Source organism: Pocillopora verrucosa, chromosome 12, assembly GCF_036669915.1.
Source record: "Pocillopora verrucosa isolate sample1 chromosome 12, ASM3666991v2, whole genome shotgun sequence".
NCBI classification, from domain to species: domain Eukaryota; kingdom Metazoa; phylum Cnidaria; class Anthozoa; order Scleractinia; family Pocilloporidae; genus Pocillopora; species Pocillopora verrucosa.
In genome coordinates this window covers 3,379,617-3,663,196 of record NC_089323.1, presented here as the reverse complement: position 1 = coordinate 3,663,196, position 283,580 = coordinate 3,379,617, and the positions used below count along the sequence as shown (strand labels likewise).

General features: G+C 38.3%; 23 protein-coding genes, 1 long non-coding RNA gene and 2 pseudogenes across 34 annotated transcripts in view; 8 read left to right on the top strand and 18 right to left on the bottom strand.

Annotated features, from left to right (window-relative positions):
* LOC131777890 (melanocyte-stimulating hormone receptor-like) overlaps positions 1-3,212 on the top strand; it is a 4,132-nt gene extending 920 nt beyond the window's left edge. Inside the window, exon 2 of the mRNA XM_059094251.2 lies at positions 1,852-3,212. Within this exon, the coding sequence (XP_058950234.1) occupies positions 1,933-2,880 (948 nt within the window). The 5' untranslated portion in view covers positions 1,852-1,932 and the 3' untranslated portion in view covers positions 2,881-3,212. The remainder of the gene's footprint in view (positions 1-1,851) is intronic.
* A 10,591-nt stretch (positions 3,213-13,803) lies between these two features.
* Positions 13,804-18,281, bottom strand: LOC131777889 (uncharacterized). The gene is made up of 7 exons (XM_066159241.1): positions 18,111-18,281; positions 17,450-17,567; positions 16,684-16,769; positions 16,157-16,255; positions 16,024-16,068; positions 15,694-15,886; positions 13,804-14,945 (listed from the first exon to the last, which is right to left on the bottom strand). Exons 1-7 carry the CDS (start codon positions 18,186-18,188, stop codon positions 14,854-14,856), a joined length of 711 nt encoding a protein of 236 aa, XP_066015338.1. The 5' UTR covers positions 18,189-18,281; the 3' UTR covers positions 13,804-14,853.
* Positions 18,282-25,868: 7,587 nt separating this feature from the next.
* On the top strand, positions 25,869-27,399 carry LOC131777891 (adenosine receptor A3-like). Its single transcript, XM_059094253.2, has one exon. It carries the CDS (start codon positions 25,908-25,910, stop codon positions 26,853-26,855), a length of 948 nt encoding a protein of 315 aa, XP_058950236.1. The 5' UTR covers positions 25,869-25,907; the 3' UTR covers positions 26,856-27,399.
* A 2,296-nt stretch (positions 27,400-29,695) lies between these two features.
* LOC131783258 (uncharacterized) lies at positions 29,696-33,093 on the bottom strand (annotated as a pseudogene).
* Positions 33,094-35,799: 2,706 nt separating this feature from the next.
* On the bottom strand, positions 35,800-40,849 carry LOC131783277 (uncharacterized). Of its 3 annotated transcripts, XM_059100002.2 has the most exons (7): positions 40,654-40,849; positions 38,428-38,545; positions 38,017-38,102; positions 37,197-37,295; positions 37,056-37,100; positions 36,568-36,678; positions 35,800-35,993 (listed from the first exon to the last, which is right to left on the bottom strand). In XM_059100002.2, the coding sequence occupies exons 1-7, from the start codon at positions 40,729-40,731 to the stop codon at positions 35,943-35,945; spliced, it is 588 nt and encodes a 195-aa protein (XP_058955985.2). In that variant the 5' UTR covers positions 40,732-40,849; the 3' UTR covers positions 35,800-35,942. The 3 variants fall into 3 exon arrangements, with proteins under 3 accessions (XP_058955985.2, XP_058955987.2, XP_058955986.2); XM_059100004.2 differs by lacking the exon at positions 36,568-36,678; XM_059100003.2 differs by lacking the exon at positions 37,197-37,295.
* Positions 40,850-51,356: 10,507 nt separating this feature from the next.
* Positions 51,357-57,330, bottom strand: LOC131783269 (uncharacterized). Of its 3 annotated transcripts, XM_066159859.1 has the most exons (9): positions 56,904-56,980; positions 56,218-56,272; positions 55,757-55,839; positions 55,002-55,119; positions 54,611-54,693; positions 54,082-54,180; positions 53,942-53,986; positions 53,463-53,573; positions 51,357-52,294 (listed from the first exon to the last, which is right to left on the bottom strand). In XM_066159859.1, the coding sequence occupies exons 3-9, from the start codon at positions 55,808-55,810 to the stop codon at positions 52,244-52,246; spliced, it is 561 nt and encodes a 186-aa protein (XP_066015956.1). In that variant the 5' UTR covers positions 55,811-55,839; positions 56,218-56,272; positions 56,904-56,980; the 3' UTR covers positions 51,357-52,243. The 3 variants fall into 3 exon arrangements, with proteins under 3 accessions (XP_066015956.1, XP_066015957.1, XP_058955980.2); XM_066159860.1 differs by lacking the exon at positions 56,218-56,272 and having other exon boundaries at positions 56,904-56,992; XM_059099997.2 differs by lacking the exons at positions 55,757-55,839; positions 56,218-56,272 and having other exon boundaries at positions 56,904-57,330.
* Positions 57,331-64,597: 7,267 nt separating this feature from the next.
* Positions 64,598-68,076, bottom strand: LOC131783286 (uncharacterized). Its single transcript, XM_059100014.2, has 4 exons — positions 67,933-68,076; positions 65,428-65,548; positions 65,031-65,116; positions 64,598-64,787 (listed from the first exon to the last, which is right to left on the bottom strand). Exons 1-4 carry the CDS (start codon positions 68,008-68,010, stop codon positions 64,635-64,637), a joined length of 438 nt encoding a protein of 145 aa, XP_058955997.1. The 5' UTR covers positions 68,011-68,076; the 3' UTR covers positions 64,598-64,634.
* Positions 68,077-69,880: 1,804 nt separating this feature from the next.
* On the bottom strand, positions 69,881-74,974 carry LOC131783283 (uncharacterized). Its single transcript, XM_059100012.2, has 7 exons — positions 74,857-74,974; positions 72,837-72,954; positions 72,173-72,258; positions 71,159-71,257; positions 71,017-71,061; positions 70,797-70,890; positions 69,881-70,167 (listed from the first exon to the last, which is right to left on the bottom strand). The coding sequence occupies exons 1-7, from the start codon at positions 74,932-74,934 to the stop codon at positions 70,073-70,075; spliced, it is 615 nt and encodes a 204-aa protein (XP_058955995.2). The 5' UTR covers positions 74,935-74,974; the 3' UTR covers positions 69,881-70,072.
* A 5,713-nt stretch (positions 74,975-80,687) lies between these two features.
* LOC131783266 (uncharacterized) lies at positions 80,688-87,524 on the bottom strand. Its single transcript, XM_059099993.2, has 7 exons — positions 87,233-87,524; positions 84,484-84,601; positions 84,076-84,161; positions 82,835-82,933; positions 82,700-82,744; positions 82,230-82,340; positions 80,688-80,956 (listed from the first exon to the last, which is right to left on the bottom strand). The coding sequence occupies exons 1-7, from the start codon at positions 87,308-87,310 to the stop codon at positions 80,906-80,908; spliced, it is 588 nt and encodes a 195-aa protein (XP_058955976.2). The 5' UTR covers positions 87,311-87,524; the 3' UTR covers positions 80,688-80,905.
* A 4,582-nt stretch (positions 87,525-92,106) lies between these two features.
* On the top strand, positions 92,107-96,808 carry LOC131783256 (E3 ubiquitin-protein ligase TRIM71-like). Its single transcript, XM_059099982.2, has 5 exons — positions 92,107-92,560; positions 93,363-93,851; positions 94,218-94,476; positions 94,885-95,645; positions 96,492-96,808. Exons 1-5 carry the CDS (start codon positions 92,107-92,109, stop codon positions 96,806-96,808), a joined length of 2,280 nt encoding a protein of 759 aa, XP_058955965.2.
* A 1,627-nt stretch (positions 96,809-98,435) lies between these two features.
* On the bottom strand, positions 98,436-100,088 carry LOC131783280 (uncharacterized). The gene is made up of 2 exons (XM_059100009.2): positions 99,529-100,088; positions 98,436-98,848 (listed from the first exon to the last, which is right to left on the bottom strand). The coding sequence occupies exons 1-2, from the start codon at positions 100,086-100,088 to the stop codon at positions 98,584-98,586; spliced, it is 825 nt and encodes a 274-aa protein (XP_058955992.2). The 3' UTR covers positions 98,436-98,583.
* Positions 100,089-105,410: 5,322 nt separating this feature from the next.
* LOC131783235 (uncharacterized) lies at positions 105,411-108,927 on the bottom strand. The gene is made up of 2 exons (XM_059099965.2): positions 108,267-108,927; positions 105,411-107,018 (listed from the first exon to the last, which is right to left on the bottom strand). Exons 1-2 carry the CDS (start codon positions 108,827-108,829, stop codon positions 106,754-106,756), a joined length of 828 nt encoding a protein of 275 aa, XP_058955948.1. The 5' UTR covers positions 108,830-108,927; the 3' UTR covers positions 105,411-106,753.
* A 169-nt stretch (positions 108,928-109,096) lies between these two features.
* Positions 109,097-113,583, bottom strand: LOC131783237 (uncharacterized). The gene is made up of 3 exons (XM_059099966.2): positions 113,539-113,583; positions 111,526-113,174; positions 109,097-110,186 (listed from the first exon to the last, which is right to left on the bottom strand). The coding sequence occupies exons 2-3, from the start codon at positions 112,083-112,085 to the stop codon at positions 109,922-109,924; spliced, it is 825 nt and encodes a 274-aa protein (XP_058955949.1). The 5' UTR covers positions 112,086-113,174; positions 113,539-113,583; the 3' UTR covers positions 109,097-109,921.
* Positions 113,584-113,689: 106 nt separating this feature from the next.
* On the top strand, positions 113,690-137,499 carry LOC131783254 (mutS protein homolog 5-like). Of its 5 annotated transcripts, none has more exons than XM_066159141.1 (29): positions 113,690-113,839; positions 116,630-116,663; positions 121,354-122,166; positions 122,510-122,633; positions 122,961-123,041; positions 123,393-123,461; positions 123,840-123,967; positions 124,273-124,382; positions 124,957-124,992; positions 125,371-125,462; positions 126,961-127,006; positions 127,266-127,404; positions 127,983-128,045; positions 128,115-128,186; positions 128,740-128,796; positions 128,923-128,995; positions 129,388-129,497; positions 129,605-129,685; positions 129,906-129,951; positions 130,044-130,085; positions 130,514-130,610; positions 130,776-130,865; positions 131,234-131,360; positions 131,927-132,076; positions 133,698-133,772; positions 135,246-135,389; positions 135,996-136,133; positions 136,749-136,822; positions 137,362-137,499. In XM_066159141.1, exons 3-29 carry the CDS (start codon positions 121,810-121,812, stop codon positions 137,459-137,461), a joined length of 2,721 nt encoding a protein of 906 aa, XP_066015238.1. In that variant the 5' UTR covers positions 113,690-113,839; positions 116,630-116,663; positions 121,354-121,809; the 3' UTR covers positions 137,462-137,499. The 5 variants fall into 5 exon arrangements, with proteins under 5 accessions (XP_066015238.1, XP_066015237.1, XP_066015241.1 ...); XM_066159140.1 differs by having other exon boundaries at positions 116,630-116,669; XM_066159144.1 differs by lacking the exon at positions 137,362-137,499 and adding an exon at positions 137,238-137,344 and having other exon boundaries at positions 116,630-116,669.
* On the bottom strand, positions 117,122-119,017 carry LOC131783227 (transcription factor Jun-like). Its single transcript, XM_059099954.2, has one exon. The coding sequence runs from the start codon at positions 118,918-118,920 to the stop codon at positions 117,946-117,948; it is 975 nt and encodes a 324-aa protein (XP_058955937.1). The 5' UTR covers positions 118,921-119,017; the 3' UTR covers positions 117,122-117,945.
* Positions 137,500-137,516: 17 nt separating the features above from the next.
* Positions 137,517-138,837, top strand: LOC131783228 (ras-related protein Rap-2a-like). The gene has a single exon (XM_059099955.2). The coding sequence runs from the start codon at positions 138,066-138,068 to the stop codon at positions 138,687-138,689; it is 624 nt and encodes a 207-aa protein (XP_058955938.1). The 5' UTR covers positions 137,517-138,065; the 3' UTR covers positions 138,690-138,837.
* A 2,496-nt stretch (positions 138,838-141,333) lies between these two features.
* Positions 141,334-143,703, top strand: LOC131783222 (transmembrane protein 69). Its single transcript, XM_059099951.2, has 2 exons — positions 141,334-141,488; positions 142,090-143,703. The coding sequence occupies exons 1-2, from the start codon at positions 141,339-141,341 to the stop codon at positions 142,618-142,620; spliced, it is 681 nt and encodes a 226-aa protein (XP_058955934.2). The 5' UTR covers positions 141,334-141,338; the 3' UTR covers positions 142,621-143,703.
* Positions 143,704-144,964: 1,261 nt separating this feature from the next.
* Positions 144,965-162,279, bottom strand: LOC131783221 (gamma-aminobutyric acid type B receptor subunit 1). 2 transcript variants are annotated; one of them, XM_059099949.2, is made up of 19 exons: positions 161,927-162,279; positions 161,299-161,429; positions 157,853-158,196; positions 155,289-155,432; positions 154,447-154,623; positions 153,892-153,993; positions 153,501-153,566; positions 152,786-152,986; positions 152,440-152,670; positions 152,096-152,165; positions 151,818-151,928; positions 151,016-151,163; positions 150,473-150,605; positions 149,874-149,984; positions 149,064-149,177; positions 148,357-148,692; positions 147,397-147,660; positions 146,582-146,911; positions 144,965-146,312 (listed from the first exon to the last, which is right to left on the bottom strand). In XM_059099949.2, the coding sequence occupies exons 3-19, from the start codon at positions 158,162-158,164 to the stop codon at positions 146,046-146,048; spliced, it is 3,117 nt and encodes a 1,038-aa protein (XP_058955932.2). In that variant the 5' UTR covers positions 158,165-158,196; positions 161,299-161,429; positions 161,927-162,279; the 3' UTR covers positions 144,965-146,045. The 2 variants fall into 2 exon arrangements, with proteins under 2 accessions (XP_058955932.2, XP_066015221.1); XM_066159124.1 differs by lacking the exons at positions 161,299-161,429; positions 161,927-162,279 and adding an exon at positions 158,368-158,563.
* Positions 162,280-164,580: 2,301 nt separating this feature from the next.
* LOC131783218 (uncharacterized) lies at positions 164,581-180,260 on the bottom strand. The gene is made up of 20 exons (XM_059099945.2): positions 180,119-180,260; positions 177,811-178,097; positions 176,802-176,945; positions 176,365-176,538; positions 176,038-176,142; positions 175,656-175,724; positions 174,507-174,707; positions 173,693-173,941; positions 173,127-173,196; positions 172,623-172,706; positions 171,896-172,043; positions 171,251-171,383; positions 170,650-170,757; positions 170,135-170,278; positions 168,918-169,253; positions 168,351-168,671; positions 167,424-167,666; positions 166,934-167,056; positions 166,756-166,854; positions 164,581-166,433 (listed from the first exon to the last, which is right to left on the bottom strand). The coding sequence occupies exons 2-20, from the start codon at positions 178,087-178,089 to the stop codon at positions 164,910-164,912; spliced, it is 4,554 nt and encodes a 1,517-aa protein (XP_058955928.2). The 5' UTR covers positions 178,090-178,097; positions 180,119-180,260; the 3' UTR covers positions 164,581-164,909.
* A 6,807-nt stretch (positions 180,261-187,067) lies between these two features.
* On the bottom strand, positions 187,068-200,205 carry LOC131783217 ((2S)-3-sulfopropanediol dehydratase). Its single transcript, XM_059099944.2, has 14 exons — positions 200,109-200,205; positions 197,052-197,079; positions 196,706-196,901; positions 195,862-196,133; positions 194,989-195,159; positions 194,305-194,696; positions 192,970-193,726; positions 192,370-192,702; positions 191,853-192,002; positions 191,052-191,387; positions 190,215-190,681; positions 189,433-189,732; positions 188,973-189,130; positions 187,068-187,747 (listed from the first exon to the last, which is right to left on the bottom strand). The coding sequence occupies exons 2-14, from the start codon at positions 197,061-197,063 to the stop codon at positions 187,587-187,589; spliced, it is 3,705 nt and encodes a 1,234-aa protein (XP_058955927.2). The 5' UTR covers positions 197,064-197,079; positions 200,109-200,205; the 3' UTR covers positions 187,068-187,586.
* An 8,095-nt stretch (positions 200,206-208,300) lies between these two features.
* LOC131783278 ((2S)-3-sulfopropanediol dehydratase-like) lies at positions 208,301-217,227 on the bottom strand. Its single transcript, XM_059100005.2, has 13 exons — positions 217,212-217,227; positions 216,702-216,897; positions 216,060-216,331; positions 215,330-215,500; positions 214,645-215,036; positions 213,325-214,078; positions 212,521-212,853; positions 211,997-212,146; positions 211,201-211,536; positions 210,310-210,776; positions 209,570-209,869; positions 208,987-209,144; positions 208,301-208,461 (listed from the first exon to the last, which is right to left on the bottom strand). Exons 1-13 carry the CDS (start codon positions 217,221-217,223, stop codon positions 208,301-208,303), a joined length of 3,702 nt encoding a protein of 1,233 aa, XP_058955988.2. The 5' UTR covers positions 217,224-217,227.
* A 5,357-nt stretch (positions 217,228-222,584) lies between these two features.
* Positions 222,585-234,381, bottom strand: LOC131783238 (neuronal acetylcholine receptor subunit alpha-6). Its single transcript, XM_059099967.2, has 6 exons — positions 234,279-234,381; positions 225,922-226,070; positions 225,498-225,542; positions 224,846-224,955; positions 224,093-224,328; positions 222,585-223,865 (listed from the first exon to the last, which is right to left on the bottom strand). The coding sequence occupies exons 1-6, from the start codon at positions 234,337-234,339 to the stop codon at positions 223,132-223,134; spliced, it is 1,335 nt and encodes a 444-aa protein (XP_058955950.2). The 5' UTR covers positions 234,340-234,381; the 3' UTR covers positions 222,585-223,131.
* A 5,268-nt stretch (positions 234,382-239,649) lies between these two features.
* On the top strand, positions 239,650-244,357 carry LOC131783271 (methyltransferase-like protein 27). Of its 2 annotated transcripts, XM_066159605.1 has the most exons (5): positions 239,650-239,898; positions 240,432-240,499; positions 242,219-242,355; positions 242,912-243,292; positions 243,986-244,357. In XM_066159605.1, exons 3-5 carry the CDS (start codon positions 242,250-242,252, stop codon positions 244,177-244,179), a joined length of 681 nt encoding a protein of 226 aa, XP_066015702.1. In that variant the 5' UTR covers positions 239,650-239,898; positions 240,432-240,499; positions 242,219-242,249; the 3' UTR covers positions 244,180-244,357. The 2 variants fall into 2 exon arrangements, with proteins under 2 accessions (XP_066015702.1, XP_066015701.1); XM_066159604.1 differs by lacking the exon at positions 240,432-240,499.
* Positions 243,299-248,441, bottom strand: LOC131783272 (uncharacterized). The gene is made up of 5 exons (XR_010715892.1): positions 248,387-248,441; positions 247,034-247,095; positions 246,288-246,358; positions 245,537-245,576; positions 243,299-244,062 (listed from the first exon to the last, which is right to left on the bottom strand). It is a non-coding gene; the product is annotated as an uncharacterized lncRNA (long non-coding RNA).
* Positions 248,442-250,592: 2,151 nt separating this feature from the next.
* LOC131783253 (uncharacterized) lies at positions 250,593-251,196 on the top strand (annotated as a pseudogene).
* Positions 251,197-270,419: 19,223 nt separating this feature from the next.
* Positions 270,420-278,834, bottom strand: LOC131783219 (cysteine protease ATG4D). The gene is made up of 11 exons (XM_059099947.2): positions 278,653-278,834; positions 277,430-277,513; positions 276,570-276,782; positions 276,382-276,437; positions 275,799-275,935; positions 275,357-275,427; positions 274,540-274,688; positions 273,629-273,707; positions 273,180-273,256; positions 272,540-272,659; positions 270,420-272,128 (listed from the first exon to the last, which is right to left on the bottom strand). The coding sequence occupies exons 1-11, from the start codon at positions 278,819-278,821 to the stop codon at positions 271,919-271,921; spliced, it is 1,365 nt and encodes a 454-aa protein (XP_058955930.2). The 5' UTR covers positions 278,822-278,834; the 3' UTR covers positions 270,420-271,918.
* Between the last annotated feature and the right edge of the window lie 4,746 nt (positions 278,835-283,580).

Below are 283,580 nucleotides of genomic sequence, written 5' to 3'. Positions count from 1 at the left end.
TCACGTGATCAGAAACTAAAATATAATGTGGACTGTCCTTTACTGATGTCAGAATATATTCGCGGTGTTACAATTCGTGGTTTTTCAGTTTCCGTAATTTTCATTAATAATTCACGTAAACTTTGTTCGCTTTTTGTAAAAATACCAAAGTCTCCCATAAGAAGAGAGGTCAGTCTAAGACACCGCATGCTCACGAAGAAAGATGTTATAATCCTCTGTGAGGAACTGAAGGAAGTGTCACTGATCACTGAGCCTACTTTTCAGATGCAATTAGTTTACGACCCCTGCCGTTAAATTGGTTGATTATGCTAATAAGTATGAAATAAATACACAGTACCATGATATAGTATTGTAACCCTGTCGCCAAAAAGAAAAATTGAATGACAGAATTCATATCGCCCAGATGCCGAGAGGTGTTATCTCCTTGACTTTCCTACGACGCACTGTATGGCAGGGCCTCCACTGACTCGCAGCTTGTTTTCTTGCCTTAAGCTAAAGTTGTCTTCTACTCATTCCATGTAGTCTAAGAAATGCGGGAAATTGACCGTCGCAGTTTGTAAGAATAGATGACTTTCTTTTGGGATAGATCGTTTGTCAGAAATAAAAATATGAACGGCAAGAAAAAACAAGATATAATTGACTCACATGGAACATTCTAAAGGGAAATTCAAAACAGATGGTCGGTAGTCACTGCATGCGGAGAAAAGAGAAATACGGAATTTTTACGATATTTTCTCATATGTTGCAAAAAAGCGAGACTCTTAGTCAAATAATTTTAGTTTAAATTTCGAATTCAAACTTCATTCCAAATAGTTGTGACTACAATGAATGGTCTCTATTTGCCGATCACAGGAAAGCCGAAATCGATATTTTTCTGAGTGCCTCAAAAACAGAAAAATGCATATTAAAAAAAAAAGTAATAATTTTTAGAATCTTTCAATATGTTGACATTTTAATAGGCATATCCACCATCCAGTATTAAAAGCTTTAAAGACTCAACGATGACTTCGATCCATTTTGTCAATCCGTAACTATAAATCGATCAATTTTGGCTTCTCAGCGTTCGCCAGAGGAACTTTAAATTGATAAAAACGAGGACAATGTAACCAAAGAATTTAAGATCACAAAAAGCTGCCCTTCGAATGACCCTGAAAGAAATTAAGGAGGATGGAATAATCAATAAATATTGATATGGCTTTCTAAGAGTGTGATAAGGGCGGATGTTCTACTGAAAAGACAGAATGGAAGGAAGGAAGGAAATAAATAATTTGAATTTTCATTATTTCTTCTTCCATCTTCTCTATAGTTTTACAAAGAGGAGGTACACAGCTGGTAGGCGAGTAGTCGATAGATGTTTGGAGCAAGTCCGAAAACAAAGAATGTGCTCTGGATACTTACAATTGATTCACTTTTGTAGTTTTTCATTTGGCTGAAGATAGTAGACTTTCGTGATGTTTTATTGAACACGATTTTTTCAGCAGGAGCGTCATTTTGTGGATCGACAAATATCCTAAAAATCAATTTATGTTTACCGTACCGGGCCAATTCCTATTTTTTTTCTATTATTATTATTTTTATATATATATATATATATATAGAGAGAGAGAGAGGTTTATCAAAAAAAATAACAATCTAATTGTTATCTTCATCCTTAAAAGTTTTATCAGCTCTTATTTAAAATGCGTTCTTGAGTGAAATTTATCAGCCAGAGGGACACTTTTAAGGGGTTGATTTATGCAAAGCATGTCCTATAAATTTCAAGAAAGGTGTGAATGTATAAATATATAATATAAGGAAGATTTTAGAGTTGATAATATAAAGAATTAAAAGATTTAATTGTTTCTTGGCCAGGTGGAAGAAGTATTATCCCGTATTGCTAGCAGTTCCAAAAAACCGTAGCGAAACAAGGAAAGCCGTTTTAAGAGCTGCACGATGATTGCGACGACAAACTCAACAGAGGGAGGAACACAGACGGAAACATATGAAGTATTCCTATGTTCCCCCTCCTTGATAGTTGGGTCACAGCAAAAATCGATCTCTTCCTCAGCAGTTAACATTTTCCTCTCCATCACAGCATTTTTTGGGAATTTTCTAATCCTTGCTGCCCTTAACAAGGAAACTTCCCTTCATCCACCGTCGAAACTCTTGTATCGTTGTCTGGCTACAACTGATCTGTTGGTTGGTCTTGTTAGCCAGCCTCTCACTGCTACTTACTGGATGTCCTTGGTTTACGAACACTGGAGTCTTTGTCGATACGCAAGGGACGCAAGCTTCATAGCAAGCTTTGCATTATGTGGAGTGTCTTTGTTGACGCTGACGGCAATTAGCGTGGACAGACTTCTCGCTTTGTTGTTAGGAATAAGATATAGACAAATAGTAACTTTAAAGCGCACATGTATCGTTACAGCTACTTTTTGGATTTTATCCGTCGCCGCTGGATCATTTTACATTTCATATACTCGAATAACCATTTGGTCTTGTATTATAGTCATACCGTCATGCTCAGTGATCTCAATCGCCTCGTACACAAAGATTTTTCGCACTCTTAGACATCATCAGGCTCAAGTACAAGATCACGTTCAAAAACAGCCGAGCCAACCAAATGCACTGAACATGGCAAAATACAGGAAGGCAGTGAGCAGTGCACTGTGGGTGCAGTTAGCATTAGTTGTTTGTTATGTACCAAAATTTACAATGCTGGTTGTGATCACTAATAGAAAAACATATTCTTCACATATAGTCTTTATTGATGGAATTTCAAGTATTTTTATGTATTTTAACTCCACTTTGAACCCGTTTCTTTACTGTTGGAAAGTTAGAGAAGTGAGACAAGCAGTAAAGCAGACAATCCGACATGCATTTTACTTTCTATGGACTTAGATATATTTTCTCGGAGTCGCCGGACTTGTATTAACAAGGCGTAATTTAAAGGGAAAGAAGAATGAAACAAACACGATCTTTCAGCTTCTATTGTGTTCTAGATGCTTTAGTGTTTGCCTGTTTATGCTGATAAATACCAAATAAAAGCACAGTACCATGGTTTAGTAATGTAACCTCGTCGGCAAAAAGAAAAACTGAAAGGCAGAATTAATATTACCCAGATGGCGAGAGGTGCTATCTGTTTCACTTTTCTCAGATGTACTGTATGGTAGTTTGGTGATACTTTCTATAATATTCCAATATTTTGATATTTAAATAGGCATTTCCGCTATCCAATACTTTATTTTAATGAATCAAAATTATCGATCCATTTTGGCAATTCGCAATCATATATCGATCAATTTTGGCTTCTCAGCTTTAACGATCGAGTAACTTTAGATTTATAAAACAACGAGAATATAAGAGAAGAAGTTAAGATCACAACCAGCTGCCGTTCGAATGAGACGGAGAGAAATTAAGGAGGATGGAATAATGAATAAATATTAAAAGGCCTTTCTAATGGTGTGATAGTTAAGTAACATTTTGCACTTTTCATGCTTCCTTTCATAAATTCTGATCGGATACGAGAAGAAGAGAAAATAATTAAGGGATATTTTCAAATACGGAAAACAAACGTTAAACATTTTTCGTTTTGTTCTTGTTTTTCAATATTTGTTTGTTGGTCTTGTTACCCAGCCTCTCTATGCTTCTCATTGGACGTCTTTGGTTCATTAACAAGGAAGTTTTTGTCGATACGCAAGATGTGAAGTCTCCATATAAAGCTTTGCATTATGTTCAGTGTTTCTGTTGACGTTGACGGCTATAAGCGTGGAAAGACTTCTCGGTCTGTTGTTGTGAATAAGAAACAGACAAATAGTAACTTTAAAGCGCACATGTATCATTACAGCTACCTTTTGGATTTTACCCGTCGCCGCTGGATCATTGTACACTTCACCATTATTTTGATACAGCATTATACGAGGTTCTCAATGCGGTTAGCCGATAGCCATAAAACCGCCAAAAAATTTAACCGTTAAGCGTAAAAATCGTCAAATTACTTAACCGTTAGTCGTATGAAAATTTAACCTACAAAATAATTTTCTGGTAACAACTGGAATGATAACAGACCTTTGCAATGTTTCATTGAAAGCAGCTTTTCAGCGGGAACGCGGGGACTGCGGGAAAACAGCAGTACAGTTTCTTTTGAAACTCACCACCGTTATCAAATATCGATCAATTTCCGCTCCTTTGCGTAATCTAGTAACTGCAGTTTTAAAGCAAAGCCACTGTATGGGAAGAGTTAAACACATCCAGCTACCCTAAGTACGGATACATGGCAGCCTGTTTAAAACTGACCAAATTCTAATTTCAAAACACTTCTCATCTTGATGTGATTAGCAAAGAAGGATACAAAACTACGCAGACTGGACCTTTTCCATTGTTAAAACACTTTAAAAGCAACAAGCGAAAGAAATTTGTCTGTTGGAAGCGAGTATATTTCAGTTTTGAAAAAAAAAATGGGGCCAATAGAGAATGAGACTAAGAGAAATTATGAAGGATGGAAAAATGGATAAAATTTAAAGTGGCTTACCAATGGTGTGCAAACTAGTTTAGTTGTGTAACATTTCACACCAGTCGTTTTTCCTTTTATCAACATAATCAGATGGGAAAACAAGTGGGTGTTTTTCAATCACAAAACATTGTTTAACGTTGCATTGTTAAAATTATGAAGATGAATTGCCAATTGTATCATTTTTCGGGATTATGACGGTTTTCAATGAATTTTAGAACTGCTTTTCTTGTTGCATGAACATTTTCTAGGAATTTCGTTTGTGCGGATAGAGCCAGTTGGTGCTTTGTACGAAAACAAAATTGAGTCCGTCTCTACATAACTGACATTTTAACATATTTCTTCATCTTTAACATGTTTGTCAGCTCCTACTAAAATTGAATTTTTAAACCAGATGAATAGCTTCGTGGTGCATACCATTGGTTGGGGTTTAATCGATAAAAGACACTCCCAAGAAATGATTATACTTGTTGTTATTTAACAATCTCGACAAACGAATCGTTCAATCAATTTGAAGCGAGCAGAATGCATTAAGGAAGTCTTAATGTCAATAGTGTCACTGAAGGGAACGAGTTTTAAGGAAGGAAGAAAAGGACACCGTTTCATTAGGTGGAGAATGATTGTAGCAACAAATTCAACAGCACACGAAACACAGACGATAACTTTTCAAAAAATAATGTGCTCGCCCACTTATGTGGGAAAAGTAGGACAAATCGCAACTTTTTTCTCAGCAGCTAACATAGTACTCTTCATCACAGCATTTCCTGGGAATTTCCTGATCCTCGTTTCCCTAAACAAGGAATCTTCAATTCATTCACTGCCCAAACTCTTGTATCGTTGTCTTGCAACATCCGATTTGTTGGTAAGTCCTGTTAGCCAGCCTTTCTACGCTGCCTATTGGTTGGCCTTGGTTCAAGAGAAGTGGAATCTTTGTCGAATCGTAATTAATGCGAGCTTCATAACTGGCTTTGTATTATGTGGAGTTTCTACGTTGACAATGGCGGCCATTAGCGTGGATAGACTTCTCGCCCAGTCTTTGGTGCTCAGATACAGACAAATTGTCACTTTGTAACGACTCTTTTAGTTAATTTATAGAGTTCCCCTCTAACCCGTTCCTTTACTGCTGGAAGATTAGTGAAGTGAGACAGTACTTTGCTGTCCATAGAGTTAGATCTTTTCCCCCGGAGATACGCATGTGTCATGATGCGTGCGAGCTCTTAGTTTAAATAAAACTAGCGCCATAAGTGCAAAAGGAACGGACATGCCAGCCATCGGAAGAGATATGAATAATTTGTATCTTCATTAGGATTACTTGGTTTTCAAGTCACTTCCTGCTTAGGAAATCGGGGTAATTAAACTCTTATGGAGTCGACATTTCTGCTCCCCAGCACACTTAGATTTAATTTATAACTTGCCCGGGTTTACAGACCACGCTCAACCAATGTGCTTTGCGCGCCGTTGTTGTTGTTATTATCCGTTATTATACTGTTATTATACTTTTTTAATGGCACAGTAACCAAAAGCACCTTTTGCCAATATTTTCATAGCAAAAGTAGAAAGAGGGTATTATCGCCCTGAGCAGAAGTAAACCCCTACTTTGGAAGGGGTAAAATGATCAATACTTTCCGTCTGTGGAACAGAAGAAAAGACAGAATAGAAGAGTCAGAAGATCTGTAGATTCGATGTACATTGTGCCATGATACAATCACTATTCGTGGCTGAAATATCAGACTCAGAATTTATATTCTTGGACACAAACGTGTACAAAAGCGACACTTTTAAAGGGGAATCCACCCTTGACATCCAAACGCATTACAAAGAAAGGAAGACCTTCGAATACTTGAATTTTCATCCGTGTCAAGCAAAAGGAAAATATTTCGTGAGAGGAGAAACACAATGCCCCCTATAAAAAGACTCCTCATGGTGTGTGTTTAATAAAAATACGCAGTGTTTCAAAATACGCTTAAAGAACAGAGAATACCGAAGTGAAATCTTAAAGAAATATATCTCTAAATTTGACTTCACCGGGAGAAATAGGTTACTCAAAAACCTATTTGGGTTAGGATTGCGACCGATTGAAAACGTTTTTCCCGTCTAAAGGTCGCCCAGGTTCGGAGAGGTGCTATCTGTCTGACTTTCTACCGATATACTGTGGAGCAAGGCCTCTACGAACTCGCTGCTTGTAAGGAATCTAAGTCCACTGAATAAATTTAAATAATTCTATATCTTGGTAGATTATAACGGTTTTGACTTTTATCTCAGAGGTATTTCCTTGAAGTTCGCAGTGGGAATTTTGATTATGCAATTGGAGATCATTTGCGGGAACAACTGTCTCAAATGTCTTAAATCGTCGCGATTCTTTTGAGGAAAGATCGTTTGTCCGAAAGAAACTTTGAAGGGCGAGAAAAAATAAAATAGAATTGACACATATTGAACATTCTAAAAGGAAAATTCGAAGCGAATGGTCGATAGTCACTGTATTGCGGAGAAAAAGAGAAATACGGAACTGACAGGATATTTTCTTGTGTTACTATATGTTTGTAAAAGAAGCGAGTCCTTAAGTCAAAACATTTTAGTTTAAATTTCCAATTAAAGTTTTATTCCAAATAATCGTGACTGCAATAAATGATCCTAAATTGCCGATTACTCAAAAGCCCAAAAAATTTTCTTCTGAGTGACTCAAAAACAGAAAATACATGTTTCGAAAGAAAGAAAGTCGTAATCTCTTGAATATTCCAATATTTTGACATTTTAATAGGCATGTCCGCTTTAATGAATCAAACTTGTCGATCCATTTTGGCAATTCGTAACCAATTTTGGCTTCTCAGCGATAACTATAGAGTACTTTAAATTTAAGAAGCGAAGAAAAGAGTTTAAGATCAAAATCTGCTGCCGTTCGAATGAGACTAAGAGAAATTAAGGAGGATGGAATGATGAATAAATGTTGAAATGGCTTTCTAAGGGTGTGATGGTTTAGTTAAGTTACAGTTTTCACCTGTTGTGTTTCCTTTTTTAAATTCTGATCAGATGCGACAAGAAGAGAAAATAACTGGGGGATGTTTTCAAATGACGAAACGAAACGTTAATTTCAATTTCAAATTTCTTGACATCTACAGCCACAGATTAATTTTTTAGTCGTCAATTAAATGTGTTTGGAATTATAACTGTTTTCGATGTATTTCAAGACTATTTTTCGTGTGGCATGAACATTTTGCGGGAGATTTATTTTTGCGGATTGAGACAATTGGTGCTTTTTAGGCAAAAAATTAAATCCGTCTCTAAATGACTGACATCAGCCTGAGGGCTGATGTTCTATTGAAAGGACAGAAAGGAATGAAGAAAGGAAATAAACAATTTAATTTTTCCCTATTTATTAGTTTTACAAAGAGGAAGTAAACAGCTGGTAGGCGAGTAATCGATAGATGTTTCGAGTAAGTCCGAAAACAAAGAATGTGCTCTGGATACTTGCCATTGATTCCCCTTTGTAGTTTCCCATTTGGCTGAAGATGACAAACTTTTGCAATGTTTTATTGAACACGATTTTTCAGCGGGAATGTAATTTTGCGGATCGACAAATATCCTCAAAATCAATTAACATATACGTTTCTAGCCAATTCCTATTTTTTTCTTTTTTATCTACAGAGAGATTTTTGAAAGAATAATAAACTAACCGATGTAGCCATCCTTAAAATAATTTTTTTCAGCTCTTATTTAAAATGCGTTCTTGAATGAAATTTGTCAACCAGATGGACACCTTTCATGGGGTTAATTGATGGAAGGCATACCCTCCAAATTTCAAGACGTTGTATATGTATAAATATGTAATAGTCTCGACGGACAGTTCGTTCAACCAATTAAAAGGAATAGGAAGCATTTAGGAAGCCTTTAGTGTTGATGATATAGAGAATTATAAGATTTAACTGTTTCTTGGCCAGCTGGTTGCTGTGAAGAAGTATTATCCCGTGTTGTCAGCAGTTCCAAATAACCGCAGCAAAAGGAGGTAAACCGTTTTAAGAGCTGCACAATGATTGCGACGACAAACTCAACAGAAAGTGGAACACAGACGAAAGCATATGAAGTATTGCGATGCTCCCCCTCTTTTGTAGTTGGGTTACAACAACAATTGATTTCTTTCACAGCAGTTAACATTTTCCTCTCCATCGCAGCACTTCTTGGAAATTTTCTAATCCTTGTTGCCCTAAAACAGGAATCTTCCCTTTATCCACCGTCCAAACTCTTGTATCGTTGTCTGGCAACAACTGATTTGTTGGTTGGTCTTGTTACTCAGCCTCTCGCTGCTACTTATTGGATGTCCGTGGTTTGCGAACACTGGAGTCTTTGTCGATACGCAAGGGACGCAGCCTACATGTCAAGCTATGTATTATGTTCAGTGTCTTTGTCGACGTTAACGGCCATAAGCGTGGACAGACTTCTCGCTCTGTTGTTGGGAATAAGATACAGACAAATAGTAACTTTAAAGCGTATATATATCATTACAGCTACTTTTTGGACTTTATCCGTCGCCGCTGGATCAATTTCCATTTCACATTTTCGAATAACCCTTTTGTATAGTATTATAGTTATACCTTCATGCTCAGTGATTTCAATCGCCTCGTACACAAACATATTTCGCACTCTTAGAAAACATCAGGCTCAAATACATGATAATGTTCGACAACAGCAGAGCCAACCAAATGCGCTGAATATGGCAAGATACAAGAAGGCAGTAAACGCTGCACTGTGGGTGCAGATAGCATTAGTTGTTTGTTATGTACCAAAATTTATAGTACTTCTTGTGATCACTCACAGAAAAATTTATTATTCTCATGCAGTGGCTATAAATGCAACTGCAACAATTTTAGTGTATTTTAATTCCACTTTGAACCCGTTTCTTTATTGCTGGAAAATCAGAGAAGTGAGACGAGTAGTAAAGCAGACAATCCGACAAGCACTTTGCTTTCCATGGACTTAGATATATTTTCTCGGAGTCGGTCAGCATCTATTGTGTTTTGGATGCTCTAGTGTTTGCCTATTTATGCTGATGAATATCAGATAAAAATACAGTACCATGGTTTAGTAATGTAACCTCGTCGGTAAAGAGAAAAATTGAAAGGCATAATTAATATCACCTAGATGCCGAGAGGTGCTATCTGTTTGACTTTCCTCCGATATACTGTATGGCAAAACCTCTTCGAACCCGCTGCTTGTTTTCATGCCAAATGCTAAGGCTGTATTCTGCTCATTCCATGTTTTTAAAATTGATCTAGTGAACCATATAATAACTACGCGCTCAGTATTGTGAACTAAACTGCTCTTGATTCTAAGCGCACGATTGATAAGAATTGAACGAAATGGGCTCTTTTATATGAAATATGTCTCAGCCTTGAGAGAGAAGAGGTAAATAGAGAATGAGAGATATTGTAGAAGTTAGGAAAGTAAATTAAGATAAAAATTAAATGGACGGTTTGTTAGTTTAGTTACTTTATATTTATTACCTGTTGCAGTTACTTCAGGTTCTTGTCAGAAGCGAAAGGAAGAGAAAACAGCCTGTAGATTATTTTTTAATAACATCAATGAGATATTGTTTGAAATCGCTAGGAATCTAAATCTACCTAATAATTTTGTATAATTTTATGTATTTGGAGGTTTTAACGGTTGTGAGTTCTATCTCAGAGGTATTTCCGTATAATATGCAAAGATTGCGATGGGAGTTTTTGTTATGCAATTGGAGATCATTCATGCTTTGTGGAAACAAATGTCTTTCCGATTCCAGATGCGTGAAATTCTAAAATTTGTTCTAAGAACTAGGAGAATCTAGTAGAATCTGACGAATATTTTGGAGAATCATATGGTTTCCAATACTGAACTGAGGGAAGAGGGTCAGTCGTCGCTGACAGTGTACAACGGGGAGACTAAAATAAGGGTTTGATTGTTTATGCAGTCTTAAAAACGCGGGAAATTGACCGCCGCGGTTTCTAAGATGGCCTTCTTTTCAGGATAGATCGTTTGTTTGAGAGAAACTTTGAAGGGCAAAAAATAAGATAGAATTGACAAATACTGAAAATATTAAAAGAAAAATTCGAAGCGAATGGTCGGTACACACCGCATTATATTGCAGGAGAAAGAGAAAAACAGAATTTTAATTATAGGATATTAACTCGTTTTATTATATATTTGCGAAAGAAGCGAGACCTTAAGTCAAAAAAATTTCATTTAAATTTCGAATTAAATTTCATTCTAAATAATTGTACTGCAATAAATGTTCCTTAATTGCCAATCAGTCAAAAGCTCAAAACAATTTTTTTCTGAGTGACTCAAAAACAGAAAAATGCAAATTTCAAAAAATAAAAGTAAACGTTTCTTGAATATTCCAATACTTTGACATTTTGATAGGCATATCCGCTATCTAGTATTTTACTTTAATGAATCAAAGTGGTCGACCATTTTGGCATTTCATAACCATATATCGATCAATTTTAGCTTCACAGCGTTCATGATCGAGTAAATTTCAATTTAAAAAAACCAAAACAAGTTAGAAAAGAATTTAAGATCACAATCAGCTGCCGTTCGAATGAGACTGAGAGATATTAAGGAGAACGGAATAATGGATAAATATCAAAATGGCTTTCTAAGGGTGTGATGGTTAAGTTAAGTAACATTTTTCACCTGTTATGGTTCCTTTTATAAATTCTGATCAGATACGACAAGAAGAGAAAATAATTGGGGTTTGTTTTTAAATAACGAAACGAAACGTTATTTTTAAAAATTTCTCGACATCTACGGCCCTAGATTGATTTTTCAGTTGTCAGTCAAATGCGTTAGGAATCATAACTATTTTGAAATTATTTCAAGACTGTTTCTGAAGTGGTATGAACGTTTTGCGGAAGATTTATTTTTGCGGACGGAGAAATTTGTGCTTTTCAGGCAAAAAGTGAAGTACGTCTCTAAATGAATAACAGTTTCATCAGTTTGATGGGCGGATGTTCTGCTGAATCGAAAGGACAGATATGAAGAAGAAAGGAAGGAATTAGATAATTTGTATTTTTATTACTTCCTTCCTCCATCTTCTCTTTAGTTTAACAAAGAGGAAGTAAACAACTGGTGGACGAATAGTGGATAGATGTTTCGAGTAAGTCTGAAAACAAAGAACGCCTCTGGATGCTTGCAATTGAATCACTTTTGTAGTATCTCATTTGGCTGAAGATAACAGGCTTACCGTTTCCGCTTACCGTTTTTTTTTTTTTTTTTTTTTGAAAGAATAATAAACTAGCCGATGTAATCATCCTTATATTTTTAAAGCTCTTATTTAAAAAGCGTTCTTGAATGAAATTTATCAGCCAGTCGAACATCTTTTATAGGGTTGATTTATGCAAGGCATACCCTCCAAATTTCAAGAAAGGTGCATATGTATAAAACAAGTAGGATGCTTTAAAGAAGCTTTTAGCGTTGATGAAATAAATAATTATAAGATTTAACTAATTATTGACCAGTTGGTTGCTGTGAAGAAGTATTATCCCGTGTTGCCAGCAGTTCCAAAAAACAGTAACTAAAGGGGGAAAAACCGTTTTAAGAGCTGCACCATGATTACAACGACAAACTCGACAGAGGGTGGAACACAGACGGAAACATAAAATATTGCCATGTTCCCCATCTTGATAGTTGGGTTACAACAACAATCATTTTGTCTTCAGAAGTTAACATTTTCCTCACCATCGCTCCAGCATTTCTTGGGAATTTTCTAATCCTTAGCTTGTTGCCTTTAACAGGGAAACTTCGCTTCATCTACCGTCCAAACTCTTGTATCGTTGTATGGCAACGACTGATCTTAGCTTATTACTCAGCCTCTTGCTGCTACTTATTAGATGACCTTGTTTCACGAGCATTGAAGTCTTTGTCGATACGCCAGGGATGGAATCTACATATCAAGAAATGCATTATGTGGAGTTTCTATGATGGCATGATGACCATAAGCGTGGACAGACTTCTCGTCTCGTTGTTGGAGCTGAAATACAAAGAAATCGTAACTTTGAAGAGCACCTATATCATTACAGCTGTCTTTTGGATTCTATCCTTTGTCGCTAGATCATTTTCCATTTCACATACTCGAATAACTCGTTGGTTTAGTGATATAGTTCTAAAATCATGCTCAGTGATTTCAATGGCCTCATACAAAGAGATTTTCCGCGCTCTCAGTCATCAGTAGGCTCAACTACAAGACCATGTTCAACAACAGCCCAGCCAACCAAATGCAAAAGCAATGAACTTGGGGCGATACAGAGAGGCATTGTATAGTGCACTTTGGCTGCAGTTAAGCATTAGTTCTATGTTATGTGCCCGAAATTACAATGTTGCTAATGATCAATCTTAGAAAAACTCATTTTGTCTTCATTGATGAAATTACAATACTTAACTCTACCTTAAACCCGTTCCTTTACTTCTGGAGGATCAGAGAGGTGAGACACGCAGTGAAGCAGACAATAGGAAACGTACTTTGCAGTCCATGGAGTCAGATCTTTCCCTGAGCTGGAGTCACCGTAAATCATGATTCGCGCGAGCTCATAGTTTGCCGGATAAAACTACAGGTACAAGTGCTGGAACAATTAACGACCTTGCCATTAGAATACGAAGGAACTGCATTAGTATTATTTGCCTTTCAATTCACTTTATAGGAGGGAAGCTGGGGCACTTAAGCTCTGGTGGAGTCAACATCTCGGCTTGAGAGCAGTTTTAACCTTTTTCGTAGGTTGCACGGCTATATAATAAATAAGACATCATTAAATTCTGTAACTATTGAAAAGTGGGCAGAAATATCATAGGATAAGTTCCATCTTTGCATAGAATTTTAAAGGTAATTTGAAGTGCTGCGAAATACTGAAAAGATGAATAGATAAAGTCATGAAAATAAACTATGTTAGCCAAACAGTACGTTTTAATTTACAATATTGTCTGGGTTTCCTGACCACGTAACTTGAAAGTCTTATCAATTAAAAGCTTCAATATTAGCGGGGGAGGTTATTCAATTTTGTTTTTTCTCTATGAAGATGTCTTTTTATATCGATCATTCGCCCGTAAGAAAAGAAATAGGAAGAGAGAATCAAAAATACACTGAGAATTCAGAGGAAAACTTCTCAATTGCAACTGGCTAGTACCATTCTATTGCGTTAAAGTTAAGGTACTGAACCAAAACATTGTAAAGTAACATTTCCTTGTGCTACAACTACTATTTTTTGTCGGAATTTCAGCCGGCTTAAACTTTCACGTCAAAAAGTGGCAACAAAAAAAAAAAAAAAACGCATCTTGAATATATTTTTATTTTGATGTGAATGGCCGGTATCGTTTTCATTTTATTAATCAAAATTGTTCCTCGATATACTTTGAAATACTCCATTTTTGATCGATTTTATTATTCACAACAGTTAATTAACCTAAACCATATCGGCCATTCATCAGCAAGTTATTCGAACAGTACCGTATTGAAATGGTGGCAAATCTTATTAAATATATGTGGCAACTGACAGGCCTTTACTTTGATGCATGCTTTTTCTTATTTTTTTCTTTTTGTATGAACTACGTCTAATGGTTATAAAACACATTTTGTTACTTTATTATTTTTTATTGACTGTCGTAAACCAATGTTTACATGTTATTTTGTTTTGTTTCCAATACAGTTTTGTTTATTTAAAAAAAAAATATCGGCCATTTTACATTTAAAATATACACCTACATTATCTTTTTAAGCTTCAACTCTGAAACTAGTTCTTCGAATCACTTCACGTTAACTTGAATTCTAGTATGGGCGATCAAAATCCTCAATAGAATTCCTATTATACTACTAATTATAAGCTGAACAATACCAAAATAATTTTGAAAATGAACGTGACGATGTATATAGTATTAAGTAAAAATGTTTCAAATAACATTTCAATATCAACTCCTACGAATATAAATTCCCGCCATTATTTGTAGCCGGGGTGGGGGTTTAGTTGGGAGGATTTTGGCGCGGCCAAATGGTTTTCAGGGGCAACGGATGGGAGGGGGGGTAATGTCTTCCCAATACAGTGTAACGGGGCAACTACACGGAACTGACTACCAATGAGGGATCATTAGAACAATACTGAGCCGTAGAGGAGGGAATCAGGTAAATTTCATTGTGACACGACCAAAATCCTTCAATACCTCCTTTACCCACCGTCCTCTCACACACACCCACGCGCTCCCGCACCCACGCACCCATGCACACACGCACACACGCACCCACGCACACACTCAGAGGCGATAGACAATGACCGTCCCCTAAATCCGAGTCTGTAATCCGAAAAAAAAATGTTTTTCCTTAATTCGAATTAGTTGGTCCTTCATGAGAGTCAGTTACCACCTCCATCACCTCCACAACCTCCTGAGCTCCCACCGGCATCTGCTGACCCCCCTCCAAAACCAGGGTGGGTCGATTTCCAACCTGCGGTATGATGGAAAATTGGACTTCAATAAATTGACACACTTTGGCTCTTTTTATCATATTCTGGTATAAATGGAAAGTAAAAAAGTAAGAAATAGTTAAAAATCTTGATTTTCCTCTTGCCTATTTGAATGCCTTTTGCAAATCTCTGTGAACGTTTCGCATATTTTGCGTGACAGCGGTTATTTCATGTGTTTTCTTGGTACTTTTGCGCAGGTAATTGGCAATTGATGCCTTCATGGGTTTGATGCCTTCTTAGACCTCTCGCACGTTCGCATCGCTCGCCAGCTCAAATCTCGCGAGATTGTGACTGAGCACTAATGAGCGAGGAAATCCAATAAACTGACCAGCAGAGTAATCATATGAACCTGTGAACCCCCAGAGACCACTAATACTTTGCAGAGAAGGGAATACTTGGCCAGGGATTAAAAAATTCTAAATTGGTACCCTCTGCTTGCATGGATTCGACTAGATAGAAACGCCGTCTTAAGGCATAGAGCTGAGATAAGCTTTCAGTTTTTTTACTGTTACAAAATCAGAATACTGAGGTCATATTACATAGTAAAAAAAATTTTGAGGCACTTCTCGAGGGTCACAACATTATAACTGAAGAAAAGCGACCACTATTTCCCCCAGATGAAATGCTGGTTCGTTAGCAGATGCTATCAGAGCTAATTTTTACCTAGTAAAATTTGGCGAATTTGGTTTCGCAGTTTACGGAGCATTGAAACAACGGAAATGTAATTACCACTTGACTTTGGTTGCCGCCTGTCAAAGGAGGAAGAAAAAGTGGAACTTGTTCCCGATGGATAAATTACATTTAATGGAAATTGAGCAGTGGACATTCCAAGGGGTGGTTCCGCCTGTTCAATGTTTCCAGGTGGAATTGGATCTCGACCAAGGTCTTCGATGTACGAATACACCACCACGATGAAGTAGATCTTGAGGAGGAAATGAAAAATAGGATGGCGTGGTTTTTCTGAACCGATCATGGAACAAAGCTAATCAACAGCTATGAAATCTCGAATTACTAGCAATACTCAATTGAAAATTGCTCTAAGAGTGCAACAAAACTTACCGACAGCAGCCATTCAATGCCGTAGAGAAGCAAGAAGAATGCAAACTATGGCATAAATCATAAATCATGTTCAGTAATAAGTCCGTCGAAAATTTTCGTCTGACACACAATACAAATTTTTGTTTCAATTTACCCCTCTGATGACGATAATAAAAAATGCGATCAATCCAAAATTGAAGAAGAGCTCGAACATACTCCACCCAAGCCAAGGAAATGCCAAGCGCGAGTCACCCTGCGACGGAAAAGAACAACAACTATTTTTCGGCACTTTGAAAAACATAAACTTTTTTTTTTTTTGCAATTGTGTGGTAGATACCAATTAACAATTATTCCCCGAGCCCCGAATTATGAAGATGATAACACCGTAACTGATATTAACTAGGCCAGACTGAACTATTGATAAGTAATGCCTAATCAATGAAAAAAAAACCAAAGAAAACAGGAACAGTTAAATGAAATAAAACCAATGTTAATTCTGGCTGGCGTCGAAAAGCTAGCTCCGTCGCAAAATCTCACAGCTAGTTTTCACATTTCTAAAAGATGAATTATTATGACCCACTAAGACAAAGTTTTGTCACAATCTAAAATCTTCTCGAATAATTTTCAGTTATATACTTAATTTGTGTTCTTGTTACAGGACAATTGTAATGTTGGACTTACTGAGCAACTTGATCCCAGAAGTAACAGGTTCACCAAAAGTGAGATCACTTTGAATGCGAGGTTAACGTAACCCAGTGTGATGATCACTAAAGAGATGAGCGTTAGACAAGAAAAATCAATCAATCAATCAATCAATCAATCAATCAATGCATGGAAGATGGAAGATAGAGGATGTTCAATGGCTGCTTGTGGATACAAATACATTCACCCTGTTGTATTGGTTCGTGCAGGATAGCACTTAGTAGTACAGTCCCTTCGTCAAATCAAATGTTTTGTCTCCGGAATCATTGTCAATGGATTATTTTAACGAACGAACATCCAAAGTCGTTCTCTACTTTAGAGAACTTTTTATTTCCTTCGAATCCACCGTGGGTAAAAAAGTCTTTTGTGTTGGGAAATAACTAAAAAACCCCTCAACCTTTCTTAGCCGTGCATGGCACGAATTTAATCAGGAGTGCCAAACTGAGACTATTCTCAAACCTGTCAGACTTGCTCTCCTGCAAGCTCAATTGAGCTTTTTGAAAGATTTGATGAGACAAAAGCAAGGCCGGGAAGGTACATCTCCCATAAAGTATGCTGAACATTTCCATAAAACGCGGGTTGAACGTCACTTTTACGGTGCTAATTTCACGGAAGATCGCAGCAAGATCGCAATGGTAAAATGTATATTACACATTGAATAATCTTTCAACAGCAGACAATTTCATCCTAAACATGTGTTCTTCCTAGAATATTTACGAAACAAGACAAAAGTAAGATGTAATACCTAGAAAAAGCTTTTTGCTGAAAGGCGAATTTTGGCTGAATTCATCGGCGTTTTTTTCCAGATGCTTGTAAACTTTAATGTTATGACTTTGTTGATAAATTGAATATGCTGATACAATCTGTAATATAAATACGGAAGGAATTAGGAATCAGGTTTAAAATAAATTGAACTACTTGACATATTAAACTAATTCTTCTTCCCTCAGACACTCCCGAGGATCTTTTGTTCACTTGCAAATGCAACATGTAATTTAAAAACAGAAAAGAAAAGAATTAAAAAACCACAGAACACAGTCTAAGCAAACCAAACTGCTTGAATTATTATTTTTTGACTTAGTAAACGTTAAGAAGCTTACAGTTGCTCGTTCTGAAATGCCAGAATACGCAAATGCCTTGGCACTGAAAATATAATTTGTACGGTTAGCAACACCAGGATCGTTTTTGAACAGACAGAAACTATGCACTAAAACCTACAGAAATTTTTTAAGAGATGGAACGAACTTTCGCGCAGTTAATCTTCGCTTTAGTTATTTTCTGCGGAACTAAAAGTTAGCAGTTTCTTCAAAATCGCGCCGAAAATCTTGAAATCAGGTTGTTCACTAAGGTATGAAAGCAGAGGGATAATTCAGAGTTTTATGTAATTAATCTTTGTTAAAACTTACTAGGCCGAAGATTCCGAGAATCATAACACCTGTTCGTAGACTGCACCCGCAGCAACAAGTTTTCACCAAAACTGCCATTGTACAAGTCGTAGTTACTCTTCTGAATGTCAAACTCGACTGAGGTCAGATGTTAATGTTGATGCTTTAAAGCCTTACACAATTGAGCAGATCCGTTTTTAAAAATTCCTCTTAGTAATTTTCCTAGCATCATGGTGGTTCACTACCAATGTTGACAAATTTCCGTTGTCAAAACATACGAATAAAAGGTCATAAAATCACGAGCGTTAAGTAATTTCCATAAATCAAGGTCAGTAAAAAACCAGCCAAGATTATGTCACCATCGCTTTATTCAAGCTATGCAAAATTTTCTGTAGAAGCTTTCCAAATGATTTTCTACGAACTTCATTTCACAAGCGGTTAAATTTTATTTTTGTAGTTAAAAAAAGTATTTTGTATAAAATGCGTAGTCGAAATAAGTAAATTTTAGTACATAACACATCACGCGTAACTGCAAATAAATTTGAATAAAAAGAGGAAAAAATATTTTGTCTCCGCCGGGAACCGAATTACGTGAGCGAGTGAACGTAGCCCTTTTTTTTTTTTCGTGTCTATACTGTGAAAGACAGCCTCTGGAAAGATATTTGCGTTGTTTCTTTCAATCGTACGACCAGGTAAAACTGAATTTTAGTAGTGGTGGTGAAGACCATCATTATGACAAGTTTCTATTTTCATGCGCACGACATCACAGTAAAGTTTAAAACGTGACAAAAGTTTTTTTTTTCCTTTCGTGTCTAATATTGCTATTGCTTTAATTCAGTAAGTTATTTTACTTTACGTAGGTATGAAAAGCAAAATTCCGCCTCATCATTGAGTTTCAGGTAGTCACAGCACGTTTCATCAAATGACGTCTAGTGGAAACTAAGAAAAAGAATAGTTCTAGATAATTCAGTTCGTTCCTTAATACAAGCCATTGTTTTAAACGACGCAACAAAAGGTTGGCCTTGACTCATAGTCATTTATTTCCTTCGGAAAAACAACCAGCTTTTATTCAACAGTTAAGCCTGTCCATAAATTATGAAAGCTTGAAATCTCGTTGATCAACAATTGATCAACAATTTGGAAACCTATGAAGACTCAGTGTGATTGGTTATCAACTAAAACAAGAAAAAGAGGGATTCGTGACAAAATCGCATTGCCTGGAGCTAATCAGATTGCAAGGATCAACGGTGATAAAAAAAAATATGTAATAAATTATAATGATGGAATGAGTGGAGTGTAACTTGGTCGGAAAGAATATGTTTAAGTTTAAATTCGAACCAGCGCGCAGCAAGAGTTGGATTCGAAATCTCACGTATTCAGCAACGTAATTTCAGACCAGAATTTTTAGTCCATTGCATCAATTTTAAAATCGCACAATTTCCAAGATGTTTGTACAGTTGCAATATTTCCTTTTTTTCTTGCGGCCGGTTTAAAAAAATGGAACCCAAGGAAGATGCAATTTGAACCCCCCAAATAAAAACATTCCCATTAGGAATATATCGCACTGCAAAGGGCGAATCAGAAGACAAGGATCATTATTGATTTCAAAATATGAAGTGTATTGATAAAGAGGAACGCCGTAGAAAAATTTGACAGTGGTTTCGAACTTCAGAGCACTGTGTTAATCTCGAGTACGTCAATGTTTCCCTTGCCCACCGACGAACTAGCGTCGCTCGCACTTTCCCGCGGGCGAAGAAACAAATGCCAAAGCGCTAAAAATAATGACCTGCTCACCTCACTAAACTATGTAAATTAACTCTAGATGCTGATTGGTACTAAAAAAAAAAAGTTAGGAAAGATTGAAAAATGGGCCGTTGGGAAAGAAACATTCCTGAAAGTTGATTTTTCAGCAATTCAACTCTGGGGGGAAAAAGCAAACATATCGTTACAGAATAAAGGGGTAAGTTTCTAAAGAAACTGTGGTGCTGCGTCGGTGGGAGAGTATAGCAGGTAATTTAGTGTTAACAACTGGGTTGAAAACGTAAATTAGCCACCGTAAAGGGTAAAAAAGCTGACGTTTCGAGCATTAGCCCTTCGTCAATCGCTCCGACGAAGGGCTAACGCTCGAAACGTCAGCTTTTTTACCCTTTACAGTGGCTAATTTACGTTTTCAACCCAGTTGTTAACACTAAATTACCTGCTATATCGTTACAGAAATTGAAGTTTTACAATGACATTTGAACTTCTGACAGCCTTAACATCAGGATAGAAACAGTAGGAAGGAAAAGCTTTATTTATTGCTGCAACGGCATAATACTCGTAGGAATTGCTTCTTATCTTATGAAATAACTCTCCGTATGCATGATGGGAATAAAAACCAGTCATTTTTAGGCCAATTAAGACGCAGTCTCTCTAAAAGCGGTCCGGTGCGTTTCGGGTCAAAAAATCGATTTCTTTCAAACTTTGCCCAGGTATCTACCTTAGTTTAAAAGTAATCGAATCCACCTTGGTTTATGCAGATATAGCAAAATATTTTTTTCCTTAGTGAAAATTGCTGCCGCATTCAATAACTAGTTTTTATTGCTTTTTTAGAGGGCACGGTAACGAATCCTGCAATCTGATTGGTTCTTTACCCGGTCAGTATTTTCCTATCTCTGCCCACGGGCCACGGTAACGCTTTCGTGAATCGCCGAGTACATCCCAACTTTCGTTGTCATTTTTCATAAATATACCTCGTTTTCCGGCTGGGCAGTATTTTAAAGCAAACAAGTCGGTCACTACCTCAAGCCGATAAATAACTTATGAATCCTCTCTTTTCTCTCTCTCAAATCACTTTGGTTGACAGAAAAATATTGGTTTCAGAATGAATTTGTATAAACAATAGTGTCATTACGTTGGTTGACAAGCGGCCTAAAAACTGTCTGCAATTAATTTTAATCGTTCACAAAAAGTACCCAGAAAGTTAAAACGTGAGGTATTTGGTTACAGTTAAACTGAACGATGGAACTTTCATTCATTTAATATCTGAATTTTCTCGAGAAAATTGTTTGTAAAGAAAGAGCGAGCAAAGTTTTAATTTAAGTCCTACAACAAATATAGGCTCCCGGTGAGTCTTTCCAATTCCGTTCAATTTGGACATTTGTACCGTAAATTACACAACAGAAACTGAAGGAATTTTTTGGGAAAAGGCCGCATTAAATTCCCTTGTGTCTCGTTGGAGTGTGCCGTTCGAATTTAGTTTTTGTGAAGGAAAGACCAGATTTACACACGCTATTGCAGCAAACAAACGAGCAAACTCTCACAACTTCAAAACAAAAAAAATTGAATTTACTCACAATTACTTTCCTCGCCGTTTACTTAATGAACAGAGGTAAATCTTCGTACATGAATGAATCGTCGATGAGAGTGAATAATACTTTCCGTTAGATCATTGACTGATTTTGAAGAAAACATTGTCGTGACAGTCCTTGCCAAACTAGTTCCGTTGTTTTTCAAATGCTCTTATGCTTTTTTTTTCTTACGCGCTCTCTAATTGACAGGTGTCAGATTGTGACAGATACTTGTAAAAATAATGTTTCAAAGTTTGTTTGGAAGCCTTTTAAATCGCCTTCATCGTTACGGAAAAGAAAATGTTTCGCCGAGGCATCTCTCTTTAATTTGCTTCACCTCTATTTTAACTACCATTTACTCGCTCAAAAATTGTTCAGTTTATGGAAGATCTTTGCGTATTTACAGCCCTAAATCATTCGGGTTCTTTCGGAAAGAATTTCGTCAAGTTTAAAAACAATAAATATGTTATTTACCGGCTAAGGGTCGGTCCGTATGGTGAAAAACTGTGACCTCGGTCTTGAAAATGCTGCCCTCGGCCTACGGCCTCGGGCAGTATTTTCAAGACCTCGGTCACAGTTTTTCACCATACGGACCTCCCAGCCGGCAAATAACATATATTTAACACCACCGAATATCAAATATAGTAAATATTGCCGAGCTCAGCTTTTCACAAAATTCTAGTTCGAGGATTTTGTTTCGCTTCGCATATTTAGATTAACCCTTTATGAGAAAGAAGCACATAATTTTTTTTTTTTTTTTTTTTTTTAAACCGTTTTTTTCGTTGCAATTTTTTTGTGACACCTAGTTTGACGCTACCGCCATGATCGGAAATATGCAACATTTTATCTCGGCTCAGCACAAACTTCCAACAATTTATCGAGCTATCGTGTTAAACACTCAAAGAGAAATTCCATATCTATGCGCGCCCATTTATCATTCTCTATATATCCGATTAAAAAATTTTATAAATCGTGATTCTTAAAAAAATTAACCTAAAATACTTTAATTGTTAAATTTAATTGACACTGAGTAACATTGATGTGCAAAATTTCAGTAACACTCGTGATAGTGATACTTTTGTTTTGGATAAACAAGTGACACAGCCAAATCACTCAATCTGTTCTAAAATTGTGCAACACTACTGACGACATTAACACCAACAATAACATCAACGATAGCGTGCTAGTTTGTAATCAGTTGTGGTTTTTTTTTTTTCCAAAAAATCCTAATGATTAGGTACCAATCGAGTCCATCCATTTGAACTTCCAGCCAAGCATCAGCTCACTTTGGACTGGAAATTATTTTCCTCAACTTAACTCGATCAATAAACCGCTGAGAGACTGATCATGCAATTACCGTGCTTGTAATTGAGTTAAGTCGTTGATGACATGCTCCAAACTTTTATTAAGCGTCTGTTTTGTGGTAGGCAATCTGAGCCGGCGATGTATGACGATGTGCTGGTCAGCAGCTTCTCTTCATTGACGCCTATTAAATATAAGTTATATTACTAAGTATATAATTTGATGCAGACCCTTGCAATACCTTATTCGCAGTTCGGGTTTGTTGCATGCATTTCAAGATCAAGAGAACATAATTGTCAATGTTTTCTTGGAGAGAAAGATTGTTTTGTCCATACTCATATACAGTTTTACACTCACACTTCCACTTTTATTTTTCATTTTCTTCATATTACAAGATATTCCTTTGACCCGCGGATAGCAAATGCTAATCAAGAAGGGTAAGATTTGTTTATTTATTTATTTTTCTTTTTTACTAACTTAATTTAATTACACTGGAAGTAAAACGGAAATGAAGAAATATAACATAAAAGGACAAAACGAAATAAAGAAGATATTCGCGAATTTGAAAGTAATATCTTTCCAGAGTGCTGTCACGAGGTCCGAATTGGGAAACAAAATGTGCTTGCTAACAAGGTCTATTCTGGCAAGGAAAGACAAAAAAACGTATATTCGAGCCTGAAAATTGTCCGACCTACAAGTGCTGTTATTGTCCTACTCTGTTTGTCCTACTATGTTTGCAAAAAAAAAAAAAAAAAAACAGACCTTACGTCAAATAATTCTAATTTAAATTTCGGATTAAAATTTCATTCCAAATAATTGTGACCGCAATGAATGGTCCTTTCTGAGAGTCTCAAAAACAGAAAAACACATATTAAAAAAAAATGTAAAGTAAAAATCTTGAATATTCCAATATTTTGGTATTTCAGTGGGCATGTCCGCTATTCAGTATTAAAGGCTTTAATGAATCAAACTTTTCGATCCATTTTTGCAATTCATAACCATAAATCAATCCGTTTTGGCTTCTCAGCGTTCATGATCGGGTAACTTTAACTTTAAAACACGAAGACAATGTGAAAAATGAATTTAAGATTTCAACCAGTTGCCGTTCGAATAAGACTGAGAGAAATGAAATGAGGATGAATACAAAAATTGGCTTTCTAAGGGTCTGATGGTTTAGATAAGTAACATTTTGCACCTGTCATAGTTCCTTTTATAAATTCTGATCAGATGCAACACGAACTGAGAAAACACCTGAAGTATGTTTTCAAATAACGAAACGAAACGTTAAATATTTTTTAAAAATTTCTCGACATCTACGGTTATTGATTAATTTTCAGTAGTCAATTAAATGTGTTCGGAATTATAACTGTTTTCAATTTATTTCAATATTGTTTTTCGTGCGGCATGAACATTGTGCGGCAGTTTTAATTTTGCGGATGGAGAGAATTTGTGCCTTTTAGGCAAAAAAGTAAATCCGTCTCTAAATGACTGACAGTTTCATTAGTAAAACATCAGCCTGATGACGGATGTTCGACTGAAAGGACAGAAAGGAAGGAAGGAAGGAGGAAGGAAATAGATAATTTTCGTTTTTATTACTTCCTTCTGCCATCTTCTCTATAGTTTTACAAAGAGGAGGTAACTGAACAGCTGCTAGGCGATTAGTCAATAGATGTTTCGGGTAAGTTCGAAAACAAGGATTGTGCTTCGGATACTTGCAATTGATTCACTTTTGTAGTTTCTCATTTGGCTGAAGATAACAGACTTTCGAAATGTTATTTTGAACGCGATTTTTCAGCGGGAACGTCATTTTGCGGATCGACAAGTATCCTTAAAATCGATTTAGGGTTATACTGTTTCGGGCCAATTCCTATTTTTTTTTTTTTCATCCATAGAGAGGTTTTTTTAAAAAATCATAAATTAACAGATGTCTTTATCCTTGAATTTTTTTTCAGCTCTTATTTAAAGTGCGTTCTTGAATGAAATTTATCAGCCACAGAGACATAGGGTTTATTGATGCAAATCATACCCTCAAAATTTCAAGATAGGTGTATGTGTATAAGTATGTTATCGCCTCGACGGACAGTTCGTTCAACCACAGGCGGCCCAAGCTCCAGCTGTGAGATGATCATCTTACGCAATAACGGTCATGGCGGAATTATAAGAGTTTGTATGGGAATATTTACGAGCGCTCTAAAGAATAAAAAAATACGTCAAATTCTCAAAAAAAATACCTCACCTCGCTTCCACAGCGTAGTGCTTGTTATCTGACCGCTTACTTTGATGAAAAGAGCCCATTTGAGCGAGTTGTTCATTTCGAGGTTTTCAACGCACACGAAATCGAAATCGAACACATAAGACTAACAAAATTTACAAATGCAATTTGTGGTCTTTGAAAAAATTAACAAGTGCTTGTTTATTCCAAATTGCACGTAAAAAATCATGAGATTTCGTGTTAATAATATACATGGAAAAATACGAGATGGCTTATCATAATTAAGTATAAGCAAAGCGCGCACATCAAGTGTAAAGATAATTTATTCAAACCGTGCGTTCGGTCAAAACAACTGCGTACGATCAAAACAATAATATGCAATGATATCTTCACATCTTTCAGGTGCAAAAAAAGTTCAAAGTTTGGCTAAAAAGTCGGTGCGCGAATCACTTTCGATGAAATGGAATCGTCGTTTCCGAGGTTTAACTATGTTTGCTTTTAATTTCGGCGTTGGATCGCTCGAGTAAAGTGTTTGGCTGGGTCGGCTCGTAATTTTTCGATTTCCTTAGCAATTCCCTTCTCTAAACACCACTTTTCTAAACCGACAACCAAACAGAAGTGCTTTTTACAGTGTTTTCGTTGTTTGAGCTGTTTTTCAGCTGCGGTGGCGAAAGAAAACCTACATTAAAAACGCCGGCCATTGTTTCGCTCGCAAATTTTCAAATTTTCAAATGTTTAAATTTTGTTGCGGGATGTCTGCTATTCAAAATTAAAGTCTTTCATGAATTAATTTATCAAAAAATAACAAACTAACAGATGTCTTCAGCTTTGAAAGTTTCAAAATTTATCAGCCAGAGAGACACCTTTTATGGGGTTGATTTATGCAAGGCATACTCTCTAAATTCCTAGAAAGGTGTTCCCAGCAGTTCCAGAAAATCGTAGCGAAAGAAGGGAAACCGTTTTAAGAGCTGCACAATGATTACAGCTACAATTTCAACAGAGGGTGGAAAACAGATGGAAATATATCAGGTGTTGCCATGTTCCCCCTCCTCGGTAGTTGGGTCACAACAACAATCGATTACTTTCTCAGCAGTTAACATTTTCCTCTCCATCGCAACATTTGTTGGAAATTTTCTAATCCTTGTTGCCCTTAACAAAGAATCTTTCCTTCATCCACCGTCCAAACTCTTGTATCGTTGTCTGGCTACAGCTGATCTGTTGGTGGGTGTTGTTAACCAGCCTCTCATTGCTACTTATTGGATTTCCTTGATTAACGAACACTGGAGTCTTTGTCGATACGCAAGGGGTGCAGTCTTCATATCAAGTATTGCACTATGCGGGGTATCTTTGTTGACGTTGACGGCCATAAGCGTGGACAGACTTCTCGCTCTGTTGTTAGGAATAAAATACAGACAAATAGTAACTCTAAAGCGCACATTTATCATTACAGCTACTTTTTGGATTTTACCCGTCGCCACTGGATCATTTTCCATTTCTCATTCTCGAATAACGACTTGGTATTGTATTATACTTATACCGTCATGCTCAGTGATCTCAGTCGCCTCGTACACAAAGATTTTTCGCGTTCTAAGACATCGTCAGTCTCAAGTACATGGTCATGTTCAACAACAGCCGAGTCAAACAACTGCTCTAAACGTGGCAAGATACCGAAAGGCAGTGAGCAGTGCACTGTGGGTGCAGTTAGCATTAGTTGTTTGTTTTATACCAAAACTTACGACGCTGCTGCTTGTGATGTATAGCAAAACTTATTCTTCAAATGTAGTCGTTATCGATGGAATTGCCTATACTTTAATGTATTTTAACTCCACTTTGAACCCGTTTCTTTACTGCTGGAAAATCAAAGAAGTGAGGGAAGCAGTAAAGCAGACAATCCGACAAGCACTTTGCTTTCCATGGAGTTAGATATAATTTCTCGGAGTCGTCAGACTTGCATTAATCAGGCGTAATTTGAAGGGACAGAGAAAAAAAGATAGAATGAAACAAACACGATTTTTCAGCATCTACTGTGTTCTAGAAGCTTTAGTGTTTGCGTATTTATGCTGATAAATATCACATAAAAACAGAGTACCATTGTTTATTATTCTAACCCCGACGGTAGAAAGAAAAATTGAAAGGCAGAATACATATCAACCAGATGCCGAGAGATGCTATCTGTTTGACTTTCCTCAGATATACTGTATGGCGGGGCCTCTGCAAACTCACTGCTTGTTTTCTTCCCAAATCATAAAGCTGTCTTCTTGAAATTGATTTTGTAAGCCATATAATAACAACGCGCTATTGTACGAAAGAAAATTTGAAGAGCAAGAAAAAATAAGATAACATTGACATATATTGAACAAATTAAAAGGAAAATTCGAAACGAATAGTCGGTACACATCAAGTTAGGATGCGGAAAAAGAGAAATGCGGAATTTAAAGGGTATTTTCTCGTGTTATTATATGTTTGCAAAAAATGCGAGACCTAGAGTAAAATAATTTAAATTTAAATTTCGAATTAAATTTGCATTTCAAGTAATTGTGACTTGAATTAATTTCAAGACTGTTTTTGTGTTGCATAAACATTTTGTGGGAGTTTTATTTTTACTGACGGAGACAATTAGTATTTTGCACGAAAAAAAGAATGAAGTCCGTCTTTACATGACTGAAATTTCTTCTGGGAAAGAATTAATTCGATTTTTGGTTTTATCGGCACTAGTGTGATATCAACCTGAAGGCAAATTGTAGGTCTTCTTTTCTTCTTAAATTTTCTAAATGAACTCACAGAAAAAAAATTATTCTTCACATGTAGTCGTTATCGATGGAATTACACGTATCTTAACACCTCTTTGAACCCATTTCTTTACTGCTGGAAAATCAAAGAAGTGAGACAAGCAGTAAAGTAGACAATCCGACAAGCACTTTACTTTCCATGGACTTAGATATATTTTCTCGGAGTCTAACCCTTCGGCTAAAAGACAAATTGAAAGGCAGAATTAATTCAACCAATCACCCATATGCCGAGAGGTGCTATCCGTTTGACTTTCCTTCGACATACTGTATGGCAGGGCCTCTGCGAACACACTGCTCTTTTTCATGTAAAATGCTAAGGTTATCTTCTGATTATTTCATGCTTTTAAAAAATGATCTAGGGAACCATATAAAAACTACTACCATATAATAGCTACTTTATATTTATCACCCGTTGCAGTTTCTTCAGGTCCTTGTCAGATGCGAAAGGAAGAGAAAATAGTTTGTAGATGTTTTTCAATAACGAGACATCAATGAGATATTGTTTGAAATTATTAGGAATCTAATTCCACTTTATAATTTTAAGGTATTTCCGTGTAATATGCAAAGACTACGGTGGGAGGTTTTATTATGCAATTGGAGATCATTTATGCGTTGCGGAAACAAATGTCTTTCCGATTCCAGATGCGTGAAATTCTAAAATGTATTCTAAGAACTAGGAGAAACTAGTAGAATGTGAGGAAGATTTTGGAGAATCTTATGCTTTCCAATGCGGAACTAAGAGTGAGGAGGGTGTCAGTTGTCGCTTACAGAATACAACGAGGTGACTAAAATTAAAGGTTCTATTGTTTATGTTGTCTTACAAACGCCAGAAATTGACCGTCGCAGTTTCTAAGATGGCTTTCTTTTGAGGATAGATCGTTTGTCTAAAAGAAACTTTGAAGGGCAATTAAAAAATAAGATAGAACCGACGCATATTAAATATATTAAAAGGGAAATTGGAAAACGAATGGTCGGTACACACCACATTATATTGCAGTAGAAAGAGAAATACGGAAATTAATTTTAGGATATTTTCTCGTGTTATTATATGTTTGAAAGAGAAGCGGGACCTTTAGTCAAATAATTTTAGTTTAATTTTCGAATTAAAATTTTATTCCAAATAGTTGTGATTGCAATGAATGGTCCTTATTTCAATCATTCGAAGGCCCTAAATATTTTTTTTCTGAGAGTCTCAAAAACAGAAAAATGCATAATTAAAAAAAAGAAATAAATAATTTTTTGAATATTCCAATCTTTTGACATGTTAATAGGCATGTCCGCTATTCAGTATTTTTTCTTTTTGCATGAACTACGTCTAATGGTTATAAAATACATTTTGTTACTTTTTAAGCTTAAACTCTAAAACTAGTTCTTTGAAACACTTCAGAGTTTTTACACGTTAGCTTGAATTCTAGTATGAGCAATCAAAATCCAAAATAGATTTCCTATGATACTACCAATTATAGGCTGAACAATGCTACAATAATTTTGAAAATGAACATGACGATATCTATAGTAATAAGTAAAAATGTTTCAAATAACATTTCAAAATCAACTTCTACGAATATAAATTCCCGCCATTATTAGTCGCGGGAGGGGGGTGGGGGTGTAGTTGCGAGGATTTTTGGTGGCCAGGTGGTTTTTAGGGGCAACAGATGGGGGGGTGAGGGGTTAAGTCGTCCCAATAGAGTGTAATGGGGCATCTACACGGAACTGACTGCCGATGAAGGGATCATAACAACAATACAAAGCCATAGGAGAGAGAATCAGGTAAATTTCATCGTGACACAACCAAAATCCGCCAATACCTCCCTTCCCCCTCCCCCCTCTCCCCTAACACACCCACCCACTCCACAGGCGATAGACAGTGACCGTCTCCTTAGTCCCACTCTGCCATCCGAAAAAAAATTATCTTTAATTCGAATTAGCTGGTCCTTCATGAGAGTCAGCAACCGCCTCCACAATCTACTGAGCTCACACAGACGCCTGCCGAGCCCCCTCCAAAACCTTCTGAGGTCCCAACCCATGTAGAGTGGGTCCATTTCCAACCTGCGAGATGATGTGAAAAAGGACTTCAATAAATCTTTTCAATTTGGCTCCTTTTATTATATTGTTGTATAAATGGAAAATTAAAAATAATAGTATAGGTAAAACCCTTGGGTTTCCTTTTGACTATTTTTATTCGTTTTGCAAATCTCTGTGAACGTTATGCATATTTTGCTTGACAGCGGTTGTTTCACTTGTTTTCTCTGGTACTTTTGCGCAGGTAATTGCCCACTGATCCCTTCTCAAGTGCCTAACTGCTGGTTTAATCCTCTTAGTTCTCACGCGCCTGTGCCTGTGCCTGTGCCCGAGCCTGAGCGCTAATGAGTGAGGAAATCAAATGAACTGAATAACAGAGTGGTCATTTGAGCCTGTGAACTCCAGAGACCACAACTGCTTCTCAGAGAATTGAATAATTCGCCAGGGATTAAAAAAATCTTAAATAGTACCGTCTGACTGCATGCATACGATTAGATAGAAACGTCTTCTTGACGCATACAGTTAAGACAGCTTTCAGTTTTTGTAACACTAAAATGTCAGAGTACTGAGGTCATATTAAGTAGTCGGAAAAATTTTGATGCACTTCTCGAGGGAACTGTAAGTGTCAAAACACTGTAGCTGAAGAAGAGCGACCACTATTTCTCATAGATGAAATGCTGGTCCGTTGGCAGGTGGTATCAGAGCGAATTTTTGCGCAGTAAAATTTGGCGAATTTGGTTTAGCAGTTTACGGAGCATTGAAACAATGGAAATGTAATTACCACTTGACTTTGGTTTCCGCCTGTCAGAGGAGGAAGAAAATCCGGAACTTGTTCCCGATGGATGATGGGTTTTTGATGGAAATTTAGCAGTGGAAATTGCACGGGGTGGTTCCTGCTGTCCATTGTTTCCCCGTGGAATTGGATCTCGACAAAGGTCTTTGATGTACGAATACACCACCACGATGGAGTAGATCTTAAGGAAGAAATGAAAAAGAGGAATAAGGTTAGACCCAAACCACCCTCAATTTAAGAGTGAGAAGCTAATTGAAATGGAGAATGGAGCGCCTTTCGATTGCATAACCAAAACGAAAGTAATCCTGTCTGCCAATCAGAAGAAAGGAAAATATCTTTAAGAGCCAATGAGAGTAAAGTGAGAGTGAAACAAAACTTACCGAAAGCAGCCATCCAATGCCGTAAATTAGTAAGAAGACGGCAAGCTGTGGCATAAATCATAAATCACGTTCAGTAAGTTGTGTGCAAAACTTTTCTTCTGACACTCAATACAAATTTTTGTTTCAATTTACCCCTTTCCAGACGATAATAAAAAATACGATCACTCCAAAATTGAAAAAGAGCTCGAACATGCTCCATCCAAGCCAAGGAAATGCCAAGCGCGCGTCACCCTGCGACGGAAAAGAACAACAATCAGTACAGTATACTAACAAATCAATGAATGCTGCATGAACACTCGAATTCTAGCGCGCTGATTGGCTAGTTCGGAAGTGAATAATAAGTACTAATGACCTGCAAGCAACTGACGAGACAAAATCGCGCGTCGTGAGTTCAATTTCCGATCATTTTTTGCCATTTTTTTTTTGTAACTGTGAGGTAGATACCAATTATCCCCCGAGCACCGAATTATTTCGACGATAACACCGAAACTAAAATACAACTGAGGTAGACTGAAATACTGATAAATAATGCATAACAATGGAAGAAAAAAAAAAACGAACGAACGAACGAACGAACGAACGAACAAAACAGAAACAGCTAAATGAAACAAAACCAATGATTATGCCGGGTGGCGTCGAAAAGCCAGCTCCGTTGCAAAATCTTACACCTTGTTTTAACATTTCTAAAAGATGAATTATTATGATCCACTATGACAAAGTTTTATCACAATCTAAAATCTTCTCTAATAATTTTCAGTTATATACTGAATACGTGTTCTTGTTACAGGAAAATTATAATGTTGGACTTACTGAGCAACTTGATCCCAGAAGTAACAGGTTCACCAACAGTGAGATCACTTTGAATGCGAGGTTAACGTAACACAGTCTGATGATCACTATAGAGATGAGCATTAGAAAAGAAAAATCAGTCAATGCATGGAAGATGGAAGATGGAAGACAGAGGATGTTCGATGGCTGCTTGAGGGATACAAATTCATTCACTCTGTTGTATTAGTTCGTGCAGGATAACACTTAGTCATACAATCCCTTAGTCAAATCAAACGTTTTATCTCCAGAATCATTATCAATGGATTATTTAAACGAACGAACATTCAAAGTTATCGTCTTCTTTAGGAAAATTTTTATTTCCTTTGTGCAATATAACTCACAAACCCTTCACCCTTTCTTAGACGCGCACGGCACGAATTTAATCAAGAGTGCCAAACTGAGACTATCCTAAAAAAACCTGTCGGACTTGCTCTCCTGCTAACTGAATTGGACATTTCCATAGAACACGGGTGGAACGTCACGTTTACGGCGCTTATTTCACGGAAGATGGCGGGAAGATCGAAATGGTCATATGTATTTTACACATTTGATAATCTTTCAACAGCAGACAACTTCATCCTAAACATGTGTCCATGCTAACATATTTACGGAACAAGGCAAAAGTAAGTTGTAATATCTAGAAAATGCTTTTTGCTGAAAGGCAAATCTTGGCTGAGATCATCGGCGTTCTCTTCCAGATGCTTGTAAACTTTAATATAATGGTTTTGTCGATAAATTGAATATGCTGATACAATCTGTAGTATAAATACGGAAGGAACTAGAAACAGGTTTGATATAAATTGAGGTACTTGAATCAACCGACATATTAAATAGCTTCATAAGAATTTCTTCCTCCTTCAGACATTCGCGAGGATCATTTATTTAGTTCCATGTAAGATTTGCAAATGTAGCATATAATTTGAAAACAAAAAAAAGAAAGCAATTAAAAAAACCACAGGACACAGTCTAAGCAAACTTTAAGAAATATACAGTTGCTCGTTCCGAAATGCCAGAATACGCGTTGTACGGTTAGCAACAACAGGATCGTTTTTAAACAGATAGAAACTATGCATTAAAACTTTCAGACATTTTTCAAGAGATGGAACGAAATTTCGCGCAGTTAATCCCCGCTTTAGTAATTTTTTGCGGAACTAAAATTTGGTGGTTTTGACAAAATCGAGCAGAAAATCGTGAAATCAGGTAGTTCACGAAGGTATAAAAGCAGAGGGATACTTGAAAGTTTTGTATAATTAATCATTGTTAAAACTCACCAGGCCGAAGATTCCGAGAATCATAACACCTGTTCGTAGACTGAAGCCGCAGCAACAAGTTTTCATCAAAACTGCCATTGAACAAGTCGAAGTTACTCTTCTGAAAGTCAAACCCAACTGAGGTCAGATGTTGATGTGAATGCTTTCAAGCCTTTCATATTTGAACGGATCCGTTTTTAAAAATTCCTCTTTGTAATTTTCCTTGCATATTGATGATTCACTACCAATGTTGACAAATTTCCGGTGTCAAAACAAAAAAAATGATAAACGATTGTAAAATCACGGGCGTGCTGTAATTTCATTTGCGTTGCTTCTTCCAATAGGCCATTTTACAGTTGTGTGCTTAGTTGCCAAGCCTTTGATTTGGAGTGAGGCTGAAGGTGACCTTGTTGTGATAGAGACCAGTATCTAGTTAGCATGATAACAAAGTAATTTGCATTTGAAAAGCAGCAAGGTTTGTATCATAACAAGGTCACCCTTAGCCTCATTCCTGTTCAAAGGCTTGGCAACCAAGCTCACAACTGTAAAATGGACTATTGTACGACTAAGTAAAACTAAATTTTAGTAGTGACGGCGAAGACCATCATTGTGACAAGTTTCTATTTTCATCCGCACCTCATCATGGTAATGTTTAAAACGCGACAAAAGTTATTTTTTCGTGTCTAATATTGCTAATTGCTTTAATTCAGTGAGTTATTTTACTTTACGTTCGTATGAAAAGTAAAGGTCAGCCTCTTTTTTGAGTGCCAGGTAGTCACAGCATGTTTTATCAAATGAAGTCTAGAGGAAAAAAATAAATAGTTCGGCACGGGTCAGTTTGTTCGTCAATACAAGCCATTGTTTTAAACGACGCAATAAAAGGTTGACCTTGACTCTTAGTCATTTATTTTCTTCGCAGAAATAACCGGTTTTTATTCACCAGTTAAACCTGTCCATAAATTATGAAAGCTTGAAACCTGTCGATCAATCTTTGAAAGCCTTTGGAAACCTATGAAGACTCAAAGTGATTGGTTATCAACTGAAGCAAGAAAAAGAGGGGTTCGTGACAAAATCGCATTGCCTGGAGCTAATCAGATTGCAAGGATCAGCGGTGATTTAAAAAATATGTAATAAATTATAATGATGGAATGAGTGGAATGTAACTTGGTCGGAAAGAATATGTGTAAGTTTAAATTCGAAGCAGCGCGCAGCAAGAGTTGGATTCGAAATCTTACGTATTCAGCAATGTAATTTCAGGCCTAAATTTTTCACTTCATTACATCCATTTTAAAACCGCACAATATCCAACATGTTTGTACAGTTGCAATATTTCATTTTTCTTGCGGCCGGTTTAAAAAAATGAACCCAAGAAATATACAGAAATATATCGCACTGCAAAGGGCAAATCAGAAGGCAAAGATCATTATTGATCTCAAAATATGAAGTGTATTGATAAAGAGGACGCTGTAGAAACATTTTACTGTGGTTTCGAACGTCAGTGCACTGTATTAATCTCTATTAGGTCAATATTTCACTTGCCCACCAATGAAGCAGAGCTAGCGTTGCTCGTTCTTTCCCGCGGGCGAAGAAACACTAATGCCGAAGCGCTAAAAATAAAGACCTGCTCATTCTCACCCAAGCTAAGTATTTAAATCTAGATGCTAATTGGTAATCAGAAACAAAAAAATAGTTAGGAAAGATTGAAAGAAGAACCGGCGGGAAAGAAAAATACCTGACAGTTGACTGTTCAGCAATACAACTCCGGGGGAAAAAGGCAAACATATCGTTACAGAAATTGAAGTTTTACAATGACATTTGAGCTTCGTATAGCCTTAATTTAACATCAGGATAGAAACAGTAGGAAGGAAACGCTTTAATCATTGCTGCAACGGCATAATACTCGTAGGAACTGCTTGTTATCTTATGAAAAATCGATTTCTTTCAAACTTTGAAATCTACCTTAGGAATCTACCTTAGTCTAAAAGTAATCGAATTCACATTGGTTTTTAAATATTTCCGGTCATGGGGTTGTAAGTGTCAAACAAAAAAAAATTGCGGTGAAAAAAAACTGTTAAAAAAAATTACGTGTTTTGTCCTCATAAAGGGTTGATCTAAATATGCAAATCAAAACAAAACCCTCGAACTAGAATTTTGTGAAAAGACGAGCTCGGCAACTTGTGCCATTTTTGATAGTCGGTGTTGTTAAAAACTAGCGTTTAAGCGCTGAAGCGATTTTCACTCAGAAAAAAAAAATATGTATTTTGCTATATTTGCAAAAACCATGGTGGAATTCGATTACTGTAAGACTAATCCCTGAGCAAAGTTTGAAAAAAATCGATTTTTCGACCCGAAACGCACTGGACTGCTTTCAGAGAGTGTCTTAACTGCCATTTAGGGAGGATCATAAAAAAACTATACAGAGCCCAATATGGGGACCGGTTAAATTTGTAGCGTCACAACCGAGATCCTTCCACACACCCCAACCCCCCTCTGTATCAATATAATGCCAGGTCGCCAAGTCTCAATGAGCGCGCGCACATTCTCGGCGACACACATTCTTACTTCTTTGAAGCAGACAGATCTTTTGCCTGGATATAAAAGGAACTTAAATAGGGAACTAATTTTAAAAATAATAATATGCGATAAAAAGAAAGAGAAAAACGACAACGGATAAAACAAACAAACATTTATCGGATGGCTGAGGATTCGGTGGTGAAGCATTAGGTGGGCGGAGTTGGAGCTACGGGAGGAAGGTGGTAGCCCAGATTTTTTTCCGTTTCACTCCTCGTAAAAATTTTGTGTTTTTCTAAGGCTTTATTTTATGAATCATACAAAAGCTAACAATTTTACCAAAAAGCAGCTAATTCTAGGGCTCCTAACAAAAGTTAATCGTTTTACCATGATGCAAAACGTATCAGCCATTTCACTTTTACAATGTTTTGCTGAGTTTACACAGAGTCGCCCTGGAGTTCTACGTATGGAGGGCATTCCATTCCAGCCTGTTAAATGATAAACAAAACTACTTCAATAAATCATTAAACCTGGGCTCACTTTACAGATATATATATATATATATATATATATATATATATATATATATATAGTTTCACTATGTGGTCAACTTTCGAGCATGCCCTAATTGGTAGTGTGACACACGAGAGGCAAGGACCGCGCCTTTTGAGCCGGCGAACGATGTGAGTGCGCTTGCGCAAGAGAGGTTCTCGAGCAGCAATCTAATAAACCTCTTGCGTTCTCGCCTTGCTGGAAGGCTCCAACTCTAGTAGGCTTTGTTGCTTTCTCACAGGTTACAAAATGGTCATTGGTTTACTTAATTTCATTCGCAAATAGAATAAATGGACGAGAATAAAGTTTTTGATTGATTGAATTGGATCGTTAATTGCTGAAAAAAAATCTCAATCGTTCGTGTTGAAGTTCGACCACCTTTGCTCTTAAATAACATGCTAGTCTACTAGATCTACCATCGTAGTGTATTTTTGCACGGTAAAACAAAAATTTTCATGGTGAATTTGGCTTCCAAGTCATGTAGCATTACAACAGTGAAAATGTAATTACCCTATGGGTTTGGTTACCGCCTGTCTGAGGAGGAGAAAATCCTGCACTCGTTCCCGAAGGATCTTGACGAAGGGCTTCGATATACGAATACACCACTATGATGAAGTAGATCTTAGAAAAGAAAAAAAAAGGAAAGGAAGCAAAGAGGTCAGACCCAGGCCACCATCAAGTTAGGAGCCTGATACAGTTAATCGAGTCGGAGAATATACCGCTTTTCGACTAAGTGTGATTAAACCAAAATAAAGTAATCACGACAGCAAATCAGAAAAAAGAAAAATGCCTTGAAGAGGCGGCGAGAATTCAAAGTAAAAAACAACTAGAGTGGCTAAAGCGCGGGAAAACGCAGGCGACCAAGTCGTGATTGGTTTTAATTTTGCATCTGATTGGTTAGTGGCGTGAGTTTTCTCAAATCAAAGAGCGAAGTAAGACAAAATCAATGCAATCTCGAATCTCCTTCCACCCTGAAACAAAAATTGCTCTGAACATACCAACAGCAACCATTCAATGATGTAAACAATGAAAACGTCGGCAAACTGTAACATAGAAGGAAAAAGAATTCAGGTTAAATTCGTTGAAAAACTCTCTACTATTAATTAATAAAAAGGAAATAAAAAGTTGTTTTTATTTACCCCATCCCAGATGTCAATGTAAAATATAAACACTCCAAAACTGAAAAAGAGCTTGAATATGCTCCACCCGAGCCAAGGAAACGCCAAACGCTTGTCACTCTGCGACGACAAAGAACGATGGTCAATAAACTAACAAATAATTAAATAAAAAGCCAACGCTCCGAGCTGCAACTGTCTGGGTCGAGTTTTTTTTTTAGTATTGAATTAATGTGAGATAATCATTCGAATACACAACTATGAAAGCTTTTCTGGCGCGTGATTAGTCTAAACGCATCATAGGATCGTAATACTCCCCATTTTTCAAACCGTACATCAAGGACTATGAAGGCGTTTATTCATAATTGAATTCAACACGAAAGAGTGTTTACGTATTGATACATTTTCCCGTGCGTTGAAAGTTGCAAAACATATTTTGATGATAGTAAACACAACATCCTCCGTTCAGCGCCAAAATATACTCGTACATTTGTCCTTGGAATTATCTATCCCTCGAGGCTCACAGTTTCCCTCACGGAAGAGATCATGTTTACTGACGAGTATCCGTGCATATTTTCGGCCAAATAGAGACTATCGTTCACGTAATGCATAAAAATGAGAGAAAAAACAAACAAACAAACTTACAAAAACTATTCAGCGAAGCAAAACCTTAATTAATGAAATTTTGACTTAGAAAAGCCGTTTTCATCGCATAATCTACCCGCTAGTTTTAAATTTCCAAAATAAGAATTATTGTGTACCACTAAGACAAATTTTACCATAATCTTTAATCTTCTCAAATTTTTTTTAAGTTACGTGCTTAGAATTAGTGCGTTGGACTTACTGAGCTACAGGATCCCAGAAGCAACAGGTTCACCAACAGTGAGATGACTCCGAATACCAGGGAAACATAAGTCAATATGACGATCGCTATATTTAGAGATGATCATTAAAAAAAAAAAAAGTACATCAATCTATTAATCAATTAAAAAATAATCAGAAAATTAGAGAGAACCTTGTCTGGTTAGGACGGTTCGTTTCGCAGAAAAAAGGTTTAAACATTTTTAAAAAATTATTGGTGGAACTTTCATTTTTACACACGATCAGGAACCAAAGTAAAATATATATCAGAGTCACTAAAAAAACCCACGCTATTCCACGTATAATCTCACAAATGAAAATATTTTCGTCCTAGCTAACCACGTGTTCTTTCTAACAGGTTTCTTTGGAACAAGACAGAAGTAAACTGTAATACCCAGGAGATGCTTTTTGCTGAAAGGTAAATCTTGGCTGATTTCGTCAGCGTTCTCCCCTACATACTTGTCAACTTTGATGGACTGACTGTGTTGATAAATTGAATAAGCTGATCCAATCTGAAATATAAAAAAGAAACGCAACTACAGATCAGATTTTTATATACCACCGCAAATATAGATTGCTCTCTTTTGAATTCACCAGAAAAACATGCGAAGGTTTGAATTTCAAACTAACTTGAGTCATTTGTGATGAGGAAGGAAGAGGCTATGTTACACAGTTGGACGGCAGATATTTGTGCGCCGATCAATTCGAACTCTCAATATCTCTCCCCTGCCGCCTTCCCTCTCCCCCTCCCCCCCCCCCCTTCCTTGAATAAAAGGGAAAAATCTAGAACTGAAAATGTCATGAATGCTTAATATACGATATCACTACCGTGACTATAAGAACGTAGAATTGTCTTTATTGCGGAATATCAATAATTGACATCAGGGTCACTGTACTTGCTACGCTTGCTTTAAAAACGTGCTTGCTTCGGCGCTCAGGTTTTGCAATCAATATTCTTCAATTCAATCGATATTCCTTATGTTTTCTTTCCTTTTTTTCCCACTCACATGAGTCGTATACAAATTGAAAATTTTAGACAGATTTTCTTAATATTATATGTCTTAAGTGATAAGGATGATCAAAGACCGGCAATGTGTGTATCGCAAAAAATGTTCCAGATGATTGTTTGTGATCCCAGCTCCCTTAGGCACAAGGAAACCGAAAATAACAAGATAGAATGACATATTTAACCATTTCCATCAGTCACATAGACTTTTCTTAAGCGATTGAGGGATAAACTGGTAATGTTCACTTGAAATATGCCCCTACATATCGTTCATTGAATAACTATCATTTTAGTCACGATAGGACGTGCTGTTTGCCAACTCTTGGCTAAATTTCTTTTTCATGACGTGTAATTTTTTATCACACGTTTGTCACGTGGTGTGTGACAAAAAAAAATAGGTAAGTGACCACCAAAAGCTTCTGAAAGAATACGATATTTTTTCACGTACGTCTTATATCGCCAATCAGCCGCTTACACTGCACTCGCCTTTCGCGCCACTCGGCCAGGTTGATGAATGAGTAGCAAAGCCTTCACCATTCTCAATCCGTGCTTGTTTTTCAGACTTTTTCTAAGATTATGACTGCTAAAACAATGAATAATTCGCACCGCTTACCGAAAGCGACGTTCAAACTTTCTAGAGGAGAAAGAAAACAAAAATACGAAGAGTAGCTTTGGTAACAGTATTTCTCGCGGCTGAGAACGAAAATCGACAACTGGAATATTTGCCACAGGCCACTTTTGGCTGTGTGCCTGAAAGATTTCTTCTGTCGCTAGGGACAAAGTCGGTAACATCTCACTCATTCTGTGCGATCACTATTAAGCTATGGAGTTAAACACGAGAAAAGAGATTCCATATCTAAGCGCACCCATGTGTAATTCTCTATGAATACGTTTCTATAACATGTTATTTCACTGTGCAGTTTGAGGTGAACTGAAAGTGTTGCTTTCGAATCGTGCGTGATTTCATTTTTTTCCGGTTTCTTTTCTTGAGATATTTTGAAAAAAAAATTGTAACTAGTAAAACTGCGTTTGTAAACCCTTCTGTGATAGAGGAACGTTTTGAATTCTCGAGCTATGAGTGCGGGGTGCAGCGAGTTGGCTTCAAAAATTCCGAAAGTCATCCAATAAGAACCCAATAGAATTTCCCTCGCTTCACTCATGAAGTTTCGTAGCTTAGTTGATGGCAGTGAATGACTAGTATTTGAGAGGTACACTTTCGAATGCTGTTGGAGCCTGAAGTTTTTCCGGCTTCTTTTCTCGGTCTGCGATTTCTTTATCAGCAGGTCACCAGAGAGGATCATTTCTTTATTTCAAAGTAGTAGTTGCAGCTGCAACATCTAATTTTACCGTGAAACAATTTCTTCTACAATGCCCGTTTTTGACCGAATGAAAGTATGAAGTTTGCAATGTCAGTTGCTCAGTCGTCCTGAAATTTCAGAAAGCGCACATGTCTCTGCGTTGACGTTGACGATATTCCACGTGGTTAATCTTTGCTCTAAGTATACTTTTCCCAGAACTTAAAGTTCGCGATTTGTACGGAACTACCATTACTAAGGTATGAAAAGCAGAAGGATATTTTAGGTGGTTATACGATTAATAACTGCTGCAACTTACCAGACCCAAGAATCCGAGAATCATAACACCTGCACGGAGACTGCAGCCACAGCAACAAGTTTTCACCAAAACTGCCATCAAAGATGATTACGCGAGGTTACTTTTCTGAACGTCAAACTCAATTGAACTGATGCAAGCTTAGCTGCTGGATGCTTTTAAACTTTTTACTTTCGAGATTTTTCCCTGTTCAATGTTACTGTTGATTTCATTCCATAATTAAGTTATTATACTTCACGCGTGTATGCAAAGTTAATGTCCTCTTCATTGATATGCTAATCGAAGCTCGACAAAGCGCTTTGTATCAAATAGCGTTTGGCGAAAGAGAAAGTTAAAAAAGAAAATTGTGATCACTATCAGTTCGTTCCGCAATACAAGCCATTGTTTTGAATGACAAAAAAGAAAGCGAAGCCTGAATTTTTCTATTATAAAAAAAAAAATTTCCTTTTCTCACACACCAGTTTAGCCTGGTGTTACCAAAAATTGTGTAAGTCCTGGAACATTCTGTAGAACAGTCTAAAACCCGAACTCATTCAGTCATGGCCTTCTTGTATAAGAACATTCTGGGACGTTCTATTTCTTATGTAATTACTCAGATTTAGAAACCGTGTTAATCTTCTTAATTTAATTCTTTTAGAGAGGTTTCTAGATTGTAATGTTAATTGCTGAACAACTTTTGAAAGCCTTTGCAAACCTCTCAAGACTCGAAAAAGTTGCACAGACAGGACTGGCACAGGGCAAACATTGCAAGTCGTCAGAAAGAAATGGATAGCGAGAGGTTATTTCGTCGTCTAGAAAAACCTTTTTTTCGCCACTGTTTTATCCGACATGGACTAAGGTCATTGTGATACGAGGAAAACGTAAGTTTTTGTTTAAGCAACCATGAATATGTCGTACAATCTACCGATTAACTTTTCTACGCGCGCAAGGTTTACCGTTAAATTGACACGCGAGATGGTCTTTAAACTAAGAAATATTAGCTAGAAATTGCCAAGAAATAACTAAGTAAAGCCTCTTCTGTTTATTTAATTGTGTTGAATGTACTCCTGGGTTTTTTCTTGGCTTGGTAATACAGAAGAGCGCCACAAAAGTTACCTCAAGGTAACAGGAGATTAAAATAGGGTGCATGGGCACTTAATGTTGTTGTAATGCATTTAAGTGATTTAACACCTAGATTGCTTTTTTTGTGATAAGGAACGAAACAGCGTTAATAATCGGCGCAAAACTGAACCCTTTCTTCTGCATGGATGCGTAGGTACAAATGGGTCGCTAAAGAACCGATGCACTGATTTGAATATATTTGCCCACAGTTTCTGCCGGGTTTTCCGTGATATTTCCTTTCTTCTCTAAAGAGTTCAATGAGAACAGCAGCAGCACAAAAACCTTTAGATTTTTCTCAAGCAAACTATCACTTGACCTAAGGATATCCTCAATTTCCATCTCCGCTGACGACTTCATTCCTTTGAGGAGGTGTACTTCAGACGTCGTAATTTGACACGTTTACAAGTATGAAAACAGGCTGTACATACACAAATACAACCGAAGAGCATTCCCGAGGGGAGGGTGTAGTGCGCATGCGGATCTTTTTCCGTTTCAATCTACAAAAAGAGTTTGAATTCCGAGATCTACCTGTAATAATGAAGAAATGTAAAATGGTTTCCGTGTTTACATAGCCTGATGTAAACACGCGGGAGGTTAGGAGAACACGAGATAAGCGTAGGAAACCACGACGCGAAGCGGAGTGGTTCCAGCTTATCGAGTTTATCATTAGGGCTTATCGAAGAGGAACGAAAACCGTGTTTACATACGCTCATGTAAAATGGTTTTATGGCCAATCAGAGCGCGCTTACTATTTGAATTATCTTATAAATATAAATATATATACATACATATATATATATATATATATATTTTTTTTTTTTTATCCCTTAGCCGCTCTCTAATTAACAGGAATCAGATTGTGACAAATTGTTCCAAACCTCAGTAAGTTAATGGCAAGGAAATTAATTGTCAGTAATTCACATTTTTCATTTTGAAGTTGTGAGAGTTTACACGTTTGTTTATTGCAATGGCGTGTGTAAATCTGATCTTTCTTTCACAAGAACCAAATTCAAATGAGGTACTTCAACTAGACACAAGGGGATTTAATTCGGCTTTTTCTCATTGAATTCCTTCGGTTTCTGTTGAGCAATTTACGGTACAAATGTCTAAATTGAACGGAATTGGAAAGACTCACCGAAAGCATCTTTGTAGAAGAACTTAAAACTTCGCCCCCTTTTACTACGAACAAATTGTTTAAGAAAATTCAGACTGAGATTAAATGAATGAAAGTTCCATCGATAAATTCAGTTGTATCCAAATACCTCGCGTTTTAACTTTCCAGGCCGCTTGTTAACCAGTTTTACGACACTTTTGTTTACACAAATTCATTTCGAAACCAATATTTTTCAGTCAACGAAAGTGATTTGAGGGTGAGAAAATCGAGGACTAATTAGTTAATTATCGGCTTGCGCTTCTGATCGACTTCTTTGCTTAAAAATATTGCCCAGCTGGAAAAATGTTATACATTTATGAAAAATGGCAGCGAAGGTAGGGATGTACTCGGCAACTCCGAAAGCAGAGTCGTTACCGTGCCCTCCGAGAAAAAAATAAATGGTAATATCAACAGCAGTTTTTTTCCGGGCCTTCTATTTTTTTTTCTTTTCAGGAATATGTAAAAGTTAAGTGGCGATCTCTGTAAGAGCGGTCCAGGGCATTTCCCTCAAACTTTGCCCAATAAACTATCTTTGGTAGCAAGTGAATAAAACCACATTAGTTTCCGGAATACGTTAAAATAAAAATTTTAGAGCTATCAAAAGTCAAAGCTGCAAAAGGCCCTTCTTTGACCTCTTGCGACATCGAAAATTTCAAAAGTTGAATAACCCAGTCCTCGTATCACAGCGCGTGCAGCAAAAAATATTTTGTATTTTTAAAGTGTGTGATATATAAGGTGTATAAAATGCATTTCAATTTTGATATTCGTTTATTCAGAGGCTCGTCATAATTGATTTAAAAACACTCGTTGGACAGCTTTCTGAAATTGGTCAAAAGTACTCTTTCTTTCTTGGTTGAAATTGCTCAAGTCCAGACCAGACCATTAAAAACTCCGCTTTATTTCTGCTAATAAGATGTTTGGCTGCAGAAAAATATAAAAACATCTTTCACTTATTGATTTTCGTCGCCGAGGTGACTTCGAACTTTTAGCGATATCGCTAGCGTGACAGCTCATTATGCAAATTTGTTTATTGAGCAAACTCCGACCGTTTTATGTGAGTAGCTCGATAAATCTTAGATTTTAACAATTTTTTAGTAGATAACATAGTAGGACAGAGCTTTATGACCACACCGATTAATACTTTAAACATTTTAAAGGGCCAAAATTTGACAAATTTTATTATCTCGTGACGAAAGACGTCAACAACAACGTATCGAATATCATAATTTGATTAGCGCTCGCAAACTCTTTTTTTAAAAATTTGGCTTCCGTTATTTCATATTTGAGTTCTGATAGCTTACGCTATTCAAACCTGTATGAAAACTTCAAAACCAAACCACAGGATTCTATTTAGTGTAACCGGCGATAACAGCAAACACTGAAATACACCGTGACCAGTGACTCTGTCACGTAATTCCATGGTGTAATTGTCCTGAATACTTCTCACGTCTAAGTGAAGCAGCGATTGCTCGGATTTCTAACTGAAAGGAAAAAAATGATATTTGGCCGTCACACCTGCCTGCACCACAGTCCCTGTTCATAAGTTTGGAGAGTTCGTGCGAAAAAGGATATCGCATTCGCTTAATAGGTGGACGTCATAACTAGATTGCATAACAACTGCACCCCGAAATAACTTCCTCCATTTTTGCAAGAGGCAAATGATGCCAACGACGGTAGTTCCCATCAATGCCCTGAACCTGGTTGCGATGAAGATTTTAAGACCCAGGCCGACCTTGACCTCCATATGAACGAGCTAGTTCATCATGTAAGTCCTGTGCCTGCGAGCATGACTTAAAGTCTTTATGACAAAGTGAAGAGGCAGTGGGTTCATCACTTTCAGTCGTTGTCATTAGAAGGTGAAAGTTCAACTTACTGGTCGCAGTGGCCACAGAACCCTCGACAAGTGCTTCACAGCTTCCCATGGATGGGATGGGCTCTTGAACAGCTTTCGAACAGAAACCAAACCCAGAGAAAGTAGCAAAGGATATGCGAACTACTTGCACAATAGATGGAGAGAGAATAGAACAGAGTCAAGCAGTAGTGAGGAAAAGTGGAATCTTCTTCACCAAATCCGTCTTTTTTCTGTAGAAAAATTTCAATTTTAATTTTACTGAATAAACTTTCCAGGCCTAACATTAAACGCTCTCCAAACGCGGAGGCCCTCTTGTGTAAACTCAAAGTTGTGTAAGTTGCTGAAATTGGCAAGCTTGTTCATTTATACGGTTGAGTTCTGTTCCTGGACTATACACACTGACGCCGTCGTTCCCCTGACCGGTCTCTCTTTCAATGCGGTATGTATGTTTTTGGCAGAATCGACATTATGGCTTTCGTTGCAGTATCTCCTGATTGACGCTTTTAACGGACACAGATTCCTGTGACACATTTTTTGCAGCCTGTGGCTAAGAATCGGATCGCACCTCACGAGTTCGATCCGTGGCGATATCCGAGCTCTCGTAGAGATGATACCAGCTTACTGTTTTGATAGTAACCTGCTTCATCCTTCTTAGGAAGGCCTTTATTATTCCTGAATTTTGTAGTTTTATGGTGACAAAGACATTTTCTAGGACTGACAGCACTGAAAACCAGTCTTGTTTACAGCTGTTAAGAAGGTGTACGTATCAAGTTACTTCCAGGCTTTCCTCCTGTCTTACAACAACGCTAGCGCTACTCACATGCCAATTGATTCCCCTCTTGGCAAACCATTCTGCCTGTTTTTCCCGGAACTTCATCGCTATGAACTTCATTGTCCAGTCAACTATTAGAAATGTTTCATCTCTCTTCAAAGTATCAACAATTTGCCGCTTGTACTGATCCTGGTTTTCTGCTCTCAGGATATGCCCTCTCCATTCAAAGATCTTAGCGGCATTTTTTGCTTCATACAGATAGTCTTCCGCTTGATACTTACTCAATTTCACTGTGTACACTTTCTGAAAGTCAGTGTCACCAGCATCGCTCAGTGCAAAGACCCTACAGTGATCGGCACATTTGCTATCGTCCTCTTCGCAGTGATTACGGTATGTAGTCTTCAAATACAACTTGCTCTCCCGAAGCCTCTTCCGAACTTCTTTACACCAATCCTTTTCTGCTCCCAAGCGTTCCAATTCGTCTATAATTTGGAGAAAATCCTTGAAACCATTCGCTCCCTTAGCTGCAGTATTGTCTAAACCTCTATAGGACACCATACATCTTAGAAGTGGCCTTTGACATTTGCAAATTGGCAGTTTACCGGCTCTTTACCCCTTTGGAATCGCTACCAGGGTGTGTCGGATACTGGCAGGCTGTACTTTGGCGGCAGAACTTCCCATAGACCCACATTTTGCTATAACTGAGTCTTCTACATCGAACAGGCCAGCCCTTGCAAAGATAAGCTCTCCTTCTGTGACACTCTCTTTTGAAAAATGGATTAAGCAGAGATGACTCTCTATTGAGTCAGTACCCTGAGGCAAGTTAAACAAACCAGAAACTCCTCGTGAGTCTCCGAGCGAAGTTTCTGAGGAACGCGACTGATAGCTAATTGTTGGAAAAATGAGGTGACACGTAACATAATAATTTATTTCCTCAAATATCGCGGGGTCCTTTTCCACAAGAACTCCCTAGAGTTCTGAATAGAAACTTTCATAAAGACAGGTGTGGAGACAAAATTTTTCTTACTCCTGCCGACCAGAATTCTGATCCAAAAGGCGATGTTATCGCTGCTTTACTTCGAAGGGAGAAGCAATTCAGGATAATTACACAATTGAATTGCGTGACAGTGGTCACGGTGTATCTCAGTGTGTGCTGCTACAACCGGTTACACTGAATAGAATCCTGTGGTTTGGTTTTGAAGTTTTCAAACAGGTTTGAATAGCGTAAGCTATCAGAACTCAAATATGAAATAACAGAAGCCAAATTTTTAAAAAAGAGTTTGCGAGCGCTAATCAAATTATGATCTTCGATACGTTGTTGTTGACGTCTTTCGTCACGAGATAATAAAATGTGTCAAATTTTGGTCCTTTAAAATGTTTAAAGTATTAGGGCCTGTTCACATGGAAGTGGGGTACCCCGGGTGCCTGGGGTACCCCGGCTTGGTGGGGTTCCCAGCGTCTCCATATATTCTTTGTTGTTTATCTGGTTGCGTTCACATGCGTGGTGGGGTACCCCACTCAGCCGGGCAACCCGTCTTCTCGGGGCGGGTTGCCCGCCTGAGTGGGGTAGATTTTTTCCATGTGAACACTATACCCCGGGGTACCGGGGTGAGGTTCATACGGGCATTCGACAATTTAGCCCGCCAAAAACAAGCGGGAAAACAAAATGGCGTCCACTCGTTATCAACCTGGTGAGCTTTTCCGCAAACAACGCCTCCAAAATATACTTGACAGCTCAAATTTGGGGCAAAATAGTCAGGATATTGATGGTTTAAGCGAGACCGCAGCATCTCAGCCCGATCAGGCCCTGATTTCATTGGAATTGGATGCCCCAAGGCAAAATACGAATACGAACTCGAAGGGAAAGCGAAAACCTTCAGATGGTCTTCAGCAGAAATCTATAAAGGCGATACTCTCCCTCGATAAACATGCCTTCTTTTCATGTTCCTAAGGCGAGCTGCAGCGATTTCGTACTGATTTGCGACTTCTATGCCGATTCTCCTCATTCTACGCTGTTCGATAATCAAACAGATCAACATCAAGCCACAAAGCTGGAAAGCTGCTGCCAAGGACGACAGAGAAAGGAAAATAGCATTTGCCGCCAAAATTTGTCTTCTGTCCGCCATCTTTGTTTTGAGTGTGTATGCGTGGTGTGTTGCGTGCTAGGTAACCACGCAATGACTTCAAACGCACCCTACCCCAGGTCCCCGGGGTCATCAAACGCATATGAAACAAACATTTTATCGACCCGGCTACCTGAGGTACCCCAGGCACCCGGGGTACCCCACTCTCATGTGAACAGGCCCTTAATCGGTGTGGTCTTAAAGCTCTGTCCTACTATATTATCTACTTAAAATGGTTAAAATCTGAGATTTATCGAGCTACTCATATAAAACGGTCGGAGTTTGCTCAATAAACAAATTTGCATAATCGGCTGTCACGCTAGCGATATCAGAACTCAAATATGAAATAACAGAAGCCAAATTTTTAAAAAAGAGTTTGCGAGCGCTAATCAAATTATGATCTTCGATACGTTGTTGTTGACGTCTTTCGTCACGAGATAATAAAATGTGTCAAATTTTGGTCCTTTAAAATGTTTAAAGTATTTATCGGTGCGGTCTTAAAGCTCTGTCCTACTATATTATCTACTTAAAATGGTTAAAATCTGAGATTTATCGAGCTACTCATATAAAACGGTCGGAGTTTGCTCAATAAACAAATTTGCATAATCGGCTGTCACGCTAGCGATATCGCTAAAAGTTTGAAGTCAACTCTGCTAAGAAAATCAATAAGTGCAAGATGTTTTTATATTTTTCTGCAGCCAAACATCTTATTAGCAGAAATCAAGCGGAGTTTTTTATGGTCTGGTCTGGACTTGGGCAATATCAACCAAGAAAGAAAGAGTACTTTTGACCAATTTCAGAAAGCTGTCCAACGAGTGTTTTTAAATCAATTATGACGAGCCTTTGAATAAACGAATATCAAAATTGAAATGCTTTTTATACACCTTACATATCACAAAGTTTAAGAATATAAAATATTTCTTGCTGCATGCGGTGTGATACGAGGACCGGGCTATTCAACTTTTGCAGCTTTGACTTTTGAGAGCTCTAAAAATTTTATTTTAACGTATTTCCAGAAACTAATGTGGTTTTATTTACTTGTTACCAAAGATAGTTTATTGGGCAAAGTTTGAGGGAAAACTTTTTTCCGATGCGAAATGCCTTGGACCGCTCTAAAATGCGGCTTTTTCTCATTGAATTCCTTCAGTTTCTGTTGAGCAATTTACGGTACGAATGTCTAACTTGAACGGAATTGAAAAGACTCAATGAGAGCATCTTTGAAGAAAAACTTAAAACTTCGCTCGCCCTTCCACGAGGAACAAATTGTTTAAGAGAATTCAGATTTTAAATGAATGAAAGTTCCATCGATTAATTCAGTTGTAACCAAATGCCTCAGGTTTTAACTTTCCAGGCGGGTTTTAGGCCGCCCGTCAAGCGATTTCATGACACTTGCTTATACAAATTCATTTCGAAACCAACATTTTTCTGTCAACCAAAATAGTTTGAGGGTGAGAAAACAGAGGATTGATTAGTTAATGGTCAGCTTGAGGTTCTGACCGACGTCTTTGCTTCAAAATACTGCCCAGCCGGAAAAATGAGATGGAAAATGGCAACGAAGGTACTCGTTGAACTCGGCGACTCACGAAAGCGTTACCGGGAAATACGAACCGCGCTAAGAAACAATAAGATTGTAGCATTCGTTCTCGTACCCTCTGAGGAAAAAAATAAATGGAAATATCAACACCAGTTTTGTTCTGAGCTTTTTTTTTTTTTTTTTTAAAGCAATATATAAAAGTTGACAAGTTTACCAAAAGGCAGTTAGTTGAAGGGCTCTTACCAAAAGTTAACCCTTGTACCATAATGCAAAACGTCTCGGCCATTTTACTTTTACAATATTCATCTGCGTTATCCTTTTAAGCTTCGAAGAAGCTAGTCTTTCGAATTACTTTGAATATTTTAACCCTTTAACTTCATTCATCTTATAGAAGCGATGAAAACCCGTAATAACTGTTCCATATTACTACTCTTGGGAAGTTTGGAGAGCACTCAAGAAGCTAGAGTTGCTAGCTAGAGTTGCCCGAGGTGTAGCCTCGATTAACTCTTACGCACCTTTCGTGCTCTCCAAACTTCCCACGTGCTTCATATCTCGATGAACGCACGCTGACGTATGAACCAATTGTTAATTTTAGTGTGAACTCCTATATATATTAATGTTCCCTAAAACCGTTAGGGATCAGTCATTGTTTATCCTCATGGGGAGTTAGCGGGTAGAGTTTTTCTCTAGGGGATCACATCATTTTCAGGGGGAAAGATTGGGGATTATTCGTCGCCAATATAGTATAAAGGGAGTGACTATACAAAATTGACTGCAACGAGGAGGGGGTGAAGGGGGGAGGTTGTCATTAGAATAGTACAGAGTCCTCCGACCCAACCCCAGACGTTAAATAATGCACGCTCCCTGAATTCTACTCGCTATCAATCAGAGAAAGATATTCTCTACAGTTATACTCAGTTAAAGTTGGTTAGCCTCTCTAACAATTTCAAATTAAAACGATGATCAGTAATCTCTTGCGACAGTCACAATGTTCTGTTGAGTTTACACAGTGCCCTTCTGGGATACTGCGTATGGAGGGGGTCCCATTACAGCCTGTGAAATGATAAAAAAATAGAAAAAGAGAAAGAAAGAAGGAGAAAAAAAAAACAGTTTATTCTGGGTAAAGGGGTAAGTTTCTAAAGAAACTGTGGTGCTGCGTCGGTGGGAGAGTAACAACTGGGTTGAAAACGTAAATCAAAGTAAATAAGAGTAAAAAAGCTGACGTTTCGAGCGTTAGCCCTTCGTCAGAGCGATTGGAGGAATTGTGGGTTGTGTGTGGATTTATATGCAGAAAGTGGAGCTACGCCATTGGTGGGAATATGGTGACGAATAAATTAGTTGAATGAAAAGCGCTCATTGATTCCGTGGGGATTAAGGCTGCCGATTTGTAAGATAAATTTTTGTTCTAGTGTTTTACGGCTTTCCGAACTGCCTAGATGTAAGGAAAGGCTGCAAACTGCCATATGCTGTTTAGAATGATTAGGAAGATTAAAGTGTCTAGCGACTGGTTTGGATACGTCCTTGTCATTTCTTTCCACGTCGCGAAGGTGTTCTCGGAATCGGTCACCTAGTCGTCTTCCTGTTTCGCCGATGTATAACTCATTGCAATAAGTGCAAGTTATGCAGTAAATAACATTGGCGGAGATACACGTAAAGTGATCAATGATCTTAATGGATCTCTCGGGTCCCGATATTTTCTCTACGTTATGAATGAAAGGACAAGTTTTGCATAGTGAGCGAGCGCATTTAAAAGTTCCAGATTGGTCATTGGTTTGAAATGAACTCCTAACTAAAAAGTTGCCTATGTTTTTGTCATGTTTGAATGAAATAAGTGGGGGTTGCGAAAAGATAGTGCGAGTCTCTGAATCGTTTTGGAGTAATATATAATTTTTAAGAATGATAGATTTAACTGCTTGGTTGTGAGGGTGAAATGTAAGAGTAAATGGAATGCGGTCAGTGTTTTCCTTCTCAGCCGTTTGTAGAGCTGACTGTCGATCGATTTGTTGGGCACGGTGGTGGCCCGCTTGAACGACAGAAAAAGGATAGCCACGTTTATCGAAAATGTCGCAAGAGGTCAAAAAAGGGCCTTTTGCAGCTTTGACTTTTGAGAGCTCTAACAATTTTATTTTAACGTATTTCCAGAAACTAATGTGGTTTTATTTACTTGTTACCAAAGATAGTTTATTGGGCAAAGTTTGAGGGAAAACTTTTTTCCGATGCGAAATGCCTTGGACCGCTCTTAAATGCGGCTTTTTCTCATTGAATTCCTTCAGTTTCTGTTGAGCAATTTACGGTACGAATATCTAACTTGAACGGAATTGAAAAGACTCAATGAGAGCATCTTTGTAGAAAAACTTAAAACTTCGCTCGCCCTTCCACGAGGAACAAATTGTTTAAGAGAATTCAGATTTTAAATGAATGAAAGTTCCATCGATTAATTCAGTTGTAACCAACTGAAGGGGGGAAGTTGTCATTAGAATAGTGCAGAGTCCTCCGACCCACCCCCAGACGTTAAATAATGAACGCTCCCTGAATTCTACTCGCTATCAATCAGAGAAAGATATTCTCTACAGTTATACTCAGTTAAAGTTGGTTAGCCTCTCTAACAATTTCAAATTAAAACGATGATCAGAAATCTCTTAGGACAGTAACAATGTTCTGTTTTGTTTACACAATGCCCTTCTGGGATACTGCGTATGGAGGGGGTCCCATTACGGCCTGTGAAATGATAAAAAAATAGAAAAAGAGAAAGAAAGAAAGAGAAAAAAAAAGACAGTTTATTCTGGGGCTGAGACTATAGAAAATTGACTGCAACCGGGGAATGGGGTCATCAGAATAGTACAGAGTACAGAATTTTATTGTGACAGACCAAACTCCTCTGACCCACCCCTAGACGATAAATAATGACCGATTCCTCAATCCTACTCGCTTTCAATCAGAATAAAATATTCTCCACAGTTATACTCAGTTAAAGTTAGGCAGCCTCTCTAACAGTTTCATGCCCAAATTAAAACGATGATCAGTCATCTCTTGGGACAGTCACAATGTTCTCCTGAATTTACACAGTGAATTTCTGGGATACTGCGTATGGAGGGGGTGACATTCCAGCCTGTGAAATAATAAAAACAAAGAAGAAAAATGGAGAAAAAAAAACTTTTTTCAATAAATCATTACAACTTGGCTCGCTTAATCTTCTTCTGGTATAAATGGGAAAAAATAAATTTTGATATGTATATATATATATATATACCGTGTGGTTAGCTTGCGAGCATGCTCTCATTGGCAGTGTGACACGAGAGGCGAGGACTGCACCTTTCGAGCCAGCGAACGATGTGAGCGCGCGTGAGAGAGGTTCCCGAACAATACCCTAATAGACCTTTCGCGTGCTCGCCTTGCTGACTGGCTACAACTCGGGAAAGGCAATCGTTCGGATAACAGAATTCTCGAGTCGAAATATCAGTCTAGATACGCTGAGATGGAAATGCTGTTAGGAGACCTAAGCTAAGATGGATTTTCAGCGTCATGTATTAAAATATACATTACCTTTAGGGAAGAGAACTGATGCTATGGGGTTCAAGTATTGCAGATTGTAAGTGACACACCAGAGTCACACTAATGTACCTTATTCCAGCCCTAATCACAACCGTTACAATTTCCTCAAATGTGATTGCTGCATCAGCTGATTTATTTTTCACTAATCATTCTGTACCGTTGTAATCGAACGGTGTAATCGGACAGTCGGCTGTAATTTTCCAGTTATACTAAGTCCACTCAGCTAAATCCACCAATCACAGAATTGATCACAATAACAATAGCAACAACTACTCATCCTGAAAAAAAGAGAAAAAAAAACTGGGGAATTTCCCGAATGTAGGAATTTTTTTTTGCGTAAGACATCTTCTCTAGCGGAGATGTTTGTCCTAGATGTATTGGGTTTTTTCCCGAAATTGTAATGGTTATGATTTATGGGTAAAAGAACTTTGTGATGTCCAATTCTGTCTATAATTATATTCGTGACTGACAAATCACGAGATTGATAGCTTAGCGGTCGTCCGATTTTCTTAATCATCCGTATGATTGCAGACCGAAATGAACTTCACTTGCTCTCGTTACCAATATTAATAGCTTTAGCAGTCGAAGAGCGCCCACCTTTGCCCTTAAATAGAATGCTATTCCATCTGCTATAGTAGCGTACTTTTGCTCAGTAACACAAGAATATTCATAGCCAATTTGACTTCGAAGGTCATGTAGCATTACAGCAATGGAAATGTAATTACCATCTGGGTTTGGTTACCGCCTGTCAGAGGGGGAGAAAATCCTGCACTCGTTCCCGAAGGATCTTCACGAAGGGCTTCGATGTACGAATACACCACCATGATGAAGTAGATCTTAAAGAAAAAAGAGGGAGGCAATGAGTTCAGACCCAGACCATTATCAATTTAAGAGTATGCAGTTAATTGAACAGGAGAATAGAGCGCGTTTTGATCTAGCATGTTAAAACCAAAACCGACCAAGTAATCAGAAAAAAGAAAAACACTTGGAAGAGGTAGCTATGGACTGAGGTAAAACACCCAGAGTGCCTAAAGCGCGGGAAAACCAGGGCGACCAAGTCATGATCAGTTTTAATTTCGCCTCTGATTGCATAGTGACGTGAGTTTTCTGGACCAATCACAGAGCCAAGGCAAAATCAATGCGATTTCGGTTTTTTTTTTCCATTCTCAAAAAGAAATTGATCTAAGACTGAAATAGAACATACCGACAGCAACCATGTAATGACGTAAATAAACACGAAGATGGCAAACTGTAACATAGAAGGAAACAGAAATCATGTCAAGTTCGTTGAAAAACTCTCTATTAGTAATTCATAAAAAAAAGGAAAAGGCTGTTTCAATTTACCCCATTGCAGATGGCAATGTAAAATATAATCACTCCAAAACTGAAAAAGAGCTCGAAGATGCTCCACCCAAGCCAAGGAAATGCCAAACACCGGTAACCCTGCGACGAAAAAGAACGATGACCAGTGACGTAAACTTACAAATAAGTAAGTATAAGTCAGCGCTCCATACTGCGACTGTTTGGGTCAAGTCAAAAACAAAAATTGGCGATTGAACTTGAGGCGAAAACTGCCAATTTGGCGATTTGTGTGTTGCAGTCGTATAAATAGTTTTTCCATTTTGTGTTCAAAGTGTTGAATTAATTTGAAATAATCGTTGGAACTCACTATTATCAAAGCAAAATTAATTCATGAAATTGTGACTTAGTAAAGCCTTTTTCGTTCAATAAGCTACCGAATAGTTTTAAATTTCTAAGAGAAGAATTAATTACGAACCTCTCAGACAAATTTCGTCATGATATCTAATCTTCTTGAATTATTTTTCAGTTACATGCTAAAATTACGTTCTTAGAATTAATGTGTTGGACTTACTGAGCTGGATAACAGAAGCAACAGGTTCACCAACAGTGAGATGACTCCGAATGCAAGAGAAACGTAAGCCAATCTGACAATCGCTTTATTTAGAGATGATCATTAAAAAAAACATAATCAATCGATTAATCAGTCAAAAGATAATCAAAAAAGGAGAGACAGTCTTGACTGATACGGTACGTTTTGTAGAAAAAGATTTTACACATTTTTTAAAAGTGTTTGTTGAAATTTCATTTTCACACAAGATCACGAACCAATGTAAAATGTATATTTAAGTTATTAAAAAACTCACAAAATTCAAGAAATGATCTCACAAATGAAATATTTTCGTCCTAACTACGTGTTCTTCCCAATGGATTTTACGGAACAAGACAAAAGTAAACTGTAATACCCAGTAAATATTCTTCGCTGAAAGGTAAATCTTGGCTAATTTCGTAAGCGTTCTCCTCTATATGCTTGTAAAGTTTGATGGACTGACTGTGTTGATAAATTGAATAAGATGATGCAATCTGAAATACAAAAAGGAACGCAACTACACATCAGATTCGATATACCACAGCAAATACAGATTGCTCTCTTTTAAATTAATTAGAAAAACATGCGAGGGTTTGAATTGCCAACTAACTTAAGTCATTTGTGATGAGGAAGGAAGAGGCTTTGTTTCAAACACAAAAACACAGTTGGACTGCAAATATTTGTGCGCCGATCAATTCGAACACTCAACATTTCCACCCTTTTCCGCCCCTTTACCCCTTCTCCGCCTCCCCCCTCCGCCTCCTCCCCCTCCCCTCCTCCGCCTCCTCCCCCTCCCCTCCTCCGCCTCCTCCCCCTCCCCTCCTCCGCCTCCTCCCCCTCCCCTCCTCCGCCTCCTCCCCCTCCCCTCCTCCGCCTCCTCCCCCTCCCCTCCTCTGCCTCCTCCCCCTCCTTTCCTCCGTCTCCTCCCCCTGCACCCTGCGCCTACTCCCCCCTCCCTTTCGGCCTCCACACCCTCCCCCTCCCCCCTTCACCTCCTCCCCCTCCCCCTTCCTAGAGGAGAAAGACAACCAAAATACGAAGAGAAAAAATGAAAGTTACGAATTCAGTATTCAGCTGAGAACGAAAATCGACAACTGGAATATTTGCCACAGGCTGCTTTTGGCTGTGTACCTGAAAGATATCTTCTGTCGCTAAGGACAAAGTCGATAACATTTCACTCGACATCTCACTCGTTCGCTGCGCTAACTATTGAGCTATGGAGTTGAAAAGAAAAAAAGAGATTCCATATCTAAGCGCGCCCATGTGTAATTCTCTATGATTACATTTCTATAACATGTTACTTCACTGTACAGTTGGAGGTGAACTGAAAGTGCTGCTTTCGAATCGTGTGTGATTTCATTTTTCCGGTTTTTCTTCTGGAGATATTTTTAAAAAAAAATTGTAACTAGTAAAATTGCGTTTGCAGATCCTTCTGTGATAGAAGAACGTTCTGAATTCTCGAACTGTGAGTGCGGAGTGTAACGAATTGACTTAAAAAAAGGTATCCGACAAAGTCTATTGGCTGAAACGAATCGCCGCATTATACTTGCCACGAAGTGTTCAGTACCTCGATTTCTTTAGTAACAGCTCACCTTCACTGATCGAGTAGTCTTTACTTCAATATCATCTCAAGATCAAATTAGATTTCTATAAAAAATCAGATTCCTTTTAAGTAACGAAGAACCCGATAGAATTTGCCTCGCTTCAGTCATGAGACTTCGTAGCTCTGTTGATAACATCGAATGACTAGTATCTGAGAGGTACCCCTTCGAATACTGTTGAAGCCTGAAGTTTTTCTAGCCTCTTTTCTCAGTCTGCGATTTCTTTATCAGAAGGTCACCAGATAGGATCATTTCATTGCTTCAAAGTATTAGTTGCAGCTGTAACATCTAGTTCTACCGTGAAACAATTTCTTCTACAATGCCCGTTTTTGACCGAATGAAAGTTATGAAGTTTGCAATGTCGGTTGCTCAGTCGTCCTGAAATTTGAGAAAGCGCATATGTCTCTGCGTTGACGTTGACAAATCATTTTTTACGACATTTTACTGGTAACAATAAAGTCGTTATTGACTTGAGAAAAACGTTTCAGAAATCATTCACTAATATTCGTGTAATGATTTAACGCGACGCAACAAAATTCCGCGTGTTTAATCTTTGCTCTAGGTATACTTGTCTCGGAACTTAAAGTTCGCGATTTGTACGGAACTACCATTACTAAGGTATGAAAAGCAGAAGGATATTTTAGGTGGTTATACGATTAATAACTGCTGCAACTTACCAGGCCAAAGATTCCGAGAATCACAACACCTGCACGGAGGCTGCAGCCACAGCAACAAGTTGTCACCAAAACTGCCATCGAAGATGATTAGTCGAAGTTGCTCTACTGAACGTCAAGCTCAAGTGAACTGATTCAAGCTTAGCTGCTGGATGCTTTTTAACCTTTTACTTTTGAGATTTTACCCTGTTTAATGTTACTATTGATTTCATTCAATAATTAAGTTATTTTACTTCACGTGCGTATGCAAAGTTAATGTCTTCTTCATTGATATGCTAATCAAAGCTCGACAAAGCGCTTTGTATCAAATAGCGTCTGGCGAAAGAGAAAGTAAAAAAAAAATTGCGATCACTCTCCGTTTGTTCCGCGATACAAGCCATTGTTTTTAATGACACAAGAGAAAGTTGAACCTGAATTTTTCTACCGTCAAAAAAAATTTTCCTATTCTCACACACCAGTTAAGCCTGGTGTTGCGAAAAATTGTCTAAGTCAAGTCCCAGAACATTTTATAGAACATTATAAAATAATTCAACTCGATAAGCTGGAAACCACTCCGCTTCGCGTCGTGGTTTCCTACGCTTATCTCGTGTTCTCCCAACCTCCCAGGTGTTTACGTCAGGCTAAGTAAACACGGAAACCATTTTACATTTCTTCATTATAAAATAATTCAAATAGTTTAATGTGTTTAAAGTGTTGAATTAATGTGAGATAATCGTTGGAACTCACTACTATCAAAGCAAAATTAATTCATGAAATTGTGACTTAGTAAAGCCGTTTTCGTTCAATAAGCTACCGAATAGTTTTAAATTTTATAAGAGAAGAATTAATTACGAACCTCTCAGACAAATTTCGTCATAAAATCTTATCTTCTTGAATTATTTTTCAGTTACATGCTAAAATTACGTTTTTAGAATTAATGTGTTGGACTTACTGAGCTGGATAACAGAAGCAACAGGTTCACCAACAGTGAGATGCCTCCGAATGCAAGAGAAACGCAAGCCAAATTGACCATCGCTTTATTTAGAGATGATCATTAAAAAAACATAATCAATCAATTAATCAGTCAAAAGATAATCAAAAAGGTTTTACAGATTTTTTAAAAGTGTTTGTTGATATTTCCGGTGGTTGTACGATTAATAACTGCTGGAACTTATAAGGCCCAAGATTCCGAGAATTATAACACCTGCACGGAGGCTGGAGCCACCGCAAAAAGTTGTCCGCTTCGCGTCGTGGTTTCCTACGCTTATCTCGTGTTCTCCCAACCTCCCAGGTGTTTACATCAGGCTATGTAAACACGGAAACCATTTTTAATTCAAATAGTACGCGCGCTCTGATTGGCCATAAAACCATTTTACATGAGCGTATGTAAACACGGTTTCCGTTCCTCTTTCATTGGTAATTTATTAAAAGATATGTAAAATGGTTTGTAAAATGGTCGATAAGCTGGAAACCACTCCGCCTCGCGTCGTGGTTTCCTACGCTTATCTCGTGTTCTCCCAACCTCCCAATGTTTACATCAGGCTATGTAAACGAGATAACGAGATAAGCGTAGGAAACCACGACACGAAGCGGAGTAGTTTCCAGCTTATCGAGTGTTCTCCCAACCTCCCAAGTGTTTACATCAAGCAATGTAAACACGGAAACCATTTTACATTTCTTCACTCTAAAACCCGAAGTCATCCAGCCGTGACCTTCTTATATAAGAACATTCTGGAACGTTCTATTTCTTATGTAATTACTCAGATTTAGAAAACGTGTTAATCTTAGTTAAATTCTTAATTTAGTTCTTTAGAGAAGTTTCTAAACCCTTGGACTTAATGTATATGAGCGTTAGTTTCATCAAAAAAAAAAAGAGAGAAGTGTGAAGCTTTGTGCTGTAAAGTCGCGAAGTAAAATCAAGAAGTCGAGAAGTAAATCAGTTTATTGCTGTTACCGACGATCCTGAGTTTTTTCTGGGAACAACCCTGCTCTACACTGACACTCGTAACACCTGGCTACAAATTATGAAAGCTTGTAACCTTAATTGCTGAATAACTATTGAAAGCCTTTGGAAACTCCCCAAGACTCCAAAAGTTGCACAGACTGGACCGGCACAGGGCAAACATTGCAAGTCGTCAGAAAGAAATGGATAGCGAGAGGTTATGTCGTCGTCTAAAAAAACCTTTTTTTCGCCGCTGTTTTATCAGACATGGATTTAGGTCATTGCGATACGAGGGAAGCGTAAGTTTTTGTTTGAACAACCATCAAATTTGTCCTAAAATATACCGATTAACTTTTCTAGGCGCGCAAAGTTTACTGTGAAATTGACGTCGCCTAATGGTCTCTAAACTAAGAAATATTAGCTAGAAATTGCCAAGAAATAACTTCGTAAAGACTTTTCTGTTTATTCAAGTGTGTTAAATAAACTCCTGGATTTTTTTTCTCGGCTTAGTAATACAGAAGAGCGCCACAAAAGTTACCTCAAGGTAACAGAAGATTAATATAGTGTGCATGGGCACTTAATGTTGCTGCAATGCATTTAAGTGATTTAACACCTAGATTGCTTCCTTTTTGTGGTAAGTAGGAACGAAACAGCGTTAATAATCGGCGCAAAACTGAACCCTTTCTTCTGCATGGATGCGTAGGTACAAATGGGTTGCTAAAGAACCGATGTTCTAATTTCAATATATTTGCCCACGGTTTCTGCCGGGTTTTCCGTGATATTTCCTTTCTTCCCCAAGGAGTTCGATGAGAAAAGCAGCAGCACAAAAACCTTTGGATTTTTCTCAAGCAAACTATCACTTGACCTAGGGATATCCTCGTATTTTTCATGACCTATTTCATCATTCAAAAGAGCAAGAGCTCGCGGATAACAACAATTTCCATCTCCGCTGACGACTTCATTCCTTTGAGGAGGTGTATTTTTAGACGTCGTAATTTGTTTAGTTGACACGTTTACAAGTATGAAAACAGGCTGTACATACATCAATACAACCGAAAAGCATTCCCGAGGGGAGGGTGTAGTGCGCATGCGGATCTTTTTCCGTTTCACTCCCCCAAAAAATTTTGAATTCCGATATCTACCTGTCCTAAATATATATATATATATATATATACACATAAATATTATGAGAGGAAAAAAGGACGCAACTACATTTCCCGACAAGCCTGTTTCGTGAATCGCTTCAATCTTCAGGGATATCTATGTAATAAATATATATACATATAGGGAGTCTGCAAGTCGATTTTCGCGTGGAACAGTGCTCAATACGTTGAAGCAGAGCGGAATAAATATTTTAAGAGGAAAAAAAACGGATTAAACCCCTGAAGAGTGAAGCGAATCACGAAACAGGCTTGTCGGGAAAATGTAGTTGCGTCCTTTTTTCCTCATAAAATATTTACATATACATATATATATATTCCAACAAACTTTGGAACAATCTAAACAAACGAGCAAACTCTCACAACTTCAAAATGAAAAATTTGAATTTACTTACAATTACTTTCCTTGCCATTTACTAACTGAAACGAGGTAAATCTTCGTACATTATTCGTTATTTAATCGTCGATAAGAGTGAGTAATACTTTCCGTGAGATCATTGACTGTTTTTGACAAAAATATGGTCGTGACAGTCCTTTCGAAACTGGTTCCGTTTCTTTTTTTTTTTTTTCTCCTTTTCCGCTCTCTAATTGACAGGAATCAGATTGTGACAGATTGTTTAAAACCTCAGTAAGTTAGTGGCTGGCAAGGAAAGTAATTGTCAGTAATTCAAATTTTTCATTTTGAAGTTGTGAAAGTTTACACGTTTGTTTATTGCAATGGCGTGTGTAAATCTGGTCTTTCTTTCACAAGAACCAAATTCAAATGAGGTACTTCAATTAGACACAAGAGGATTTAATGCGGCTTTTTCTCATTGAATTCCTTCGGTTTCTGTTCAGCAATTTACGGTACAAATGTCTAAATTGAACTGAATTGGAAAGACTCACCGAAAGCATCATTGTAGAAGAACTTAAAACTTCGCCCTCTTTTACCACGAACAAATCGTGTAAGAGACTTCAGACTGACATTAAATGAATGAAAGTTCCATCGATAAATTCAGTTGTAACCAAATACCTCGCGTTTTAACTTTCCAGACCGCTTGTTAACCAGTTTTATGACACTTTTGTTTATACAAATTCATTTCGAAACCAATATTTTTCAGTCAACCAAAGTGATTTGAGAATGAGAAAAGAGGGGATTCATTAGTTAATTATCAGCTTGTGCTTCTGACCGACTTCATTGCTTAAAAATACTTCCCAGCTGGAAAAATGTGATATATTTATGAAAAATGGCAGCGAAGTTAGGGATGTACTCGGCAACTCACGAAAGCCTTACCGTTGCCCGTGGGCAGAGATAGGAAAATACGGACCGCGCTAAGAACCAATCAGATTGTAGCAATCGCTACCGGGCCCTCCGAGAAAAAAATAAATGGTAATATCAACAGCAGTTTTTTTCCGAGCCTTTTTCTTTTTTTTTTTTTATTTTCAGGAATATGTAAAAGGTAACAAGTTTACCAAAAAGCAGTTAGTTGTAGGGCTCTTAAAAAATGGTAACCCTTGTACCATAACGCAAAACGTCTCCGCCATTTTACTTTTACAACATACATCTGCGTTATCCTTTTAAGCTTCGAAGAAGCTAGTTTTTCGAATTACTTTGAATATTTTAACCCTTTAACTTCATTCATCTTATAACAGCGATGAAAATCCTAAATAACTGTTCCATATTGCTATTCTTCAAAGGCTGAATCATCCCACGATCACCTTAAAATTCATATGACGTTATATATACATGTGTTGGTTAGAAATTCGTTTCAAATTACATTTTAGTTTGAACTCCTCAGATATAAATTTTCCCTAGAACCGTTAGGGATCAGTCATTGTTTATCCTCATATCCTCATGAGGAGGGAGTGCGCAGAGTTGTTTTAATGGGATCACATAATTTTCAGAGGGGACAGATTGGGGATTATTCGTCGCCAACAATTGCGGGGGGGAGGGGGTTGGGGGGAATATATAAAATTGACTACAGCGTGGTGAGGGGAAGGGGGGTGTTATTAGAATAGCACAGAGTCCTCCGACCCACCCCCCCCCCCCCCACACACACACACACACACACACGTAAAATAATGACTGCTCCCTTAATCCCACTCGCTCTCAATCAGAGAAAGATATTCTCTACAGTTATACTAAATTAAAGTTAGTTAGCCTTTCTAACAATTTTATATTAAAACGTCGATCAGTAATCCCTTGGGACAGTCACAATGTTCTGTTGAGTTTACACAGTGCCCTTATGGAATACTGTGTATGGAGGGAGTTACATTCCAGCCTGTGAAATAATAAGAAATAAAAAATAAAATAAAAAAAATGAAAGAGAAAAAAACTTCTTCAATAAATCATTGCAACTAGGCTCGCTTAATCTTATTCTAGTATACAAAGAAAAAATTAATTTGATATATATGTATATATTTATATATATATATATATATATATATATATATATAGGAAGTCTGCGAGTCGATTTTCGCGTGGAATAGTGCTCAATACGTTTAAGCAGAGCAGAATAAATATTATGAGAGGGAAAAAGGGGACGCAACTACATTTCCCGACAAGCCTGTTTCGTGAATCGCTCCACTTTGAAAACCCCTGAAGAGTGAAGCGACTCGAAACAGGCTTGTCGGGAAATGTAGTTGCGTCCCTTTTTCCCTCTCATAATATTTTTCTATACATACACTGTTCGATTACAACTGTACAGAATGATTGGTCAAAAATAAGTCAGCTAATACACCAATCACATTTGAGGAAATTGTAAAGGTTGTGGTTATTTATTCCCAAGTAGTATAAGTGGACGAGAGAACATAGTTTAGAATCTCTTGAAATGGATCGTTAATTATTGAAAAAAAATATTAATCGTTCGCAGGCAAACCAGTTGGCCATTCAGAAAGCGCAGCCTAAGGTAAACTGAGAGACAGAGTAGAAATTAGCGGTTTGAACTTAGCCACTCCAAGGCTAAAAATTACTTCGCAGGAAAGGCAATCGTTCGGATAAAAGAATTCTCAAGTCGAACTATCAGTCTGGATACGCTGAGATGGAAATGCTGTCGGTAGACCTAAGCTAATATAAATTTTCAGCGCCATTTCTTAATTAATACCTTTAGGGAAGAGATTGGTGTTTTAGCTGAGTTATTTTTGGCCAATCATTCTGTACAGTTGTAATTGAACAGTGTAATCGGACAGTCGGCTGTAATTTTCCATTTATACTACTAAGTCTACTCAGCTAAATCCACCAATCACACAATTGATCATAATAACAATAGCAACAACCACTCATCCTGGAAAAAAACTAGGCTATTTCCCAAATGAAGGAATTTTTTATTATAGACATTGTCTCTAGCGGAGATGTTTGTCCAAGATGTATTGGGTTTTTTTTCTCGAAATTGTAATGGTTATGATTTATTGGTAACAGGACTTTGTGATGTCGAATTCTGTCTGTCATCATACTCGTGATTGACAAATCACGAGATTGATAGCTTCGCGGTCGTCCGATTTTCTCAATCACTCGTAGGATTATGGACTGAATTGGACTCCTCTCGCCCCTTTACCAATATTAATAGCTTTGGCAGTCGAAGAGCGACCACCTTTGCCCTTAAAAGGAATGCTAGTCCATCTGCTATCGTAGCGTACTTTTGCTCAGTAACACAAAAAATATTCATAGCGAATTTGACTGCGAATGTCATGTAGCATTACAGCAACGGAAATTACCTTCGGGGTTTGGTTACCGCCTGTCAGAGGGGGAGAAAATCCTGCACTTGTTCCCGAAGGATCTTCACGAAGTGCTTCGATGTACGAATACACCACAATGATGAAGTAGATCTTGGAAAAAATTGAGAGGGAATGAGTTCAGACCCAGGCCATCATCAATTCAGTTCAACAGTAGAATAGAGTGCTTTTCGACTAAGTGTGCTAAAACCAAAAGCGGCCAAGTAATCACAGAATTAAAAAGGAACCAATCACAGAGCCAAGGCAAAATCAATGCAATTTCGAGTTTTTCTCCGACTCTCAAATATAAATTTTTAAATAAACTGAAACAAAACATACCGATAGCAGCCATCTAGTGATGTCAATAAATAAAAATACGGGAAACTGTATAATAGAAGGAAACAGAAATCATGTTAAGTTCATGGAAAAGCTCTCTACTAATACTTTATAAGAAAAGAAAAGGTTGTTTCAATTTACCCCTTTGCAGATGGTAATGTAATATATAATCACTCCAAAACTGAAAAAGAGCTCGAATATGCTCCACCCAAGCCAAGGAAATGCCAAATGTTTGTCACCCTGCGACGAAAAAGAACGATGACCAGTGACGTAAACTTACAAATAAATAAATAAATAAAAGTCAGCGCTTTAAGCTGCGACTGTTTGGATTAATGTGAGATAACCATTCGAATACACTTCTATCAAACCTTTTCTGCCGCGCGATTAGTTCAAACACATCATATTATCGTAATACTCCCCATTTTTCAAACCATACATCAACGAATATGAAGGCGCTTATTCATAATTAAATTCAAGACGAAAGAGTGTTTAGGTATTGTTACAAGACGAGAGGTTTGTTTGTTCATAAAGTCGCACCAAAGAGCATTGAAAAGTGAACATCTCACGCAGCAAACAGCAAATTGCTCGTAAACATTTTCCCGTGCGTTGAAAGTTGCAAAAACTACTTTAAAGATAATAAACACAACTGCCTCCGTTGCTCGTACATATATCCTTGGAATTATCTGTGCCTCGAGGCTCACGGTTTCCCTCACGGAAGAGATTATGTTTACTGACAAGTATCCGTGCATATTTTTGCGCCAAATAGAGACTATTGTTTATCTAATGCATAAAAATGAAAGAAAAAACAAACAAACTTACAAAAACTATTTAGTGGAGCAAAACCTTAATTAATGAAATTCTGACTAGGAAAGCCATTTTCGTTGCCCAATATACCGGCTAGTTTTAAATTTCTAAAAGAAGAATTATTGTGTACCTCTGAGACAAATTTTATCATAATGTTTAATCTTCTCAAATCTTTTTAAGTTACGTGCTAAAATTACGTTCTTAGTGTGTTGGACTTACTGAGCAACAGGATCCCAGAAGCAACAGGTTCACCAACAGTGAGATGACTCCGAATACCAGGGAAACATATGCCAATCTCACGATCACTATATTTAGAGATTATCGTTAAAAAAAAAAGTGCATTAATCAATTAATCAGTGAGAAGATAATCAAAAAATGAGAGAGAACCTTGTCTGACTGGGACGGTTTATTTTGCAGAAAAAGGTTTGAACATTTCTAAAAATTATTGGTGGAACTTTCATTTTCACACAAGATCACGAACCGGAGTATTGGAGTCACTAAAGAAGCCCCACACAATTTTACGTAGAATCTCACCAATGGAAATATTTTCATCCTAGCTAAACACGTGTTCTTTATAACAGATTTTACGGAACAAGACAAAAGTAAACCTTAATACCCAGGAAATCCTTTTTGTTGAAATGTAAATCCTGGCTGATTTCGTCAGCGTTCTCCTCTATATGCTTCAAGTTAACTTTGATTGACTGACTGTTTTGATAAATTGAATAAGCTGATGCAAACTGAAATGAAAAAAAGAAATGCAACTACAGATCAGATTTGATATACCACAGTAAATACAGATTGCTCTCTTTTGAATTCACCAGAAAAACGTGCGAATGCTTGAATTACAAAATAACTTTACTCATTTGTGACGAGTAAGGAAGAGGTTATGTTTCAAACATAAAAACACAGTTGGACTGAAAATATTTGTGCGCCGATCAATTCGAGCTCTTAACATTCCCTCCCTCAGGCACAAGGAAACAAAAAAACAGCAAGATAAAACGATACATTCAATTATTTCCTTCTGTCACATAGACTTTTCTTAAGCGGCTGAGTGATAAACTGGTACTGTTCACCCGAAATATGCCCCTCCAGATCATCCATTGAATAACTATCTAAGTCACGATAGGACGTGCTATTTCCCAAAGCTTGGCCAATTCCCTTTTCATGACGTAATTCTTTGTCACACAATTGTCACGCGGTGTGTGACAAATAATGAAAAAAGATCAGTGACATCCAATAGCTCCTGCTTTCGGTTAGAGCAGAGCGAACACTAAAATGATATTCAAATACAGAAACGATGCTTGTAAGTAGGCGTTAGTTAAAAAGATTGAAGGGAAACATATTGAAAAGGAACTGGAACTCATACCTCCCACATGCAATAGATCATTTTATCATATAAACTACGGTGTTGTACAAGCATTTGCAGCCCCGAGAAAATCCGTAACAACGCACGTGAACAAATACGATATTTTTTCATGTGTGTTTGATATCGCCAGTCAGCTGCTAACACGTCATTCGCGCCACTCGGTCAGGTTGATGAATGAGCAACAAAGCTTTCATCATTCAATGTCCGCCGTGGTTGTTTTTCAGAATATTCTCGGATTGTGGCTGCTAAAACGCTGAAAAATTCGCACCGCTTACCGACAGTGACGTTCAAACTTTCTTAGAAGGGGAGAAAACCAAAATAAGAAAAGAAAAACCGAAAGTTACGTATTCAGTGACTTTTACACTGGCATTTCTCGCGGCTGAGAATGAAAATCGACAACTGGAATATTTACCACAGGCCGCTTTTGGCCGTGAACCTGAAAGATTTCTTTTGTCGCTGAGGACAAAGTCGGTAACTGAGAATTTTGTGTATTAAAATTAGGCCCATTGTTGTTTTTATACTGATTCAACGCATTTTTCATCTTCAGCTTAAGCGCAAACTCACTTTACAATTTTTAGTCAGGGATTGTAGAATCGTCAATTAAGTCGACTTGTCTTGTCAGTGAGGGGCTATTGTGTTTATATGATAAAGAAAATAATACATAGTTGCTTCCAGATATGGAATTTCTCTTCGAGTGTTCAATTCGATATCTCACTCGTGAGCTATCGAGTTGAACACTCCAAGAGAAATTCCGTATCTAAGCGCACCTATGTGTTATTCTCTATGATTACGCTTCCAGAACATGTTATTTCATTGCACAGTTGAAGCGTTCGAATCGTGTGTGGTTTCATTTTTCCGGCTTCTTCTCGTATGATTTTTGAAAAAATTGTAATTAGTAAAACTGCGGTTGAAAATCCTTCTGTTATAGAGGAACATCTTGAATTCTCGAACTGTGAGCGCGAAGTGGAACGAGTTGGCTTCAAAAATTCCTAAAGTTATCCGATAAAGTCTATTGGCCGAAACGAAAGGCCGCGTCACACCAGCCACGAGGTCTTCCGTACTTCAATTTCATTAGTTACAGCTCACCTGCATTGATCGAGTCTTTACTTCAATACCATCCCAAGATCAAAATATTATTTCTATTATAAAATCAGATTCCTTGAAAGGAACGAAGAACCCGATGGAATTTGTCTCGCTCCATTCATGAAGTTTCGTAGCTCAGGTGATGGCGGCGAATGACTAGTATCTGAGGGCTACACCTTCGAATGCTGTTGAAGTCTGAAGTTTGTCCGGCTTCTTTTCTTTATCAGTAGGTCACCAGAGAGGATCATTTCCTTACTTCAGAGTATCAGTTGCAGCTGCAACATCTAATTTTACCGTGAAACAATTTATTCTAGAATGCCCGTTTTTGACCGAATACTGAAAAGTTATGAAGTTTGCACTGACTTGTTCAGTCGTCCTGAAAATTCAGAATGCGCATGTCTCTGCGTTGACGTTGACAAATTATTTTTTACGACATTTTACTGGTAAAAATATAGCCGTTATAGAGCAGAGAAAAGCATTTTGGGAATTATGTCTTAATATTCGTCTGATCAGTCAACGCGACGTAACAAAATTCCGCGTGGCTAATTTTTGCTCTGAGTATAATTTTCCCGGAACTTAAAGTTCGCGATTTGTACGAAATAGCGAAAATCGTTAAACCAGGTACTATCATTACTAGGGTGTGAAAAGCGATTAATAGCTGCTGGAACTTACCAGGCCTAAGATTCCGAGAATCATAACACCTGCACCGAGGCTGCAGCCACAGCAACAAGTTTTCACCAAAACTGCCATCGAAGATGATTAGTTGAAGTTACTCTTCTGAACGTCAAACTCAACTGAACTGGTTCAAGCGTAGCTGCTGGATGTTTTTAAACCTTTCTGAACTTTTCACTTTTAAGATCTATATAAAAACTTTCTCTTTCAAAGTAACTTCCTTCCGGCGTCAAAACGTGCAGATGAAACGGTGGTGCAACCAGAGGGTTTTTTTTTTTTGTTTTTTTTTCCATATTAAGCAAGGTCCGCAGCCAAGATTATATCACCATCAAGTTTTTTTGCTATGTCAGGATTTCTGGAGAAGCTTTCCATGTGATTTCCCGTAGACTTAATTTCACAAGCCAATACATTTATTTTAATTGTTAGGTAAGTATTCAGCGCGTCGCTGAATTAGCAGCTTTCAGTACAATACACGTCACATGTACTTTTGAATAAAGGAAAAATAGACAGTCTAAATCGGGAACTGATTTACTTCAGCGGAAGGTGATGCTTTTAGAAATTGTTCCGTTTTACTGTACACGCAAGCCTATGAGAATTTTTTGGTACTAAGTCTTCCGTTGGTAAGACAAAATGAAAATCATGACAACAGCAAATTTATTTGTTAACGATTCATTTGAATTTGTGTCTGATTTTATTCGCGCGACATGGAGGTAACTTTTTAAACATGAAAACCAACTTTGTTTTTTTTTTTTCTTTTTTCTTAATGTTATTGCTGATTTGATTCAATGATTGAATTATTTTACTTCACGCACGTACGAAAGGGAAAAATCGTCATATTCTAATCTAATCAAAGTGCGTTGTAACAAATAGCGTCCGGCGAAAGAAGAAGTAACACAAGAAATCTTTCAGGTACACGGCTAAAATCGGCCTGTTATAAATCTTCCAGTTGTCGAATTTCGTTCTCAGCCCCGAGAAATTTTATTACCAAAGCCACTGAATTCGTAACTTTCGTCTTTCTTTCCGTATTTTGGTTTTCTTCCCCTTCTAGAAAAGCTTGAACGCCACTGTCTGAAAGCGATACAGATTTTTCAGTGTTTTTAACAGCCATAATCCGAAAAAAATCCGACAAACGACCTTGGATTGAGAATAGTGAAGTATTCGCCGTTCGTTTATCTTCCTGACCGAATGGCGCGAAAGGCGGGTGACGTGTCAGCAGCTGATTGGCGGTATCATACACACGTGAAAAAATACGATATCTTTTCAGGTATGTTGTTACGGCTTTTCTCAGGGCTGGAAATCCTTTAGGACTCCGTAGTTCAAGTTATATGATAAAAACAGTTTTTAGGCCGCTCGTCAACCAATTTAATGGTAATTTTGGCTTTACAAATTCATTTTGAAACCAATATTTTTCTGTCAACCTACTAGATTTAAAAGAGAGAAAGGAGAGGATTAATAAGTTATTTATCAGCTTGAGGTAGTGACCGACGTGTTTTGCTTAAAAATACTACCCAGCCGGATAACGAGGTATATTTATGCAAAATGGTACCCAAGGTAGGGATGTACTCAGGCTCACGAAAGCGTTAGTGTGCCCGTGGGCAGAGATAGGAAAATACTGACCGGGTAAAGAAGCAATCAGATTGCAGGATTCCTTACTGTGCCCTCCGAAAAAAAAATAATAGTAATATCAACAGCAGTATTTTTTCTAAGCTTTTTATTCCAAGAACGTACAAAATTTAAACAAGTTTACCAAAAAGCAGTTTATTCTAGGGCTCTGAACAAAAGTTTTCCCTTGTACCATAATGCAAAACGTATCGGTTATTTTTCTTTTACAATATACATCTGCGTTATCTTTTTAAGCTTTGAAAAAACTAGTTTCTCGGATCACTTTAAATGTTTTAACACTTTAACTTCATTTAACAGCGATAAAATCCTGAATAGCTTTCCCATATTACTACTTTTTAAAGGCTGAATTTTCCCCCGATAAAGCTAAAATTCGTATGACGTTATATATTGGTTACAAAATTTGTTTCAACTTACATTTTAATGCTAACTCCTACAGATATAAACTTTCCCTATGACCGATAGGGATCAGTCAATGTTTATCCTTAGGGGGATGGGGTGGGCAGAGGTTTTTTTTTTTCTAAGGGAACACATATTCTTTCTGGGGTACTGAGCAAGGATCAATAAGGGGATCAATACTGACAGCACTGTCTACATAAGGGATTCCATTCCAGCCTGTGAAATAATAAAAAAGAAGAAAAATAACTCTTTCAATAACTCATTACATATGCATATATATATATATATATATATATATATATGTATATATATATATATATATATATATATATATTTATTTATTTATTTATTTATTTATTTATTTATTTATTTACTTATACTCTGTGGTCAACTAATTGGTAGTGTGACACGAATGGCAAGGACCGCGCCTCTCGAGCCGGCGAACGATGTGGGCGCGCTTGCGCGAGGAAGGTTTTCGAGCAGTACTGTAATAGAACTCTTACGTCCTCACCTTGCTGGAAGGCTCCAACTCTACTGGGTTTTGTTGCTTTCTCGCAGGTAACAATGTGGTCATTGGTTTATTTAATTTCATTCGCAAATAGAATAAATGCACGAGAGAATAAGGATTTTGATTCATTGAAATGGATTGTTAATTGCTAAAAAAAAATCTCAATTGTTCTTGTCGAAGATCGACCACCTTTGTTCTTAAGTAACATGTTAGTCCATCTTCCATCGTAGCCTACTTTTGCTCAGTAACACAAAAAAATATTCATAGTGAATTTGACTTCGAAAGTCATGTAGCATTACAACAATGGAAATATAATTATCATCTGGGGTTTTGTTACCGCCTGGTAGAGAGGGAGAAAATCCCGCACTCGTTCCCGAAGGATCTTCACGAAGGGCGTTGATGTACGAATACACCACCATGATGAAGTAGATCTTACGAAAAAAAAAACAAAAAGACAAAAAACAAAAAAGAGGCAATGAGGTCAGACCCAGTGCAATGCAATCTCGAATTCTTTCCACTCTAAATAGAAGTTGATCTAAGACTGAAACAGAACATACCCGCAGCAAACATCCACTGATGTAAGCAATTACAAAGACGGGAAACTGTAACATAAAAAGAAACAGAATTCATTTTAAATTCGTTGAAAAACTCTCCACTAGTGTTTTATAAAAAAAAAAGAAAAGGGTTCTTTCAATTTACCCTATTCCAGACAGCAATATAAAACATCATCACTCCAAAAGTGAAAAAGAGCTTGAAGATGCTCCACCCAAGCCAAGGAAATGCCAAACACTTGTCACCCTGCGACGAAAAACAAAGATGATCAGTAAACTAAAAAATAATCAAATAAAAAGCTAACGCTCTAAGCTGCGACTGTTTGGGTCGCCATGGCGAGTAGAAAGAAAAATAGGCGACTGAATTTGAAGCGAAAGCTGCAAGTTTGACGATTAGTGTTCTGTAGTGATTAAAACATTTTCCATTTTTGTATTTAACGTGTCGAGTTAAGGTGAGATAATCATTCCAACACACTTCTATCAAAGCTTTTCTGACGCACGATTGGTCTAAATGCATCGCATGATCGTGATACTCCCCATTTTTTCAGACCATACATGTAGGACTATGAAAGCGTTTATTCATAATTGAATTCAAGATGAAATAGCGTTTAGGTATTGCTGCAAGAAGAGAGCTTTGTTTGTTCACAAAGTCGTACCAAAGAGCACTGAAAATTACACATTCCACGCAGCAAACAGCAAGGTGTTCGTTAACATTTTCCGTGCGTTGAAAGTTGCAAAAAATATTTTAATGATAATGAACACAACAGCCTCCGTTCAGCGCCAAAATATGCTCGTATATTTGTCCTTGGAATTATCTGTCCCTCGGGGCTCACGGTTTCCCTCTCGGAAGAGATCATGTTTATTGACAAGTATCCGTGCATATTTCTGCGCCAAATAGTGATCATCGTTTACCTAATGCATGAAAATGTAAGAAAAACAAACGAACGTGAAAAATCTATTCAGAGAAACAAAACCTTAATTAATGAAATTAAGATTTAGAAAAGCCGTTTTCGTTGCATAATCTACCGACTGGTGTTAAATTCTTAAAGAAGAATTCTTGTGTACCCCTGAGACAAATTTTATCATAATCTTTTATCTGCTCAAATTCTTTTCAGTTACACGCTAAGCTAAATCACGTGCCTAGAATAAGTGTTGGACTTACTGAGCAACAGGATCCCAGAAGCAACAGGGTCACCAACAGTGAGATGACTTCAAATATGAAGAAAACATAAGCCAACCTGACGATCGCTTTATTTTAAAGATGATCATTAAAAATAAGTAAATCAATCAATGAATCAGTCAAAAGATAATCAGAAAATGAGAGAGAACCTTGTCTGACTGGGACTATTCGTTTTGCGGAAAAAGATTTTAACATTTTTAAAAATATTAGTTGAACTTTCATTTTCACACAAGATCACAAACTAACGTAAAATACATATCAGAGTCACTAAAATAAAAATATATATATATATATATATATATATATATATATATATATATATACATATATACAATTCCCCGTCTACTCTCACAAATGAAAATATTTTCGTCCTAACTAACCACGTGTTCTGTTCTTACGGAACAAGGCAAAAGTGAGGGTCTCAATGGGGTTAACAGTTCGCCGTAACACAGCCTTAAAATTTAGCCGTTAGGCGTAAAAACTGACAAATTTTAACAGCTGGTCGTAAAAAAATTTAATCGTAAAAAGATATTTTGGTGGAAACAATGGAAATGGGTTTACCGTTAGCCGTAAATTGACCAAAATTTCAACCGTTAGTCGTAAAAGCCATTGCCCCATTGAGCCCCTCAAAAGAAAACTGTAATACCTAAGATATGCTTTATGCTAAAATGCAAATTTTGGCTGAGCTCGTCGGCGTTCTCCTCTAGTTGCTTGCAAACTTTGATGAGATAAATTTGATGATAAATTGAAAAAGCTGATGGAATCTGAAATATAAAAAGAAATGCAACTACAGATCAGATTTGATATGGCACAACAAATATAGATTGCTCTCTTCTGAATTAACCAGAAAAACATGCAGAGGTTTGAATTTCAAACTAAGTTCATTTATCTGTGATGAGGAAGAAAGAGGCAATGTTTCAAACATAAAAATACAGTTGGAATGCAAATATTTGTGTGCCGATCAAGTCGAACCCTCAACATCATGTGATTGATATCGCCAATCAGCTGCTGACACGTCACTCGCGCCACTCGGTCAGGTTGATGAATGAGCAGCAAAGCCTTCATCATTCTATATCTGCCGTGGTTTTTTTTTGGAATTTTCTCCGATTACGGCTGCTTAAACATTGAAAAATTCGCACCGCTTACCGACAGTGACGTTCAAACTTGAATAGAAGGGAAAGAAAACCAAAATACGTAGAGAAAACCGAAAGTTACGTATTCAGTAGCTTTGGTAACGACATTTCTCGTGACTGAGAACGAAAATTGATAAATGGAATATTTGCCGCCGGCCGCTTTTAGCTGTGTACCTGAAAGACTTCTTCTATCGCTAAGGACAAATTCAGTAACTGAGAATTTTGTTTATTCAAATTAGGCCCATGGTTGTTTTTGTAATGATTCAACGCATTTTTCATCTTGAGCCTAAGTGTCAACACACTTTACAATTTTTAGTCGGGGATTGTCGATTCTTCTATTTTTCATTGATTAATTCAACTTTTCCATGTGGAGTGCTATTGTGTTTATATGATCAACAAAATAATACATGGATGCTTGTAGATATGGAATTTCTCTTCTCGTGTTCAACTCGACATTTCATTCGCTCGCTACGCTCACTATTGAGTTATGGAGTTGAACACGAGAAGAGAAATTCCATTTCTAAGCGCGCCCATGTGTTGTTCTCTATGATTATGCCTCTATAAAATGCTATTTCACTGCACAGTTGGATGTGGGGCTCAACTGAAAGTGCTGCTTTCGAATTGTGTGTGATTTCATTTTTTTCCGGCTTCTCTTCGGGAGATATTTTTGAAAAAATTGAAATTGGTAAAACTGCGGTTGGAAATCCTACTGTAATGGAAGAACATCTTGAATTCTCGAACTGTGAGCGCGGAGTGCAACGAGTTGGCTAAAAAAATTCCGAAAATTATCCAATAAGGCTATTGGCCGAAACGAAAGGCCGCGTCATACTAGCCACGAGGTATTCCGTACTTCAGTTTCTTTAGTTACAGCTCATCTACACTGACCGAGTCTTTCTTCAATATCATCCCAAGCTCAAAATATGTTTCCTATTTGAAAATCAGATTCCTTAAAAGGAATGAAGAACCCGATAGGATTTGCCTCGCTCCATTCATGAAGTTTTGTAGCTTAGTTGATGGCAGCGAATGACTAGTATTTGAGAGCTACACCTTCGAATGCTGTTGAAGCCTTAAGTTTTTCCGGCTTCTTTTCTCAGTCTGAGATTTCTTTATCAGCGGGTCACCTGAGAGGATCATTTCTTTACTTCAAAGTATTAGTTGCGGCTGCAACATTTAATTTTACCTTGAAACAATTTCTTCTTAAATGCCCATTTTTGACCGAAAAAAAAGTTATGCAGTTTGCTCTAAGTTGCTAAGTCGTCCTGAAACTTCAGAATACGCACATGTCTTTGCGTTGACGTTGAAAAAAAAATTTTTAACGACATTTTTCGGGTAACAATATAGTCCTTATTGACCACAGAAAATAGTGTAATTATCAACGCGACGTGACAAAATTTCGCGTGGTTAATCTTTGCTCTAAGTATACTTTTTCCGGAACTTAGAGTTCGTGATTTAAATTAGGTACTACCATTAATAAGGCATGAAAAGCAGAAGGATATTTCAGATGCTTATACGCTAATAACTGCTGGAACTTACCAGGCCAAAGATTGCGTGAATCATAACACCTTTACGAAGGCTGAGGCCACAGCAAAGGGTTTTCACCAAAACTGCCATTGAAGATGATTAGTCGAAGTTACTATTCTGAACGTCAAACTCAACTCAACTGATTCAAGCTTAGCTGCTGGATGCTTTTAAATTTTTCTAAACCTTTCACTTTTGAAGATCTCATTAGTAAATCTCCTTATTGTCTGCCATACAGTTCTTGTGATGTTCGTTTGGAGAATTTGGTATTGGATCAACTTATAATCCCCTAACTGATATTTTTATATATTCCCATCACTTGTCTGCTTGACACTGTATTGATATTGAAATGAGAAATTCTGTCGTGGTCACTTATGGGAGTTAAATGGTTAAACCTTTCTGAACCTTTCACTTTTGAGATTCGTTTAAAGAAGTTATCTTTCAACTTAACTTCCGTGTATCCTAATAGTGAGAATTTGTCTTATATCGATGCAGAATAGATAGAACCCCGTCAATCAATTTCTATTAACCCACTACCTAACTTGTTGACAAAGTATTGAATTCGTAAGAGGAATTTGCTTGTATTGTTCATCTCTAGTAACTGGTCAAAATGTTAAGTGCAGGGAGACTTCAGAGAAATGATACGTGCTGTTAGCCTATTTTTAACTGTCGATGTTCACGAATTTCCGGCGTCATAACTTGAAGATGAAACGGTGTTGCAATCAGAGGCGTTTTTTTTTTTACGAATGAAGTAAGGTCAGCAGCCAAGCTCATGTCACCATCAAGTTATTTTGCTATGTCAGGATTTCTGGAGAAGCTTTCCATGTGATTTCCCACAGACTTAATTTCATAAGCCAATACATTTTATTTAAATTGTTAGGGAAGTAGTCAGCTTAAAGTGCGTCGCTGAATTAGCGACTTTCAGTTCAATACACGTCACGTGTACTTTTGAATGGAGGAAAAATAGACAGTCTCGATCGGTAACTGATTTACTTCAGCGAAAGATGATGCTTTTATAAATTGTTCCGTTTTACTGTACACGCAAACCTATAAGACGTTTTTGGTATTAATTCTTCCGTTGGTAGGACTAAATTAAAATCGTGACAACAGCACATTTATTTGTGAACGATTCATTGGAATTTGTGTCTGATTTTATTCGCGCGACATAGCGGTAACATTTTAAACATGAAAAACAGCTTTTTTTATTTATTTTTTTTAATGTTACCGCTTATTTAATTTCATGGTCGAATTATTTTACTTCACGCACGTACGAAAGGGTAAAATCCTCATCATTGATATTGTAATCAAAGTGCGTTGTAACAAATGAATTCCGGCGAAAGGAGAAGTAACACAATAAATCTTTCAGGTACACAGTTGTTGATTTTCGTTCTCAGCCCCTATAAATTCCATTACTAAAGCCACTTAATTCGTAACTTTCGTATTTCTTTCCGTATTTTGGTTTTCTTCCCCTTCTAGAAAAGCTTGACGCCACTGTCTGAAAGCGACACGGGTTTTTCAGTGTTTTAGCAGCCATAATCCGAAAAAAATCCGACAAACGACCTTGGATTGAGAATGGTGAAAGCTTCGCCGTTCATTGACCAGACCGAGAGGCGCGAAAGGCGAGTGACGTGTCAGCAACTGATTGGCGATATTATACACACGTGAAAAAATACAATATCTTTTCGAGTGTGTTGTTACGGCTTTTCTCAGGGCTGGAAATCCTTGTAGAACACCGTAGTTTATATGACAAATACGGTTTTAAGGCCGCTCGTCAACCAATTTATGACAATTTTGGCTCTACAAATTCATTTTGAAACCAATATTTCTCTGTCAACCAACGCGATTTGAGAGAGAGAGAGGAGGATTACTAAGTTATTCATCGGCTTGAGGTAGCGACCAACATGTTTTGCCTAAAAATACTGCACAACCGGGAAAACGAGGTATATTTATAAAAAATGGCAACGAAAGATAGGGATGTACTCGGCGACTCACGAAAGCGTTACCTTGCCCTTGGGCAGAGATATGAAAACACGGACCGCGCTAAGAACCAATCAGATTGCAGGATTCGTTACCGTGCTCTCAAAGAAAAAATAAATGGTAATATTAACACCATTTTTTTTCTTCTGAGCCTTTTTTTTTTCCAGAAAAATATATAATTTAAACAAGTATATCAAAAAGCAGTTTATTATAGGGCTCTTGACAAAAGTTAACCCTTGTATCATAATGCAAAACGTATCGGCCATTTTACTTTTACAATATACATCTACGTTACCTTTTTAGACTTCGAAGAAGCTGGTTTCTCGCATCACTTCGAATATTTTAACACTCTAATTTCATTCATCTTATAACAACGATGAAAATCCTAAATAACTGTCCCATATAACTACCTTTTAAAGGCTTAATTACCTCACGATAACGTTAAAATTGCTTAGGGTTATATAGATATTGGTTAGAAATTTGTTTCAAGTTACATTTTAGCGTTAACTCTTACAAATACAAATGTTCCCTAGAACTATTAGGGATCAGTCAATGTTTATCCTCAGGGGGGAAGGAGTGGGCAGAGTCCTTCTAGGGGATCGCATAGTTTCAGGGGGAACAGAATGGGGATCAGTCGTCGCTAACAGAGTATAAGGCGGGGAGAGGGAGTATAGAAAACGGATCGCAAACGTGGGTGGGGGTCATTAGAATAGTACAGAGTCAGGTAAATGTTATTTTGACACAACCAAACCCCTCTGGTTCACCCTTACTAAGCTGGATCCTAGAAGCAACAGTTTCATCAATAATGAGATAACTTTGAATGCGAGGTAAACACAAGCCAAGCTGCAATCGCTTCATTTAGAGATGATCATTAAAAAAAAGTAACCAATAAATTAATCAGTCAATAGATAATCAGAAAATGAGACAGAAGCTTAACTGGAACGGTTTGTTTCGCAGGAAAAGGTTTGGACATTTTATAAAAATATTAGTTGAACTTTCATTTTCATACAAGATCACGAACCAATGAAAAAATTTATGTGAAGGGCAATAAAAAACTCACACAATTCAACGATTAATCTCACAAATTAAAACATTTTCGTCCTAACAACGTGTTCTTTCTAACAGATTTTTATGGAGCAAGACAAAAGTTAACTGTAATACCTACAAAATACTTTTTGCTGAAAGGCAAATTTTGGCTGAGTTCGAATTCGTCGGCGTTATCCTCTCGATACTTGTAAACTTTGATAGAATTACTTTGTTGATAAATTAAATATACTGATCCAAGCTGAAATACAAACAGAAATACAACTACAGATAAGATTTGATATATTTCAGCAAATATAAATTGCTTTCTTTGGGATTAACCAGCAGATCATGTGAAGGAGGTTTGAATTTCATACTACAAAGTTATGTTTCAAACATAAAAACACACTTGACTGCAGATATTGTGCACCGGTCAATTCGAAGCCTTAATATCTAACCCCCACCCTCTCGAGCTCGAAGTGCAAAGAGTTGGCAATTCCAAAAGGTATCCGATGAGTCTACTGCCCGAAACGAAACGCGGCGTCATACCAGCTGCGAGTTATTAATTACTTCCGTTTCGTTAGTTGCAAATATCATGCACGGATCGAGTCTTTCTTCAATATTACGCGCAGTTTTTCAGACTTCTTTTCTCAGTCTGCGATTTCTTTATCAGCAGGCGACCGGCGAAAATCATTTCTTTACTTCAAAATATAAGTTGTAGCTGCAACATCTCATTTTACTGTAAAGCAATTAGTGCTTGAATGTTCGTTTTTGACCGAGTAGCAGTTATGAAGTTTGCAGTTGCTCGTCCTGAAATTTCAGAATGCGCATATGTCTCAGCGTTAACGTAAATAGTTTTTTTTTCCTATGGCATTTTACAGGTAACAACATAGCCGTTTTTGACCACAAAAAAAATAGTTTTGGAAATTATGCACTTAAATTCGTGTAATTATTTATGATCAACGCGACTTGGCAAATTCCACGTGGTTAATCTTTGTTCTAAGTATACGCTTCGCGGAACTAAAGTTCTCGGTTTTTACGAAATAGCGAAAATCGTTCAATTAAGTACTACTATTACTCAGGCTATTACTAGGGTATGAAAAGCCGAAGGATATTTCAGATGGTTAGACGATTAATAACAGCTGGAACTTACCAAGCCAATTATTCCGAGAATCACAACGCGGCTACGAAGGCTGCAGCCACAGTAACAAGTTTTCACCAAAACTGCCATCGAAGATGATAAGTCGAAATTACTCTTCTGTACGTCAAACTCAACTGCATTGATTCAAGCGCAGCTGCTGATGCTTTTAAACCTTTCTGAACCTTTCAATTTTGAGATCCGCTAAAAAAATTCCTCGTTCAATTTCCGTGTATCCTAATGGTGCGACTTTGTCCAAGGCTTACATCCATGAAGAATAGAAAGTTTAATCTTGAATTTTTCTTTCGCAGTAATTACCTGATTTCTCTCACCAATTAAGCCTGGCCGTAAATAATGAAAGCTTGTAACCTTAATTGCTGAACAGGTAATGAAAGCCTTTGGAAACCTATCAAGACTTGGTGCAATGAATGAGTTGCCAGTAATCGGATCCTTATGTTTTCGCGAAGAGTTCTGGGATCGGTGCGAGGCAAACATTGCAAGTCGTCGGAAAGAAATATATGGCGAAAGGTTGTTTCGTCGTCCGAAAAAAGACAATTTGGAAAAGGACCATCGCTATTTCGTCGCTGTTTTATCAGAGATGGATTAAGGTCATTTTAATTCGATACAAGGGAAGAGTAAGTTTTTGTTTGAACAACCATGAAATATGTAGTGAAATCTACCGATTAACTTTTCTACACGTGCAAGGTTTATTGTGAAATTGACATCGCGTAATGGTCTCTACTGAAATTAAGAAATATTAGCTATAAATCGCCAGTAAATAACTCAATGAAGCCTTTTCAGTTTATTTAAGTGTGTTAAATCTACTTCTAGCTTTTTTTTCTTGGCTTGGTAACACAAAAGAGCGCCACAACAGCTGTCCCAAGGCAGCAGGAGATTGAAATAGTGTGCTTGAGCATTTGATATTATCTTGATACATTTAAGGGATTTAACGCATACGTTGCTTCTTTGCTGTGGTAAATAGGAACGAAACAGCGTTAATCGGCGCAAATTCCCTCGTAACAACATTATCTAAATCCATCTATGATAAACTGCGGCGAGAAAGCGATGATCTTTCTCCAAAATCATTTTATTAAGTAGGCGAGGTTGGAGTCCTGGGGAGGAGGGGGTAGTGCGCATGCGGATCTTTTTCCGTTTCACTCCTTGAAAAAAATTTGAGTTCCGAGATCTACCTGTACTAAATATATATTATTTATTTGCCAGCTGGGAGATCTGTATCAGGGAAAACTGTGCTCGAGGTCTTGAAGGCACAGTTTTTCCCGATACGGACCGACCTAGGCTGGTGAATAACATTTTTATTTTTTTTATTTAAACTTAACGAAATTCTTTCCAGAAGAACTCGAATAATTCATGGCTGTAATTACAGCAAGATTTTCCATAAACCGAACAACTTTCGAGCGAGTAAATGGTAGTTAACAGAGATGTAATGCAAATAAAAGAGAGATACTTCACCGAAACGTTTTCATTTGCGTAATGATAAAGGTGATTTAAAAGGCTTCCAACCAACTTTGGAACAATCTAAACAAACGAGCAGTGAATGATACTTTCCGTAAGATCATTGACTGTCTTTGAAGAAAATATTGTCGTGACAGTCTTTAAAATGGTTCCGTTGTTTTTCCAAAGTTTAATAGCGGGAGAAGGGGTGGGGGTGGGGGGTGGGGGGTGACTATAAAAAATTGACTGCGACAGCGGAAGGGGGTTAAATTTTATTGTGACACAACCAAACTCCTCTGACCCACCCCCAGACGGTAAATATTGACCGATCCCTTACTCCTACTCGCTTTAAATCAGAGTAAAATATTCTCTACAGCTATACTCAGTTCAAGTTTTTTAGCCTCTCTAATAACTTATTTTAAATTAAAACGGTGATCAGTAATCTCTTGGGACAGTCACAATCTTCTGCTGAATTTACACGGTGCCCTTCTGGGATACTGCGTATGGAGGGGGTCCCATTCCAGCCTGTAAGAAGATAAAAAAAGATTTGAAAAATTGAAAAATTAGAGAAAAAAACGATAAATCATTACAACTAGGCTCGCTTGATCTTATTTTGGTATAAATGAGAAAAAATAAATTTTGATATAAATATATATATATATATATATATATATAACTGCAGACAGTACTGTTTCGGCCTTCTGGGCTTCATCAGTGCAGTGCTGATGCTAGGATGGAGGTAAGGCCATAGAGCCATCCCAAGTGATCTCACACATGTGGAATCATCTAAGCCATGCCAGAGTGCTCAAACTAGACAAACTATATATATACATCGCTCTTCTCCTATATATTGAGCACTGTTTTACGAAAGTCAAAATTTTACACTTTATATATATATATATATATATTCTGTGGTTAGCTTACGAGCATGCTCTCATCGGCAGTGTGACGCGAGAGGCGGACTGCGCATTTCGAGCTAGCAAACGATATGAGCGCGCGTGGGAGAGGTTCCCAAGCAGTATCCTAATAGACGTCTTGCGTGCTCACCTTGCTGACTGGCTCGAACTCTAGTTGGCTTTGTTTTCTTTCTTGCAGGTCACAACGTGGTCATTGGTTTACTTAAATTTCATTCCCAAATAGAATAAGTAGACGAGAGAACATAGTTTATAATCTCTTGAAATGAATTGTTAATTGTTGAGAAAAAATATCAATCACTCTTAGGAAAACCAGTTGACCATTCAGAAAGCGCAGCTCAAGGTAAACTGAGAGGCAGAGAAGTGAGCAGTTTGAACTTAGCCACTACATAGCTAAAAATTGCTTCGCAGGAAAAGTAATTGTTCGGATAAAAGAATTCTCAAGTCGAACTATCAGTCTGGATACGTCTACCAGTCTGAAGAATTTTTTTACTTAAGACATTGTCTCTAGCGGAGAGGTTTGTCCTAAATGTATTGGTTTTTTTTTCTGGAAATTGTAATGGTTATGATTTATCGGTAACAGGACTTTCTGATGTCCAATTGTGTTTGTAATCATACTCGTGATTGATAAATCACGAGATTGATAGCTTCGCGGTCGTCCGATTTTCTCAATCACTCGTAGGATTATAGACTGAATTGGACTCCTCTCGCCCCCATTACCAATATTAATAGCTTCGGCAGTCGAAGAGCGACCACCTTTTCCTTTAAATGGAATGCTAGTTCATCTGCTATCGTAGCGTACTTTTGCTCAGTAACACAAAAATATTCATAGCAAATTTGACTGCGAAGATCATGTAGCATTACAGCAACGGAAATGTAATTACCCTCTGGGTTTGGTCACCGCCTGGCAGAGGGGGAGAAAATCCTGCACTCGTTCCCGAAGGATCTTCACGAAGGGCTTCGATGTACGAATACACCACCACGATGAAGTAGATCTTGGAGAAAAAAGAGGGAGACGATGAGTTCAGACCCAGGCCATCGTCAATTTAAGAGTATGTAGTAAAATGAACAGGAAAAGAGAGTGCTTTTCAACTGAGTGTGGTAAAACCAAAACCGGCCAAGTAATCAAAAAAAATGAAAACACTTAGAAGTGGCAGCTATAAATTAAGGTAAAAACAACTGGAGTGCCTGAAGCTCGGGCGACTAAGTCGTGATTAGTTTTAATTTTGCGTCTGATTGCTTAGTGGCGTGAGATTTCTGAACCAATCACAGAGCCAAGGCAAAATCAATCCAATTTCGGGGTTTTTTTTCCACTCTCAAAAAGAAATTGCTTTAAGACTGAAATAGAACATACCGAAAGCAACCATGCAATGCTCGCAATAAGTAAGGAGACGGCAAACTGTAACATGGAAGGAAACAGAAATCAAGTTAAATTCTTTGAAAAACTCTTTCTTAGTAATTCATAAAAAAAAAGGTTGTTTCAATTTACCCCCTCCCAGATGGCAATGTAAAATATCACCACTCCAAAACTGAAAAAGAGCTGGAATATGCTCCACCCAAGCCAAGGAAATGCCAAACGCTTGTCACCCTGCGACGAAAAAAAACGATGATCAGTAAACTAACAAATAATTAAATAAAAAGTCAACGCTCCAACCTGCGACGGGTTCGAATCAAAAAGAAAAATTGTCGATTTGAAGCGAAAACCACAATTTAATTTGATGATTTGTGTTTTGCAGTCATATAAACCTTTTTTTTCCATTATTATTTTTTAAGTGTTGAATTAATTGTTCATTTATCTTTGCCTGAATGTAGCGAAGCGTAATGAAACAAAAGATAAATGGTTTCTTGAATTCCCGAGCACGAGTGCATTTGTCGGCAGTGTGTTTTAAGTGCCGGCGTGAGTTTATGGGAAAGAAGTGTGATATATAAACTAGCAAGTATATATTCGCTGAACAGTAAACAAGTTTCATTGTGGATTTTTACAAGCGGACAGTTAAATTTTGTTCTTCTTTATTTTTTGGTTGGAATCCTGTAGTCCATTTTCCTCGTAACGGTTTTTTAGTAGTGCTTTCGTGATGATTGACAGTCATTATAAGTGGTTTTGTTTATTCAATTTACTTTGGCCGCATCGAACGTATAGAGTTTGTTTAGTTTTTTGGTGTCTAAACAGTGTAAACAGTTGTTTTTGTCCTGTGATTAGTTGGTTAGTTCAATAAATGGGCTAAGAATTGTCTGCTTATCCCGCACCGCATTTCTGGTTGTCAGTTTGTTGGGTGCGGGGAATTCAAGAATGTGAGATTATCATTCGAATACACTGCTATCAAAGCTTTTCTGGCGCGCGATTGGTCTAAACGCATCATATTATAATCGTAATACTCCCCATTTTCCAAACCATACATCAAGGGCTATGAAGGTATTTATTCATAATTGAATTCAAGACGAAAGAGCGTCTAGGTATTGTTACAAGATGAGAGGTTTGTTTGTTCATAAAGTCGTACCAAAGAGCTCTGAAAAGTGAACATCTCACGAAGCAAACAGCAAGCTGTTCGTAAACATTTTCCCGTCCGTTGAAAGTTACAAAAATATTTTAATGATAACAAGCACAACAGCCTCCGTTCAACGCCAAAATATGCTCGTACATTTGTCCTTGGAATTATCTGTCCTATAAAATTCTTTTTATGTTACGTGCTAAAATCTCAGAATCTCTTAGAATTAGTGTGTTGGACTTACTGAGCTACAGGATCCCAGAAGCAACAGGTTCACCAACAGTGAGATGACTTGGAATACCAGGGAAACATAAGCCAATCTGACGATCACTATATTTAGAGATGATCATTAAAAAAAGGTGCATCAATCAATTAATCAGTGAAAAGATAATCAGAAAATGAGAGAGAACCTTGTCGACTGGGACGGTTCGTTTGGCAGAAAAAGGTTTGAACATTTTTAAAAAGTATTGGTGGAACTTTCATTTTCACACAAGATCAGTCACGAACTAATGTAAAATGTATATTAGAGTCACTTAAGAAAACCCACGCTATTCCACGTATAATCTCACAAATGAAAATATTTTCGTCCTAGCTAACCACATGATCTTCCTAACAGGTTTGTTTGGAACAAGACAAAAGTAAACTGTAATACCCAAGAGATGCTTTTTGCTGAAAGGTAAATCTTTGCTGATTTCGTCAGCGTTCTCCTCTATATGCTTGTAAACTTTGATGGACTGACTTTGTTGATAAATTGAATAAGCTGATGCAATCTGAAATATAAAAAGAAACGCAACTACAGATCAGATTTTTATATACCACAGCAAATATAAATAGCTCTCTTTTGAATTAACCAGAAAAACATGCGAAGGTTTGAATTTCAAACTAACCTCAGTCATTTGTGATGAGGAAGGAAAAAGCTATGTTTCAAACATAAAAACACAGTTGGACTGCAAATATTTGTGTGCCGATCAATTCGAACCCTCGACATTTCCCCCTTTCCCCTCCCCCGCCTCGCTCCCCCCCCCCCCCCTTTGAATAAAAGGGAAAAAATCTCGAACTGAAAATGTAATGAACACTTATCAACAGCATCGCTAACGTGACTATAAAAACGTAGAATTGTTTACATTGCGGAATATCAATTGACATCAGGGTCACTTTACTTCACTTTTCACTTTGCCTCATTTAATTTATAAACGTGCTTGCTTCGGTGCTCAGGTTTTGCAATCAATATTCCTTAATTCAGTCGATATCTCTTATGTTTTCTTTTCTTTTTTTCCCACTCACATGAGTCGAAAACAAATTGAACATTTTAGACAATTTTTTTTAATGTTATATCTGTCTTAAGTGATAAGGATAATCAAAGACAATGTGTGTGTCGCGAAGAATGTTCCTGATTATTGTTCGTGATCCCTAAGTTCCCTCAGGCACAAAGAAACAGATAAGATAAAATGTCAGATATTTAATTATTTAATTCAGTCACATAGACTTTTCTTACGCGATCGAGGGATAAACTGGTAATGTTCACTCGAACTACGCCTCTACAGATCATCCATCGAATAACTATCCTCTTAATCACGATAGGACGTGCTGTTTACCAACTCTTGGCTAAATTCCTTTTTCATGACGTGTAATTCTTTATCACACGTTTGTCACGCGGTGTGTGACAAAAAAAAGTATATCAGTGACTTCCAAATGCTTCTTTCGCTAAGGACAAAGTCAATAACATCTAACTCGACATCTCACTCGTTCGCCGCGCTCACTATTGAGCTATCGAGTTGAACACGAGAAGAGAAATTCCATATCTAAGCTTGCCCACGTGTAATTCTCTATGATTACGTTTCTATAACATGTTATTTCACTGTACAGTTGGAGGTGAACTGAAAGTGCTGCTTTCGAATCGTGTGTTATTTCTTTTTTTTTTTCCGGTTTCTCTTCTGGAGATATTTTGAAAAAAATGCAACTAGTAAAACTACGGTTGGAAATCCTTCTGTGATGGAGGAACATCTTGAATTCTCGAACTGTGAGCGCGGGGTACAACGAGTTGGCTTCAAAAATTCCGAAAGTTATCCAATAAGAACCCGATAGAATTTGCCTCGCTCCACTCATGAAGTTTCTTAGTTCAGTTGATGGCAGCGAATGACTAGTATTTGAGGGGTACACCTTCAAATGCTGTTGAAGCCTGAGGTTTTTCCGGCTTCTTTTCTCAGTTTGCGATTTCTTTATCAGCAGGTCACCAGAGAGGATCGTTTCTTTACTTCAAATTATTAGAGAACCTCGTCGATCAATTTCTATTAACTCGCTACCCAACTTGTTGACAACGTAATGAATTTTAGGAGGAATTTGCCTGTATTGTTCATCTCTGGTAACTGGACAAAAGGTTAAGTGCAGTGAGACATCAGAGAAATGAAACTTGCTGTTAGTCTTTCTTTAACTGTCTAAAACGTGAAAGCGCTTCTTTCGAATCGTGTGTTATTTCATTTTTTTTCCGGTTTCTCTTCTGGAGATATTTTGAAAAAATTGTAACTGGTAAAACTACGGTTGTAAATCCTTCTGTGATAGAGGAACATCCTGAATTCTCGAACTTTGAGTGCGGATTGCAACGAGTTGGCTTCAAAAGTTCCGAAAGTTATTCAATAAGTCTATTGGCCGGAACGAAAGGCCGCGTCATACTAGCCACGAGGTATTCAGCACTTCAGTTTCTTTAGTTACAGCTCACCTCCACTGATCGAGTCTTTACTTCAGTACCATCCCAAGGTCAAAATATAATTTTCATTAAAAAATTAGATTCCTTTAAAGGAATGAACCACCCGAAAGAATCTGCACCGCTCCAAGTTAAGTTTCGTATCTCAGTTGATGACAGCGAATGACTAGTATTTGAGAGGAATACCTTCGAATGCTGTTGAAGCCTCAGGTTTTTCTGACTTCTTTTCTCGGTCTGCGATTTTTGCGGATCATTTCTTTACTTCAAAGTATTAGTTGCCGCTGCAACATTTAATTTTACCGTGAAACAATTTTTTCTAGAATGCCCGTTTTTGACCGAATAAAAGTTATGAAGTTTGCACTGAGTTGCTCAGTCGTCCAGAAATTTCAGGATGCACATATGTCTCTGCGTTGACGTTGACAATTTATTTTCTACGACATTTTACTGGTAGCAATATCGTCGTTATTAACCAGAGAAAAACGTTTTGGAAATGATGCACTAACATTCGTGTAATTATTCAACGCGACGTAACAAATTCCACGTGGTTAATCTTTGCTCTAGGTATACTTTTCCCGAAACTTAAAGTTCGCGATTTGTACGAAATAGCGAAAAATATTAAATCAAGTACAACCACTACTAAGGTATGAAAATTAGACGGATATTTCAGATGGTTATATGTTTAATAACTGCTGGGACTTACCAGGCCAAAGATTCCGAGAATCATAACACCTTTACGGAGGCTGCAGCCACAGCAACAAGTTTTCACCAAAACTGCCATCGAAGATGATTAGTCGAAGTTGCTCTTCTGAACGTCAAACTCAACTGAACTGATTCAAGCGTAGCTGCTGGATGCTTATAAACCTTTCTGACCCTTTCACTTTTTAGAGCCGTTTAAAAATTCCTCTTTCAACGTCACTTCCGTATTTCCTTATGGTGAGAATATATCTTATATCGATGCAGAATAGAACCGCGTCGCTCAGTTTCTAAAAACTCACTACCCAACTTGTTGACAATGTATTGGATTATATGAGGAATTTGCCTGTATTGTTAATTCATCTCTAGTAACTGGACAAAAGGTTAAGTGCAGGGAGACTACAGAGAAATGAAACGTGCTATGGTTAGCCTATTCAACTGTCGATGTTGACGAATTTCCGGCGTCAAAACGTGCAGATTAAACGGTGGTGCAATCAGAGGCGTTAATTTTTTGTGTATAAAGCAAGGTCAGCAGCCAATATAATGTCACCATCAAGTTATGTTGCTATGTCAGGATTTCTGGAGAAGCTTTCCATGTAATTCCCCAAAGACTTAATTTCACAAGCAAATACATTTTATTTTAATTGTTAGGGAAGTATTCAGCTTAAAGTGCGTCGCTGAATCAGCAGCTTTCAGTTCAATACACGTCACATGTACTTTTGAATAGAGGAAAAATAGACAGTCTCGATCGAGACCTGATTTACGTCAGCTAAAGGTGATGATTTTATAAATTGTTCCGCGTTATTGCACACGTAAAACCATAACCAGTTTTTGGTATTAATTCTTCCGTTGGTAAGACTAATTGAAAATCATGACAACAGTGCATTTATTTATGAATAATTCATTGTAATTAGAGTCTGATTTTATCCCTGTTTGATGTTATTTTACTTCACGCATATGAAAGTTTAAAGTGCACTTCGTTGATTTCGTAATCAAAGCGCGTTGTAGCAAATGGCTTCCGGCGAAAAAAGAAGTAAAGAAAAAAAGAAATCTTTCAAGTACACGGCCAAAAACGGCCTGGGGCAAATCTTTCAGTTGTCGATTTTCGTTCTCAGCCGCGAGAAATTCCATTACCAAAGCCACTAGATTGGTAACTTTCGTATTTCTTTCCTTATTTTCGTTTTCATCCCCATCTGGAAAAGTTTGAACGTCACTGTTTGAAAGTAAAACGGATTTTTAGTGTTTTAGCAACCATAATCCCAAAAATTCCGACCAACGACCTTGGATGAGATGAACTTTAGTGAACCTCTCGCCGTTTATTCATCAAGGCCTGGCCGAGTCGCGTGAAAGGCGAGTGACGTGATTGGTGTTATCAAACACACGTGGAAAAATACAATATTTTTTCACTTGTAAAATAATTTATTCAAACCGTGTTTATCATTTTATAGGAATAATTGTTACTCTACTTATTTCGCGAAGAAATGGAAGGAATTTCAACATAAATTAATATCACCACGACAAATTTTGACGTTTTGAGTGGCAGAGCACTTTATTTAACAAATAGAGAAGCCTTGACTGTGCTTTGTTCTGTTATAAAGCACGCAGGAAGCGGCTAGAGCACGAAAGAAGTGTAGGGAGAAACACGAGACGTAGTCGAGTGTTTCTTCCCACTTCTTGAGTGCTCTAGCCGCTTCCTAAGTGTTTTATAACAGAACAGAGCACAGTCAAGGCTTCTCTATTTGTTTTATAATAAAGAATCCGTTAAATTCCCCATGTATTACTTTCAATTTTCAAAACAAACTTTATTTCCAAAGCGAAGAACAGTGTCGTCAGCATGCTCTATACTCTCATAGAGCACGCTACAATAAGCCAATCAGAATCCCTGTTAGAATGGTTCAAATAATCTGATTGGCTGTACAAGACAAAAGCTGTCAAAAGTGTCAAACCATCAAAGTTCAAAAACCATCAAAGTTCACACTCTGCGATAGTTTACAAACTAAAATAATTCGGCAGGTCGAATTTAACGCTTTTGCCTGAAGTTTTTAAATCAGAATCTTGAAGTGAAATGTTCAGTGAACTTCAGCCGAATTATGGCTCATAAAAACACGCGGGTTTTTTCACATGACAAGGTAGAAAACAAACTGTTCAAGGCGAGTGTTTTTTAAATGAACGACAGCCGAATTCACCGTAACATAAAAATCGCTCGGGATGACAGCGCCGCAAAACTCGGCTGCAGTGACTGAAGTGACTTTCCACTCAACACATTGGAAAGGATATCTGAGCGAGCTCTTATTTTTTCACTCGAAGGGCGGCCGATGTAGTTTCTGAGGCTTGCTTTACTGTGATGACCGGAGATCGGCATGATAAGTGAGCAGCGATGGACTTCAGCATGATCATATTTGCTCAGACACCGTCATGATTAGTATGAATTTTAACAATTATGCCAGTTTGGTTATATTTTTCATCATTTCTGTTTTGTTCTGTTTTGTTTTTGAACTCTGAACTCTATAGACTATACGAGTGTTGGCTGTGTTTGATTTTCATTACCGTACGTAAGCTTGCAATCTAACTGAGCGTGGAAATCTTTAAAACTCGGAATGTCTATTTTGTTTTTCCTTTGAGGATTTTCGTATCTGCCCACGTTTTAATAACGTAAATAACGGCGCCTGGTATGTTTACAAGCCTTTCTTTGGTTCTTCTGTTACTACTTGCCGGCTCGATTATTCCGAAATTTCACTTTCAATTATCGGAAAAAAGCTAAAAAGAAGTCCCGGAAAAGGTCGAACATGGTTCAATTTGGCAGATGGCGTGACAGCTTTAGCTCAGTTCTATGCTCTACACTCTCATAGAGCACGCTCTTTCAACCAATGAGAGCGCGCGTTATATCCGAACTTTATTATAAAAACTGCTAGTGGATGTTGCACTTGCCCACCGACGTAGCACGGAGCATTTTTTCTCATTGACAAAAAAACAATTTTGTTTGCTTATTTGCAGAAAAAGCATCCTTTAATTATCTTCTTGGTGAATATGGAAATCCCTAATATTTCAAAGTATATAGACGAAAGAAAGCGTCTAGCTTTTGATTTAAATTGCCGCTAAGAGGAAGTAATAATTTATACATGGAGTTTGCCAGAAAAATTTGATAGGGTAATCTTAGTGAAAATCGAGGATCCGATAAAGAAAATTTCTGGGAACAATGGGAACTTGGAAAAAAATGGATTTCTGGGAACAACGGGAACTTGGAAAAAATGGATTTCGGGAAACATGGGAAGGAGTGGGGAATGATCAGAAAAAAATTTATGCCCCTGCCAAATGTTCAGACCCATCAATGAGTGTCACACTCGTACTGTATTCTATTCCGGTCTCGGATTCTCGCATTTCCTTTCCGGCTATCAAAGTCTGGTATTTTCCTATAGCAGAAATTCTTGGGCAAAATTTTATGTCGTAGCTTAAAAAGATATGTGTGTAGAAATGACGTGTGTGATCCTTAAGTGTATGTCAGCATGTTACGTATAGAAGTTAGGTTTTGATGTTTGACGCATAAAGATTATTTGACTAATTATTTTCTTCCACACCGGCCGGGCGTTTTTGGTGTCCACTCATCAATCCACGCTTATCCTTTTACATTTGAAAACGCATCCATTTTGATGCGTGGTCGGCTGTCCGATCCAAATGCTGATGGAAGCAACAACACGAGACGCTTTACATGTAATATCCAGCAGTTTTCGCCTCCCCAAATTTATCTCCAGCCTTACTATTGCGTTTACGTTCCACAACACACATTTTTTTTAAAATACAATTTTCTTCCTACCATTCGTACTAAAGTGTCCAGAAGGCTAACGGAAACAGATCATTTCGGTTTCAAAAATGGAAAGTTTTATGGTAAAGCATATCGTTTTAATTGGAAACGCCGCGTTTCTTGCCCGGACCCGAATTTAATGCGAAAGCTTTTGAAAACGTTGACGAAAAATGCCCCATGCTGACTGTCGCTTTCATAAACGTTTTGTGGACGATAGATAAAATTGCATCAAAATATATTCCTGTTAAAATGAAAACACAGCAGAGTTCGCTCGCCACCGACACAGTTGAAAAGTTTCTTCAGAAACCTTTACTACTTTGCACTTTTCAATCGATGCATTTTAAAACAGTCACCCTTGCAGCCTTTTTGAAAAAGTCTCGATTTATATTTTCGGTTTTGTGGTGCGGGCCATCCATGAAAGCGAATAAAAAAGCGTAGTTTCCGAAGGTACTACAAACGGAAACGCTGGCATAGGCGATTAGTTAATGAAGCTGAAAACAAAGAATTTGATGCATTTAAGTCAGCGTCTTGCTTTCACAAGATAAAGCTTCCAAAATCCCTTGGGTGACAGGATGATCACCAATTACAAAAGCAATTTCCATTGTTTTCTATCACTTCGGTGACTAAATTACTCAATTTGAATACCTGTAGTTATTGTTTGTTGTTGTTTTTAAGTTCTCCTGCCGGCACACGCTGAACAGTAAGATATATCAACTACTCGCACATCTCGAACAAATCATCTGCGAGTTTCGCCGACTGAAAAGAAGAGGTCGTTGGTTTGGCTGAAATGACGGCTTCGTGTTGGGTTTCGTGTATACAGAGATCAAGTGCTCGCTGAATGGATTACGAGTAAATTAACTCGTTTGTCAGTCAAAAATATTTTCTCGTGTTTGCTCTTTGTTGGCATCGGAGCGAGCTTTGAATTGTTTGGACAATCCTATGGTTCACGTTATGTAAAGAAAGACATTGAATAATCCAGCCCGTTTAGATTGCTTCTTGCGGCTTTTTCCCTTGACGCAAAATTGGTTTGCGCGTGTCTGCATCGATAAAAGTGATCATAGCTTGCACAGTTTTAATGCAAAATGAGTGATGACAAAGAGGCGAACAGTCTTGATCAAGAAGAGGTTGTTTGCAGCATCAAGACAAACCTAACGTGTCAAGTGTGTGACAAGTTATTTGTGGATCCAAAAATACTTCCATGCCTGCATACGTTTTGCTGTCTGTGCATTGAAAACTTGCTCCGAAACCGACCACTGAAGGACAAGTTGTTCAAGTGCCCTTCGTGTCATTTTGAATCAGGGCTGGACAGTCGCAACTCTGTGAGGAAACTTCCCGCCAACTCGCTCCTGGTGTCGCTGCTCGACTTACTACGGATACAAGAAGGGGAAGCCATCCAATGTGATGTTTGTGACTGCAGTGTGGACGAATCATCGGCTGATTTACGGTGTCGAGAATGCTCGGTTTATCTCTGTGAGTTGCACGCAGAGGCTCATAAAAGAGCTAAGGATACCAAGCTCCATGTTCTTCTCTCTTTAGGTGAGACAGGCTATACATGAATACATATAATCCCTAATACCTTGACCACAGTATTGATATTCCCCACACTGTTCTCTTTACGTTTCCAAAGGTATTGACAAAGAGAATTTGTTTAGCAATCAGGATATTCTTAAAATGACGATCTTTTCCTATCTCCTCATGACCTTTACATTTGATTCAAATGTGATACTGTGAGGAGAAATTAGAGGCTAGTCACCCTCAGAGGTTAAAGTTTTTTAAGATGAGAATAACTGATCTGAATGCAAACTCTCTAAACTCTCTTTAATACTGAGATTTTCGTGAGAATTTGATACTGCGTCAATGTTTCTAGCTTGCAATTTTCCAAGTCACCGTTTCGATTTCATTTTCTCAATTATTGTCCTTAAGGCTGTTTAATAAAAAAATACCGCGATAGCACCCAACGGCCACCCAAAAAAAGGAGAGCTCGAGAAAAATATGAAATCAGATCACGTTACTTTTCTTTGTCCGTGAAAGTCAGTTAAGTTCTCATTTTAGATAAAGTATATATTACGGCGAGTAGGAACGCCTAATAAAGCTCTCAGTGAGTTAGAAGAAAAAATTCGCAACTACGATGAAAAAAGAACGTCAAGGAAAGAATGTTCTCTTTCTTCTCTGGCCGGAAATTTTCAAGAGTAGATATGTTCTTACGCGTCACGTCACCTGTACTGTGGTTACTATGCACTCCAATGCGGAAAGCCTTTCTGGCTCTGATTTTCCAAAATTAACTCCTTCATTTCCTACAACATTCTCTGACAGAAATTTTGATTTTTTTTCTTAACAGAGCACCTAAAAACCATGTCTTTGAAAGAGTTGAACCGGCCGACCTACTGCGCAACACACACTGATGAAAGATTAGCGCTGTTCTGCGACACTTGCAATGAAAGCATCTGTCGCAACTGCGCTCTTAAAGACCACAAAACGCACCAAACTCAGTTTTTGGAGGACGCATACTCCAAATTATACCCCAGGCTCTCTCAAATACTGGAACAAACTAGGAGCGTTTGCATCAAAGTAGAAAAAGCTGTCCCCGCGCTGGAATGGATGCAAGCACGGGTGAACATGAAAGCTGATGGTATAATTCGGGATATCGAGGACAGCATCAACACTAAGATCAAGGCCTTAGAACAAAGGAAGAGTGAGCTGCGAGCCGCGGTAGAACTGGTGCGAGTGAACAGAAAGACCGCGTTGGACGTACAAAGGCGACGTTTAGAGGCGTCCCGAGATGCACTGCAGGTGTCGTGTCGCTTTGTGAAGAGAGTCCTCGAAGAAGGTAATTACTAAATGAAATTTCATAAGACAGATTATAGCACGAAAGCACGAAAGCACGAAAGCATATTGCTGTCGGAAGCAATATGGAATTGCATTGGTTGTGCTTTACGTAGCCAGTGTACAACCGCTACCTACCCCCAACCCTCCCCTCTAAAAAAATCGGAAATTAGGGGTTAGGGGGTAGAGAACGGCTACACACAGGCTATGCTTCTCAAAGCATTTTTATTGGTCTAGAAAACTCGGAAAGTGACAGTTTTGGATAAAAAGAATTCTGCGAATGCTCCCAGCGCAAGCAAAATTAATTTAAACGAATGCAAGTTCAAGATTAAATACACCCACTACTGTTTTATTTTTTGATTTATTATAGGTGATCCGGTGTACTTGCTGTCCGCCAAAGATCTTATGTCCGAGAGACTAGAGGCACTTGCCAATCAGGGCTATGAACTTCAACCTCGTGAGGACCACGTGATCAAGTTTTCTGCCGAAAACGTGGCGTTACAACAAGCTATTGAGTCATTCGGGTCGATAGATACCTCTTACCCTTATTTTGCGACTTCTACAGCAGAAGGACCTGGTCTACATGAGGCAAATGTCAACCAAACCGTTTGTTTCACAGTAATAACCAGGTTTGTTGTCGTCATATTCATCTCCTTTTTCCTTTTTCAACTTTCTTTCATGAAAAACGCCTAATGGTCACCTTAGCGATCACTGTACTGATCTCTAGATAAGCAGGTCTGGGTTTGAGCCTCGGAGCTCGTTCCTCAATTCGGTCCCGGTAACTTAACGGACCCGTGAATCTGTTCTTATTTCATTCCAAATAGGGGTTTCAAAGGTTTTGAAAACGATACAAGAAACTGTATGTTAAAGAAAAAAATGCGAGCGAGATGTTGGTGTAGATCTTAAGTCAAAAATCTAATTACTCTATCGTTGTCTTGAATATTTGCTACTTTTCTCACAACTTTCAACGTTGGAATATTAGGGTTCGCGTTGTTCATTATCACATCAATGATTTCAAAATCTCCATGTTTATTCAGGGATAGGAAAGGAAGACCTATTGAATGTGTGACCTCCGACTTGAGTGTTCAGATCGAGTCCCCGGATGGTGCTCTAACCGAAGTTGAAATCACCTCGCAAAATAGCGGGAAACACAACATTTCTTACATTCCCTTGGTGCCAGGACAACATCTTATTCATATAAGCATCCGTAGCTACTCAATGAACGGAAGCCCTTTCACAGTTAATGTACCTTTCGCCATGAGGGACTACGAAAATATGACCCAACCACAGCTGCTGATAGGAGGGCCTGGGGAAGAGGCGGGAAAACTGAAGGGCGCGAGAGGTGTAACAGTGGACAAGGAAAACAGAATCGTTGTATGTGACAGGAACAATTTCCGCGTGCAAATTTTTGATTCCTCCGGGAAGTTTCTGTTCGCTTTTGGAAACAAAGGAAGCGGGAATGGCGAATTCCCCGGCGGTCCCTTGAGTGTGGCTGTGAGCAACGACGGAAGGTTTTTCGTCTCTGATTGGAGCGGAAGAACTTTGCAAATGTTTGACGCCAAGGGAAAGTTTGTGAAAAGATTGAGACTTCCTGAAGACGAAGACGAAAAATGCGCCAAACTCTCAAATATAGTCTTTAGCCAAAAAGAACTTCAAGTTTATATCACCGATGGCCAAAATAGGAAAATTTATGTGTTTGACAGTGGCGGGGAGTACTTGTCACACTTTCAAGTTGGCTGTTTGGATGAAGACGATGGTCTCCCCAGCAAACTCCAAGGGGTTACAATAAACAGGAAAGGTATGAAAATAATCGCAATTTATTTTTATATAACAAGTTGAGCCAATATGATCTACGATGGGTTCTTGCTTTTATAATAATGGAACCTCAGTTATAACCTATCCTTATATGACTTTTTACCACAATTGGCAGTAATGTCGCAATCTAATTGGTCCTTGTCGAGAAGAGTACAGAAGGCGCTGCTCACGTCAACGTGTCACTCAACGCCTTTGTCACTGAGAGAATCGTTTTATTTGACGTCTATATTGTGGTAAAAGAAACAACAACAATAGCAAAAACAAATCGAAACTGGTCAAACGTGGTCTGTACTCTCATCGACAATGTTATTCGTCATCACTAAGGTGAAAATGTTGTGGACTGACGAAACGTCTATATTGTGGTAAAAAAAAAACAACAACAACAATAACAAAAACAAGTCGAAACTGGTCGAACGTGGTCTGTACTCTCATCGACAATGATATTTGTCATCACTAACGCGAAAATGTTGTGGACTGACGAAACGAAGCATTGAATTGGCTGTCAATAGGGCGGGGAATAGGGCTCTACTTTTTTTACACCATGCAGACGAAGTCACAAGCACACTCTCCCCGACGCCTATTGCTCTTCCCAATGATATATAGTAACTGGATGTGAAAAATGATAGGAAGGAAAAGCTGCGCAGCCATTTTTTCTTAGTGTTTGAGCCCAGCATGCTATTCTTTTTTTTCCTCCATTGATCCTATTTTTTAATGAGGGCCTGTCTGCAAGCTGCCACCGCTTGATCTATCATGCCAGATATTTATGCAAAAACCAGTTTTACTGAAGCACCCTTAGAACTATACAATCTTCTTCCATTCTACATTTTAGGAGAGATTGTAGTGTCCCTGGTGAACGATGGAGCCCTTCAAGTACTGAGCACGGATGGAAAACCACTGAGACACATTCCACTTCCTTTCACAAAATCTAGCAAAGTTTTCGCTCCAGAAGCCATTACTGTCGATTCAAATGACAACATTTTGATGGCGGATATTATGAGAAATTGCCTTCTGGTGTTCTCAGGCGAGGATGGGCACCTTATAGCAGAATGTGCAAGAGAGAGCCTTTGTAATCCATATGGAGTTGCTGTTGATAGAGTGGGGCGTGTTATTATGACTGATTCTTCAAATCAAATTAAGATATTCTAGTATAAGAACTTCAGGGTTAGGATGTCTCTTTCATCCATAGTAATATGTCAGGGTTTAGTATTGACCAGGAAGTTCAAATCTTCCTGGTACTTACAAGTCGTAATGCTGGTTAAAGGTGCAGTATTAAGTACTCGTCTTAATAGTTAGAATCTGTTGACCCCTTTAACACCCGAACATCACTGTATTTTGTTCTCCATACTTGTCTCTATAGTTACATTTCCTATAGTACTGACCAGGACAATTCATTTTCTAGTCAAAGGTTCTTAGATCGCTGATCATTTCCTTTATTCTAGTAAATGTAATGAATAATTCAGCACCATTACTACCGGAAGAAGTTAAATGCTGGTCATTCTTAGGGTTTAACGGGTTAACAATAGGCAAAGCTACGATTTTTCAAAGGGGAAGGGATTCTTAGATACAAATTTCTGCACACCAGTAGTGAAGTGCCTTTAATGCTACCATTTAATTTCCTTATGGCCAGTCATGGATGTGATTTTGTAGTGGAAGAGGTAAGAGATTTTCACTCTGCAGACTCTATGGAATTGGGTGTTTTTGCAAATCCAAATGATAAGATTGTATTGGAAGTAGCTTTTTCCCGCTGGATTTGTGTAAATTATCTCACAAAGGGAGAGGGGTGGGGGAAATCAGGGGCATCTCAAGACCCCCACCCTCCTGGCTACATTCTTCATCCTGATCACTTGCGAGAATAGTCCAAAGTCACGCCCACAAAATATGACTTTGACACTTTCTCCCTTCGTGGATCTTGCAACTTAAACAAACTCGCTGAACAAATACTGCAAGCTCGAATAGCCACGTGTTCGATGGCGTAATACTGCGTTGCATCTTGTCTGTGCATTATGTACAACTGGGCAATTTTAAAAAGCTTTTTACGATGGATTATTCACTTTTAAATTTCACTGTGCTTACTATGGTCAACTCATAAGAATGGAAAGTTTAAATTTCGCAGCATTATTCTGGCAACATCAACTCAAGGAGTTAGTGAAAACGGAGCAAGTTCAGAATACCCGGCCACTCATTTACATGTCATTGAATAAGAATAGCATCTTTTGTGTTATGCCTCGATCTTCAAAGCCTCCCGACACATGTAAGTGAGGCGAACCAAAGTGGCCGGGTATTATGAAGTTTAGCCGTAAAAACTTTTACAGAGAAGCACTCAGTTTTTAATAAAGTTTTTTCGTTGACCATCAATAAAGTCATAAGTGCTCATTGTTCGCGCGATTTTACATATATATATAAACGATCTTTTGGTCCCTTAGTTCTGAAGTCTAATCTTTAAGGGTTCTTATTCCAGGGCTTCTTCCCATCAAATTTCCTGCAAAAATAAATTCTAGTTCCTCTAGAAACATGCCTCACAGACCCACCAGCCTACTTGTAAATTGAATGTTTGTTTTGCCCGCACCCTCCCCCCCCACCCACTCTTCTGAAAAGTGAGTAAGGAATGTAGGTGCAGAGCATAATATGAGGGAGGAGGAGGTTAGAAGTCGGGGAATGAGACTTTCTCAAGTTGCTACCCTTTTTCAAACAAAACAAAAATACTTCAAATGACTCAATCTTTATTATTAGCACATTTTGATGTCATCCCTCACAAATTAGCCAATGACCCAAAGCAACATTAAATCCACCTCTAAAATGCACCATTACAAGGATAATGGTTAAAATAACCCTAGAATTGCCTAAAAAATGTGCAAGCAAGTGATTACTGGACTACAAAATCTCTACTTACAAGTGTACCTATAAGTATTCTGTCAGTAGATTTATTTCAAGCGCCCACAGAATTTCATTCTAGTGTATTCATTTAAGTGAATGTTGGGTTTCTTTTCATAAGATAACACAGCTGTGATCCTGGACTTTTTTCCCTCGATAGGGGTAACGCGATGCATTGAGTTATGCCCACAGATTATGACTAGTGTTCCTGGCTGAAGGTCAGCTTCTTTCACCCCAAGAGCAGACAGATCTTGTCCAGCTTTAGAAGCCAGTAGCACTTGCTTGACCAAGTCATAGTTTTCATTTCCATCTGATCTATTTGAAATAGAGAGATTATTTGTTATTTCAATTTTTATTTGCTTTCAACCAGAAAGAAATTCAGCTTAGCAACAATTAAATGGATCAACCCTTTAACTCTGAAGATCTGATTGTTTATTCTCCCCTCTAGCAGCTACACATTTCACTGGAAATAAGCTACAAGAATTTGTGTTCGATTTACAAAACAACTTCTACTGATGGGATATAGTCGTGATTCTCATTACTGCTGTGCTGGATAATGTATAGATAGTACATAGAGCTCGAGAAGTCAATCGTTGATCACCTGTGCGAGGTAAAGGATGTAAAACTCCATCATTATAAGCCTCTGCTTTCATGGCAGGTGATTTGTTAACCGTAACTAAAAGAACCAATATGAAGACCAAATATACAAAACCAGCGAAAACCAGGGAGGGTCGCTTACCTGCTATGATTTCATGCATCCTCACTAAGTAAGTGAGATCCTTTATTTAAGATAAATTGGACATTTTCTTCGCTAAACAAGAGCATAGACTAGCTTAGATAAGACAGGATGGCCTATCTGAATAGTCTTGTTTTCTTTCCCCGTGAGGCGCCTCTAAGACAACAGCTAACTAGCTTAGATAAGACAGAATGGCCTATTTGAATAGTCTTGTTTTCTTGCCCTGTGACGCGCCTCTGAGAAAACAGCTAACTCTTACCTTGTTAATGGAATGTATTGAAAACGTCCCCCACCCTCTGGTGCTTGAAGGAGGGATGTCACAGCGAACTGCCCACGGTCAAAATGCCAATCCAACTGATCATTTTCTCTGTAGACGTGCACATTTAAGTCTCCAAGGGGATCAGCCGTTCGGTAGAGCACGTCCCTGTCAAGAAGAACTCTAACGAACTCTGTCATCTCCGGTGACATATAAAGCTGAATTAGCGGCGAGTTTGTCTTGATTTGGTCGCGGGTAACGCAACATTTTGAAGATCGACACAAAATGTTCCTCGCGTGATCATTCTCGAGGAGAGGATCTTGACATTCCTCAAGATAGACAGTGTGATCGATTGTTTTACAAAATGCATCTGGTAAGGCTTCTTCTGCTTCTAGGATTGTTTGGCGAATAGCCCAAGGAAGCAGAAAGCCCGGCAAAAAGGCGATGCCGTTTCCCTTTAGTTCGCTTTTAGCACTGCTTATAATTTCCCGGAGAATGTGGCTCTCAAACTCAGCAATTGGATATCTTTGGTAGTCGATAAAACTCTTAATATCACAGGCCATGGTTGAAGTGACGGTTTTGGCGGCCATCTTGGACGAGTAGGCAAGCACTTTGAAGGCCAGCCTGCTAAGCCCCACCCATTCTTTGTAATGCACCAGTCAATGTAAACCCCCGCATACCCCCGGGACATAGGATTCTGTGTTCTTATTGTGTTATTGTGTTCTTTCTTTCTTGTGTTGAAGGCCCTGCCAGTCTCACCAAGTGTTTCAACACAAGAAAGAAAGAACACCTCAGAAATGTGAAAACCGCGGCAAAAGGCTCAAGAATTGCCAATCACGTCTGGGCCAATAGTCACGCAATAGACTTTGATAATGCATCTATTATTGACAAAGGCGGTTTCAGAACAAGAAAAATACTAGAAGCGTGGCATTCCAAGTTAACTCCCAATGCGGACAACAATTCCTGTCCTTTGCCCGGACAATACAACATTCTTTTTAACAAACATTCTTAGTTATCAGCATTTTTAATTTTTACTTTGTACTTCACACCTAGTATATTTTTTACCTTTTTATCATTTTACCCGTTGAAGGCTGTAGCGCAAACAGCCGAAAGCTCGTATTTTTAAAAGTTTTAGCCAGAGGTCATTTTTTAAATTTCATAAGATGTTTTATCCTGGCTGCGGCCCCTCTATCTTTTCACGCTTTAAACTTTATTTGTCAAGTAACACACGTCATCGCATACAATGCTTTTCAAATGGTATAGTCTACTGTAAACATTTAAGAGAAATATTAAATTCTACATGCTACTAGAAGAGGGTTAACAGTTTTGTAGCACTATCACGAGCAATACAAGACTTTAATTCAGACCTATCCATGTAAAAACTGTTTTTTTTAAATATGCATAAGAAGAGAATATAAACACCTGAGGACATGCTTGATCGGTCGAGTGATTCTCAGAATAAATAACGAGAAAAAACTGGGACAAAAGATTTTTGTTCACAAAAGAATCAATTATATTTATGTGTTCTTAGCGTTATTCAAGGACCTTAAGGACGGATGGCATACTCAACCAAAGATATAAGGTGATTAAGATAAAACGACTCTTACCTTCTTTTCATAGCCAAAAGCCGCTATCTTGCCGGACTAGCGATTCTTGACCCACTCCCCCGCTGTTCTTGGATGACGTGCAAAAGAGGTCAAAGTCCCCGATACCTGCGGCCCTTTCGCTCGTCTAACAACGGAAAACTCACATTTTGGGCTTTAGATTTCACGTGTAGTATCACGTTATTTTTGATGTAAACAAACCCTGAAAGTTCGGACATTGAGTCGTGCTCGCAGCACATGTGTCCAAACTTCGGCTTTGGAATTTTTTCTTAAATAACTTCCCACTTTCAAGAAGCGTGTCTTCGCTCAAAATTGACATCTTTCTTTTTTTCTCATTTATTTGATCGTTTATTAAGCAAGTTGTCATTTCGCTGCCGTTGAAGCAGATGCGAAGAATGTTACAGGAAGCGTTGCGCACGAAGTAAGAAATACATCACAAATTGCTAATGTTGGAATTTATGTAGAACAAGCCATTGGTCGCTTAAAGCAATTTAGAATCTCAAAAAATGTGCTACCAATTAAACACCTCTACTTGTGTGATGACATTGTAACAGTTGTGTATATGGGCGGCCGTCACCACCAAAAATACAAGGATGTCAAATAGATCAGCAAATACAAAGATGGTGTAAGGATCAGCTGCAGGAAAGCATAGCTAATAAAGGAATGGCATGGCCAAATTATAGACAGTCTAGTTTTCCTTCGTGAAACAGAACACCCTAAACATGAATAGTTTAGCCAAATGAGAAACGGTCTAGTAGCCCATGTTGAGTTGGAACATGAGATTGTGAAATGGACTAGCTCAATTACAAATAGCTTAGCACTCATTTGCATTACAGTACTCAAACGGTGTAGCGTTGCGTTAAACGACTGAAGGTAACGTCGAGTAGCACAGCGTACGCACAAACGGTGTAGCGTTGCGTCAAATGGCTCAGCGTAATTTAGAATGGTACAGCGTACACACATATGGTGTAGCGCTGCGGGAAATGGCTCAGCGTAATGTCGAATGGTACAGCGTACATAAAAACAGTGTAGCGTTGTGTGAAATGGCTCAGCGTAATGTCGAATAGCACAGCGTACATACAAACAGTGTAGCGTTGCGTAAAATGGCTTGTTGAAGTTGCGACTGTAACAGATCGAACGGTAAAACTCGACCTAGAGTTGGACAATTACGTACACTACGTGCATTACGGTGTCCGCACTAGCCTTCCTTAATACGTGATGACTACGGAATGGGAAAGAGCACAGGGAAGATAAGTATGTATGCGCGCAAAACCAACTCAGAAAAAAATATTACTCTGGCAAAAACTATTTTGGAACGCGAAAAAAACCCTTTAACTGTTTCCGATCCAGACATGTAATCTACGTTTGATCGACAAAATAAAAATGGAACTTACTTTTACTATCACTGCACCCAGGAAAAAATTAATAAACAAAGCAATATAATGTACACCTCTTTAAAATAATAAATATGTCTTCTCTTAGCTTACCCTTATCGTCCGGCACACCAATTAAAGCATTCCGATATCACTTTGATCGAAAAATGTCAAAACAGATCAAGGATATCAGTTTTCTTACCATGGCGTCCAGGGCACACACAATATTCAACTTCTCACGTACTCCTCCAATGTTCAAAGAGCCGTTGAAGTTGAAAAGTAAGCGTGAGTCGGAGAAAGAAAATAGAGCTCGACAATTGACATTTAATGCACGTCATAACACTACTTAATTAATACTATAAACATATTCAGGCCCACCAACGCGTACAAACTGTGGTAGACCAAGAGGCCGGCAAACCGTGGTAGAATTCAGTCTCGTTGCTATTTTAATTGACGTTTTCATGAACGACAACGAATAAGTGCAATATCAGCAGTGAAAAAAGAGGAGAAACTTACCGAATTAGCTCTGTTTTACGGCAAAGCGAAGTGAAGACTATTCCATACAGCGACTACGCTATGTAATGGTTTCGTGTCAGTCTTCACATTCGATGACGTCATGCCCCCAGCAGATCGCTGTTCCATTTGCGGTTTGTATTTTTGGTGGTTTCGGCGAGATGCCTTGGCGGCCATCACCACCAAAAATACAAGGATGTCGTATAGATCAGCAAATACAAAGATGGCTTAATGATCAACTTCAGGATAGCATAGCTAATAAAGGAATGGCATGGCCTTCACGTCACGCCACGACCATTCGCCACAACATCGAAATATTTCAAGTAATACTAAGCAATTTAATATTCAGATAGAGCGTCTGATGTTTTGCAAAGCTATTCGACCTAACGCTACACTATTTGAGTCTACGCTGTACCATTCTACATTACGCTGAGCCATTTCACGCAACGCTACACCATTTGTGTGTACGCTGTGCCATTCGACATTATGCTAAGCCACTTCACGCAACGCTACACTGTTTGTATGTACGCTGTACCATTCGACATTACACTAAGCCATTTCACGCAACGCTACACTGTTTGTATGTACGCTGTGCCATTCGACATTACGCTGAGCCATTTCACACAACGCTACACTGTTTTTATGTACGCTGTACCATTCGACATTACGCTGAGCCATTTCCCGCAGCGCTACACCATATGTGTGTACGCTGTACCATTCTAAATTACGCTGAGCCATTTGACACAACGCTACACCGTTTGTGCGTACGCTGTGCTACTCGACGTTACCCTGAGCCGTTTAACGCAACGCTACACCGTTTGAGTACTGTATTGCAAATGAGTGCTAAGACATTTGTAATTGAGCTAGTCCATTTCACAATCTCATGTTCCAACTCAACATGGGCTACTAGACCGTTTCTCATTTGGCTAAACTATTCATGTTTAGGGTGTTCTGTTTCACGAAGGAAAACTAGACTGTCTATAATTTGGCCATGCCATTCCTTTATTAGCTATGCTATCCTGCAGCTGATCCTTACACCATCTTTGTATTTGCTGATCTATTTGACATCCTTGTATTTTTGGTGGTGACGGTCGCCAAGGCATCTCGCCGAAACCACCATATCCGACGGATATAAACAATGACTTTAGGCAGATTTCAGTTTTGCCACAAGTCATCCTGGAGGTACTGGAGAGGATCCAGCTTAAGCTAAACCTAAAGGACCAATGTCTCTATGCTTCCCAACACGCTTTTACGGCGGACAGATCTACTATGACTGCGCTTGCCAGCATCACACAAGACTGGTATAACGCTACAGATTTTGGAAGTCTATATAATGGCGTGCATGTGGTCTTTTTAGACTTCCGAAAGGCCTTCGATCTGGTGGATCATGGCGTTCTGTTGACTAAACTCGCTGGCATGGGCATCACCATGAGCTTTTGGAAATGGACACAGAGCTACCTATCAGGCAGAACACAGCAGTTTAAGCTCCCGGGAGTCTTCTCCAGACATGGTGAGGTGATTGCTGGTGTACCTCAGGGCGGTGTCATTTCTCCTACACTTTTTAATGTGCATGTCAACGATATTGAGGACTGCATCCCCAGGGGAATACCTGTATCCACTTGCAAGTACGCTGATGACTGCACCCTATACGAACTTGTTTTTAAGGACTCTGTCAGTCAAATGCAGGATGCTGTGACTCACTTGGAAAGATGTGCTGTGCAGCCGAATAAAATGGAGCTGAATGCTAAAAAGACCAAAGATATGTGGATCACCTTCAAAAAGTCCTGTCAAATTCCTGCTCCTATTAATATCGGGCCTACTGAGCTGGAGAGGGTTTCAGAGTTTAACCTACTGGGTGTATATGTACAGAAAGATCTCAAGTGGAATACACATGTCTCGAGTATTGTCAGCAAAGCGTGTAAACGGATTCACTATCTTAGGGTCTGTAGAACAGCCCGTCTCCCCAGGGACATTGGTCTTACAACTTACATCACTAAGATTAGACCTGTTTTAGAATATGCCTCGCCTGTCTGGGGAGGGCTGCCCATTTACCTCGAAGAAGATCTACAGAGAGTGCAGAATAGATGTCTGAATGTCATTGGTCTCCCTAGGGATTCTGTTGAGTCACTTGTAACTAGGCGTCAGAATTTGACGAGGAAAGAATTTAAACGTATCCTAGAATCTGAAGCACATCCTTGTAAACGTTTTTTAGAAAAGCCAGTGGATCATGGCCATAATCTAAGATCTTGTAAGACTAACCCAGCGCACCTCAGAATACCTGTATCACGCACTGTTAGGCACAAACAATCATTTGTTCCTAGGGGTGCTAAACTTAACTTGATTTGATATGTATATCATTATATAATATGTAGTGTTTTGAACTTTTATTGTAATATTACCGTAATTCTTATCGCCAAAGGTAACAAATAAAGGTTATTTTTAATTCCCGGTTTATGGATTTTAGGTAAGCCATAAAAACGTGGACATAAGCCGTAACTACTGTATAACATTTTGTACGTATAGTAGCTAATCTTACAAGCTTTTTTCGAATCAAGCAAAATTTTTTTAAACTTTCCTTTGAGTTTTACTGATGAAGGCACTAGACAGGAGTGTCGAAACGTTGGGCCTATGAATTGTAACTTCTCGGTGTTACATTCATTTAATCTTTAAACCAGAGTAGCATCAAACCATGTCAGATATTAAAATAATCGAAATTTATTTTGACATAACAATTTGGGCCAATATAATCAACGATAGGTGCTGGAACTTCGGTTATAACCTATCCTAATATGACTTCTCGCCATGCATAATCTGATTGGCCCTTGTCGAGAAGAGTACAAACAATGGTACTCATGTCAACGTATCACACAATGCCTTTATCATTGAAAGAATCGTTTCAGTGTTTGACCTCGATATTGTGGTACAAAAAAAATAATAAAACAAAACAACAACAAAAAACAAAAACGACAACGACAACAAAATCGAAAGTGGTCAAACGTGGTCTGTACTCTCATCGACAACGATATTCGCCATCAAAATGTTGTGGACTCACGAAGCGCAGTGTTGAGGTAAGTGGCGGTCAAAAGGGTGAGATAGACGGCTCTATATTTCTTACACCATGCAGACGAAATCACAAGCGCACTCTCCCCGACGCTTCTCCGGGGTAACCACACCTTTGACTCATCAAACCACATTGTGCTTACCAATGATATATAGTGACTGGGTGTGGCCCCCCAGCCATTAGTTCCAAGTGTTTTCGCCCATCTTGTCATTCTTTTTGTCCTCCATTAATCCTATATTTTTATTTTGAGGGTCTGTCTGCAAGCTGCCACTGTGTTATCCATGATGCCAGATACTTATGAAAAAACCAGTTTTACTAAAGCATCCCTAGCAACTATAAAATCTTCTTCCGTTCTACAATTTTAAGAGAAATGGTAATTTCCCTGGTGAACGATGGCGCGGAATTGCTACTTTTATACACACCTGTATTAAAACTGGTCCTCAGAACAATTTTCAATTGGGTGTTGAAAAAAGTCCTGGATTATGAAAAAAAAACAGACAATCAGTTACTAACAATGTCCATACGTTGAAACATTAAAAAAAACAAAACAAACAAACAAAACACAAAAACAAAAACAAAAACAAAAAAACAAAAAATCTTTTTGAATTTAGTTCAACGGTAAACCACATTCTAAAGATCAGTAAAGTTAAAAATATCATTTACAGATGTGACTTATGTTATTTCAAGCGCCCAAAAAATTTCATTCGTGTGTATTCATTCAAGTGAACATCAGCTTTCTGCTCATAGGATAAAACAGCAAGGATTCTGAACTTTTTGCCCTCAACTGGGGAAACACGATGCATTGAGTTTTGCCCACAAAATATCACTAGTGTTCCCGGCTGCAGGTCAGCATCTTTCACCCCCAGAGCTGTCAGATCTTGTCCAGCCTTAGTTGCCAATAGCACTTCCCTGACTAGGTCATGGCTTTCACTTCCATCAGATCTATATTTAACAGTAATAGTTTGAATTTCATTAATCATTTGAAGTTGAAGAAGGATGAGCTGTTTTTGTTTGTTTGTTTGTTTGTTTGTTTTTTCTGTCAGCTCATTTGATTAACATACTTCCTGGCCAAAGGATGAGCTGATATTTTCAATCCTAGGATCTGATTATTAATTCTCTACTCTAGCTGCCAAACACTACCTTGAAATTAGTTATGAGAATTTGGTGAGAGATCAGGATAACAACTTCTACCTAATTAGTTTGAGTATTCTCATTATCTGTTAGCTGGTTAAAGTATGGATATTAGAGAGAGAAGTTACCTGTTAACCTTTTAGCTCTCAGATCAAATTTGTAATTCTCCTTACTGTCAACCATACAATTCTTATGTTAGTTCAGAGAATTTGGTACTGGATCAACTAATTTTCCCCAAATTGATCTTTTTCTTTATTCTCATCACTTATCGGGTTGATATTGTAAAGATATTTTAAAGAAAAATTCTATATCAGTCCTGCACAAGAGGGTTAATCACTTCTGGGAGTGGTAGGGTTAAGAAGTACATCTCATTTAGTTCAAATCAATTATGAGCTTGAAATTTCTATCATGTGATAGCTGATAAGTGCAAACAAAGTCCCAATCAACTACTATGCACAGAAATGGAGGGTAAATAATCCAATTGTTTTAGAAGAAATCTACTAGTCATTTGAAACTTAACAAGACAGGCCTGTATTTTTATGTAATTTTTTTTTCAACCACATACTGTCAGGGAGCTCAGTCTACTCAGAAGTAAAGAAGTTTTTTTTGTTTTTGTTACCTCTCCTCCTTGGAGGGTATTCTGAGTTAATTCACAACACCTGGTGGGGGACTTCAATCAGATAGCCCCAATTTTGGAATCAAGACCAAAACACAACATCAGAGGTTACATTCCCTACCATTTGTGAGAAGCACATGGATTCTTTCATGTCCCCTGTTAACCAGTACAGAGGAGATACAGGAAACAGGGCCTACAGTTTATCATCTTTATCCAAGATGATCAGAATTTATAACCCTTGGCAGATGTCATGGCAGAGGCAGCAGATTCTCCTCAAGTATTTTTTAACTCCCCAAGTGAGTGAAATGTCAAATTATTACCTTCTCCCCTCTCCCCTTGGGTTGATATTTCAAGGTTACTAAAGAAGAGGAGGGTGAGGTTGGACAGTTGTAAAGTAAAGAAGAGATAGGAAAAGAAGAGGTGAAGAGATAGGAAAAACTTACCTTGTTGATGGAATGTATTGAAAACATCCCCCACCCGCTGGTGCTTGAAGGAGGAGTGTCACAGCGAACTTCCCCCGGTCAAAATGCCAATCCAACTGATCATTTTCTCTGTAGACGTGCACATTTAAGGCTCCAAGGGGATCAGCCGTTCGGTAGAGCAAGTCCCTGTGAAGAAGAATTCTAACGAACTCTGTCATCTCCGGTGACATATAAAGCTGATTCAGCGGCGAGTTTGTCTTGATTTGGTCGTGCGCAACGCAACATTTTGAAGATCGACACAAAATGTTCCTCGCGTGATCTTTCTTGAGGACAGAATTTTCCTTGCATTCCTCAAGATAGACACTGTGGTCAACTGTTCCACGAAACGCAATCGGTAAGGCTTCCTCCGTGTCTAGGATTGTTTGACGAATAGCCGAAGGAAGCATAAAACCATGCAACAAGGTGATTCCGTTGTCCTTCAGTTCGCTCCTTGCACGGTTGATGACTTCTTGGAGAATGGGACTCTCAGACTCAGAAATTGGATATCTTGTGTAGTCGATAATATTCCTAATATCACTTGCCATTATGAATTATAGAGATACGTGCTTATTCGACTAGTGTTTCTGGACAAGTTTGAGTAAATTATCACATGATTTTTCCCTTGCTGGATCTTGCAACGTAAACAAACCCGCTGAACACATACTGCATGCTCGAATAGTCACGTGTTCGAGGGGGTGATAGCGTGGGGCACCTCCACAATTAGCATAGAAGGCTTTTGTCTGCGCATTACGTACAATAGGCATTATTTATAAAGCTTTTTTAAAATGTATTATTCACTTTAAATTCCACTGTGTTCATTACGGTCAACTCATAAAAATGGACGGTTTAAATTTCGTGGCATTATTCTGGCAATGTCATCTCAGGAAACTTAGTAAAAACTTTCACAGAGAGGCACTCAGTTTGTAGTAAAGTTTTCTCATTGACCATCAATCGAGTCACAAGTGCTCATTGTCCTTGAAATTTTACATATAAAAATATCTTGTTGTTCCTTAGTTCTGGAGTCTAATCTTTCAGGATTCTTATTCAATGGCTTCTTCCCATCAAATTTTATGTAACAATAAATTACTCTAGTTCCTGTGGAGACCTGTGCAAAAGCCCCCCTACCCCACTCATGAATTGAAAGCTTGTTTCTGCCTCCCCCCACACCTCCTGAAAAGTGAGTAAGAAATGTAGGTGCAGAGCAGGAGGGGGAGGAAAGGAGGTTAGGAGTAAGGTAATGAGAGTTTGTTGAGTTGCTATCCTTTTTGAAAGAAAACAAAAAAAAAAAATGCTTCAAATGTCCCAGTTATTATTGTGGCCACATTTTGACATCATCTGTGATCTGTTACTGAATACTCCCACAGCAACATAGAATCCACTTTTCAAATGGATCATTATAAGGACAATAGTTGAAAAACCTAAGAATTGCCAAAGAAATGTGGGAGAAAGTGATCACTGGACTAGAAATTCTTGGCTCTTAATTAGTGTAACACACAGTATATGTCACAATAGAATTTCATCACAACTGGAAATAAGACAACAATGAAAACAATAGTGTGACATATACTGTGTCTTCTACATCAAGTAAGAGCCAAAATCTCTATTTACAGGTCCACCTAATTAGTCTGTGGGTATATTTATTTCAAGCGCCCACAGAATTTCATTCTAGTGTATTCATTTAAGTAAACATCAGGTCTCTTTTCGTAAGATAAAACAGTTATGATCCTGGACTTTTTTCCCTCAATAGGGGTGACGCGATGCATCGAGTTATGCCCACAAAAAATCACGAGTGTTCCTGGCTGAAGGTCAGCCTCTTTCATCCCAAGAACAGATAGATCTTTTCCAGCTTTAGAAGCCAGTAGCACTTGCTTGACCAAGTCATAGTTTTCATTACCATCTGATCTATTTGTAAAAGAGAGATAATTTGTTACTTCAATTTTCATTTGCTTCCAGGTAGAAATAAATTCAGATTAGCAACACTTAGATGGATTAACCCTTTAACTCCCAAGATCTGATTGTCCCTTTCACTCCCATAGGTGACCAAGACAGAATTTCTCCTTACAATATAAATACAATATCAAGCAGGTAGGTGATGAGAATAGAGAAGAATATGAATTATGGGATTATTAGTTGATCCAATACCAAATTCTCTGAACTAACATCATAAGAATAGTATGGCAGATAGTAAGGAGAATTACTAATTAGATCTTGGGAGTGAAAGGGTTATTCTCCCCTCTAGCTGCTACACATTTCCTTGTAAATCATAAACTACAGGAATTTGTGTAATATATTTGTTAATTGTTATATTCGTTATGTTAAATATAGACATCATTACACAACTTGGGTGTCAACATCTTTAGCACCATGACCAGCAAACATTCATTTCATGCAAGAGCCACTAGATTATATATGGAACAACGAAGACAGTACTACTAGGGGTCTCACTTCCCTTTGTAAATTTAAAAATCAACTATAGAAGAAATATATAGATCGGAACTCCAGAGTTGATAATTTTACTATGAGCAGAAATTTTTAATTAATTTATAATTTTTAATTGTACTTTTTCTTTGTATTTTTGCTATTTGAATTGAAGTTTTTGAGGACCACAATGAGAACTTCTGGTTCAACCAGTAATTGTGTAATCCACTAAAGTCATTATTATTATTATTATTATTATTATTATTATTATCATCATCATCATCATCATCATCATTATTATTAATTTGTGGTAGATAAACATAACAATTTCTATGGATGCAACAGAGTATTCTCATTACTGGTGTGCTGGATAATATACATGTATGGATACTTAAGGGAGAAGCCAATCCTTGATCACTTCTGGGATTTAAGGGATTTAAAACTCATAATATAAGCTTCTGCTTCCATAGAAGGTGATTTGTTCACTGAGAGAACCAATATGATCACTAACAATGCAAAATCCAGGAGCAAGAATTCTTATAAGCCTGATAATTTGAGCCAGAACAAGACTCTTGATCGCTGAGGACAAAAAAAACAGTGCATGTGCAAATTGCCATTTTCTGACAACCAGGGAGGGTTGTTTACCAAGAAAGCAGGTAAATAAGTAAGATCCCTTATTTACGATAATTTATATTTAAATTTTGGACATCTTCACTAACCAAGGTCTTGGAATAGTCTACTTTAATGATAAGACAGGTGGCCAACTTGAATAGTCTTTTTTCTTGCCCCTTAAGGCACCTCTGATACAACAGCTAACTCTTACCTTGTTGATGGAATGTATTGAAAACGTCCCCCACCCTCTGGTGCTTGAAGGAGAAGTGTCACAGCGAACTCCCCCCGGTCAAAATGCCAGTCAAGGCCATCATTTTTCCTGTAGACCTGCAAGCTTAAGGCCCCCAAAGGATCAGCTGTACGATAAAGCGCGTCTTTGTTTAGCAAAAGTCGAACAAAATTTGTCATCTCCGATGACATATAAAGCTGATTTAGCGGCGAGTTTGTCTTGATTTGGTCGTTTGCGATGCAACATTTTGAAGATCGACACAATATATTCCTCGCGTGATCTTTCTCGAGGACAGAATCTTGACATTCCTCAAGATAGACCGTGTGATCAACTGCTTTACAAAATGCATCTGGTAAGGCTTCTTCTGTGTCTATGATTGTTTGGCGAATAGCCCAAGGAAGCATAAAATCCCGCAACAAGGCAATGCCATTGTCGTTCAGTTCACCTCTAGCACGGCTTATAATTTCTTGGAGAATGTGGCTCTTAGACTCAGCAATCGGATATCTTTGGTAGTTGATAATATTCCTTACATCACCAGCCATTGTGAATGACGAAAAATCTCTGCTACTACTATACCACCCAATTCCGAATCAAGTACAAATATCACGTGATACTGTACATTTGGTTATTTTGTACTGTAAAGAAAACCTGTTTAACCGGTCGGTCGTGGGTGCTATCTGCTTTGCTTTTCCTGCCTTAAGATAAAGCAGTTGGATGGTAAATAGAATATTATTAGTTTTCGTGCGTAGAATCACTGAGCATTTTTACTCATTATTTTGACTCGCCCCTCAGGCTCGTCAAAATACGGTGCAAATCATTACACACTCAGTGATACTACTCACTAAAAAATGTCTAATAAGATGATTGAATAAACGTGCCAGCTGCATGTTGTTAGTAGCAAGATGTAAACAAATTTGCGGGAACAAAAATGCATGCCCATAATCGTCTGAGGGGGAAGGGTCTAGAAATGGTGTCAGTGCGTGACCGTAAACTCTATGATACTAGACACTGAAATGCCTACAAAGATATACTATTGATACGCTTCGGCTGTATATATTGTTATGATAATAAGATGTACACAAATTCGCCGCAAAAGATACTTCATGCTCACGTGTTGTGCTCACATAGTAGAGAGTTTAAGATACCTGGACGGCTGACCTCGAGGACGTTAAAATTGAGCGCGAGGGACGGGGTCGATGACGACTACCTTGGCGGGAAACTTTTCACGTTAAGGAGCAGATTTCAAGCTGAGGACGACAACGTTTTGTTCATCATGGCATCTTTAAGAAAGACTCGAGAAATGATTGTTATTGCTTACGCGGAAGGGCTATTGACGGATGAAGAGTTTAGAGTTTCGAGCTCCGAAGTGGGTTCCACGTCAATCCCCGACGAATTTTCCTCCTCTCGAATTTTACGCTTAAACTTTTCCTTGATCAATTTGAATCGCTCTTTTACAGATCGCTTGTTTACACGGAATTTGGCGGTCTCACAGGTATTAAGGTGATTCGAAATTTCTTCCCAAATTTTGCCTCTTTCAACCGTTCTTTCTTTGAATTTGTATGGCTGACAGACGAGTATTTCCCGGCAGAGAAGGAGATCGTGCTCTTCCTTCCATTCCATGCTCGCTAATCCTGTAAATAAAGAGAAGGCAGATAAACAATTTCTCTGATTTCTCGCTCCTAACTGACCAAGGGAAAAGCATTTGGACCGTGTAGATTAAAGTTTAATACAAGATAAGACATCTTTCACTCAGAGGATAAGCGGGTTCAAGTGCTAGGGACTTTTTTTTAGTAAAGCAAGAAATTTAACGCACGTGTTCAGTCGAAATGCTCCACCGTGGCTGTGCACAGTGCACATCACTTTTACAATTTTAACCAGCTTGTCAGTGGTTTTATTGCCCAAAACAAAAAAGTGACGAACAATGTTAACCTAATGAAGTTCGAAAATCTAAAAACATGCGGAAGTTTATGGGGAAATAATAGTAACAGTACTCACGTTGACTGGTGGACGGCAAAACACCACTTCTCGCGTCCTCGGCACAAACAGGACTGCAATCCGCGTGGACCAGGCATGCGCATTGTGGTCTACACGCGAAATTTACTTCCGGTCAGCCGTCCTCGAGCTCAGCCGTCCAGAGTATCTTAAACTCTCTAGTTGCGTGAGGGAGACGTGGTCAGAAAGGATATCGGTACGTAACAAGAACAGGGAAGCCTTCATGGAAGTTGAAAAATATTAACTAGCGTGAAGGCCTTATAGAAAAGATAAGATTAGAGAAGCCGGCGATAGATCTGGAAAGGTAGGCAGCAGTAGCATTTTTAGTGCTAGACCCCCGCTTCTTCTCAAATCGTCGGGTCTGCTCTGCAGCGCTCGCAGGCCAGCACAAAATAATAACTAAATCAAAAATTATTCAGAATGATTCATTAACTTTCAATCCGCTTGATGCACTCTGTGGAGCTTATAAAAATGGAGGGTTCGGCTTTATTGGCACGATGGCCCTTGGTAAGCTCTCGTGTGATAGGTCATAATTGCATATTGTTGACGAAATTTATTTATTTTTTGTTGCAATTTCTCATGGAATTTTCTTAATTCTTGTTGTGAAGGTTATCCCTACAAATTGTGGTGTTTACCCCTATTATAATTAATTCCCTTACCCAACCTCGCTACCATGATGTAAATGCTACAATTTCAGGTGGCTAGCTGTCAGAAACTTGCTATGCTTAATTTTTGCAGCTGTAGCAAATTTTGAGTTTTCCCATTTGTTTACATTTGTTCAATAATTTCTGATTATCACCATATTTCTTCTAAGAAGAGGGGTATTTTTTTGACGGAGGAGAATTAGAAGAGAGGGGTGCTTATTAAATCGGCGCAGCAAAAATATAAAAATTAAAAGAACATAAAATGCACCTAAAGGACTCTGCTAGCACACTGAGAAAGAGATAAGTCCAACAAAAATGAAACTGCTCATGTGTACTGATTCCACTGTGATTGAAGCTAAAAAAGTTGTAACAGAGAAGTGATTTCCTTGTATCCTTAGTTTCTGAGAAAGTGGGGAAGGAAGGGTTGCTTCTTTAAGGGAGTCACCTGTTTGACATTATGGCTGAGAGAGTGGGTACTTACTCAAGTAAAAATGATAATCTGTTTTACTTTTAGGGGAATATCTGAATTAACCCTTCACATCCTAACATCAGAATTCATATCCCCCACAATGGTTCTTTATGCATTTCCTAAGGTGCTGACAAAAAGAATTTGTTAAACAATCAAGAGCTTTAGTTGGTGATCATTTCCCTCATTCTTCTGACTTGATGTTTGATTCAGAGGTGAAATTGTAATGAGAAATAGGATGCTAATCACTCTAAGGGGTCAGAGGGTTCTGTTATAACAATATAACAGTGTAATTATACTAAGAACGCTGCAAGAATTTAAAAACGCTTTACATAAAGTAGATATACAAAGTTTAATCTCTTCGAATAATTGCAAGAACTGTATTTTATGTAAATCTTAAATATTTTAAATATTATCAAGATCATATTATTGTAATTATTATTATCTTATTATCTCATTATATTAAGGTTATTATCTTATTATACAGGGTAGGGTATTATAAACATGGGGTCTACTATTTCAGGGTAGGGTAGTTTTATATGGGAAGAGCTCTTATCATATTCCAATAAATTTTTAATGCATAGTTTTATATAGATTAGATTAGTTTAGTTTAGGTGTCCTTACTTAGTGGGAAACTGCTATCTTATTTGACATGTAAATAAAGTTTATTATTATTATATAATGTTTGCAAAACTGTCTTGGAGAGTAGGAGAGATTTTTTTGTGAGTGTGAACAGTTTGAGGTGCAAGGCAGTCGGAGGGATGATGCATCAAATGAGAGATCCCTTTAAAGATGATGCTTATTAAACAAATTTACAATTGAATGTGTTGATTATTTTGGCAGATGACAACAATTTTGAGATTTTCTCTAGCGAAAAAGTAAAATGCTCATTTCATTTTCTTACCTTAAAATTAAGTTCATGAGTAATACACCTCTTATGTGTCCATTTTCACTAAAAGCTTATCTCAGGGCTTTCATTTTCTTCAATAGCGTACCTTTTGAATCAGAGCTTATCTTTTTGGCAGACTTAGATTGATGCTCGTAACTATGCAATTTAGTTCTTAAAACTGATTTTTTTGTCGAAAAATTTGCAAAAACTTCTTTTAGTTGATAATATTTGTGCTATGGCCCTCCACCAATTTTGATATTTTTTAACAGCAATTTCTCAGAACTAACATTGCAATGTATGGTAGACAGTAGGGAGAATTTAAACAATGAAATTTTGGGAACTTAAGGGTTAGATTGATCATGACCAGCTAAGGAAGACTTGATGCATGCAAGCTTTCAGTACTTGCAATTCTCCGCTGCCGTTATATATTACTTCAAGGTTACACTTCTTGGTCATAGAAGTCAAATATAACCATGTAATATTTTGTTATAAGTTTGAAGAACGTGTCGACAAATTGCCACTTGAATGTTATGTGTGCCTGCCCTCTAAAACAACTACTCCCAATACAGAGCTATTTTAGCCATTTAACTCCCAGCAGAAGTGATCAAGACATCTTTCTATAATATCCATTCATTATCCAGCAAATGGGTAACAAGAATACTCTAACTTATCAAGTTTTTATCTTGATCTAATACCAGTTCTCATAACTAATTTATGAGGAAATGAGTAGCAACTTAATGGGAAAATTAACAATCAGATCTTGGGAGTTAAGGGGTTAACCCTTTAACCTCTAAGATTGATTAGCATCTAATTTCTCCTTGCAATATCACCCTCAAATCACATGTTAAGGTCATGAGAATAAAGGAAATGATCATCAACAAAAGAAACTTTTGATCGGTAAACAAATTCTCCTTGTCAACACCTTAGGAAATGTATAAAGAACAGTATAGAGAATATGCATTCTGATGTTAGGGTGTAAAGGGTTTAAGTGGTTGTTAAAAAGGGCAAGGAAGTGTCAAGGGAGAGGGCAGTGACATTATTATTGAAAATTGTGAAATCAAGGAACTTAGCTAAATAATTTTTTTTTCCATTCAGATGGTGCCAGATATCTGCTTTGGAATCAACATTGGTAAAAGTATGTCTTCATTATGTTTGACCTAAGGTTTTTTTGAAAAATATTTTCATATTTGAGGTTGATCTTTACAATCCTATCTCAAGACCTGCCCCACTCCCTACTGGGCACAATACAGGGATGTCACACCCTTCCTGTTGGGTGGCTATTATTAGGTCTGATATCTTGCTAATGTTATTCACCGATTGCAAATGTACAATAACTTTTTAGATAATTTGAATTCCTTGCCATTTATCACTGATAAGAAAAACGCACATTCCTGCACTTCCTGTGTGAGGGAGTATGTGGCTGTGGAATTTCATGGAACAGATTGCCCTTGAGTTTTAAAAGGGAATTTCCCACAGGCCAATTAACAGGGAAAACCCCTCTGTGATAAACCATCTTCCTGTTTTTCATTTTCCTTTGCATGTAGCGATCCCATCTCCACAAAATACAAAAAAAACATAACAAAAACGTTCTTCTAAAGTGAAATATATTATAACACTCGTAAAAACTCTACAGCACTTGACACATGTCGTACACTGCAAGTCGATCTTATCAGTCAATCACTTAGGATATTGGAATTTACCATTTTTTTTCTTAGTTGAACGAAGCCTTTTACAGTCAAGATCTTTTAAATATTTGCTACTTTGTACTTCTTATACTGTTAACGTTATATATTTGTGAACATTATTGCAAATACGGTTTCCTGATTGCCGTTCACAGCTCACGTACAGATCGTCATGTGAACTGTTCCTTCCATAGTAAGATTTTTACTTTCAAAGCTTTCATCCGTTTCTTTCGAATTCTGACATCCTGATCGTAAAATAAATAAGGATACTCTAGGTATAAATTACTGGCCTTGAATATTTTTCAGGCCTTTCAATTAACTATGAATGAGGGAATGAATGAAACTAACTACAACAAACGCGACAGAACATCCGCTGTTAGTACGTAATATAAGGATTACAATGCAATCTCCAATATTTTTAATGACAAACCGAACTGTTTGTGAAAACATATCATGCTACTTTTTTCCTAGCTGAAGCCGTTCCATGACTGTATGGTTATGTTAAGTTCGATTTGTGAAGTTCTCTTCTTCGCTAAATAGACAATCCTGTTTTAAAAACCAGCTCAAATCTCAGCTCCACGTGGTTTGATTGCGAAGTTCCGGTTATCTGTCTGTTCTGGCTCTCACGATCAGACGGTCGTGAAAGAGCGATCAAACGTTTCTTTCCGTAAACGAGACATTTTCAGCAATTCTCTACAAAATCCACTGTTCTTTTAACGGATTGACAAGCTAAGCTGAGGTAGAAACTACTATTCCTGAGGTCTGTTTTTGTAGCATGATTTCACATCCGCCCTGCACGTGATCCATAACTTGTATCTTTAACTGACAAACTTGCTTTCTCAGTTCGCAAACTTCGGTGTGTAGCTGAGAATTGATGCTCTTAAGGTTGCTAACTTTAACTTCCAAATCGGCTTCCTTTTCTAGCTTTCGTTTGCGGCATTTTGAAGCAGCGACTCGGTTTCTCTGCTTCTTTCTTTCGTTTTTAACTGTTTCCTGTAACGCCAAGTCGATCGGTGGAAGAGGCGGCGTTCCGGGGACGACTTGAGATTCGTTTTCTAACTTAACGTTATCCAACTGCGGTTGCTGAGGTGGGTTCTGTATGTTTAATGTCGCATAGCTTGTGCTGGGTTGTGTTGTAGCCACAGAGGTCCTTTGAAAGTCTGGGAAAATTTGAGTCGCTCCGGACAGCGAAACCAACGGAAGTGATTGCGTCGAAATTATGGACGTGCCCGAAGCAAGCATCGGTGTTGTAGCTGCTACTGTACTAGTAGTATTATTTATCGCTGCTGTGGCAAACGATTGATTCAAAGCATTCAGTAGTAAAGCGTTTGTATTCACAACGCTTTGCGAAGTGGTTTGTCCACCTGATTCTTGTTGTTGGTCATGTAATCTTTGAAGCGCCTCCACGAATCCTCGCGCATATAATTCTTGTTGTTCCGTTACAGATGACGTTCCCTTGAGCACCTGAGTCGGTGTTGGAGTGGTCAAGATTCCTCCATAACCCATTATCAATTTCTCCAGCTCGGGGGAACCCAACGTTAACAAATTCAAATCAGGAGAAGTCAATAATGCGCCTTCCAGCGAAGTTTGCCTCCGCGCGTTCGGCGACGTAAAATCAAGCTTCAAGTTGCCTTTGTCGTACGTCGCACTCTGAGAACTCGATGTTGCGGGCATAATTTGTTCGTCATAGAATGATGCTTCCATTCACGAAGTGAGTCTGATAAAAATACAGACGATTTAGCTGACTGTGAGATTTCAGGATCGCTTGAACGTTTTACAAGTACGCAACTTTTATTTCCGTTGCAAACCATTCATATATGCTTTTGAGTCATATTCTATTTTCGTCTCGCATATGTCATCTCAAAGGCGATTGGTTGAGACGATGAACTTTGTTCTTTAACGAGTGATCATTGGTTCATTCTAATTACTCTTATCCGCACGTGACTCACAAACTAATGCGAATGACGTCAGTTAGAAAACATGCCGAAAACAAAACAGCCATTTCCTAGGTGACAACCGGTAGCGCGAATTTTCGATTAAAGAACTTCTTGAGAATTGTGGAATATTCCTGCGCGAAAGAATATCACGAAACTATAGCATTTGATTCAAATTAAACAAAACGATTACGAAAGGCGACAAATTGATTCATCTCTTTGAACGGTGAAAACAAATCGACGCAAACATTTGTAAAAAGTCGTTTTCGAAAATGTCAACTCTGCTCAGAAGTTTCCCGGAACATTATGAAGAGCATTGCAAAGCGTCGGTTTTTGCGGGAAACTGCGACCAAAATTTATAATCAGAAGGAAATTAGTCGCACCTATTTTTCAACAACTTCCTTCTATTCTTTCGGTTTTTGAGATATTTATTATTCCGAGAAACTGCAAGGCTGTGTTATTTGTTCTTTCATCCTTTCCGATTCGTATTCACGCCCCTTGCAGCAAAAAGCGTGACGAATTGCAACGGATGACGCGTGCCAAGGACAATAACTAGTTTCAAATTTCGTTCTGTCACCGGAAATGCATTTTGCAACATCACATCTTCATACGATTATCTGATTTCTTCATCAAGCTTGTAAGTGGTGGCAGTACATTTTATGGGGTGCAAATTTTTCAAATTTAATTCTCGTTTTATTGCATATGTGATTATTTTTCAAATGTCACGTACTAAACTGCATCAACTCGAAGCGTCATGTTTCCACCTACATGGAAATTTCTGCATCGATTTCACAACTGACGATCAAATATCTTTATCCGAAACTTCAAATTTTTCTATCATTTCTTGAAGAAAAAGCCGCAGTTTATATTCTCTACTAAACGTGCTTCGAATTTTTAATATTCAAGGTTTTTTTGTGTTCGGTAAAGGGCAGGTGGGACTTTGAAATTAGCCTTGCCGCATTTCCATAAATGGCCATGAAATTACGATTTGCCAGTCGCGTATTTAAGAAGGTCACGATTCAGAAATATTTTCATTAAGAAAAAAATCCTGATTTGGAAATATAAACTTCGGCCCACCCAAACAGTTTTTGAGTGGAATTTGCGAAAACAAATGATATATAATTAGTTTTGTTTTTCTTCCAAAGCGAAATGTTTGTTGTTAAATATGCTAATATCAAGTTTTAGACCATTTAAACTAGTATATTGTTTACATTTTGAACCATTTTGGTACTGATATGTTGTTTTGTTTACAACATAAACGGATGGAGCACGGGAAGTTTATGCTGTCTAGAAAACCGAACAAAATGCCATGAAAATATTCACAAATCTGACGTAAATTTTAAAGAGAGAAACTGTAGAAAATAACGAATTTACCATTTCAAATTCGGTGGAGCATGAAAGTCAATTCGTATTTGACCTTGCCTCTAAGGTTTTTTTTTCTTTTGATAAAAGTCTTATGATGGAGTTGCTTAATTTTTTTGGCCGATTTACGACTATCGAAATTTGGGATTGCAGAACCGCTGATTTTAAACCGTTTAAATTCCATCTCGTTGTGACTTTCTCTCTATCCTGAAAACAGACGGGTAGTGACCACGGTCAGTTTCAAATATTAGTGTCATGTTTTGTTCATTTTCAATGAATTTGATGGGTTCCTCTTCTATATGGATCATTTTATTCAGTTTAACATGTGGACGGGGGAGGTTAGAAATTAGAAAATGAAAAATAGGGACGAAGAAAAGCGACCACAAAGAACCCCTGGGGGAGAAACAAAAAAAGATGTCTGAGAAAGCGAAGGAAATTCTTGTCTACGAGAAATGCGAAAAAAAAAAAAAAAGAACGGGGCATAGATACCTTACACTTAGAGATAACATTGACAGTCCCTTTAAGTGTTTTTTCCTCAATCACGTTAACTGGTTCCGCATACATGTAAGTGGCATGGTCATATTGGTTCAAGAAATACCACACCCCTCCTGAGCCATACGAAACGTCAAACGGTTGTATATTTAAGAGGGTGTGTCATTAAATCAAACAGGAAACAATCGGAAGATGAAGCTTTAGACAGGAAAATTGTCTGAAACGGTTTCTGAAAGGAAATATTTATTGAAAAGAAGCCGACACGTTTGCGTCAAACGACCACGCAGTCTTAAACATCGGCACTATAACTCATCTCGGTTTGTTTTTCTTGTTTTATTTTCTCTTTCAGGTATTTGGCGAAGATAATTGTTGTGAAGAAAACAACTAAACCGTTCTGATCAACTTGGATGGCCGCTTATGGGATAATCTGTTTTGAAGATACAATCGGGACAAGATGAGTAAAACCGGAAGTCAGAAGGATTTTTAACGTAATGGTCACGCATTCGTCAGTAATAACGCAAGTTAGTAAGGCGATAGGTTGACTTTTCCTTGAGATTTCTTTCAAATACTCAACGATGTAAATATTATAATTCAAGGAGAACTGGTCGGTTTTGATGGTGGAAAGTATGGAAGCTAGGAAAATTTTTTAATCATTGAGATGAGGAATGCAAGACCCAAACAGATTAGAAACGTAACAGAAGTTTTAGGCGGGAAAATTTGACTAACCGCGTCGGCTGCCAAAGGGATGTAAACAGAAGCAAATTAACGGCAATATAACCGGGTTTCCTCTATCAATTGTGGAAGAATGAATACTTGCCATCAATCATCGACTTTAACATCGTCAGACACTTGTTTCACGCCGAACGAAGGCTCAAACGCGTTGCCAAGAAAAACGGGTTGGAGTTCCTCAACCGTAGAAATCGATCGCAGTTCAAAAAGACTCAGCTCGGTGGAAAATTCAGGACAGTATTTTAAACGTCAAAAGACGCCTTCTTCGTGCCCGGCGACGAACAATGAACACGTTTTTACAAGCGGAAGGCGGCCTTCAGCTACGGAATCTGAAAGGGACGAAGAAGAGGGTATGAACGCGAATGATGTTGTGAACCGGAGAGGAAATGTTGTTGGCATTGGAGATGATAGTCCGTCGGCTTTGGACGTAAAGGTGAAAAATTTCATCTGCTTCTCCCTTCTTTTTTTAAATAAAGAAAAAATTGAGAAAATGAGATAATGACAATTAGAACCATGTTAGATTTTCACACAGCCCCATACTTCGCTATACATACAGTTCTTGCATTGGATGAAGAAAAAAATTATGTAAACAATAGATTGCCTTTCGATTACGGCTTTGTTTTACTTTGATATGGGGCTGTGCAGAAATCTTACGAGAACCTTTAGAAGAAAAAAAAAAAAAAAAAAAAAAAAAACGCAGGAAGAGACAATTGTGCTAGGTTAGTAACTATTTATTTGGCAATTACTTACTTACCCTAAATACGTTTTTTTCTCAGCGCGTGTTGTCAGTGGTTTGGAGTAAAGGAAACTTGGGTTCCTCCTACTATGATACAGAGACTTCACAACTGTATCTCCAAATGGATGTGGTAGAAACAAATGATTTTCAGTTTCTTAAAAGAGGTAATTATTGGAATAGGTTTGAATTCACCCTTTAACCCCTAAGAATGACCAAAATCAAATCTCTCCTTATTGCTTATCAATATCATTACCAAATCACAATGAAAGAGGCTCTTGATTGTTGAACAAATTCTCCGTTTTGTCAGCACTGTAGGAAATGTGTAGAGAAAAGTAAAGAAACATGTAATTATTACTCATGATAGGGTTTAAAATGTTAATAATATGCATCCTAATGTTTGGATACCTCTAGCAGTTCACTTATTTGTGATAGTTGTTAACAGAGCAAAACATAATTTGGAGGGTACCTAAACCAACTTTCTTCTTTTCCAGTAAAAGAACAGGTGCAGGCCAGTGTCATCATAACAAGTGCAATACAGGATGAAAGATTGCTTAAGATCTTAAATGGGCAAGGTATGCATCATGCATGTGCGTCTTTGATACATGATTATATACATGATTATATTTATAATTTATTATTAATTATTTTTATTATGTTCATTATTTTATTTGCAACTAATTATTACTCAGCCAGTGGAACTCACTTTATCAGCCTGAGGTAAGAGTTTATAAACCACAACCCAAAGATTGTTCTGTTAATATCCAGAGTACTTTATTATTTAAGTGCGGTCCAATGCTTTTATAAAATAGCTATGGGTTTGACAAAACAAGTATGATAACTTTTGACCAATCAGAGCATGTGTACAGTCCAAGATATTTTATTCACAAAAATAATGGTGGTATTGGTCTTTGTTTCTATTTCAGAAGGTGAAAACAATGATGAACAAATTTGTCAGACAACAGAAGTTGAAATCCTTCCAAGCATAGATTTTTGTAAGTTTCAATGAAATTCAATATGTCCTATACTTAATGCTAAGGCGATGTAACTGAGCTTGAACAGCAAGGTTGGCATTGTTTTAAAGCTTGAGTGTTAAATTGAAGCATTGAATTAGAGATTTTACCCACTTTTTTCTGTTCATGGCTGTGTTGGCACATAATAAGTGATAATTACAAGGTTGAAACTTCAAGTAAGGTTTCTACTGTTTCAAGTTATTACCCAGAAATAACATTGGATAGGCATTTAATGGTTGCAATTACAATGTATGTCATAAAGCAAGGTGTTTCAGGCAGTTACTTGAGCTCCAATTTAATCATGTGGAAACTTCTCTTGTCTATGCTTTACTGATCATGCATGTTTCCTGGCCTGTGTAGCTTATGAAGTTTGTAAGAGAAGGATTACTGCTTTGAATGCATGCCTGCCAGGAATCCCACAGCACTTTACAGAAAATGAGCGAGAAATACATATGAGCTCACTTGTCCCATTTGACAACATCAGCATGGTATGAAATGGAATTTTATACTCCTTGTCAATTCATGTAATTTTAGACTTTCTGTTAAATCCAAAAGTTTTGATAATTGCTTCAAAATAAATAATCTCCTTACCTATTCATAGAGTTTTTCTCTGGTCTTTTCTTTTTTCCTGTTATCCTTTTGCATTTCTTCTGTGAGTCAATCCCTTCAGGCTTTCTTTCCTTTCCTCTCATCTCCATTTTTCCCTTTCTCTCTCTACTACACTTTTTTTTCCATGCACAAGACCTTAATTAAACTTTTGAGTGTTTTTTATAATGAATCAAACTTTCTTTAGGTGCGAAGTGCTGGTGCACTGATTAAATACATAGACAAGAAACGAGTTGGAGTTGAAATGGATGATCCTGAAGTGAGAGTCCCTATTTTGGGACTCAAAGTATTTTCTCTGTGAGTATGGTAACTTTGTGATTATTTGGAGTATTATTAATGGTGACCTACATGTAACACTTTATTCAATAGGCCTGCATGCCCTTACTGATGTTACCAATTATCCAATCAAATAAATCCCATGACACTAAAGACAAGCTGTTGCAACCTTAATCCTTGGCAGATTGACTAATATGTTTAAATTTTGCTCAATGTTTAATGCTGTTGGTTTTTCTTGGTGTGAACAACAATAGCATGATATGGTAATAGGTACCGAATGTTGCAAAATTTTGTGAGTCAAATGAATCACACCACATGGTCTGCATTTGGAAAAAAAAATAGCCTGATCTTTTTTCCTGTTCATTATTTGCAGTCTTTGTTTTAGTTCTCCATCCTCAAAACCCTGCTTGTTTTCATGTGGTGTTTTCTTGGCTCTTTGGTGTCTTATTTGGGGAAACTATAATTATTATTATTGATCTCAAGATTTTCTTTCAGTTAACACTTTGTGACTTGCATGATGCTATTTATAAATTTGTTCTCACTGGACTACAATTAGTCAACCTAATTATTGTCATGCTTCTTGACTTTATGAAAGGAGTGATCTTCTCATTGTGGATAACAATACTTACAGGTTTGCAATTGCATTTATTTTAGACAATTGATAGCTTAGATCACTCATGTGTGGGTCTTTCTATAACCCTAAAGCTTGTCATGCACTCACCTGATAATCATGCATTTTTTGAGTTATGCTCTTCAATGCAGCTTCTGAAGAAGAGAGATTCTTCAGATCCTAAAAAGCCTTAAATAAATAAATATTATTCAATGAATAAATAGCTAAATACCCAAAAAATAATGCTAAATAATTTAAAACATCTTTGAGCTCAAGGCCTGAAAAGGGAGACAACTTGTGAGCTACAGCTGTAGCATATTTTATTGCAAAGCCAGTCGTATATAATACAGTCATTACAAAATCCTCTGTCGGTTGATTTTGCTCCTGTGCTTGTTAAAGTGCTTTGCAGATTTTTCAAAAGGAAAGTCATCCCTCTGTGTACAAGATGGGAGCAGGGAACAGTGGTGCTAAGGAAGGACTCTCTCTCTTTGGTAAATAATTCCGGTAACCTCAGTGTTTCACCGCACGTTCTGCACTGTCACCATGTTATCAAGCTTTTTCACTTAAAAAGCTTCTTTCTCTCTCATGATTTGCACAATTTGACCTGGTCGACCTTGACGATTTTGCGTACCTGTGATACTTGAAGAATCCTTTTCTTTTTTTTCCTGTGATAAACATCATTTGAATTTAATCTCAGTGAGGAGAGATTATAGGAACTGATATCAATGAAAGAGATTTTAATTGAAGCAATTTTCTTGCATTTGTAAGCGACTTCAATGATAATAAAATAGGGTTGTAGCGAAAACGAAGACCCCCGAAAACAAAGACCAGAAAACGAAGACCCCTTATTTTCTTCATTTAACATGATCTTGTTACGATTTCTCGCCGAAAATATTCAGCTCCGGTTTTCATCTTTATAAGAGCGATGCAGGATGCAGTTGAACACCGATTTTAAACAAAAAGACCTCGAAAACGAAGACCCGAAAACGAAGACCTGAAAACGAAGACATGAAAACAAAGACACGAAAACAAAGACCCGAAAACGAAGACACGAAAACGAAGACCCGAAAACGAAGACCCCTTATTTTCTTTTCCAATAATAATAATGGATGCGATATACGCTAAGTGCCTATAAGAACCGCGTTCACTTATTGGATTCTTCTCAATGCTCACTGTACCTGTCTAGTCAGCACAAGTTCGTTTAAAATGCTAAGTTGACGGCCTCTCAGTCGATCCACTGACGTCAAAGCGCGCGATAATTCGTTTTTTCTTCTGTCGGCTCTTTTTCTGTAATTCGGAATTTCGTAAGAAAAACTTCTCCAAAGCTTCCTCGGCCGATGTGCTTTTTTATTTGAAGCTTATTGCATTCAAACTGCGGCTTTTTGCCCAGAAGCTTTGGCAGTCGGAGTGGTGCTGACATTGCGCAAGCCGCTTCGCCAAAACCAAATAAAGAAGAAGCAAGGAAACCTACCTTCGCGTAACACTGAAAATACCAAATTATGGCATTTATCCAGCTAGACCGGCTTGTGCGAAAGAAAAGCAACGCTATAACACCTACTGGCGTCAGCCGGGTCGAAAGGGTCGAAATTGGGAAACTGTAATCTTTAGTTAGAATGAGGACGTCAGGGAGCGGCGGTTAAAATATGGAAGCCAGACACTGGTATTTTCGAAAATAAATTAAGAAAGCATCAAATAGGAAAATTAAAGGAAATAAAGCGATCTTCGGTTTAGTGTTTAATATAATCGTTTAACTGATGAATGGTCACGTTGCTAGCAGAGAAGTTGCGAAGCTTTTGACTGTTTTTCATCGAGTAGAACATCGAGTTTTTCACTTCCTGTATCAAGGTCATGAAGAGGTCTGCGTTCTCGGGTCTAAGGTCTTTGTTTTCGGTGGTCTTCGTTTTCGCTACAACTAATAAAATAGTAATATTACGGTTGCTAGACCTTATATTACTATTTATTTTATAATTTATTCAATTTGTCCTTTAGGCGTTACAAATAGAACAAGATCTGCTATTGGGAGTCATATGTTGAGGTTTGTCTTTAAACTCTTCGGGTATTATCTCACTTTTAAAGCTTCTTTGTTTAGATCTCTAAATGTATTTGCAAAACTGGAAGCTTATTCTTCTGTGATTTTAGTACCAGAGTGCTAAGTGTAATCGCAGGCAGACCACGATATGTGTTCGTTGTTAATAATTGTTGACATGAGACGAACAAAATATATAAGGGTATATAATATATAAGGCTTCCTTAAAGCTTTATAATATGTTGTTATTCTTAACTGTAAACTGCAGAATGTGGTTTTTACGTCCCTCAAGAAACATCGATCTTCTACAACAAAGACAAAAGGCAGTATCTTACTTTATGAGCCTTAGAAATGCAGAACTGGTGGCATCTCTACAAGATTGCTTAAAACACATCAAGAACGTCTCTGTAAGTGTACTGCAATGACAACCTCCCTTGCTTACAGTCTAGTCTAGGAAAACGTGTAATGATATATGATGTCCATAACACTTTGAGACAGTTTTTTTACATTGTGTACACATGGTAATGACAGACCCACCAGTGAGTTCTCTGTAACTCACTGGTACATTAAATAGACAGCTTTTGAAGCTGCGACCGTTTTGGTCGTTACGGCGCATAGGAAAACATTTGAACAACTAACTTAGCAGCGTAAGTAAGTTTAACAGAAGCCTTCCTGGGTTTTCGTGAAAGTGAGGTAAACATTTCCTTCAGATGTTGCTCATGCTCTGTCATGTTTTCGTTTTAAATTTTGCGCTAGTCTCCTTGGTTGCCTAAGCCTCCAGATGTTGTGTGTCTCCAAAAACGAATGCTGCCTTGACTGCAGTGTGGTTTAGTACATTTTCAAATGTCTCTTTTCTTTTCTTTGTTTTTTACATTTTTCTGGCGGCGAGTTCCAAGGGTAACTTTAAACCATCTTTCTATGATATATTGTATATTCGTTTAATTAAATTTCATTATCAAGGAAGTATATTTCTTTCACCATACAGGGAATACTATCAAGGATGACTACAGCTCAAGCATCTGTTGGCGACTGGCAAGCACTCTATAAGGTATTATTAGCATTACTATCTTATTAATGAAATACCTGAATTTCTAAAACATGATTTGTTTGATTACAGACGGCCTATAATGCAACTTACATTGCTGACCTTTGTAGAAGGATACCCACGGATGTTGCGATTGCCAAAAAGGTAGTGGCTTGTTTTCTTTAAGCTGCACCATTGCTTTCCTAAACTTTTTAGTCATGAGTTCATTTTGCTTAACACTAAGTCATAGCGTTTCTTTTTATGGTTATCATTTTAAGTTGTGCGTTGATGACGCACAAAACTAAATTTTCAGTTTGTGGAAGAAATTGCTAGTGATTTTGTTTTATTGTCCTACGGCTTACGAGTGCGCTGAGATAGACGCGGGGGCCTTATGGGTAATGCGCTGGACTCCGGGTCGGGAAGTCTGGGTTCTGGTTCTGTGACCTGGCCGTGTCACTGTGTAGTATTCTTGGGCAAAACACTTTACTCTCCCAGTATCTCTCTCCACACCCAGGAGTAGTGGGTACCAGTGAAATATCAAGCAGCCTGATGAAATGCATGGGGTAGAAGTTTCGATGGAGTGGCATCCCATGTAGTGGGGAGAAGTAATACTCTTAGTCGCTTCTTGCCAAGAGAATTAACATATACTCCGGCTGGATGGGCCACTTAGCTCGTGTACAGAATCTTTTCTCACTTATGAGTGCGCTGTTTTCCTTAGATTGCTACAAGTTTTACAGATGAATTGCTTCAAATTGGAAGCCTGATGAGTAAAATAGTAAGTATACGTTTTCAGTATTCTCATCTGACTGGTTTTTTGGTTTTTTGGTTTTTTTTGTTTTTGTAGTTGTACCCGCCTTTCCCTTTTTATATTCTAAATAACCTGAATTTCCTTTTTTCCCAGATTGACTTTGATGAGTCGACAGATCAAAACCGATTTGTTGTTAAACCTGGAGTCGATCCGGCTTTAGACGAAAGTAAGCACTGTTTTCTTTTGTCTTTACTTAAGATTAACTCTTTCAATAGGAATATCGAATAGGAATAACACTGTGCTCTGCTGGATTGAGTTGCAAAACTAATAGAGATTGCCCTCTGACGATTGACTATGTAAAAATTAGCTATTTTACGCCAATGTTTTAGTACCTATCGCTTCTTTTGTAGTTCAGCCAAAACGAGCCTTTGTGGCCGCAGTACCTAGTGGCGAGAAGGGATAAAATTAAAATTCGAGCGCAAAGCTCTTCCTTTTGGCCTTGACGACTTACATATCACATTTCTCTAATAACGACGCTGACCTATAAAGATGGGTTTTCTACTTGTTTTTGTTGTAGTACAACAACAGCAACAAAGTGTTATTTTCTTCAATTCAAAGAGAAAAGAACATACAATGGCCTACCCGACTTTATGACAACTGTTGCGAGAGAAGAACTAAATAAACTGAGCTCTTCCATTACCGAATGTAACGTCATTTACCTACCACAGGTAATTTTGACATCCATTGAGTTATCAAAATTTGTTTTTCTTTGTACCAACGCATGTTTTCCAATATTTTTTTTCCTATTGTTTTGACGTATATCTTCTCACCACAGCTTGGCTATTTGTTGGCAATCCCTCGGTCACCGGAGATGAAAGAGGAGGATGATTTTGCCATGGATGGTTTAGAATTTGTGGTGAGATGGCTTTTTATAGATAAGGCTTACATACAGTGGAACCCTGTATTAGGCGGACAACCACATAACTGTAACATCATTGTTCCGTCTACCAACTGTTTATTCCAACTGATTTTATTCAGAATACTATGACATACTCATTCTACAAAGACCAGTGTAATGTAAAGTATATGTAATTTCTAAACCAAAGCCCCACTCCAGATCTTGTTTTTCCTCCTAGTTCTTAAGCAACAACAGGCTTCACTACAAGAGTGCTCGCACTAGAGGTAAGAACTTTGACGATGCACCCTCCTTTCCAAGCATTCCACTATGATTTTTCTCTATCAGAGTTAACAATTTTTTACATTTTATGTTTCAGAACTAGATAACCTTCTTGGAGATACACAGTGTGAGATAACAGGTTTGTTTGTTAACCCTCTCTCCCCCTCCCACACCGCACCCCCTCCCCCACCGCACCCCCTCCCACACCGCACCCCCTCCCCCACCGCACCCCCTCCTAAAAGTTATCAGCATCTAGTTTCTCCTCACGGTATCACTTCTGAATCAAACAAGACGGCCATTGCAACTGAGGAAATCATCGTCGTTTTATAATGCTCTTGATTGTTAAACAGATTCTCCTGATTATTACTACTAGAAATATGTGAAGAGTAGTATTAGGAGTATGGATATTGATATAGAAAAGTGAAAGGTCTATAAATGAAGTCCTACTCCTCTTGGGAGGGATGCTTGTCCATCTCACGTGACCTCCCACTCCCCCACCTCACATTCCTGGGAACTTCTCGGAACCGTTAAAGATTACTTTAAGTTCATTGTTTTTTTTTTTTTCAGACCATGAGACCGCCATCATGCATCGCTTACAGACTGTTATCCTAGAACACACCAAAGTGCTTATGGATGTTATGGAATGCTGTGCAGAGCTGGACTGGTATGGTGCTAATTTTCAAAAGCTGCTTTTGAAAATTTGAAACATTGTTTTCAAGTGCGTTTTTTTTTAATCCTTGTTAACTTGTCTTTGCCATTTTTCATCATCTTTGTTCGGATATCCTCATATTCAAGGATTTTTTAATTTGGTCTTATTTTTTGGTTTCAGTTTAATTTCTTTGGCTCTATGTGCCAGGGAGAACAATTATGTCTGTCCCAAGTTGACAATGGATTCTGTGTTGAACATAGAACAGGGCAGGTGAGGTTTGTAGACTCTCGGTGTAAGGCAGGCTCGATTATTAGCCATTGTTCGCAAAATTAGCCTGCACTCTTCCCCTTCACCATGAATAACTGAATTTAAAAAAAAGAAAAGAAAACAGTCGCTACCATGACAGAAATATATCGATCGAGTATTGAGGTGCTAACAGTTGTTAGTATACTTAAAAGTAATGCGAAATATTTCTTAGAATATTTACCCTCACGAACGACTCCACGCAATTTTAGTACTCCAGTGCGACAGAAAATGGCTATGAGCTACAACAACTTATATCTTTTTATTTTAAAGCTTCCCTCGTTGGGAATTTTATTTAAATTGATGTTTGAAAAGTGTTTACGTCGTTGCCTCAGGCATCCCTTACAGGAACTATGTGTCAATCTGTTCGTTCCAAATGACACTGTGATTGAACAAGATAAAGGGCGGATGAAGGTGTTGACGGGACCAAATGCCAGCGGTAAAAGTGTTTACCTTAAGCAGGTGAACGTAATGAAAAGTAAACAGTGTAAAGAATTGAGGCCTGATGGTTTGCGTGCCGAAATAAAATAGGACAGAAATGTCAAATCCTCAAATGTGCAGGGCGCCCTCTACTTAAGTCAGGATAGAAAATTACCCCTCTCCCTTCCCTGTCCCTCTGTACAACTATGTTACGTTCTAGGTGGATGCAGCCCTTTGCGCGTGAACCAGGGCCCCGTTTCTCGAAAGTCTCGGTAACTTAACGGGCCTGTTAAGCTGCTCTGTTTTCATTCAAAATGGTGGTTTCAAAGTTTTCAGTATTAGCAATTAAACCAGCAGCTAAAGAAAGTCAATGGACTGGTTAGGGTTTTAGAGCCTGCTTCTTTGTTCTTTAACTCTTGATTTGAAACTATGGCTTCGGGACCGTTAAATTACCGAGACGATTATCTGTTAAGGAAATGTATAGAGAACAGTTTGGATAATATGCATACTGATGTTAGCGGGTAAAGGGTTTAGAAATTTCACCTTTAGGAAGAGCCACATTTCTTAGTATATAAATGTTGACGGAAATTCTTTTCTTTGAATTTCAGGTCGGTTTGATTGTATTCCTGGCTCATATTGGAAGTTTTGTTCCGGCAGAGTCAGCCACTGTTGGCATCACTGATAGAATTTTTACACGAATACACACAAGAGAAACCGTGTCAGTTGGCTTGTCTACGTTTATGATCGATTTAAATCAGGTAGGTAATTGTAATGAAATTTAGTTGTTTGAAATCATCCGTAGGAAACTTGCAATCGAAAAACGAGAAAATCACAGGTGCACCCAATTCTTTATTTCCTGGAAACCCGGCTGTGGTAGTTAAGCATTGCCAATAATGTGCCTTGAAAAAATTACGCGCTTCTGAGTGGCTGAAAACGAGTGAATTCTCATGTAACACGAATGCAAATTGAAAATAACGCGGGCCCGCTTCAAAATTTCGTCGGTCTTGATATTCTGTGATGCTTTTTCATGTACATCATTAACAAGAAGTAAAATGTTTCCTCTTGCAATTTGGTGAATAAGCACTTGCAAATTTTTTAAAGACTACAAAGTGCACTTGCTTTACGGGCTCGTGCAATTTTGTTGTCTTTGAAAAATTTATTCATGCTTATTTACACCAAATTGGACTCTAAATTATGTTATTACATATACAAAATCGATTTCGATAGTTGGTTTGAATGATTTCCTATGGATTATGCAGGCCCTCATTGTTAGGGACCTTAAGCAAATCACGACGGCTCCGGCAACAAGGACGTGGCATCTAGCGGGCAAAACAATAACCAACACGTGAGGTTTTAAAACTTTGTACATTTCTTAGTTGGCCTCTGCCAAACAGCAACGTGAAATCACCCAAATTTGCGTCGTCTGCGAACGAAAACTGCGACCTCAACTTCTTTTAATTTCCATTTGGAACTCAACGCTGCCTATACTCGTTATGTTGAAGTTTAGGTGTGGCACCGTAATAGACGGTTAACACGTGCAGCCATTTTCGAATTTCTAACTAAAAATGGAAATGCGTCTTGCAAATCGTCGTTTTCCTTGGTGTTGCCGTCCTGGCTGCTTAAGGTCCCTATTAATAGCGCTTAAAGAGTGCGTTGCTCCGCTCGTGGGATATTTTAGATGAGTCGGAGAGAGGTTTGCCGGGGGTCTGGCACTAATTGTTATTTACTAAGCCCCCATTCTTACTTTTTTGCCGGCGAAGAAACGCTCGTGTTGAACCGCTGATAGTGAGTGCCTGCTCGCGGGCTACAATCAGTGAGTAAATGGCTTAGACACTTTCTATTTATCAGTGTTTGACAAATTACAACCTTTACCTCTTTATTCCCAATCCGTTCCTATTCATCAATGTTTCTTGCCGTTAATCGGGCATAACAGTGAATAGAGGCGAAGGAGAGGTAAAGGCGCAAGAGAGACATAAAACGTTAAAAAGACAAAATGAATTATTTATGGTTATACTATTTTAATAATGTCTCTTTTACTTTTTTGGGTTAATTCATTTAGGCTTACCCCATCTGCGTTCGTTGATGAATTGATAAACTTCCGCTGCCGTCTATAGCGATGAGAGGCAAATTAGATCCAAAAGCGGCCGCATCTTTATGCCACGTGTTTATTTGCGCATGATACCAATGACATGCATGTTTGACCTTGGAGCCTTGGCCTTTTTATATTGTTACTTCCTTATTCTCTATTTCGCCCGGCTTTTTCTTTTGCTTTTAATACTAAAACAGAAAATTGAAATGGAATTGCAGTTTGACTTTCTCCAGCTGCCTGACCTTTCTTTTTCGTCAAGTTTGATTAAAATACATTTCATCATTTATCAGGTGGCGACTGCAGTGAATGCTGCCACAGAGAATTCACTGGTCATCGTTGATGAATTTGGCAAAGGAACTGCCACGGTTACTACAACGACAGTTTTGTTTATATGATAAGCTGAATGTCACACATAGTTAGATTGGTTCTTATGATCGATCGGAGAAAAAGACGCACGGATAAAGTCACCATTAACTACATTTTCCTTTTTTATCACATAAAACAAATAGATCCCACGCTGCCGTGGATTTGTTCAGTAATAGATCACAGAAGACGTCAGAATATGAGAAGAACATCAGTGACACACTTGGCTGCGTTTCGTGCGCCGCTTCCTTGTCCTTACCACATTTGACGTTATCTTTGGTCTGTTACTAAACAACATGGTATCTATATTTTAAAATATTTATCCTAAAAAAAAACATTTTTTCACGCAAATTAACCAAAATGTGGACTGTACTGTGTACGTTAAAGCTAAATTGCTGCTCAGATGTTGAAATTTAAGCTTGAACCCGTGGATTGTTTTATTTCCCTTTTTTTTGGTGTTCCTTTCTGATTTATTGTGGTTTTCCTCGCGTAATATTTTCTCAGTGAGATCTGTGCTATGTATAGAATGATATAGGTTCCATTTAAGTGACGAAATACTATTTAAAAGGTTTTCCCTTTACTCACGACAGATAAAACAAGGAAGTAAAAAATATGGAAATTTCAGTTCCACAGAAAGTGTTAATTTGAAAACAAGGAAGTGATAATATGTTAAAGAGGTGACAGATATAATAATAGATAATTTAATGAGTTTTGGAAGGAAGAAGAAAAAGCCCCAAAATATCTTTACGATTACCTAAAAATATGCATCTCATTTGTCATTTGCATCTCATTTGCCAGAGCGGGAAAAAGGGAACTTCTAATCGAATTTTCTAATAAATAATAAGAAGTGAACGAAAATTACTACCAGAGTCGTAATCCTACTCCTCTAAAGCTAACTGGAAGTGAGTAATTTCATTACTTGTGCTGACAGCTAGGCTTCTTTTTCACTTTCAACTATGGAATCCTCTCCTTTTTATCTTTCTCCATTCACATTCCAGTTTTAAACGCGGACTGTTAGCAAAGATCTCCAGGTGCAACCGAATCAGGAGATTTTACGCGAGCGAAATTCAAGGACCAGGATGTTTTGCCGCAAGAAACCCCTTGGGAGTCATTAATGAATTTATCTTGACATGTTATAATAGGCTCTCAGCACTTTGGCGGGCCAAAGAATTCAGTTCAAAAATACGTTTTTGTAAATAACTCGTGTGCGTTCCCCATTTTACCCAATTTTTTCTTGGTAACTATTGTTGAAATAACGATGCTTAGTTTGACATGGAAAAAATATCCAAAAAAATTGGACTTCGAAGGTCTACCGAAAAATTTAGACATTTCGATTGGAGATAAGTTTACGTAGATCTTTATTCCAACCAATGGTTATAATTTACTATCTTTAGAACGTCCAGGAAGTGCCAATGTTTATTCAGGTCGTTTTTAGTTCATGATTAAAGTAGTATCTCCCTATTTTCTGACTTTAGATCGACGGTTTGTCGCTGCTGACAGCCATTCTTCGACACTGGCTGAGACAGGGATCCAGTTGCCCAAAGCTGCTTGTCTCGACGCACTTTCATAGCCTTGTGAAACAAAAGCTCCTACCGCAGACACCTCTGGTCACATATCAGGTACTTTTGTAATATCCATCGCAAAGTTGCAGGCAGCTGTATCACATTTCACTGACATCTCAAAGGGTCATAAATGCACAATTATACTTCTGGCATGCGTTGTATTTTTCCCAAAAACTGGAGGGCAATTTCTGATCCTGCAGCAGTTTTTGTTGGTACACGTCGCAAAGAAGACTGTCGTCCGGATACTAGCTTTATAGCGGCTTTTTTCCATGATCCAATGGTCATAGTTTTTAGATTTTAAAAGAAAACAAAACTCGCTCTCTAAAGTAACTTCTGCCTACAATAGACAGATAAACAACTAAAGAAATGAATTACAGCAACAACAACAAATAGAAATGTCGTCCCAGGTAGGACTTAAAAGAAACTCATACCTTGGTAAAAGAGTTTTAAAATCCGATTGTCTACAACCTAGAAATAAAGTCAACCGCGAACGCTCTAGAAGCCCCCTTCTCTAATTACCTCTTCCAAACAAAAACTCACGAGCGTATCGTCATTCATTTAAGCTTTGAATCGTCTCGGTACGAAGTGTTATTGCGCCACACAATATGAAGGCAGTATTTTGTTCTTTTTATTTTCCTTTGCAATTTTGTACGACATCATTAGACGATGCAAGTGCTGGAAGAAGGCGAGGACGTTGCGTTTTTGTATCACCTTATTGATGGTTGCGCCGAGAGCAGTCTTGCATGCCATATCGCCTCCTTGGCTGGCTTGCCCGATGAATTACTCAAAAGAGCGCAGCAGGTTTCTAGCCACTACCTGATACATTAATCTAATATCATTTCAAGTTTATTGAAATATGTCTTGGTATTAAACAGAATAAGAATATGGTAGATTTTTGAGCTCGGTGAATTAAAGATGTAGATAAATAAGTTTTTTCGTCTTATCACGAGCGTGAGATAAAAGATAAAAAAAAAAATTAAAAGGGGTTCCTTTCCTTTTGACACATTAAATCAGAATTCAGAATTCAGAATTCAGAAATCAGAAGAATAAACTCAGAATTTTCTCTTTGTCCCACGCTCATTAAAAGAGAACAAAACTTCTTTCTCTTTATTGGTACAGTAAGCAGGACTCAATAATCTTCAAGAGTCATAGACGTAATGGCGTAGTGCATTGTGGGCCCGACTCCGGATCGTGAGCTCCCGGCTCGAGCGCTAGCTGGGTAATTGTGTTGTGTTCTTTGGCGAGACACTGAACACTCTTCTTTGTGCCTCTCCCCCCACAAGAGTGTAAATAAGTAACCGCAATCTATCAGGAAACGTAATGAAAAAACTGGAGGAGCCTCCGCACTGGACTCAGAAAGTTAATTTGTTTGATTTTTTTTTAATACGATCGTCGTAATTTTTTTCTTCTCTGAAGGTGACAGAACTTACAAGATGCAACAAACCGATCCTTCGAAAGGACACTGCAGATGACGAAGAACAAAGAAAGAGGTTTAGTTTGGCATTTCTTTCTTTCATGCCATGACTCTGGCCACCACTAATTTAAAACTTTACGTGGGTAGTGTCTTCGTGCAGTTTCCCAGCTGTATTTCAAAAGAAAGCCCCCGAATTGTTTACATTTAATACGAAATCTTTAAAATTCCGGTATATGTAATTGTCTTGGTTAGTACATACACAGAATAATACCGGCCTGAAGGAGCTTTTATTGGAGTCGAGAATCGATGCCCCGTACTTAACTAACAAGTGAACAATTTACACAAATGTTCCTCAAGAAAAAGAGATAATTTGGATATAACTGTTGGAAAAATTCCGTAAAACTTCCTCGCCAATAGAGGAAATGTTTTGAGCTTTCAAATTTATCCATTACATAATTTTTTTAATCCATATTTTTTGTCTTGGTGTACAGGTGTTAATGTTTGCTTACGTCAAGCTCTAAAGTCGAAGTCTGTGGTTAGGATTATGTACTTTGTTCTCCTCGAAATATTGTCTGTGCACAGGGTGTTTTCATCATATTGATCCTTTTGTTTCAGACACAAAGCCATCGTCAAGAAATTCTTGGCGTTGAATTTGGATAACGAAGACCCTCAAGCTTTTCTGAGAGATCTTTTGGAAAATTTCGATGATGAATGATTTTATCTCAATTTCTCGAAATGCAAGCTCATGGTGTGGTGTTCCCAGGTGGATTTCCGACTCTATATTGCAAACTCACTGAAAGACTAAAAGCCAAGAGCTCTAGGCGAAAAAACTAACAGAGCTTGAATCCGTCATATTATATTCTCGTGTTATATAACTTTTGGCCAAGTGTTCACTTCCGAGGTTGCCTCGTGACCTACGATTTCATGACGAAAACCTGAGTTGTACGATTTCGTGAAAGAATAGCTCCGCTCTGAGAAGGTTCAGCACGTTTTTTCAGTTTTGTCGTCAAGTCTTGCTGTTTTTGTTATTGCGGCCACAAAAGCATGTTTCCAAGGAGTATTTACTTCCGTTGTCCTTTTTTAAACACCACATTGCATGGAGTGACGTAGGATGACGTAAGGTCATCTATTTACGATTTGAACAAGGAAAAAGCATTGATCATATGCATTCCCAGTAACATAAGTCGTGTCAATTATGTTGATCAAGTTAATTTCGATTGCCGTTCGTCAGGAGAGGAACGTGGTGAGCTGCTCTTAAAAAAAGACAACCCATCGTATTTTGCAGAAGCGAGCACCAGCGTTTTAAACTTTCCAAGAACATGAAACACTGTAAATGTCGACTGGCTCGGAAGACTCATCGAATTTGCTTCGAAATCGCTGTGTTTGGCGCCGCCAGCGTGGGCAAGACATCGCTTATTCGACGATCTTTTGTTGGCGAGTTTTTCGAGGAATATACTCCCACTATAGAAGATTACTACAGCCACGAGATACAAAGACTTGGTGGTGTAACCGTTTTGAACACCACAGACTGTGCAGGATGCTTTCAGTTCCCAGCTATGAGAAAACTGACAATTCAGAAGGCCGCTGGCATAGTGCTGGTGTTCTCGTTAGACAGTGAATTCTCATTTCGCGAGCTTCAAAGATTGCTTGACGAAATTATCAAGGTCAGGAGCGAGGAAGGGGTACCGATTGTTGTGGTTGGTAACAAAAAAGACTTAAATGTGCGAGAAGTCACGGAACAAGATGTAGCAGAGTTGATAAGACTTTACAGCTCGGATAAATTCCAACTTCGGTATGTGGAGACATCAGCTAAAGACAATCTTAATGTGTCAGAAATTTTTAGTCAACTTTTGACATTTCTCATGCCTGAAGCACCGCCAAAAAAGAAAAGCAAATTCAAAATTTTTAACTTCAAAGCGAAAGAGAAGTGCAATGTTATGTAAATTATTTTCACAATTTTTACGAAAGCTTTTGAAAATTAAGAGATTGTTCGGTTACTTCAGAGGCGCCATTCTTGTAATATATTTAATGAGATTGTTGTACTTATTTAAATTAGATTGGAGTAATTTATCATTAAATGCGATTACTGAACCTCTTGTTTTCGTCTGATTATTACTGACGGCGGTCAGGAGTGAAGGAAATGTTTTCCCTAGTCGAACAAGAATGTCAATAATGGTTGACAAGTCAAACAAGTATAGTAAGGCTCCTTTGAAAATATGAACTGAAAGTCGGTTATAACTCAGATAACAAATTGCTATTCCCTCACGCAAAAAAATTTCTCTCTTTAAAGAGCGAATGAAGTGTTAATCTTATCAAAAATTAACCCAGTGAAAAAAATCGGCTTTGGTTTTGATTTACTCCCACTGAAACCTTGGAAATTTTTATCTTCAGACTTAAATTTATCGTTAGTTTAAACGGATGTTTGTTTTATTCATTCAAGCATTGATAATGTTACGGTTTGGATGAAGTTTGTTCGTGGTTAAGCAATAACAAAAGACATCCACGTAAGAAAGTAGATGACATCTACCCGTGACTAATTTATTCCTCCTAGTTCACACGGTATTTTCCTTCAAAGCCAACATTATTAATGGACTAGAACAAATCAAGGTGAGAAGTTTTGCGAAAGACACGTTTTAAAACAGAAATCGTAAAAGCCTTCTTTTTTTGAATTTCTGGGTTCATTTTCAGAGCTATTCCAAGAGGAAATCATGTAAACTTACTCTAAATTTAAGCGAGCTTTCAAACGCTTGAATGAGTTCTGTGTGCAGCAGGTGAATCGTGGCTTTAATTTTTAATATCGATCGTTGAAACTGAGACAATTCCAACGCTGAAACGTAATTTTGCCAAAATTACTTCTTTGTCATGCGACTAAAATGTTTCGTTGTTAATTTTATCATTTTCTCAGATGTGAATCAGACATGAAATGATTATCTAAATTATAAATTCACATTCGATCGGAATAGACATTGTATCTCGTTGGGAAGAACTTTGACTGAGTTTAAATTTGAAAAGGAATATTTCAGAAATAATTATTCTCTGATTTTTCTTTTCCCTTAAAACTAGTCCTTCCTGTCGGGCTATTGTGTTGTCTGAACATACTTATTCTGGCATGCGTCTCAAGTGTCGTTGTCAACAAATAATTTTTTAGGCCATTTTATATCGAAATGAACCACCAATGTTTTTTCATGATTGTCACTTGCAATGAAATACATGGTAACATCATACTTTGGTATCTCTTGGGGAAAAATGACCTCGATGAGGTATAAAAAACATTCAGTCATGAAAATCTACCTCACGCGAGATGAAGACTCTATAGAATTCTTCTTTTTTTAAACCTTTTGTTTCTTTATCGCAGCTGAAATTTAGGTTCAATATGACTTAAGTCAAAATTTAACAATAAATATAGTCCAGTACGTCTGCTGTGGTAAATACTTGCCTATATTTATGGTGGAAAATATTCAACTTTGAGTAAGTTTATATTCAGCTCGCGATTTTTTCAAAATAGTGCACGCTTTATAAAAGTTAATGTCTCCTTATATTCTCAGTTCATTTATAAAATTGTTACAGGTGAGATTTCTAGATATGCTATAGATGTCGACTCGTTGTGGACTCCAAGAACATTCGAGACAATTTCTAAGAAAATTATCCTCGTGACTCTTAAAACCGACAGGCTTTTTGATGATAAAAATGGAATGAACGACACAAGTTTATTTCCCGTTGTGTTTACAACAGCTTACGTATTGGTCTACATTTATTTTTAAATTAAGGTATAAGTCATGTAACAATTGCTCAAGACAGCTGTCTATACAGGGAATTTACACAAATTAATTTTCGGATTTATATTTAGTACCCAAAGATGTATTCATTGTCACATTCTGGCGTTAGCTCACGTCCTTGAAGAACAAAGATTTAAAATTACTGGTGTTGTCCTACTCTAGTCTTTTTATCACCGGATTTAGTGACTATTTTGCGACCTTTAACCCTCTAAAAGCGTGACAGGGAATATATCCGAAACCCTTGTCAAATTAGGAAAATCACTTAACGGTCAGGAAGCCTTCTATTGACTTAGTTTCTCACGCGGGGTTTCCCCTGCCAAGATAATAAGGGAAACCCCAAAAAGTTGCGCGTTTGTCTTTTTGCATTACTCCTCTTCTAGTGAATTCAAAATGAAGATTTGGTTCAAGAGAGGTTATCCACTATCGATTTAAACTGGAAATTGGGACTGATGAATAAAAGAAGAACCACAAACCCCCATTCCTGCGGGATGTAAAATCGATTTTACCGACTGGTTTCCACAAAATGCCGTGGCGGCTTAAGGTTGAAAACATGTTTTCTTCCTGCATCTCTTAAAGGGTTTTTTTTTCTCAGTCAGATATGAATAGCAGACGACCCACGATTTTATTAAGACTAAGTGAAGCTATCGCCTTGAAAGGAAGTTGAATGTGTGGTAAAGGAGAAGGGGCAGGGGAGAGATTATTGACGTCAATGCGAAGTCATTGACGTCACTACTTCAACAGGGAAAACTCACGCCTGGGGAAAACTGGACTAGAGTAGAAACAACAGTAATAATGCACAGCGGATGTAAGTTCAACATGGCAGCCGTCCGGGGCCTTACGTGGGATAAAACTCATCATTTTCTTCGTGGTTGCTGTGTTTTGACTAGCAGGATTCCGGGCAATGCTAGAGGTATATCACAAGAGAAAATGCATGTTCTAACATCGGAACACGGGTTGTTTAGAAAGGTAAGATTTTCCAGCTGTAAATTTGCTTCAAGTATTGTGGTGCTGTGAAATCCTGGCCAGGTGTTGATCACTGATAGTTCTGAGACTCATGTATACGATGATCGATGTAGTTGATTGTAGTTCAAACGATTTCTTCTATTTTAGATTAATTTGAAAAGTTCTAAAGTGTGGCTTATTAATTTCGATGTGAGAAGCACGGAGAAATTTCAATTTCGGAAAACAGACACTACATAAAATTTTGGTGAAAATCAACTGAACCTGATCAACGGCAAGAAACTGAGGCTAAGCTCTTAGAATGACTAGCATCTAATTTCTCCATGCAATATCACTCCTGAATCAAACATTAAGGGCAGGGGAATTAATGGAATGATCACTAACTCAAGAAGCTCTTGATTGTTGAACAACTGAATTCTTTTTGTCAGCACCTTAGAAAATTTATAGAGAACAGTCTTGAGAATATACATACTGATGTTAGGCTGTAAAAGGTTAACTGGCTTGTGGTTCAGATAAATTTGCTTAATCTTTGTCAACCCTTTAAACATATCAAGAAGGAGGTGGTGTTTACTCCAGAGGTTTACAAACTTGTTGCTTTTCCTTTAAGGCAATTAGTGGTTCATTGTGTACTCAAGGTCCATTCAAAGTCATGTCATTCTTGCGACCAATGAGTAGCCAATCACAAGGCAGCTTTTCGGCAGACCTTAAGTCCAGCCCATCATCAGCTTTATATCTTGGCTTTTCTGGCGCCATCCCTTTCTGCAGCTTGGCTACCATGGCATTTATTTCTCCAGAACACTTAAATCTGATTGCTCATGCACAACAAGCATATGGGGCATGCATTCTGTCATTTCTTGGCGCAGTACATTGGGGTTACACCTTACCAAAGACTAGTGAACTTAAACCAGACTGGAACACACTTGGATACAGTGTAACTCCATCTCTCATTGCCTGGTTGTCCTTACTTATGAATCCTGCACCAGGACTGACAACATTGTGTTTTGGGCTTGCTGTAGCTTTGTGGAAAGATTTGAAGACAAGTTGTTTTCCCTCATGGTACATTGCTTTACGAAAAGCTCTCTCAACTTTGGCAGTGACTTCAGTTGGTTTGACTGCTGCAGTCTTGTATTTTCAATAGTCAGACATATGTGACTCTTAAAGAGAGGTTCATTGATATTTCTGTATAATTTTGTGAAATAAATGAATTGAAATTTGTTTGCTGCCTTTTAGTCACAGTTATATTTTGAAACTAACCTCTTCACATGGTGGAACTTGGGTTACAAAGGACATTGTAGAGCCTTTTTATAAGCACTTTATAATTTGATGATCTGAAGACATTGTCAAAAGTTTATTCACCCTTTAAATCTCAAGATTTGTCACAAGAATTTGGTGTTAGATCTAGGTAACAAATTTTACCTGATAAGTTTGAGTATACTCATTACCTGTTTACTGGAAAATGTATGGATCTTATAGAGAGAAGTGAAATGTAAATCATTTTTGGGACATAGTTTGATGCTACTCTGGTTTGCAGATTTAATGAATGTAACCGAAGAAGTTACGATTTTTTTATCTTTTATCGATGGGTGACATGTGAAATTTGCCTTTATGAGAGCTTTGAAGAGCTGAACAACTAAGATTTCTGGAATTTTGTTCATGGGTTCTATCTCAGCATTTACTATTCTTCATACAAGTTTGGTACATCGTCTCAGAGGGAGAAAAAAAAAATGAGAAAATTATCAACCGTGGAGATAACTTGACTATTTTCGGAAAGAGAAAACAAGAGCATCAAACTATGTCTGATTGTCCACCTGGTTGCCGTGTGAACTTTAATATATTTCATTTTTGGGAGTTAACCCTTCAACTCCTAAGAGTGACTAACATCTAATTTCTCCTTACGAAATCAGCCTTAAATCAAACATTAAGGTCATGAGAATAAAGGAGATGATCACCAACTAAAGAGGCTCTTGATTGTTGAACAAATTTTTTTTGTCAGAACCCCTAAGAAATGTCTAGAGATTAGTGTGGAGAATATGCATACTGATGTTAGGGAGTATAAGGTTAAAGGGTTTGTAAGAATTTTGGAACCACTGGGTTTAATAAGTTTTGTATATTACCCAATAAAAAGTACTGTATAGTAGCTAATGAGTTGGAAGTACTACCATGGATTCAACTATGTAGTAAAAATATAATGTTGAATTTGGTCCATTCACTCAAGATTTAATGGAGGCCCTTAACTTTTATCAATGGGTGACATGTGAAATTTGCCTTCATGAGAGCTTTGAAGAGCTGAACGACTGAAGATTTCTGAGGGGAGAGCCTATGGAAAACCAATGATTTCAGAAAATTATTCTATTTCATCTGTTTTTAATGTTCCATCACTTCCGTCTCATCTATTTTCTGTTATGTATCTCTTTTTACTATTATTTCTGAGTTTCATTTGTTGTTTTCTCTCAGAGTATATCTGGGTAGTCTTAAAGGTGACAGCACAATCCTTAGCCAGTCATCATATGGAGAAATTTTAAATAGAGAGGAATCATTGACTGAGTTTAGGCCACTCTTTTTAGCCTTTTGTAGAATTTCACTGTCTTGGATTGAATGTGATTGTCTATTTTTATTATCATATGATGTTCATTTCTTCTCATGGTCCATGTAATGGTGTAATACTGGAATTTTGTTCAGGGGTTCTATCTTAGCATTTACTATTCTTCTTACAAGTTTGGTCCATCATCTCAAAGGGAGAAAATAAAAATGAGAAAATTATCAACCAGGGAGCTAACTTGACTATTTTCAGGAAGAGAAAACAAGAAATGTTTTCTTATTGTTTTATAGAATTTTATGTAAGATATATTGGGAGTGAAAATCCACATGATGTCTTAGTTTTGCCCATAACTAGATAGAGCACAATAACATTATGTTTTAGACGTTTACAAATGTTATTAAGGGTTCATAGTTTATATTCGTATCATAAATCATTGTAAATGCTAACCCACGAAGTCTTCATTTTATGCAAACAGTACATTGAAATTGATAAAGGATTACTTTTAAAAAGATGGGCTTTGTCAGTACTTATACATTAAAATTTTTTTTTATCATTGGAATCTCTGTTAACTTGTAAAATATCACTATATTTAGACGTTATTGTAGAAATTGTAAGTATACGGTACTACTTGCTTGTAGCCCAGCATTACACGCGCGTGACGTAGGCATGATAAACACACTGCACATCACTACACGCACCTGCGTGTGATTTAAGATGCACGTGTGTGACTGTTAATGTCCCCGAATATAAGAAGCTATTATCATAAGTACCTATTAGCAATTTGATGGGCATATCATCGCATATTCCACTATCACTTAAGCAAAGATTCCCTACAAGAGTTAATTAAGTAAATTCAGTTTCACTTCTTTCTTCCTGTGAAAGAACCGATATTTGATTAACAATCTTGTGCTCAATGTTTGCGTGTTCGTTTCTATCAGAAATATTTTATATTTACCTAGTTCTCCACTAATCTAAGCGTTTTTTTTCTCTTTTTAATTGGTAATGGCCAGGCTTTTGGTGGCGCCACGATGCGAAATCTAACTCCGTGTACAACTGGTGAGAAACATTGAGCTATGTCGTCGGTTAGTTTTCCGCCTATCTTCGGCGGTCTCCCCGTGAACTGTAAGTAGTGTTTCCGAGATTTCTCCGTGGACCATCCATGGTATCTTCATATTCAGACTATTGATACCACTTTTCCTCTTGGTTTTACCGTTCGTGAACGAATATTAGAGTGTTTTGAAAATAATGGAAGCTTTTGCAAGACTATTCGGATCATGTGTACTATAGGTGGCCTTGGTCGACATATCGGCCGACAGTCGACCGATGTATCGGCCGATAGTCGACCGATAGTCGACCGATATATCGACCGACTGACGGCCGATGCATCGGCCGATACGTAGCGATTAACTGCCAGTGAAGTATCGGTCAAGTATCGGACCGATATATCGGCCGACATGTCGACCGAGGCCACCAACAAAGATTCATCAACAAAGATTCATCGCACTAGAGATCACGGCCAAAACTAAAATACTTCTATACTCAAGGAGAAATTGTTTCATAGGCCGCTGTGCCCGAAAAAGGGGCAACAACGCGAAAGCCAAACACACGATCTCATCAGTAATTCTCCTTACTGTCTGCCGTACAATTCTTATGATGTTAGTTCAGAGAATTTGTATAAGATCAATTAATACTCTCCTAATTGATATTTCTCTATTTTCTCAACACCTTTCTGCTTGATATTATATCGATATGGTAAGGAGAAATTCCTTCTTGGCCACTCATGGGAATTTAGGGGTTAAAGGCGGCAGAAGACCGCCGATAACCGGCTTTTAATGGAATCTCCAGTTTTCCAGTAGTCTCCTTCTAACCGGAAGTTGTTTTACTCCCGCAAACAAATAATTCGTTGACAAAGCTCTTAAATACGATGCTTTTTCCTCATTTATTGTTGAAGTTACAGTCATTTCTCAAGAGTTGCAACAAGCTCGACCCACCACCCGAGCTCATCGATCAGCAGAATTTAATCTTCATCTATTTTCCCCCCGAGCTGGCGATGGATCTCTCGATCTTGGTGTAGGGTACGGTTGAGGTGTTGACAGCCTCAGACGAGGTGTGGCAACATGAGATGATTTTGCTACCAATTCTTTTTTTCTTTGACTTAAGTTCGTGTTAATTTTTGGTTGTATATTGAATCTGGATCTTCTCGTCTTTCGCTGTTGCTTTGGACTGGTGGACATACTGCTGGAAACGCTGGCTGTGTCTGATTCATCGTCCACGATTTCTGGCTCAGGAGGCTGTGAATAAAAGTCATATTTTCAAAAGTCATACCCTAATAAGTTTAAATGTAATATACGTCCAGCCTCTGTTCGGCAAATGATTCCGCGCTCCCTCCCCCTCCTTATCGGGAAAATCGGAGCTCGCACTCAAGGGAACGTTGCAAATCGAGCCCGTAGCCTGTAAGGCTGGCGAATAGAGAAAATGATTGGAAAGTTTACCTAAAATCTATTAATCGCCAACTAGCACTTTGGAAACAAATCGTCAAAGGAGAATGTGTTGTACTTACATCATCCGTTTGAACGAATGAATCGTTCATCTTCGCCTTGTCTGTTTGTGTGTGAATATGACTTAGTGGTTTTCTCTCTGTTTGGACAATGCTGTCACTCAACTTAACACTTATTGTCTGTGTGTCGACAGTCGCCACTGGTGTTGGTTCTTCCGCTTCCGTTTGCATCATCAGTTCTGCAGTTTCGACTTCTGGTTCCGGTTCTGTTAACATGCAAGCGCTCTGGGTTCTGACGACGACTGTTTGTACCTGGGATGTGTTGTACAAGACTTGCATTGTTTGAGTGTACGCTGCCGCTGTTGGAATCTTAGGTGGGTCAATGTAGACTGTCTGTATGTGAGATAAATAATTGAAGATGGCATCCTCTCTTAATCTTTTAATTCCCACAATCTGATTGTTAATTCTCCCCTCTCGTTCCAACTCATTTCCTAATAAATTGGCTACGAGAATTTGGTGTTACATCAGGATAACAACTTCTACCTGATAAGTTTGAATATTCTCATTACCTGTTTGCTAAATACTGTATGAATATAATAGGGAGAAGTTACATGTTAATCACTTTTGGGAATTATAGGGTTCATTGAAGATTGCACAACTATTAAGGAACGCGATAATCCTTCCGGGTAAACTGAACTTAAAAATTGAACAAACAAAAACCCTGAAAAAATCAAGGCTTCGAATGGATTCGAACATGTGCCTCACTGGTATTAGTTAGGCGCCACCCAATACCCACGGCTTCAAATCCCATCGAAGACTGAAATCCTCTTCTGGTAAACCTTTCCTTAAGGAATATGGAGTCTAAAAAATATACTTACCTCGGTTACAATACGAGTCTCCCCTTCTTTAGTTCTGTTTGGTATGTTGTTGACCATGTAGTCCCACTCATGGGAGATCGGCGCACAGGAGTAGGGGCCTGAGCACGAGGCCAGTTGGGGTCTGAACTTCTTGGGATTAGCACATACATCACATTCACAGCCGCCGCAGTTGTTCTCGTAATTGTTGTCGTGTCTCATTTCTACATCGTTGTTTTCTTCAGATGCGATCTGTGATTTCTTTTGGCATTTCTGGGCCCGTTTCAGCTGTTGTGAAGAAAAAAAAACAATACCGTAATTTTAGTTTAGGAGATTTCCGAGAGAGTTTTTCCCTTTACGCTGGAATGCTTCAATTCACGGAATAGTGTTAGTAACAGAAAAGATATTCTTCTGTGTCCAGTCCAATAAAGGCATTTAGACTAACTTTGATCAGAGCACACAGTTTCATTACGCTAAGTTGTCTCTCATAAAATCACTCCTCTCTTCTTCAAGTTGGTCATTCTGATAGATATCGAACTCGACCAGAAGCCCATTACTTCTCCTGACTCGACAAGTTATGTTACATTGATTTTGCGCTGAACCAAGAATTTTCTCAATTTTTTAAGAGCATCAACAAAAGCGAAAAAAAAAATCACGGGAAATCTGAATTTAATAGCAAACTTTTGCTCAAATATGCTCTTTCTACCCCAGGGGACTTTACATGTCAATAACATGATTGTCGTCAGATTTTTCTCGTGGAAAATAGAATAGACACTTGGGTTTTTAGATGAGTCAAGAGAGTTGGGATTCCTTTATTTCCCTATCTAAAGAATTTCCAAATCCTTACTAGGAAGAAGGGGTTGTGGAGGCAGACACATGTACCCCAAGGTCCCACAACGCCATGGCCTCGCTAGTGTCTGGTCTGCTTGGCTACCTACCTTCCTCTTACTTCTTAACTCCCTGTGGACGTAATTTTATTCTCACCTGCGGAACGACTCCAATAATCAAGAGAGCCGCTGATATAACGATGATGATGAGACCTGTAATACCATAAAAGGGATTGGGATACTGTCGCACGTGCATTATTATCGGAATCTCGATGACGCACATTACACTTGCTATTGCCACACACTGAGCACAGTTTCGCGTGTTGTTACACAACGGCATACACAGGTGGCGTGCCGGCCAGGCTGCTAAGGCGCCAATCAGGAGAAGTACTCCCTTGGGAATGAAGAGGAGAGCCAGCGCTCCCATCTCATCGTCAGAGATGCATTGTTCAACGAGGACTGTTCGCTCATGGTACGGACGGGGTCTGGATACCTGTCGAAATTCAACAATCGGGTCGGGATGTTAGTTAAGTGAGCAGTGATATTACAGAGGTAAATCTGCTGTGGCCTGAGTTCGATTTCCGGATATAACATGTGGGTCGAGTTAGGTGTTTGTTTTCTTCCTCGCTCAAAGGGATTTTCTCAGGGTTTCGTTTCTCCACGAAAACCAACTTTCGACCCAGAAAAAGTGGATGAACCGCAAACCCGTGGCAGTCCCACTGTTAAAATCCAATTTAATGTAAGTCTAAGAAATTTTAGGGAGAGTAATGTACAGTTTCCAAAATTATGTAATGTATTATGTAATAATTAGCAGATAATATTTCTCTTCTTTAGTTACTTCGTTATGAACTCATCTCAACTAACCTCCCGCAGAGTTCTCACTGCACGGGGGTTAAAAATAACTTGCCACGTGATCAACAAAATGACGTCACAAATGAAGATAATCAAGGCTATGAAATGCATCCACATCCATGGAACCTGAATCAAGAGTGAAAGTTCGTCATTGCCAGAAGTGATTAACTTGTAAATCCTCCCCACAATATCAATACATTATCCAGCAAACAGGTAACGAGAATACTGAAACTTACTAGGGACAGGTTGTAATCTTGATCAAACACTTCATTCTCGCAACCAATTACCAAGGAAATGTGTAGCAGTTAGAGGAGAGAATTGACAATCTGATCTTGGGAGTTAAAGAATTAGGGGGCAAAGCAAACACAAGGGGAATTTTGGCGATGAAAGGGAAACGGATAATCAGCATAAAGTGGAAGAATGTTTAAACACTTTCAAGAAAAGCGCTAGAAAAGATGTGGTCTTTTTTGGTGCGAGGAAAAATGTTATCGTCGAAAAGTGCACGGACGCTATCCATGTAACCATTGGATAGCGTGGTATAATGTGAAACCTTGCATTGCGTGGGATCAATCTTGTAACCACTGTGCAGCGCGAGAAAAAGCCGGCCAAGCAATGGTTACCTTCGGAAAATTTGAATTGAGCACACTTTTGGTGATTAGTTTGCGCATTCTGTACGGATTTTAACTGAATGTTATAAAAGAGAAAATAGGGTAAAAACCTTGTACCCACAAATTCTGACACACCGTGAAAATGATCTAGCTTTTCATTTTAGCACAAGTTTTAAGGTAGAATTTTCGTCTACCATAAAGTACACCTGCGAACCTTTTTTATCGTTAGCGGTCTCCTTGACACAACTCTGAAAGCGAAGAGGACTCTGGGAAGTACACTGCCGAGACAAAATGTGAACCCCAGGCTGAGAAACCAGGAACGTGCCTGAAAATGAAATAGATACAATGTCGACGTCACGCAGCAAACAAGTTAGACATTGTTTCTTCCTAGAAAAGAGAGTTGTTTCATTGGTTTCTTTGCTCTCGTCGAATGTCGTTCGCCAGTATCCTATCATAACTGCCTGTTATTCTGCTCAATCGTTGGTAAATATTTTCTCTTAGGATAGAAACCTCGAAAGTAGACACGAATTAGTATAATTTACCGTTTATGACAAGAGGTTTGCAGGAAGACTGCGGGAATGATGACATATTGAGGACAGTTCGGGGGAGTTCATTAGGAAATCTGTCTATAACGAGGAAGGGGAGCTATCTGTTTTTAAAAATAAAATTTAATGGAGTCTTGACTCATTACGTTTTCCATAAAAAACGATTAAAACTTTTTTTATTTGCTTTCTAATAAACCTTACCAGCCCATTCCCTTGCGTGCATGATTCCTTAAGCTCATAGCAACTTTTAACGTGTACGTATGCTAACCTGACAAACCCACTGCATCAGTTCAAAGGAAACAAGGGCACCGTCAAATCCAAACAGCACAACGGAAAGAAGATTCAGCATGCAGCCAAAGATGAGCAATTCAGTGAGGTAAAAGCCAGAATGGTAGATGACTCTGGATTGTTTTGTATTAGGAAAAAATGTGTTCAGTGACATTATGAAGGAAAAACAATTTGGTTGTATTATGCAGAAGAAATGAAATTCACTGTAGTCGCGCGGTTGTAACTTTGAGCAAATTTTGGTTTGGCCTCAATGCATCAATCTGCATATTAAGAAATTACTTTTGCAGCGCTTAAACACTCTCTGGTGCAAGTTCCTAACCATTTCGAGTTTTCATGGGTGGCTCTCTGCCTAAAATAAATAAATTGGAAGCATTTTGATCGGCTAAACATTAGGTATCGAATGAAAAAAAAAGGCAAATTTTCAAAATGCAAAGGCAGTAGTAACAAACGAACTTAAAATTGAAACCTTAAAAATTATTTCGATCTACCAATAGAAATTAAATGATTGGCGGCTTTTCCTCACCTATGACGTCGAAAAACTAAAAGTAAAGCCAAACAAAGAACACAGCAAACGAGAAGAAATCCAGAGATTAAAGACCACGACAGGAAGAGAGGAAGACTGATGTACAACCACGAATCTGTTGAAGATTTCCTTTGGTAAGGTTGACCGGCTGTGAATTGAGAGTAAAAAGGAGGTGATGAATACATAACTTCTCATTAAAATTCTAAAACAGTTCTACAAAGACAAGGTAAGAGGAATGGAGACATCAATCTGTTAAAGGGTGAACAAGCCAGAAGGAAAATTAGTTGCAAGATCTTGGGAGTTTAAAGTGTTTAGAAAAACTCTTTAGACTACTTAGAAGCCAAATGAATAAAGGGGGTAAGTTTCTAGAGAAACTGTGGTGCTGCATCGGTGGGAGAGTATAAAAGGGTATTTTAGTTTTATCAACTGAGTTGATAACATAAATTGGCCACCGTAAAGAATTGCGAAGCTGACATTTCGAGCGTAGCCCCTTTTTCAAAGCTCTCGCTCTGAAGCTTTTGCTCTGACGAAGGGCTAACGCTCGAAACGTCAGCTTTTACCCCCCTTACCCCTGCGGTGGCCAATTTACGTTATCAACTCAGCTGCTAAACTATCTTACCCTGTTATACTTAGAAGCTAGACTGCTTACAATCGATGAACGTTCGGCGTAAAGAACAAACCATCGAAAAAATTTATTATTGAATTAGTTTCTCTTCTCTGCTGTCCACCTTTGAAGAACCGACAGTCCAACAGTTTTTTTTTTTTGGAGACATAAGCCTCCAGAGAAGTTGATATGACTTACCTGGCCAATTTACATATTTCAAAACCGCTGGTGTACCGTTTCCTGTGGAATCTCCCCTCAGGAGAAGGGAAGGGGGATTGTAGTCATACACACCCACTTCAAAAGAGCCAACTGGACGAAAAGGGAAAAAAAGATAACAATTAATACATTTTTTTTCTAAGAAATTTTTTTAACCTTGAAATTAAAGTATTATCAAGGGGTTTGTTAGAAAACGCATACATCTTCTCTTATGAGAAAGAAACAACATTTGAGAAGTGAGCTGATGCCTGTCTACCTACCAGATTTCGTGAACTGCTGTATGAAAACTGTGCACTTCCTGTTTCCATTCTCATCAAACGCGACTACACCCTATAACCAATCAAAGATAAATGGAAATCGCTTCAAAGACATTTCATTAACATAATCACCTCAAATAAATCACAAGCCATAAGATTTTGGAAGGGAAATAAGTGACTTGCTTGCCTGTGGCTTATAGACAACCTTTTCTTTTATGGTTAATTTTCGGTTTTGTTTGTTTGTTTGTTTTTTTTTTTAGTTTTCGTTTCGTCATCTGTGATCTTTAACTAAGTTGATGCATAACAGCAGCTATTCTCTTACATTTGTCCGTACATACAATCCTTACCGACGGTCCCGTAAAATGCAATTGGGCTGCCTCTTCCTTCAACAGCTCGCTCACACTGGGTCGCTCGTAACCAAGGTCGTGTAGTTCCATGCCCCACGCGGTCAATACTGGCCGAGCACGCTCAAGAGTAACGGCAATCGCCCACATAGCCTCGTAAGCAAATGGCGCGTAAGTACTACGAAACGAAGGTGGGATTCTTTGATTGTAGTGCGTAAAGAATTTATCTGTTGTCTAAAAAATGTAAGACGCAAATTTGTTAAGTGCGAAAGTGTATTCTTTGTTATAAGGCTGTAAAAGGAAATGGTTTCGGAGGCAAAAGCTGCACAGTGTTGAAAACAACATGTACCTTTCCTGACACTAAAGTGCCGTTGATCTCATTCTTGTAGTAGAAATTGAAGTGGTGATCTAACGCCTCTTCCATCTGTGATCTCGTGCAATCTAATTTTGTGGGGAGTTCAGGATTCCACCAATCAGAGGTTATATTAGCATCCGGGGTAGATGTTACCATCCAGACGTAGTTTTCGCCGTACATTCTGTTTCGATAAGCCTTAAATGGAAGATTTAATGATCGACAGGTATTATTGCAGGATAAGTTATAAACTATTGCCATACTACTCCAGAGTGCTCTGAGTGAGCTCTTAGATGTACACCTGAGAAGCTATAATCAAAAGTTATCACTCTAAGGTGTGAAAATGAGAGTTAATCGAAAGAATTTGAAAACAGGAACCTGCTAATAACCTAAAGAGCTTAATTGGTCTTAAAAAGCTGTACTGTAGAGACTGAAAATCTACTAGCATTTTATAGCTTATTTTCTATTGTAGTTCAGCAGTGATGTTGTCTGAGAATACCAAAGGTTTTAAGCTTGTTTAATTCCAAACATAGATTCGTTTGCAAGGCTGACGCAAATTGCACTAAAACAACCTGAAACGCATTTTCAATCTGATTGCGCGTAGTTTAAGAAAACTTAATGATTCGGTTACCTTGCCCAATATCTCCAAGGGGAATATAACGATGGGGGAACATTTTCCTTCGCACGAGTTTAGCCACAATTACAGGCTTACCTGACAAAACACTTCCCTTGCTCTGGAGTGATGAAATGTACCAACGATAATGTGGGCTCCCTTGTCCTGAGAAAGAAAAAGTCAAAATATCACTTTCTTTTCCAGAGTGTGCAGTTATTATGAAAAAACTAGAATCCTCTCCCTGATCTTCTGGGCTCAGCCTGGGGGGCCCAGTGTAGTGAAAAAGTGAAATTAAGGGCTTGACCGCACTAATCCATTTTCAAAGGAGTCCGTTTTCGTTTTTCTTCTTGAACAAAACGAAGCAAAATTGAATTTTTTCCTCCCTCAAGGGCGTTTACATTTTGACTCAGTCAATTGTCCACTCAGCTGTGTTTTCATTTAAAAACATATACATTACAGTAAGCCTTAAAACGTGAATTACTTTCTGCACCTTTAGGATTTTGACAGCAACTGCTGGATCTTGTGTAAAGCCTTCATTTGCCACGATTTTGCTCCCATTGCCTTCTAGACTTTTAGCTAGATGCTTGCTTATCTATGAAGCAAAACAGCGTCATTTGGATCAGTCCTTTACGAATTTCTCACTTTAAAACTTCGTCCATTAGCGTGCGTAGCAAAGACTCAGAAATATGCACACCACGCAAAGCAGAAATCCTTCGAGCCCGTTACTTCTAACTCGCGTATACATGTCCGGTTCACTCGTACCCGCTTGAATCGAGCGGTTCGGAGCGGCTAAAGAAGGCGCGTTATGGTGACAACAGTAGTAACACTAAGTTTCTCGGCTGAAAGAATAACATAATAGATAGATGGAAGAGCATTCTGCGGTTAAAGCAGCTAAACTTTTAGACTTTAATTTAATTTTATCGCCACAACCACATTCCACAGGTGAAATTTTAAAACTAGGGCCTGTTTATGCGCAAGTTTCAATCAGTGCATAGACGAATGATAACACAAACATGCTGGGACATTCACTTAACTGTAGACTCACCAGTGAGTAGTATGGTGACGCGTCATAAATCAAACCAATTTCGTCCTTCCAGCCAAATTTATTGATAAACTGAAAACGAGGCTCGTTGAAGACGAATTCTGTTGGAACGGTGCGGAAGAATAAAGGATATCGGTCTCGTTTGGTTGTGAGCTCCAGGTTGGTTGCTCCATGAGAAAACTGCAAAAATATAAATATTGAAACGGTATCTTTAAGGCCATTTCGCTTAAAAATTGAACATTATCATTCTCAGAAAAAGACTCGATTTCTTTAATTTGAGCAGTAACGACAGCTTCACTCATCAGCAATAACACTTGACTAATTTTGATACCGTCAAGAACGCCCTTTTTCTGGAAATTATATTTTTTTTAGTAAAACCTCCTTAAGCGCTAGTGTATTCCCACCAACCCCCACCCCCTCCTCATTACGAAGAAATCGCACCCTCCGTATGTGTTAGAGGAGATCTGGGGGTCTGGGGTTAGAAGGAGGGGGGTTACACAGCATGTATATCAAAATCGCGGGCTGAACGGTGGCTTTGAAAACACCGTAGGCGAAATATTATAAGAAGTATTCTACTTTGCGTTGAGTGTCTTCGGTGTTAAACCTCTCAATTTTTTTTTTCAGGGTTCAATTGATGATCAAGGAGATGATATTTCTCTTTGGAACATTATTTGTTCATCCTCAGTGGCGAGTGGGAATATCCTATGGTAAGGTCATTCAAGCCCATGGTAACACATTAATAATGTAAGCAACTTTCGATTTTCTTGCCTGGCATTATTTCGTACTTACAGTCAATTTAAATGCCTATGTACTCAAGTAACCAAATGAATTAGATTAATTCTTACCTGTAAAATTCCAATCTCTGGCAGTCCAGCATATGCAGCCACTGTTTTGGCCAGGTCATCATTAAATGGTCCAAGGATCATAAGCTTTTTGGGTGGAGTGTTTAAATATTCGTACAATATTTTGGTTCCTTCGCTGAGACGGCCCTGAAAGAAAGACATTTTGTGCTCCACGTGAAAAGGAGTTTTTCAATAACTATATTACAGGCACATGAGGTTTCTCGGACTTTGGAAGAGGAAAACTTATTGTTTAACACTTTGCAACTTTTCTGGCTTGCATTTCATGCGTGCTGTTAGGGCGAGTCGACGTTATAAACTCGCGATCGTTTATCAGGGTGGCTATGTTTGATTTAGCGTTAGAGCAGACGGTGGGAGGGGGTGAGAAAGGTGAGAGATTTATAAACATTTCACTGCTGTAAAAATCAAAGGTAGCAGCTATAATTTTCGCTAAGAGAATATTGAGCATTCGCTAACCAAATTCACGTGATCTTCAAGGTATTATTTCTAGGCCAGGACTTTAGAAATATTTCCGTTTCAAAGAAAATAAAAAAATGCCTCGTCAGTCGAATTCTTAATTTAGACAAAACCTCAGGGATAAAATCCCCAGCAGACTAATTTTTTTCATTTAATTTTAATTTAATTTTTTTTTACATAAATTATTATGAAATATAAACATCTTATAACTCAATGGTGGTTATAATGAAAAAAATATCCTATTAGGTAATTTATGACTCTACCAGAGAAAATGCATTTTTGTGACTGAAATTTATAAATACTTGTTTTCTGCGGCAGCCCCGTTTACAATGAGCATGCAAACGACGTGAAATGAAAACAAAAAAAAAATTAAACTATAAAGCCAAAAGAAAAGCTCAAGAACAGATGTTTTAAGGCTTGTAACAGCAACCCAGACCAAACAATTGTTTTTCCAGACAAGCATCATCTTTTTCGTTCATAATGCCAAATAAAACGAAAACAAAGGCTTCAAGTTGACTGGAGTTATTCCAAATACAGCCTTAAAGAGTCGTTATTCTACTTCGTGTTGCAGAGTTTTGGCAGCTTACGTAGGGGCCAGGCATTATTGAATTGAGTTCTGTGGGGGAGGTGGGGGGATATCGAAGTTTTCTGGCTGTGTAACTTTAAAATTTTCCTCGTCCCCCCATGAGCCTTTGAAGTGTTCTTACGACTCCCCCCACCCCCCTTCATTGCCTGTTTATTTTCTAAAGTTCCCCCCTTTATACTTTGTCAGCAACGACTGACCCCTCCGTTCCCAACAGGGAATAATGTGACATCCCCCCCCCCCCTATAAAAAAAGAAAAAATGCCTGAGGTAATAATTCTCTTATCTACGTTCTCAGCTTATGTAAATGAAAGAAAAAGAGTTTTATTACATGCGGTCATCAATTATCAATGCGCTTTGTCTGAGTCGGAGAGGTTTTTTTAATTGCAAATGCGTGCACTATGTTTTTAGATGATACAGGCAAGTTTCACTTACAAGTGTTTAATATAACTGCAAATAATTTTTTACTATGTTAACAAAAAGTAGGGAGAGCAAAAAATCACCAACAACGAAACGACCCATTTACAAAGTTTCACAATATTGCTTTCAGAGCAGACGATCAAATTCTTGGAAATATGCGAGTTTTAAGGTTAACTGAAGATAAAGAAAAATCTTCTAGTTTATTTTACACTCGATTTATGGCACCGAACTAATTAATTTTACATTTAGTATGTTTTTATCCGTATACAGTCTAATTACAACAGGTCCGTAGTCTAAACATATCAAACGAATGGATTAGGGCGCTGTTGAAATTACTGATTTTGTTGGTGATAAAAATGTCTGTATCTGATACAAAAACACAGTAAATGGTATATTCCCTTTTATTCAAATAAAGCCGATGGGTGCTGTGTACTTGAAAGTCGTCAATTTAATGTCAGAGATAACATTGAAAACTGGGAATGCATTTCCGAATCGTTAAATATTAAAATTGGGCGACTTTTTCTGTCATGAATATGGCATTTAAAGCTCAGAAAAATAAACCTGAAATATTTACGAATCAATACAGATTAAAATTGAAGTCAGTTTCAGTATAAATGAATCTGTCAGTCTCTCATCAACTCACAACATTCGGAAATGCCAAAAATGCCCAAAATGGCGACGAGTAAGAGTACCAAAAAAATAGATCCGCAAAAAGCTTGTCGTTTAATTTACAAAGAAAAGACTCGAGATTTGTTGCGGCCATTAATGCGCACAACAATTGGCGACAAATCAACCGAAGGAATTGTTACTAAAAAACAGCTTGAATATTCACTATTCGACGTACATTGAATTTGGCGTCTTGTCACAGTAAGAAAATGTTCTGATTCAGTTCACAAATAAAACACTCGAAACGGTTGAAATATTTACAGATGTATGCCAGCTTCAATTGGACATTTTCGCGGGAGACCAACCTGCATTAACCGGCTCAATGAACTCAGTGACACAAAAGAACCGACTAAACTACACACAGAGCCCACCTGTTCGTTATAAACAGGAAAAAAAGAAACAAAATCTCTATTTCTAAACTATACCTTTGTCGATTTGTGATGGTGAAGAACAATTTCATAGTCCGCCAGGTATTTTAAATCGTTGTTGATTTCTTCGACGGCCATGAAGGCAGCGTCGAGGCAGCCTGCTCCATTGCGAGAATCGTGATCGAACAAGCCAGCGATGTGCAATTGATGCTTCACTCGAGGAACAGTCGTCGGTTTAACGACTCCCTGAGTATCGTTGAATGTCACCATAGCTCGGATTGAGTCAGTATCGTTAAAACCGCACACGAAATGGCGGTTTAAAGTGAAGTAGATTAAACAAAATATCCAGATTTTAAACCCAGGACTCATGTTGACAATCAGCTGAAAATGTCATTTACATCCTACAAAATGAAAAAGAAAAATTCTGGGTTGTTTTGGCGGTGATCATAATAGTTATTTTGGGGTTGTTTTAGCGGTCAGAAGATTGATAGCCGCCGTAAGCCATGTTCTTTTCTTCTCTAAGGTAAAGAGTTTTTCCCATTTTCAAATACGCATTTTTACTCTGTACCTACCAGTGTCTTCCAAAAATCGATTTGCCATAAGGATTGTCAACGACGCTGTCGGCCAAGAAAACTCATTACCATGGCTTCGACGACTTATTTCAGTTCTGGATAAATTCATGGGATTAACAATTTATAATTCAGCTCATTCAGCTAGAGAGAAGCCCCCTAATCAGCTTCTTTTGCAGATCCCGCAGGATTACTAATTTTCTACATCAAAACGTAAACACTCGATAAACACTTTGGTATTGAGGTGTTTCTTCTCGAGTGAAAGACTAAATACAAATACAGCTCTAGCTGGAGACGGGCATAATAGAAGGCAGGAAGGGGGGGGGGAAGGAGGGGCTACTTGTAGTTCTCTGGTCTTTTTGTTCTTCCGCTCTTCTACAAGAGTGAGACAAATTTCTTTAATTTAAACGCTGTTTGACATGAATATACAAGGCTTTTCCTAAAGCGGCCCTTTTTACTGCGAAAAGGGACACCTGTTGTTGACAAATGGCCCGGCCGAAAAGCCTATCCTTGAAAAAAATTAACCTCACCAACCCCCCCCCCCCAATTCCTGCCCCCTAATGGCGAAGTCTGCTTGAAATTTGTGAATACGATAAGTTTACATATCAATCACAGCTTGTTTAAGCTTTTCTGAATTGTGTTATGAATTATTATGAATTTTTTATTGCTGAAACTCGATATTGCAATAGTGACCGTGTTTTTTAGGTATTCTTCTGCTTTTAAATTTAACGAAGGACTAAAAAAATTGCAATATGGTTTTCTTTTTTGTTTTCATCATCGAAAAGTCTACAATAAGTAGTTTTCGATTATTTTAGCAAAAAATCAATAGGTGAGTGACAGCTGCATATGATAATAGACTAAAACAACTTGAACTTCAGACAGTCGAAAAATTTCTGCACTGTATATTGAATTAATTGGAAACGGCGCCCAAAAATTTCAACTTTATTTTAATAACAGACCATTAAATCTCCAAAATTATTTCGAAGATATCGGGGCATCTTGATTCAATTTGAGTGTCAGATAAGGACGTCAGCTTGGAATGTATGATTTGCGTAAAAAAATGGAATTATGAATGAAAAAGGGAAAACCAATTCTAGTTTCTTAACAAGCCTAGCTTTCCTCTGATTTTGTTTCCCCAGAGGCGATATTTTCTCGCTCTATATCAGATTGGCAGTAAACAACAGAAATATCTTTTCTTTATTTGGTGTTAGTTTTAAGAAAGGGTTTGGTGAAAATTTGAATTTATAAAATAATTCAAATAGTAAGCGCGCTCTGATTGGCCTTAAAACCATTTTACATGAGTGAATGTAAACATGGTTTTCGTCCCTCTTTCATTAGTTATTCTAGAAAAGAAATTTAAAATGGTTTCCGTGTTTACATAGCCTGATGTAAACACTTGGGAGGTTGGGAGAACACGAGATAAGCTGGAAACCAATCCGCTTCGCGTCGCGGTTTCCTACGCTTATCTCGTGTTCTCCCAACCTCACAAGTGTTGACATCAGGCTATGTAAACACGGAAACCATTTTACATTTCTTCAATTTTGTAGATGGAAATAAACATTTTGAAAGGTGACATCTGATGATCTTTCCTCTTTTTTTTCCTTTATTTTCTTTTATCATTTAAATTTTTCATCGACTTTCCTAACTCGGATGTAGATTTTTTCATGTGAATCGAAAGTTGAACTATTTTCGATACCGCTATGTAGTAATAAATACTTTCGTGATTCGTTCAAATATGCGAATTTTACATTTTTATCTGCGATAAAAGGCTCCTTTACTAAAAATTTTTATTGAAAAAGAGACGCACTGTCTGAAAGCGAAAAAGAAATTATTTGAAGTAATTGTCGTATGTCATTTGACTCAAAAATTTTGAATAAAAAAACATATGGTACCTCACCGGATCAAAGGGAAACCACAGCTTGGAGTGAATAAATTTACAGGGCTGGTACACATTTTATTAAAATCGATTTTATTTTTTTCCTTGAAACCCGAAGACTTTTTATGAAATTACCATATTGTGATTTTTTACATACAGTAGCCATGTCTCTGTACCATTTTCACGAATACGTTTTCCTAGTTTAGCTGTGTGAAATTTTTTTGCAAAATTTTTTTGCTTGTATAAAAGCAAAACTAGGTACGTGAAGTTATGTGTCTTTCGTAAGCTAACATACGCGCCGAATATAATAATAACTGAATCACCGTACAATCACCTTTGCCGTAAGGTTGGATCAGAAATAATTGTGGCCGTTTTGTCTCTGAATATAATTTGCGTTATGTTTACATTGTCTGGTACGAGGCTATTTTGCATAAGTACATCATTGCAATGTTTGTGGTGATATTTAATGGATTAAGTGCATTAACTTCATGCTTGTTCATGAAAATATTATCCTGGACGTTAAACAGCGGTGAATCGCTACTGGCAGTTCAAAAGGTAGAGAAAAAAAAACGAATGTTTGAATCTCCGACTTGCAAACAGCGTTCTCCAACTGGCACGCGAATAAGTTTACTCTTGGGAAACGGAATTTTCTAAAAGAAAGTGGCGAAGAATATAATGAAGGAAATCCTTGCATTCAACTATATCTTCTGCCGTCATATTGTTTGTGTGCTGTCAGTTATCTTCTTTCAGATCTTAATTGAAGGAGTTTTCATTTGTGTAGAAACCAACGGGGACTTGTTAATCACACGGTACGAATGCATTGTGTTTGCCAATTACACGGAGCGAAGACACGCTCTAGAGCACCAGATTCAAGATCTCTCAAAAGTCTTAAACTCGTAATTTTGACGTAACTGTAGGAGAAGAAGTTTCAGCCTTCCTAGTTCATCTTAAATTCGTTTGCAAACATACGAAGAATTATTTGGAAATCACAGTTTAATTGAAGTTTCGAATTAAACTTGTGACAGTCCTTATCGTTATACTTGCATCAGTGAACATACCTCTTTAAGAAGTTACTCCAAACCTTCCAGCGCCTTATTTGGAAAACAGATAAGGCCGTTATTCGCCGAAAAACGTGACGGAGTTCCTGATTAGAAGTTCTTTTACCCTGTCTAAAAGATCGTCAGCTGACCTAGGAAATTAAAATTCATCGCGTAAGGGTCATTGAACGAAATGTTTTCCTTTCATCGTAAATGAACCATAACAATATTGTGTCCAATTTAACTGCTCAACCTACAAAGTAATCTTGTATTTCGTAAAGATCCAGCCGGGTCTGGGTATTCTAAGTTTAATTTGTGGTTAGAATCATATCGATCAGAGCTTAACCGCAGATGACCCAAGCAGGCGATGCAGCAACATCGGATTTCTAGTAATTTATGTATCACTTTGTTGTTTTTGTCTCAGATGCAAACACAGCGTATTTTGTGCCGCCGTTTATTGGCGTGCTTTTGGAAAGTTTTATAAGTTATCGCTAGCTTACACCCTGCTGAGTAGTACGAACACACTATGTTTCGTGTCTTCGATCTTTTATGCTAATAGAAACGCGTTTACCTCAGCCACGAGATCATACGCTGAATTGCTGAAATATTTTTAATAATCCCACGTGTAACAATAGAAAGCATATCATACCTGGTTTTAAGAAGAGTTCTCGTTCATTCTCGTTCGCAGTCTTCGTTTCGTTTCCCTTATGGATGCTCCCACGTTGTATACCGAAAATATATCGTGCTTGATACAAACTTATTTCCCGGTTTGGTCGTGACCACGAGCGAAGTGATGACAACTAAGTTCACAGACAGTAGTGAGGGCAAATTCTGAAAGTACTTTGCCAAAGGAGACGAAACACGATTTTTTGACGAACGGAACCTTGCTGGTAATATTAATATCGACGCACCGTGTTTGTACAATTTGCAATGGAAAAATGGAATACGTGATGACTGTGGATCCAACAGAGTCAGTTGTGATGGAAGCGACATCCGGGCAATTGAAAGTTATCCGGGAACTTTTGTGTGACGATTTGCGAAAAAAAAAAGGTTGCCTTTACAAGTGATATATACAATGATTTCCGGCTTACAGATCTTTTCCGAAATACTGTTTTGCTGTCAAGGTTTGCTTCCATTCGTCATTGAATTTATTGACGGAAAGTTTGTTTTGACCATTGTGAAATTTGGTTATCTTGTATTTGAAAGAGCGAGAGAAGGCAGAGGCGTGAAACCTCTCTGAAAAGAACCCGCGGTTTTAATGATGTCTTGGATAATAGAAAAAAAAATTATAATTAGTTCGCCCCCATGTAATGTTTTATTCATGCTTCGATTGAAGAGCATTTGAATAATTTATTGTCATTTGGAAGGGATAAAAAAAAATTTAAATCAACGTTCAGAGGAAACAAACCATTTCGCCATCGTGACAAACGTGAATTTTAATAAACCGTAAGTGATTATTGAAATTATTTTGATGCGCCTAAAATTGATAAAAAGGCGAGCAATTTCCATGTAAGAAAAATGAAATATCCAATTAAGATCCAAGTAAGGAACAGAATAAAAACACCTGCGTACTGATGGATTTCCTGAAGCTTTATATTATCTTTGGGACGAGCATGCGTATATAACTAAGACAGGAAAAAGATTGAGGAAGCTGCGGTAGTTTTTCAGATGTCATAAATGAAAAGCTCGATGGCAAATTCGAGGTCTCAATAATTTAGTATGGCTGCATGTTTTTGAAGCTGGTAGAAGTGAACGATTCGATAGGAGAATTGATCAAGTCGTTCATTCTCATGGCAATGACAATGGAGTATCTAAGCAGGAGATTGTGGTGCTCTTGAAGAGAAGGAAGATGAAAAATAAACATTAAACAGCAGGCATTACAATCCCCCTCTCTCGTGATTAATCTTCTATTCTTGCTCGCCCGCGAACCGCTAAACCGGTGGCGTAAATGTAAATCCTTGTTCAGTTCATGTATCCATTTTTCTCTGGCACACATCTTTCGTGACGACACTTCTATGACGTCATTCAATATGGCATTGTGCACGCGAACAGTGGAAAAGAATATGTTTGGTTGGCGACTATGAACACTTGGGATTTGGTTGCGTTCTTTTAAAGTCTAACCGGCAGCTTGGTACTGTGGCGAAAAAGGCGACGCGGTTAAAACGAAATACAGATTTGCATGCTCATGGTGCACGCAAATGGCATACACACATGTTTTTCATCTTTGCTTGCCTTAATTTTCCCACGCAAACAGGGAGTATGTCTCCCGTGTGAGCTTCACCTCTGACCCAGGTTGGTGTAACGACAGAATTAGTTATACACAATTGCACCCTCTTTCATATCGGCGTTGATTGATCTTCCTATGAGGATGTAAATATCAACCAAATTTAGATTTAGACAAATTTAGACAAAAAAATAATTTCCTTCTATTGATTGGGCCGGCTAACTAGAAATTCCCGTTTGGAAGACATCCAGGTAACCTAAATTTAGCCAAAGAACGTAGGTAACCGAAGTCTAGCCAAAGAACGTATATGGCTCAGGGTAACGCTCAAGGTAACAAAGAATGATTGCAACCGATAAATGTTTTAAACGAATTGATTAAAGAGGCTTCGACGTGCAATATCGTTAATCAAATGTTTTTATTTTCCTTATTATTGATTCTTTGTTTTTCTTAAGTGATGTGTAAATTAGTTTTCTGTGAGCAGCGCACTGTGTCTTAACTGACGCAATCTGTTGTTCACCTTGGTCGTAAAGGTTCAGGTGGTTTGATATCTTGCCGATGTAAAACTAAGTAAACAGTAGATCGCACTTTTCATCGGTTTACCGGCGTAATAACCTACTTGAGATGTTGGGAGAACGTGCGAAAAGTTTATAAATCCGGCTCACGATTTACAATTATTCGAGTGTACTCCCAACATTCCAAGTAGGTTATTACACCGGTCAACCGATGGAAAGGGCGGTTTATCGCTTTGACACAATTACAATGGGTTCAATATTCCAATGCAATAAACGATACGTTTTTTGACCGATCAAAGCGCTCGTAGTTTGACAGATATTTTGTAATGTAGAATAACTTCTGCTTTTGTTGTAGATTTGTATCTCCCGATTTGCTCGAGGCCCACCAGTTTGTTGTATCGCACCTACAACGCAGGTTGAGCTTAGAAGCTTGAAAAGTAATCAACGGGCGAACAAACAAATAAGCAAGCTAATAAATGTCGACATTTTGCAAGCAGTTACCCCTTTCCAATTCGATAATAAAAGTGTTCGGATTGAGAAGTTCAATAATAACATGAGCGGGGCTGTATAAATTGTTTATTGTTACGTATTTTGTAAGATATGAGCAGTTGACAAAAAAAATAGTGCCATTTTGGTTTAATGAATTGGACTCTTAATTGAAAAGAAGTTACAGAATTAATCACGGCTTTTTAATTTTTTTCGTTATGAGTTTGTACACTTTATGTAAAAAAGTCCAAAATTGTAATTACATTTATGATTATCAATATACCTCTTTGTATCTGCGCCGCCAACACTGATCTTCGAATTGCCCGTTGCACATGGCCAGCCCTTTGAAACTTTACGAGCAGCGTCAGTTATGGTCAGCGGATGTTATTGATGATCTCATAGTTTTTTCATCATCGAGAAGATTGCTTTACGCTGTAAGGCATTGTACTATGTCTTGGCATTTCGCTGTATCTCCTTCCTTCATTGTATAAGCGTGGTCGTACTTTAATGTACTCAGGGGGAGGTCTGTACAAGGATTGACTCCTAATCCGTTTCTCTTCGTTTTCACTCTGTTTCCGCTTGGTTATTGGACTATCTGTAACTTTCTCTCCAGTACTCCCCTCACTAACTGAAGTTACTCGCGACCGTACGTGCGAATAATCGTTTTTGTATCGAGGAATCTTCTTAATACTTCTTCTAGGCGCGTTAGAGCGTGTACCTGAACCAGTGTCAACTTTGGATGCAGCATTCCATTTCAACTTGCCGTATCCTAATTTTTTGCGTCTTCCCCTTTTTTTACTCTTCCTGGCACCATTGTGGCCGCCTGCTGCTTCGCCAGTAGTAGCAGCACCTTCTTTATCTTCGTCTCCATCTTCTTCTTCCTCTTCGTCGTCGTATTCATCATTATCATCATCATCGTCGTCGTCGTCTTCTTCTTCGTCAATTATTTCGATGGTTCTTCCACTCTCATCCTTCATAACTTCTGCGTTTTCGGGTTCGCTTTTCTCCACAGCAGAGCTCGCATCCTCTGCTAATTCGCCTTTGGGTTTTGCAGTTCTAGAAGTTTGATCTTGGTTATTGGGGTTTTTTCCGTTGCCACTGTTGAGGTTATTAATGTATATGTCATCTCTTTTTCCATTTCCATCTTCTTTGTCTGTGCTCTTCAACTCTTTTTTTGTACCAATTATTGCGTTTTCAGGAGCAGATTCGTTGTCTAGAGGAACAGATATGGACACGTTTGTAAGGGATGCTTTCAGATTTTCGTCAGGTTTATTTTTATCAGTGGGGGAAATATTAGATCCACGACCTGTGGCTTTGTTACTATCCATCGTGGCCGAGTCGTTGTTGATGCTTTTCTCCAGCATTGTCGGCTCGGAATGATCGTCAAATAGCCACGCCCCTCCAGGGCCAATAGAGTTCTTTTTATGTGCTCTATCCTGCGCTTGTGTTTCTGGTTTATTCGAAAGTTTCTCAGATGAGGAGTCTTCTTCGTTGATAGACACTTTCTTGGCTATGTTATTACGTTTCGAGCTGGGAACCGGAGATGCTGAAGGGGTAGTGTGAGACTCCGAAGACTTAACCGTCGATGTAGACACTGAGGTCTTAGCTGCGTTGGGACTGAGAGACCCTGATAACTTGACAGCGTAGGGGCTTTTTGACGCCAATGATTTTCCAGGGGAGGTACTAGAGGCTGCCGAGGACTTAACAGTGGGGGAACTTGGGGACATCGAAGGCTTGACAATGGAGAAACTGGGAGCTACCGAAGGCTTTGTAGTTGAGGAACTGGGGGACCCTGGAGGCTGAACTGTTGAAGGACTTGTGGATCGCGAAGACTGAACAGGAAAAGTAAATGTAGTTTTGTCTTCAGGAATGGGCGTCGCTGGTGTCTCAATCAATAGAATTCGTTGCGTTCCGGGGAAAGTTTCTCCTGATTTCTGTATAAAAAGTGAAAAAAGGCTATTGCTTCACTGTTTTTAACCGTGGGGTCCTTGAATTCCAAAGTCACATTAAAATGGTCACTACCATGGGAACTGTCTAGACCAAAATCAGTTAGGGGACGTGGGTGGTATATGGATGGCGTATCATGTAAAATTTTGCTTCACCGGGAAGCAAGCAGGATTTACTTCCAAAAAGCAGACATCTTCTCGGAATTCACAAAGATTTTATGGCAAAGATGAAATGAAGGAGCAAAATGGCAATGTATAGATCAGTAGACGCTTCTCTCTCTATCTAGGTGTAACAAGTATCTTATCTTACCTGCTCTGTTGTAGACTTCCTTTGAAGAGAATTTCCTGTGGATTCCTGCTTTCTTAGTGCCTCAAGTTCTTTCTTTAATGTGTTTATTTCATCATCTTTCTGCGGAGTAGTAGGTGTAGCAAACATCACTTTATGTATAGTCGTGGGGCTCCAAGGGTTTTTTTTTTTTTTTACTTACCTCTGCAACTGATGTCTTGAGTTTGCGTATTTCTTCATTGGACATTGAAGAAATTGACATCCGTGAGCCCCTCCTTTCTTGTGGAGTGCTTGGAGCCAGGGAAGATCTTATTCCAGTGTTCACCTAAAAGAGATAGCCATATCGTGAATTTATCGGGAAACAAACTTTCGTTGGTCAGATGGGGTAAGTTTCTAGAGAAACTGTGGTGCTGCTTCGGTGGGAGAGTATAACAGGATAATTTAGTTTTATCAACTTGGTTGATAACGTAAATTGGCCACCGTAAAAAGTTCAAAGCTGACGTTTCGAGCGTTAGCCCCTCTTCAGAGCGAACTGGTTAGACTGTCTTAACTAGGAAGGATGGACTTGCACCAGCTGTGTACTAAAAGCTGTGGACCTGGAGCCTACTTATGTGGTTGTTAATTTGCTCTCGATTTCGGACACTAGTGATTTTAGATTCTTACTGTTTATTTAACCAGCGTCTCTACCGTACCTTGCTTCTCACATGAGAGTAATCGGCCGCTTCGTGAAAGATTCGGATTTTATTTGCCGCGCGCCGGATGCGCTTTCTTCCATCAGTGCTCGTGAAACTCTCAGCATCACTACCGCTTGCGTCAAGTGTGCTGTCGTAATCGTCATCGCCGTGATCCAGGAAGTTGCTACCGTCATCGTGTGTCTGGGTAGCGATAGTCTTAACTGTGCGCTTCTGTTGCACATTACTCAGCATGGTGTCTCTCTGAAAAAATAATCATGACAGCTGTGAGCGGATGAAAATTTTTGCTACTTTAACTGGTAAAGAGTCACAAGAAGTCAAATGTGGGCATGAACGTTGCGCGTGCGCTGCCAAAAAGGGAGCGAGGAGACACCAAAGAAAAATGATTTCGCATGCTCCGCTACTCGAGCCATTTAAGTGTGCAGGTATACGATTCTTTTTCTGCAAACATAAGCTGATGAGGGTTTTTCCGCCGAGACAACAACCTTTTTTTTCTTGGGGTTTGCCCACTGAGGAGGCGATGACAAGAAGTGCTAAAGTGATAACAGGTGACACGATTTTGTTAGCCATGTTACGGTTGCTCATCTTCAGTCATTAAATTTACACCTGTTACCTTTTTTTTGTGGTATTTGATTGAGTTATGTGACGAAAGAGGTTCGACAGAAACTTTTCTGAATACGGTAACCCTATCTTTTTCGGTTTGGGTTTATCCCTGCAAGATGAAATCAAGCAATGAAAATTTTAAAAATACCGCCATTTTACATCGATAGTGTTATTACACTAAATATTGTCGTTCCCGTTCCTTTGCTCGCGTAAATTTCTCTCGAGTTACAAGCATGCGCACACATTTTTGCCGATGTTGAACGAGGATGGTTCAGTTTGAAGTAGATTGACACAGTTCACAAATGACTCCGAAAGGTTACTTACTTCGCGAAGCTCATTTTTGAGATAGACTATCTCCGCGTCTTTATCTTGAAGATGACCTCCGATATAAAAGTCGTTTTCGCTTTCTTTCCTATCCCCGGAGGAGGGATGCACTTGGGACCCACAGAAGAACGACCGCAGGCAGGTAAACAAATTGCAGCACGGGAAACAAGACCAAAAGGATATACAACAAGCGGATGAACATGTGCAGCACGAGCAAAACTTTGCACAGGCTGCACCGCAGGCGCAGGTGGTGTCATACTCTGCCGATTGTCTGGCAACTGCAGATTTGCCACTCGTCCTTTTGCAGCTCAAGCGAACGATCTGGGAACAAAGCAAGTATATGATTGAAGATTGAAGTTAGCAACTTCTGGATGGGACAACCTTGGTTGTGGGATCTTGGTAAATTTATAAAACTAGCTTTTGAAAACTACGGGAATGTTTGATTGGGGTATAAACCTACACCTATTATTGAGGTGGAGTTTAACCGCACCTCCCACCCCCGGCCCCGAACAGTAAAAATCTAAGTATGTTTTATTGCACATTGTATGATTGTATGAAATGACCTACCTTGTTTATAAATAACAGGACAAGGATTAGAGTCGTGGCGAAGATTACAAGGCCACCAATAACACCGTAATACACGCTTGGGTACAACGTGGCTGTAAAAGCCACAATGGCACCAGCCACGCAGAACACCACTACCACAAACATGCATGACACGCAGTGCTGTGTGTCATTTAGCGCGGGAATGTAAAGTTTCCTTGTCTGCCAAGCCAGAAATCCACCGGCTAACACAAGTAGCGCCTTGAATGCAAGAATCACGACCAACCACAGCGTCAAATCCGCGCAGTTACATTGCTCCACAACCTCAATCTTGGCATGAAAGGTGTCAGCAGTTATAGGCTGAAAGGCACGAAAGTTAACAGCATGAAGGTCTATTTATAAAATGGGAATGCTGCATTGGAAAACCGATTATCATGGCTCATTACAGTTGAGCAAAGCATACGACATGGCATCCTTGATGCTAATTTCTCCGGTCAGTATTGTTAGAGGTTGTTTGCAGGATTGTGGGAAAGAATTCCCCTGAGGAAGCGAGTATCGACAATCGGGAAGATAACTGGATCATGGGATGAAATATTCATGGAAATTAAGATTTTTTTAGATATATGAGAATTTCACATATTTGCACTGCGGTGGAGAGATGAAATTAGGAGATCCTCGCAGCTAAGAACACTACTGAAACGAGTAGTTGTAAATAGGACCTGAAAAAAATTCAGGCCCGTACGGGATTTGAACCCATGACCTCTGCGATACCGGTGCAGCGCTCTACCAATTGAGCTAACAAGCCAACTGGGAGCTGGTCAATGAAGCAAATGAAGCACTGCGGTGGAGAGATGAAATTAGGAGATCCTCGCAGCTAAGAACACTACTGAAACGACTACTACTGCTAAAACTACTCGATGTTTATTTGTACCCAATTCATTGACCAGCTCCCAGTTGGCTTGTTAGCTCAATTGGTAGAGCGCTGCACCGGTATCCCAGAGGTCATGGGTTCAAATCCCGTACGGGCCTGAATTTTTTTCAGGTCCTATTTACAACTACTCGTTTCAGTAGTGTTCTTAGCTGCGAGGATCTCCTAATTTCATTCATGGAAATTGTTTTCGAAAATGTCAATTTGATCGACATATTTTCGAGGATCATTTTCTAATTTATGGGTCCTTGATATCTACGGTTAATAGGTTAAATTGTACGTTGAAAAGAGGATGCTATGTGTTGTTACATACCTGGAAACACTCATACTCGGGCTGTGACCGGACTTGTTTGAGAATGCGGTATAAGGGATCTATGGTCTCCCAGCATCCTAAGATTGTGACATCGATGACTAAGAGAAGGACAAGAATTCCAAGCATCCAAAACATCATAACTTTCTGTGAATGAAAAAGTAATGAGACCTTTTAAGTAAATTGCACAAGATTACTCAATACCGGAAGGAAAAAAAAAACAAGGCTACAGGTAGTATGTTACAGTATTAGAGGAAAGGGCGGAGAAAAGATCACGCCTTTACAAAGGAGAGAGTTTGCTTCTGAAGAATGTACCTTACCCCGCTTAAGTAACCTCTGAATGCGCAAAAGCGCGGTAAACGCAAAAGTTATGATCGATCTTAATATTTGCTCTTTCTTGATCAAGGTGGTGTTGCAAATTTTAAACTCGTCTTGGAGAGTTGTAACGGAATGCCAGTAAGATCTTAGATGAGTATTTTCCTTCTTCCAGTGAGAAATAACCAAGCCCTAAGTATTACCCTGCTTCTGACGAATCTTTCTTTCACTACTCCATAAGCCATCCACAGTTTGGCAGTCAGGCCTCCAACAGATAGTGTGAAACCAATACTAAATGTCCAGGAACGAGCCTGTAATCAGACGATGATGGAAAGAAAAACACAGAATCGTTAGAAATGACGGTGAATTTCTCTGAGCATTAAATAAGTTGAAAAATATCAAATTTACATGAAACACCAAAATATACAGTTACCAACATTTTAAATGAGTTTCGTTACGATCTTAAAATTTTGGATAATTTGGCCAAGATTTGACATCTGCAATGCAAGTCAACCTTCTCCGTATTCAGCAGTCCTTAGTCTCCTAGTCGAATTATTTTAGTTCTTTTTAAATCTGATGACCAAGTGTTTTGCAGAGACATTCAAGATAAAAGAAGCTTTGAGGGAGAGGAAAGTTCGCTTTGTTTTGCTTTTGAAAGTATCCATTAATTAATTGGTTAGACTATAGAAATGAGGAATTGAGTGGCCCGATCTTCATCCTTGCAGTTTAATGAACATGCTTAATTAAACATTTGGGGGGGGGAGGGGATTTGTATTTCGAAGTTCTGCCTGTTTATTTACTCACCCTGCATAGGCGTGTGACGACATCTGGGGATACGCGTGCGTAGTCAAAGCCATAAAGAATTACAGTGACGTAGTTCAGAAGACATCCCAGAATGATAAGAAGGCTGATCACTGGACCAGAATTTTTTACAAGTCTGAAAAGCAATACAGTTTTCCAGCTCTCAAAAGTAAGGTAAGCGAGCGATCAAAATTTGCTTCGAACTTTGTTAGAGGAAGTGTGATTAATTTGATGTTAACATTTGGTCGGTATGAAATCAAATAGTAATCCCATGTTGTTAAAGGGGAGAATGGGCGCTGTATTACAGATGTATTTAGACCTTAAGCCAAAAAACAAAATTGCCTTGGGTATGTTCCCTTCCCCTCCTTCAACTTAGGTGGGTGATGTAGCTATTTTATTTTTTTTCAATTTGTGTCTTCTAAATTAAATATTTTCCATTACAAAAACTGTTCCGTTCAAAATAAGTCAGACTGTGAAAGCTTTTCTATGCAAAATAGATGTAATTTCAATGATAATAAGTCGTCATTTTCGCCTTTTTACACTCTCACCTCAGTCTAAGGATTCGTCAGTAATTGCCGAGTAATCTCAATTCACTTAGGATTACGGGTTTCAAACTGATTTTTTATCACTGTTCAGTAGTATACGTACTTCTTCTTGAAGTTTAACACCAGTGTTAAAAGGCAGATTAGACCATAAACGATTCCAAGTGACGCGAATGTAATTATGACAAAAAATAACGTCTCGTCGATTGTAGGGTAGATGTACGTCTCTGTCGTCTTGGTATAAGGTGTGCCAGCTGAAAAGAAAGGTTTTGAACAAGATCCTGAATTGAAACATTGACTTGGCCAGCTGTCTAATAGAATATTCAAACATACGGTTGTCAATTGAATTTGAATGTCATCGGATCGAACGCAAACGTTTGAAAAGCTGTAATTAAGGAAAGCTTTGCGTAGACTAGGGAAAAGGTGTCAAAGGCGACAGATAAAGAGCTCGGACTGGGGAAGGGGGATGCGTCCCCTTAAAAAAACGTAGTCGAATACCCCCCTCCCTGATCAGTCGAAATCGATTATGTATCAAGGCTCTTTGACAGCTCGCCGGTTCTCATCTACACGGTATTATGGATGATATAAAAACTTGAACCTTGATGGGGGAGGGGGGCATCTCGGTCAGAACTTAGTTCATTAATAGCCTCTCCCAGTTGAATCGAATTAGAGTCAGGGCTGCTAACAGTTTGCTGGTACACATTCAAACTCCTAGAGAGGCACCGTGGGAGGAAAAACTCCAGCCAGATAAGACCAAGAGCCCAAAAATGGAACATTCATACGTACCGTGGGAATATTTTTGTAAAATAAGTGCTACGTGGTTGTAAACTCACCAAACCAGTGTATTTCTGTTGACGCTTTGAGGACTTCCGTTTTCACGTCAAATGTTCCACCTGTTACTGTCTTGAAAATACCATCTAAATACCAAAAATTGAAACAACTCGGTCAGAATTATCTTTGTTAACTAGCCTCGATATTGCAAGGCGAGCAAGATTGATCTTTATGGAGTGCAAATTAAATCTATCAACGATCGTAAAAATGACACTGCCACTGAACAACCAATTTTGGAGGCAAAGCATAAAGATTCTTTGGGTCAATTTTTCTGTTGGTAAAAGCTCAAATATCTCCTAAACTTTTTTAAAAACCTTCTATCCTGATCCGAAGTGCAACGTTCTTATATTTGATATACAATGATGTATGTTTGAAGCACTTTGCCAGAAAGCGTGGTAACTTATTCTCCCAATGCGACCTAAATGTGTCTTGAAATAATAATGCATGCTTTGCTTGATTTCTGAATCAATAAACAGTTGTAAAAGAGAACATTAGTCGTGAAGTACCTTCTATTACAATCTGTTTGATGATAATTCCGTTTCGTCTGTTTCCATTGGGGTAATATCTTACTCTTGTCTGCCAACAAAAAACCATAAGTTCATTAACATAATTTTCCAAAATTATTTAAGTTTTATATTTATCTCTAACTTGATATCTTCCAAATTTTTCCTCTATAAAGTAAATTAAGCATTTGGTGCCTCCCCTTTCACCCTAAAAAATGTATGTATGTTGTCAAGTCTATTCATTCTCAAATCAATTTGTTTGGGTTTTTACCCGTTAGACCACTCTAAATCAGCCAATATTTATTGTATCATAATTACACTTATTATGTACTTAACTCTCTGGTCTGCAATTTACGAAAATATTGTTTGTATCTATGCGTTTAGATTTAATTGACCACTCACCCAATGTGGCTTTTCAGGACCGATACAAATGAATGAATAAACAAAGTGTTAACAGTTCCTAACTGACAGGAGGCAGACGAGTTGACTATACAATGAGTGGCAGGGTGAAGGGCTTGAACCTGGACCACAACTTCACAAGCCCATTTCACCTCTCCCATTCCTCTTACCCCTATGTTCGGGCTCTTAAAGTCCAGATCTAATGCCCACTTCCGAAACACGTCTGTTGCATTAGCATCGCCGTATGTCAGATTTTCCAGAGCTTTTCCTTGTGTTTTAATCTCTGGTCTAGAGTTGTGCAACACAAAACCGATCGACCACAGTGCATCATAAACATTTAAGTACTGATCACTTCGGTTTGATGTATCGTTGTGATTGTCTACTCTTGCTCGATAATCGTTGATTATTTGACTCTTGTTCTGTAAAATAGACCGTACAAAACAAATTGACACGCTCATAGAAATTTGAAAAGGAAATGTGCATGCTGTGAATGACTACCCAGCTATCGAAGCGACCCAGTTTGGATCGTGGCCTCCCTCGCCAACTTTTATCGCGCGACTTTACCCTCAGAGCCGCAGCACGTATCACATATAGTTTGCTCGTGGGCTATTAATAATCAATGACAGGTAATCTTAAAAACTGTGTTCTGTAATAACTGTATTTGACAGCGGCAGATAACCTAAGAGCAGGTAAAGTTAGATTGTAGAAAGGTCATGTTCCTGGAAAGAGGAGGAAGGGGTAGGGGGGTAGGTGGGGGGTAGGTGGGGGGTAGGTGGGGGGTAGGTGGGGGGTAGGTGGGGGGTAGGTGGGGGGTAGGTGGGGGGTAGGGGGGGTGGGGGGGTAGGGGGTGAGGGGTAATAGTATCAGTTTTATAATTCCTGAAATTCAAGAGTGCCTTTTATTGGTTGGGGTATGTGATATAACTTGAGTTATTGTTTGTATTGCAAAGAAATAATAATACAAATTATCAGCTTAGTCACATACCTTGTTGGCATAGGAGTAAAAGGTTCTTTGCAATGACACTACGTTAGTATGATAAAATGAAAAGTGGTTCTGTATTTGACATTTCATTTCCAAGTCCGAACAAGTGATGCTTTCTCCTTTTTTCGGTATCCACCAGTTGTTATTTTTGCTGTTTGTAAGAATCCAGACATAATGTGGGCCGTACATCCGTGCACGATGAGCCTGCGAGTCATGGGAAGAACATATCGGTCAAATTACAGCTAAGTTTTCACTGAAGCCGCGGCCTCCCCTTCGAAAGAAGTTTTTTTTCACATAAAGCACAAATTAACAACTTTGTACTCACTTTTACAATGTAGTAACACGTTTTTAATTTTTTTCTTCCTGTAAACCAGTTAAAAATCCCCTTATAACCTAATATAGATTAAAACTCTCATTATTCGCACTCCTTCAATCCGCAATTGTGCAGACCGACAGTTTGAATTTGACGTTTAACAAGCACCGCAGTCTCATGAATATCGGCGATCAGATAACAAGTTGAGATTTTACTGTTTTGTGCCAAAAACTTAATTCAGAGTTTTAAAACCCATTGATTCGATTCTGGGCTCAGATTGGTTTACATTTCGGTACATGTACTACGACCTTTGATTAATCAATTATAGTTGACGTGAGGATTGATCAATGAATAAACGGTGCAGGTTTCTAAAGAAACTGTGGTGCTGCGTCGGCGGGAGAGTATAACAGAGTACTTTGGTAATATCAACTGAGTCGATAACGTAAATTGGCCACCGTAAAGAGTTTCAGAGATGACGTTTCGAGCGCTAGCCCCTCGTCAGTTTTGCTGTGAAGAAGGGCTAACACTCGAAACGTCAGCTTTGAAACTCTTTACGGTGGCCAATTTACGTTATCAATTCAGCTAATAATACCAAATCAATTACCCCGTAAAGATTTATCAATTTGATCCTGATATACTGATTTGTGGCGGCATCTATCAGCGACGTATCAAGCAAACTTGACTAAATTAAAATCGGAGCTACATGTGGTTGACTTTCGCGCTTTTTTTCGTCCGGGGACGGAATGGGAATTCAAGAAGGAGGGCATTAATAGGTGGGGGAAAAGTAAAAGCTAAGTGTAGGAACCTGTCAAATGTTTACATAACGAATTTAGACTTACCTCGCAAAACATTTTTCGTGCGGTGGAATCTAGCGAAAACATGCCAAGAATAACGTGAATTCCTCTATCCTGAGAGAACAATGGACATTTGTGTGACATATTTCGTTAAGAAATATCTTTACGTCGAAACTTTCTTTATAAATTCAGCAGCAATGAATTTTTAACTCTCTTGAAGAGAAAATTTCAGAATAATCGTTAAATCCCACAACATGAACCATAGCCATGGGTTTTTCTTTTGTTTAGATTTTTGCATCTGAAGTTTTTATTAGAGTTGAGGAAAACCTAGCCTTGTTCAAAAAATGAAGATAAATTTGCATAATACTCCCAGATAATGCAGAGCTGAAATTCTCCACCGATTAGACTCGACAATTTTGCCTCTTACCTTCATCGTTCGGATAGCCCGTGTAGGATCATTAGCTTGTAACCGTACTTCTGCTAAAACTTTTATGTTGCTTCCCTTTAATGAGCCTGCCAGTTGATTGGAAAGCTAGAAAAAATACGGTATGATAACAGTTCATTTGCCTACTTACAATGATGATGTTATGAAAACTCAATATTCGATCCGCGATCTATCATATGTACTTCTAATGCTGTAAAGTGAAAGTTCTTAAATCCAATCTTCATTTCTATTTTTATACTTCAGCAGGGTGGAGAGAGGTGCATTGAAGGCCAAATGCCTTGTTTAAGGACACAGTTTTTGCATATTTACCTGAAAATACCTCTCGCTGTCTCCATAAATAATTCCAACTTCTTCCCATCCATACTCTTTGATAAATTTTATTCTTGGTACATCTAATGAAGTGGGAGATGTTTTTGTCCGAAAAAAGTTTGGGTACAAGTCTCTCCTGTTTTCAAGCTCAAGATCGCTTGTTCCATAGGAAAACTGCGAATTGAGATAAAAACAAGTACCTTATTAGCTTTGAGGTATGATAAGAGGTACTCCCTTTCACAGGGGACCATATTGGTTGTCTCGAGCTCTTGACAAATGTTTCACCGTTTTCAGTCACCATTCCTCAATTCAAGATGACGCCTGAATTACAGTACTCTAGCTACCCACCATCTAAACGGCAGTGTCATTTTCCACGGTCCTGACTAGATACAGTACATTAGATCAAAATAAAGTAAAATTTATTGTTACATACAGACCTGGAGGAGGTTGATATCCGGTATTCCAGAGTACGCAGCTATAGATTTGGCCAAGGAATCTTCCCCCGGTCCCAGTAACATGATTTTGGTCGGTCCTGTGTTCAGAAATTCGTTGAAAGCTTTCTGGCCAATTCCGAAACTTCCCTTTGGCAAACAAAATCCTCGATTTAGCGAGTGTGAAATATGCTTGCGTGATTATCACTTTATTACTTCATTCACGGACATGCATGTAAGCAATACTTAACAGCTTTCCCTTATAAATTTAAAATCGATCTTTCCCAAGCTTGAAAAAAGATCTTGATTTTTTCTTGTAGTGTAGGATCATAAAATACACAGTGGCAGTGTTTGTTTTATGATCAAGCTGAAGTTTTCTCTCCGTAATCCTTTTACTTTTTCCTTCCTAAAATAATGATCAAGGCAGCAATGAGAAATATCACCATTCAACTCTCAAAAGCGATTTACTAATGACTTGTCAGCAAAGAATCAAAGCATTTTCAGGAAACAGTTGATGCGAATATGCAAACGTGTCAGAGGGTATTATGAGACTTTTTGTAACCACAATCAAAGACAGACAGATTTATAAGTAAATGTTCAGCTTGCAGTTAAAAAGGGAGTTGCAGTAGAAAGATTTGAATGCTTTGGTTTAGCATAAGACAATTTTTAGATTCTTTTGGAAAAATAAAGGATCGTGATCCGAAAATTATGTAATTGAAGTGCATGGAAAATAGCTACCCGTTTAATCCATAAACGATGGGTCCCAATGGCTTTATGGGAAATGTTTGCACAGTTATAAAATCAATTTTATCTATTAAGAAGGCGTGGATGGTTTTCATCATTTACCCCGTGCAACAAATTGTATAAATCATGTACATATGTACTATTAAAACCGTTGAGCCTCATCGTTCATTGCCAACGTTTTTTAGGAGTCAAAGTTTTTGCGATCAAGTGTATACTAGACTGTCTATATCGACGCAACAACAACTTTATCTTAGATATTTTTGCGCTTTACCTGTGTTGATTTGACAACCAACTCAAGTTGGTACCCTGGCAACACACTTGGGTTGTTATTGATTTCCTCTATGGCCTGAAGTGCCATTGGTAAAGCTCCATAGCCGTTTTTGTCTGTGAGGTCAAAAAACGCTCCAATATACAGTGTCGTAAGTGGTGTTGTGTTGTTATTTGTGCTATTTGTTTGGAGGCTGGAGTTGGTGGAGTTTGTTGTGTTAAAAGCTTTCGTGAGGGTGGCACAGTAGATGACGACAGTAACTGTGATGAAGATCAGATTCATTGCGTAATCTTTTGAGAAAGATACAAACGAAAAGAAAAAAACCGTTAAGAATATGTCCACACAAGTGAACGTACATGTTAAATGAGATTTTTAGATAAGCATAAATTTGAAAAGAAGAGATTAAGAACTTAATTAACTTTTGAGAGAAACGTAAATTTGAATAGAAGATAATAAATTGACTATATTCCAATACAGACCCTCACAGAACAAAAAATAGAATTGTCTATTGTTAAGGTTTGATTCATTTTAATAAAATGACGCTATTGTTCGTTGTCCTCCGAGACCTTTTCGTCGGATGTTTAAATCGTGCTCGGCAAGTGTAGAGCGTAGGCGGGGATTTTTCGGGGAACTTTTGTTTAAATGTAGCTCACGAAATATGAAGGAAAAAATTGAGTTGGGTTGGAGGGAGAGGTGTAAAGTGTAAATGAATAAACTTTCCATGTTTGTTTTTAAGATGCACCTAGGCCTAATAGGGAAATTGAAACACATGATGTAATGCTACAGCTAGTTAAGTGTCACTGTAAAAATGTCTCGTTTTAGTCTTCCTCTTTTTTAGTGGTGAACTCAAACGGAGACCTTTTCTTTTTACTCCTAAGAAGGATTTTCCCGCAAGATTTACTCAAACGTCCTGAGGAAATGTCAAAGTGATTCACCTCTTTTTAAAAGGTGTTCAACCCTTCACGATGTGATATAGCGACTTCATATGTCTTTGACTCTCATTTATAGTGTTCAGGAAATGACAAAAAATACGATTCTTATGAATCGCTTTTGATTACATGAATATTTGTAAACAGGACACGTACCAAAAGGAAGAAAACAGCCAATTAAGGTAGAATTTATTCTCAATTGATATGCTACGTCAATTGTATGTGTTGATCACTGAGGTACAAGGAATGCGAACTTCAGTTCTAATCCTGAAGAAATATCTTTTAAGGTAACAGAACCTGTTATAGACAGCTTATATATGTTGGTCTTCAAACAGCTATTCTCTTGCGCCGTGTTCTTTTGTAGATGTGCCAGATGTACATAACTCATGACTTTTCAGTCCTTAAAATTCAATTATACAGCGATGACATTCCCACTCCCAGCTAAAGACTCATATACCAAGAGATGCCGTCTAATGAACGCGAACATTCGGACTCTTTGAAGAACGAAGAGTTGTCAATTTGCTCAAAGAGCTCCCTAGGAAAGCGAAGGATCTCGAAGTGGTAATACCGGTGAAACTCTGTGCTTATACTACTCAGCTAGCCCAAAAGAAACGAAAAGCCACTTTTTCATCACCTCTAAAACTCGTTAATTACTTGAGTTTGAAAAACTCATTAATTCGATGAAGATTACACAAAAGAGAATAAAGAAAAGAGGAAACTGTGTTTGTTTCGATCCCAAATACAAGTATGCACGCCTAAATGGTGGGAAGCTGTTCTAGACTAGTTTAAAACTTCTTACATCTTCTACACCGGAAAATGTGAGTTTCCCTGAAATAAAGCTCAAACAACATCAACATCCTTCTGTTTTTAGTCTGTTGACCTTAACAACTGAACCTATCAGCCATCGCCTAAACAAGATTGTTCTGATTGTTCTCGTTTAATGTAAATCCTTACTACACCACTCGGACGTTAAACAGATTATGAAGAATTACAAGGGATTCGGAATTTTTATTTTCCGAGAGAAATGCTCTAAACATAATCTGCTTTACTCTTGTAGTGTGACTTCGAAGTAAGTGGGAGAAAAAAACTAGACCTTCACCACCTAAGTTACTCCGGAATTTTCTAGTAAAGAGCCGTCATACTCTGTGAAAAAGCTCTATTGCAGGCGAAGGCAACGATAAAAGGGCTAATCAAGTCAATCTAGACGTCCTCGCTCAGAGGATGCAAACACATATGATGTGATGTTCTCATTAGATAGAGGGTTACCTCTCTATGTCAAAATAGCGGTGAAGTTACTGATCAATTTGAATTTTTTCGTGTCATATTAATATTGAATACCATTTTCGAAAGACCACTGAAGTGTACACAAAAATACAACCTACCTTGAAACAATTTGCTTGTGTTTGATTGTAAACTGATCAAAGGCTCGAAGTGGGTGTTTAGTGTTTTTTCAAGTACCTCAATGTCTAGTACTTCAGGGTGCTAAATGATCGTTTCCTTTCGACACCATTTCTTGGTATCACAGCTAACACTAACCGTTGTCGTTAATGAATAGAAATTTACATAAGCGAATGTCTTGACGTGGTTTGTAGAGCAATCAAATCAAACATCTGAACACGTATGTTTGCATGTGTCAATTTTCTTTATCAACTCTAAAACATCGAATGACTCCGCACAAAGGTTTCTTAATAATTGGCTTTGCCAAGTACGATACTAAAGGTGTCAGTAGTCTTATTTACAACCACCTGTGGATTAACGAGATTACAGTCGGATTAACTTTAAACACGTAAGCACTTTAGAGCGTCAAACTTTGTCAAACAATGACTCGAACCAAACTGATAGAGATCAGAGTTGCATTGACGCTTCTAGAAACAGCGTTTTTGCGCGATTCGCCAGGTTTGTTTAAGTAAGTGTATCAAAGAATTAGCTCTTTGTTGTTAGCAATTACCACCGCGTCTTAGGATAAGTTGATTAATTGCGTGCTAGTTTAGGTTTCCATTTGTCACATATGTGGTTGCTAGAAATCTATTCAAATCATTCCATAGATTTTTATTATGAAACCTCTTTGTTTTACTCTTTGTAATAAACGCTTTATTTATTAGCGGAAAGTGCGGGAGTCACAGACTTTAAGGTGTATTATGTGGTGTACTCTTAATAGCAATTGGAACTAGAAAAAAATGTTTGTAATCCTGGCATCTTTTTTGCTTAGTGTATTTCCGATCTTTCAGCCTCTCGTTCTCACTAATTTTGAAGTCAAATTCAGTAGTGAGAGCTGGGTGTTGACGACTCTGCACTAGCTAAACGCTCTTAGTAGCCATACAGCAGAGCGAGGAATCTGCGAAAAAACACTACTGCATGATGAAAAGAGTTAAAATTTTTCTCTTAAGCAAGTGTATTTTCCTTTTAGGCCTCGCGTAAAATAAAATGCAACAGCAATGGCAATAGGAAAGCAGCTATTTACTCTTTTAACAGAAACGTAGATAAGCTTTCGAGAGAAAACTTGATGTTCCAAAAAATCGGATTTTGAAGTTCATGGTATATGTGAGGAATTGGCTGGAGTTGTGAAAATCCCGGGCCATGGATTCCGTAGGAATGCTAATCTTATACAGCTCACCAAGTTTGTGCACGTAATGGTCAAAAAGTGTAATTTGAAAAGGTTCACTGACCCAGATAACTGTTAATTTTTGTTTGTTACGAGCACACAACCAGTCATACTAAGATTTATAAGAACTCGCCATCACACACGCATTTATGGAAGTGTTACTTCGAGTGTTGAGTACCTGAAGCAATCTTATTCCTAGTGACAGGAATGTTGTCCTTACACTCAACGTTAGTGTACTCAAAGCAAGTCAACAGAGTTCAGTTCAGTTTGTTTTGATTGGTTTCCATGGTAACTTCTGCGCAATCTGGCTCTTTAAAAAACGAATTGTATGGCGTCAGAAGTTGACTTGTGACGTAATCTTTTGTCCACACGGATAAGTTAGTGTTCAGAAAGCTCCAGCTCTAGTGTAAGTTGCGCAACTGTTTGCAAACGTTGAGGTTTCTCTCCAGCTAAATTGCCCCGTAAAGATTCTGCCGGAGCAAATCTAGATTTCATATCGGCTCTTAACCAAAGTGCTAGCCTTGAAATTAAATAGCTTTATTCACAATGGTTTATGGAGACGCGGTGGCGTAGGGATTAGCACGCTAGACTATGTGTCGAGAGCTCTAGGTGCGAGACTTGAACCAGGTCATTGTGTTGTGTACTTGGGAAAGACGCTTATTTTACTCTCGCAATGCCTCTCGGGAGTATATGATAATGGCCCCGGCCAACTGTAGGGAAAGGGGGGAGGTAGCAGAGCGAGGACTGGCATCCCATCCCATCCCAGGAGAGTAGTAAAATGTCTAATCGTTTTATGCTCAGGAAACCGGGATGAGCTATGGCCTGATGGGATACGTGACCTAAGGGACTTTCCTCTTTGTTAATTTTTTATTTTTTATTTTTGGCACTTTGTTTCACACTTTAATTACAGTTCAGAATATTAATATTGGATTGTCTGACCCGCAATAACTAGTCCATGGCAAGTCAGTGATAAAGATTAAACTAATTAAACTATCTAAGTTAACTACCTAAACTAAATCGGATTCATTGTTGGGAAATAATTACAATTGATCAAATTTTCTTTCAACCAAAGGATCGACAAGTTTAATTTGAGATCTCGTCAACAGTAGGGTTAATAATCAGTGCAACAGTTTTTGGGGGGCTTTCAAAATTTGATATCATCGTAACCGCTGGCAGAGCGTCAACGCGAAATTACTCGAATTACCGCAGTGCTGGAGTCAAGAGCACTGAAAATATGATTATTAAATAAAAGTTTCAAAATTGGAACAAAGCAAGGTTGGTAAGACAATGAGAGGAAATTAGACAGTACTTGAATCAATATTTTAAGTGTCTGTATCCTTTGTTGGAAAGAACAAGACCTTATAATGGACTACGTGTGTTTATGGATTGCATACAGAAAATTTTAACTGTCTTTAAAAAATCTTTTACTTATCGGCTCTAATGATGTTGCATAAAAATTAAGTTTATTTTTAATAGTAATGAGAGCGGTCGAAATTGACCCCTCTTTCATTGAGATGTCATTTTCAAAGAATTTATTTATTATAGTGTGAAACGTATTAGTATCTGCTCAATTTTGGTGGAAACCTGTTACTTATCTTAGAGACGTTTTGAAATGTTGTATCGATGCAAAAGAAGAACATATCTTAAATATAATTATAAATAAATGCAACGTGTAATATCAGGCGACACTGGAATAACTTAAACAACTATCATAGCCTAAGTCCGTGAGCTATTGTTTTGTTAAATTTTATCAATATGACTGTAATTAAAGGTATTTTTTTAGTTTGAAGAAAACGTCGATCATCGTACATCATATGCAAACCTCGATGTTTTCAAAATTTGCCTAGAGCAAGATCCATTTAATGTGTTAAACGGCGTTACATTTGCTGATGGTCAAAGTAATAAAGGGAAAGTTCTACTCTTTGTTTCTGTAATTATGAAAAAAAAAATTTCCCTCGGGTTCGTCTCATCGGAAATGCGAAGGTTATTTGTCTAAAAATTTCACTGTCCTAATGCTTCCTGCATGTGAGTGGCCAGACAAAAAAGGCCGCCTTGTTTTCAAAAATTATCACGAAAATACAGTTGGCGTGTTCCCCATCTCAGAAACGCGCAAAATGTTGAGATTTCACGTTGTCAAGTTACCTACGAATTTTTAGTACGAATTAAAAATACAAAGTTTTATGGTGTCTGCTCGAGGAACATGTTTTACTGAATAAAGATATTCAGGTCTCTTGGTTTTTTCGTCACCATGTATATTTCTTCCTCGCTTTTAACGAGTTCTTTAACCACAGAAAATGAACGGACAGGCGCCATTTTCAACTCTCCTCGGAGCCTAGCTAGAAAACAGTGTTGGTTTGTTTTCAAAATGATTTCCCAACACAAGGCTATGAAGCACATAAACCAAGTCCAAATTTTCCTTAGCTTTTTTCCCACCAAAGTTTATTGCACCGGCGGTCAATTTCCAGATTAACATCGTAAGGCCGAAGGTTTCGGCAGCCAAGCACTCAAACAAAGTCAGACATCCTCTCTTTGTCTTCGTCCTCGCAAGATTCGTCGCTTGAGTTTCCACTTGTGTTCCAAATCACCATAGTAAAGACACAGGTGATTAACCCAAAAATGAAGAACACAAATCCGAAAGCTATTAACACAACTGCCGTTTGTTGAGTAACATTCCAGCAAAATTCACTCGGAGCGTGTTCAACAGAGCAGGTTAACCCAAGAGTTATGTAGATTACTGCGGGGGTAAGAAACAAAATAACACATACAAAGAGACCGCATAAACCAAGATCCACCATCGTTTTTCGAAATGAAATATCTCGTACGTGCCCTCTGTTTGCTGTTTTACATCAGCCGAGATGATTAAGATCTGTTACTTTCAGATAACATCGTATTAACAAGTAGTCTATACCTATATTATTGTGCAAATTTTTTTCTGTTAAATTCAGGGACTAAATTAATACACTGGCATTAAAAGGGAAATATTACTTGTTGATACAGGTGTTCAGTTTGAATGATTTCTCAATTTCATCATTGAAAACAGCGGTCAAGGGCAATAGCGTCCTTAGAGGAAAACATCAAAAAAGGAAAAAGATTAAGTTCTAAAGTTCAAGGGAAAATTCTCCCATGGAATCTATATTTTTAACTTTATTTTGTTAATTTGAGATGAACTCCGGATAAACTAATTCTTATTATTGTTTTACTTATGTTAATAGAAAGGGAAAATTTAAGAGTTAATCCTCTCCTGTTAGCAAGACAATAGAGACCACAATACAGCTGTATTTGTGAAATAATAATATCACTGAGCTCCTTTCTCCTTACAGCAGGCAGTATCACTAAATCCTTTGATTGAGATCGAATTGCTGGTTAACAAATCCAAAGGGATGGGAGAAGAGGGATGTAATGAGTCGCGATTTACATTCTTGTAGCGGTTGAAGCGGAAGCTTCTGTCAAAAGCGCTAAAATATTTGGTGCTAAAGAAGCTAAGCTGAAAAATTGTGCGTCGACTTCCCATTAGATATTGAAATAACCGTATCTCAGGCTTTTGCATTCAGCGTTTCTGACAATTTACACAAAGTTAATATTTTTTTTCAATAGTCCATGTAATGTTGCTTAATCCCCTTTTTGCGATTTTGAATGAATGAAATACCACCCCTTCCCCTTGTGAATCACAAATAGACTCAAAAGCTTTCAGGGCACATCAGATAGGGGATCAAACACGAATCTAACACAAACAGGAACCGCTGAAGTACGCCATTCTCTGCATGAAAGACAAGACGCGATTAATGTTCTACATCCGTCACTTCGCATTCTCTATTGTGAAAAAAAAGAATAAAGTGCCGGAAAGCAGTCTCAGCAAAGACGGCACGTACGTGAATTTAAGGCACTGTTCCTGTTTTGAATAACAGTGTGCGATGAAGCATTTCTGTTGAAAACTTAAACCCTGTAGGCGCATAGCCGCTAGATATCGTAAGGATAGCCTTGGCTTCATTAGATGCACAGTAAATGATTTTTCAGCCTCCACAGTATTGTTGTTTCACTCATAACGACAGTGGAAGCTGTCACTGGCGTAAATTGATATTAGACCAAACTACAATACTGATTAAAGTAAAAGCGTACGGGCCCTTCTTTTTTATGACAGAAAAAACCTAAAAAAGCCTTCCATGTGAACGTGTCACACAAAAAATATTCGAAATTCGAATTCTCGGATGAATGCTCTCACGATTTTTAACCTGTAATGGATACTTAGAAGATCGTTGTAAACAAGCGACACTATAAACAAAGAAAGGCATTCATAACAAGCCAAAGCTGTGCCATCTTTCATTCTTGCTAAACAAAATGATTCGAATATCGTGATTACTGCACTCTTCGTTATCGCTCACGGTTATCAAGTTTTTTTCTGTTTTTTATCAACAATAATGAAATTCAATCGCGTTTCGGGGAAATAAGGAAAACACAGGTAATATCATCTTAAAACTCGAGTGCTCAATAAAACTCTCCCCTTTTTATTTCAAGCGATACCCTTCAAAACAAAATACTTGTAGGAATAAACGACTTCTTTATACAGATTCAAATGAATATAGACCCTTCTAAGCTAAAACATAGAACAAAAGACACCTATCGTGATGATTCTGTTTGACAAACGGAGATGAAGGAAGTCAAACGCCAAGTAATAAAAAAGAGAACGTGCTGTTATTTTACATAGAGCTTCGAATGGCGTGATAAAGGATGAAGAGGAAGAAAATCACCGTAAATTTGACATGTGCCGAAAGAGTGACATTTTGAACGCGGAAAAGAAAATAATTTTCCATAAAATGTTATTGAGTCTCTTTCACTTCACTCTCCAGTCTATTTCTCTTTCAAGAGTGTAAAATGTTGAATGTAATATTTCATTATTCACCCACTTCGCCTCGGAAAATTCTTGACAAACTGGAACATAAAGTGTATGCATATGTGATAAGATCTTGAAATTCTGTTTCTTTTGGCATCAATATTCTGATTTCTAAAATAGATTAGTATAAAAAAGTGATCTTTCGTTACAACATTAGCTCTTATTTTTCCGTGAATTTTCGTTTTCAGGATTAAATCGTCTACTTGGATATCCATTTTGACCATTTTTTAAACACAGTGCTCGTATGAGTGGGCGATACGAAAAATTTGCATATGTACATGAAATCTGGATGGGGAACAAAACATTCCTTCCAAATAACTTCCTCCGAGTGCCAAAGATGAGCAAGGAACCAAACAAGCGGAAACAATTGCAGCGAAATTATTATTTTACCATTTGTTCACTCAAGTGTTTCTCAAATCAAATTGGTTGCAATCTCTTTCAGAACTCGACATATGAATGTTTTCCGCAATAAACTTTCAGTTATACCCTATTTTTTACTGACAACCATGTAAAAACTGATCCTTACATTTAAATAGAACAACAAGCAAAGCGAGTAGTTCTGCAGAATATGTGGCGGCACCTGGTGCTAACTGAAGATCGGCAAATTCCGAGTATTTTGGCAACTAAATACAATCTTCAGGAAAACGGGGACTTCCTAGGCTGGGAGAACTTTCTGTGACGTGTGCAATCTATTGCAGCATGGTCAACTCCAACACAAAAGTGCTTTACTTTGCAGTTTGAACGTGCGTGCACGAACTAGGATTAGGTAGCTCTTTTCAACTAGTTTCCTGGCTATTTTATCCAGGTCCCTTTAGATTAGAATTAATCATAACCATTGCAATTTTCTCAAATGTGATTGATGCATTAGCTGCTTTATTTCTCACTAATCATTCTGTGAAGTTGTAATCGGACAGTTGGCTGTAATCGGACACCTGCAGTCGGACAGTTGAAGCTGCCAAGCATACTGAGTTCACTCAGCTAAATCTACCAATCACAGAATTCATCACAATATCCATAACAACAAGCACTTATCCTAAAAAAAAGATGGGGAATTTCCAAAATTTTTCTACTTAGATATTGTCTCTACTGGAGGTATTTGACCTAAATCTGTCTGTCATCATAATCGTGATTGACAAATTGGACTCTACTTGCGCCTATTACCATCATTAATTGCGCTGGTGCACAAGCTTACCGCTGCCTAAAAAAAGCCACTTCAATCTAGTCTGACCTTTTTACTAGTCAAGTCTTGGATACTTCGAAAAATAAACCTGATAAACATAGAGTCACCACAATCGTACAACAGAAAGGCTTTGAAGACCGATATGCCACAACACGGCTATAGATCAAGAGATCCAGTACTTTATGTAGAATGGTAATACATTCTCCGCTCCTGATGTTTCTGATGAGCGGTGAAAAAAGTTGTGTAAAACTCGCTCCAGCCCCCTGTGCGAACGCGGATGAGATCATACTGCTCTGGGTTGTTTTGGGCGTTGGCGAATGTTTCAGGATTGGCACAGGTCACTATAAAGAGAAACATCAAGTTGTTAGAGTTTTTATCGTATTAAATGCTCTCTACTTGCACCAGGCGCTGGGGATAAATTTTTTTAAGTTTTCCTCTACCACACGAAGTCACCCATCCGTCAATGCCTATTACTTCCTCGACCATCACTTGTAAGATGCTGTTGTCTATTTTTTCAACTTGCGGGGATCCCCCTTAAGATTAATTTCTGCTATGCAGTGCCCCCTAGATGAACATCTGTTTACTTTCAGTCGAAGTTGACTTGTTATTGTTGGGCTAGTTTGTGCAATTGTAGTTTGTTCGTACGACTGAAAACAGTTGTGGCTTTGTTAGTTGTGATTTTCCGTACTTCAGGCAGAGGGTTCCCTTTGGCTTTGAATAGAGTCCCCTCTGTTCTGATATTTGTATTCACTCTGATCGACCATCACTGGCAACTCAATTGAAAAGTTTTTTTCTTTGAGAAAAAAAAAATAGATCGACGTTTTTGATAGTACTGACGTATTTAGTTATTCAACATATGGACACTCGATTCAGTAAATGGTTTAAACCCGAGGGTAACATGTAATAGTGTAATTTGATCGTCCGGGTGAGTCTGGTCCTGAGAAGGACTGTTGTCGGTAGTGGTGACTGACATTTCGACAACCTGAGTGGAAGTCATCATCACAGACAAGTGAATAGTTGTTGTCAGTCGAATTTTCTAAGTCACACATGTATGATGTGATTGCTGAACAACACCGACTTACGAACCACACTTTTGACTGGGACTCTGTCCAATGCCTAACCTACAGCACCAACTACTTTCAACGACCGACTCTGGAAAGCTGGTTCACTAACTTAGAACAGACTTCCTTCAACAGGTTTCAACCACTACCGGCACCATACAAACGACTCACTCACGACATAAACATCACAAAAGAACCGAACAGAACGAGCTAACTTTACCAACAGATCGAGACGGACGAATCACGACCGACTTACACCACTTGAGTCTTACAGCTAATAACATCACGGCAAAACTGACCAACCAGTTATACCGGAACTAGAACATTCGACTGACAGTTATTCACCTGACTCTGATGCTGACTTCCGCTCAGGTTGTCGAAATGTCAGTCATCACTACTGACAACAGTCCTTCTTAGGACTACACTCACCCGTGCGATCAAACTTCTCTATTACATATGTAGACTCGGGGAGCGTGTTTTATTCCTAATGTTTAGCATGAATCACCTGTCAAAATGTTTCCTCCAATACCCTTTAGGTCGGCATAATTCCTTAAGAACTCAACCAGGTCACTCTCTTTAAAGTCTTCCATAATCTTCAAATCGATTTCTGCACCGTTTGCGAAGCCAACGTTTATAGAGTGCATATCCCAGCTTTTCAGTGATCTAAATAAAAATAAAGCGAAAGCCATGTACATAAAGGAACGAAAGACAGGAAACGAAAAAGATCTTCTCCAACAAAATGTTTCAGTCGCACGACCCATACAGGTGCCATCTTACGGCGATTAAAAGTTCCTGTGCCAAAAGTTTGGTACAGGAACTTTGACATAGAACTGGATCATGTGGAGAAACATGCCGCGTTTTGGAAAAGAATGACACTTAAGATGGCTTAGGATGTTTAGTGCATGTGTAAAAGGATTGGCCACGAAACACTTTTTTTTTACTGAATACCTCTTATTATGACCTACTTGTAGATACCAAAGCTCTTCGGTACTGGAGGCTTATCCAGAGGCGTGGGAGCAGCACTGAGATCGGAGGCTATGGGTGAGCCTGATCGCCGGCCATCAGCAGAAGCCCCACATCCTGCTCCCCAGCCAACGTATCCTTCAAATGTCCCTGATCCTGTGGGCAGCAGTACATCCCATGGTGCCCCAGGCACCGAGTACTTTTTTTTTAGGCTGTCAATCAACTCGACTAGGGGTTGATGAGCTTCCGGACTGGGGCGGGACACTTTATTCACAACTGTTGAGACTTGTTCTGCTAACCAGCTACAAAATGAGAGGATTTTCTCAGAAAACGATAGTTGTAAGATGAGAAGCAACCTGTTCAATCCTAAAACAGCACTGATACACGATGTGTTCCTTTTGCCAAACAAAAAAATATATTCTGACACAATTTATAGTTCATTTCTTAAAGAGTTCGCTCTAACTCGGAGGGAGATTGGTTCAATTTCCTTCTCGTGACATCCTCATAAATAAACGACATCCTCATAAATAAACATTGAGTGACACATTGACCATGACCAGTTGGTGGCAAAAAGACAACGACGGCATGATGGTTACTAATCAGTGAAGACGAAAAAAAATAAGGAAATAGTTTGTTTGTTTATCTCACATCATAATGCGCGACGACTAAACGCTCCTTAGGCGATTTTGGACGAACTTGCCTTATAAAATTGTAAAGTATAAACCAGCTATAAAGTTAAGAAAGAATATCAAAATGTTCTTAAGGACTTCCAAATTCAAATTACCTCGTGATTTCTTGGATGTCTTCGTTTTCCGCACCAGCACTGGTTCCAAATTTGGGAAAGTTAATCGCTGTCTCGCGTACTGCCTTGTACGTGTCCGACAGCCGCTGACCTCGGGTTTTTCCAGCAATCTCGTCATGGAAGGGCTCTTGCATGTTGTATCCCCAGTCACACTTGAGGCACCGAACTAACTCAGCCAAGGAAATTAGAGCCGAGTCGTGATCAAAGCAAAGCTTTTTGATGGCGTACAGAGCGTCAACAGTGTTGGAAAAAGAGATGAATTGGACGCCAATAAGCGTGTGATTAGCACCACCGTTGTAAATGTCCCGCTGTGTTTCAAGGCAACCTCGGATGAGGGGAGAGAGCAGAGGACTGGGAGAGTACTGCACAATGTTGTCATAGTTGAGAAGCAGAAGGAAAAGGCTGTACCCTGTTCGCACATTAAGGTGCGTGGCAAAGATCTCTTTGACCTGAAAAATAATCAATAAACATTTAAATAAGGTAAAGAAATGAAAAAATATGTCGACCACTAAACATTTCTCTAGCACAAGTATTTTTGAAAAATGCTTACTAATACGCGTTGGAGAGATCTCTATCGATTCCTTTATTGACCTAGGGGAGCAGAGAGTGGAGGGCAGCCCCTTTTCAAAAAGACATTTTTGTTGGATGTTGGATTGATGACCATTGAACACGAGAAACTCTGCTCAGCTCTCAACCTTGGCTTTCATTCTGGAACAGAGCGTGTTTTACAGCGAAAGTAACGCAAGGGATGAAAGCACTCCGGACCCCTTCCCCCTTAGAGAACATTAACGTACAGGAGAATATAAAGAAAGACCTTACCTTATCAAAGCTGTTAATCTCTTCCGCATGTTCTGTTGGCAGAGACTGTGGTACACCCTCCAGATACTTTGGCCCAGCGAGCAAGTACGTTGAGCCATGGTTGATTGTCATTTCAAGCACTTGTAACAATGGCACATAAGCCAGGGAGAAGTCTGTCTCTCCTGGAAATATTGGCTCGTAGCAACCGTCACAACAGTAATTCCGTGCGCTTTTCAGGCTCACTGGCACGTCTGTAGCGTCTCCAGCTTCTTGAAGGCCCTGAATTAGGTGTTCATCATGGGGCAAAATTGGATGAGCCCCGCCACTTAGTATTGCTTTGGCGGCCTCCTCAAGAACCTGTTTCCATTGAAAAAAAATCGTAAAATCGTCCAGCCAAGGCATTTTTCTTCATTGAGAACTATAGGCAATTTAAAGGAGCGCACGTATCATCCTTAGGGACTAAAGCTGTATAGCTCCAGTTGGACACAAGGGCAATATAATATACAATCAACATAAGATAGTTTATACTTTACCTCATTAGAAGTACGTTGATTAAGTACAAATAAGGATCCGTTCAACTAGAAGATGTTAATCCTAACGTGGGCCATGCGGCCGCTCGTCCATATTCCAGCAAATGCAGCATTAATTTATTCCACTTGATTATTTGAGGTCCGTGTTAATCTTTTTCTCCCGGTTCCGTTTCAATATTCTTACATCATTGTTGGTTGTCAGCTCTAACAATGGGTTTCTTCCCCCTTATATAAGTACATATACACATGCACAGACAGAACAATAGATAGATAGATAATTCGCTCTTCGTACCTTCTGTGGCATATTTTTATGCACTCGAAGGGACAAACACGGGGCATTAAGTGGAAGCCTGCGCGAGGCTTTCAGACACATGATTGTCACGTCATTGCAACCACATTCTGGCTCTGCTGCGTCATTCGCCTTGTAACCGCCTACAGTGATCTAAAAAGCAAGACCTACAATCATCAGTGAACGGATTTTAAACAAATTTCTGTTACCTACAGCTCTATAGCCTGCAATTCAAGGGAGAAAAGGGAATTTGGTGAATTCATCACATCTACTTCGCTTGGAAATGGAATGTAGGTTAGGAGGTTAAAGTAAGCCATTATGTTGGTAATTAAGAGGAAGTAGGTAGATAGGTTGATATAGAAAATACTACAAAATTTCAAGAGAGAATGGCAGAACGGCGATCATTTATGCCACTAAAAGGTTAGAAAGATCAGTAGAGTCTTCATATCATAACACAAAAATAGCAAATTTAACCTTGACGTCAAATAACTGTACTGAAATACTAGAATCCTCAGCGCACCTGCTGAACCCACTGGTTGATGGTGTCACCGTTTGCGAACATCCCTGTGGAAGCGTACGGTACTGCTGTCATACCCCAAGTCCCCAAATCATTCAACAGACGAGAGTTGATATGAACATGCTCACAGAGTTTGACAAACAGGCAGTCAATGATTTCCTGGGCGTCTTTAGCAGATGTACCCGGTAGGAACGGCAATAAGATTTGATCCAGACGTCCGATAGATGTTGGTTCGCCAGTGAGGTGCAAACAGCAGTGATATGAGTATAACAGTTGAACAGCTTCAACGAACGTCTCTGGACGGTCGGTTGAAATCTTCTTCATTCTTGTCTCTATCTGTTAAAGAAAGATTACTCCTTTTGCTTTAATATATTTCGCAAAATAGTCAATGGTGATTCTGTAAACGAACATTTCTCTCAAGTAAAGTTTATGGCCCTTCCTCCTTATGTTGGTTACTATCTACTGAAAACTCTCACAAGATACTGGTGCTATAGAAGGTTTGGTAAAGCAGCCAATTCTTGCCACGCGGATCGATGACTTTTATGTCTTAAAAGGCTTAATAGGCTCTTGACCCCGATATTTCAAAAACTTTTCGAGTCTTACCTGTTTTAAGTTTTGTTTCTGAGCCTCAGATATCGCGAAGCCACTGTTGTCAGCACAGTAACCAGCCAAAATTCCAAAGTTCCTTATGTACTTCTGTATTCCTTCCAAAGCCAGGATGCAGGCAGTTATGAAGTCTTGCTTCTCCGCAGTTTCTCCTTTGTCGGTGGTTTTCAATTCTTCTATTATCTTTCCCAGGCCATTCTGTACCAGCCTCTCGTAATCAGGAACCACATGCCCCATTCCGGCTGCCTCACTCAGACCCTTGTAGAAGGCTGGAATTACTTCGTATTCATGGAGATAGGGCATCACAGCCTTGCCAAGACCTAGGGAGAAGCATTTGGGCATCCTGCCCACTATGATCTCGTCTGGATGAAGGTTAAAGAAGTCGGCTTTACGACCGAAGAATGGCTGCTTTGAATCACGCAGCTTTTGTACTTTGTTTGTGGTAAACAGGCGTCCTAGTGACACCTTTGTAGCCCATCCTTTCCGTATCATGACAGACGCTTCTTTCACCTTGCTCAATTTTGTAGGCTTTAACATCGTGAAGAGGTGCGGAATTTTAGGCATCTCCCGTCGTTTGTGCCATTCGTCGTTCCATTGCTGAAAGCCGTAGTCTAACAGGCCAAGGACTCGGTTACTTGGAGGGTCTCCGGGGTGGTATCCGCCAGTTGTCATACGGTAGAGGTATTCCTTCTGATTGTAAAACAGGTACTCGTTTGATGGACTTCGTATGTTCCAAAAATCTAATATTTCAAACCTGGAGTGCAAGAGTACATTCCGTGAAACTAAAAGAATCCATTATTCCTTTGTAAACTGACAACTCCTATTTTTCTAGAGTTCTTTTGCTCTTTTTTACATCTCGTTCTCATTCTTTCTCATTAGCAGTGTGGTTTGTAATGTGTGGCTGAGATGGAATCTTGCATGAGCTCTCTGACCATCAGAAGTTGGGAATGTAACTTTGGAGACTACCACACTCGTTACTGAGCGGTAGTGCCAAAACTAATAAAGCCATAATTTTCTGTACTAAAAAAAATATAACAAATTATTCTTGGTATGAAAAAATTTTGAACCTAATGTATACGTTTAGGTGCTCACATTTTCTGCATAGTAATCAATAACAGTAAAAATATTTCCAATTGCTCGTTCAAAATTATCGATGCAGCCACGGCACTGGCCTTTGGGATCACTGGGAAAATAGAATAAACTCATTTCAAAACTCTCTTTCTTCACCCCCCTCCCCTCCCCTCCCCTCCCCTCCCACCCTAAGACAGTCCGTAAAAGATATCGTTGTATCAGTTTTCTAAAACCTGAAATATAAGTGAACACCTGTCTTACCTTCGTTCCTTGATAGTGGATAACTTCAACTCTTCTGCACTCGGCACATAATAGAAGGTTCCCTGTACTGGGCGGACTGCGCTGATCAAGCTATCAACGGTTACGTCACCAAGTTTAGAATGCTTGTCATTACCAGCGATGTTTGCCAGAATGGTCTTGAAAACCTCAGTATTGTTGCACCAGTGCATGTACATCAACCCTTCTTCTTGGCTTGGTTGGTCTGCTCGACCGTAAGGCATTGAAACCCGGAAAACGCGCTTATGCCTCAAAAGACCATTCACTGGTGGAACGTCGAGTTCTATATGCGCGCGTGAGATGTGAGCACGTTTGTCCGTGTGGGGAATGATTGTGTCTGTGCCAGTTTTCCTCCCGATCATGTCCCCTCTTTGAATCTGTCACATTGTAAAAATTTATATCATTGATGAGTCAAGATCTAAGATACCAAGGCTAAAACTATAAATTTTGATAGGATTTAAAGTTATCGCCTAGTGTTCGTTTCTCCGGCGTTTCAAAAAGAATCTACTTATCGTTTCAAAAGAAAACCTTTTTTTCATATGAACTGATTCCAGGGTTAGTTTTGTTTTTAATGGTAACAACTTAAAATGAAAAAGCTCGAAAAGGTGAATATTTCTACTTATTAGAAGACAATCGAGGATCGAAAGCAAGAGAATTTCATGTTATTACCTTGTCCATATTTCCGAGGACCGTCCAGTTGAACTCAAACTTCTGTGCCAGAAGGTAGCATGATCCAGGGTAACCTGATAACGCTCCTTCATTCTTGACAATGTAATTCTTGATGCTCTCTGCGTCACAGGGATTTGCTACTCCATCAATAAAGGAATTTTGAATGATCCGCTGAGGAAACAATAAAATACAGCAACAGGTCACAGGGGCATGGTAGATGCATTTGTTAATCACTAAAAATTGAGATCTAACTTTCATACAAAGAATATTTTTTAAGGCGTTTTTCTCTTTCGACTCAAGCTAAGATATACTTTAATCTCCGAAGCAGCCGTTGTTGGAGAAGGGGGAAGGGAGGGAGGAAGACAGGATAAGAGCAGGGTTCATAACAAAGGAGTTGGATCGGAAAAGACAATATCTTTCAATTCCTAGCAAGTCACATGACATTATAGTTCATACCTTCAAAATGAAAAGTTTTTATCCAAATATTTCAATGACACTGAAATGAATAGGTCTAGATATCACTCTAGTCCCCTTCAGAAAGCAGAGGAAGAGAGGTACAAAGTAAATGAAATGGGGTACACTTAAAGAAAGAGGAATCTTACACGGTAATTACATTTGTATAGTACATTTAAATTCAAACGAGGACTCCAGAAAAAAATGGCTGTTGTTCCGCTTTTATGAACAACGCCATCCGCGCAAAAACAAATATATGATCTTGTTAGCAGTTCTAGCCCATAAATGGATTAGTGCGAAAAACTCGTTTCCATTTTTGGTTAGTGCCTCAAGCAAGAGTTAAATTACCTTCCTCCTTTACCCTTTTAACAAGATGATGTGTCTCTTTTTTTTTCAGAAAAACAGTCAACAAATTCTTACCTTACTCGGGGGCTTAGAGTGGGTCACATCCAACTTGTCGCAAAAAGGTTTCATATTATTCTCAACACGCTGAAGAATTTTCTCCACTTCCCCGACAGAGTTTGATTTAAGTAAAAAGAACACATTTCCTCCGGTGTCCAGGAATTTTTGCGAGTCACGGACGAGCTTCTTACCCGGGGGACGGTTATCAAGATTCGCCAGTTTGGGGTCATCTTTATACCATTTACTCCACTGGTCTGGGTCAAATGCCACATTTGCCCTGGTAAATGACTCTGAAAATTGCAATGACAAACCAGGGTGGATATACAGTTTTGTCTCAGATTTACGAACTGCTCGAAATAACTCTCCGTGACTATATGGTTTTGTCGAAGTCCGAAGTACGCATTTTAAACAGCAACGAACACCGAGAGAGAAATATTACCCTTGGAAGGACGGGCAAAAAAAATTTAACTCGATATTGCCCAATTTCATCCCTCACAGCAGTTAAGTTTGCCGTTCCTAAAGGCTTGTAATTCGTAAGAAAAAATGCTGAGGTATTGAGCGATGCTAGTTTTTGAGTCAGTCATATTTTTAAAAGTCTGTCTGACAACTTAGAAAAGAGTGCAACACGAGCATCTAAGGAGGGTCGGAAGTAATTCACAGTGCAGTAGACCTTTCAATGAGTCACATCAATGAGTCACATCAAGAGGCCAGAAGTCACGTGTGCTACTTCCAATGAGTCACATCAAGAGGCCAGAAGTCACGTGTGCTACTTCCTTATATAACATCTTCCACATGTTTAATCTATTTTTCATTTTTCATTGTTTGGTTTGAAAATGACCTCCTTATAGTTTAACTTTCTAACCGTTTCCTTTAGCTTTCTCCAATTCTAGAGCGTAGTTGACGACGTCACGTACAGCATCCAAAATTTGGTCCCGAATAGTGAAGATATTTACAGGAAGATCTTCTTTGTAGAAGGCAGTGACGAAGATTCCGTACTTTGGTTTGCTGATGAACAAGCCACGCTGCGCCTTGTGGAGGAGTTTGTCCTCAAAAAGAGCCTGGACCAGAAAAAGAACACTGGTATTGACGAGTTTGAACAAAAATCACATACCATCAATAAAGTGTAACTCTCCTTTTGGGAATGTTCCATTCAGTTGCTACTTCTAAACAAATTGATGGAAAAGGGGATATCAATGAAAGGATCTCACCTGCAAACTCATTTTGATAACTTGTTTCCTGCATAGGAAAAGTAAATCGATTACTAAGTTCATGATATAACTGAGATATCAAGCGTACTCCCATTGGACATACTTAAATCAGAATATAAAAACAAGGATTTTATGTTTTCGATTCGCACTTATATTTGAGATATTATTAATACTTTTACATCGGCATCTAAACCCCAAAGTCCTGAGGGGAGGAACAAGGGAAAAGTCCTCCCTTGATCAAATGGTCTTGTGATTAGATTGTATGACGTTTGTATCATTGAGAAACCTGAATTCAGTGGCAGAAAATCGTTATCAGAAAGGTCTTTGGACGCACTTATCTTCCTTCATTATTGCCTTCTCTCTTTCTTTTTTTATTTTTTGCCATGGTTGTGTTTCTAAGAAATCTTTTCTCACACGTCTGCTACCACGAATTATTTCACATCATACAGGTTTTTCTGGGCTATATGGTCGGAAATATCATCCCAAATTTTCAGCGGTCATCGCATGAAATCACAGAGGGGTCACCATTTTATGGGAAACGTTGGATCAAATTACCTTTGTAGTATTCTGGGCAGGCTCCATAAGGTTTTTGATCGCGCGAGATCTGGACGAGAACATTGCACGAGGTTTAAAAATTTTGATTGGCAAACATAACGGGCTAAATGCGATCGCACGATTATCATTTAAAAAAGGTGTATTAAAACGTTACAAAATTATACAGTTTTTATGTAACGGACCCCAAGGTTTCCAAAAACTATACCCATAATATCCACAGGCCTTCTACGCCTGACTGGAAAGAGGTTAACAGAGAAAAAATTAATGATTAAAAAGTTATTTACGCGCAGTTGCCTCTGTATAATTATTGAGTCCGTTGCTGTTGAATTTTTTGACAGTGGCTTTTTTTTCTAGGGAAGCTCTAATTTTTGCCGTAAAGTTCCATTGATGACTTAAGATAATATACGTTTTTTGGGCTATTTGGCCTAAGTTGTTATGACAAGTTTAAAGCGCATATCAACTTGAATACCACCGCAGAGGTGTTGAATTATCTTTAACTATTATTGGTTGAATTAGCTCCATTGGAGTGTCATCTCCTTGCTTGACGTAAAACCAATCAATCGAGCAAATCTTTTCAAGAGTGCTATTAGCAACTGCTCCTTTGTACGTGATCATATTTGCATGTTCTGACCATTGCACGCAGAACCAAGCGTGGTGAAAAGCACGTACATTCTACCAGACATTTAAGCTGAGTTGAAAGCGATGAAATGTTCTCAAAAAAAAAATTGTTAGTAAAGAAATTTTTCTCACATTTACTAGACTGCAAATCTTTTTCAATACCATATGAAACCATAGCCAAGAGGTACGAGAGATCGCGATGAAATTAACCTCAACAACGAACTTTCTTCTGCGCGAGTGAAAGGCGAGTGTGCATTCGGTTTGCTGAAGAGTCGATGGAAAATACTACAGAAACAATTAAATGGTAGTATTGAGTCTGCAATTAAAAATGCTATAGCCTGTGCAGTTATCCACAACCTTTGCATCTGATGGGAACAACTGGGAGGGAAAGAACAATGATGACGACGACCCTTGTCCCAATGCTGGGCACAATGTTATCAGGGATGGAGATAACATGAGAGAAATTCTTAAATACTGCATCCGTAATTGCACATGATAAATGAAAAAAAAATAGTATAACCCTAAGCAATTCTGGCCATTGCGTAAAAAATCAGTTCATAAGATTATATTACAGTCATTCACTAAATTAATTCATAATCAAATATAATCAACAAGCATCTTCATCTTCTTCTGATACTTGCTTGTGGTCTGGTATAGTAAATTTGGCGGTGTCACCGAAAAGAGCGGGGAACTGCGACGGATTTTTATGGTTGTAAAATCCACGTCTGTCCATGGTAAAGAAAGAGCACGAGCTAAGGCAATATCGCGTGTTCGATTAATTTTATCACAACTCTTCTTTTAGATTTTTATTTATTGACGAGCATTCACAGTTACCGCTGTGATTTTTATTTTTCAGCTCGAGTTTTCTGAGTTCTGCCTGCCCAGCAGAATTTTTAAGATTTTTGCCAACCGGAAAAGTTGGGGTCCTACCAGGCAATGTCCCCCGATGACAGATTTTAGGCCGCAAAGTTAACCGATTCTCGCAAAAATTTACCATGTACGACCCATGCCAATGGCAATTGACGACTCATTTCGCGGTTGTATTACATTATTAATTTCCTGTTTTTCTGAGAATGTCACGCAATGGAAAAATTGCTAGTCTCCTATAGTATTCCAACGCTTTGATATTATAAAACGGTGCCATCAAATGATTCCATTAAATAATTCCATCCTATGGAAATTAGTATAAAGAGTTGGCGTTTGTGCAAGATCACTTTTTCAAAGAGATCTGATACCGCCGACTGTTATACTACTGGTTCTGTTGGAGTGTTATCTTCTCGCTTGACGTAATCCCAATCACTAGGGCAAATCTTTTCGAGAGTCCTGTCAGAAACTGCTCCTCTGTACGTGATCTTATTTGCATTTTCTAATCCATTACTCGCAGAACCAAGCGTTGTGAAAGCAAGTACATTCTACCAGCTGAGTTGAAAGCGATGAAATGTTCGCAATGGGCTTCTGTTTAGCAAAAATTGTTTTCTGTCATTGACTGGACTGCGGCACGTAAAAAACTTGCTCTGTGTGCAATGTTTTACGCACTGTACTCTCCAACTCTGCAGACCTTCGCTCCAGTCATATTGAGCAAAACATGTTTGCAGACTGCAGTCGGGTGTGGCTCTTACACTAATTGCGAGCAAGCCGTAAATGTGTTCGAAATGTTCACTGAATAATTTTCAAGCTAAACTTTGCAACCAAAACTCCTTTTCAACTCAGAAAGGAATAATAGCATCCAGTAATCATACTTTTGAAGCAAACTCGGTAGAAGGGTGTGAACACAACGAAATCGAGTTTAAAACAAAAATCGAATCTTAAAAGAAGTTGAGCTATAATCTCGATCGATCAAAAAAAGGCTAGATAAAATTTAAGCGTGGAAATGTGGATACTTGCCTAATTTTGTGACTGTCCGAGCGACCTGAAAGGAATCCGTGTACGCGCCGCCTAGGAACAATCGACACTCCCGCTAAATATGAATGCTTTATTACGTCATGTTTACGACCAACATCAGGTGATGGTACCACTCTTCTGATAAGGAAGGAGAATTGGCATTTTGATGTAAAGTAAATGACTATATTTTTTTTGATACATATCTATAATCTCTCAGCTGACCTTAAAAAAAATAATAACTACTAATTAATTACAGTAGTTTTATTTCATTAATACCCCGGGGGTGTCTAGGTTAAAGTAAAGTACGGCCAAATAAGGAGGGTGGAGGGATGGCAGAATCATCTGACTGGAACCAATTTGTCCCTTTCAATTTTGCGCCTGCCATTTGTTTTTCAACATAGGAAGGACATGTAATTACTACTAAAATTTTTGAGATGTATGGGGCTGGAAAGGCGATTATTTCGATAGCCTGTAAAATAGTTTAATAACCAACAATAATTTATCAGCTGACCTTGAAAACCAATATCGATTATATCGGTTAGTTGCTGTACTGATTACTTTATAGCCCACGGGGAGGTGTAATAATTATGATAACAGGATAGAGTAGAGTCCACCTCGGTCTGTAATTGTACAAGTGATTTCATATTCAAATTCGGACGACCGCGAGACCGATTTTCGAGTCCAATTTGGTGTCCAATTTAGTTAACCACGAGTAGAATTTCAGACAGAATTGGAGGACACGAAGTTCTGTTACCAGTTAATCAAAACTATGACAAAATTTGAGAAAGTAATAGACAGTGGTTATACGTTTTCATAAAAAAAAACAACGGCGACAACAGCGTATTGTCTACTTGCAGAGGCAATATCCTAATTAATTTTGATATCTTTTATAATACTAACATAGCAACAGATGTCTTCTGCGTCAGTTGACAGAGGACACAACACTTTTAAGCTTGAAAGATATGTTTCGAAAGTTCTTCCCCCATCTCCAGTTTAAATCGACGCAAAGTTCAAAGTTGAATTTATAATGCTACAAAAGAAGGATGTCAGAAGTATAGTAGTTGACGGTACCAGATCACTTCGAAGAAGAGGTCTTCTACAACGCCAACTCACTATACTACTTTCTATGTGATGAAATCTTTTTATATATTTTTCTATGCAGTAGGAGACTAGCGCTATGATCTCACATCAATTTTCCATTGCGTGACATTCTCAGAAAACAGGGAAGACAATGACGTAATACAACATGGGGCTTTACCGCGGAAATGCGTCATCAGATTGCTATTGTTCTCCGGTCATGTGAAAGTCTCGTGAGATCAGGTGATCTTTACAAATACATATTCAAAGCTGTTTTTTAAAGAAAGATTACCAGTAACGTTTGTCAGTAAAGTTTATCGGTAAAGTTTGTCAGTAAAGTTCGTCATTGAAGTTTGTCAGTGATGTTTACTTTCGGATTTTGTGATGTCCATAAGCGTAAGATGTTATACCATCTTCATGAATGTATCGCTCATCATCAAAGCAGCTGAGTGACACTTTATTTAGTTCATAGCTTCCGAGTTGATGATTGTAGTTTCTGATAGTTTTCATTTTATGATGCATTTGTTTGTTATTAAATGATACGTTTTTGTATTCTTTATGCTTGACGTCTTTCTTGATGACAATCTTTTAATTCCTTTAGCTGTTCTGTTCCTTTTTTCACGACCTTTCATGTAAGAGTACATTTTTAATCTTAGACCGACAATTCAAATATTTGTACACCAGAAGCCTCGTCTTTAAATTTTCCAATCACTTTCTTGCTTGATTTTATCAAAATATGGAGAGTTGTCTGGATAATCGCTTCGATCAAATTTGTCTACATTATTCCGAAAGTCTCTATCCACATCTTTGGTTTCGATTTCATATGTTAGGCTGTCTCTGTCGGTGAAAAGTAATCTTTCTTTGTTGTTATGCTTCGTTTTAATACAATTATGATGGAAATCATAGTAATTGATTCTTTGATCTTATGAACAGTTACTAGATTCTGTTTAAATATTTTTGATGATCCAAAAGTTTGCTTCGAGACATATTTTTAAATATTTTATTCATCAGTTACAAGTTTTAAATCTACTCCTTTGCAAATGTTCTCCATAGTTCTCCTTTCTTCAGTAAGTGGGTAGTCATTAGGCATCTCATGCAACTCATTAGGATATTCAAGATCAACTTCCAATATTAGAATTTTATCACTGTCTTTTACCTAATTTGCTGAGTTGATTTTTTCAATTTCTTTTTCTGTCATCCATTTAAATTTACCAGTTGGAGGATACTGACTCAAAGTCCAACCATACAGATTATTAGCATCAAGATACATAATATACTTTGAGGGCGTTTTCTCATCATAATTTTTCATGTATTTATTATTTTCTGTTTAATGTCTGTTGGCTGTATATGAAATACCACCCTGCATTCCTTTTTCGATGAATTGAAACATATCAATATCTGTCATCAGCTTTAGTTTGATGTTGGTAATTTTCAACATAACATCCCAACTCAAACCAGGACTTGTAAATAGTGATCAGCATCGAGTTTATAGAATTTCAGACAATTCTTTCTGAAATTTTTTTAATTAATTCGGGAAGGAGAAGAATGTCTGACTTCAAATGTGAATCATGATAATCTCCCATTATTTTGAGATTAAATGTGTTCCAAATAATTTAATTTGCATGTTTATACTGATCGTCAGATATGTGATCATTATTCAGAAAGCTGTAAAAATCCCCTTGTTTGGTAATTTTTTAATGTTATTATTTTTTCATTAAATTTATTAGAACTGCTCATATAATCATATGGAAAAATTCCTTTTTTGTTTCTTCATCAGGCAGATTGCCTGCCAGTTTATCAAGACTAGAGCTCATAAATTGGAAACTTTAAAGAAGCACAAAATGCTACCCTAACATGAAAGCGATATATTTTCCATGTTTTTTGGTATTACATTTATTTCCTTCTCTTTTTCTTCACCTTTTTTGCTTTTTTATGTATGCTTTTTCAGCCATTTCACCAATCTCTTACATAATGAAGTGACTGTCATATCATCATAAATTATGGAAGACAGTGGGTACCTTGATTTTTTCAGCCTTTAATTTAAAATGTTGGCACAACAATGTTGATGAGCCGATCATCTTTATCTTCCAGTTATGTGACAATGATCTCTCACTTTAATATCTTTGTCAAAACATTTTTAATCACAAATACGACATTCATCAGCTTTCTTAAAGCTTTCTTCGTCTTAGCTATTTCTAAGGGTTTATTAAAATTTTTCTTCATTGGTTTTTTTACATGATTCAGCTGCAATTAGCATATTTACCATGAAATTGTGAACTGCATTTTCTCCTCTATATACTGAACTGGTTTGCTGTATTTATCATAACAGCAGACAATTGCAAACTTATACCCATATCTACAGTCTTTATGATTCTGATATCATTCTTCTTTTTACTTGCTTCTACTGGTGTCATTTAAATGTTTGAGTGCTTTGTGTTACTATACTGTTTTAATATTTCAGGTAGCATGTCTAAATACTTTATTTTACCTAAATTGTAAACTGTTTCCACATTCTCTGTTTTATTTTTCAACTCTATCTTTCAACAACACTGTCTTTTTCCTTCATTTTCTCTTTAGTATATTGTCGTGTCACGCTTGTCCACTAACTCTTTGAGATGTTTATTACAGAACTCCTTACCTTTGTCAACCCATAGATATTAGTCTCTTTCTTTTGTTTCACGCAATAGAGTTAACCATATAATATCATTATATATTTTTAAAATAATTTATGATGAGTCTGTGATTTACTTTAGGATCTATTAGATTAAAATTCACATTATGAATGGTGTCAAGAGGGGACACTCCTTTCTGTCCTTCATTCAGATAATATAAACACAATATCCACGAAGAATACTGTTTCTTTCTTGGATCTTATCGGATAAACAGATCAACTGCTTTCCAGCTGTATTCAAATGCTTTCTCACTTCTTGTGGCATTGTCAGACCGAATAAATCAAAATATTCACAAATACTTTCTGTATTTCTGTAACAGACCCAATGTGTACCTTTACCAATTTCAGTTTCAAGATTGATACTCCCACATTCTTTTTTGGCAATCTCTGCGGGTACATTTTCTCTGCTATATACCCCTCTGAAAATCTTTATCCCAGATCTTTGATTCAAGCTAACAAATCAATATTAAACAATGGTTTATCAAAGAATCTCAGAGAACTGATATCAGAATTGGAATGCTTTTGAATGGTAATTTTTGCCCACTAGTATTCCTTTCCCTTTTTTGCTTTTTTGTTTGTTGTTCTTTTTATTTACTTTTTTAACCCCATACTAATCGGATTATCAATCCAACTGCCAAGAAATGGGGGTGGTTGCCACAGTTCAGGTCTCAGAATATTTAAACCACCATCTTTTTTATCAATGCTTAATTTTGATTGTTTTGGCACATACACAGGAAGAGATCTCCTTGATATGTGTTCAGGATCAACCTGCAAGCCTTCCCTGTTAAAGCATTGAACAAAAGAGGAATACCAACACTTGCAAGAAGAGTTCCAAGGAAACCACCCTATTGTTTTCTTGTGGGTCCGATTCTCACTTGACCTCCATTTTTCAAGGCCATTTGGTGATCTGATTTTTGTTTTGGTGTTAGAAAATCTCGGTATTGTGTCACCATACCCAGACAATTGTGAGGTATCATATACTACCAGTTTTAACACCATTACCAATCAGCTTATTTACCACGAGACTACTCAAACCACTCAGAGCTCCAGTAACAGGGGTCCGATGGCTTTTTTTTCCAGTGGCATTAACATTGGAGTCAATCTCATCAGCGAAGACCACAAGCTTCTACCTTGTTGAACAACTTTCCTTCTTTGAGTGTTACATATAGATGAATATCCCCAATTATGACATTGATGACGACAAAGAAAACAATTTTATAAAGGTATATTTATATATGCCACAGGATATATTCAGAATGCTTATTATTTCCCCTCCTGGTGAAGACAAGACAAATTTATTGTACCACATAGTAATGGTACCAATGCTGTTTTCATAACAAGGTTTCTTTATGTTAAAAATATCGAACAAACAAGTGCAAACATATGATTGATAATTTGAGAGGTGTGAGCCAACAAGTTTGTTATGATCTTATGATAATGGTGATATCATTCCGTTTGATGAAGTGGACAAGGAAACACAAAAAATATTCATATTCAATGATTCCTTCCGTAAAAAAACGCGGAAACTACTGGTTGATTACTTTATCAGAGGCAGACATAGATACTGCTCTATTATTATTTGTCTCAGAGCTTTCATAAGGCACCAAAAGACATTCCCTTGAGTTGCAGTCATTATGCTGTTTATAACCTCTCAAGTGGCTATGAAAGAAACGTGGTATCAAGAGAGTTGAGTGTAACAAAAATTCAATATAAAAAAGCAACTTAAAACCTTTTTCATTTTTATATGTTGACAAACCCATGAAAAAATCGTGATTTTGTTTATTTTACGGAAATATCTAGACAAATTATATGGTGGGAATCTTCAATGAAAATGCAAAATCTCATGTTGATAAAATTTGGAGAGGTCAAGAGGGACCTCCAACAGAAAAAAATTAACAGTCATATCGTGTTGTCAGACTGTTTCGACGTCCAAGACTACGATTTTGGAGAGAGATTATCGCTTTTTCGCCGCTTTTTTATCAGAAATAGATTTGGATATTGTTGATACATAGGCAGTGTAAGTTTTTGTTTTAACACCCATGAAATAAGTAGTAAAGTCCAACGATTAACTTTTCTCCATGCGCAAGGGTTATTGTGAAATTGACATCGTGTGGTATCGAAGTTTAAAGATATGAGCTATAAATCGCCAACAAATAACTCAATAAAGCCTTTTAAGTTTTTTTACTCGTTTAATTCTACTTCTAGTTTTCTCTTGGCTTAATAATACGGAGAGAACGCTACAACAGCTACCTCGAGGCAGCAGGAGATCGAAATGGTGTACTTGACGGGCATTAAATATCAGCATGAAGTGATTTAACACCTATGTTGCTTCTTTGTTGTGATCAATGAGAGCAAACCAGCGTTGAAAATCGGCTCACAAATTAACCCTTTCTTCTGCGGAGATGAGTGGGTACAGATAGACCGCTTAAGGAGCGATGCACAACTAAATACATGTCCTCAGTTTCTGCCGGAGCTCTCGAGATCTTGCTTTTCCTGATAAGATCCTCAAACGAGTTCGAGAAGAAAAGTGACAGCTTACAAACCTTTGGTTTTTTTCTCAAATAAACTATTACTTGACCACGGGATTTCCTATTGTTCTTCATCGCTTATTTCATCCTTCCAGCGAGCTACAGCTCGGTAAAAACAATATCCATCTCCGCTGACGACAACTTTTCTCCTTTAAGGAGGTATATTTTCAGACGTCGTAATTTTTTTTTTATGTAACACGTTATCAAATATGAAGACAGACTGTGCATACATAAATACATCTGGAAAGACTTAAATATGTTATCTCCTCGTAAATTCGGTTCTACAGCTAAGAGAGGGGCGAGGATGGTGTACAATAAACAAAATCTAAACAGAGAAGAGACGAAGCTATTGATTTTAAATGCACGATACCGTTCACCTCCAGTAACAGAAACATTGGAGACCTTTTCGATAAGCACATGCTACTATATAAAAATGTCACGAGTATCTGTGGGGTCTGCTTCTTCTACCTTAGAAACATCGCCAAGATAAGAGGATGTTTATCACCGAAAAGTTGATTTACGCACTCATTATACCTATGCTAAACAATGCCAATATTTTATTGTATGGACTAACCAAGTTTCTGATAGATCGCCTACAAAATGTCCAGAATGCTACGACCCGCGTTCTTACTCGTACCAAGAAGTACGAACGCATCAAACCTGTTTTAAAGCAGCTACACTGGCTTCCAGTTATTAATTACAAGATACTACTACCAACCTACAAAACGGTCAACGCCCAGGCTCCAAGAAGAACGCAAGGAGTAGGAAACCTAGAAATGGATAACTCGCTATAATGGCTTAATGACAAAGTAAGCAGTAAAACAACAAGCGATGCACTGTGCAAGTAAGGTGAGATATTTTTCATTGAGAATTTGACTGTATTTTTACTTCCTAAGAGCGGTCGTAAATATTCCCGGACAAACTCTCATATTTTCGCTACTGATCTTGAGTGCACGACACCGTCCACCCCAGTAATATAGTGCATTGATGTGTTTGGAAAACGGATCGAGCCATCCCCTTCTGCGAGAAACATTGGAGCCATTTTCGATATGCACATGATACTAGATAAACACGTCATCCGTAACTGTAAAGCCTGCTTCTTCCAACTTGGAAACATCAGCAAGATAAGAGAACGTTTATCTATAGCAGACAGCGAAAAGTTAGTTCACGCAGTTATTACATCTAAGCTGGACAATGCCAATTCGTTATTGTATGGAATGCCCAAATTTCTGATCGATCGCCTACAAAATGTCCAGAATGCTGCTTCCCGGGTTTTACTCGTACCAAGAAGTACGAACGCATCAAACCTGTTTTAAAGCAGCTACATTGGCCTCCAGTTAACCGGCGAATTAATCACAGGATATTACTACTAACCCACAACGACCAGGCCCCTCGCTACATTGCTGAACTGCTCAAGCCCTGTGTACCCACCGGGAATTTGAGATCCTCATCCAATAACTTACTGTAAGTACCATCTGTCAAGCTAATAAGTTACGGCCATAGATGTTTCTGTTTCGGGGAACCCAGCCTATGGAATTCTTCCCGACAACATCAAACAGGCTAGCTCACTATCACTATGAAAATGAGTTTAATTTGCATGTGAATGAAAACTTTTATTCATATAAAACGGTGAGCACCAGGACTCACTTCGAAAATGAGGCCAAAGATAATACGAAAATGGGCTATTGGAACAAAATCATAGTTTTCTATTTATTAACTGCAGTACTTTTTGCATTAAATTTGTTGTGGTTACATTCAGAACTTGACATAGAGAGATTATAATGAAAAAGGCGACAACTATAAGCTTTTTCCTGCTGAAAACCATGCGAAAACCGTTCAACTTCATTTCAATAAATCCACACGTTAAGTAAACAGACCGATATGCCACAACACGGCGATGGGTCAAGGAATCCAATACTTCAAGAAGCATGGTAATACATTCTCCTCTCCTGGTGTTTCTGATGTGCGGTGAAGAAAGTAATGAAAAACTCGCTCCAGCCCCCTGTGCGAACGCGGATGAGATCATACTGTTCTGGGTTGTTTTGGGCGTTGGTTAGTGTTTCAGGATTGGCACAGGTCACTATAAAGAAAAACAACAAGTTGTTAGAGTGTTTACCGTATTAAATGCTCTCTGCTTGCACCAGGCCCTAGAGAAAAATTAACTCAGTTATTCTCTACCATGACGCATATCACTTGCTCAACCATCACTTTTAAAATACTGTTGTTCTATTTTTTTTAACTTGTGGGGATCCCCCTTAAGATTAATTTCTCCAGCGCAATGCCCCCCAATAAAACTAAATATAATTTGACTTGTTATCATTGGGCTAGTTAGCTCAATTGTAGTTTGTTTGTATGACCAAAGAGGGTTCTGGCTTCGTCAGTCGTAAGTTTCTGCGCTTCAGGCACAAGGTTCCCTTTGGCTTTAAACAGAGTCCCCTCTCTTCTAACATTTGTGCTCTCTCTGATCGGCAACCTAATTGAAAAGTTTTATTTTAAAAAAAACCCATGCACCAGCGCAATTAATAACCTTAATTAATTTTTTCAACATATGTACATATGTATACTCGGGGAGAGTGTTTCAGTCGTAATGTTTAGCATGAATCACCTGTTAAAATGTTTCCTCCAATACCCTTTAGGTCGGCATAATTCCTTAAGAACTCAACCAAGTCACTCTCTTTAAAGTCTTCCATAATCTTCAAACCGATTTCTGCGCCGTTTGCGAAGCCAACGTTGATAGAGTGCATATCCCAGCTCTTCAAAGATCTAAATATAAATGAAACGAAAGCCTTGTACGTATAAAGAAACGAAAGCCAGGAAACGAACGAGACCTTGTTCTAGAACAAAATGTTTCAGTCGTGCGACTCATACAGATGTCATTTTACGGTGGTTATATCACCTTAGCAAAAGTTTGGTACTAGAGTTTATAGGTGGAATAGGATCATGCGGAGATCAATGCTGCGCTTGGAATGTTTAGTGCATGTGTAAACGGATCGACCAACAATCACTCTTCAAACGCGGAATTGAATGAAAAAAACGCACTGATGCAATATCATTTGTTCAAAAACAAGCACAACCCTAGTCGTTTTTTGTCACTAGGCCCGCAACTGAACCAATTTTTGTATAAGATATCGCCTTTGTCAAATTTTTGGGTGCGTGTGTGTGAGTGAATACTTTTTTTAAAAACCTACTTATAGATATCAAAGCTCTTTGGTATTGATGGCTTATCCAGAGGCGTGGTAGCAGCACCGAAATCGGAGGCTATGGGTGAGCCTGATCGCCGACCATCAGCTGAAGCCCCACATCCTGCTCCCCAGCCAACGTATCCTTCAAATGTCCCTGATCCTGTCGGCAGCAGTACATCCCATGGTGCTCCTGGCATCGAGTACTTTTTTTTTAGGCTGTCAATCAACTCGAGTAGGGGTTGATGAGCTTCCGGACTCGGGCGGGATACTTTACTTACAACTGTTGTAACTTGTTCTGCAAGCCAACTGCAAAAATTATAAAAATTTCTTAAGCAAAAAAGGTGCTAAGATGAGAGGCAACCTGTTTAATCCTAAAGCAGTAATGATACACGACGTGTTCGTTTTGTCAAACAATAAAGTCCATCTCTTAAAGAGTTCGCATTAACTCGGAGAGACATTGGTTCAATTTCCTTCTCGTGACATCCTTATTAATAAACACTGAATGACACGTTGACCATGACCAGTTAGTAGCGAATAGACAACGACGTCATGATAGTTAATAATCAGTGAAGACAAAGTAAGAATAAAGAAATTTTTTTTTCTTTATCTCACATCATAATGCGAGAGGACTACACGCGTCTTTGGTGATTTTGGACGAACTTGCCTCATAAAATTGTAAAATATAAGTCAACGATAAAGTTAAGAGAATATCAAACTGTTCTTAGGGGCTTCCAAATTCAACTCGCCTAGTAATTTCTTGGATGTCTTTGTTCTCCGCACCAGCACTGGTTCCAAATTTTGGCAAGTTAATCGCTGTCTCGCGTACTGCCTTGTACGTGTCCGACAGCCGCTGACCTCGGGTTGTGCCAGAAATCTCGTCATGGAATGGCTCTTGCATGTTGTATCCCCAGTCACACTTGAGGCACCGAACTAACTCGGCCAAGGAAATTAGAGCCGAGTCGCGATCAAAGCAAAGCTTTTTGATGGCGTACAGAGCGTCGACAGTGTTGGAAAAAGAGATGAATTGGACGCCAACAAGTGTGTGATTAGCACCACCGTTATAAATGTCCCGCTGTGTTTCAAGGCAACCTCGGATGAGGGAAGAGAGCAGAGGACTAGGAGAGTACTGCACAATGTTGCCATAGTTGAGAAGCAGAAAGAAAAGGTTGTACCCAGTTCGCACATTAAGGTGCGTGGCAAAGATCTCTTTGACCTGAAGAACAATCAATAAACATTTAAATAAGGGAGAGAAATGACAAACTATGTCGTCCACAAAACATTTCTCCAGCACAAGTATCGTTTCCAAATATTTGCAGGCAAAGCGAGGCATATCATTGGAGAGATCTCCATCAATTCCTTTTATTTACCGACGGGAGGGGACAGAGGGAAGCCCGTGTTCTAAAAGACATTTTACCAAACTGGTCTGAATGGATGTTCCGTTGTATTTTTATTCTTGCTAAAGATGTTGGATTGATAACCACTGAACATAGAAAATTATGCTCAACTCCTAACCTTCGCTTTCTTTCTGGAACAGAGTGTGTTTCACAGCGAAAGCAACGCAGGGGATGAAAGCACTCCGGCCCCCCTCCCCTCTTAGAGAAGATTAACGTGAAAGAGAATACAAAGAAGGACCTTACCTTATCAAAGCTGTTAATCTCTTCCGCATGTTCTGTTGGCAGAGACTGTGGTACACCCTCCAAATACTTTGGCCCAGCGAGCAAGTACGTTGAGCCATGGTTGATTGTCATTTCAAGCACTTGTAACAGTGGCACAGAAGCCAGGGAGAAGTCTGTCTCTCCTGGAAATATTGGCTCGTAGCAACCGTCACAACAGTAATTCCGTGCGCTTTTCAGGCTCACTGGCACGTCTGTAGCGTCTCCAGCCTCTAGAAGGCCCTGAATTAGGTGTTCATCATGGGACAAAAGTGGATGGGCCCCGCCACTTAGAATCGCTTTAGCGGCCTCCTCGAGAACCTGTTTACATTAAAAAAAAATAGTCGAATCATACAACTAAGACGACTTTCTCTTCATTGACAATTGTAAGCAGTTTTAAGTGGCGCACGTATCACCCTTAAGGACTAAAGCTGTATAGCTCCAGCTGGGCACAAGGGCAATATAATTTACAACCAACATAAGATAGTTTATACTTTACCACATTAATAGTACGTTGATTAAGTACAAATAAGGACTTAGTCAACTGGATGATGTTAATCCTAACAGAGGCCATGCGGCCGCTCGTCCATATTCCAGCAAATGCAGCATTAATTTATTCCACTTAATTACTTGAAGGCCGTGTTATTCTTTTTCTCCAAGTTCCGTTTTAATATTCTTACCTCATTGGTGGTTGTTCACATTGGGTTTATTCCTTATGTTTACATATACATATGCACAGACAGACAGACAGACAGATAGATAGATAATTCGCTCTTCGTACCTCCTGCGGCATATTTTTATGTACTCGAAGGGACAAACACGGGGCATTAAGAGGAAGCCTACGTGAGGCTTTCAGGCACATGATTGTCACGTCATTGCAACCACATTCTGGCTCTGCTGCGTCATTTGCCTTGTAACCGCCTACAGTGATCTAAAAAGCAAGACCTACAATCATCAGTGAACGGATTTTAGACAAATTTCTTGTAGCTCTGTTGCCTAAAATTTAAGAGAGAATAGAAAAATGAGTGAATTCTGAAGTCTGTAATTCGAGGGAGAACAAAGGATTTGGTGAATTCTTCGCATATTTTTTTAAACGTAAGCTAGAAGGTAGAAGTAAGACGTTATGTCGGTAATCAACTGGAAGTAAGATACTACGAAATTTAAAGAAAGAATGGCAGAACGGCGATTATTTAGGACCGTAAAAGGTCGGAAAGGTCAGTAGAGTCATAACATCATAACACTAGCATGACAAATTTAACCTTGACGTCGAAAAAGAGTACTGAAATACCAGAATCCTCAGCTCACCTGCTGAACCCATTGGTTGATGGTGTCACCGTTGGGAAACATCCCTGTGGAAGCGTACGGTACTGCTGTCATACCCCAAGTACCCAAATCATTCAACAGGCGCGAGTTGACATGAGCATGTTCACAGAGTTTGACAAACAGGCAGTCAATGATTTCCTGGGCGTCTTCAGCAGATGTACCCGGCAGGAACGGCAATAGGATTTGATCCAGACGTCCAATAGATGTTGGTTCTCCAATGAGGTGCAAACAGCAGTGATATGAGTATAACAGTTGAACAGCTTCAACAAACGTCTTTGGACGATCGGTTGAAATCTTCTTCATTCTTGTCTCTATCTGTTTAAGAGAGATTAATTATTTTGCTTTAACTTGAATATATTTCGCAAAAAAGTCAATGTTGCTTTTGGAAACCAAAATTTCTCTCAGGTAAAGTCCAAGGCCCTCCCTCTTCATGTTTGTTACTATCCGCTGTGCTGAAAACTCTCACTATATTAAAACAGATGTCCCCATAGACCGCTTTCACCTCGAAGGCAGGTAGGATTAATAAAGTAGTTAATCTTACAGGATTCTAAAGAATCCACGGCGTTGACAATATATATATCATACTTTTAGACATCACATGAACTCAAGTCTCCGGCAAGGACTACGCTTTCGGGATTTCTCCCATTGCATTGAATTTTACTTATTACTACTGCTACAGGTTTGGATGAAGCATCCACCTCGAGCCATGCGGATCGATGAATTTTAAGTTTTAAAAGGCTTAATAGGCTCTTGACCCCGATATTTAAAAAAATCTCCGAGTCTTACCTGTTTTAAGTTTTGTTTCTGAGCCTCAGATATCGCGAAGCCACTGTTGTCGGCACAGTAACCAGCCAAAAATCCAAAGTTCCTCATGTACTTCTGTATCCCTTCCAAAGCCAGGATGCAGGCAGTTATGAAGTCTTGCTTCTCTGCAGTTTTTCCTTTCTCGGTTTTCAATTCCTCTATCATTTTTCCCAGGCCATTCTGTACCAGCCTCTCGTAATCAGGAACCACATGCCCCATTCCGGCTGCCTCACTCAGACCCTTGTAGAAGGCTGGAATTACTTCGTACTCATGGAGATAGGGCATCACGGCCTTGCCAAGACCTAGGGAGAAGCATTTGGGCATCCTTCCCACTATGATCTCGTCTGGGTGAAGGTTGAAAAAGTCGGCCTTACAACCGAAGAATGGCTGCTCTGAAGCACGCAGCTTTTGCACTTTGTTTGTGGTAAACAGGCGTCCTAGCGACACCTTTGTAGCCCATCCTTTCCGTATCATGACAGACGCTTCTTTCACCTTGCTCAATTTTGTAGGCTTTAACATCGTGAAGAGGTGCGGAATTTTAGGCATTTCCCGACGTTTGTACCATTGGTCGTTCCATTGCTGAAAGCCGTAGTCTAACAGGCCAAGGACTCGGTTACTTGGAGGGTCTCCGGGGTGGTATCCACCGGTTGTCATACGGTGGAGGTATTCCTTCTGATTGTAAAACAGGTACTCGTTTGATGGGCTTCGTATGTTCCAAAAATCTATGATTTGAAACCTGTAGAGCAAAAAATTCTGTTAAAGTAAAGGAATGTAGTATGATTCCTTTGTAAACTAACATCTCCCATTTTTCTAGTGTTCTTTATGCGTTTTTTTAACATCTCGTTCTTATTCTATCTCATCAGCAGTGTGGTTTGTGATATGTGGCTGAGATGGAATCTTGCAAGAGCTCTCTAACCATAAGAAGTTGGGAACATTACTTTGGAGACCCCAACACTCGTTACTGAGCGGTAGTGCCAAGACTAATGAAAATTTAATTTTCTGCACTGAAAAAATTAATTGCAAATTATTCTCAGCATGAAAAAATTTTGAACCCAATGTATACGTTTAGATGCCTACATTTTCTGCATAATTATCAATAACAGTAAAAAACATTTCCAATTGCGCGTTCAAAAGTATCAATGCAGCCACAGCACTGGCCTTTGGGATCACTGGGAAAATAGAATAAACTCATATCAAAACTCTCTTTCCTCACCCCCCTTCCACCCCAAGATAGTCCGTAAAATATATCGTAAATTTTATCAGTTCTCTAAAACCTGAAATATAAGTGAACACCTGTCTTACCTTCGTTCCTTGATAGTGGATAACTTCAACTCTTCTGCGCTCGGCACATAATAGAAGGTTCCCTGTACTGGGCGGACTGCGCTGATCAAGCTATCAACGGTTACGTCACCAAGTTTAGAATGCTTGTCATTACCAGCGATGTTTGCCAGAATGGTCTTGAAAACTTCCGTATTGTTGCAGCAGTGCATGTACATCAACCCTTCTTCCTGGCTTGGTAGGTCCGCTCGGCCGTAGGGCATTGAAACCCGAAAAACGCGCTTATGCCTCAAAAGACCATTCACTGGTGGAACGTCGAGTTCCACATGCACGCGTGAGATGTGAGCACGTTTGTCCGTGTGGCAAATGATTGTGTCTGTGCCACTTTTCCTCCCGATCATGTCCCCTCTTTGAATCTGTCACATTTTAAACATTTATATAATTGATGAGTCAGGACCTGAGACACCAAAGCTAAGACTATAAATTTCGATTTGATTTAAAGGTATTTCCTTGGTTTCTTTTCTCCGGCGTTCCAAAAGAATCTACCTATCGCTTCAAAAGAAAACCTTTTTTTTAATATAAACCGATTCCATGGTTAGTTTTGTTTTTAATGCTGACAACTTACAATGAAAAGGCTCGAAAAGGTTGATATTCTCTCATTTTCAGAAGACAGTCAAGGGTCTAAAGCAAGAGAATTTCATCTAATTACTTTGTCCATGTTTCCGAGGACCGTCCAGTTGAATTCAAACTTCTGTGCCAGAAGGTAGCATGATCCAGGGTATCCTGACAACGCTCCTTCATTCTTGACAATGTAATTCTTGATGCTCTCTGCGTCACAGGGATTTGCTAATCCATCAGTAAAGGAATTTTGGATGATCCGCTGAGGAAACAATAAAATACAACAACAGGTCACAGGGATCTATTTGTCAATCACCAGTTAACTAAAAATAGAGTCTCATACTCAAAGGTAGTTTTAAGGTGCTTTCCTCTCTCGACTCAAGCTAAGACATGCTTAATCTCAGATGTAGCCGTCGGTGGAAAAGAGGGAGGAGGGGGTGAAGGGAGGAAGAAGGGATAGGGACCAAGATTCATAACAGTGGAATTGGATTGGAGAAGGCAACCTTCCAATTCCTGCAAATCACATGAAATTATGGTTCATACCTTCACAATGAAAAGTTTTTAACCAAATATTTCAATGACACTGAATGGAAATGAGTATCTATTACTTTGATCTCCTCCAAACGGCAGAGGAAGAGAGGTACAAATTAAGTGAAAAGGGATACTCAAAGATAGAGGAATCTTTTACGGGGAATCACATTCGTTTAGTATATTTAAATTCAAACAGAATCTCCAGAAAAAAAATTACTGCTGCTCTGCTTTGATCAACAACGTTATCAGTGCAAAACTTGGATGGTTAGCAGTTCTGGTCAAATTCTTACCTTACTCGGGGGCTGAGAGTGAGTCATATCCAAATTGTCACAAAAATGTTTCATATTATTCTCAACACGCTGAAGAACTTTCTCCACTTCTCCAGAAAAGCTGGATTTAAGCAAAAAGAATACATCTCCTCCCGTGTCCAGGAATTTTTGCGAGTCACGGACAAGCTTCTTACCCGGGGGACGGTTATCAAGATTTGCCAGTTTGGGGTCGTCTTTATACCATTCACTCCACTGGTCTGGGTCAAATGCCACAATTGCCCTGGTAAGTGACTCTGAAAATTGCAATGACGAACCAGGAAGGATATATCAGATTTACGAACTGCTCAAAATAACTCTCAGCGACTATTTTAAACAGCAACGAACCCTGAGAGAAGAATGTCACTCTTGCCAGGACGGACCAAAAAAATTTAATTCGATATTGCCAAATTTCGAAGTAATTCAAAGTGCATCAGACCTTGTAATGTGTCATACCAAGATGGAAGCTTCAGAGGCCAGAAGTCACGTGTCCTACTTCCCTAAGTAACCTCTCCTACATGTTTAATTCATTTTTCATGAAAGGGATTTTGTAATAGTATCATAAAATTTTTATAATTTATTTGGATGAGCGCTACATGATTTATATGGCTAAACTTTCTATCCTACCGTTTCCTTTAGCTTCCTCCAACTCCAGGGCATAGTTGACGACGTCACGCACAGCATCCAAAATGCGGTCCCGAATAGTGAGGTCATTTACAGGAAGATCTTTCTTGTAGAAGGCAGTGACAAAGATTCCGTACTTTGGTTTGCTGATGAACAAGCCACGCTGCACCTTGTGAAGGAGTTTGTCCTCAAATAGAGCCTGCACCGAAAAAAAAAACATTAGTATCGACCAATTTGAACAAAAAATTCACATACCATCAATAAATCAATGAAGAGTAACTCCCCTTTTGGGAATGTTCCATTCAACTGGTACCGCTAAACAACGGACACAACATTGGTTTAGACTAGAAAAATCCTCCTATCTTTCATTGAGAGGACAATGAAGAGAGGACTAATTTTGCAAACGATACGTTTTCTTTAGTCTCCAGCTGTTGTGGGCACTTCATCACCCTGTCGACTGTAAATGAAATGGCTAGATTTATAGAAAGGGAGATATCAATTTAAGGATCTCACCTGTAAACTCATTTTGGTTGCTTGTTTCCTGTGTAGGAAAAGGGAATCGATTACTTAGTTAATGATATAACTGAGGTATCAAATGCACTCCCTTTGGACATACTTACATCAGATTAAATGGTTAAGAATATATGAAAGTCATAAAAACAAGGCTTAGAGATTTTCGATTAGCGGGTATATTTGAGATATTTTTCATACTCTTACATCGGTATCTAACCCCGAAAGGGGTTTTAGGCGAGGCAAGGGAAAAGTCCTCCCTTGACTGAATGGTCCTATGACTAAAATTGCATGGGGCTTTATCATTAGGAAAACACGAATTCAGTGGTAGAAAATTGCTATGAGAAGGGTCTTTGCGTGGACGCACTTATCCTCCTCGAGTCGAGTAATCATGGAGAATTGCAAAGATATCTGCCAAGAATAACCGAGCTTGACAACGACATTTGGGAACTAGTGAAGGACAATGATTGTATAAGTTGACGGTGTATTCCTCAACTTTCAGTCAAAAAGCGGTCTTCTAATATTAATTAGTGTGAATTCAATTTTTCGTGCCCTCTTAGGTAGTGTATACCTGAGGGTTAATTTTTAATATCTTCTATACCCACTCTGGTAGTGTATACCTGAGGGTAATTTTTCAATCTCTCTTAGCCATACCCTCTTAGGATATATTTAAGCCCTTCTTTACCATCCTTACACGGTAGTTGCGTTAGACCATATTCACAAGTGTGAATTTGCTCACAATGACCTAATGCAGACTGTCGTCTTCTTTAAGACATGCATTTTTTCTACGAAAAAAATAAGCTTAGCGCACCGCCCCTTGGTTTATTACGAATTAGACCCGCTTAGTTTCTTGGAGGCATTTCTCTGGACTTTTGTTTCTGGATAATGGGCGAAAAAAGTAGTGTTGTACCTGGAAAATGTTTAGAAGTTGCGGTTTTTTCCATTTCAGTCAAGGGGAGCTTTATTACTTTCTTGTGGCGATTATCGGCTGTCCTGGAGTTTTCAGTGCCACCGAGAGGCGTCAAACCTTGGCTTGAATTACTTATGCAAATTAGCTGGCTGCACGTTGAACGTGCAGCCAGCTAATTTGCATAATTTTTTCCAGCGCAAAGCTCGTCATGTTACTTTAAACGCCTTTCAAAGTTTTAAAATACCTTAAGAGATGTTTAATCTTAATATATCTTCAGCCAAACAGGCAAATCTCTCAGGAGAAAACTTAACGATGAATTTACCTGCTTTCTTGGATCTGAAAGGAGGTTTATCCGTAAATAGTTTAGGGAGCCACCTTAATTTGGCAAAATTGTTTATTGTTTATAGAAAGACCTAATGAGCCCTTCTTTGCCTAACAAAAGTGTCTTGTGATTACAATTGAGGCTTGTATTTATGGGCAAAATACAGTCAGGTTAGAAATTAATGATTAAAAAGGTATTATAAAAACTGTATTACACGCAGTTGCCTTTTTGTATAATTATCCAATTCATTGTTGTTAATTTTTTTTTTTTTAACCAAGGCTGTTTTTTCCAGGGAATTCTTACATCCATGTGCGTTTTTCGCTTAAACTAGTAGCCAATATGGTTTTAAGTTTTGGAATTATATCGTTAAGTTTTTCAAGGAATCTCTTTTCCCATGTATGTTTCCATGGATGATTTAAGATAATATGCGCTTTTTTGGGCTATTTGGCCTTGATTGTCATCGCAACATCAGATACCACCGCAAAGGTGTTGAGTTATTTTGAATTGTTTATAGGTTGAATTGTTTATAGGTTGAATTGTTTCTGTTGGAGTGTCATCTTCTCGCTTGACATAATCCATTACTCGCAGAACCTATCGTAGTGAAAAGCACGTATATTCTATCAGACTTTTAAGCTGAGTTGAAAGCGATTAAATGATATCAATAGGCTTTTGTTGAGTAATTTTTTTTTTAGATTGACTGGACTGCGGCATATTAAAAAAACGTGAGCTATATGCAATGTTTTAAGCACTGTACTCGTCAACTCTGCAGACCTTCACTCTACTCAAGTTGAACAAAGCACCTCTGCAGACCGCAGTTGGGTGTGGCTCGTACTCTACTTGCACGCAATCGTTAAATATTTTCGAAATGTTAACTGAATAAGCACCTCCAGTGAATAATTTTCAAGCTAAAGTTTACAACCAAGACTCCCTTTCAACCAAATCTTCGAAAGGAATATTAGCATCCAGTAATAATACGTTTGAAGCAAACTCGATGGAAAGGAGTTGGTACAACGAAAATCAAGTTAAAAACAAGAATTAAATACAAGAAATGCTAAGAGATTTTTTATCAATTGAGATTATAGCCCTACGTCTTGATCTATCAAGAAAAGGCTAGATAAATTTTAAGCATACAAATATGGATTCTTACCGAATTTTTTGACTGTCCGAGCGACCTGAAAGGAATCCGTGTACGTGCCAACTGGGAACAATCGATACTCCCACTGAATATAAATGCTTTATTACATTGTGATTATCACCAACATCAGGTGATGGTACTACTCATCTGATAAGCAAGGAGAATTGACATTTTAGTGTAAAGTAAATGACTGCAATTTTTTTTGATAAACAGCTATAATCTCTCAACTAACTATGAAAACTAATAATTACTACTTCATTACTGTAGTTTTACTTAATACCCCAGGGGTATCCAGGTTAAAGTAAAGTATGGCAAAATAAGGTGCGGAGGGTGGCAGAATTATCGGAATGAAACCACTTTGTCATTTTTTAAGTTTACGTCTGCCATTTTATTTTCACCATCGGATGGATTAATGTAACTACTATTAAAATTTTTGAGGCGCATGGGGCTGGAAATTTTTGCAAAGTGATAACTTCGATAGCCTTCAGAATCGTTTAATAACTAGCAATAATCTCTAAGCTGACCTTGAAAACTTCTATCGACGGTTAGTCGCTGTCTTGATTACGAGGGACCTTTAGCAGTTAGGACGGCAACGCCAAGGAAGACGTCAATTTAAAAATGATTATATATTTTCTGTTGGAAATTCATGAATGACTGGAGTGTTCACCATCTCTTGCGGTGCCACAAGTTAACTTCAGCATAACGTATGATAGCGGCGTTGAGTTCCAAGTGGAAACTTAAATAATTTGCCGTCGGGGTGTCTTTTCTCGAACCACGCAAATTTTGATGATTTCACGTTATTATTTTTCAGAAGAAAATTAAGAAATGTATACAGTTTTAAAACGCACGTGCTGAGCTATTGTTCTGCTCATTAGATCTTTTGTTTTGCCAAGTCCTCGTTTCTGTCGCCGTCATGGTTTGCAAAAGGTCCTAACTTCAGAGACCAGGGGAAGGTGTAATAATAAATGGTACTAGGACTGAGAGGAGTCTAATTCGGTCTGTAATCATACAAGTGATTACGTTTACAAATTTGGACGACCGCGAAGCGGGAGTCCAATTTATTAATTACGAATATAATTACGGAGAATTAGACGACACAAAGTCCTGTTACTAGTTGATCAAAACTATGAGAAAATTTAGGAAAGAAACTAGACATCGGTTATACGCTTTTCATGAAAAAAAACAACAGCGGGTGCTTTTGACGCGTACTCTCTACTTGGAGACGCAATATCGTAATCAACTGTGATATTTGTTTATAATTCAACATTAGAACAGACATCTTCTGCTTCAGTTGAAAGAAGACACAACATTTTTAAGGCGTCATCTCCAGTTTAGATTAACGCAAAGTTCAAAGTTGAATTTATGATGCAACAAAGGTTGTTTATTGATAAAACCACATAGGAAATATTCATTTTTCATTCAGTTTTCCAGTTAGCGAGCGAAAAACTATCGTCACAGTTTTCGACATGATACAGTAGACGCTTTATTGTGGGCTTTTCCCCTTTAAATGTGATTTAGATTTTCTGATCATAAGTTTGGAACCACAAGAAGCGTAAAATGCGAAAAAGAAAAGGAAAGAGAGAGAGATTGAATTTTTTAAAATTTGCATCAGTGACAGGTCCGATCAGCAACTGGGTGCTAACGCAGGCATAACGACAATGTCACCTCAGACCCCCCACCCACCCACCCCACCCACCCCACCCACCCCACACCCGCACAAAATTTCATATTCTATTCTCCCACTCGCACAACAAACATCATCGATTTTAAAGGATGAAACAATCGCTTTGATGTCTAAGCTGCTCTTGTCAGAAACTATAACTACTTATTTTTAGGTTGACTCAGAGTTCTTCCTAATTTTTCATAAATATAAGTAATAAATCATGTCTCAAATTGTGTATGACAGCAATTGGTTGTTGACAGGTGAACCGCAATTGAAGAAATTGCTAGAAAATGAAACCTAAAAACTCCCAGGTGTTGACGGGATGCGAACCTGAGCTACCCAGACACCAGCCGGCCGATACTGCCACAGGTGGCCCAAGCTCCAGCTGTGAGATGATCATTTTGCGTAATAAGTGTCATGGCGAAACTATGAAAGTTTGTTTGAGAATATTTACGACCGCTCTTAGGAGCTAAAAATGTAGTCAAATTCTCGATAAAAAATGCCTCACCTTACTTCCACAGTTCATAGCTTCTTGTCTGACTGCTACTTTGTTGAAACGAGGCCTCTATAACGAGTAATCCATTTCTAGGTGTTCTACTCTCAGGATAAGTTCAGCATGCGACATAGTTTTTTCAAGTTACATTCTCGTACTACTATTATTGCGTTTTTATCTCTCTCCCAAGGAAACAGTTGCAATGCATAAGTTATTAAACTTTGCAGTTTGAAAGTGCATACAAGAATTAGGTTGAGCGTCTGCTTCAACAAGTTTGTAGAATTTTCACAAAGATAATTTCCTATGAAAAATTGATTCAATTGCGAGACTTGTGTCAAGAAACGATTTGGACTGTGCTTGTTTGTGAAATGTTGTATCAGGGCGTTTTGCTACTTCAATTCTGCGTCTGAGTGAGTTTTCTCCATGAATCCGTTTACGCATGCTTTTCAGTCTCATTCTTTACTGGAAAGAGGCATTGTTCTTTACATGATCCAGTTTTTCGTTTGTGTTCCAATACAGACAACACGACTAACAAAATATTGTAAAAACACAGGGTTTCATTCGTGTCCAAGCTGGGGTCAGTGTGTTTTTTTATTGGCTTTACCTTAAAATGACGTTTTTCTACGTGGCTTTTTGTTTTTATTCATACTTAGATCCCGAAGAGCTGGCATATACACTCGATCCACGTTGATTTCGCAAACGGTGCAGAGATCGATTTGATGATCATGGAAGACTTGACTGAGTTCTTAAGGAGTTATACCGGCCTGAAAGGTGTTGAAGGAAATTTTTCATAGAGACCAGAAAAAAAACCAAAGATGAGAGATTCTTACTTGGTATATGCAAAAGCTAGATATAAGGTTGTTTTAATTTTTAATGAAAAGTTGGCATTGATTTCTTCAGCCTGGCTTCATAAGTAGCGACGATTTTTAGCGTCTTCCATTTAAGTTTCGGTTCTGATGATAACAGATTACATTGATAACCTCACATCTGTCTAAACTGTGGCCCCAAGTTTACCATGCAATAAAAACTTGAAAGCCCACATTCAATTTTACGGTTTAAGCCTACGGTCCACTATCATCAGTGAGGAGCATTTTCTCTTTCACGAGTTACTTTGTCTCACATGGAAAGGTATTTGCAAAAAACAAACAAACAAACAGATGAACAAAACGGTCACCGCCGCGCCCAAACTGATTGAGAACTGTCCCTCTAAGCGCGCGACAGGGAATTATTGCATACAGATGACCTTTTTATAGCCCGTCGGACTAAGCTACGAAAAAGAAATTCTCTTATTCTATCTGAATTAACAATCTGATGCCTTTCTATCAGATCGTTTAGCGATTTTCGCCCTCGTCCTTTATATGGTAGTGTCCCATCCATATTACAAGACCGGAGTTCTTAACTCAAGGCTTTCGAATCCAAATTGCTATCGTGGTTGAGATACCCAGGATGAGAAAAATAACTAGAAGCAGTCGATCCATCGCTTCTGCTATCTCTCTCCAAGAGTCCTTCCATTCGCACTGTTCTCTCTTTTCCTTCATAGTATTGACAATGTATTGCAATGCCGATTCGTCAGCGCCTAGTGTGTTTTCCGCCCTTTTTACTTCATTCTCTTCTGTTTCTTGAGGATGTGACGGTGATTTTGACCTTACAAACACTGTGTTGCTTGTTCTCTTTCTTTCGTTTCGCCTGAGCACAAACTTTGCAAACTTGACTAGAGACGCCGAAGGTTTTCTCTCGGCGAAGTGGCACCGAAGCACGACGACTGTACCCACGAGGCTGAACCCGATAAGAAATATAGTCGACATGTAATACAACCCAAGAATCGCTACATCATCGGATGTTTCCGGCAAAGAATCGGCCAAAATCAGGAGATACACACTCATAGAGAGCAATATGGTGATACAAAAGCTGATTCTCTCGCCACTATCGGGAGGGATGATAAAGTTCAGTATTACAAGGAGAATTATCACCACACAAGGCAGGATCTGGTACAGTATATGATACAAAGTTTTGCGCCGAAAATGGAACGAATAGATGATATTAGAGAACGGATAGTCGCAGCAGTCGAAATCTTCATCGACAGTTTCTATTATCACATCCTCCAGAGTCCAGTCCCCACTCTCAATAAACTTTTCTGACAAGAAAAATAAAGTAAAACAGTTAACTGCGGGGAGTTCCATTCAGACTCGTACCCAGACTTCTTACTACTGGAGGACTACAACTCAAACTCATCCCACATGTAATGACAGGTCTGGGAATGGAACCCAGGCCACAGCGGTAAGAGGCGAGTAACTCACCGCTGCATCATTTGCGCTTCTTGCATCCCCATAACGTACTGATTATTTCATTACTCCAACCAACCTGAATGTGAATATTTTCCAGCTGGATTGATCATTCTCAGTAACCTGCTGTCATATGTCCATGAACCAAACGTTAATTTACATTCCTGATTGTCAAACGGGTAAAATTTTACTCTCATGTCACAGGAGCTTTTAAATGTCGCAGGAGACATCCATTTATTGGTTCCATCGCTGTAAACCATGACGTATGTCTTGAACTTTTCTTTGAACCCTGACAGCGTTACATCTTCATCAGCACTGATTAAAAGGAAATAAGAATAAGAGTGGGATCATTTATTTCCACAATTTGGAAGTAACTTGGGCTTTAAAAAACAAAGGTAATCATTTTGCGTCAGCCTATGTCAAAGATGCTAATTGCGTATCACAGTCCCGTAAGGAATGAATTTGAAAACACTTTGGTACGTGCTGTCTGCTGCATTTTGCGACACCGTTTTTTTTTCTTTTGTCATTTCCAAGCAAACTGACAATCCTGTTTTTTAAAATTTGACATTGCGGTATAAGCTGCTTGCAACCACGTACACTGTTACCTGGGTATTCCTCTTCTTCTTCATTTCCAATAAAGAAATGGAAATGGGTGAGGAGGGGGGTGGGTTGGGGAGGGAACAAGGCCACGCCTATTCCTCTTTATTCAATAAGTGATGTGTCCCACACGGATTCGCTTTTAGAACCTTTCAACCGGAGCCTGTTTACGGAATTAGGAAAGAAGGAACGAATTCTAGTTATACCAGTAGTAGTATGAGCATTAACTTCTTACTTGTTGTAAAGAACTGTGTCCGGGACCCAAACATCATGAGGTGACATTTGCAGTGTATGTAACCCTTCGTAAGCAGATTCATCCCACTTTAAGTAAGGATTTTTCCACGACTGTCATGAAAAAGACAGAGGAAAGTTTTTCAGTGCCGTCTCTTTGCGGAGTATTGGGTAAGGATACGCTTTCCTTACAGGTTTAATTGAGTTCGATTTTTAATCAAAGCTTATCTACGAAGGTGTCAGAAGTGAGGAAAACTTCTGGATAAGACTAGTTTTAAATTTGAAGAGCCTGTTTTGTGTTTTATTTGGTTTGTCTTGATTTTGTTTGGTTTGATCTATTGCTCGGTTTTGTTTTTTTTTTTAGTTTTCTTTTTTTTGTTTTTTCTAAGATTCGCCGCCTTTTCTTCGTCCCTCATATTTCTTTTACCCTTTCTTCATTCAATTCCAACTTCCCTTTCGTTCGTTTCCCCTCTCATTCCCAGCTTACTCGCTTCCCCCTTATCCTCCCTTTCATTTCGCTAGTACCCATTGTTCATCTCTTTCTTTAGGTCATACCATCTCCTTTTGCCTTCTCTCCCCTCTCAAAGTCAATTTCCGTCACTTTTCATGCCTGTGTTGGTGTAATAATTTACTATTAAGAGACTATGGAAACATACCTGAACAATCCAAGCGTCTGTAGTAAGAACCTGATTTTTTATGTCCTAAAATGAAAAGGAACGGAAAAAATAGGAAGAACTTATACCTTTATTTTCTTTTATTTCATATTTCATTTGTGATTAGGTAGACATGGATATTCAGAGAGTGGGCCAATGTCAATTCCCTAGGTTTTTTTTTTTTTTTTTTTTTTAATTTGAGGGAAATTGAAGTACACGACCTATAATTTTTACTCAGAGGCAATATTGTAAGGAGAAATGAGATGGCAGTCACTCTGAGGGGTCAAGGGGGTTGAAGAAAATTGGCATGTTCCAGGCCAGGTTTGGGAACCTTTCTGGCTCTTCCATCATTTCGTGAATAACTACTATCGCAGAATGGACTTCTAAATAAATTTATCTTCGTCAAAGCGGAAGAACTCTCCCTTACCAGTGAAACGATCCTGCTAAAGCGGAACGAAAAAGTGATATTAATGATGTCATTGGGTGTGAGCACAGGCCGCACAGTAGGATGGTAGTCCTGTGATAGGTTGTGACGTAATCTTTGCTCAGGTGTACCAAGAGTTGCAGTCACGCAATCTGTGGATATTGAAAAAAGATTTGACTGAAATTGCGATCAGCGAAACCGTGTCAGTGAACAACCACATAGCTCCTGATTCATTGTGTCAACAATGATCTGTAAGATTACCTTTTTTATCAGTTATTCAAACTAGTTGTTAAAATCTTGAAAACAGACTTGCTGTTTGTTAGCTTTAGATTGTATAGAGAATCGAACTCTTTATCTGATCGTTTCTCTAACATGTCCGCTCTTATATAACAGTGCATTTCTTCCATTTCAACGCTTTAACTACCGTTTATTACGCGACCCGACCCAAACCCCCCCCCCCCCCCCCACCCGGCTCTAACACTCCCTCCACTATCTGAACGTGTAGAACAGGCTACTAACATGTTAGGTGCAAAACCAAGATGTCGCAATTAAGCGCTTTGCCTTGCTTGGTTCCACTGCACTGTGATTTGCGTCTATTGTTGAGGCAGGCTCCTTTGTGTGGGTTTATTTTGCTCGAATACACCTTCAAAGCAGACCATTCTCTCTGAATGGTTTCAATTAAGTCTTCGAGGTCAAAAGAACAGCTGTCCTAGTCCCTCTCTTGGAAAGCATCCTATCTTCCTGCTGCGTAACTATGGTAACTATGATTACTATTGCGCGAGGGTTGTTCAAAGTATGGAAGTTTGTTCTAAGTTAAATCCTCACGAACCTTGCCAATTGAGAAATTTGAGTGAGTCAATCCTCACCGCAGTTGAGTGGGAGAAATGCTTCATCCCAAACGCAATTAACATTTATAAATCCAGTCGACGTAAAAACTGCCCTCTTTAATTAAGTGAAGCTGTCTGAGTCACGTTCGATGGCAGCCTGTGGTTCTGAACGTGACCGCAAGTCATTAGTTGGGCCGCCATACAGCTCGCACTCAAAATAATAACGATAGAACCAGCAAAAATAGTTTTGAAAACTAGAATGAGCTAGAGAGCTAAAACTCAGACGGGCCTTTAGGATGAACTGGTGATAGCAGACATGCGTAGTTCATGATGATTATCCCTAAAATTTACGCGAATGAAAATAGACTTCGTTTGCATTATAAAAGGTGTTGACTTGCATGTCATTATTTCTTGACACGAAATGTAAATTATGGGCACATTGCGGTCTTTTATTATTTTTAATACCTACACATTGCTTGAATTAATCACACATTATCTAGAACGTACACGTTACCAAAAAAAAAGCCACTAAAAACAGAAAGTATAATGTGAAAAATCATTTTTAAAAGGGGAAGCAACGACAGATTGAAGATTTAATTCACAATGATCGAGATAGCAGTTTTGCACTTGACCGGAACTACGTTGACCGGAAGTTACACGATAACATAACACGACGTGTTTTGTTGACAGCTTCATTTGACCCTCTCAATCATTCGACTTAAACACCAAGTGAGTAAGTTTAGTTTTATGTCTCCTGGACAAAATGGCATCATCAGAGACCAGAATCATGACAAAGCGAAGTGAATTTCAACACATTGTTCAACAATGCGAGGACAATTTCGACGAAAGTGAAATTTCCTCTACAATTGGAACTTTGGAAGCCGGACTAAGGGATGTGGTGAGCGAGGTACGGGGGCTACATCAAGATATGGACAACATCGAGACGGAAATTGAAAATTTGAAGAAGAGAATGCTCGACTGCAACAAGCTGGCAGAAAAAACAAAAGAATGAGAATATAATTGTCACAGATGCGATGGCAATTTTGTTCGTGCGGAAACCGCGAAGATACAAAATGCAAGAGTTGATCTTAAAAATATTGACAATGTTGTGGTGAACTTTAAGAGCCTTTTTATGGCGCCATGGAGACTCTTTGGGAAATCATGCACCAAAGTGACTAAAAACATTTAAGAAAAAATACGATGAATGTGTTAGGTAAAGCAGGTTTGAGATTTCAAAGAGTAATTTTGTATGCAAAAGATGTTCTATTTTTAACATTTTTTTTTGGTGACAGCTTAATAATGTTGTATAATGCGTAGTGATAATTTGCGAAATATCAAGAAAAATGCCATAAACAATATACTGAACTGTAAAAATGGTTTTGCAGAGGTGACTAAATAACACGGATTTATCATGAACTCAGAAACACATTAAAATAACGATGGATTTTATAGTTAGAATGTTTTCAAATCAAATTAGTCTACTTAAGTTGTAGAAATTTACGTCACACACAGGCCTTAGCTTGTAGGGCACTCTCCTGTTTGGAAAGCTAATTACAGTAAAAATAGAATTTATGACGCAATTTTAAATTGTAGGGCCTAGATACATTTAGGACCGCCTAAAGGTCTTGTCGTCAAATAATGCGACTCTATTTTTAAAACATGAAAAATTTGCCGTTAACCTGAAAATCTGTATAAACAAAGCATCACGGAAGCTCTTGCAGAGAGCACTTTTGAAATATTGGATTACCAAGTTCAAAATGAGAATCTTGACCCTTGCGAAAACGTCAAAAACTCCGGAGATATTGTAGAAACGAGTGAATTTCTCAGTACTCGAAAACAAGAAGCAATTTAAAAATTACTATGAAGGATTTAAAATTTCCAATCATTCCTAGATAAACAATCACGCCTCTGAGTTCTAAAACCCAAAAGTGCTTGAAGAAGGTGATTGCCGTAGGAAAAAACTAGAGGGTGATGGCACTCTGCCTGACTAACAGAACAGACACTACTTCAACCACCGCTTAAGCAATATTAAATCTTTTTTTTTGAAAAATAACTACTGACTCTGTAATCCTGGTTTTTATCACCTTCACAGCGCATTTTTATTCAAAATTTTCACCCTTGGCTTCTTTATCATTAATTTTTAATACATTTGCGAGTTCCCAGCATTTAATCAACGGCTGTATCATGGAGTCATATGTGTTGAGAATATTTAACCAGAAAATAATTGTAATTTTTTTTTATCATGTTTAGCCCTGGTTACTCATTTTTATTTTGTGGATTTTTTCTAAAAATTTTGTTAAGAAGGTAAGACCGACAATCCCGACATTCCCGACAATCCCTACAATCCCGACAATCCCTACAATCCCGACAATCCCTACAATCCCGACGATCCCGATTATCCCGACAATCCCGATAATCCTGACAATCCCGACAATCCTGATAATCCCGTTAATCCTTACAATCCCGTCAATCCCTACAATCCCGCCAATCCTGACAATCCCGATAATCCCGAAAGTCCCGACAATCCCGTAAATCTCAACAATCAAGTGATGTTACATCGGGAGGGTGAACTATATAGTACTATCATGAGCCGATGGGCTCCTGGTTCTTTATATCACTGCTTTACTATTTCCTCTCCGCGCTTGCGCACCTATCCCAAAATCAACTACGTCTAAAAAGCAATTACCATACCTTAAAAACCATTTTTAAAGTGCCTGCATCGAAGAATACTGAGTATTTTGATGAAGCCGAAATAAAATTTAACCCTAGGTTAAAACAGGTAATATTTTCATTTTTATCATTTCAACATGAAGCTGACGGTTTTGATTTAACTTTTGCCCCGCACTTAATCAGCCACGTTTGGCGAGTACATTTAAGACCATGCAGTGAGTTTATAAATTTTTTTTTTTTTACTTTATATGACCTCTTTTTTATCAGTTTATAACTGGACAAAATATATTCGAACGACAATAGTTATGGGCGGCCGTCACCGCCAAAAATACAGGCATAATTAATGATTTGTAATAAACAGAAATGGTCTAATTGTATTTTGGAGAACGGTCTATCTTATCTCAGAAGATTTCAGTATTTAAAATACAAATGGACACGTCACCATTGGTGAAATGGCTTAAGTTATCGGCAAATGGTTAATCGTAAGCTGCAGTGGCTTAGTATCGCATCAATCTACTCACCGTAAAGTGAAATGGTTTAGCGTGACCCCAAATGGTTTAGCGTGACGACAAAAAGTTTAGTTAAACCAAAATGGTTTTAGTGTTACAGCAGTTAGTTTACGCTGTAACTGCCAAAGTGGATACGTCAAGCTTGAAATGGAACAGTCTATGTGAGGTCTTACGTCACAACCCTTACGTCATTCACATCGAATTTGGCGCGAAATTCGCCAGAACGATCGCGGTAACGAGGTATTCGCCACGCCGTCCACTCGACCTTCAACACAGGAAGAATTATTTCTGTGGCCTCGTCTTCTTGACTCAGCGAGCCTTATTCCGGTAACAATCATTTTTTATGTTTGCCTATTTTCGCTTGTTAGCGAATAAATTTATACCCTCATCATCTTCCCGCAACATTAGTAAGTAAATAAGTATTTCGTATGAAACCGTTTTCATCGAGCTGCTGAACATTCAGTAACTTAATAATCAGTTAGTGAAAATGAAAGTAAGCTTAAGCTTACATTTCACAAAAACGTATTTACTATCGTTTCAAACCAGATATTTTTCAGTTAATCTCCAATTGTTACGGCTACTGCCTCCTATGGAGGCGAAGCCATGTTGCTGTCCTGTTGAATGAGTTAGTGATGGTAACAATAGAATACGAACGACCTCTCCATCCACAACGAAGTCTACCGAGTTTTACCCGATATTCCTCGCTCTTGGCTTTTGTTTGTTTCGGAACATCTTCGGTCGTCCAACGCCTAGTGACGACTTCTTTGAATCGCTTCGAATGTTACACGGAATATAAGTAGTTGAGTGTTAATTATCCACTATATTCTTGAATCATCTTTCTCTTGTGGAACAGGGCTTTCATAAGTATGTGGGATGCGTTTTTGCATGCGAGACAAATCTTCTGCAACGCTACCTTATCATCATACAACCCCTGGTTCTTTACAATGCTACAGAAAAATTTTGCTATATCAGTAGCCATATGCAGTCCGGCCTAACTGTCTATTTTTATAGTTTTTAAAACAGGCTAAATTAAGCCGCAACTATTAGAGATTTTATCTTGAGATCGTAAAATTCCTAATAGTTGCGGCTTAACCATGTTGGGAGTTCAAATTGCTATCAGCCAGTTTCAAATTATTTTTTTTGTTCTTTTTAGTTTCTTACAGTGAAAACTGCTGTTCTTTAAATGGAGAATTATTATCATGGTTACACCTCAAGATAAAATCAGAATCTGAAACAAAAGGAATGACGAAAATACAGATAAAATGCATCACTTTACGCGACAGCGCACTTACAGTCTAGACTGTCAGAACCACTGCTAATAAACGTGATAAAGCGATTCATTGTTTTAAGACGACAAAACTACATCTAAAGGGCGCCTAAAAACTGTTTAAAACTATATAGTTAAAAACTACATAGTTATAAATGGTTTATAGTGAAAACTGCTGTACTTTAAATGGAAAATTCTTACCATGGTTACGCGTGACCATCATAAGAATTCTCCATTTTACTACCTCAAGATAAAATAAGAATCTGAAACAATAGAAATGACAAAATATTGATAAAGTGCATCATTTTACGCAACGGCACATTTAAAGTCGAGACAGTCGGAACCATAGCTAGGAAACGTGATAAAGCGATTCGTTGTTTTAAGACGACGAAACTACAACTAAAGGACGCCTAAAAACTAAAGACTGTTCCATTTCAAGCTTGACTTGTCTATTTCACTATTGTATTTTTGGCGGTTACGGCGTCAACCAACTGCTGTAACACTAAACCATTCCAGTTTGTACTAAACCATTTGGGGTCACGCTAAACCATTTCACTTTACGGTGAGTAGATTGATGCGATACTAAGCCACAGCGGAATTCGAAGGTATGAGATTCGATTCCTCATGGGGACTCGGAATTTTTTCTTTGTTCCACGCTCGTGACAAGACGAAAAACATCTTTCTTTAGGACACGAAGTTTTATTACCAATTCGCATGATTCCGAGTGCAATTTGGAATAAATAAGCACGAGTAAATTTTTACAAGACTAACGAAATTGCACTCGCCCTATGGGCTCGTGCAATTTGTGCAACCAAAAAGCAGTGCTTTTTACAATGTTTTCGTTGTTAGAGCTGTTTTTCAGCTGCTGTATTGTTGTTACAGTGGTGAAACTAAAACCTACTTAAAAACGCCGGCCATTGTTTCGCTCGCCAATTTTTAGCGTATCCAAATGTTGCCACATCCAAGGCTCGCATTTGATTGGCTATCAGTGAGTTTCTTTTCTTATTGACCAATCAGAATGTCTGGTTTTGTTACTTCTTTGCACTGAATTGACCCTATTCTGGATTCAATTACCTGCAAACTGCATTTATCTTAACCAATCAGAGCTGAGTAATTTTTTCATGTATATTATTAATCATAAAAATTACAATTTCCGAGAAAAGAAGAATGACTAAGTTAGGGGGAAAAAAGGAAAAATTGCATTAAAAGACTGACAAAGGAGGCGTGAGTCTGAGAGAGTCTAAGAGTCTGAGGAGTCCGTACACTGTTTCCACGGCGATTAATACCAAGGTTGTGATTGGTTGATTTAAGCTACAGTTTTGAATGTGATTGGCTCATTGAACTGTCTGATAACAACTTGGCAAGTGAATTAGTGGAAAATGGGAGTTTTTAAAACCAATCACAGTCGAGGAAATTGTAATTTTCATGATTTTAATGATAGTAGCAATAATATTATTATTATAATAATGATCATGCTGATATTAAAACGCTGTAATAATAGAGGGCAACACTTGAAATAAATAGAGATACTGAAAATCCTGTGGCCCTGCGTCATCTTAAAAATACATCACTGAAATAAATACCAAATTGAAATTGAAAATAGCACATTTATGCGATACTATGTCGATGTTTTTTGTCTTTGAAGACAATTTATAGGTAAAGAATGTTTTAGATCCATTATGCAGGGTCTATTCATGTTTCTACGTGTTTTGTCTTTATTTGCATGCTGTACACAGCATGTCCTCTTTGAGTTTTAAGATGCTTTGGTTCTTAAAGATGCGTAAATAGAGATTCATTGATTTGAGTTTAAAATAATGAATAAAAATACCCATTGAAAAACCTGCTAATCAGTCGCTTTGACTTCGCCACATCGGCTGAAGAATAAGTTGATTCTAATTTAAGGGAACTTTTTAATCTTCTCGAAAGTTCAGCGTCAAAATATATTTGTAACCTAAGTAACACCTGGCTGGCTATGAGATAATTGAAATGAAAGATGGACTATTCAAAGGAAAGCTAGGAAGCATATCCGCATTGAATAGAGCGTTTTTCACGCTGAGAGAGTATTTCAGTCGTTTTGATAGCAATACATCTGCTTCCACACTAGGCGAGAAGTCAGAGATTGAAACTAAGTGCTTAATTAATAAGTGAAAATGATGCCATTAATGGTTTCAACATGATTTATTGCCATCATCCTAAAGTAATCACCAGATGTAAAAATGCCCATTTTCAAGATCTGCTCTATCATTTATAATGCACGATTAAGTATATTTTTACGTTACAATCTTCGTGCGTCATATGCAATGCCGATTACATCGGTTTTGTTTCGACGTGTTCAACTAATAACAGAATGGTGAATTTTTACTTTCCAAATTTTAATAGTTTCTTCTTAACCACGTCATGCACTGAGATAAAAACAGGTTTTATGGAAATAAAGGTTGCCTTTAGTTAAGTTTATGTTGAATTTTTGCAAATTGCTTTTAGATGCTTGTATCACGCAGGTATCATTCATTTAAGTTTAACAAAATCTTATCAGGCACTATTGTCATTGAGGCAAAAAAATCGTAATTTTTTTTCCTGTTTAGCTCAAAATATAGTTGCAAATGCAAAGGGTATTTAAGAAATGTCAAAGGAAAAAGATGAAATAATGTTATTGTTGATATTAAATTTAAACTAGCTAAAAAACAACGAAGGCAACCCCGACTCTAGTGGTGATCACATTATATCAGCAAAAATTTAAACAGTTTCGGAAGATTCTCATCAGTTAATATGTAGTTGTTTTTTTTTTCTTTGATAAATGCTTCGAATGAATACCGAATGAACTGATCTTCTCGAAAATACTTTCATTTCTGTCCAGTATCAACGCGACTGGAGATAACAGAAAATGATCAAACGCTCTTTGCTGAATATTTACGGCATTTTATGGACTACGTGTGTTTTAACGCCATAGTGTTACAGTTTCAAAGAGGTATTATGGTTATGCAATGTTTTTCAAGGTTCCCAACATTGGAAAAATAAGCAGACAAAATTTATTCTTCCTCATAAACTTTTTGCTAATGGTTACTACTATTGAACAACCTATAGACTCACCTTTCCTTGAAATTAAAATAGCAGATAACATCCAAGGTAACATTAGGACTCCAGCAAACATTATTTTAGTTTCAGAAGGACGTTTTACCGTTCCACACACTAAAGAAACCTTGTCAAAGCTGCCCCCAAGCTTGATAAATTATTATCATAAATTAAATCATTCTGTATTCGGTGTTTACGAATTGCGCCAAACCGCCAGCTGGTAGCTGTTATGATCTTGTCTCTCTCACGATGATATAATTATCTAATGCCCTGCCCCCGCGGCTCAATGCCCGGGGGCAGGACACAAGATCCCACATGGACTGAGTGCCCGTTTAAATGCAGTCAGAAATTTTCATATGATTTCCACTAAATAATTCTTTCAAACTTCCTAAGAGTATCAGATGTTTTTGGTCTAGACATTTCAAGCGATTCCAATAGTTGTTTTGACTTTTTAGTGGACAAATTTTCCAAACTTGTGCATGCTGTCAAACTGTTTGGCTGTCGAGACTTAAAAAGCATTCGCGAAAGCATTTCCTGGAGCAGTTTCAAATAAACTAAACTGATGCATGTCCGGCAGTCAGAATTAAGAATTATTCACCGCACTCCCACTGAAAACCTAATGCGAACCTGATGAGTGTGTTCAAAGTTTGATCAGAAATGCCAAGTGATTCCAAAGATGTCAATATTTTTTTTTCAGTGGAAGATTATTGCGAGCTTGTGTATATCACAATGTTAATCGCCAGAGTTGAGCCACTGCCTAATTTAATTTCACAGCAAGCCACCAGAATACAAACATTTTATTTTGAATAAAACTCATCTCTTCAATTGTGTTTATCATGAGTAAAGAAGAAAACGGACAAAAACTTCGATGGCACATAAGACTGCAATTTGGCGCATAAGCGGATTAAGAGGTGAAAATTTAGCACTTCGAAATTAAGGCCCTTTCCACTAAACTGGAAAATTATTGTTAATAATTCTTCCCAAATATGTTTCTTGGCAAGAGTTCCCTGATGAATTCTTTCGATATTTCGGACAAACGTTTCCTTAGGAAAAAGTTTGCATCACAAGTTTTTAACGCCTTCTTCGGTATAAATAAAAATAAAACAACTTTTTTCTGGCAAAGTTCTCTTTCCTCTTAAGTCAGTAAAGTTACATGTTAAAACTTAGCATTTACACCAGCCAAGGAAAAATTTATCAACGACGAATTTTTCTGAAGTAAATAACTGGGCAAGTAAAGTAAAGCTTCCTTCGACAAATTTTCACTAGCAGTGTAAATAACACTAATTTTTTCCTGTACACTTCCTATTAGAAAACCTTTTCGTGTAAACGCCTCGCTGGCTTGCGCCAACCGAGGTGATTTTTGGCTTTACAAAACAATTTTCTTTCTCATAATGCTAGGGATTACTTAGATGAAAATTTGAGATAGTCATACGGTATTTTACAAGTAATGAACTTTAACAGACATTTCCGCGACATTTCCACCTTTGATATGACACATCATCATGACTGTTTATTATTTTGTGGTCAAACATATCATTTTCATGTTTTAAAGTTATGATTTCACTCAAAGCCGCGTGTTTTTGTTTCGTTTTAAGTTTATATGTGGTTAGTGAAATAATGTAATATAGTTCGGCTTTCACGAACTAACTTTCCCTTTTTATCTTGATAAGAACTTTCAAAAACATCTCATTTGCATCAGTTTGGACTAAAAAAAAAATTGATGAGCGTTTCTGTACAAAATATCTCAGACTCATGTCAATGTAAATCGCGGTCTGTCTTGATTTGACGTTCAGCAAGGTGTATTGCAAATGTTTTGTATATTTATGCAAGCTGTTTACTCGGAAATTTTTTAATAGGCGCATATATTTTTGTTGTGGTATAGTTTTCCTTCTTCATAACTAGTACTGGAAATAATTAAATTCTATCGTCCATGACATAAATTTATAACTTTATCAATTTATTCATGGTAAGCTTAAGTCGAAGAACCTTTACCTAACTCCGCTTGTTCACGATTCAAAGCTTTCTTACGAGGCTTCTTTATTAAAAAAAATAATAAAATAAAATAAAAAAAGACATCTTAATATTACTGATGAAGAGGAGAAACTTAAAAAGCCGAAAGAAAGCCTTTTCCACTCTTGTCATATATTTTTGCAAGGAAGGTAACAGGTAACTATCAAATTCATGTATCTGATAGAAAAACAGACAAAATTAACTGACAAAAAGAACATGCACATGATCTTCGCAGTAATGAACATTACTTGAGCAGTGGTGAAAAAAAGTGTTGAAAGACAAAAGTGGCATCTAGCAAGAATTTTCACTATAGGTGATTTTTGACTCGTTTGAACGTGAAAATAAATGGAAATAATATATTAGTATAAGCCATTCAATAAAAATTATAGTAAGCCAGTAGATCATTTCTTATTCCTTTTGGCGGTCTTATCTTACAGGTATTACTTAGCACGATCGACACCTCTTTTTCTTAGAGGTGTCTTAAGGTGTAGACAGGTAGTGTTTTTCATCTTCCGCACTGAATTTATGATCAGGTAGTTTATATGAATAGCACGTAGCTCTTTTGGGGCGGTGCCTTGGGTACGCCCTTTCTTCTCCGAATTTTCTGTTTATTCTGTCGTTATGTGACAGTCTTCGAGGATTATTTTCTCTCAGGATATCTCCTCAACTTCGATTTTAATTCTGTCAGTAAGTTTATTATAATTTTTTTATTACCAATCTTGATTTTGTTTCGCCCGAACTTGACCGTAAGACTAAGAAATTTAAGGTAGAAAGTCATTTTGTAAAGCGTAAACATCGTGAAGGTACCTACTTAGTATGCGAACACTCCGCTCTGCGTAGCTTAGCGTGATTCGCTGGTTAAGTGTAAATAATTTGGACCCAACACATTAACCATCTCCCAGTTGGCTTGTTAGCTCAGTTGATAGAGCGCTGCACCGGTATCGCAGAGGTCATGGATTCAAATCCCGTACGGGCCTGAATTTTTTTCAGGTCCTATTTTCAACCACTTGTTTCAGTAGTGTTCTTAGCCGCGAGGATCTCTTAATTTCATCTCTTCACCGCAGTGCAAATATATGAATTTCATATATCTAAAAGCATGACGAAGGTTAGAGATTGACAGCTCAGTAAGCGTCACCTTTATAAGCGGTGACCCACACTTTTCTTTGTTACACCAGAGCTAGTCGCCGTTGTATTAACTTACGTAATAAAAGAGGGAATACAAGAAACAGTCAACTGAACGACGAGTGTTAGGAAACTACTTCTAAGGGCCTGTTTGCATGGAGGTGGGGGACCCCAGGTAGGTGAGGTAACCCGCCTAAGTAAGGTAACCCGCCTGTCCATATAATTTCTTATTTTATACTCAACAAAATATCGCGTTTCTGATTGGTCAATGATGAATGCATAAATAGGTTATAGAGTGCAATAGAGGTTATAGAGTGCAATACGGAGAAGTTGCCATGGAAACACCGGGGAAGCGCCAAATTTGAACACCAAATTATAAAAAAATCGAGAATATAATAAATAAAAAATTGTATGAACCTGCTCGTGCATTTCGTGATTTATGGTCACTCGTGATGTTTTGAAAGTTCTCAAATTGCACTCGCCTACGGCTCGTGCAATTTTGAGAACTTTCAAAACATCACTCGTGCCCATAAATCACGAAATGCACTCGCGTTCATACGATTTCCTATACTTATTTCATTTTGAACATGTTTACATGCTGGGTGGGGTGACCGGCCATGGCGGGTTGCCCGATCTTCCAGGTTGGGTAACCCTGTCAGCCGGGGTGACAATTTGTCAAGGTGGGGTAACCCGCCTAGCCGGGGTCGCGGTTCAGGGCAAAAAGCTCAAAAGCGAAACATGTATGTTTTAAAACTTTGTACATTTCCTAACCGTTTCATGGCAGAAATCACCAGAAACCGCAACGAATACACAAGGAGTGTAAAATGTTCACATTTCGGAATATTTAGAATTGTAAATCGACCATATTTGGTTTCCCAAACTATTCCGTATAACGTATTAAGTCAAAGGTTTCACGCGAAACCAAACACCGCGTAACACAACGCGTGACGCTTTCATGAATAAATACATATGTGTACGAGAATTAATCTTTCGTCCTTTTCGAGATGTGAGCTTGGGACGCCTCTGCTCAAACTCCTTAATTGCAAGTGCAACAACAACCTCAAGAAACCTCACCCCAGCACCCCGGGGTTGTAAGATTGCATGTAAACGCGTTTTATTTTTCGACCACGGCTAGGCGGGTTACCTCACCTACCTGGAGTCCCCCACCTCCATGCAAACAGGCCCTAACACAAAGCCAGAAAAAAAAATTCAGGCCTGCACGGATGTTGAACCCAAGACCTCTGCGATACCAGTGCGGTGCTTTATCAATTGCAACAAAAAGCCAAGTGTATGAGAGCTGGTTATTTTGTTGGTTCATTTATTCATCATCACCTTACGGATTTATTACGAACCAACAAAATGACCAGCTCCCAGTTGGCTTGTTAGCTCAGTTGGTAGATTTCGCACGGCAACTTTTGGTCTTTGGAGCAACTTTTTATATTTGGCAACCTCAGGCAATTTTTGCTTTCTGATAAATTTTTGACCAATATTTGGGTTTAGAGCACATACCATGCACGCGGATTAAGTCAACGATTTCATAAAAACTTCGATCTATGCAAATTTCTTGAATGTTTCGTAGGCCCTTATCAAATAGTAGTGCAGATAATCGGCAAGAATGACGCACAAGATAGCTATCAGTGTTAATTTACCTCCCATGGATGGTTAGAAGCCGTCTTCATTTGCGAGCAAATCTTTAAAGCTAGGTTTATCATTGCGAAGAAAAAAAATGTAGCTTTAATGAACTTTTATTTAAAAATGTCAAGAAATTTAGAGAGCAACTTTTTGGATTTTTGGCAATTTTTGTTAGCGACTTTTTGGCATTCTCGTGAGCAACTTTTCAGCAATGCACAGTTGGGACAGACCTCGTTGGTGGAGCACTGCACCAGTTCTGGATGCAACTCCTGTACAGGTCTGTATTTTTCCTTTCAGGTTTTCCTTTTACTTCTGCGAAAGTTCGCTCTCAAATTATTTTCATTTATATTAATTCGCATCTCACATACACGATTTTCATATATTCAGTCAAAACTGAAAAAAAATATCACATTCACCGGGAAAAAAAAAGAAGAAAAGAATTAATTACCAGGTGTCTTCAATGCTCGGAATCGATCCTGAATGTTCACATTTCGAATGCTCGACTTAACACAAGATATTGGACCTACCGTGACGCTCGCGGTATGTGCCAATGAGATGTAGTTTTATTACTCCTTGTCACGTCACGCAATAGTTGTCAACCAGAAAGATCTCAAATTTGCATTTTTATGTTTACAAGCTCTGTTGCGCATTTGGTATTTACGATTACGATTCAAATGCACCTACGTGATATATTTTATTTTGCTTAACTGCAGACATAAGTGATAGAAAAGAGGCGAAGAGACCTCTTACAGTTTAGGGTTTCACAACACTCGATTGCACAACCTCAGCGGACTTGTGATCTGCACAGAAATTTTCTCGTCAGTGGTTTCACTTTTCTCCGTGTCTCAGTCGCAGACGGTCGTTACTTCAATAGGTAAGTGCTATGTAATTTTTCATCATAAAAGTTTTCTCATCTGTATCTTGTGGGTTAGAGGATTTTATGGAAAGCATTTTGCATTGCAAAATAATTGCCATGTTCTTTGAACTTGGCGAGCCCCGAGAAAATTTGACCTGAATTGTCGTTCTGGTCTTCACTTAAGTGATCATTTAGGCTTTGTAGAGTACGATTTAGCTTTCGATCGATGTGACAAATCTCAGACTATTTTTCCATATTGTAATCATTGTTATTTGAATGAACATCCTAGATACGTGGATCGATACAAAACAGTAATAATAGAGACGTGCGTATAAAGTTGTGCACAGAACTCAACTTTCGGTTTCGCAATGATCTTGAACCAGTGGGCCTTTCTTTTTACATTTTCGTTATTGCTCAATGATTCTTTTTTATCCAAACCATGAAATTTTGTTATAACCCAATAGAAATCTCATGGCGAACATTTACAGTGACGCGAAGTTTATTTAAAGCGCGTCAAACAAAGTGTTTGAAATAACGTTCCGTTTCATCAGATTTTGAGAAGGCAGTCTTTCCTGTTCTTATCATCGACTCCATCTAAAGTTATTGGAATAGGATACAGGTAAATAGTCATAGCAAAAAAGAAAAGTCTTCGTTGGTCAAGGTTGAACATATGTAGCGCGTGCTGGCTTTCCTGTTAGTCAGTACGGGCGGAACAGCTTTGCTTTTTGCAAGGTAGGCCATTGCTGTATTAACATTCCCTATGGTAATCAGAGAACCCATTGTACCCTTCAATTGTTTTAGTCTTTGTTTGTTTTACGCTTTTTTTTTTTTTTTTGGGTGTTCATTAACCAATATTCTAGGTATTGTGGAGGAAATTTTTTTATAAGTTTTTTTTTCTTGTCACATGAAGTGATCAATTAAAGCATAACAGGGCGTTTTTATCGCGTTTGACCCCTAGTCTGTGGTCCTGTATTTTGCGATCACCCCGCCCTTGCCCGCGGAGTAGTCGTACAGCACGGTGGTGCAAATCGCTCCGTTTGCCAAAGAAGGGCTGCGTCTGCCTCAGAAGCAACTTGAGAGTTAATTTACGGTAAATGTGAGATGAAATTACGGAAATTTGATTGATGACCGCTTGAATAAAGGGGCCGTGTTCAAGACATTTGACTGTATTTTCTTGCATACACGAATGGAACCATGTCGTGGTCGGCTAAAAATTTTACTTGATCTGCTTTCCATTTTGATCTACTCTATGAGCTGTATTTGTGCAATATTGAATCATAGTTGTCTATTTTCTCATCTCGCTTGGCTGAAAGTTTGCTGTCACCCCTTGCGTTAATTTTGTCGGTAACAAAACACTGCGTGACCAGTTCTTTCAAAGAGAGAGCAGAATGTTTTTGTTTCCCTCTAATTGTAGCCTGCGGACATTCTCCCTATTTTCTGCGCAAAATTTATTAGGAAGCTTTCAGAACGGTCAAATGTTGAGTACTATGGGTGAATGAATTGATTAAGCGTGCGAGTAAGCCCTCATTATTAGTATCTCTGAGGTGTTGAACAATCGGTGGGTAGTCTGCAAGGGGTCTAAACTTGAATATGACTCCCGGCAAACCTTTCTCTCAGCTTCTTCTCCTCCTCCGTCTCAAATCTTTCCGCTAGCGGAGAAAAGCGTGTCCTGCATCGCAAATAATGTTAAGGAAGTGAAAAACTGCCGACCTTCTTCATAGTTTGATGCTAATTTTTGACGCCTGCCTTATCACACCGCTTCTCTAGAGGTGTCTTTCTCTCGTTTGTGGTTCGATCTAGCTTTTCACCTTTTAGGCTTTAGATTTCACGCGTAGTATCACGTGATTTTTGATGTAGACAAACCCCAAAAGTTCAGACATCGATTCTAGCTCGCAGCACATGTATCCAAACTTCGGCTTTGGAAATTTTTCTTGAATAACTTCCCACTTTCAAGCGGATTTATCTGACAATCTACGCACTAAACACCCTGAAAATACCTTATCAGATACATCACTGTATGCAGAACTAATTCGATTATTCCATGCCGCAACGCTTCCTGTAGCATTCTTCGTATCTGCTTCAACGGCCGCGAAATGACAACTTGCTCTTAATAAACGATCAAATAAATGACAAAAGAAAGATGTCAATTTTGAGCGAAGACACGCTTCTTGAAAGGGGACGTTATTTAAGAAAAATTTCCAAAGCCGAAGTTTGGACACATGCTGCGAGCTCGACTCAATGTCCGAACTTTCGGGGTTTGTTTACATCAAAAATCACGTGATACTACACGTGAAATCTAAAGCCCAAAAGGTGAATTTGGTAGCTTAACTGTTTGTAGATATTGAGCTGAACAAATCGACGTCTGAACGATGACAGCTGATGTTAAATATCCCAAGCGTTTCTTGGATTTAACCATAGACTCGCCAGTGGAGGACTCGAAACTCGCGTATGACGAAATGGCTCAGGTCTGGGAAAGGTAACCGCTATAAATTCATGGTTTGTTTGGTAGTATCCTGCACAGCTGATGCGAAGATAACGATTTGGCATCAAATATCCAAGTTTGGCCTTCCATTAGGCTAACGTAGACGGGGGGGTAGGTACTCAGACACTTAACGGTACTTTGGTAGGGGGTTGCTGTTGAAGTCTACAAACGTCGTCGTTGAAATGATGAACCGGCTGTTCTTCTTAAATATATAACTTTCAAGGGACCAATCAGTATTTATCGGCGGGGAGGGGAAGGGACTTATAGAGGAACGTAGCGGGGGGGGGGGGGGTTTCAATCGTCGCCAACAGAGCCTAATCAGGGGGTATCGGGTAAATTTTACCATACTAGCCCTGGTTGTTCAAAGGATGGAGAAATTTAACCACTGGATGAGAGCTTATCCGGTGTATAAGACGACTATCCAGTGGATAATTATCCAACGAATAACAAGTTATCCATCCTTTAAACAAACGGGGCCTGGTCCCAAATGTCGCCTATGCGGGAAACCAGTAATCCCTTGACTGTCATTTTGTATCTTTTTGCCTTCGCAGATTAGCGATAACACTGGTTACAAAGGGCATATTCTGTGCGTGGAGGCGTTCGATCGAACCATGGAAAATAAAGAGGTTTATCCAAACCCAGGGAAAGACATAAGAATCCTCGATGCCGGAGCGGGTACGGGAGGAATTGGTGAGATGCTGAAAGCTCGAGGTTATACCAATGTTGACGCATTGGACATCTCGCAAGAAATGCTGAATATTGCGGCAGCCAGGAACATTTACAAGAAACTCATCTGTGCTCCTCTGAAGGACACGCACATGGAAGAGATTGAAACCGCTGAATATGATACTGTGCTGTGTGCAGGCACCATCGTATATGGGCAAGTGAAACCTGGGGCAATCGAACAGTGTGCAAGATTTGTAAAACCTGGTATGATAGCATTTAGAAAAAAGGTTTTTAAGTTTAATTTAATCCATATTGATTGAATATGCTATGACGAGGATAACGACCACAGCTTTACGTATTGAAGTTTGTAAACTCTCACGAGACACCCTTAGCGCACTTGACAGAAGCCCTTTACCCCCAAGACTCTGTCGGTATACCGTCGGGATATCCTCGGGAAACCCTCAAAACACTTTCGGGTCATCCCCGAGACCAACACGGGTGTCCCCATTTTTCCCGTTATTAAAGGTAATTTTCACATAACCTTGTGATAATTTTCAGTTCGGGGATTTTTGTTTGTGTTGTTGAATGGCTACGGCAACTGTTATACGGTGAACAGACAACAAGTAAAATAAATTTAAGTGAAAAAAATATTGTTAGCGCACCGCGCGGAACTCTGGGAGTGAGGAGTACTCCCAGAGTTGTGCGGGGCGCGCGATCATCAACTTTTATTTGGATGATTTTTTTTCGACTTGCACGACGGACTTCGAAAAGAAGGGACTGCTCGTAGCCTACACAGCGAAGCAAAGGTTTTGCAAATACAACATGTATTGCGTTGCTTGTCTTTTGTTTCTTAACTTAATGAAATCAGTAAAGTACGAGTACTTTCGAATCATGAGGCGAATAAATTCCCCCAGGGACAAGGGAAGGTACTATAACTTCGGTTTTCTGCTCTTTCAGGGGGTCTGTTTATTTTCTCCATCCGCGTGGATTCCTTCGATCCAGTGGGTTTGGGTTTCAGTGAAAAATGCCAAGAGCTGGAGAAAAATGGCAAATGGAGTCTGGTGTTAAAAGAGAAACGCGAGTTGCATGCTACGCCCAACGAGGAGCGACTTCGGTACTGCTACCTCATCGCTTACAAGATACTTAAATGAAATGCAAAAATTATCTGGAGAGAAGGAACTAACACCATATATCACTTAGATTAATATTCTAGTTTATTGCAGGACATCCAGACTACTACTGGCCTCCTGACTTAGGTCCTTTTGTGATTTGTGCCCCATTTTCGACCTCTTGACCAGAAACTAAAAGGTATTAAAAAGAGGAACTAAATGTTTTTGTATTCTGTTGCGATGTGAGGCGAACGCTATCTCCACCACGCAATCCCCGCTTTCCCAGTTTTTGTTGTCATGACCATAGAGAATATTTTTAGAGTAGTATGGATACTGATCTTGGTGTGACAAGTCACACGTCACAAGATTGTTAGCGTGCTAGCCTGCGAGATTCGGACCGGAAAGCGAACGTGTGCAAGATGTCTGGTAAAAGAATCGTGGTAAACCCCTCGCAGACCTCCACTAGGCTCGCCGGCCTTACTTGCGTGGACTTCACGAGAACCGAGCGCGTTATTAGTGCAGCAATGCCAGAGGGAGCCCTTAAACAGGCCCTGACCCTGACCCTGACCCTAACCCAATAATTAGTCGGGTGACCGACTATAGGTTTACCCTCGGGTCTCCACAAAGCTCAGTCACGTGCAATGGGGAATACCGCAGACACGTAATAGAGGCGCAACTTTCTTTCCACCATGTCGAACATGGCGGATTTGTCGAATATCTTAGCGAATGGTGTCATCTTTTCTACGCTCAAGCATACAGACTCGCACGCCGTTCGCGGTAGACCCGCTCTAAAAGATGGCTTGTGTAATGAGCGTACATTTCGAAACGGGTCGTTCCGCGAACTCAAAATAGCAAAAGAGTCAAATGATTTAGCGAAGGTCTCACTAGAATCAAACCAGAAATCAAATGAGTTATCAGTGAACAGAAAATGTGGACAGAGTGACTGAAGAACATTTGCTGATAAAGACAAGGTGCCTCGTTATCAAACCCTAGGAAACGACGACAAAGATGTCATGTTGGACTTCGTCAGAGTGAGGAATAAACGTAATTTTTATATTTATGTGACCTCTATCGTGATTAGTAAGCTTACATTCGTTATGTTTTGCTCAAACCGAGTACATTATCAGCTGTTATTTTTCCATTTGTTCCATTAGTTTTGTCGCTTTTGTGCGTATATTATATTCGCATATTGTTGAGCAAGAATGTTTAGTACCAAACGAAGTGGTGTCAAATGAATGTGATGTATTGGACAATGTAGCGCCATGTATAGAACAAAAGTGTGGCGAATCAGCGTTGTGTATACAACAAATGATGTTGCAAAAGAAATAAAATATGCAAAAGAATTCAGGTCTCGTTATGCGATGTTTGTTATCGTTGTAGTATTAACAATGGTGATTACCGTGTGCGAAGACGATTCGATCGTGAGCCCAGCAGAATACCTGTAAAAAATTAGAAAAGTTTCTCACGTAAAAGAAAACTAATAAAGTCGTTAGTGTGCAGGCGAATTCTTAAAAACATTCCTTTCTCGTAAAAATTACACAACATTACTCTTCATTTACTCCGACAATAGAATGTATCGGTGTCAGTATCTATCATACTGATATAGGAGTTAAGATATTTGACTCTCGTGCAAGAGACGAATATAGTAGAAGCCATCCCTCAGGTACATGTGTACTATTAGAGGTACCATCTATTCAGGGCTTAGTACAGTATTTCCAGACTATACACTCCCTCAGTGACAATTATGAACTTAGAGGAGTGCAGATTGGTACATATGAAGTAACTAGAGTGAACAATTTGAGAGAAGAACACAACTGCTCTTGCAAACAATGTTCTGCTGTGGGGCTTTGTGCCACTGAGGCTCAGTGGCAAAGTCTTGTAGTTATTGGAATTCCAGAACCCTTTGTTGCATGGCTGACCAAGGAAATAAATATATCGTTACATGGGCATCAATAGGTGTCGAAAAATGGCAGATTTATACATGAGTCTTGATATTTGTGGAGTTCAGATATCAGTTCAACTTAAAGCTCAAAGCTATGGGATGTTATCCACTAGTTTAAACAATACAAAAAAACAAGTTGGAAAACTAATTTTCAACAACTTCAGTGGAAATACAGGTTCTTATTGTGGCTTGCAAGTTACTGCATTACCGGTATTTTTCAACAAACAGTCAGAGCAAAGTACATGTTTTCCTTATTGACCTGTGAAGATACGTGTGAACCTGCAATACAACAAATAAAAATAAGTGGTATATCACCATTAGTACAAGCTATTTCTAACATTGTTACAAAAGAAACTTAAAACAGATATTGTTCACTATGAAATGCAATTTTTGTCTTCCACATCTAACATGGACCTTCATCAAATCAAACACATCATGGAAAAACACAGACAAAAATGTAATTATGACAACATGGAACCTTTTCCAAAAAGAAAAGACTGAAACAGATAAGTTCTTAAAAAAAATACAATACAAAGTTAGACTGCAGCATGAGAGTGAGACAATCCCAACTGTTGATGTCTGCATTAAAGAATTCAAAGAGAAAATCAGAGAAGGTCCTTATTATGTATGCTGTGTATGCAATAGAGTGGCTGTATAAGAAATCAGTTTAAAACTTCTTAAGTACTAACACTCCAATCAAAACTATTTTAGCATTCAGAATTCATTTGATGGTAAGGAGTGTATTTGCAACACACGTAACTCAAAAGTTAAACAAGGTAAAGTTCCTTGTCAAGCTGTTGATAAACAACATGTATGTTGATGATACACCAGTAGAGCTTGCCTCTCTTGAAAAACTAGAGCAGATACTAATAGCTTAGAGAATATTATTTGAAAAGATTATTGTTATGCCCAAAGGTCAACAGAGGAAAGTAAAAGGCGCAATTTGTAATGTACCGGTTGAATGTGATCAGACAAGTAGTCTTTTGCCACGTCCTCCTGAGAGATCTGGTATAATCCTGTTAAAACTCAAAAGAAAGTTACAATTCAGAGGTCCTGTATACTTTCAAGCAGTAAGGCCTCGCTTTGTCTTACAAGCCTTGCAATGCTTAAGGCAAATAATATATTGTATAAAGACATACAAATTGATGTAAATAATATTGTTAAAAATCTGACTGTCCACATGAGACAGATAATTCTATAACAGTAAATGAAAGCCACAGGTTCTAAAAACAATTCAGTAACAGATGATTGTCTAGAAGACACTGAAGATTCAATACCAGTAAACCAGGAAAAATCTTCATTCCAAAATCAAAGTAATGACTTAATGACTCAAACAATAATAATGAAGAAATTGAAGACCCTTTAAATGAGCATAGAATGCCAATCAATCAAACAAGCATAAATGTCAATCAATCAAACATGCGTGCAATCCATTATCCCTAACTTTCCTGTGATGGTAGATAAATAATGAACAGTCATCAGGAAATGAAATTTATAGCATTGCACCAGGAGAGAACAAACATCCTGTTTTCATTCATGACTGATAAACAATGTGAGGAACTAGCCTTCCCAGTGTTGTTTCCTAAGGGAAGATATGGGTACACAGCTGAATGTAAAATTATGTTATCACCAGTAAAGTACTTTTATGCATGACTCCTACATTATAGTGGAAAATTTGCTAGAAACCCAGGGTATCTTTTCTTTGCACAATTCATAATTGAGCGGAAAAAAGTTTCGGATCGTCTCCCTATTGCATTGAAAAAGGTTCATGGTCCTTCTGTCCCTGCCGCTCAATTACGATCAAATCCATAAGGCTTACAAAATCTAATTTTCAAGACCAAGCTAATTTTTGAGACAAATTCCATGTACCCATCTCACTGGCAAAAATTTCTTTATGAGTTCGTTGCTATGGTGAAACAACTTGGTATTCCAACATGGTTTATGATGCTAGCATGTGTTGATCTTAGATGGCCAGAACTATTCAAATCATTGCCAAAATGCAAGGGAAAAGATGAACAACGAGGAACTTGATGCATTGCAAGTTACAATGAAAAGTGCCAAATGCTGAATACACCTCCTGTTATAGTTGCTAAGCCCTTCCAATATAGAGCAGAGACATTTTTCAATGAAGTGTTCCTTAGCAAAGAAAATTTGATTGGCAAAATAGTTATTATGCATTATGTATAGAATTTCAGATGAGAGGTTCTCCCCATTTACATGCATTATCTGGACTTCAGACTGTCCTTACTTGACTGATGACAACAAGCAGCCTATATAGACGACATAGATCAACATTTACAAGCCTACCTCCCAAGTGAGGAAGATGATCCTGATTACACAATTTGGTGTAAAACATATCAAAGCATACCCATTCAGGATCCTGCAGAAAATATAAAAACATTCAGTGTAGAGTCAATTTTGGTCAGTTTTTCACAAATACAACAATAGTAGCAGAACCACTAACTGAGGCCCTGGATGAAGCAATTAAATCTGACTTTCTAGACAAGCAGAAGGAAACTCTGTCTTTAGTTAAACCACAAATAGATGCTGTTTTAAATCCCATCAAGCCTAACTATGATTCCACATTAACTGAAGATGACATTTTTAATTTAGCAGTCAATCATCATAAAGGAAGCATATTACTCTTCGCTTTCTATTTCCACCCTGATCCTAACTATGACTACATCTTAAATGACCAGTAATAGACAGCTGTTTTATAAACAACTACTTTATTGCTGGTATAAAAGGATCTGCTGTAATGTTTGATCTGCAACCTGTATTTAATCATTACAGGTGTATAACATATCAATGGTCCTTACTTTACCAAGGATGAAACTGAAATGGTTCCACATGTAATCATAAATGCTGTAAAGAAGCAAAAGCTGCAAACATAAGGCTGATGATGGACTGAGAAAAATTGGGGTGGCTGCCTTTCTCTCAATTTGCGAAGTTAGTTCAAACAGAATGTGTGTATCACTCCCTGTATGCCTAATTATGGTTGAGAATAGTTTTTCCAGCAACAGTTGGTTTGTTAGTACAAGATTTACGCAGATAAAGACCTGATAGTACACAAATTCACAAGCAGGATTCTTGAAGAGCTTGATGATGAAGTAACAGACATCTTTAAATCCAACATTACTGAAAGGTATACAATAAGACCTTTGAATATTGCCCAGCAGTCAATGACCTTTGTTTAGCAGAGTTTGTTGCATATTATTACAAAGAGTATTGAAACGAAAAACAGTGAAACAATTGATGTTCAAAAACCCACAATTCTAATTGACAGTGCAATTGAAGCTCAACATGTGGGATAACGACTCAATTGATCATATGCTAATAAGGCGCATGAACACCAATGAAAAAATGACGCAAAGAAAAATTTAAGGCAGTTATAGGATCATCCACAACCTACAAACACAAGGAACCTGAAACTGTATTTCTGTCATTTATTAATGCCTTTATTATCCTTGGAGACATGAAGGAACTCTTCTTGATAGTGATGACACTTATATATCTTAAATTTTATGGAGACCACGGTTAAAAATATTTGTAGAACACAACAAGAGAAATGTTTTGAACCAGATGCAGAAGCAGTAACAGAAGCACTAGAATGGCTAAGAAACAATCAAAATGACATAATCCACTCGTGGATTCCATTCAGTGATTCAGGAAAATGAAGACATTCAACTGGAGGCATCCAGATGAATCATTAGACCGGAGTCCAATCAACTGAACAACAACCATCACATCTAGGAAGAAGTTCACCCACTGGAAACAACATGGTCAAACTGGAATATCAGTGGCACCATCAACCCGCTGAAATATTAGATGATCAACTGAGGTCTCTATCAGATCCTTAAGGAAAAACAACACCAAGCATTATGACTATATAGTCCTGTCGTGGTGCAGGGGACCAAATAAAAAATTTGAACTGGCAGTGAAATCTAAAAAAGTTGAACCAATTTATCTATTTATTACTGGAGGTGGTGGTGTCAGGAAAAAGTCATCCTTATTAAGACAATCTATCACACTGTAAATCAAACACATTTAGCATATGGCGGTAATGGAATCCTGAGAATCATAACAGGTAACTATCAGTACCTACTGGAGTAGCTGCCTTTAACCATTAATGGAACAACAATAAATACTGCTTAAGCAATCCCTAAGAATAACCCCGTTGGATACACTGCCTGCCAATGTCCTATCCACAAAAGATCAAAAAAGAAACACAAATGAGACTATCATGATCAGAACTAAAGCTACTAGTAGTAGATGAATATATCTAATAGTGTCAATACTGCTTTAACATCATATTCACCAGCAGATTAAAAGAAATATTTGCTACCCTCTGATTCTCAATTATTTTGCTGGTTTAATTGTAATTGCTCTTGGTGATTATAATATCACTACCACCAATACAAAGAAACCTGTTTTTTGGGAAGACTATGAATGATGCTTTAAACCTTTACACACCCTTGGCATGTCTTATAAGATGATTGAGCTTACAGAGATTATGAGACAAAAAGATGACCAGCCATTTATTGAACAATTAAATGGATTCAGAACTGGTTCACAGACCAATGAAGATATTCAGTGCATTCAATCCAGGTCAACATGTCCATTGGATGATAACTACCCAAAAGATTCTTTACATATATGGGCTGAGAATAATCCTGTTACTCAGCATAACAATGCAAAACTAAAGCAAATACAAGACCATTATTTCAACTGACAGCCATTGATCAACATCCAGCCAATATTTGAAAACAAGATATTGATAGAGTACTAGCAACAGGAAGATCAGAGACAGGTAGACTTGATCATAACATCTTTGTCAAAGAAACAGCCAGAGTTATGTTAACCACTAATATTGACATAGCAGACAGGCTTATTCATGGTCAAATGGGTACAATTATCAAAATTGATATGAATAAGAACATAAAAAACCATCAATAATATATATTAAATTTGATGACAAATTGGCTGGAAAGGCCTTAATTGACAAATGCAATAATACCTTTGCTAAACAAAACAGATTGGTACCCATTGAACTGATCCTAGAAAGATTCAAGATAAGACCTGGTAAGCCATCATTGCCAGAAATAAAGCGAATGTAGTTCCCTATTACACTAGCATGGGCTTGCACTGTATATAAGGTACAAGGACCAACATTGCACAAAATTGTTATAAGTTTTGAACTTGTGAAATAAAGTTTTTTTTAACTATGGACAAGTTTATGTAGCAATAAGTCGATCTATAACCTTAAAAGGCATTTATATACTTGGACAGATAGAACACAGACATTTATGAACAAACCCTAAAGTACATGAAGAATATAGGAGATTAAGAAGTACCAGTGCTTTAGAGCCTCCTGTATAAATAGCATTTGACAGACAAATGTCTATAACTCTTCTTAATGTCAGATCTCTCAAAAAACATAGTCTTTATATTAAATTTCATTTCAGTATCTTTAATACCCAGGTAAAATGTCAGGCGGGATATAGGCGGGATCCCGGCAATCCCACCCAGGATCCCAGGTGGGAATGGCGGGATCCCGCCTTAGGTGGTGGGATCCCACCTTTCCCACCTGGGATGAAAATTTGATCCCACCTGGGATCCCGCATTTAATGCGGGATTCCTGCATCCCACCCGGGATCCTAGGTGGGACTTATGCATTCTACCCGGGATCCTGGTCGGGATTTACATATCCCACCTGGGATTCTTTATCCCAGCTACGAAAATATTGTTTTAATTGCTGTTTTTATTCTTACAAAACGTTTTTGTGAGAGTTCCAATACTTATGGATCATCCACACACTCCGCAAATATTTGGCATGCAGACAAGACAGGTGGTCACTGTTCCCTTTGAGAAAATACACCTTTTAAATGACTTCTTCAATTTGCTTTATTTGAAACTCTGATCTGAAAATATTTTTAAAACAAGACTTGTTAGTAGTGAGAAGTACAAACCGAGTTTCTTTTCATAACTTAATTTCTTAAATGTCCCAATCACTGGACCTCCTAAAAAATATTACTTCTTTATATTTTTGGTGCAAAATACAATTCCTTCTTTACATACAAATGAAAAGTACAAGTCACAGTTCAATAATAACAGCTCTAAAGTTTACTTGTTGTTCTTCTCTGAGTCAGAGATCAACAAAATTTTTCTATACCTTGTAGGTCTGGTATAAAATTGTACTTGTAGTATAAAATGACAACCTTGTATCTTCGTTCTCTCCACCCTTTCCAAGCTCGGTAACACTTCGGACTGTGCATAACCATTTGCAGACGAGAATTCCAATGCACCTCTGTAATCGCATGTAGTTGCTTCTGTCTCTCGTGCAAATGTTTTCTCCGTTATGAGACGCACTTGACTCTGTTGGCACCACTGCTAGTTCACTGGAAAGACCGACTGAGGAATCGAGATGGCTAGCTGCTGAACGCTTGTTGTGGTCAAGCCTTGTTGATTTGGGTACTGGTACACTGGGATCATCTAGGTATCTCTTATACTTCCTAATGTTATTGGCTTGTGTTGTTTCTCACCTTCGCCGTGAACATAACTCAAGTGGGTTTCGAGTCTTTCTTTCCTCGAAAACTTTCGGCCACAAATCGTGCATTCTTGTTCGATTCTTGTCGATTATTTCTACATAGAGTGAATTCACATCATTACTTATGTCATCATCAAAACATGAATCCAAGGTATCCACCATCTAAGAGAGGAGAACCGGTCAGAAGAGACAGAATAATGTTGCGCGCTTCTCTTGAGACTGCAATGGGTCAAGCCAGCGGATTCTCTTTGCTAAAAGGTCCACGTGATCATGCCCGTAATCGGAAACAAAGAAAACTCCATTTGGCGCTCATCTTTGAATGTACTTTTCATCGGTTAACCGCTCCTGCTTCAAGTTGTTTCTTTTCCCAACTGTTTTGCCTAATATAACACTTCTAAAGATTGGTTTTTTATTGTGGTTTTATGGGAAAACGAGAACAGCGTGAGTGTTTTAAATGAAAAGAAAGTCGTTGGCGCCGTGAACTTAAAAGAAGGGACAATTAACAGTTGACATATCGACTGGTTCAAACAACGATCGAGTGGCCATTTAAAGCTAGGATTTTTAGAAGGTTGTGGTGAGTACAAATTGCCATATTCGTTACGTGATCAAAATCTTATCAAAGAATAGAAATAACGGCTTGAATTAAGCTTACCTAACACTCAGCGCAACTGAAACTCAAATAATTCTGAGAATCGAATTGGTCGCTTGCATACTGCAGTTTCCTAAGCTTACACTTAACAATGAAATAAATCTATGAGTAAGGTTTCAAGATTACTTTAGTCACATTTGGGAACATTCTGACCTTGCTTTGCTTTGAAAAATTCGACTGAAGAGAGAGCAGACTTTCAATCAGTACCTTTGTCAAAATTTTGATAACATGAATTATTGAGGTTTTGTCTTTCTTTTATTCTTTGATACACAACAGCCAATTTTTTTAAGCGTTGAGCCTTATTACACTGTAGATGGTCTGCTTAAATGATGAAGAAAAAGTAATATGCTGAGTTGTGCTGTTATTCTTTAAGAATGTTCGGTTAAGAAATTTGTTAATGAAACAAGTCAAACACATGCTGGTTCATTGCAAATAAATTATGAGATCTTTATCACATATAGTCTGTGTATTCATGTACTGTTTGAATCATTTATGATCAACAGCTTGGTAAGACAATGGGATCCCATTGGAGGTGTCAGTATGTTCTATAGCTAGTTGGAAAGTTTTGGACCCTCAGTGGATTGATGGGGTCTATAGCTCACCTAGAAAATTTTATCCTCTTAATTTTAAGATATCCTATCTAGTACATTTCATAAATCTGTGGTCTCCAGTGATAAACAGGATCCCTCAAAGGATTTTTCTGAAAGTGGGAAGCCATCTGTAATTTTATGCAGGGTCTAAACTGGGATTGGCAGGATCCCAGATGCAATCCCGCCTGGGATATGATTTCCCAGGTGGGAAACTATCTGAAATTTGAGGCAGGATCCTAAGAGGGATTGGTGGGATTCTAGGTTTAATCCTGCCCGGGATGTGCTTTCCCAGGTGGGATGCTATTAGGAATTTAAGGCGGGATCCCATGTGGGATCCCATGCGGGATGTTCCATAATCCCAGGTGGGATCCCATGTGGGATGTTCCATAATCCCAGGTGGGATCCCATGCGGGATGTTCCATAATCCCAGGTGGGATCCCATGCGGGATGTTCCATAATCCCACCCGGGATGTTCCATAATCCCACCCGGGATGTTCCATAATCCCAGGTGGGATCCCATGCGGGATGTTCCATAATCCCAGGTGGGATCCCATGTGGGATGTTCCATAATCCCACCCGGGATCCCATGCGGGATGTTCCATAATCCCACCCGGGATCCCACCTGAAAAAGGCGGGATCCCACCTGGGACACACATGGGATCCCAGGTGGGATTGGTGGGATCCCACCTTATATTTTTACCTGGGTAGTGACCTAATAGCTCTGACAGAGACACTGCTTCTACCTCAGACAAATGACAATGATATTAAAGATCATTTAGAACCATTTACCATATAGAGACAAGACCACACTTCAGACAGGTTCTGTAGTTTAGCAGTATGTATAAAGAATCATATTCATATTAATGAATATAAATATTTCCCTTGCATAAATGCTGTTAAGTATGTTTTTATAAATAATGTACATCAATAACGTATTACGCTTCTGCTTTTGTATAGAAAAAACAGTTCCAGTATCGCATAGTATGTGGAACGTCTCAGATACATTACGCCTCAATAGCTTACATGACCTATAACTTTTCATTTGGACACAGCTACTGAACTAAAAATAACATAAACTTCAAATATTCAGTAAGAGCTTCCAACCTTTTGTACTCCATGACTCGATGATATAACTTTTGTCATGAGATAGGTTATTTTACAGTAATACATGGCAATTTTTACCAAGGATGTTATCAACTTGAAGATACCAACAATCATTGTTACACACAGGTAATAAAGCAAAAACAAAGACATGTCCAGTTGATTACGTGAGCACTCGAAAATTACAATACGTACTAACTGGACTTTATCAGTAATTAAAGCAGTTAACGTTAAATTAGGAAAACAAACATACGTACCTTTGAAACAACTTTCATCCATGAATTCAAACAAACTCCAGGCATCCAGAAATTTTCGTTACCAGGCCTTGCCGGGCCGGGTTGGGCTGAGTCCGAAGGGATCCGAAGAAAGTAAACCACTCAGAACTTACACGGGCGTTGTCCGAACAGTCCTAGTATAACACCTCACTTGCCCGCACCGTACGCAGTTGCATCTTCAAGCCTTTAAAATAAATGTAGCCTCTGAAATGTCGGATAACGTCAAAGTGTCTCGAAAAAAAGGTATTCCTCTTTCATACTGAAATTCCTTAATGTTACGTAGGTTAATAAAGGATTGTTATAATTGTTGTTGTTATTCCTGAAAAATATAATCACCGATAACAAAGGAATACTTTATTTCTTTAGATGTTAACTCTTACAGAAGAAACGTGCCTACGCGTACACCTGCGTCAAGCGTCCCGTCAACTTAAAGATCAACTGAGCCATCATCAGGCGCCCCGTCAACTTCAAGAGCAACTGAGTCATTATTGTGCAACACAACAGCGCCAACACCAAATTCAACTTCTTTCCCGAAGAAAATCTCAACCCAGCCACACAAAGATCCAACCATTATTGGTTATCTCCACAATGTCAGCCTAGTGAAAAAAAGTGCCAAATCAACCATGCCTTTGAAGCGAACGTTGATTTTCCTTCTGACACCGATAACAACAAACACCAGTGGTCACCACAACAGATCTTGAGGATATTCGAATTTACCACACAGTTCGTGGTATGGTTCTTTTTGGAGATCGAGGAGTGGAGCCTGTCCCTACCAAAACCGATCTAATTAAAAGGGAAGGATCCTTTGTGGATGAATTTGGAAATATTCCAATCACACTGTGGAACGAGCAAATCGAAAGTACAGAGGAAGGTTTTTATGAAATTCACAACATTCGTCTTCAACAGTTTAAAGGCGTAAAATACTTATCCTCAGCGAGAGATACCGTCTTCAACAAATTAACTGAAAAGCTGCCGGAAATCTCTGAAAAACAAATCAAACACGCAAAAGACGAACTCAAAACAAACGAGATAACCCGTGACAACATCCAAAGCGTAGACATAATGGTGTTTTACAACTGCGTAAGTTGTTCCAAGAAGGTCCAATTTCAGCAAAATTCTCCAATGCTTAGGTGTATGAACTGCAACTCACGATTTCTCATCAAGAATTCTACGAAAACTACGACAGCACGTATTTCGGTCAAAGAAGGTGACCAAACCACTCGGTATTCATTGTTCACTTCCACACTGGAAGGTATTATTAAAAAGTACAACAAAGATAACAATGAAGCAGATACTACAGAAGAAATAGATGAAGACAAGCTATGTGAAATTATTTTGACAACAAAAGGTGCGCGTCAGTAGCACAAACACTGTACTCGGCATTGCTTTTGCTTGACTTCTTTGTAGTAAACAGGAGTTCTGCACCATTGTATTTTTGAGTATTCTTTAGCAGACATTGACATGAGACCTTGATACGTTTATTTTGGCCATGTTTGTTTCATTAGACTTTAAATCTACCAACTTCAATTTAGAAGACATTTTCATTGTAGTAAACAGGAGGTTTTATAGGAACGTTTCACTATTGTCTTTTGCAGTATTCTTTATCAAACATGAGACATTGATACGTTTATTTTAGCCTTGTTTACTGTTTTATTAGACTTGAAATCTAAATAATCCAAATTTTGTTTATGAAAGCCCCCGTTCTCTGACACGCCTTAAATAACCCAGAGAATGTCAACCAGTGAGAAGACACTGTTCCCACCGTTGAGTTTATTTTCCCGAGATGTCAAACCACATTGACAGTATTTCTAACATGTTCCTGTTACCATACCAAAATGTAACATTTCTAAACGTTGTTCCAGCTATTAAGTAATGTAATAAATATAATAATCATATTTTGCTTGTTGAAAATAAAAGGTGAAAAATTACTTAAACTTGCTTATCTTTTTATATCTCATTCTGACCATAGTGTAACAATATACTTTAAAAGCAAAAACACCAGCCCTTTCAAACTGTCATTCCAATGACTTGACAGATTGTGAACTATTACATAAAACTTCATCTTAGCCTGAACTAGACCCTGTGAGCAGGGTAACTGGGATACCTGGATGGTACTGGATCTTTGGAATCAAGTGTACTGATACTACGGGTGTCGGACTAGTATACTGAAATAGTGCGCTCAAGTCTGGCCAAGGGCATACACCTATTTCAAAACATAGGCATGCTATGCGTGCAAGAGTTCCTTTTTTGTAGGGTGGGTGGATTACTTGAAACATTGTGAGTGATGTCTACATTCTTACAAAAGGAGAGAAGAATATTAATGTGGGAAAGAACGAAAATGTCAAATTACCTCACTCACAGGTATTTTGTGGTAGATTACGTGTGTTTTGCGAATAAATGTAACCAAAAATAAACTGTATTGGTGCCACAGATACCTGTTAGTACAAAATGCAGACAGCAGACTGCAGACCGGATACAAAATATAGACTGCAGACTGCAGAGTGGGTACAAAATGCAGACTAAGAATCTGAAGAGTTTTTACGTCAGGTAAATAATAACATGTCATCTTACAGCTTACCGAGCGTCACGCAATCGCTTTTCTGCGATCCGCCTTCACGATTATTTGCAGTATTGAGGAATATTCCTGGCCCATTTCTTGATGAAAATCGATCGCAATATTATTTCAAGCCTTCAATATAGTCATATTACTTTGCGCGCGAGTTGCTTGGTGTGATGTCTGTACAGATTTTATCAACGTAATAAAAGTAGATGATGTGAACAACAGTGATGGTAAAGCAAGCTTAAAACGGCAGAAATCGCCAGAAAATACAACGGATACACAGGGTATGAGTAATTTTTATTGACTTTACGAGAAAAATGTTCATATTTCGAAATATGTATCGTTGTAAATCGACCATACTTCGTTCCCTGTACTATTCCTTATAACGTGCAGTTCCTCTCGTAACTTAACACCGAGTCACACAACGCGTGACGCGTTCATAAATTAATCGTTGGCTTTTTCTCGAGACGTGAGCTTGGGCCGCTTGTGACAAGACAATTGCGTAAACAATATTAACATAACAACATTATACACAAAAAAACACAGGGTTTTGGATCACGCATTTATTAAAAAAGAATATCCATACAACTACAATGAAAACAAACGTAAGATTCACCTTTCTGATCGTGAAATTAATACCATTCGTACTGTTATCGTAGCTGCGTTCCTTGCCATCAAGTGAATCCAACATGTCGTCTTTCTTCACAAGCAGTTTGCATCCCTTATAGCTATGTTCTTCAGTCTCACGGTAGTAGCGTTGTTCAATAGATTGCATAGAGTATATGCAGTTTGGTTTCAGATTTCAGATTTTGCTTTTTACAACAAGTGAACATTTTTCAACTGAGACATTGGCATACTTAGCATACAAGGCATTCAAGGCTTTCATGGCTTTCAAGCGTTCGCGACTCAATCCGTTCCAAAATTACCGCTCAATAACATCTTTCAGTGTGGATTAGCCGCGATTAATACGACTTGTATATGCGTCTGTAAGTATTTTGCGCGTTTGCGCTATAATGCTCCGGGAGATCGCAATCCAAATACGTTGAAATACAAAACAACTGACCTAAGAGTTTTATAAGCAAAATCTCGTGTTTGTCATGTGACCCGGCCCTGTCTGTGCATGACAACGTCAATCATCATCAAGATAACACGCGTGATCAGCATGTGAACACCTCATTGGATCACAGTTAGTTGTCATGGAGTTGAGGGATAACACGCGTGATCAGTATGTGAACACCTCATTGGATCACAGTTAGTTGTCATGGTATTGAGGGCCCAATGACCTCTGGGTACTATTGCGCAATTTTTCCATTTTGTGGCGGAGGAAAAAAAAAAAAAAAACTAGACCCTGTGAGCAGGGTAACTGGGATACCTGGATGGTACTGGATCCTTGGAATCAAGTATAGTGATACTACGGGTGTCGGACTAGTATACTGAAATAGTGCGCTCAAGTCTGGCCAAGGGCATAGACGTATTTCAAAACATAGGCATGGTATGCATGCAAGAGTTCCTTTTTTGTAGGGTGGGTGGATTACTTGAAACATTGTGAGTGATGTCTACATTCTTACAAAAGGAGAGAAGAATATTAATGTGGGAAAGAACGAAAATGTCAAATTACCTCACTCACAGGTATTTTGTGGTAGATTACGTGTGTTTTGCGAATAAATGTAACCAAAAATAAACTGTATTGGTGTCACAGATACCTGTTGGTACAAAATGCAGACAGCAGACTGCAGACCGGATACAAAATATAGACTGAGTGGGTACAAAATGCAGACTAAGAATCTGAAGAGGTTTTACGTCAGGTATATAATAATATGTCATCTTACAGCTTACCGAGCGTCACGCAATCGCTTTTCTGCGATCCGCCTTCACGATTATTTGCAGTATTGAGGAATATTCCTGGCCCATTTCTTGATGAAAATTGATCGCAATATTATTTCAAGCCTTCAATATAGTCTTATTACTTTGCGCGCGATTTGGTTGGTGTGATGTCTGTACAGATTTTACCAACGTAATAAAAGTAGATGACGTGAATAACAGTGATGGTAAAGCAAGCTTAAAACGGCAGAAATCGTCTCATCGACGATTCATTCGCGTACGAAGACTTACCTCTGTTCATTAAGTAAACAGCGAGGAAAGTAATTGTGAGTAAATTCAAATTTTTTATTTTGAAGTTGTGAGAGTTTGCTCGTTTGTTTGCTGCAATGGCGTGTGTAAACCTCGTCTTTCCTTCACAAAAACTAAATTCGAAGGGAACACTCCAACAAGACACAAGGGGATTTAATGCGGCCTTTCCTCAAAAAAGTCCTTCAGTTTCTGTCGTGCAATTTACGGTACAAATGTCCAAATTGAATGGACCTGGAAAGACTCACCGAGAGTGTATATTTGTTGTAGAACTTCAATTAAAACTTCGCTCGCTCTTTTCACTACGAACAAATTGCTTGAGAAAATTCAGGTATTAAATGAATGAAAGTTCCATTGTTTAACTGTAACGAAATACCTCACGTTTTAACTTTCTAGGTACTTTTTGTGGACGATTAAAATAAACTGCAGACGGTTTTTAGGCCGCTTGTCAACCAACGTAATAATAATAATAATAATAACTTTATTCCTGTGTCAATTATGAAAAATAGCAGTAATGAAACCACTAAGTAAGGACACAACAAAATAGTTTAAATAAAATAGTAAATAGCTAAAATATTGATATTCGAATAATTTACATGTAAGATATGTACAGATTCTATCTCTAAACTAGCTCACTCTCTCTACTACTCTCTAATAAATAGCTAAATATTAATATAAGAATGACGCTACTGTTTGTAAAAATTCATTCTGAAACCAATTTTTCCTGTCAATCAAAGTGATTTGAGAGAGAGAAAAGAGAGGATTCATAAGTTATTTATCGGCTTGAGGTAGTAACCGACTTGTTTGCTTAAAAATACTGCCCAGCCGGAAAAACGAGATATATTTATGAAAAATGGCAACGAAATTTGGAATGTACTCGGCGATTCACGAAAGCGTTACCGTGGCCCGTGGGCAGAGATAGGAAAATACTGACCGGGTAAAGAACCAATCAGATTGCAGGATTCGTTACCGTGCCCTCTTAAAAAAAAAACAAAGTCTTCTTACTTTGCGCGCGAGTTGGTTGGTGTGATGTCTGTACAGATTTTACCAACATAATAAAAGTAGATGACGTGAATAACAGTGATGGTAAAGCAAGCTTAAAACGGCAGAAATCGTCAGAAAATACAACGGATACACAGGTTATGAGTAAGTTTTATTGATTTTACGAGAAAAATGTTCATATTTCGAAATATGTATCGTTGTAAATCGACCATACTTCGTTCCCTGTACTATTCCTTATAACGTGCAGTTCCTCTCGTAACTTAAGACCGAGTCACACAACGCGTGACGCGTTCATGAATTAATCGTTGGCTTTTTCTCGAGACGTGAGCTTGGGCCGCTTGTGACAAGACAATTGCGTAAACAATATTTAACATAATAACATTATACACAAAAAAACACAGGGTTTTGGATCACGTATTTATTAAAAAAGAATATCCATGCAACTACAATGAAAACAAACATAAGATTCACCTTTCTGATCGTGAAATTAATACCATTCGTACTGTTATCGTAGCTACGTTCCTTGCCATCAAGTGAATCCAACATGTCGTCTTTCTTTACAAGCAGCTTGCATCCCTTATAGTTATGTTCTTCAGTCTCACGGTAGTAGCGTTGTTCAATAGATTGCATAGAGTATATGCAGTTTGGTTTCAGATTTCAGATTTTGCTTTTTACAACAAGTGAACGTTTTTCAACTAAGACATTGGCATACTTAGCATGCAAGGCATTCAAGGCTTTCATGGCTTTCAAGCGTTCGCGACTCAATCCGTTCCAAAATTACCGCTCAATAACATCTTTCAGTGTGGATTAGCCGCGATTAATACGACTTGTATATGCGTCTGTAAGTATTTTGCACGTTTGCGCCGTGATGCTCCAGGAGATCGCAATCCAATTGAAATACAAAACAACTGACCAAAGAGTTTTATAAGCAAAATCTCGTGTTCGTCATGTGACCCGGCCCTGTCTGTGCATGACAACGTCAATCATCATCAAGATAACACGCGTGATCAGCATGTGAACACCTCATTGGATCACAGTTAGTTGTCATGGTGTTGAGGGATAACACGCGTGATCAGTATGTGAACACCTCACACCTCATTGGATCACAGTTAGTTGTCATGGTGTTGAGGGCCCAATGACCTCTGGGTACTATTGCGCAATTTTTCCATTTTGTGGCGGAGGAAAAAAAAAAAAAAAAAGACGACAAAAAAACAAAGGCATTTTATGACTGGGCTACCACAGGTATCCCAGTAAAAAGACAAAACTAGACCCTGTGAGCAGGGTAACTGGGATACCTGGATGGTACTGGATCCTTGGAATCAAGTGTAGTGATACTACGGGTGTCGGACTAGTATACTGAAATAGTGCGCTCAAGTCTGGCCAAGGGCATACACCTATTTACTGGGATACCTGTGGTAGCCCAGTCATAAAATGCCTTTGTTTTTTTGTCGTCTTTTTTTTTTTTGTTTTTTTTGTTTTTTTCCTCCGCCACAAAATGGAAAAATTGCGCAATAGTACCCAGAGGTCACTGGGCCCTCAACACCATGACAACTAACTGTGATCCAATGAGGTGTTCACATGCTGATCACGCGTGCTATCTTGATGATGATTGACGTTGTCATGCACGGACAGGGCCGGGTCACATGACGAACACGAGATTTTTGCCCATAAAACTATTTTGTCAGTCGTTTTGTATTTCAACGTAATTGGATTACGATCATCTGGAGCATTATGGGGCAAACGCTCAAAATACCTGTAGACGCATACACAATTCGTATTGTTCGCGGCCAATCCACACAAAAAGATGTTATTGAGCGGTAATTTTGGATCGGACAGAATCGCGAACGCTTGAAAGCCATGAAAGCATTGAATGCCTTGTATGTCTTGTATGCCACACAAAAAGATGTTATTGAGCGGTAATTTTGGATCGGACAGAATCGCGAACGCTTGAAAGCCATGAAAGCATTGAATGCCTTGTATGTCTTGTATGCCAAGTATGCCAATGTCTTAGTTGAAAACGTAAACTCGTTGTAAAAAGCATAATCTGAAATCTGAAACCAAACTGCATATACTCTATGCAATCTATTGAACAACACTACTACCGTGAGACTGAAGAACAAAATTCAAATGGATGCAAACTGCTAGTGAAGAAACATGTCATTTTAGATTCACTTGATGCCAGGGAACGTAGCTACGATAACAGTGCGAATGGTATTAATTTCACGATCAGAAAGGTGAATCTTATGTTTGTTTTCATTGTAGTTGTATGGATATTCTTTTTTAATAAATACATGATCCAAAATCCCGTGTTTTTTGTGTATAATGTTATTATGTCAAGTATTGTTTACGCAATTGTCTTGTCACAGGCGACCCAAGGTCACGTTTCGAGAAAGAGCCAACGATTGATTCACGAACTCAGAGTAAGTTATTTTAGGAACCGTTGAAAATTTGAACACGTTATAAGGAAAAGTATAGGGAACGAAATATGGTCGATTTACAACGACAAATATTTTGAAATATGAAGATTTTTCTCGAAAAGTCAATAAAACCTACTCATACCCTGTGTATCCGTTGTAGTTTCTGGCGATTGTTGCCGTTTTAAGCTTGCTTTACCATCACTATTATTCACGTCATCTACTTTTATAACATTGGTAAGATCTGTACAGGCATCACACCAACCAACTCGCGCGCAAAGTAAGAAGACTATGTTGAAGGCTTGAAATTATATTACGATCGATTTTCATCAAGAAATGGGCCAGGAATTTTCCACAATAGTGCAAATAATCGTGAAGGCTGATCGCGGAAAAGCGATTGCGTGACGCTCGGTAAGCTGTAAGATGACATGTTATTATATACCAGACGGAAAAACTCTTCAGATTCTCAGTCTGCATTTTATACCCACTCTGCAGGCTATATTTTGTATCCGGTCTGCAGTCTGCTGTCTACATTTTGTTCTAAAATGTATCCGTGGCACAAATACAGTTTATTTTTGGTTACATTTATTCGCACAACACACATAATCTACCACAAAATACCTGTGTGTGAGGTAATTCGACATTTTCATTCTTCCCCGCGTTAATAATCTTCTTTCCTTTTGTATGAATGTAGACCACTTACAATGTTTCAAGTAATCCACCCACCCTAGAAAAAATAACTCTTGCATGCATAGCATGCCTATGTTTTGAGACAGGTGTATGCCCTTGGCCAGACTTGAGCTCACTATTTCAGTATACTAGTCCGACACGCGTAGTATTACTACACTTGATTCCACGGATCCAGTACCATCCAGGTATCCCAGTTACCCTGCACACAGGGTCTAGTTCAAAACATAGGCATGCTATGCGTGCAAGAGTTCCTTTTTTGTTGGGTGGGTGGATTACTTGAAACATTGAGTGATGTCTACATTCTTACAAAAGGAGAGAAGAATATTAATGTGGGAAAGAACGAAAATGTCGAATTACCTCACTCACAGGTATTTTGTGATAGATTATGTGTGTTTTGCGAATAAATGTAACCAAAAATAAACTGTATTGGTGCCACGGATACCTGTTAGTACAAAATGCAGACAGCAGACTGCAGACCGGATACAAAATATAGACTGCAGACTGCAGAGTGGGTATAAAATGCAGACTAAGAATCTGAAGAGTTTTTACGTCTGGTATATAATAGCATGTCATCTTACAGCTTACCGAGCGTCACGCAATCGCTTTTCTGCAATCCGCCTTCACGATTATTTGCATTATTGTGGAATATTCCTGGCCCATTTCTTGATGAAAATCGATCGCAATATTATTTCAAACCTTCAATATAGTCTTCTTACTTTGCGCGCGAGTTGGTTGGTGTGATGTCTGTACAGATTTTATCAACGTAATAAAAGTAGATGATGTGAACAACAGTGATGGTAAAGCAAGCTTAAAACGGCAGAAATCGCCAGAAAATACAACGGATACACAGGGTATGAGTAAGTTTTATTGATTTTACGAGAAAAATGTTCATATTTCGAAATATGTATCGTTGTAAATCGACCATACTTCGTTCCCTGTACTATTCCTTATAAGGTGCAGTTCCTCTCGTAACTTAACACCGAGTCACACAACGCGTGACGCGTTCATGAATTAATCGTTGGCTTTTTCTAGAGACGTGAGCTTGGGCCGCTTGTGACAAGACAATTGCGTAAACAATATTTAACATAACAACATTATACACAAAAAAACACAGGGTTTTGGATCACGTATTTATTAAAAAGAATATCCATACAACTACAATGAAAACAAACATAAGATTCACCTTTCTGATCGTGAAATGAATACCATTCGTACTGTTATCGTAGCTACGTTCCTTGCCATCAAGTGAATCCAACATGTCGTCTTTCTTCACAAGCAGTTTGCATCCATTATAGTTATGTTCTTCAGTCTCACGGTAGTAGTGTTGTTCAATAAATTGCGTAAAGTATATGCAGTTTGGTTTCAGATTTCAGATTTTGCGTTTTACAACAAGTGAACGTTTTCAACTAAGACATTGGCATACTTAGCATACAAGGCATTCAAGGCTTTCATGGCTTTTAAGCGTTCGCGACTCAATCCATTCCAAAATTACCGCTCAATAACATCTTTCAGTGTGGATTAGCCGCGATTAATAATACTTGTATATGCGTCTGTAAGTATTTTGCGCGTTTGCGCTATAATGCTCCGGCAGATCGCCATCCAAATATGTTGAAATACAAAATAACTGACCAAAGAGTTTTATAAGCAAAATCTCATGATTCGTCATGTGACCCGGCCCTGTCTGTGCATGACAGCGTCAATCATCATCAAGATAACACGCGTGATCAGCATGTGAACACCTCATTGGATCACAGTTAGCTGTCATGGTGTCGAGGGATAACACGCGTGATCAGCATGTGAACACCTCATTGGATCACAGTTAGCTGTCATGGTGTCGAGGGATAACACGCGTGATCAGCATGTGAACACCTCATTGGATCACAGTTAGTTGTCATGGTGTTGAGGGCCCAATGACCTCTGGGTACTATTGCGCAATTTTGCCATTTTGTGGCGGAGGAAAAAAAAAAAAAAAAGACGACAAAAAAACAAAGGCATTTTATGACTGGGCTACCACAGGTATCCCAGTAAAAACAAAGGCATTTTATGACTGGGCTACCACAGGTATCCCAGTAACTAGACCCTGTGAGCAGCGTAACTGGGATACCTGGATGGTACTGGACCCTTGGAATCAAGTGTAGTGATACTACGGGTGTCGGATTAGTATACTGAAATAGTGAGCTCAAGTCTGGCTAAGGGCATACACCTATTTCAAAACATAGGCATGCTATGCATGCAAGAGTTATTTTTTGTAGGGTGGGTGGATTACTTGTGGTCTACATTCTTACAAAAAAGAACGAAAATGTCAAATTACCTCACACACAGGTATTTTGTGGTAGATTATGTGTGTTGTGCGAATAAATGTAACCAAAAATAAACTGTATTGGTGCCACAGATACCTATTAGTACAAAATGCAGACAGCAGATCGGATACAAAATATAGACTGCAGACTACAGAGTGGGTACAAAATGCAGACTGAGAATCTGAAGAGTTTTTACGTCTGGTAAATAATAACATGTCATCTCACAGCTTACCGAGCGTCACGCAATCGCTTTTCCTCGATCAGTCCTCACGATTATTTGCACTATTGTGGAAAATTCCTGGCCCATTTCTTGATGAAAATCGATCGTAATATAATTTCAAGCCTTCAATATAGTCTTCATACTTTGTGCAAGAGTTGGTTTGTGTGATGTCTGTACAGATTTTACCAACGTAATAAAAGTAGATGATGTGAATAACAGTGATGGTAAAGCAAGCTTAAAACGGCAGAAATCACCAGAAACTACAACGGATACACAGTTCGCGACTCAATCCGGTCCAAAATTACCGCTCAATAACATCTTTTAGTGTGGATTGGCCGCGAACAATACGACTTGTGTATGCGTCCGTAAGTATTTCGTGCGTTTGCGCTATAATGCTTTAGGTGATCATAATCCAAACACGTTGAAATATAAAACGACCGACAAAAGAGTTTTCTAAGCAAAAATCTCGTGCTCGTCATGTGACCCGGACCTGTCCGTGCATGACAACGTCAATCATCATCAAGATAACACGTGATCAGCATGTGAACACCTTCACCCTCATTGGATCACAGTTAGTTGTCATGGTGTTGAGGGCCCAATGACCACTGGGTACTATTGCGCAATTTTTCCATTTTGTGGCGGAGGAAAAAAAAAAAAAAACTAGACCCTGTGATCAGGGTAACTGGGATACCTGGATGGTACTGGATCCTTGGAATCAAGTGTAGTGATACTACGGGTGTCGGATTAGTATACTGAAATAGTGAGCTCAAGTCTGGCTAAGGGCATACACCTATTTCAAAACATAGGCATGCTATGCATGCAAGAGTTATTTTTTGTAGGGTGGGTGGATTACTCGTGGTCTACATTCTTACAAAAGGAAAGAAGAGTATTAACGTGGAAAAGAACGAAAATGTCGAATTACCTGACACACAGGTATTTTGTGGTAGATTATGTGTGTTGTGCGAATAAATGTAACCAAAAATAAACTGTATCGGTGCCACAGATACCTGTTAGTACAAAATGCAGACAGCAGACCGGATACAAAATATAGACTGGAGACTGCAGAGTGGGTACAAAATGCAGACTGAGAATCTGAAGAGTTTTTACGTCTGGTAAATAATAACATGTCATCTTATAGCTTACCGAGCGTCACGCAATCGCTTTTCCTCGATCAGCCTTCACGATTATTTGCACTATTGTGGAAAATTCCTGGCCCATTTCTTGATGAAAATCGATCGTAATATAATTTCAAGCCTTCAATATACTCTTCTTATTTTGTGCGCGAGTTGGTTTGTGTGATGTCTGTACAGATTTTACCAACGTAATAAAAGTAGATGATGTGAATAACAGTGATGGTAAAGCAAGCTTAAAACGGCAGAAATCACCAGAAACTACAACGGATACACAGGGTATGAGTAAGTTTTATTGATTTTTCGAGAAAAATATCCATATTTCGAAATATTTACCGTTGTAAATCGACCATATTTCGTTCCCTATACTATTCCTTATAACGTGTTCAAATTTTCAACGGTTCCTAGAATAACTTACTCTGAGTCACACAACGCGTGACGCGTTCGTGAATTAATCGTTGGCTCTTTCTCGAAACGTGACCTTGGGTCGCCTGTGACAAGACAATTGCGTAAACAATACTTGACATAATAACATTATACACAAAAAACACGGGATTTTGGATCATGTATTTATTAAAAAAGAATATCCATACAACTACAATGAAAACAAACATAAGATTCACCTTTTTGATCGTGAAATTAATACCATTCGCACTGTTATCGTATTTTTTTCTATCGTGAAATTAATACCATTCGCACTGTTATCGTAGCTACGTTCCCTGGCATCAAGTGAATCCAACATGGCGTCTTTCTTCACTAGCAGTTTGCATCCATTTGAATCTCGTTCTTCAGTCTCACGGTAGTAGTGTTGTTCAGTAGATTGCATAGAGTATATGCAGTTTGGTTTCAGATTTCAGATTTTGCTTTTTACAACGAGTTTACGTTTTCAACTAAGACATTGGCATACTTGGCATAGAAGACATACAGGGCATTCAATGCTTTCATGGCTTTCAAGCGTTCACGATTCTGTCCGATCCAAAATTACCGCTCAATAACATCTTTTTGTGTGGATTGGCCGCGAACAATACGACTTGTGTATGCGTCTATAAGTATTTTGAGCGTCTGCCCCATAATGCTCCAGATGATCGTAATCTAATTACGTTGAAATACAAAACGACTGACAAGATAGTTTTATGGGCAAAAATCTCGTGTTCGTCATGTGACCCGGCCCTGTCCGTGCATGACAACGTCAATCATCATCAAGAGAGCACGCGTGATCAGCATGTAAACACCTCATTGGATCACAGTTAGTTGTCATGGTGTTGAGGGCCCAATGACCTCTGGGTACTATTGCGCAATTTTTCCATTTTGTGGCGGAGGAAAAAAACAAAAAAAAAAAAAAAAAAAAGACGACAAAAAAACAAAGGCATTTTATGACTGGGCTACCACAGGTATCCCAGTAATCAGTCACTGTGACACCAATCTTCCCAAACACACAGATGATGTCTCAAATCAAATTCAAAACGATTACCGCGGCTTTCACTTTCATCTATACGTCAGTTTAATTAAGCACTTTTTTCACGATGAAATATACTTCTCTGCATGGCTATCTTTAAAACAGAGAACGGGGAATGGGGGATAGGGGGATAGGGGGATAGGGGGATAGGGGGATAGGGGGGATAGGGGGATAGAGGGATAGGGGGATAGGGGAATAGGGGAATAGGAGAATAGGGAAATAGGGGAATAGGAGAATAGGGAAATAGGAGAATAGGGAAATAGGAGAATAGGGAAATAGGAGAATAGGGGAATAGGGGAATAGGGGAATAGGAGAATAGGGGAATAGGGAAATAGGAAAATAGGAGAATAGGAGAATAGGAGAATAGGAGAATAGGAGAATAGGAGAATAGGAGAATAGGGGAATAGGGGAATGGAGAATGAGAAATCTTCAAAATAAGGAATCTTTAAAAGCGGGAATCTTTAGAAAGGGGAATCTTTCAAAGCTGGAATCTTTAAAATGGAGAATCTTAAAAAGCGGGAATCTTTAAGACGGGAAATCTTTAAAAGCCGGTTCAGTACCTCTTGGGCTGTTCAGCCTCAAAAGGTCCACAGCAGCAGCCTCTGTGATACCCGTCAGGGTATTGCACCAAAAATATGTGACAGAGTGTTGTTGTGGAATTGGTGCCTCTCAGGGGTGAAAAAAAATTTACGCCACGCCCACAAACCAGGACCATGATATCTCTGTATTTCTCTTAGAACCACTGCGCACCGTGAATGGTCAACACTTGTAACAGCGCGTCTACCTGTAACCCGACTTACGATCTTAGATCCTCTTGTTAATAGTTAAACTGTATGTTCTTTTTCAAACTCCAAAAGCCACACTCTGTTGGACTGCACATCCATTTAACGTAGCGAAATAGCAAACGGCGCGTTAGTAACGGAAATAAAAGTAGAGAGAGGTTTGGGTCTGGTCATTACGCGCCCGACCAAGCCTCTCTCGTTTTTTTATTTCATTCTCCCTCTACAATAGCGTTGTAGCTTGAACGGGCTATTCGCTCTAACGACGAACCAATGCTCAAAGCCTCGACTTTAAAAATCTCTCGTCAGTGGCCGATTCATTTTATCAACTCAGTTGATATAACCAAATTCTCTTAAAGATTAACCCCGATTAAAAATGACACACTTGAAAACTTTAGACTAAATGTTCTAAGATAACAAATCATAATATAACACCATCTAAATAAAACCTACATACACTACAGGAAAAAAAACGGCGTTATAGATTAATATCATTTATTATCAAAATTATAAAAATCTCTCAGCTTTTTACAAATCTCATATTCCTCAGAATGTTAATGTATTTACAATTCCAATGTCAATATTTTCATCTTAAAATTAAACGGCTTGACTTATCTTCTGTCACGTCACGTCACTTCACGTCACACCTTTTAAGAAGCGTTGCGTGACGAAAAGAACGTTCCCTGACGTTATTTGATAGTCAAACAAACTTCAACCGCAATTGCGTAGCAGAGAGTTGAGACAAACAAATAACTGCTACAAGTAACCGTAAATTAACTCGTTATTTCAAATTCACGAGTGCCTCACATGGCACGATAAAAATTGATTAAAATCATTCCAACGATTAAAATGGCAGGTTATTCCACAGTTTTTAATCAATAAAACATTTTGGCAATTATATTAAATAAATCCTCCTCCGCAAAAACACTCAAGTTTATCAGGTAGAAGTTGTTCACCTTGATCGAGCACCTAATTCTCGTAACTAATTTATAAGGAAATATGTGGCATCCAGAGGGGAGAAGTTTGGAAATCAGATCTTGGGAGTCATAGGGTTAACAAATTTTCCTCTAAAAAATCTCCCAGCCTAGAGAACTGCCACGACAGTTTTCGAACGAGACAGCCTGTCCAGTAAAGACTACCTATTACAGAAACTGTTCACCCTTTAACTCCCAGACGTGATTAACATGAAACTTCTCCCTATAATATCCATACATTATTCAGAAAATGGGTAATGAGAATACTCAAACTTATCGGGTAGAAGCTGCTACTTTGATCTAGCACCAAGTTCTCATAACTAATTAACAAGGAAATGTGTAGCAGCTAGAGGGGAGAATTAACAATCAGATCTTTGGAGTTGAAGGGAGTTGTATTCCAAAACGTTTTCCTTCACAAAGGTTCTTAATAAGTCTTAAACGCTAGCCGGTATATACAGGAAACAGTTTTTTTCTTGGCTAGTACACTTGCCATAGTAAAAGCGTCTTGTGTGAATACAACATAGGAATTTTTCGGTTAAATTGTACTACTGGAGCCCTTGGTAATGCAAAACATGCCTATGACCTTTCGCTCTCAAGTTCCAGATATAAATTCTCAAAACTATCTGCCATACATTTCATATAATTTTAGTTCTGAGAATGTAACGTTAGAAAATATCCCTCGAAAGATATTTTCTATTTTCTCATCACCCTCCTGCTAGAAAATGTATCGAAATTATGAGAAGAATTTAATTGTTGAACACCTCCAAGTGTGGAAGGGTTAAGTCTTTGAAATTTCTTAAACAGGTTAATTTGTCACTAACGGCAGCCCACTTGTGCTAAGAAATGGAGATATCGTGCTAAAAAGTAATTTCTTTCCTTTGAAAAACTGTGATTAAGTTCATTTCTTGGACAGCGAGCTAGTAGTCAGGGGTAAGGAGGTCAGAAGGTGGGAAGGGAGGGGGGGGTGGGGTGACTATGGTCAAGATTGGCAGATTTACACAGATTGTATTGAATTCTAGAAATTGTCAAAGAACGACATACTCTTCAGTTGGAGGACTGCTGCTTAGCGTCGACGGACTTGGGACACTGTTGTTTGATCTCTCTGGTCTATCACTTTCCATAAGGCTCTCGGATAGGTTCGCGCTGCGAACCAAATCTTCGGAAGCCATCGGTTTCCGATGAGACGCGAAGATGAACATAGGATAATCACCGCGCTGCATCGGAGGCCGTAAAACCTAAAAAAAGGAAAAAATAATGAAAGATAAATAAGCAAAGCTTCAGAACAACACTTTATCTAAGACAAGTTCTAAAAAGGCTCGTGGACGAAACCCTTACCAGTCTAACAAGACACCAAAATATTTCCCAGAGCGCCTTTCGATTGTGCGATGTAAAACCAAAAACAAAGTAATACCAACGGCCAATCAGAAGAAAGGAAAATTGAGCCAATGAGAGCTTAAAGAAAAAACAACCGAACTGCCCAAAGCGCGGGAAAACGCACACGACCGAGTCGTGATTGGCGTTAGTTTTGCATCTGGTTGGCTGACAGAGTAGCTCGAGATTTTGAACTGATCACACAGAAAAGTAATGCAAAACCGATGCAATTTCGTTTTGACACTCAGTTAAAAATTGCTCGATAAAGCACTCACCTCTGTGGTCTGTTGTCGAAATCTCTCAAAGTCAGCTTTGGTATCACAATAAAAACCTATCGTACACGAGGGATCCATTTTTTTAAACGACATTGTGCGTGGCTGAACACTGTGAAAAGACTGAAAGCAAAATAACACGCCCAATCAATAAAATTAAAAGCAAGAAAAAATTCAAATCGAAAAATTTACTCTATGAATTGATGAAAAAGCGACAAAAAGTAATTACAAAAAAAATTCTTCAAGCCCGAATATCTTTACCCTTGCGTTTCTTCACGTGCACCACTCCTCCACGTTTTTGTGTTTTTTATGTTCACATTTCGTGTGTGCGATCGATCTATGCGATCCTTCTCGTGTGCACCGCATAACTAGCTTTCTTCTCATACGCGCATTCTTTTCACGCAAGTAGTGAAGCGTGTATTTCTTCACGACCACGTTGTTTTTAGGTTTGTGTCTTAACGAACACGCGTATTTCTGTGCTTTATTGATAAGTGAACTGAATGTGGACCTGCCATTTAAATTTTCCACTGTTGGAAGAAAGAAAAAGTCATACAATCTTGAAACCGTTTTGTTACTAAAGATGTAATCCCCTTTCACACGGTGTAAATCCTTAGTGGGTATTTTTTTATTTCACAAAATTTACCTGCGTTGGAAAGTCATCCTTGGACATGTCTACAGCCGCTTGACAGTAGTGAGGGTCTAAACAAACCATTTTGTCATCTGTAAAAAAATAAATATAATAATGACAATAAGGTTCGATTATCTTGTGATAAGAAGGCCAAGGATTTGAAGTAGAGGGAATATTAAAGCAATAAAGGTGAGGAAAGAAACAAAGGTGGCTAAGGGTAGCCTATTCCGTGCGTTCAGTTAGTATCTAAACAAAGTGACATAGTAAACAGCGCGATGGTAGCGGTATAGCGAAAACTAGGGAAGTCTGGGACGGAACCCGGCCCAAGCCTCCCTCGTTGTGTCACTCCTCCGTAACTGTATTGCGCCATATACTATCGCGGATCGTTTCAACAACTAAACGCTTGACACAGGCCAATAAACCGAGGACACTACTGATTTAAACAATGAGGAGGGTTTTCTCACCTTGGAAACCAACAAAATAAAGAGAGTGTTTAGGTCGTCCACCTATGATTCCAATACAATGATCTAAAGTAAAAAGAGACTAGAAGGAAAAAGAAAATCATCAGGGAGTTTTAGATCCACCTTTGTTTCTGAATACGTGTGACCGCAAACGTCAAGGAGTCTCGTGACCAGACTCCAGTGGTCACGTTCGCCGTTTGCCGTGCACGTTTGAGCTCTAGCAAGGTAGTTTCAGACAGCTGAACTCCCTCGGCGCCTTTTTTCTTCCTGTTCGAAAGTCCTCATGTATGTGCTATAGGTACATATGAATTGAAGTCTTTTCTTCACAAATAATACGTTTGGGACGCTAGAAAACCAATCTCTTAGCCAAATTTTGTATTTGAAATGAAGAACCCCCATCCTTTGTGTAATTTCCAGATGGTGGCGCGCATAATGATTTTTTTTTAGGCGAAAGCCGACGTCGATCTAAAATGCTGAAAGTCTCGAAACTTCTAACTTCTAACCACAAACTGCTGACCGCGGTTTGATGTTTGCCGTGAACACACCAAACGTGGATCTAAAACTCTCTAATCAGAAACTTTGCGCTGGACAGTATATCGTTTCAAATAGTCGTTGCATTTTCCACGTCTCTCGCTGGGTGACACGGTGGATAACAGCTCATGGGCTTGCCTAAGAGCGGGCCATGCGCACTATCAGCGCGGAGAGATGTAAGGCGAATTGTCACGTTGTTCAAGGCCTCATACTTTTGCAAGGGCAAAAAAGCTGATGTCGAAACAATAACAGTGATTCCCTACTCGCCGGCTTAAAATTGCCTTTATTTTCCCTCTCTCTCTCCTTTATCTTTACGCTGCAAATAAACTTTCATTTTTTCGCTTGTGCCAGACTTTCTTAGACACCGACATAGTATCCCTTACCTTAACACAAGGTATATAAATGGGATTTAGTGCTTCACCACCAAGCCGAACAGGAACTAAAATAATAACAGATTGCCACTTGCCACCGGAACAATTCCAAGTGTGTGTTCTACAACTCGTACAAAGCTTTTCTACTTCATCTGTATAAACTGTAATATGATGAAAGGTTCACATGAGACAATGCTGTTTACCTTTTAACTCTCAAGAGTGACCAAAATAGAATTTCTCCTTACAATTTCAATACACTGTCAAGCAGACAAGTGGTGAAAATAAAAAAATATATTAACTAATTATAAGCTGATCCAATACCAAATTCCCCAAACTAACATCACAAGAACTATATGGCAGACAGTAAGGAGAATTACTAATGAGATCTTGGCAGCTAAAGGGTTAATAAAGCCCTAAAGCTAACTTGCGAGTAAGCCCTCACTATACGCGCTGCAGGATGCGCGTTTCTCCGCCCGTGAGTATCTTTGAGACGGGCTGAGGAGTGATTTGTTGGGGGTCTGGCACTAATAATGAGACCTCATTATCAGACCCCTTGAAGACGTCTCGACGGTTTGCGTCGCTCAAGGCCTGAAACTTTCCCGCTAGCGAACCGAAACCCGAGCTGAGGCGCTAGAAATGAGTGCATACTCGCAGGCTAGTCGGTAGTTAGCTCAAACCGTTGGCTGATCTGCCATTTTAAGCCCGCATCTTTCACCTAATTTCTCCAAAACTACTGACGAAAACTCGTACATTTTTTGCAATACCAAGGAACACATTTGCGCCGCAACCATTTCCCAGTTTTCATTTTGAATGCATACATGTAATTTACCTGTACAATCTTGAGCAACATAAACGTTAATGTTGTGAAGTAAAGGATGCGTTCCTCCTGCCATTGCAAGTCTGTCAAAGAAGAAAACATTGAACAATGAATATGAATTTAGAAGTGGCACATCTACAAGACGGTTGTTCTTCTAACGTGTCAAGGACGTGACAGGTTTTCTGAAGGAAGCAGCCACAGGAAAACCCTCAACGCAAGGACGAGAACAGACGGTGATGCGACATCAAGCCTAGAGCCTGCTTTCGCAATTCGTCATAATTACCTTTCTTAAAAATATGCGTTTTGTTTGCCGAGAAAACAGGTGTTGGTTTTAACCAATTATTCCTCTTTATTTTTTCTTTTCTTTTCTTCTTCTTTTTTTTTTTTGGGGGGGGGGGGAGGGGGAGGGGTGTTGCCTGATTGAATTGGTCTCAAATTATGTCAAATTATGTACCTGAGAATATGAGCAACTGAAGCAGGTCCGTACCAGTCCCCTGCCTGCTTTCCAGTGTGTGCGCCAATTGAGACAAGGCGATGCAGTGAAAACGGGCATCTTTCTTCATCCTCTAAATCTCCAAAAAATCGAAGAATCTAAAGGAAACGCAACCAAGAACAATTGTGTATATGGAATTCACATATTGACATTTTAGCCAACCTGCAGAGGAGGTACTTGATCTCACCCTTAAATCTCTTGACCCTTTAACTTCCAGAAGTGATTAACGTGTAATTTCTCCCTAAAATAACCACACATTCTCCAGCTTACAGGTAACAAGAATACTCATACTCGCCAGATAGAGGTTGTTATTTTGATCTAATTCAAAATTCTCAAAATTAATTTACAAGGAACTGCAAAGCAGCTCTAGGAGAGAATTGACACTCCGATCTGGGGAGTTGAAGGGGTTAATCTTGAGTGAAGAATGACCAATATGTGATTTTCCCTCACAGTATGACAGTATCACCCCTGAATCAAACATTTACAAGGTAATGCCTCAGTTAGAAAGGGACAACAGAAGACCAGCTCATCAATTATCACTCACTGTTTTGTAAAAATGTTCTTGTTCTCTGCTGATGCATCTTCCTGTTGTCCTAAACTCTACAAAGAATCACAAGAGCAAGAGCAGTTTTCAACCAAGTGTCCAACACTGAAATCTAAGTAATCACCACTGCATAATACAGGTTTCTCTGTATTGCAAAGTTTAATTCTTTTTTTTTTTTATTTTCATACCTCTCTTTAGGAAATGATAGACCAAACCAGTTGCAATCATCATTTGTCCACTTCGTAACATGCATCCCCAACCACAATCAGTGGTTAATGTTGAGTCACCAAGTTGTGGAATTTCTCGTCGATAGGTCAGCCAGATTAATGAGTGAAAGTCTCTTTGAAATTCATCCATGCTTAAAACTTTACACTTTTCTGTTGAGTGTACTCCACTAAATTCTGTAAGAGGAGAAAACTTCCTTCAGTGTGTGACTGTGTATGCATATAATACAACTTTAATTCCCATGAGAGACCATGACAGAATTTTCCTTACAATACCAAGCAGACAAGGGATGAGAGTAAGTATCAAGTGTCACCTCCACATCTAAACCATAGGCCATGTTACATTTGTGCACTTAGTTGCCAAGCCTTTGATTTGGAGTGAGGCTGAAGGTGACCTTGCTGTGATAGAGACCAGTATCTAGTTAGCATGATAACAAAGTAATTTACAGTTGAAAAGCAGCAAGGTTTGTATCATAACAAGGTCACCCTTAGCCTCACTCCTATTCAAAGGCTTGGCAACCAAGCACACAACTGTAAAATGGACTATTCCCCAGCTTTTGGTACAAGTCTACAGTACTGTCCATTAGGCTATCTTGTTGACAAAAATCCTAAATGATAAGCATAAAAATTACCATGATTTCTAGAATGATAACATGTAGAATTTATACATTTAAAAAATTCTGGGTTCAGAAAGGCTGTGTAAGTATCAAGTGTCTTCTCTGAAAACTCCCTAAAAGTTCCCCAGCTTTTTTTACTAAGTCTACAGTGCTATCCATTGGGCTATCTTGATGACAAAAATTCTAAATGATAAGCATAACCTTTACCATGATTTCTAGCATGATAACATCTTCCTAAAAGCCATATTGGTGAATCTTCATTAAAGTGTGCTTTGAAAGGCACAACAAAACCTGTAAAAATATTAAATAAATAATGTTCAATTGATAATCAAAGAAATTTGCAAGATCTGCAGCACATAGTAACCATTAGACACTTTAGAGCTATTTCAAAATGGTGACAACTTAACCCATTAACACCCAGGAGAGATTAACATGTAAATTCTCTCTATATTATCCAGACATAATCCAGCAAACAGGTAATGAGAATACTCAAATTTATCAGCTGGGTTGAAGTTGATATCTTGATCTCTCTAACACCAAGTTCTTGCAACTTTGTTATGAGGATATGTGTAAAAGCTACAGGGGAGAATTAACAATCAGATCTGGGGATGAAAGACCTATTTGCAAGCACAAATTATCCCCAAGAATAATAACCAGAGAACAGATTTTATAAAAAAAAAAATGTGAGAGCCTTTTAAATGTTTTGGAAACTTGTTAACCAAGGAATTATAACAACCGTTAAAGATCAGTGGAAATTTTCCAAAATCAAGGAGTGTACAATCAAACAATTGTAAAAAAAACTAAATATTTTCATTTGTCAAACCAAAACACTGGTAAACCTTTGGATCTTTTCCAAAGCAGTCTTCAACAAGAGAGAATGGCAAGGGATTTTGAAATCTGAATGTGATTTGTGTGGAAGGCATCCCAAACAGAAAAAATTCAGCCCAAATCGTGCTTTCCCCTTCCATTTCCATCAATATTCAACGAGAAAAAAAAGACAACTGCAATTTTAGAGTGAAGCTCTAAACATATAGATGTATGCTTGGCAAATGGTATGTGTGATAGTTAAAGAGTTAATTTCAGGTCAAAATGATCTCCAAACAGTTCAATTTATTTTTCCAGCTGCATTATCACATTCCTTAAGCAAAGGACAACACAAATCAAACTAGTGTGTGATCATGTTGACTTACAACACGAACGATATCCTTTATGCGTGATGTTTTCAATTCAAGCTCGTATAAATTACTATTTTCACAGTTCTCACAGCTACGAGGGAGAAAAATAAAAACACCCATGAGAAAGATAAACAAAGGTATCGTCTACCAGGTCAATAAGTATGTTCAGAGACCTACGATGATATGATAGACGTATTATTTTAGCTGATGAGTAAATATATATTAAAATGGTATATTTGATATCAACTTACTGACCATGTCTCATGTTGTTCCACATAGACATTAATTTTGTCTTCAGCTTCTCGCCGTCAAACAGTTCATCGTCATCACTGTCACTAGAATCTTTCATTTCCCTTGATTTCTGTCGAGAAGCACTCTGTATATTTAGTAAACCAGAGCGTAAGCTTCCGGCTGAACCCGCCATCTTGAATGTTTACGTTCAGGAACCTCCTGGAACCTTATCAATTTATGCCACTAAGCCCTCACCATATATGTAATCAGCCGCAAAGTCATTCCCAGTTCTCGCTTGAAACTGACGCTGAAGTGTCACACTCAACTTGCGAAATCGATTTAATCACAGAAAAAAAACGATGGAAGATTATAATAGGGTGTTTATATGTGGAGTCTACTGTTATTTTCCTGCCATGAGGAGATAAGAAATCGCAGCCAAACGATCGGAGGGATATAACAGTCTCTGATTTCCAAATTTCTCATCTCGTTTTCAGCTCCGTGATCCGCCTGAAGCTATACTGAGATTTATTTTTCCTTCATCAATATGACACGAAACTTGAATTCAGGGGATCTTCGGTGTTTGACTTGAGCTTTTTTTTTTTTAATTTTTTTGTTTTTTTTTCGCCCCCGGAAATACCGAAAGTTTAATTACCCCTAAGCACTTGGGCCCAAAATTTCCCGCCGATCATTGTCGAGTGAATTCATACAAGCTTTCGATTTGCCATCAATTGCTGCATTTTATGTCTCAGAGAGCAGCCAGACTTAGTTTTTGACACTTTTAAAGAAGGTGGCAGCTCCACAACAGTAAGTTGAATTATGTGTCTCTCCACATCTTTATGGGTTCTACAATGTGATGTGTTTTGTTTTCTTATTGTGTAGCCCTCATTTGGCGGTGGATTTTGGGCAAGCAAAGGCCGAGGCTTCGGTACCTGGAATAGTAATGACAATTTTGTCGATGAAGCTCCCAGACGAAAGGGATAAGAGCTGAGCCAAAACCTCCTCGACGTGGTTTTGGCCCTGCAAATGGCTTCGAAAGTGGCTGTCACAATGCTTTTGGTGGAGGTAGAGTTCTAAATTGATTCTATTGTTTTTTTACAGACAGATCAGGCCCAGTGACAAATCTTCCCCCAGATCCATCTGAGAATGAGGAGGAGATGTTCCGTTCCATCGAGAGAGGCATCATCTGTGACAAGTACGATAACATTCCAGTTGAGGTTACAGGAAAAGAGGCCATAACAGTAAATCAGTAAATGTCCAAAAAAACAAAGTACACTAAGCCCACCTCTGCGCAGAAGTATATAATACCCACAATCCTTGCAGGAAGAGATGTCATGACTTGTTGTCAAACAGGATTATAGGAAAGACGGTAAACATTATCCTTTAACACGCCAAGATCAGTGTGCATATCCTCCACTTTGTTTTCATAATACATTTCCAAAGATGCTGAGGAGAGATTTGTTTGAAAATCAGGAGCTTTTTCAGTGGATTATTTTCTTTATTCTCCTGACCTTAATGTAATTCAGGGGCCAGGGTCAAGTGGTGAAACAGACTGAGTGCATGTGTTTGGAAAGTACACAATGTGACCTTCCTTGAAGAAAAATTCCTTAAACACGAAGGCAAGAAATCTTTATTGGTGTCAAACTTGGGTTATGATGAACAATTGTACTGTCAGCTTTGGGTGCTTAAAAATAGCTGATACATCTTGCAAAACTTGGCTTAGAAATTCTTAGGTTGCTAATTCTAAACTTTTGTTGTGGCAATTTATATTTTAATTAGTCATCCTATGGATATGACTTTTTGTGTATGTTGCTGGCCATTATCGACTAATTTCCATTGTAATTCTTAGAAATCTATTATTATAATATGGATGGAGAGAAATTAAAAAAAGTCAAAATATGGCAAAGCTGTTGTTAGGCTTCTGTTCTACTACCAGTCAGCGGCTGTTGCTGTCATCCTGTTAATTGAATGATACGAGAGTAAAACTTTAGCACTTTTGTTCAATTCCAGGCTGCTTTTCTCCTACCTGCCATGTCTGAGATACTGAACAATTCACTGACCAGCAGTGAGCTGTCAGACATTCAAACTCCACAAGGTCTTTGTATTTCTCGGAAAGTTTTCATTGGAAATTATGCTAAAGCCAGTATGTATTTATGGAGGGGCCAGTGTATCACATCATTTGTGACAGGTTCAACGTGGTTGTAACTTTCTTGTTGCTACACCCAGGCGGCTCAAGTATTTCATAGAGGAAGGACTGGTTAGAGAACATGTAACATTAACCTGATCATTCATAAAAAAAAAATGTAGTAAATTGTACTGAAATGCTGGAAAGATTTATCCTTCTTTTGCTTGAATATAGGTTTATTTAAGGAATGGGGAGAGGGGAAATGTAGGCAGGGTGTCAAGAGCTTAATATATGTGAGGATCTTGGTGAAAACATGCAGGGGATGTCTGAAATTGCAGGAGAAGTAAAGCAGAACTATTGCAGTTCTTGATTACCAAAGACATCTTACGAATTGAACATTTCTCATAAGGGGTAACATTAATTTGATTCATTTCATTGTTTGTGTTTGGGTTTCCTTAAAGAATGTTCAGTTTCTGATTTTGGATGACACTGACACAATGCTTGACATGGATTTGAGGCAGACATCAGGAAAATTGTGGAGACATTGGAGATGCCTGAAAAGACAGAGAGACAGACTCTCATATTTAGTGCAACTTTCTCTGGGGAAATTCAATGTCTGGGTGGCAACTTTCTCAATGATTACTTGTTCTTGATGGCAGGGATGGTGGTATCTCATCAGACATTCAGCATACAATCTTTTTTTTTTTTTTTTAAACAATTTTATTCTGACCTTTCATTTACACAGTTACAATTTTACATTCATAAAATAGGTTAAAAATGATAACAGTTGGATATATCTAACAATCTTACACAGTTACCCTATTTTCAGCTTAAGAAAATATACAAATTAAACTAATTAAACCAAGCAACATAACGTAAAAAAAAAAGAGAGAAAAAACAGGATAGAAGGCAAATCAGCTTAAGATTTTTTAAATTATTAACCATTCCTTTTCATTTGAATGTCCATTTCTTTTCAAAGAAGTTTTTCTTATTTTCTCAGCATACAATCTTGGATGTGCCAGAAGATCAGAAGTGAGAAAAGTTGACTGAATTACTCAGCTGCTCAGGGAAAGATGCAAAATCTGCTTTTTTGCAGTAGTTAAGAGTTAGGAGTGTTAAATTGTAGAGAAAGTCCCATTTGAGCTAAATTAAAAAGACTTTCATTAAAAAATATTGCATGATGCACCTAACTGTTGACCACATGGCTTTTGTTGAAATATGAAATATGGAGCCGGCTTTCTTGCAAGCTTGTTTTCGCAGGAAGGATTTCCTACTGTAAGTATCCATGGGTAACTTCAAAATCAGTTTGATGGTATACTCAACCACCAAAACAACAAAGATGGTACCCAAGTCATTTGGTGCTATATTGTTATCTCATATTGGTAAAATGCTGTTTTCAGTTTATATATTGGAAATGAAACTTGATGCATGTATGTATTGATCTGATTTTTTCAAAAAGTTTTTTTTTTTGAGTCAGTCTTAAGTTTAGTTACATTACCACCAGGAAATGTGCTGTAAACAACTGCAAACAAGTGCATGTTGTAAAACTTTCTAATTCAATCTCATCTGTGTTGAATTTTAGGACCAATTTCTTCGCTTTTGTCTATGAGTTCACAAATAGAGCAAATTTAGTACTTATAGAAAATGTTGAAAGATTTGTTGAAACAAGAATGGTTACTTGATGTGTTCAAATGTGGGCAATATGGTATTTTTATCAACAGTTTTAGACTCAGGGTAATGGAGCTCAAGGATTATTGTATTCTTCACCTGGCCATACAACCGAAAGGGAAGCTACCTTCTGAGAAAATTGTTTTGGTGTAAAGTTAAATAGATTAAGGCAACTGTGTCTTATTATTCCCAAGGCCAAAACATGCCACAACTGTCTCATATTTCACATATTACTTTTTTAATTATAGAATTCGTGCAAGGCTGTAATGATATGTGTAGATGATTATACCCGTCATGGGTAGGAGAAAAAATGGATCATTTGCCTACCTTTAAAGCAAACTTTTTGAAGGCACCATTTCTTGACCCACAAGTGGGTACAGTGTAGTACTCCAAGCTATTCTGTAGTATGTTATGGCCTGAGTTGCTCTGAAAAGTTGACATTTCTTCTGACTTGCATGTGCTCATTGTAGGCTTCACAAGAGGTGCCAGAATGGTTAGAAGAGATTGCAGAGAGTGCAGAAGGCACAAGTTATGGCCCAGCAGGAGGTCATTTTGCATCCAGAAACAACAGGAAACACTGGTACACTAAAAATTTTTTGACAACTTCTCATGGTGTAACATACATGAAGCAATTAATCTTTTACACCCAGACATCTAGTCAACATGCATATTCTCCATGCTGTTCTCTGCAACATTTGCAATGATGCTGGCAAGGAGGATTTGTTTATTAACAATCAAGAGTTGGTGACCATTAATATAATTATATTGTGACCTCAACATTAAATTTAGGGGTGATACTTCAAGGGAATATTAGATGCTAGCCACCCTTACTGGTTATATGTCAGTTTTAATGATGCCCCTCTGCTTAAAAAAAAAATGATACAAACTGCTGTTGTATCTGAAAATCTTTGACATACAGTAATGTAAAACAAATGCAAATTTTGCCATTAAAAAATTGAGTACTTATCCTATCCATGGTTATTTGAAGAGCAAAGAGCCAGATGTACAGTTTTATTGTTACATCATAATTATTTCCATTCACATAAATGTTCAATTTGTAGCCTTGAAATGTTTTAGGTAGTTAATGACCTCAAGAAGTTAAGAGTTTCTTCTTTACATTCAGTGCAATTTCCCACTGCAAACAAAGATAAGCAGTTAGAAA

Bases quoted from the DNA above. Each gene is read 5' to 3' on its own strand.
- LOC131777889 (XM_066159241.1), bottom strand. From the start codon at position 18,188: ATGGCAGTTTTGGTGAAAACTTGTTGCTGCGGGTGCAGTCTACGAACA. The intron at 16,770-17,449 runs GTATTACATCTT...TCATCTCTTTAG, and splicing joins CAGCAAAAAGCTTTTTCTAG to TGATCATCACACTGGGTTAC. The intron at 16,069-16,156 runs GTAAATTGAAAC...TTTATGCCATAG, and splicing joins TTATTATCGTCATCAGAGGG to TTTGCATTCTTCTTGCTTCT.
- LOC131777891 (XM_059094253.2), top strand. From the start codon at position 25,908: ATGATTACAGCTACAATTTCAACAGAGGGTGGAAAACAGATGGAAATA.
- LOC131783277 (XM_059100002.2), bottom strand. From the start codon at position 40,731: ATGGCAGTTTTGGTGAAAACTTGTTGCTGTGGCTGCAGTCTCCGTGCA. The intron at 38,546-40,653 runs GTAAGTTGCAGC...TTTATATTTCAG, and splicing joins TTCTCGGATTCTTGGGTCTG to ATTGGATCAGCTTATTCAAT. The intron at 37,296-38,016 runs GTAAGTCCAACG...TTGTCGTCGCAG, and splicing joins TTCTGGGATCCTGTAGCTCA to AGTGACAAGCGTTTGGCGTT.
- LOC131783269 (XM_059099997.2), bottom strand. From the start codon at position 56,981: ATGGCAGTTTTGGTGACAACTTGTTGCTGTGGCTGCAGCCTCCGTGCA. The intron at 54,694-55,001 runs GTATTACAGTTT...CTCTAAATAAAG, and splicing joins CAGCGAAGAATATTTACTGG to CGATTGTCAGATTGGCTTAC. The intron at 52,295-53,462 runs GTAATTACATTT...ATTATTTCACAG, and splicing joins GCGGTAACCAAACCCAGATG to GCTGGAATGTCACCCCCTCC.
- LOC131783286 (XM_059100014.2), bottom strand. From the start codon at position 68,010: ATGGCAGTTTTGGTGAAAACTTGTTGCTGTGGCTGCAGCCTCGGTGCA. The intron at 65,117-65,427 runs GTATTAAGGTTT...CTCTAAATATAG, and splicing joins CAACAAAAAGGATTTCCTGG to TGATCGTGAGATTGGCATAT. The intron at 64,788-65,030 runs GTAAGTCCAACA...TTTATGCATTAG, and splicing joins TTCTGGGATCCTGTTGCTCA to ATAAACAATAGTCTCTATTT.
- LOC131783283 (XM_059100012.2), bottom strand. From the start codon at position 74,934: ATGGCAGTTTTGGTGAAAACCCTTTGCTGTGGCCTCAGCCTTCGTAAA. The intron at 71,062-71,158 runs GTAAATTGAAAG...TTTATGTTACAG, and splicing joins ATATTGCTGTCTGGAATAGG to TTTCCCGTCTTTGTAATTGC. The intron at 70,891-71,016 runs GTATGTTCTGTT...TTTTTTCGTAAG, and splicing joins TCAGTGGATGTTTGCTGCGG to ATCTACTTCATCATGGTGGT.
- LOC131783266 (XM_059099993.2), bottom strand. From the start codon at position 87,310: ATGGCAGTTTTGGTGAAAACTTGTTGCTGTGGCTGCAGCCTCCGTAAA. The intron at 84,602-87,232 runs GTAAGTCCCAGC...TTTATATTTCAG, and splicing joins TTCTCGGAATCTTTGGCCTG to ATTGCATCAGCTTATTCAAT. The intron at 84,162-84,483 runs GTATTACAGTTT...CTCTAAATATAG, and splicing joins CAGCAAAAAGCATCTCTTGG to TGATCGTCAGATTGGCTTAT.
- LOC131783256 (XM_059099982.2), top strand. From the start codon at position 92,107: ATGAGTGATGACAAAGAGGCGAACAGTCTTGATCAAGAAGAGGTTGTT. The intron at 93,852-94,217 runs GTAATTACTAAA...GATTTATTATAG, and splicing joins GAAGAGAGTCCTCGAAGAAG to GTGATCCGGTGTACTTGCTG. The intron at 94,477-94,884 runs GTTTGTTGTCGT...ATGTTTATTCAG, and splicing joins TGTTTCACAGTAATAACCAG to GGATAGGAAAGGAAGACCTA.
- LOC131783280 (XM_059100009.2), bottom strand. From the start codon at position 100,088: ATGGCCTGTGATATTAAGAGTTTTATCGACTACCAAAGATATCCAATT. The intron at 98,849-99,528 runs GTAAGAGTTAGC...TATTTCAAATAG, and splicing joins CAATACATTCCATTAACAAG to ATCAGATGGAAATGAAAACT.
- LOC131783235 (XM_059099965.2), bottom strand. From the start codon at position 108,829: ATGGCAAGTGATATTAGGAATATTATCGACTACACAAGATATCCAATT. The intron at 107,019-108,266 runs GTAAGTTTTTCC...TGTTAAATATAG, and splicing joins CAATACATTCCATCAACAAG to ATCTGATGGAAGTGAAAGCC.
- LOC131783237 (XM_059099966.2), bottom strand. From the start codon at position 112,085: ATGGCTGGTGATGTAAGGAATATTATCAACTACCAAAGATATCCGATT. The intron at 110,187-111,525 runs GTAAGAGTTAGC...TTTTACAAATAG, and splicing joins CAATACATTCCATCAACAAG to ATCAGATGGTAATGAAAACT.
- LOC131783227 (XM_059099954.2), bottom strand. From the start codon at position 118,920: ATGGAAGCATCATTCTATGACGAACAAATTATGCCCGCAACATCGAGT.
- LOC131783254 (XM_066159141.1), top strand. From the start codon at position 121,810: ATGAATACTTGCCATCAATCATCGACTTTAACATCGTCAGACACTTGT. The intron at 128,996-129,387 runs GTAAGCACTGTT...TTCAATTCAAAG, and splicing joins CGATCCGGCTTTAGACGAAA to AGAAAAGAACATACAATGGC. The intron at 129,952-130,043 runs GTAAGAACTTTG...TTTATGTTTCAG, and splicing joins CAAGAGTGCTCGCACTAGAG to AACTAGATAACCTTCTTGGA.
- LOC131783228 (XM_059099955.2), top strand. From the start codon at position 138,066: ATGAAACACTGTAAATGTCGACTGGCTCGGAAGACTCATCGAATTTGC.
- LOC131783222 (XM_059099951.2), top strand. From the start codon at position 141,339: ATGGCAGCCGTCCGGGGCCTTACGTGGGATAAAACTCATCATTTTCTT. The intron at 141,489-142,089 runs GTAAGATTTTCC...TTTTCCTTTAAG, and splicing joins AACACGGGTTGTTTAGAAAG to GCAATTAGTGGTTCATTGTG.
- LOC131783221 (XM_059099949.2), bottom strand. From the start codon at position 158,164: ATGAGTCCTGGGTTTAAAATCTGGATATTTTGTTTAATCTACTTCACT. The intron at 152,671-152,785 runs GTACATGTTGTT...TACATTTTTTAG, and splicing joins GCACTTTAGTGTCAGGAAAG to ACAACAGATAAATTCTTTAC. The intron at 146,912-147,396 runs GTAAGTATATTT...TCTCACATACAG, and splicing joins AGACTCGTATTGTAACCGAG to ACAGTCTACATTGACCCACC.
- LOC131783218 (XM_059099945.2), bottom strand. From the start codon at position 178,089: ATGAATCTGATCTTCATCACAGTTACTGTCGTCATCTACTGTGCCACC. The intron at 170,279-170,649 runs GTAATACTTAGG...TTTCATTCACAG, and splicing joins AAAGATTCGTCAGAAGCAGG to AAAGTTATGATGTTTTGGAT. The intron at 167,667-168,350 runs GTAAGTAACCTT...TTATTTTTTCAG, and splicing joins TCAAAAATGAGCTTCGCGAA to AGAGACACCATGCTGAGTAA.
- LOC131783217 (XM_059099944.2), bottom strand. The intron at 194,697-194,988 runs GTAATAACATGA...ACAATGTGACAG, and splicing joins TCCTCGGAAATATGGACAAG to ATTCAAAGAGGGGACATGAT. The intron at 187,748-188,972 runs GTGATTCATGCT...TTCTCTTTATAG, and splicing joins TGGAGGAAACATTTTGACAG to TGACCTGTGCCAATCCTGAA.
- LOC131783278 (XM_059100005.2), bottom strand. The intron at 215,037-215,329 runs GTAATTAGATGA...AAAATGTGACAG, and splicing joins TCCTCGGAAACATGGACAAA to ATTCAAAGAGGGGACATGAT. The intron at 214,079-214,644 runs GTAAGACAGGTG...TTTGCTCTACAG, and splicing joins TCCACTATCAAGGAACGAAG to GTTTCAAATCATAGATTTTT.
- LOC131783238 (XM_059099967.2), bottom strand. From the start codon at position 234,339: ATGTTTGCTGGAGTCCTAATGTTACCTTGGATGTTATCTGCTATTTTA. The intron at 224,956-225,497 runs GTATGTTTCCAT...TTTTCATGACAG, and splicing joins CAGACGCTTGGATTGTTCAG to TCGTGGAAAAATCCTTACTT. The intron at 223,866-224,092 runs GTTGGTTGGAGT...TTTTCTTGTCAG, and splicing joins TGGAAAATATTCACATTCAG to AAAAGTTTATTGAGAGTGGG.
- LOC131783271 (XM_066159604.1), top strand. From the start codon at position 242,250: ATGACAGCTGATGTTAAATATCCCAAGCGTTTCTTGGATTTAACCATA. The intron at 242,356-242,911 runs GGTAACCGCTAT...TTTTGCCTTCGC, and splicing joins AATGGCTCAGGTCTGGGAAA to AGATTAGCGATAACACTGGT. The intron at 243,293-243,985 runs GTATGATAGCAT...CTGCTCTTTCAG, and splicing joins TGCAAGATTTGTAAAACCTG to GGGGTCTGTTTATTTTCTCC.
- LOC131783219 (XM_059099947.2), bottom strand. From the start codon at position 278,821: ATGGCGGGTTCAGCCGGAAGCTTACGCTCTGGTTTACTAAATATACAG. The intron at 276,783-277,429 runs GTAAAGGTTATG...CTCCTCTTACAG, and splicing joins TTATCATGCTAGAAATCATG to AATTTAGTGGAGTACACTCA. The intron at 276,438-276,569 runs GTATGAAAATAA...GATTCTTTGTAG, and splicing joins CTATCATTTCCTAAAGAGAG to AGTTTAGGACAACAGGAAGA.